The sequence below is a fragment of the Marmota monax genome, unplaced genomic scaffold, assembly GCF_021218885.2.
Source record: "Marmota monax isolate L192 unplaced genomic scaffold, Marmota_monax_Labrador192_F-V1.1 WCK01_AAM20220418_F8-fsc00310, whole genome shotgun sequence".
In the NCBI taxonomy this organism is placed as follows: Eukaryota; Metazoa; Chordata; class Mammalia; order Rodentia; family Sciuridae; genus Marmota; species Marmota monax.
In genome coordinates this window covers 566,515-822,617 of record NW_026692085.1, presented here as the reverse complement: position 1 = coordinate 822,617, position 256,103 = coordinate 566,515, and the positions used below count along the sequence as shown (strand labels likewise).

The following is a 256,103-nucleotide window of genomic DNA, read 5'->3' as shown; positions in this document are numbered from 1 at the left end:
CCTCCGATTGGCCAGTTCCCACTGACGGTTGAGTTGAAACTGCCGCCCGGGTGCGCTGGGGCGGGTTCTCGCCACTGCGCATGCTCCCCCCGATGAGCGGCTGCAGATGCGCTTAGGGAGGCGGTGACTGGGAGCACCCGGGGCAAGGTGGGTGTGGGCCGAGCAGTGGCTAGCGCCCGTCTGCCCCTCGCTGGACCTTCGCCCAGCTGGTTTGAGCGACCCTCGGGCTGCCTGGAACACGCCCTCCTGCCGGTACGCCCGGGGGTCCCTGGGTGCTCCCTGCGAGCCCCTGGAGGAGCGCAGCCGCCGAGACGCGCGCGTTTGGGGAGCCCCGGGAACGCGCCGGACCTCGTGTGTGTCGCGAACGTTTGTCCAGCGCCCTGTGGGAAGGTCAACGAGACGCAGTTCGAATGGTGACAGTGGTTGTTCCGAGCGCTATCAGAGGTCCCTGCGCGGACAAGTGGCAGGCGGCTTTCGGCCTCGTGGTCTGCCAAGGCCAGGCAAGGGACGCGCACCTCCTCGGCGTTGCCCAGCCGGCGCAGGAGATGGGCTGTTCCCGTCGGTCTCACTAGGGAGTTGCAGGGTTAGGCCTGTCTTTCTTCCATCACAGGAATGATGATAATGGCATGTTTGTGCGTACGGAACAGGATGTTTCCAACAGTTGATTTTATATTAGACCTTTGCAGGTTTTTTTTTTTTTTTTTGGAGCCTCATATTTTTGTGTGTGGTGCTTAAAGTACTTACCTACACTTGGAGAATCTATAAAGTAAATATTTTTGTAAACTGGGGAGGTGATAGACAAGCATCCACAACCTTGAAGATCCGTCTGCCCTAACAAGTTGAGACTAGACTTCCCTTCATTAGGAAAAAGTATAGAGACAGGCTGTCTTCACATTAGGATCTATAGTCAAAAGTGAATAAATGTGTCTGTGCAAATATGTTAATTTTGGGGAGTTATCCCCTCTTTTTTTTTTTTCTCCGTTTTCTCCTTTCCCATCCAGACTTCTTAATCATCAACTCACATCCCCTTTTCTGCTTCCTCATCTTGAGTTTTGCTTAATCCCTTTTGGTCAGAGTCCATTTTCCTTTTTCCACGGTTGCTGAAATCTTTTTTTTTTAATCATAGATTGACACAATATCTTTATTTATTTATTTATATGTGATGCTGAGGATTGACCCCTGTGCTTCACGCATGTGAGGCAAGCGCTCTACCCCAGCCAGAAATGGTGCTTCTTAAGGAACATCCAACCTCTGCAGACTGCTGGGAGCCTGGTTGACACTGGACACACTGATTCTTCTTTGTTCCTGGTGCTGCTTTTAACAGGGATCCACGTGGGATAGAAAGGGGGAAACCAGGGTACCATGGGAGCATATGTCATGGAGAGCTAATTTAGTCTGGGGGCAAAGAAGACTTACCAGTGAAGTGATACAAAAGATGAAACTTTAGGGTGCTGTTAGCCAGACTGAAGCTAGAGTGAATTTGTACCTACCCTGATTCATCTTAAATAAAAATATTGAGATAGAGAAAATTTTACCAAGGATGGTGCTAAAGTCAGTAATCCTATGTATTGATTCCCAGGAGATATTGGAACCCACAGAGCCACCTGACAGAGTGAAGCAGAGCATTCTGCCTGGGGGATCTGAGGTCTCAGCCCAAGTTGAGTGGAGGTCGGTAGCTGAGAGAGTGCTTATAGTGGGACAAACTTAAAAAAAATTTAGATGCTCACTGAAAGAATGCTGCATATTCCCCTAACACATTATTGGGTTGATATTAAAGGGTTTTTAAATTATAAATTTAAATAGTTACAAAGGAAGTAGATTCTGATGAGTACCGTTTTGAAAATAAAGTGGCTACAAAAATCTTAGATGGACCCACAGGTCATTAGTACCATAGTGAATTTGTACCTACCCTGATTCATTTTAAATATACTGAAGCCTTTTACCAGTTGGAAAGTTTGCCCTGATCATTATTCTCCTGAAAAATGCTTTTTATTCTTCTACCACAGGATTCTATCTTGGTGGGATATGCTTTTAAACATCAAAGTCATTGATGAAAGCATATCATCAGAGTTCTGAGTATCAAAGTTTCTTCTGCATTCAAGCATTAACTTTGTTAACGTCAAATGGTATGTCAGAATCTGATAAAGGGGGCCAGGGTTGTGGCTCAGCTGTAGATCGCTTGCCTAGCATGCATGAGCCACTGGGTTCGATCCCCGGCACCACATAAACATAAATAAATAAATAAAGGGTATTGTGTCCATCTACAGCTAAAAAAATTTAAAAAATAAAAGAATTAAAAAAAATCTGATAAGGACTTGCAAGTAAGAAAATGTATCAAAATGCACCTCAGCGCAGCCTTTATTAAAAGAAATCATCAGGCCATCTCTTGTCCTCAATATTATTCTTTCTTGCTACCTGAGGAAGGTGCAATACAGTGTCATTTGGGGTGCTCTGGGTGGGAGCAGGGCCATTGTCCAGCACAGGTCTGGCCTCCAGGACTCTGCTCAGGTTCAGCGGTCAGGTAGGCTGAACATCTGACAACTAGGTTTTACTGCATCTCTAATCTGTATTCTCAGGGATACTCACAAACCTACACCAAAATAAGAGCCATATAGGATTTAATTGCAAAAATATTAATTAAGACAAATATACTATAAAAATATCGAGATAGAGAAAATTTTACCAAGGATGGTGCTAAGGTCAATAATCCTACTATTGATTCCCAGGAGATATTGGAACCCACAGAGCCACCTGACAAAGTGAAGCAGAGCATTCTGCCTGGGGGATCTGAGGTCTCAGCCCAAGTTGAGTCAACAGGAAACCTGTGGCCCTCAGGTGTATTGTAAATCAGCCACCCTAAGTGGTAACAGAAAGGTGCTATCTGAAACCAGTACCCTTAGAAGCCAAGGAAAGCCACTGGTCTGAGTGTGAAAGAATGGAAAGATCTTGAACTAGGATACCTTTTATCTACTCACTCACAGCTCCCATCACATTGTCTCCCTCCCCCATTTTCCTTAACTCTTTCAGAAATAGTGGTTATGAGGAGCATCCTGACCTCCGAAGGCTGCTGGCACCTGGGTTAACAGTGACAACCCCAATTCCCCTTTACCCCCGGGCTTCTTTCTGGTCAGTTTCCACACACGCTTTTATTTTTCCATTTATACTAATAAAACAAGAAGACATTCTTGTTCTAAAAGATTTAAACAGTAATCTGTTTGAATACTGAATGAAAGTCTTTCACTTACATCCAGTTTTCTTACCTACAATTTCTACTGTGTGCTTTTCTAGTTTATGCAGCAGAGGTTTGGCAATCCGATGCCTCTGTTCCCCTCTTGAGATTACTAAGGCTTTCATTCAGATAAGCTCCCCTCCTCATGGCCTACCTGCTTTGGGAGGAAGTTGACCCTGCCCTCCTGAGGCAGGGCAGGATCAGTCTAGTGCTTGCAGAGGGTCCCCACCCCCAGCCTGGACCTTGAGCCTCTCATGCTCACCAGGGTGCTCTCAGGTAACCTAAGGTACAGAGTATTTTTGCAGTGACACTGAAATGCCATTTACCTTTTCACTGGGCTGAATTTGCAGTGGTGGGTAAACTGCAGTGACCCCAACCTACACTAGTGCCACCTGTTCAGCACCACAGTCTCAGGGTGAGTAACCGAAACCACATTTCACTAGATGATAACCTTGATGAAGCAGTACAAAACACTAAGTAGATCTGAACCCCTGGCTACAGATCTTGCGGTATTCCCCATGGCTGCGTGGAGTATGCCGGAAGTGCTTGGGAGGCATAGTGAAAACATTAGCTCTCTGGAGGAAGAAGCCTCTAGGGCAGGCTGAACTAGCCATTTTGTATGTGGAATGTCATTTTTATTTGAAAGACTATCTAGCAGATAAACTGTGCTTGTCCATTTTGTCAAAAATGAACAATAGGATACCGTTTAAGGAAAACAACAGATAATAACTGCCAATAGGATTTTCAAGTGAATATTTGAATTTTGGAAAAAGTATTTGTTCCCAGGAGTTTGACACCTTCCTACCACTTGAATTTTTTTTTGGGGGGGGGGGTGGGGGTGGGGGTGGGGGTTGGAGGTACTAGGGATAGAATCCAGGGGTACTTTTATCACTGAGCTACAAGCTACATCCCCAAAATATTTTTGAATATAATTTTTAGTTGTAGATGGACACAATACCTTTATTTTATTTATTTATATGATGTGCTGAGGATCAAATCCAGGGCCTCACGCATACTAGGCAAGTGCTGTACCACTGAACCACACCCCGGACGCAAAAAAATATTTTTTTTATTTTGAGGCAGGGTCTTGCTAAATTCCTAAGGCTGCCCTTGAAGTTGGGATCCTCTTGCTTAGCCTCCTGAGTAGCTGGGATTTATAGGTGTGCACCACCATATCCAGTCCACTAGAACTTTTTTAAATGAGATGTTTGATAATAGTAATCATTGTGATTTTTCAATATTGGATGAAATGTGTTGACATTTAGATATGTGTAACTCATCAAAGATTTTCTGAATACTCAACACGTGGTGTTTAAATTTAAAACATTTGGGTAAATGATTCTTTCCATGTATATAATAGACTGCTGTTTTGGGGGTGGGTACTGAGGGCACTTAACCACTGAGCCACATCTCATCCCTTTTTTATATTTTATGTAGAGATGGTCTCACTGAGTTGCTTAGGGCTTCACTGAGATGCTGAGGCTGGCTTTGAACTTGCAATCCTCCTTCCTCAGCCTCCCAGCTACTGTGGTTACAGCTGTGCACCACCGTGCCTGGCTAGATTAGTGGATTTAACATAACAGTATGAAAATTTCATTAATGTAATCTCAAAATCTATAAGTGTTACTTAATTAAAAAGACTACCAGTACCTGGCTTTTAGTGTTGCACGAAATGAGAAGGGTCCCGTTGTCTGAAAAGGCTACTGAAACTCTTCAACCAAAAACCAACCTGGCAGCAGACTGAATGGAGAAGCAGATCAGAGTCCAGCTGTATTCATTTTCACCTGAGGCTAAGGAGGTGGGCAGTAACAAAACAGTGATACCCCCCTGACTAAATGTTCTGGTTTTGAAAATATAGTTAATTTTTTTTAATAAAAACGTCAGGTGACACATAACAGGTTATTGCTTTTTTTTTTTTTTTTTTTTTTTTTGGTACTGGGGATTGAACCCAGGGGCATTAAACCACTGAGCCTCATCCCCAGCCCACTGTTTTTTGTGTTTTTGTTTTTGAGATGAGTTTTGCTAAGTTGCTGAGGCTGGCTTTGAACTTTCAGCAGTCCTCTGCCTCAGCCTCCCTAGTTGCTGGGATAACAGTGGTGCGCCACCACACCTGGCACCATTACGTTTAAAGGAATTAGTAAGTGCCGTGGTACAGGAGGTCAGTTTTTGAACCAAGCTGACATCCAGAACACTGCAGAAGGGAAGACAAGAAACCTGATGTGGGCCTCAAGCTGCTGAATTAAGTCAGCCACAAGCTACAAGAGCAGACAAATCTTTATTGTTAACCCCTCTTTGCGGTGGGTATTCCTTTTATCATCCACCCAGCCACCCCCGCTAGAAGCCGAAAGACTCTTCTGTAGGCGCCCCTGTTCCTCACCTGCTGGACCCACACAGACACTAGGCGTCCATTCACTTAGTCAGGAATGACTGAGCGCTTACCCTGTGTCGCCAGCCCCGATCTAGTCAGGAAATAGAGCCGTGAACAGGCAGCTGAGGTCCCCGTTTTAGTGGGACTTAGATGTCAGTGATGAAAGGCACATTGTACAAGACATACGTGTCACAGGGCAAATAGTGAATTCAAGTAGGGTGATGTTAAGGAATGGCACCCTTAAATTGCCAGGCCAGGAAATGCCTCTCTAAAGGGGGACATTGACATTAAAATGAGGAGAGGAAGCAAGCCACGCGAGGACCCAAGATGAGACTTTCCACCCGAGGAAACGGGACGCTCCCAGGACAGCACGCAGTCAGAGAGCATCGGCTTGCTCTCCAGGGGCGTGACTCCTCGTCCATCTCAGCGCTTCTCTTCCCACCCTGTGTTCGGTCCAGCAGTAAATTCCAGTGGTTTCACCACGGAATACAGCCGGAATCCACGCCCTCTCCACCTGGAGGTGACCACGCCCATGAGGGACCATCACCCCTCCCCTGCGCAGTGAATCACCCCACACCAGTCTCCACAGTTCCAACTCACCCTCCCACGCACCCCATTTACTGGGCCCCCTACACACTAGCTGTTAAGGGTTGAGTCATACTCTCCAAATTCATGTGAAAAGTCCTACTGCCCTGGACACTGCAGTGTGACCTTGTTTGATGGAGGGTTTTCACATGAGGTAACCAAGGTAAGGTGAGGTCATTAGGGTAGATTCCAATCCTTTCAGGAAGGGCACATTTGGACATAGGCTTGCAAGTGTGAGATGACTTGAGAGTACATGGGGAGAAGACCCACCATCTGCAAGCCAAGGAGAGGCCAAGGTCAGAGCCTCCCCTGAGCCCGAAGAAGGAGCCCCCCTCCCACAGCGCACCTTCACACTTCCACTCCCTCTGAAAGACAGGGCTTGGCGGGCCTGTGAGCCACCCTGTGTGGGTTCTGCCTTGCCAGCCCTGGCCAACTAACACTGGTGAGCAGTCCAGCAAGGACGTGGGTCCCCACGGGCGCACGTCAAAGAACCGTTGTGCATTAGACTTGCTGAGTCCCTGGTCTGGCAGTGTCCACCAGTTAGATCCTCTGTACAGCTGCTCAGACCTGGACCCCACCCCTGTAAATGCCTCTGGACACCCCTCTGAAACCCTCCTAAGACCCTCGCCTAGTGACAGGGAGTGTCTAACTTGGTTTTGCTTGTCATTAAGTTGCTCTGGAGGTCTTTCTGAAGAGCTGACCATCCTGACCTCTTGTCCTTTCACTGCATCAAGCAGAAGGGAACTTCCCTAAATCTGGAATGTTCTTCCTCCTAATATGGACATGTTTGTCCCTCATTTCTTTCCCAGTCTGTTCAAACGTATAAGAAACTATGCCTGACCATCCTAAACAGTAGGGGCCCCCTATGTCATTACCCCTGGTAACAGGCACTGCTGTTTTCCCCCAGTATCTATAACTGGATCCCCAACTTACCTAAGGATGTGGCTGCTTAAATTGAAGGCTGTTCTTACCAGCTTCTCCTGTAACTTGGTGGTTTGACTATAGCCAAGGAAATGTAAAGGAAAGTGGCCTATTTGGCAATGGGGTGTGTCTGTGTCTTTCTTGTTGGGGATGCATGTGTGATAGGTAGGGCTCCAGCAGCATTCTGGCAGGCACACCTAGAGGAGCAATAAAATTTTTTAAAAACCTGAGTTCCTGTCACTGTGGAGCATCACTGACATTGGATTTACTGCCTTCAGACTTCCTGAAAATTAAAAAGGAAAAAAATGTTAACTTATTTAAATTTATTCTAGGTTTTTTTTAGGCATATAGTACCTCCATGATCACCTGATCATGCTTTATATCATATTCATTTCTGTGTGACATATGTATTTAAAATCTGTCTCCTCAGTAGGATATAGGCTTGTAGAAAGGAGGGACTTTGTTTTGGTTTTGCTACATTTCTACAACCTGGACACTGTCCAGCAAGTAACAGGTCATTAAAAACTTGTTGAGTAAATTCAAGAGTACCCGTGCACTTCAGGAAGATGTACCGCATGTTTTCCTGGAGACGTTTCTACCCTGGCATGCTGCCACTATCTAGAAGCCTATGGGACACTTTCCCAGTCTGTCCCCTTCCCTGGAGTATTCCCCAGAGGACTGCTAAGTGAGCAGAGCTAGAGAAGCCAGCTCTGCCTGCAGTTGCCCTGCAGCCCCAGAGGTTGGCTCCAGAGACAGGTGATGGCCACGCAGAACTGAGCACTGGGCATAGAAAGTAATAGAGAACATCAGTCATGACCACAGCCCTGGAAGCCCCAAGCCACTGCGCGTGGATGCCTTGGAGGCAGGGATAAATGATGCCACCTGTGCACAGCTCCTGTGCCTGGAGGAAAGGAAGAGAGAGGGAGCACCCCACCCTCTCACGTGGTGGGCAGCTGACCAGCAGCTGTCCAGGGCCCTCGATTCTTCACCATGAACTCCCTTTCCCTGATGCACTTGAAAAGGCTCGAGTCCTTCATACCAGGACAGTCCTTGCCTAGACTGGCTCCTCAGGACAAGGCCTTCCTACCATCCCTCCCTGCCACCTTCTGTTCTAGCTTCTCCACACAAGCTTCTTTCCGTTCTTTAAATTAAGGGCCCTGCTGTCTTGTCCCTGGGCACCTGGGCTGTCATTGATGCTAGAAGGCCCCTCCTCCCCAGTGTATCCCCAGGACTTGGTCAAGTTTCCTCCCTGTGGCAGCCTGCTGGACCTCGTCCACCTGCTCCCCTGGCCCAGCAGGGCAGCTGCTCCTCCCGCCCTCAGCCCCAGGACTGTGGCGTTTGCTGGGTGGCTGGTCTGCTGGGAGCACCATGTCCCTTCCTCCTTTCCATGTTCTCCGCCCAGAGCTCTGTCCTCTGTGTGGCATTTCCAAGGTTTTCTCTGAACAGCCCTTGGGACTGAAGCACTCTGGCCATGCTGGCCAGGCCACTTCTGCCCGAGGGGTTCTGAGTGAGTCCACTTCCTTCTGTGGGCTCCACTGATCCCATATCTGAAGACTTGTCTTGAGGTACGGACTTTTTTTTTTTTTTTTACTCTGCCTCCCTGACATCTGAGTCTGGACATTCTACAAGAATTCCAAATATTCTTAGCAGAATGTGCCACCACCACCTACGACCACAATCCCAGTCCTCCTGAATCCCCTGAGTTTGGTGCCAAAAAACTGGAAGTTGGCTGATCTTCCTGTGCCTCCCTCTGTGCAGGCCTGTCACCTGCAGTGCTCAGCTGGCTGGTGGGCACCAATTCCTTTTTAAACAGATGCCTTTGGAGGTGCTGTCTGCTCTAACTGTAGCACCCAGGAGCAGGCGGATCCCTCCCTCCTCTCACCAGATCCCAGTGCTGGAGACCTAGTCAGTGCCAGGCACCTGCCAGCGTCACCTTCCTAGAACAAGTCTGACCTTACCCCTCTCCCCCAAAACCACAGTGCCTCCTCTTTCTGTGGATGCAGTCCTGTCACCTTGTGCACGCAAGGGAGTTCACAGTCTGGCCCAGCTTGTCCTTCAGCAGGTGCCAGGCAGGCACCACAAGGGACAGTCACTGCCTGCCCACTGAGGTCAGGTGTCTGATCTAACAACATTTGCTAGGAATTGTCCAGGATCTGATGCAAAATACCACGTGGCATTTGGCCTGAATTTGCCTTTTTAAAAAAACTAAAAAAAAGAAAAAAGTTTACACTTTTCCCTGCACTATTATTAGCTTTTAGTTATTGTCTAATATTATTTTCATCATTAGTCTTCATACTAAACAGTGTTGTTATATTTGTTATTTAAGGACTTTCATGCTTTAATTGTTGGAATCACCTTGTTAGTCAGGTAAGGTGGTGCACACATGTGATTTCAACTACCCCGGAGGCTGAGAGGAGGATCACAAGTTCAAGGCCAACCTAGCAAGACCCTGCCTTAAATTAAAAAAAAAAGAAAAGAAAAGAAAAAAACTGAGGGTGCTACTCAGCGCTAGAAGCTTGCCTAGCATGTGTGAGGCTTGGGTTCAATCTCAAGCACTGCAAAAGAAAAAATGAAAAAGCAAAATCACTTTGTTTTTCCAAAGTTTATTCTTATATATCAAAAGTTCTGCAGTAACAATAACAAGACTGCTAAGCTTCAACAATACCGTTCTCCTCTGTATAATCTGATAATTTCTGTCACTTACACAGGTCATTCTTCTCTGTTGAAAGCTATGTGTTTGGAGTCACAGTTGTCTAGTTCCTTTCACTTCTGCAAAGCAACCCACCCTGGAGACAGGCCAAGGACGTCAGGAGGGCCACCTGCTGCTCCTCACTCAGCCTCCTGCTCTGCTGGAGAACCCCGCAGTAATTCCCCTCTCCTCTGCCAAGAGGGTCCACAGCGCGCTCCCAGGACCGTCCCTCTGCACACAGGCTCCAGATGGGTGGCTTGGCCTCTCGCACCTTCCTGAGGGCCCCTCTGGACAGGCACCCACACTCTAAGCAGTTCAGAAGGACAGCTCTGCTACCTCCGGGTGCCAGCCCCACGTTGCACCCCGGGTGACTTAGAGGCTCCATGCACTTCCGGGCTTCCGTTTTCTTCATCACACATTAGTGTTATTTTTGTTCTCAAAACTTAAAGCCTGGATTTTTTTCAATGATTTTTTTTTTCTCTTTTGAAAATTGTGCCAATTTCTATTGTTTTCTGAATAGCACAGTACTTTTGGACTTATCCTGTCTGCCAAGAGCTTTATTTATTAGTTAGTATTACAAATGGGGAAAAAAATAAAAACTTCTCCCACCTAAATCTTTCAAAGCCCGGATGTGTCTGCAGTTCTGCCTTTAATCCCAGGCCCTGAACAATAGTTCATCTCACATATAGACTTGCTCCACATATTTAAGGTTAATTTTCCTTCCTAATCACTTCCTATTTTGTTGTTCATCCTTCTTTGGCCAAAACAAATAATTCAATGGTGGTTTTGACCTCACTGTTGACCACACTGGAGGCACCACATGCCAGTGGCATCACACTGGGGCAGAGACAAGATCCTCAGCTTCAGGGAACCAGTGGCCCAAGGAGGGAGACAGATCAGACTTCTATCATCCAGCAAACCTGTTAAGGCCCAACTCTGTCACCCATCACAACTATATCACGAGCACAGCAGTATCCTGGGGACCCTAGGAGGTACCCCACAGCAAGCTGACAGGGAAGAGGAAGAAAGGTTTGAAAAGTGACCACTCATTTATTCCCTCCCTCCCTCCTTCTCTCTCTCTCTCTCTCTCTCTCTCTCTCTCTCTCTCTCTCTCTCTCTCGTCTGTCACCCAAGGCTAGCTTGGCAACCTGAGTTGTACAACTACACATAGGCACAGAGCAAAAACCCCTAGAGGAATCCTCTCTTTCTAACCAGAAAAAAAGCCCCATGTTGGTTGGGGAGGGCAGTGGAGTAGGGGGAGATCCACTTTTCTTTTTAAAATTTTCTGTCATTTTCTCTCTCTCTCTCTCTCTCTTCTGTCTCTCTCTCTCTCTCTCTCTCTCTCTCTCTCTCTCACACACACACACACACTAGGGATTGAACCCAGGGCCCTGTGCTCACTGCGCAAGTGCTTTACCACTTAGCTTTGTCCCCAGGCTCTTTCTTTATTTCATCCTCTCTGTGGCGGAGGCTGGCGTGCACTTGCGTTCCTCCTGCCTCAGCTTCCAGAGTAGTCTTTTTCTGTCTTAGCCCAACCATGGAGCCAGCTCACCTTGCAGAGACACTCAGATAAAATCCCAAGAGAAATCTAACATTATGGTCAAAGGAACTGGAAGACAGCCTGGGAGTTAGGTGTTCTGGGGGAAATCCCAAATCCCAGAGAGAGAGAATCAGACTGGAGAATGGCTTCCCCTGATGGTATCTGGAGTTCACCTGTGTCTCCGGCTGACTTGGAGCTGAGACGGCACAGACCAGGCCAAGGAAACAGCAGTCTTGGAGAACCAAACCAAGACGGGAAACACTGCCCACACTGGCAAAGAGGAACTTGCCGTCTGGAAGTGCTGAAGCCGGCCAGGAGAGTCCACATCACCACGCAGCCCCCAGTGGCTCGGCAGAAAGTCGGGGTGTCCAAGCCCCCTGTGGAAGGACACAAAGGAACAGATGACCATTCCTCCAGGGGAGAAACCCAACAAGCCGAGTTGCAAGACAGCCCAGATACTGACACTAGCAGCCTGAAAGCAGCTATTTCAACCATGTTTGAACTAGATGAAAAGACAGACATACAGTTTCTTTTTAAAAAATATCTATTTATTTATTTATTTTAGTTTTAAGTGGACACAATATTGTTGAGAGCCACAGCCGAAGGGGCCCCAGCAAACTTCCAGCTGCCGGCAAGGGAGGTGGAGAAGGCGAGGCATGGAGGAAGAGCCAGGGCAACACAGATGGCAGGCAGAGTAGAAAACTGGAAGATTTCTCATGGAAAAGCACAGAGACCCACAGACAGTGGAACTATTTTAAGCAGTGAAAGAAAAAAAAAAAACAGCAAACTACTCATCCCCCAAGAAAAACTCAGTCATTCCAAGTTCAATATGCATCAAAACTGTCTTCAGGGCTCGGCATGTAGCTCAGTGTATCCTGCTGATCTCGCATGCAAGACTCTCTGGGTTCAATCCTCAGCACCACAGCAAACAAACAAAAACCTCCTTCAGAAACGGAGACAAGATGCATTTGTATGTGTGGTGGGATTCGGGGGTATGAGGGATTTAACGGAGGGGTGCGCTAAGACTGAGCTACATTCCCAATCATTTTATATTTTATTTCAAGACAGTCTTGCTAAGTTGCAAGGCTGCCATTGAACTTGTGATCCTCCTGCCTCAGCGTCCCAAGTCACTGGGATTACAGGCATTGCCACCATGCCTAACTTGAAATGCATTTTTTTCTTTCTTATGATTTTTAGAAATTACTCTTTTTTTTTTCCTACAGTTTTTATTGGTGCATTATAGATGTACATAAGATGGATTTGCCCTTACTTATTCCTACATACACACGATGTAACAATACAGTTTGTCCAGGATGGTGTCCCAGAGCTTCCCACCCCCTCCCAACTCCCATCCCACCTCCCATCCCCTAGTCTTCTTCCTCTACTGATCTCCTTTCCATTTTCATGAGATCCCCCACACCACTCCCACCTTTCTTTTCCTTTTTCCTCTCTAGCTTCCACATGAGAGAAAACCTATGGCCCTTGACCTTCTGAGTTTAACTTGTTTCACTTAATATAATGGTCTCTAGTTCCATTCACTTTTCTATAAATGCCATAATTTCATTTTTCTTTATGGTTGAATGAAGCTCCATTGTGCATATGTACCACATTTTCTTTATCCATTCTTCTGTTGATGGACACCTAGGCTGATTCCCTAGTTTGGCTATTGTGAATTGTGCGGCTACAAACATGGGTGTGCCTGTGTCGATGTAGCATGATGACTTTAACTCTTTAGGATAAACTGCAAGGAGTGAGTGGTGTAGCTGGGTCATGTGGTGGTTCCATGCCTGGTCTTTTGAGGAACCTCCACACTGATTTCCATAGTGGTTGTACTAACTTACAATCCCACCAAAAGTATAAAGTGTCCTTTTTTTCTCCACATCCTCTCCAGCAATCATTATTGTTTGTATTTTTTATGACTACCATTATGATTGGTTGAGATAGAATCTCAGGATTGTTGATTTGTGGTCCCCTAATCACTATGATGTTGAACATTTTTTTCCATATATTTGTTGGCCATTTATTTTTTCTTTTGGGAAGTGTCCATTTAATTCATTTGCCCATTTATTTTATTTTATTTTTATTTTTTGGCATTTTTTGAGTTCTTTGTATGTTCTAGATAGAGTAGCTAGCAGAGATTATCTCCCATTCTGTAGGTTCTCTTCATTTTCCTTTCTTTTTTGTGCAGAAGCTTTTTAATTTGAAACCATCTCATTTATTAATTCTTGTCATTATAGTCCTATGGAGAAAGTCATTGCCTGTGCCTATATGCCAGAGTGTTGACTCTATGTAATCTTCTAGGAGTTGCGTAGTTTCTGGTCTAATTCTGAGGCCTTTGATCCATTTTGAGTTGATTTTTTGTGCAGGGTGAAAGATAAAGGTCTAGTTTCATTCTTCTACATATGGATAACCTGTTGTCCCAGCAAATTTGTTTAAAGGCTGTCTTTTCTCCAATGTATGTTTTTGGCACCTTCATCAAGATCAAATGACTGCATCTGTGTGGGTTTGTCTCTGTGTCTTCTGTTCTGTACCCTTGGCCTACATGTCTGTTTTATGCCAGTTCCATGGGGGTTTTGTTACTATAACTCTGTAGCAAAATTTGAAGTCAGGTACTGTTATTAGAAATACCAAGGTGCTCTAAAGAATTAAACACGCTTCAAAGTGAGTGGGCAAGGCAAAAACTTCATTTTTGCAGAAGGCTGTGCCCCCAGAGGGTGTCCCCTAACAAGTGCACTTGGGCGGTCAGTGTCTGCCTGTTTTCATCCCTAATGCAGCACTGCCCTTTGCCCTAATTGGAGGAGCTCAGGGCTACGATCTACTGGATCAGCTATTTTTAATATTGGAACAGACAAAGGGAAAGTCTACAATTAAAATGGGTTATAAGTGGATCCAATTAAAGCTAAATACTATATTCTAAAAATGGACCACATAACTTCCTATTTCTCACATTATGATGACTCTAGCATTGCTTTTTTGACTCAGAATTGCCTTGGCTATTCTGGGTCTTTTTTCCTTTCAAATGAATTTTAGGATTTTTGTTTTGTTTTTCTGTGAAGAATGTCATTGGTATTTTAATGGAGATTGTATTGATCCGTATGGCTTGTTTGATAGTGTGGCCATTCTGACAATATATACTTCTGGTATCCATGAACATGGGAGGTCTTTCCATCTTCTGAAGTCTTCTTTTCTCTCTTCAATGTTCCATAGTTTTCACTGTAGAGGTCTTTCACTCTTCCTTCATTAGATTTATTCCTTGATTTTTGTTTTTTTTGGCTGTTGAGAATACTGATTTCTTTCTCAGCAGATTCATTGTTGGTATATAGGAAAGCTATTGATTTTTGTAACCTGTCAAAATGCATTTTTGAATGAAAAAAAATTTAAAAGAATTTGAGGCAGTGTGCTCTAAAAGAAATGCTAAGGAAATTCTTAATGATAAATATCATAAGCTGTTTCTCTCCTTTTAACTACTTGAAAATGTGTATGATGGTTGAGAGTAAATAATGTAGCATCATAAAAAGAAATTAGTATACACAGTTACAAGCTGCAATCTGAAGATAGCCTCCCCAAATTTGTATGTTAAAACTTAAACACCAGTGTAACAGCATTGAGGTGGGACCTGCAGGAAGTGATTCAGTCATGTCCTAAATGGGGTCAGTCACCTTATGAAAGAGCCATGAAGCTGCTATTATCCCCTTCTAGCCTGTGAGGCTGCAGCAATAGAAGCAGAGAGTAAGACTTCGCCAGACAGGAACTCCATTGGCACCTTGATCTTGGACTTCCAAGCCTCCAGAACTGCGGGAAATAAATTCCTCTTACTTATCAACTCCCCAGCCTAAGATATCCTGTTATAGCAGCTTAAAATATTAAGCCAATTTTGCATGCTTTATATAAAGGAAAGGGAACTATAGCAGCCAAAATAAATTTTAAATAAAAAGGAACAAAATTGGAAGGCTCACAGTACCTAATTTCAAGATTTACTATAAAGCTACAGTAATCAAGACCAGGAGTCTTGACAAGGGAATGAACATAGATCAGTGGAATAGAACAACCCAGAAATAGACCCACATTGATATGGCCAATTAATTTTTTTTAAACTAAAGTGTAAAGACAATTCAAAAGAAAATGAGAGTGCTGTGACATTTGGATATCCACATCGAAAATAATGAACTTGGCCTGTCTCTCATACCTTATACCAAAATTAATTCAAAATGGATTATAAACCTAAATTTAAATTACAAAGCTATAAAACTCCTAGTAGAAAACAGAAGAAAATCTTTGTGACATCAGGCTAAACAAAGGGTCTTAGATATGACATTGAAACTTTGTAAAAATTAAAAACTTCTCTGAGAAAGACACTGTTCAGAGAGTGAAAATGCAAGCCCAGCCGGGAGAGACCTCTTGCAATCTGACACAGGGCTTAAAAGCAGAACACCCACGGAGGTCTCCAAACTCAACAATAGGAAACAAACCACCCTCCTCAACAGGCAAAAAATTAATAGCCACTTCACCAAAGAATGTATGCAAACCACAATCAGCACATGTCATGCGCCCGGTGCCGTCAGCCTTCGGGGAAATTCGAGCATCTGCTAGAAGGGCTGAAACTAAGGTGGCCCTGGTGAGGGCCGGAGCTGGCGAGCTCTGTATGTGCACACAGCATCACACAGCCTCTTCAGACAGCAGTGTCTGCTTCTTACAAAGATGAACTCACACTGGCTATCTCATCTTTTCTACAGAAAAGAAACAAACAAAAGAGTGGTTTGTAAACATTCACACAAGCTTTACTGATGATTGACTAAAAATTGGAAGCTACTTAAGTCCTTCCAGCTGGTGCATGAATGAGCAACTACCACACGGCCACACGACGGTTCCACTCAGGGATGAAAAGGAAGGACTCCCGGCACAGGCCTCACTCGGAAGAACTGCAGGTGTATGACAGTAGGTGAAATGTCATCCATTTCCACGACGTTCCAGGAAAGGCAGACTATGGTGCAGAGATCACCAGACAGCGGGGATTAAGGTGTAGGGGTGGTCACAGAGGGGCCCCCAGGGAATTTCTTTGATGACACAAGTTTTCTTTAATTAGGTTGTGATTGTGGTAAGCTAGCAAGCAGTCAGGAGAAGCTAGCAAGCAGGCAGATGACACCCCAAAGGCCATCTCTCCATTGCCCCGTGGACTGTCATACTTTCCTGCTCAGACACTCCTGGGAAGGAGACACAGGGAAAAAACACACCTGGAGTCGAGTTTGAAAATTCAGTTGACTAAGTCGTTATCTGAAAAGATTTGTCAAAATCAAAGGAGGGCTGTGGATTTCCTTCCAGAGAGTGCAGGAACGGGCACACTGGGGAAGGAGACCTGGCAAACACTGCCCAGGCCGGTGGCCCAGGTCAGCAACAGCAGTGATGAGCATTGCTGGTTGGTAGCCTGCTTCGATGAGGGAACTCACCTCGTGGTCTTGCTCCTCAAATGCACACACCACTCCAGTCACGAGAAGAAATCAGACAAATTCTCATCAAGGGACATTCTGAAAATACCTGACCAGTTCTCCTCAGAACCGTAAGATCACCCAAAATAAGGAGGACAGCATCACCGCTAAGAGGAACCAAAGGAGATGTGACAACTAACGTAATCTGGGATCCTAGATGGGTTCTGGAACAGAGAAAGGACTCGGTAAGAACTCAGGAAATCTGAGTCAAGTATTAGCTTTTGTAACTAATGACGGACCAGTGTTGGTCCATCAACTGGAGCAAATGTGATAAATTAGGGAAATGGAGAGCAGGGATTCTCTACACTATAATCCCCACGCTTCTGTAGATCTAAACCTGTTCTGAAATGGAAAGTATATATTTTACAAAATATTAGACCTTAATTGGCTATGCTGAAGCCATCACAATAGAAGGAATGTGTGAAAAAGCCACACACAGTCAGAGGTGGCCAGGGGCCCAGTGGTACCAGCCCCACCACATGAGCCTTCTAGGAAGACCCAGGAACCAGGCACCCAAGTGAGTGGCCCTCAAGTCACCCACCTGAGGGTCCAGAGAGGACCAGCCCTCTGAGCCCTGCCCAAGGAGAAGATTTATGGCAAAATTATATCCTTGTCCACTCTTTTTATTCCTTTATGTTTGTTCTAGTGTTTATTAATCTATCAAGTGTGAATAATATCCTTTCACTGTCAAAAATAAATCACGGTGCCCCAAGTTTGAAACTTTTATCTTGCCCCATTTAATATAGCCACAATTCAGATGATTTGAAATCATGTACAAGTTTAGTCACTTCTGTATCTGTTTTCACGTAGTAGTTTATCCACATCTCTGCATGACACTTATTTTCAAGAATTAACTTATTTTTTCAATTGTGGTAAAGTACTTATAACTTAAAATTTGCCCTCTATACTAATTGTAAGTTACCAGTCCAATCGTGCTAAGTAAATTCACATGGCTGTACAGCCAAAGTCCAGATCTCTTTTAATTTCCCCAAACCCAAACGCTGCCCCATTAAACAACTCTTGACTCCTCTACCCCTGCCTTGGAGGCCCCCTTTCTACTTTCTGGAGCTATGAATTTGACTACCCTAGGTGCTGCGGGGCCAGGCCTTCTGTGAAGGCCCCCTTCAAACCCTGGTTCTTTCAATCAGGTCAGAAAGATTTCAGACATGTCATTCAAAGGAGGGGAAACAGGAAATGGACAGTCTCCAGGAGGAAGGTGGGCCCTCTCAGAGAGCAGAGGGGTGAAATGCTTCTTCTGCCTTCCAGTTTTATGGGGGGGGGTGTCCCAGGGAACTTTCCAGAGGTACCCACCCAGGTCTCTTTGACAGCAGGTTGACATCAGATTTTCAAGTCCCCTGTGTGCACATCTCTAGGTCACTTTGGCCTGTGCTGAACAGTTCTAGTTGGAACCTGTTCTTACAGATTTTATGGGTAGGGGAATTATCCTTATCTCCCTGAGTTCTGATCTGGTCTGTTTAAGAGTTGCAAAGGTCCCCTCCTTCAGGGTGACTTGTGTCCTTCTTATTGACATTTCAGAGGCCTGCCTTTCTCCTGCAGATAACAGGTAGTTTGCTGAGGATAAGAAAGGCAGGGCTGCAGGTAAACTGCTTCTTAGAAAAGAAAGCATGGGGGTCGGCACAGAGAGCCTATTTTATAGAATCGTTTCTCTAACCTTGTGTTCCCACTGCTCAGGTCTGTCTGTCCCCTATCATAGTGACCTTATAAGTATGTAGTATCTGCCCTCTTGTGACTGGATTAATACATTGAGCATAACATCTTTAAGGTTTATGTCATGTCTTCTGCAGTCTGCTTCTCTTGTATAACATTCCTTGCAGTATTGTGGGCTCCTTAAGGGTCAGGACTCCCCTGTCTCCTGTATTCTCAGCTCCTAGTGTCTGCACTCTTTTACCTGATAAATGCTGGTTGAATGATTAAATGAATGAAGGTAGGGGCTGGGGATTGGCTCAAGCAGTAGTGCGCTTGCCTGGCATGCACGGGGCGCTGGGTTCAGTCCTCAGCATCACATAAAAATAAAATAAAGATATTGTGTCCACCGAAAACTAAAAAACATTAAAAAAAATAAAAAATAAATAAATGAAGGTAGTGTTTAGGGAACCTCCTGTATCCGTTGCTTAAGGGAAAATAAAAACCCTACCTATGCAAAACACTTATCAGATAAAGGATTGGTATCCAAAATATACACATGACACTTAAAAAAACAACAGCAGGGAAACAAGAAACTCAATTTAAAAATGGACAAAAAATATTAACATACAATTCAATCAAGAAAATATGCAGAGGGCAAATCTACACATACGGTGCTTGACACCATGCCCACCACGGAAGAAGTGTAAGTGTGCTTCCCTGGAAGGACTACAAACAGCAGGAGTCCAACTGGGCATTTTGGAAAAGCGGAGGCCATGGAAACAGAAAAGATCAGTGGTTGCCAGGGGTGGAGGAAGAAAGGTGAACAGACGGGGTGGTCAGGGCAGTGAAACTATTAATCTGTATATTACACTGCGGGTACAGGTCATTTCACACTGTCAAAACCCTCAGAATGTACAGACCAAAGAGAGAGCCCTAATGTACACTCTGGGTTGGCCTTGATTTAGTTCCCACTGGTTAATATTGATTCATCAAGTGTAACAAATGCACCAACACTACTGTGAGATGATAAAAATCGGGGCATTGAGAGGGCTGGAGGGGACGTTTGGGAACGTTTTGTGCTTTTTGCTCAATATTTTCTGTACATCTAAAGTTGCTCAGAAAAATGGTCTATTGATTTTTTAAAATCACTAATATTTCAATTTTCTTTTATAGCCCCTCTACTGCCCCTGCCTTTTCCCCTACCTGTAAAAGAGGAGAGTGTTTGCTAACCTCACCTGTTTCCATCGCCAGCCTCCTTACTCGGTTCCCCTGCCTCCGAGTCCGGCTCTCGCTGTTGGTGAGGAACCACCAGCAGAGGCTGCTAGAAGGCAGGCGGCCTGACGGGGCAGCTCCCTGGGGGAGGAGCCGGCCGCGGGCTCTGGTACTGCGGTGGCCTCTCAGGGACTGAGCAGCAGCCAGGGGCCTGGGTGCCCTTCACAGGTGTGCTCTGGGTGTTCAAGGAAGAAGACAAGGGTGGGCACCTGGCTGGGATAATATGTAAAGAGAGTTGAGGGAAATGTATTTCTTTTGTTTAGTAGCCACCAAAGTAGACAATAGAGCTCAGTTTTGAGGGAAATGAGAGCAGATTTCACTGAAGTTAAATAAGAACTGCGCAGTGAACGATTGTTTTTAACTTTGAGTTTTAAAAGAAAATTCCCAGTAACATGAGAAAATGTTAGCTCACTTTATTTTTTTTAAAGAAGAAAATGTTAGCTTACATTTTTTTTAAGAAGATGGACACGATACCTTTATTTTTATTTATTTGTTCATTTTTTTTAATGTGGTGCTGAGGATCGAACTCAGTGCCTCTCACATGCTAGTAAGTGCTCTACCACTGAGCTACAACCCCAGCCCTAGCAGCTTCCTTTAAACATGCATTTCCCAGAAATGTCTGTTCAGATATAAATATCTATTAAGTGAGTGAATTTGTCGAATCGTTTTATTCTCAGTTGCTTTCAGTAGGGAGCAATGTTTAGAGTTGCTAATGGGTTCATTAAAAGTTTTGTTAAACTCCCTCAATAAAATTCTGAATGTGGTCACTTGATTCCCAAAGGTTATCCAAGAAAGGAAGTGGAGAATGTTCTTTTAGAAAGCATGAAGTGGGAAAATGTTGAGAACTATTTATAGCAGCACTTAGCTGTGGAAACCCCAGGCCCCACCATCTATTTATAGTGATTCATGGGGTTAAAAGGTGAAACCAGAAATCTTGAAAATGCTGCCTGCTTTTATCCAGCAGTTAAAGCTAATAAGCTGTCTTTCTGTGCTTACGATAACCAGGTACTTGTAAGGCTCATTCTGGAAATTACAGTAAATGCATCTTGGCTCAAAAAAAAAAAATTTTGTTTAAATTTAAAAGAGCAATTTTTCTCTGATGGAGTGATTTGTATTGGGGTTTCTTGTGTTTTCAGTTATCTGCAGATTGGATTTGTCCGTGGCATGTGGAATTTCTAATAACAAGTGGGAAGGAGAGTGGGTTTGTAAAATCGGCCCACAGCCTAGGGCGATTCTAACACTGGTTGATTATTTGAATAAAGAGAAAGAAGTCCAGGACAAATTACTGAACTTCCAACAGCCGTCCTTTGTCTGCGGAATACCTCTGTCTGAACATTCTGCCAGGCCGTAACAGCAGGCTCTGCCCGGGGCCTTGAACACATTGCCCAGAGTTTGCAATTCTGCAGCCTGGAATATGATCTATCCACAGGAAGAACTGGATTGTGTTTGTTTCTTAATATGGAGAAAAGGGAGCCAAAACGGTGAGTTAGAGGGCTACTGCTGTAACTAGTTGTGAGCTTGTGAGAGTTGGCGGAAGTGGCCATCGGGAGGCAGGAGAGAGTCTGTAGAAACAGTCAGGTGACCTCACTGAGATGTTAATGATGGTAAGAACCAAATTATGACAACTGAGGGGAAAATTTGGTTTCAATAACAGTGCAATCTTCAGCTATGTAGAAAAATTTAGAAATGTCTCAGAATGGATAAACAGTAGTGGAAAAATGACAAAATCACCTTGCTGCCTCCGTCCAGTCACCTTAACTAGAAAGTGCTGACCATGGCCAGGGTGGAGCCGAGGGACTTGCAGGCCCTGTTCAGCTCCGTGTCCGTTTAGGAGGAGCAGTCAGGCCTTCGCTGACCATTCATCCCCAACCCCTCTTCGCCTCCTGTCCCACGGTTTCCCACTGAACTCCATTCCGCCGCCTGAGTTACGTACCACAATGGAACGCAGCGAAAGCCTCTTCACACACCTACCTGACGCCTCCAGCCCCTTAAGCAGGGATAAAGCTTAGGAGCTTCTTTTCCCTCCACCATGCCAGCTTCTGTCCAACTCCCAGAGGTGGCTCGCACGCCCCCTCTGTCACCAGGGCAGCAGCCTTTGAAGCGCTCCTGTCCTGTGGCCGCAACCTCCTCCTCAGCCTCGGCCTCTCCTGTTGAAGGGCCCCCAGACTCCCTGGGAGGCCAGTGAGCCCCGCGAAGCAGAAGGAGCCTGGGAGGGAGAGGAGGGCCTGCAGTCCTCACGGGGTTCCTGCTGCCAGCACCGTGAGTGGCTCTGGACAGTCACTCAGCGCCTCTAAGTCTCTGTTTCCTCTGACTGAAATGAAAGGCTGAGCCAGATACTCTTGAGGCCCCCAGCTCTTAAGTGGCTTCACTCCCTCGCCTTGCTGTCCCCCCCACCCCGCCATACTGTGGGACTACATCATCCCACATACAACCCGTCCTGGACCCTGTAGAACATATCTACGATCCTACTCTCCCACCAAGACCAAAACCAAAAAAATAAAACAAAAACCACCCAAGAGTCCTCTGAAGGGAACTCAAACTGGTGGAGCTTCTTTGGAGGCTGTGGGCCCCCTTGAAGGCCGTAGGAAGCCTGAGACCTTAGCAGCAACGGTGGCCCTTAGGGCCCACTTGGCCATCCTGTGAGCTGGGTCTAAGTGATGACTTCATCTTTGGAGGAAATCAAAATCCACAGCACTCAGCCCAAGACAGGTGAATCTGGGCTCACCAGTGTGGATTATGACGCTTCCTCTGGGTGTCGTGTTAGTGAATCTTGGTTGCCCAGGTCTGCTGGACTTTGCCTCTCCTGCTGGGCAGCAGGGCCACTCCTGAAGGCTGGTGGCAGTGGTGGCAGGTTCCTTGATGACTGAGTTCAGCTTGTCCACGTGGAAGACTCAGAACTGGAGGTGCAGTTGAGACAGGGTGGAGGACTGGCAGGGCGGGACCTGTGGATCCTCGAGTTCAGGTCCCGGGGCAGCCTTCCCTTCTCCTGGCCCCCACTTGTGCTCCCAGTGCCAGCCCTGAGGCCACAGTCCCCAGCTGAGGAGTGAAGGCCCTGTGTCATTTTTCTGTTTCCATGACAGACCGTGGATGGGAAAGAGGACAAGGGTGGGGTGTGTCCTAAGCAGACCCTTCCTGCTCACAGGTAGTTCCTCCTGGCACTGTCACAAGGTCCCCCAGCCTACCGCAGTGAGGCCCTTGCTGTTGCCTGACCCAGGGTGGGGGGGTGCGCCTCCCACGCTCCTTCTACAGGTTGCCTAGTGCCCCTGAGGGAACTTGGCGATATTCCCCAGGTGGGGTGAGGGCTAGTGGTCCGTAAGCACAGAAGCGAAGAGCTCTCCCCATGTCCTAGGGCCTCACTACCTACTCCTTCCTGAACACCCGGGTACTCACCGATGGACAAATGAATGTGCATTTATGGTCATTTTCTGTTTCTTCTGAAAGGTCATTCAGTTTTCATGCCCTGAATGAAAGGTACCTGGATGGTGACCCTTCTAAAAGTACACCTGGGGTCCTAGTGAGTCTCTGGGACTGGGGTCCAGGCATATCAACTGTGGGTGGGAGTCTCCTCAGATGACACCAATCTGTAGCCAGGGCTGAAACCACTGAGCTGGAATCATGACGGAGAAAAGCCAGTGATCCAGCTAGCCGCCTCCTGTCCCAGCCTCTCTCGGCTCCAGCTCCCCAGGAGTCTTGTTTGACATGGACGGATTTTTCCTGCGTTTCACCCTGGCGGCTACTTTGGCAGAATCCTCAAAGGAATCACTTTGCTGAATGTAGCTCAGATCAAAGCGATTTAACAGTGCAACCAAAGCAATAATGGAGCTGGGGGACCCCCGTTTTATATATGAAATTTGATTATGCATGGTGCTTGAGAGTCTTTGTGATAAAACTCTTTTGTGTGCTCAGATAAGACTACAAACCTGTTTTTGAGCCGATCCACACGGTCACTGGTCACGGTGGCAGAATCCTGGTGACCTCTGGCACCTACTGTGGGAGGACTTTGTGGCACATCTAGCCCAGCAGGCCTGATGGCAAGCATGCACCATGGAGGCTGTGGGTCTGCAGGCCTCGAGGAGCTGACCAGGTTGCACGTACTCAGCCTGTGAGGTCAGAGAAAGGTGAGACCACCAAGCAGACACGCAACTCATGCACCAGGTTCCACAGGAACAGAAAGGGTTCCCTCAAAAGAGCCAACCAGCTTGAGCCCAGATGGGAGACAGCTGCCAGTAGAGGAGGTTGCTATGTGGATTCTGCTGGGGTGACCTTAGGTAGAGGCCCAGTGGCTCTGAGGTAGGGGGAAACTGAGGCCCGAACACGAAGCCCAGCGCGCATCTTCAGAGTTCTTAGTTGGAATGACAAGTGGGTTTTGTGGGTTTTTTTATGTTTATTTTCAGAGGATGTACTGAACATTCAGTATTTATATTATTTAGAATCACCTAGTCATTAAACTTGTCTCAGTCATTAAATCTGGCATCAAAATGATGCTCTCTTGTAATGATCTATCCAGAAGCCTCTTAGAGATCTTCGTTTGGACTCCTCCAGGATCTGGAGACTTAACTCAGTGCAAATTCTAACTCACGACCCTTCTCCTAAGCCTCCACTATCTTCCTATGAAAGTTATGAAAATAAAAATTACCTCAGTCCCTGGACTTCCTATAATCTAAATCAGACAACTGGTAAGTCCTGTTGATCCTGTGGCTCTCGACTGATACTCTAGCCATCCACTTGTCTCCGATCCCCCAAAGTGTCCAGAATGGTCTTCCTCAAAGGCAGAGGCCATCCAGGGTTCTGCTCAAAGATCTTCTGATGGCTTTCAGGAGGTTGTAAGAGTGGGACACACTGGGTCTCCAGGCCCTCATCCCCGCCCCCTCCGCTGGCAGCCTGACCCTCCCCTCTGCACGTCACTGCCCACGCTTGTCCAGAGGGTGGTTAAGCACAGCTTCGTAAGTGCTGTCCACGTGTGGCCACGTGCTTTACCAGTGCTCTTGCTTTTCCAGAGGGCCTTTCCACACTTTCTCCTCTGCCCAGAATTTCCCTCCCATTTTTCGAGGCTGCGCCAAGTGCCACTCCCCCATTGGTCTTCTTCATCTGCCCCCGTTAGGTCTCAGTGCATCTATTTCCCGTCCCCCCTGCAGGGGCCTTGGCAGGGCTCGACCACAGCTGATTAACTCATCCTTATCTGAGCTTCTCAGTGCAGGATTGCATCTAGTTTTTGCGACTTCCCCGTCAAACAGGTGCTTAGTGAGCAATTTAATCCAGCGGGGACACTCAAGGGACCTTTATTTTTTGAGATGGAACCCACAGAAACTTCAAACAGATTCCTTGTCTTTGTTTCCCACATTCTTACTTGAAAGAGTTTACTCACAACCCCATGAATTTCTATCAAATACTTACATATCTGTTAAAACAAGAAAAGCCAGAGGCTTTTTTCTAGGGTTGTTACAATTCAGCCCGATCTCAGCCTTTCACCTAACGGAGCAAGCTACAGCCATTCTGAGGTTATGATGAGTACATTGTATTTACTAGGAAAAGAGAACAGAGAGAAAATTTTGAAAGATTGAAAAACAACAACAAGGACTGAACTCAGAAAGCATTTCTGGTTAACCATATTAACCAGGGAATTCGGAGAACGACGACATTCCTGTCTCTGCCTGTCACGGTTAGCTGAAGACTTATTAAATGTGAAAGCGGTAAACAACGTGACATGCCTCTTGATCACTGCAGGGTTCCGACTGCGGATGGAGAGGTTCCAAGCTGCCCTTCCCTCTCTGGGTCCCTGCAGTTGAACTTGAGAGCGCCAACACTGTTGGATTCAGATGGGGTATTGAGTGCCTGGCACAATTCTAACTTTTCTCAGGTCTATCCATGATTATTTTAGTTTTTCCCCCATACTCTTGACTTTGAGAATCTCATCCATGTTATACAAAGTATACAACCACTGTACTTGATTTGTTTTTTTTAATCTCAGGGGATGACTTATCTTGTTTGGCAGGGTAGCGTTATATTATTAGTTAAGTATAAATAATCTCAAAGTTAGCTTTGGGTTTGGGGCGTTCACGTGGTAACAACTAGATGATTGATTTCAATCTGCCCTTCTCCCCATTTCCTTCCAGAGCTGTTAGTAGTGGCTGTGGCTTCACTGGTACCTGCAGCAAGCCACCTCAGGAGGAAACAGTACCCACTGGGGCTGGCACTGATGTGATCTGTGGTGCAGCTGCTCTTGTGCCAGCCCATGTTCCCTCTCCAAGAGATGATGCTGTCACCGACATTTCCCAGGGCCTGGGACAGTGTGCGGCCATAATAGTGTACACGGACTTCATGGAGAGGAGGGGGAGGGAAGGAGACAGGAGGCAAACACTTGAACCCGAAGAAACTGCTGCATCAAGAGCCTCTTGGTCCTCAAGGAAACCCCCCACACAGCCTGTCCTGCAGAGGCCAGAGGAAACAACGGGCCGTGAGCTCGACAAATGGAATTCCAGTCTCCCATTTGCCCCTTAGAAGTAACCCTTGTCACAGACAGTTAGTCCTCTAGTGGGTTCGATGAGGTGATTAGGAAAATTGCCCTGCACAGAAAGCGTCCGCAGTTCACTTTTTAGCCTCCCTCCCTGTGAATGGCCTTACTCAGAGCCCAGCAGAGGGTGAACAGGAATGAAGCTCTGATTTGGGAACAGAGACCTGGGGTGCTGCAGGAAGACCTGAGCTGGGTGGAGACTTAGACTCCAGCTACAGGATTGCACAGGGGAGGTGGAAGGAAGAGGCTCACAAAGGGCAGGGAGGACCACTGGGAAGCAAGGCTGTTTGCCATTGTCACCAGAAGCGTCTTTGCGGGTAAAGTCAATGCTGCAGCCAACATGGCGGAATGGCCCCATTGCTACCCAGGCCACGTATGCTTCTCCTGACTTTGGATCTTCTTGGTCCAAAACTCACCTTTCTTCCAAAGGAGGAAGAAGAGGAAGGGGAGAATCTAATGCCTTTGCTTGTTCCTTCTAGCCCCTGGTGCCCTTTTAATTTCAGAAGCCTACTTATCATTGGGGGGAACATTCCAAGGCCCCGGGGGATGGCTGAAACCACAGGCAGAGCTGACACCTATGTGTACCATGTTCTCTTGTACACACCTGGGACAAAGTTTAACTTATAAACTAGGCACAGGAAGAGATTAGTAACTACTAACAATAAACATAACAACAGGCTGTGATAAAACTCATGTGTGTCTTTCTTTAAATCCCTTCTTGGATTGTGCTCGTCCTTCTTCCTGGGACAATGCAAGACCACGCCAGGCCTCCCTGATGAGGAGAGGTGAGGCATGGTCACGTGGAGTTGGGCTTCCAGGTGAGGGGGCTTGAAGCAGCACTGCCAAACTACCCAGCTGCTTGGATCACCCAGATGGCTACCAAGTGCGTGTCAGATGGGTAGTGTACACAACATGGGTGTGCTGGACACAGATGATTCACCTCCCAGGTGGGACAGAGGGGACAGCGTGAGCTTTCACCGTGCCATTCAGAATGATGTGCAATTTAAAACTCATAAATTGCTGACTTCTGGGATTTTCCATTTAATATTCTTGGACCAGAATCGATGGTAACTCAAACCATGGAAAGCAAAGGCGTGCACAAGGGAAAAGCCATGGATGCTCACACGCTAACCTGTTGTCACCTTAGACTTGAAATGGAAAGGGAGGCAGCACCTGCTCCTGGTGATGAGAGGACGCGGGGCCTGGCACCAAGGCTCACCTTCCCCGGTGTCATTCACATTACTGCCTTGGCCGGGTGCACAACCAAGTATGAAGAGGAGAGGACGGAGCAGTAGGCCCACCCCTCCCGCCTCTGCTACCCAGGACCCACAGGCCTTCCCTTCTGACCTCCTGGGAAGGGGACATGCTTTCCCCCTCCTTCACACCCACCTGGATGTCCAGGAGACCTGCAGCTCTTTTCTGAGGAGGTGGCTCTGTTGCTGGGAGAGCTGAGACGGATGGAGTTCTCAGCAGCATCTTGCCTGGGGGCTTCTCCACCTACCGCGCTCCTCCCAGGGCAGATGCTTGGGAGGCTCTGGCCCACCATCCAGGTACTTCTGTTCCCAGGCCAAGTTAGAAGTGCCCCTCAGGAGCCCCCAGTTACAAGTGGCCCTCAGAGTCCAGTGTGCAGGAGGTTGTCCTGCCACTGTCCCAGAGGCCTTTTCTTCAGAGCGCTTTGTGCCTTCACTGCCCTCCCTGCTCCTGGACTGCTGGCCCAGCACAACTGACTTCCATACGAGTCGCGGTACCTCTGCGGAGGGTATGGAAGAAACAGAAAAAAGTGTCTGTGCTACCCCAAATCCAGCTGGAAAACATCATGGGCTTCCTGGATACTACGGAGCAGACCTGGGACAGAGGCCTGTGCCTCTTTCTGGCAGACCATAGCTTCAGCATCCACAGCCTGCCCATCACTGGGCATCAGGGGCAACAGGCCCTGGACCACCTTCCCACTGGCCCGGCCAGGGGATTCCTGATTCCTCTCCACGTCGATTTCCTCTGCCTCCCCATTTCCCCCAGCCACTGCAGACCGACTCTATTTCTTGATCCCTTTAGTTTTTAATGCCTGCCCACTGAGCCATGCCAGAAGCCCCCAGGAGGACTGCTGCTGGAGTGTTGAAGGGAAGCTGGCACCTTATCAGGAGTCTGACCCTGGAGACCAACGAGAGATGAAACAGGTGAGACTTCAGCCTCCCCCAGTTTCCAGGTTCTGGAAGGTCTGTGGGAACTTTCTGCCCTCCCTCCTCCCTCCCACTCCAGGGCCTGATCACCTGGCCTTGTGGCTCCTTCATCCGCCTCTGACTGGCTGCTCTGCAGGCCAACTTGCCCCCTGCCCTGGCCCTCTTCCCTTTCCTGCTCCCTCTGAGGCAGGGCAGAGCAGCAAAGATAAGGGCCCCTTCCTGGGGTGGAGGCCCCAGAGCCTCCTCCCTACTGGACACAGTGTCCACCCTCTGTGGAGCAGGTCCTTCCATTCCCACACACTCCCTTGGGCCAGGGGGTTAGTTTAGGACAAAATCAAAATGGTCAGGCCAAAAAAAAAAAAAAAAAATCCCAAAACTAGACAAAAACCAACAGAGGAGGAGACCTTAAATCTAGGTGAGCTGTCCAATATCCTGTGGGCTGGGTTGCATGGAGAATGTTTAAGAAGAATGGGTAATCTCCACATTCTTTCCTGTCATTTATCTCAAATCTACACTATCTCAATTAGACTATGGATAGTAGTTACGTAATGGCAGGGCCAGGGAGCAAGCACCAGCGGAGACAGTATTTCTGTAGACTTCTGAATGCTTGGCTCACTCACTTATATAACTCTGTAATCTGGGGATGGTTGGTGTTGTGTAACTACTAAGAAACAGGAGCGATTTCCTCCAGCTTACTTTTATTTCCAGAAAAGTCTGGAGCTAGTCTTGTCAGCAGCTGTAGCAGCAAGCCAGCCAGAAAGACTTCAGCATTCGCAGTGACATATTTTGTGGCTGCCAAAGAAATGGGAATCCATTGGTAAAGCTCACTATGCAGGGGTAAAAACACACTGTCTACCAAAATCACAGTGTAAAACTGAGGAGAACCACAGATAATCAGGTTGAAATGTACACACACACACACACACACACAGGAATCAGCTTGGCAAATGGGGAATGCTAGTGAGGTGGGAGTTCAGGGACATCGCAATGGCAGAGGCAGGTAGGCAGGGTACAGGGTACAGGAGAAGTGCTGGCTGGAGCACACGACAGCGAATGAGTCCTCACATCTTGTTTCCAGTAAGTCCTGTCACCATGGCAACTCCTTCATGGATGAGAGTTCTGTATTCTAGTTATGTGAAAATAAAGCGACCAATGGAAACTGTATTCTAATTAGGTGAAAGTAAAGTAACCAATGGGAACAAACAGGGCAGGGTCTTCAGTGGGGTCTCTGCATCCAGAACTCAGCCAGCTGTGGGGCCCTGAGCCTCTCTAGCTGGCCCACTCGGCTCTACCTTAAGGGGTGTCCTTTCACTGTCACTTTCCATGAATCTGCACTTTTGTGTTTCTTATTCAATTCTGGGAGCCAGGAACATGGACGGCAACTGGACAGACACCCCGCCGGTCTCATCTGACAGTATTTTATACCTGATTGTGAGAGCCCAGGAGAACACCCAGTGCTATCAACCAAAGGGTGATTGTTGACCTTGAACCATAAATTATTTAGGCAGGATCCTCAATGAACGCTAGAGCCAAGGCCAGTCCAGCAGCCAGTTCCTCGACAGGAGCCGTTGCAGTTGGCCTAGGTCCTCCCACCAGCACAGCTGGGTGGTGGCAGGCAGGTGGTGTGCAGTGAGGGAGGCTGAGAGGGGAGGCTGTGGAGAGAAGGACGGAAGGACCACCTGCACACAGCCCCTTTCCATGCCAGAGCTACCCTTGGAGTTTTTAAATTGGCACAGATTTAAGGATAAATCCAAAGTATTTTAATAATCAGGGAAATTATTCATCAATCACGACTCCAGGTAGGAGGGCCTAAGGAACTTCCTCACCTCATTCTCCCTGGGCCTTGGGAACACCAGCCACTTGCTTTTCTGGACAGTGTGAGCCACCACGCCAGCAGGGAAGCCTCTGGGGCTTGCTGATTTGCTAATTCTAAAGCTGTCTTCACTTAGAGACAGTGTCAGTTTCCTCAGGCCTGCAGTCCAGCCACTTGGGAGGTGGAGGCAGCAGGATTCCAACCTCATTCCAACCTCGAGGCTCCACAGTTTAGTGAGATCCTGTCTCAAAATATAAATAAATATAAACTGAAGCTCAGAAGAGCGCTGGTTCAATCCCTGGTGCCACAAAGAAAAAAAAAGACGATGGACATCAACTTTCCCTGCTTTTTCATTCCATTGTCTTTATGCCACATTCCTGTTCTTTTAATGGTTACCTCTGAAATTCTTTCCGCCTACTTTGCAGCCTAAAGTTAATGTGAGGTTCTTCGACATCGTCTAGCACTGCAAAGACCCGAGGGTGCTCTTGCTCCATTGCCACTGCTTCCGGTTCACCTGTTGCTGAGAGGCGATATTTTGAATTAATCTGTTTTTAGCCTCACAGACTGTGCAATTATTATTAAATTATTAAAAATAATAATTATTAAATTATTAGAAATTATTCTCATTTCTGTTTATCTGGAAGTGTTTTTATTTCCCTTCACTCTTGGAAGTTATTCCACCGGGTTTGCCATTCTAGATCTATAATTACTTTGTAGCAGATTGTAGGTGTTTCCCTTTCTTGTGACTTTGCTGGTTGCTATTAAGAAGACTGCTGCAGGGTTGGGATTGTGGCTCAGTGGTAGAGCCCTTGCTTAGCATGGGCAGGACCTGGGTTCGATTCTCAGCACCACATTAAAAAAAAGGCATTGTGTTGTGTCCATCTACAAAAAAAATTATATATATATATATATATATATATATATATCCTCAAAAAAAGATTGCTAGTCTGATTGACATTTTTGCAGATAATCTACATTTTAACCTCCAGGAGTTTTACAATCTTATTTTCATTCTTGATGCTATTTAGCATGGCCAAGAGATATCTATGTTTGAATTTATTTTTATTTACCTTGCTTTGCATATTATAGTGCTTCCTCAATTCTGGAAAATTTTAGCCATCATTTCTTAAATAAGTGCATTACGTATTCTTTAAATATCATTTTCCTGCCATAATTCCACCTTTTAATTCCAAAACTCAAAATGGGTATATGTTGGACTCTCATTTTATTTCTCAGCTTCTCTTTCAGAGTTTCCATTTATGCTTCTGTGGTACATTCAGAGATATTTCTTCAGATATATCTTCCAGTTTGCTAATTCTCTGTTGTCTAATTTATATATTATACTTGAAGTAAATATTTTTGTAACTCTTGGGCATTTAAAATCATTTGAAATATCTTTTAAAAATACATATGCTTGGACTGGGGATGTAGCTCAGGGGTAGAGGGCTTGCCTAGCATGTGGGAGGTCCTGGGCTTGATTCCCAGTACTAAAACCAACCAACCAAACAACTAACCAACCAACCAACCAACCACAAAAGGCTGTATTAGCCAGGTGTACTGGCATATGCCTATAATCCCAGTAACTTGGGAGGCTGAGGCAGGAGGATTGCAAATTTGAGGCTGAACTTGGAATTTAGTAAGACCCTCAGCAACTTTGTGAGACATTGTCTCAAAATTAAAAATTAAAACAACAAAGTCTGAGGATGTAGTTCAGTGGTAAACCACTCCCGGGTTCAATCCCTGGTACCAAAAAATGAGGAAATCTGCATGTTCTTCCTCTATCCTCTTCCCTCCCTTACATTACCCAATTCATCTTTGCAGCATCCCTGTCATTTGATGTTGGTTTCTGTCATGTGGGTTCTGGTGGCTGCATACTTGTGGTATAATTTAACATGTCCCTTGGTCCTTGGCATTTCCTGGAGATGGGTGCTGAACCCACGGCCTGGGTCATGCTCAGGTTCAATCCCTTTGTGAAAACCATTGGAAGCATATAATATCTGATTGTCTCTCTTACTGTGACCTTAGTAGCTACTGATACCATGTCTAGTTCCATTCCCGTGAAATCACAAAAGGCCCTCTTCAAAGTGTAGGTTTCTTTTTCATGTATTCCTTGGAAGACCTTTATAAAGTTTGGCAGGTTTCACTGTACTATTCCTGTTCCTTTCATGACTGCCATTTTCAGTGGCATTAAGAACTCATAGGTGAAGCATTATGGAGGGTTTTCATCCATTGTAACGACTATTCCTAAAGCTCAGAGTGCTCTGTTTGGTCCAGTGGGGAGTTTTTTCCTGATGGCTTCTGGGTCCTTTTGACATGCATGACCTTACAGGTTCTGATGCTCCTTTGCTATTTGGTATGGGAGGACATTCTAGACTTATTTCAGACTTCTCTTTTGGCCATTTCTCCATGAAATCTTGATTTGTTTTCATTTAGAAATAGTATTTCAAGTCCACAATTTGGCACCTAGAGGTATATAGTGGACAATGGTAGGAACATACATATACATGTAGATATATGTCATAAAATACCTCATGAATTCAATGCAATTGAGTCTATAAAGCTCACCATCTTTTCAATGGCTTTGTGACTGCCTTTCCTTAGTAGCTGAGAATTTAATTCTCAAAGACACAGAAGGTGGGGTTGGGGATTTAGCTCAGTGGCAGAGCGCTTGTCTAGCATGTGCAAGGGCTCGAGTTCAGTCCTCAGTTCAGTCCTCAGCCCTGGGGAAAGAAAAAAAAGACACAGAAGATGATAGAATATCCCCTTAAAACTCATTGACATCAGGAGTTAGAAACCAACTCTGGCCTGCCACCACCTAAGAATGGTTTTGCCTTTTAAAAGGATTCAAAGAAATCAACCAACAAAAGAAGAATAGTGTTTTGTTAACACATGAAACAGATTCAAAGCTTCAAATTTCAGCACCCATAAATGAAGTGTTATGGGAACGTAACATTCACTTACATGTTATCTAAGATTGCTTTTGTCCTATACCTGCAGAGCTAAGAAACCAGCTGACCTTCAAAGCTGACAAGTACCTACCTGATTCTTTTTTTTTTTTTTTCCTACCTGATTCTTTACCAAGAAGATTTTCTGACTCTGGTCCTAAGCTTCTTTTTCTGTTGTGCATGTCATGTCTGTCTTGATGGATTTTGGTTCCACTCCCAAGAATTTCTCCCTCAGGTGTGGCCCTGGCTGAGGCAGGCACTCACATGACAGGCACAGTGGCCATGCCTGTAATCCCAGTGGCTCAGGAGGCTGAGGCAGGAGGATCACTATTTCAAAGCCAGCCTCAGCAAAAGCGAGGTGCTAAACAACTCAGTGAGACCCTGTCTCTAAATAAAATACAAAATAGGGCTGGGGATGGGGCTCAGTGGTTGAGTACCCTGGAGTTTAATCCCTGGTACCAAAACAAAACAAAACAAAAGGGTGGTGGTGGTTCATGGGGGTAGAAGGCTCCTGGACCTTTAAGTGCTCCCTACTGTGGCTCCCTCGCATTCAAGCTGCTGACTGGGCACAACCAGTCCTTCTCTCCAACTGGCCCTGCTGTGCTTCCCAGAGACAACTGTCCCAGGTCCGCCAGCCACTGCCCAGAGCTGCGTTCCTCCTCCAAGCAGATGCCACCATCCAGAGATGCCTTCTTCCAGAGGGACGCTGCCCCGAGTCTGTGGCTGGGGGAGTGCTGTCCTGCCTGCTATATTTTGAAAATTCCTTTTTTAATTGTTTTATGTGGGGATTCAGAAAGACTTAAACACTAGTGTGTTTTAAATTTTATTATTATTATTAATTTACATAAATTCTATTACGTTCTTTTTCAACCCGATCTTATCGTTTGGGGGATTTTTTTTTTCTCCTTTCTCATATTTGAATGTCCTTTCAGTTTTTTCCATTTCTATTGTGGTATTGGGGATTGAACCCAGGGATGCTCTACCACTGAGCTACTTCCCAGCCTTGTTAATTATGGTTTGTTTTGAGTTAGGGCCTCACTAATTGCTGAGACTGGTCTGGGACTTGCCATTCTCCTGCCTCAGCTTCCTGGGTTGCTGGGATCACAGGTGTGCACCACTGTGCCTGGCTTATTCACGTTTTCCTTTAACATTCTTATTTCATCATTTACATCTGATGATGCTGATGTCTGAAGCCCTGGTGTTTGTTTTTCCCAGTGGCGTGTGGTGTATTTGAAATTGTGTGTGTGTGTATGTGTGTGCATTCAGCTTTGTGGTCACTTTTTTGAGGGGATGGGGGTACTGGGGATTGAACCCAGGGGTTTTTTGCCACTGAGCTTCATCTAAAGCCCATTTTATTTTGAGATAGGGTCTAAGTTGCCACGGCTGGCCTTGAACTTGTGATCCTGCTGCCTCAGCCTCCTGAGTTGCTGGGATTACAGGTGAGTGCCACTGCCATGCCCAGTGTCATGGTGACTTCATCTCTAAGAGTTGTTAGAAGCCCTGCTAAGGACATTCCTCCTTGAAGACACACGCTTTCCTCTTCCAGGGGCCTGGAAAAGACACATTTTCCTTTCCATTTGCCCCCGTGGAAAACTTATGCCTCTGCCTTCTTTGCTCTCTTCCTGAGAGTGCTACCCTCCCGAGTGCCAGCTTTATTGGGGTGGTCTATGCTCCACCTCCTCCACTCTGCTCCCCCACCCCACAGGCACACCCCACAGGCACACCCCACAGGCACACACCACAGGCACACACCATGCACACACAGGCACACCACAGGCACACACCATAGGCACACACCATGCACACACAGGCACACACCATGCATACACAGGCACACACCACAGGCACACACCACAGGCACACACCACAGGCACATACCACAGGCACACACCATGCACACACAGGCACACACCATAGGCACACACAGGCACACACCACACACACACAGGCACACACCATGCTCACACAGGCACACACCACAGGCACACACCACACACACACAGGCACACACCACACACACACAGGCACACACCATAGACACACACAGGCACACACCATGCACACACAGGCACACACCATAGGCACACACAGGCACACACAGGCACACACCACAGGCACAGACACATGCACTCACAGGCACATTCATGTGGTTCCTGGGTACTGGGGATTTCACAGTGTCCATGTCCACCTACTTCTCCCACTTTGCTCCCAGACCTAGAGTATTTCTCCAGGTTTCTCACAGGTCTGCCCAGCCCCCATAGGGACATTCTGTATCTTTCATTGGGCATTTTTAAATGTCCATATGCTGGAAAGATAAGCCATTAATTTCACTCTTGAGCAATGCAAACAGCCAAATTTAGAAATCCGACGGTTATCTGGGTGTGGTGGTGCACGCCTGTACTCCCAGAGACTCTGAAGCTGAGGCAGGAGGATCATAAATCAAGGCCAGTCTGGCAACTTAAGTGAGACCCATTCCCAAAGTAAAAAGGGCTGGGGACGTGCCTCGGTGGTGAAGCACCCCTGGAGTCAATTGCTGGTACTGCAATTTTTAAAAAGGCAGTAGCAGAAGAAAGAAATGCAGAATGTCCAATATGCATGACATCCAGTCTGAAGTGTAGGGCTTAGCATGTGCCCCTCCCTGCCCTTTCAGAAGAACTCCTTCAGCACAAGACTTCCTCCTCTGCGTTCACTGACTGCGCTCCTGACACCGAAGCAGATCCTCTGGAGAGGGCCGATCATCCTGCCTGAGCCCTGGGACTCTGCAGCGCTCCCCTCCCTCTGCTCACCCTGCACTGCTGCCAATCAGCCAGCACTGTTGATTCCACTTGCTAAGCACCCCCAAGCCACCCTCCTCTTCCTCCACGGACCCTGGTCTAGCGCCTCCACATTTCTTCCCTGGAGAGTTAGGAGAGTCTGTCTTTGAGTGGCTATCTGCTGGGCCTCCCCCCAGAACCTGTGGACACTCCAGCCATGCTGAGGCCCACGTGCTTCCCACCCTCTGGAGTGCCCACCTCTGCCTGGTCTCTTCCACCTCTGCCTCTGTGGATGTCTGTTTCCCTTGACAGTGAATCAGGTGTCAGTTTCTTCTGGAAGCATTTTCTCAACTTTCCCCCTTTCTGTATAGAACTAATCTTGCTTCTCCAGTCAGTCCTTGGTCCTTACTGAACTCATCACGCCACATATTAATTCATTTTCCAGCCTCATTTCCTCCAGGCCAGCAGCTTTTGAGGGTAGTGCTCTCAGCTATTTCTGGGCCTTGGAGCCTGATTCAGTGACTGACACAGAATAGGTGCTCAGTAAGTGTCCTGGGCACTCTGTTTCTCACTGGAGGGAACTGAGCTCAGACGTTGGCTACAGGTGAATGCTTGCAGGCAGGCAGTGGGCGCACCGGGGTTCCAGGGTGGAAAGGCAGGTGGTGACCAAAACTCTTCCCTCCACAACCCTGGAGAGATTCCTACCTCTTACAGATAGGGCCCCTTTGCCTCTGACAACAGGCTAACTCTGCTTGGGTCCATTGAAATTGAGAACCATAGGGATCGCCTTATCAAATTTCTTTGTCCCTTTGGTGCAGAGTGAAGGAAGTGAGGACCAAACACGTGGAGCACAGAGAGGTTATGTGCTGAGGTTGAATTTGGGCTCAAAGGACATTTTAAGGTGGCCCCTCAATCCAATAAATCCTTAATAAGGGCTGTGGTGGGAATAGCTCAGGAAAGCCAAGTCCAGAGAGCTCAAACTAGCCAAATTCCTCAGTCCTAACCATACTGCAAGGCTGCTGCTTCCAGTCCTCCCTGGCTCTGTGGCCCAGGTGACAGGCTTTCATCACCCTCTGGAATGAGGTCCGTCTTGCGCCTCAGGCCTGCTCCGGTGCCCACGGCCCTAGCCCACACAGTGTCCTCAGTTCTGTTTCTGGAACACAAGTTCTTGGGCCCGTGAGTCATAGCCCTCCTCCTGCTCCTGCCATCCGCAGCCTCACACACTCAGGACAAAGAGTCCTTCTCTTTTTTCTGATGGGTTCCCAATAATTTCATGATTGGGTTTCACGTTATTGGCTGTGTGCTCCAACTGGCTGATGACTGGCTCTCGGGGGCCAAGTCCTGAGGTCTGGCGGGCCCTTCCTTTCCCGCTCCGCCCCGTGGGGCCCTGAGCTGTTGGAGCCGCTGGCCTGGGGTGCGCCTCAGTCTTGCCTTTGTGTTGACAGGCGCAGCCCCGGGGCTTCCCCAGACCATGCTCTCCCCAGCCTTGGCTGAGCTCACTCGCGGCCTCTGGAGGGATGCTGGAGCAAGGTTTCAGCAAGCCCTCTCTCTGGAATATTAAAGACAGAACGACTATTTGTTCCCATAGATAAGCTGTGGATCCAAACACTTAAAAATTGAAAACAGATTAATAAAGCAATGGCTGCTGCCAGCAGTGGAGTTCTAGGTGGAGCTGGGTCCCTGGATGGGCTTAAGGCATTGGGAGACATTAAGGCCTGAGTTGGGAACTCAGACCAAACAAAATATTGGTTTAGCCTGAAGGATATTTGTATGCTCTTGTTTAGTTTCAGGTCAATAATTTTAATTACTGTCTCAGTTAACAGTTCAAATATTAGAGGAATAAAACTAGATAGTGTCTCCCTGGCCCAAAAAATAAACTTTATGGTTTTAAGTGAAGTAGCAGAAGCAGCAAAATTGACAGCAGGAACACAACACTTTAATTATAACCAAGGTAACTAAAATAGACACATTTTAGCCTTATGTCATGGTCAGTGGCATCAAATAATTGCTGAGCAGGCCCAGGAACGGTACACAGACGGGCTCCTCTCTCCCTGCTGCTTGGAGCGCTGGGAGCCAGGCTATCAGCTGTGTCTCCTAAGCTGTGCTGGGGTCCCAATGACTTGGTTCTCTGTCTGGGTTTGGGGTGGGTGTGTCTCTGAACAATGCAAACCCAGGGCATCTGCTCACAAACTCCCCCCTAGGGCATCATCTCCTGGCCTTCGTCCATTGCTCTTGGGCACCAGGACAGGCATGATTGTGATTATTGCCAGTTGAAGAAACTGCAGCTCTGGGAACGCCTTCTGGGAGTTCTCAGCCTGGGAGCCACTGAGAACGGCTGCTCGGTGGGCACAGACTTGGAGAGTCTAGGGCAGCGAGGGAGGGGGATGATGGCTTTGCCACGAGGAGCCTGGGACGGTGGCACCTCACACGCACATGGAATCAGGTTACGGAGGGGAGGGGGCTCATCTGCTCACTTGAAATAAAGATGCTATCCTGGGTTGCCTGGTGGGCCTGAGGCCGTCCAAACAATCCCAGGGTCTGCAACTGGGGAGAGGGGGCACGAGAGTGTCCTAGTGAAGCGAGAAGACTCGCCTCCGCCACCGTTGCAGTGTCCAGTACACAAAGAGGGCAGGAAAAGGATTCTCCCCAGGGCCAGGGAGGAATGGGAACATGGCTCTGCTGACACCTCGGCTCATGTGAGATCATTTCCAACTCCACAAAAGCCATGTTGGCTTTCCAAAAGACAACGAAAACGGGAGATGGGAGAGAAGGAAGGAACTGAGATGAGTATGAAAAAACCCCGCTACCACGGCTGCCATCAGCAGCAGGACACAGAACAAAGCCAGAGAAGCAACGAAGGGGAAGAGGGGCCAACCTGGGGGGGGAGGGGAGGAGTTGCCTGGAGCTTGGGTCCAGCTAGCAAAGAGCTGTCCTTGGAGCAGCTGACCCAGAGGAGGCTGCATAGGTGTGGCCATCCCACTTGAGAGCAGGCAGCCCAGGCCAGGGGTACTTGAGTGACTCGACCAACAGAAAATGGAACTCACAGGTAGGCGAAGAAACAGGAAATAGCCCCAGGTCAACACTCAGATGTGAAGGCTTTGACAGCCACTGGTCTTGAGAATGTGTGTGCCTGAAGTTTTCAGTTCAGAATTATTAGTAATATTATTGACCAAATATTGTAACATTAACAAAAATCATATAGAAATTGATCGTGTTCCAGTTATCTCACTTGAATAGTTTCTCCACGTTACCTACAGTTGGGTGGTATTGCATATACAAAGCATTGTGTGGTTCTGATTGTGGTAAAAATGCAATTTTTTTTTTTACTTCACATCATAAACATTTCCTATATCAGTTTTCATAGTTAAAATCTATAATGGATGCTTGACAGTTCATCAGCTTGATGTATAACAACCTTTTTTTTTTTTTTTTTTTTTTTGTAGCAGGGATTGAATTCAGGGGCACTCGACCACTAAGTCACATCCCTAGCCCTATTTTGTATTTTATTTAGAGACAGGGTCTCACAGAGTTGCTTGAACCTTGCTTTTGCTGAGTTTGGCTTCGAACTTTCCATCCTCCTGCCTCAGCCTCCTGAGCCACTGGGATTATAGGTGTGCACCACCACACCCTGCAGTGGATAACAACGTTACCAATAATTTCTATATTGCTGAACATTTGGTTGTTTCTGGTTTCCCTCCAATATAAATAATGATACAATGAAAATTCTTGGACAAAGGTAACTTTCTTTTTTTTAGAACATTTTGTTACTATTAATTATTTGGGTCAGGGATACAAATATTCTTAGAATTCCATGTTGATTGACAGATTGCTTTCCCAAGCCATTGTGTCAATTTATACCACCACCACAGGTGCTCAGGTGGCAAGAACCCCACTGCCTTGTTAGTCCTGGGGGTTATACGTTTTCCCCACTGTATTTGCTTTCAAAGTCACTGTTTCTAAGACTTCAAACTAGCAAGTTTTCCACCTCTGATGGGGGGTGATGCGGGGTGGGGGGAGACCCCTTTCTACATGCTTTTGTATTTATGTTGATTTAGTAGGTAATTTGTCTTCATTTGCATTTCAGAATCTGAAGGCATGTTAAGGGAAACTAAATTTATCCAAGTCAACAGTGAACCTTAGGAATCACAGTGCAAAACGGGCACCAATGGTCTAGCCAGTTTAATAAGATAGCTGGGAGAGCACCTTGATTGGCAGTTATGGGGATGTGGAGGGGTTTTGTGACCATGGCCTCAGGGAGGGGAGGACTGGAGGCTGAGGTCAGTCAACCAAGGATCCCATCAATCACGCCTGCACTAGGATACCCAACAAAGCACTGCACAGCAGCCTCAGGAGACTTCCTTGGTGGGCTGCTGCAGGCTTGGAGGATGTGGAGCCTAATCCCACAGGAGAGCTCAGGGCAGCTCTGCAGCCTCCCCAGACCCACCCTATTTGTTTGTAATTTTCTATTTCAGTCTGTTTTTGCTGAATAATGTCACTTATTTCTAATGGGAACATTGTCAATAAGATGGGGTCACACCAACCCAAAGCAAGATAGAGCTGGGAGGCCGTAATCAGGCCCTCACGAACCCCAGGTGTTTCAGTCACTTTTTTGCTGCTTTAACTAAAAGACCTGACAAGAACAATTAGAGGAGGACAAGCTTTGGGGGGCTCGCAGTTTCAGAGCTCCCAGCCGTAGATGGTCAGCTCTGTTCCTCAGGACAGGAGGTAAGGTAGAACATCCCACATGCATCAGAGGAAAGCAGCTGAGAACTTGGCACCAGGAAGGGGGAGCAGTGAGGGGAGGGGGGGGAGACTGCACTTGACTCAATAGGACAAACTATACCCCCCCCCCCAAGGCATGCCCTCAGGGACCCTCCTCCTCAGGAGCCACAATCCAGTTAATCCCTACCAGCAGATTAATGCACTCATAACCCAATCATTTTGAGACAGGGGCAAAGGACTGGTAGTCAGCAACGACTGGGTTGGAAGGATGGAGGCTAATTCAAAGAAAAGGAACTGGAATATGCTGGTACATCCAGAGTACTTCCCTCTCAAGGTCATGACCCCTTTGGAGAATCACTCCTTCCAACACAAGGAGTTGCTACTGAGTACCTCCTGGGTGGCTCTTTTCCTGCCTTTTGGTCACCTAAGCAAGATAGCAAGAGGGGGGGAGGAAAGGACACCTGAGATCTACAAAGAGGTAAGACGCACTCCCTCCCACGGGCATCAGCTCTGGGTCTGCCATCTCTGCACTCTATCTTTGTTCTGTCTATTAAATAAAACTTGTTTCCTACATTTGCCTGGTCATTTCACTACTGGGGGGAATAAGGATCTGGTCCTGATCTCCAAGACAGTATCAATTTCACCTCTAAACCTTCTTGCATTGTCTCACTCCTGACCAAGGTTCTGGGGACCCCCTCCTCATTAGGAGTTCTGCAACACATTTGAAAAGCAGCTTGTAATACTTTTTAATATTTTCTTCAGTTTTTCTAGGTGTGTTACAGCAGAAGGGTTTTTAGTTCCTAAGTGTCCCCAGTGATTTTTAAAACACTTCAGAAGCCAAAAATCTGACCATTGTCTGTTTCCTTTTCTTTTTTCTTCTCATTTTCTCTACACAATACTTATTCTTCTCAGTATGATTTCCTCTTACTGACCAGGGAAAGGTCACACAAGGAAGCAGTGGACAGGAAAAGCACAGAAGAGAGTGTTGGCAATTGTTTCACTCTTTCGTACAATTAATCCACCACTTGTTATGCATGATAAAATAACCAACCATCAATGGCTTTACCCAGAGAAAGGGAAATGAACCTGGGGTCTGTGTTTACCTGTACAGTCAACCTGCACTGACCCACAACACAGAAGGATATTCTCTATACAATAGGGCTATTTTATGGCCTGGCCGATTTGCATTCATTTTTATTTTGTGCCTTGCTTTGCATCTCATTATCTTCATTCATTGCAGTAAATAACCTGCTTTTCTTTCTTTTTGGAAAGATGTGGTTTGCCCTCTTGGGTCTGGGTGTGGTGTATCCAGAGGGCTGCTGTTGATGCTTTCCCAAGAAGGCCAACCTCTGGGGGCACTGGAGTGAGTCTCCTCTCCCAGGGTCCCAGCTTGATCTGAGGTAAGCTCTTCAGTGGGCATGTGCATGTGCGACTGGCACTGTAGGTGATTCTGGGCAGAAAGGTGCTCAGAATAAATTTTTTTTAAAATCATTAATTTCCATTCAGAAGTAAATGGAGCAAATATTTAGTCTCCCTGTGAGTTCTAAATTCTTTTTACTCAAACAGCACCGACAGGCATCTGGCCAGAGGATCCTTCTCAGTCACCTCTCAGGTCTCTCCTGATTTTTTTGTTTCCTCGTTGATTAAAGCAAGCCAGCTGCTGAGTTTCTGATAATGCAGGGGTGAGGACAACCTAGTTTGATCTTCCTGGAGCCCGACGGCTTCTCAAGCCTCCACCTGTTCACTTCTGATCTATACAGCAATCACACCCTGCAGGGTGATGTGCAGTACAGCACTTCTTAAGATGCACAGGAGAATCCTGGAGACCAGGGAGTTACGTCCACTCGTCCCAACAATCCCAAGCACTGGGGAAACACCAGCGTCCAGTTCCACTGCCGTGTTCTGCCATACCTCTCTCAGGCACCTTTCCGCTCAGACCTGGTCCTGGTGCATCCCACACAGTTAGGGAGGTGTTGTAGGCTGTTCTAGCTGTTACGAGGGAATGCACAGACCAGGTGGCTCACAGTCGACGGAAATGTATTGCTCGCAGTTCATTTGGAACTGGAAGCTGGATGTCCGAGATCAAGTCTTGGATAGACTGGACGCCTGGTGAAGGCTGCTTCCTAGTTCATATACGGTGGCCTTCGCTCTGTGTCCTCATATGGCAGAATAGACTCCAGGGAGCTGCTTAGCCTAGGTTAGTGGCTCCCTGGAGTCTCTTCTGTAGGGCACTGATGCTTCTCGTGAGGCTCCACCCACCTGAACTGATCATATCCCAAGTCCCCACCTCCTAACACCATCACCCGAGTGTCAGAATTTCAACATATGAATTTGAGGAAGGGACACAAATATTCAGATTACAGAAAAGAGGGATGACAAGAAACTGGCCCCCCACTCTCTTCTACCAACATCTGATTCAGCCCTGCCAAGAAGCTTAGACTCCTACCACAAGCCCTTGCTTTGGTCAATTTCCCAGGGCTTCAAATCCAGATTTAGCAACATTATACCCCAGTCTAGAGATTCACATTTACTTGCATGGTTAAACGAAGCTGTGGTACCTCCACACCACTGAATCCTGCTTAGCAGGACTGGCCTATGGCTGTACATGACATGGATGGACTATCAGAGAATGACAGAGTGAAAAGAAGCAAGGCTGAGAGTCACATACTGCATGATTCTGTTGGCACAGTAGTATCGGAATGGCAAACCGTAGAGGAGGGAGACAGCTTAGTGGCCGCCAGAGTGGAGGTGGGGTCTGGTATGGAAGCAGATGGTAGGAAAGGATGGCACGAGGTTTCTCAGGGTGAGAGAAATGGTCTGTGCATTCACTGCTCATGGTGGTGGATCCCTCCGTCCACATGTGAGAACACGGCCCCCCCACGTGGATGTCCAGTGAAATCATTCTCCCTGGGGGTGGAGTCTGGAGTTTGTACAGTGTCATCTTTAAGCTCCTCAGTTGATTCTAATGGCTAAAGTGGAGGGTCACTGCCTTGGCCATTCTTGAAAACCTTGATAAGAGTTTTACAACATATTTGCAACACACTGCTACAAACAGCAATTGGTTTAACAAGACATTAAAATCCCCAAATCACTAATTCTTGTTCAGAAGTGAGTGGAATGTAAATGTATAACATCTTGTGAGTATTCTGAGCCTTTGCCACTCAACCAGCACTGCCACCTTCTGGGAACCTGTTAACGGGTCCCATCCCAGTTATGCATGACTGAATTAGAATCTGCCACTTAACAATATCCCTGGGTGATGTGAATTCACATTAACGTTGGAGAAGCACTCAGGTCTAAATCCTTCATTACATTAGTATGCTCAGATTTTTCTCAAACATTCTTCTAGTGAATTATAAGGGGCATGATTATAAATAACTACCCAGAGTTATCTTTCCTAAGCCCGTAAGTGGCATTTCCAGAAACATGGCACGACGTTTAACTGAGCACATGGTGAAGCATTTCTGAAACATCGAGGTGATGTTCAAACATATCTGGTGCAATTCAATGGCACACAAAGGGCTTCGATGGCAATGTCAGGTGAAACCTCACCTGTGACTCATCTCGTGGTGTGCTACGTTTAAAGCAGATTTCTAAATTTCACCAAACTTACCCCTTATGCATAACCAATTTTAGTCTGTGCCCTCTTGGCTGCAAAGGGTGCAAAAACTGTAGGTCAGAAACTCTTGAGTTAGAGTCCCTTGATAGAATTGCTCATTTGTTGCATGACTTCAGGGTCTGGGTGTCCCATCAATGCCGTGAGGGATAGTGGAGACCGGTGGTTTTCAGACCATCTCAGAAGCGTCTACAAAGGCACCATGGAGGTCACCTTTGTCAGGGAGAAGGGACTGCTGGGTGAGGATCATGAACCTCATACTACGATCACTCCTGCCCCAGTTTAATCAGCTGTTCTAATGAGACGTGAAGCAGCCTCATCTGGATGGAGGCTCTTGCCATTTAAAGGCTGAAAGCAAAAGTCAATTAAGGTCTCATGGAAATGCTTCCTAAGTTTAAGGAGTGTGTGTACCCTGAGGTCTGTGTGTCAGACACAGAACAATGACACAATGATAAGGGCAGCGACCTCAGCAAACAGTTAAAAATTGATTACTAGTTTTCATCCCAACAAACATTTTCAGAGCTGCATTTTGTATTAGTCTGTTTTTCATTATAATAAAAAAATACCCGAGGCTGGTACGGCAGTCAGCTTTTCATCACTGTGACCAAAATACCCGCCATAAACAACTTAGAGGAGGAAAGATTCACTTTGGCTCATGGATGAGGAGCACTCAGTCCACGGCTGGCTGGTTTCCATGCTCGGCCTGAGGTGGGGCAGAACATCATGGAGGAAGGGCATGGCAGCGGGAAGCTGCTCAGCGTGGCATCCAGGAAGCACGGGGAGGGCGGGCACACCAGGGACCAGACACAGTCCCTATGGTCATGCCCCCAGTGAAATACTTCCTCCAACCAGGATCCACCTGCCCATGGTTACCACCCATTAGTCCACTCAAATAATTAATCCATCAAATGGATTAATCCAGTGTTGACATCTGAGTCCTCGGATCCTGTCATTTCCTAAGAGACCCACCTTTGGACATTGTGGCACTGCCTTTGATACATATCTAAAACACAGAAGCTGGGTACTTTTGTTTTTAAAGAGAGAGAGAGAGAGAGAGAGAGAGAGAGAGAGAGAGAGAGAGAGAGAGAGAGAGAGATTTAATATTTATTTTTTAGTTTTCGTCGGACACAACATTTTGTTTGTATGTGGTGCTGAGGATTGAACCCGGGCTGCACGCATGCCAGGCGAGCGCGCTACTGCTTGAGCCACATCCCCAGCCCCAAAGCTGGGTACTTTTAAAGAAAAGAGGGTTAGTGAACTCACAGTTCTGGAGGCTCAAGGCCATGGTCTGACACTGGTTCAGGTCTGGAGAGGACCTCTTGGTAGATGTCATAAAAAGGGCAGGAGCAAGTTCAAGAGGGAGAGATCAGAGGATGGGATAGGAAGCCAGAGAGCCTGGGGTCCAACGAGGGCTATGTCAATCCCTTCCAAGGGCACACCCCAGTGGCCTAACCACCTCCACCAGGCCTTGCCTCTTGAAGGTCCCACTACCCGACAAATGCTGGGGTCACCCAGGGACCAAGCTTCCCACACATGAGTCTTAGGGGGGACACTCTCAGACTGCCTCCAACTACAGCTGAACAAACCTGCAGCACAGTGCAGAGTGTAGACGCTGGATCTAACCTGCCTTCCAACCCCAGCTACTCTGATGACTGGTTTATGTGACCTCAAAAAGCTTAGTATCTCTAGATTCTAATATAAGTCCTTCAGTCCTTTACCCACACTTCACAACCCCAAACACTGAAAACCAGATTACTGCAGATGAATTAGAGGCAAAATCTGACCTGAATATAAATGAGGCTATTAATAGATTTTGTGCCTTTTCACGTTCTGTGTGTCACTGGGGGTGCTGGCTACTGGTTTCCACCCAATTTCTCTTGGACTGTACCTGCATCATCTCTCTCTCAAGTGGGATGCAGAGTCGAGAGAGCAAGAGGCATACTGGGGGCACTCCTAGGAAAACCAAAGCAGGTGGAAACAGGATCTGATAAGTAGAGCTTCCGGCCACCTTGTAGCTCTGACAGCTCAGACCACACTGCAGGTTAAATGAAGCTGCAGCCAACCCAAGGGCCAGCTCCGAGTGGGATTCTGGAGCACAGACTAGCTAAGTAAGGGGTCTGATGTTGGGTAGAATCGGTGAGGTCCCCAGGCCCTGCTGTGCCCCATCCTTGGCTGAGGGCTGTGGAAGAGTAATGTGGCCTTGGCTTGACAGCTGAGGCCAGTCTTGAAGGAACTCTGGGCTGACTACATTAATTACTGCTGAACAGAAAGTCTTGAGGAGATCCAAGAGGTGCAGAGCTCCATGGTTGCCAACATAGCTTTTTTTTAAAAAAAAAAAAAAAAAAAAAAAAACAGCTTTAGTGATGTATGATGTAAATTTCACTCACAGGAGTACCGTTCAATGATTTTATTCAATGTTCCCAGTTGTGCAGCCATGATTAGAATCCAGGTTTAGAATGTTTCCCTCCCCACAAGTGATTGCTGCCTATTTTTACTTCTACCCTAGCCACAGGAAACCGCTCATCTGCTTTCTACCTGTCTAGTTTGGGGCTCTAGAAATTTCAGCCAAGTGTCACGATACAACATGTAATCTCGACTCTGGATTCTTGGACGGATCATATTTTGAGGATCACGCATGTTGTTGCGCAGGGCCACGCCTTGTCTGTCTGCTGTGGAGTGGCCTTCTGTGGCATGGACGTACTGCGTCTGCTTAGCCCACTGTCAGCTGGTGGGCAGTGTGGCTTTGGCCTGATGTGAACGATGCTGCTGTGAACACTCGCCTGCAAGTCCTGTGGGAGATGTTTTCCTGTCTCCTGGTTCATCCCTGGGAGTGCGACTGCTGGTCATGTGGTGAGCATGTGGGATTCTAAGAGAAACTGCCAAGTGGTTCTTCAGACCGAGTATACCCTTGTCCAGCAGGGCTGAGCGTTCTAGTCGCTTTACATCTGGGTCAACTCTTGGTGTCCCCAGTCTTGTCATTTCCAGCCCTTCTAGAGGGAGTGGAGCAGGCATCTCATGGCTCAGTCTGCATTTCCCTAAGGACACGGGTGGAGCACCTTTTTTTGTGCTTAGTCATCACTCAGTATCTTCTTGTGTGAGGTGTTGTTAATGAGTTACACGGGCTCCTTGCATACTCAGGATACACCTCTTTTAGCCGATATGCAATGATAGTCTGTGCTTGTCTTTTCACTTTCTTAATGGTTTATTTTCAAGAGTAAATTTTTAAAATTTTGATAAAGCCCAACTTTTGTTTTTATGAATTATGCCTTTAGTGTCGGATCTAAACCTGCCTAACTCAAGGTGGCAGAGATGTCCTGCTCTGCTTTCTTCCAGACGCTATGTGATTTCAGTTCACACAGTAACTGGGACTGTTTTGCCCTGGGGGAGATTCAGGACCATCTGGAAACACTTTGGCTGTCACAGTGGGTGCTATTGGCATCTTACAGGTGGAGCCAAAGATGCTGTTGAGCCTACCACATGCACAGGACAGCCTCTCCACCACCTTCCTGACCAGTGTCCCTGGTGCTGAGGTTGAAAGACCCAGCTTATGTTTTTGGCCCAATTTGAATACACTTTTGCATATGCTACTGAGACACAGATCTAAGGGCTTTTAAACCCCCCCCCCCCCCCGAAAAGTTGTTAAAAGCGATATTCTACTATCGTGGGTGGTCTTGCATCTTTGTTGAAAACCAGTAAGCAGGAGGATTGAGACCTGATTCCTACTGTGTTCCCTTATCTACATGTCTGTTCTGTGCCCAAATCACACTTCTAGCGATTTTGAAATCAGGTATTCTCAGTCTTTCAACTTTGTCCTTTAAAAAAAAAAAAGTTGGCCTCCTAGTGTCTCTTTGTATTTTATTTTCATATAAATTTTAGCACCAGCTTTCCAAGTCTACAAAGAAACCACCCGGGGTTTTGATAGCGATTGCACTGCATTTTTATATCCACTTGAGAACTGCTTTCTTAGCAATATTGAGTTTTCTAGCTCACAAACTTCACATATTCCTCCATTTATCTAGGTCTTTAACTTCCATCAGCAATGTTTCATGTTTCAGTATACAGGTCTTAAACTTCTTTGCCAAGTTTAGTCCTTTTTTTTTTTTTTTTTAAATATGCTCCTATAAATGAAACTGCATTCTGAATTTCACTTCAAACTGCCTATTAACAATTACAGAATTATGACTCCATTAGTTTCATACATTAATTTTGTATCCTTAATCTTGCCAAACTTGTTAGTTCTAGTAAGTTTTTCTTTGATTCCTTATAATTTCCATGTATATTTTTCACGAGGTTACTATAGATTCAGTCTGAGGCACAGTTAGATTCAATCAAATCTATGTCATTAATGCTCATTACACTTCAGACACACATCCTATTTCTAAGTCCTAACTGAGTCTACACCCAAGGGTTCCAGACGCTCACCTGTGATGTGTTTTAAGTCTGGGTTGCTGGAACTTAATCGGTGCCACAGGAGTCTGGTGCAGGGGGGACAACAGTGTCGGAGGCCTCGGTCTTTCTGTCCAGGTCCTGTTAGTCCCATCGCCCCCCAGAAGTCTGGGTTTTTAAGTCCTAGTTCAATTGTGCTTGCAGCTGATAAATGGATGGGGTCTGGGGCGTACGCCCTGGGTGTAGACTCTCATCACTAACTTAAGTCTATCTGAGTTCTGCAATTTATCTAAGTTTTGCAGTTCACATTACATCATGGGCACATTTCTTATAATCATTTACTTATTCACTCAACACATACATAATTAATATAATCAATAGTCAATAATCCTACAATATTTCTGGTGCTCATATCATTTCCATGAAATCTTGAGAATCATAAATTTTACTTCTTCTAATCTGTAGGCCTTGTATTCTTGCTTTCTTCTCTGGGTAGAAAGCCTATTACACTGTTCAACAGAAGGTGTGAGAGTTGCTCACTTTTCCAAATTAAAAACAAAATTCAGAGTTCTGAGAACGTTCAGCCCTACCTGTGTTGGGTGAGGGATGGCAGACACACAGAAGCCGACCCAGAGGGCTGCAGAGGAGAAGGTGGGCAGCACATGCGGGCTTGGGGCAATGCCTAGCACAAGCCTGTCCTCCTACGGCGTGGTTTTTGGGGTGTGAACCTTGACTGGCTGCTGGCAGGCTAGGACCAGGAACTGGGGTTGGCATGGGGACTCAGCCTTGCTGGGCGGACAAAGGCTAGGATGGTATTCCCTCCAGGGTGAAGCTGGTGGCACCCGGGAGCTCTGTGGTGTCTTGTCAGCCTCCTTGGGAACTCTGGGTAGTGGGAGCTACGGACACGGGGAAGGGCATGGACTTGGGGTGCGGGGCTGAAGTTCAGCCATTGCCAGACCATGAGCATCACGGGGGACTCCTGGGCGAGCGCTGTTAGGAACGCGGAACATCCTCATTTCCAGCCACATGGCTACCTCGTCTCTCAAAGCCTTGTTCTAACCACTGATCCATCATAACTACTGAGGGATTTGACATTTATCTGAGCTGGGAACAATAGCTGAGATGAGTGACAGTAAGTAACACAAAGGGACAGTTCCATGATGGGCTCTCGGTGGCATCTTCAGCCTCGCCTGGACTTAGTGTGGCTCCTTTAGGAGGCCAGCTGGTTCATCCCCCCTGAGGACTCCCCCACGGGCAGCAGCTCTGGTCTCCTGCTGGCCATGCTCCAGGGCCACACACGGCACAACTCGTCATCACACGACACTCCATACCTGTCTTCCTTAATCACTGTGAGGCCAGACGCACAGATTTAACCTTAGTAACTAACAGACGTCCTTCATACCCAGTAGGTGACACGTTAAAAGACCTTCGAGTTGAAGCCAAGAAGCTGCCGGGGCTCACTGACTGTTCTGAGGAACACAAAACTTAAAAGAATTTCCACTCTTTATTTGAAAGTACAGTGCTTTAATGACAAGATTCTGCCATCTTTTCATGTGATGATCATTAAGATAAAAAGGAACAGGTTTATATAGAAAGGACCCAGACAGGGTGGGCTATGCCTGTCTGAAACATGAGCTCCCTCATGTGAGACTTAGGACAGCACCTCACCCCAGGTAGACCTGTGCTATTGGGCTCCTTCTCTTCACCGTCTGCTCCTCTCTTGAGCATCCCAGGACGGCTTTGCAAGTGTCTTCAGATGCCATGTGCTGGTGTCTTCGTCACTACAGCAACAGGTAGTTTTCAAAGGCGCAGACTTTGTGCTGAGTGATTGAATCTAGGGAGAGAGAAAAGTAGTCAGACATTTAGGACAGAGAACCACATCACAGAAGAGTAATAACTTTAGGTGTACCACTTGTCCTTGTAGCACCTATGGCTTTCTAATAAACTAAATTAAAGCAAACGTATTCAGAACTCCAGAACACTGGAAATGCAGAGACCTGAATTTTAACCTCAGTTAGCCACCTCAAATAATACTCTGGTACAACACAGGGTATAAATAGACATTCGGAGGCGTTTTAATTGTGACACTAACATGATCCATGCTGGGCCATTCTACCTAGGTACTTTATATGGAATACAAAGTCAAGCACAATCCCCAAACTGGCTTGCTATGGTTCAATTGCAGAGGTGGCACTGGTGAGCTCTGAGGTCCTCTCAGTGGGAAACACGACTGTTTTATGAAAATTGCCAGTGGTGTGGGCTTGAGAGAGCAAGGCAGGTGCATCAGAGTGCCAACATGGCTGTCCAGCGGCTGGTTGCAGTGTCCCTCGCTCCCTCCTCAGGACTAGAGAGCTCTCTGCTCAACATTCTGCTCCCATAACCAGAATGAAGGAAGAATGTAGCTGATGGGCAGCGAGGGCTGGATTACAAGATGAGTTCAATTAGCTGAGTGCAACCACTGCCAATTATACCAGGAAGTCATCCTACAGTCATACGTGTATGTGTGTGTATGTGTGTGCGCACGTGCGCGTGCGCGCTGGGGATCGAACCAAGGGCCTTGTGCGTGCAAGGCAAGCGCTCTACCAACTGAGCTATCTCCCTAGCCCCTACAGTTATATTTGAAGGACATGGAAGAAGCCACACTGAAGAACATGAAGGATGGAAAGCTATGATGGCTTGGGGACAAAGGAAAACATGGGTTTATTCTATGAATATAGAAAAGAAAATGAAGGAAAAAACAGCTCGTCCTAGCTGTGGTTAAGTGCCCCAGGGTTTACTTGTTGCCCTAACAATACCAATGTGCTTACACAGGAGGTCTGAGCTGGTGAAGAGTCCTCTGATGGACTTCGGCAGGGAGGAACAGGGACATTTGTGAACCTATCATCCATCGTCTTCTGTCTATCTGCATCTTCTCACATACATAAATACACACAATTCATAACTATTAGTAGTATTAGGCATACCATAGTCCATCTCAGTGAAGTATTATTATTTGCATGTTAATACATTAGTCTTTATTTGTGATACATGTTGCATATATTTTCTCTTCTTGTCATTTGTCTTTTGACTTCTCTTGTGCAAAGTTTTGCCAGGCAAAAGTTTTATCTTTTTTATGTACTCATAAATATTCCCATATTTTGTTCTCTTGTCCCGAGTCATAGGTAGTAAGCTGTTTCCTCAATCCAGATTATAAATAATTCTATGAATGCAATTTTTAAACTTAGATTTCTTATTCGATATGGCATTTGCAAGTCAGATGGCATGATGTTCTACTTAATCTGAAAATTCAATTAAAAAATTTAAAACTTTAAAAAAGAAAATTGACATATTCATTCTAAAGTGTATGTGAAAGAGAAAACACCAGAAATATAATTTTGAAAAGGAGAAATAATGAGAGTGAGTTTGACCAACCAGATACAGAAAAATCATTCTGTATTACACTATAAAATAATTAGACTGGGGCTGGAGTTGTAGCTCAGTGGTAGAGCACTTGCCTTGCAAGTGCGAGGTACTGGGTTTGATCCTAGCACCACATAAAAACAAATAAAGGCATTGAGTCCATATACAACTAAAAAAAATTAAGAAAAATAATTATATTGTCTGTGTAATGCTGGATTGTAAAATCATATGTGCTTTGCACAAAACGGACAAATAGATCGATGGAGGAGAATAACCAGAAGCACCCTCTCATACATGGGAATTTACAAGAGGATTCCAGGGAGGCAGTTAAATCAGTGGAAGATGGATGTGTGATCAAGCAAATGGCAAGGCCCCCGTCACGGCTCACAACAGACAGGCTGCAGCCAGAGCAACATCTTTCTAAACATTAATAGTAACTATAAACAGAAGACACAGGAGACTATCTTTAAAGCTCAGGGATGAGAGAGACCTGAGAAAGTCAAAGTACTGAATTTAGATGCCATGGAAGAACAGCAGTATTTGATTTTAAAAAACAATAACTGAAAATTAAAACCTCTGTAATACTGAGCACAACATAAAACCAGAGTGTCAGAATTTTAAACCATTTATAACAAATGATTAGAGTCCATATCATTTCAGTATCACTATAAAACAATGGAAAAGATAACTTCATTTAAAAATAGGCAAGAGATAAGGACAGACAATTCATGAAAAATGAATCCCTTTGCTAATCTATTCGTATGCATTAGTAACTTAGTCCCTGGGGAACTGCGAATGAAATATTGAGATTTATTTGTTTTAAGTCATTGCAAATCCAAACAATTCCACACTGCAAATATGGGCAATGCCCTGCATCTTTGAGGAAAGGAATTCACTACTGTGAAAAGCAGGTTTGTGTATCAAACCTAAAGCATATACCCTAGGCTGCAGCCATTACTCTCCTATGAGTATACTGCACACACATGTTCACTTGCCCAGGATTGGGCTACAATAAATACAGAGCAAGACAACCTCTAAAAACTGAGTTCAAATTGTTTCAATGGACACACACACATAGTTAAAGTATCAGAAACAGAGGAAACAACCCAAATGCTCAATAATAGGGAGTGCCTATTATTAACACAGTAGCTCTGATGTCTCAAAAGAATAAAACAGCTGTGTATGTGATCAATGGGGAGGATCCTCTCGACACAGATAAATGAAAACTCATGGAAAATATGTGGTCAACTATTTATATCAAAACAAATCCCCAAACAATACCTAATTTTTACATTTATTTATTTCCATGGAAATGTGTTTTTAAATATCACAAAGACAAAGTTCTATCTTTATTGTTATTACTTTAAGGAGGAACCGAGGCCCGGAGGACCCTTGCACTTCGGTTTGAGTTCTTTGACCATGAAGTCAGGGATCATGCCATCTGTCCTCGCCTGCCACCACCCACATCCATCCTTTCCTCTGCTGCAGGAGGAAGGCTGGCTGGAGAGGTGGAAGACACCTAGATGTCATCTCACAACACAGGCACGGTCCCCCTCATGCCTCTCTTGCTGTGTGGTGACTGTGCTGCCTGGGGAGTCACCCTTCAGGCTTCAGAGAGGCAGCACTGAGTCCACGCCTGGGGTGACAGACCTGGGGGTTTGATAGAGGGGCATTTGGTAGAGGTGTGAGGGCTGGAAGCAGGAGAGCCAGGCCTGCAGCTCCAAGCTCCCCATGACACACACACGGGAAGGATGGTTTCTACCCAAGTTGATCCGGCATCTGAGACAGCCACGTCCCCTAATTCCAATGTCACATTATATGAATAATCTTCCCACACCCAGTGAAATGTGACCATAGGAGATGTGAGCAAGGCCAGTCCTAGTAAGTGGACACACAGACAGTAAATCACACTGCACCGAGCAGCTCCAGGAAAAAAGAAACCAAAACTTACACAAAACAAAACAAAAACAATGCTATTTATCAAGCTTTGGCACACATTCATGCGAAAGCTGAAGTGTACTGGCCACACTCCTGTGTGGTCTCTTGCTTAGGACATGGAATCAGCTCGCTGCCAACACGAATTTCTTACAGTACGGCAGGCAAACCCCATTATTTAACTTAAAACTCTGATTGCCAACAGCTGAATGTGGCTAATGATACTGTGTGCCAAGTTCAAGAGCACGAGGGACCCTATGAGGAGCCTTATCTTTGCTTATCAAAACAAACCAAGAATCTCAGGGCTGGGAGAAACACCAACAGTCATGAAGCCAGACGCCCATTCAGTTAGGGCTCTACTTCCCTGTGGAACGAAGGTTACCCAGCCTCTGGGGACACTCAGGCAGGGGCCTCACTACTTGAGACATCCCTTGGCAGCAGAGCCCAGTTCCTAACATCCTTTCTCACAGTGAGCCCAGAGCTGCCCACGGTGCGCCTCTCACCCGCTGACCTTGGACCATTGGCACAGGCCTCTCCTGCTTTCCCATGTCGTCCTGCAGGCAGCTCTTCTGCAGACGGAGCAGGCAAGCTGGGTCCCCCTCCTGCTTCCTGGGCACCTCACCTACCACTGCCTGGATGCTTGGAGCTCAAGGCTGGGCGTCACCTTCAATTCTTCTCAGCAAGGGCAAATGGCTCTGAAATTTAGACTGAAAATCTGGTGACTTCACCTGTATGGATATTAACTTCATCCTAACCACCATCACCGAGCCACTGAACCACTGCAAGAGCCCAACTACCCGCCTTCTGCTTCTCCTTAAAACATGTGTCAGCCCGTTTCCCTTCCTGACGTCCGCGTAACAAAAGCCACACTCTGACCCTGTCTGTCAAGGTCCTGGGCCATCTGTGGGATCCACAGCCCCATCACCGCCCCTCGGCACCCTCCCTTCACTTCAGCTCCCCCAGCCCGCTGCTTCTCCTGACTGCGCAACCTCCACACTGCTCCCTGGCCTGACAGGCCAGCCGTGAAGACTGCCCCAGTCCTCCCCTCTCATCTGGGTCTCAGTTCCAACGCCGCTGTCAGCTGTCACTGACACTCCTGATAATCACATCCCATTTTTGTCACAGCATAGTCCTCCATAAGGATGAGTTTAAATTTGTTTTCTGTCTTCTCCCCTAGAATACAGGTCCCACAGGGGCAAGGACTGTATTTCTCTTGTCAACTGCTACACCTGAGTGCTTAGGAAATGGTTAGCACAGAAGAAGTGCAAAATCAACAGCTACTGACAAATGACCCAGCAACCTGACACCACGGGGTGTGTTTGCAGGCAATGGCTGGGTCCCACGTTCCTATCAGCTGACGCCGACTGGAGACATCATAGCCCACACTTCACCAAGAGTGTACGAAGGATCAGGCCATACCATGGACAAGACAGCCTGTCCTAACCTGTCACTCCAAGCACACCAACTTTTTCTTACTGTCTGGGAAATGGGAACATAATTATATTACTAGAGAGTTTTCCCTGAAATCACTGTTACTTACTACTTTTTCTATTATTTTGATTTGCATTTCCCCAGTGATTAGTGACACTGAGCATTTTTTTTCATGAGCTTATTAAACATCTGTGTCTTAAGAAAAATGTGTATTTAAGTTCTTTCCTATTTTTAACCTCATTATTTTGTTGCTGTTGAGTTGCAGGAAGGTTTATATATTCTGGACACTCACTGCCAATATTTGCCAATGTTTTTTTTCTATTCCACAAACTGCCTTTTACTCTGTTGTTGCTTGATGCCCAGAAGTCCTTACTTTTGATGTAGTTCAATTCATCTGTTTTTTTTTAAATTTGTTTTAGATGTAGATGGGCACAATACCTTTATTTGTTTATCTATGTGGTACTGAGGATGGAGCCCAGTGCCTCTACCACTGAACCACAACCCAGCCCAATTCATCTGTTCTTATTTTGCTACCTCTGTGGCCACCTCCTTTCCCGCCCACCGTCCATGTTATGTGAGGAGATGAGGGTCAGCCCCGCAGGCACCCCCAGCCAGAACAGAGAAAATAATGTCGACTCTGCTCTGTTGGGTTCCAGAGGGGAGCTGGGAACCAGGTTGTTACCACATGCCACAAACTGTCCTGCCATTTGAAGGGTGACTTTCCCCGAGTGGGAGCTGTGGACCTCGCACCGTGATGCGGAGTTCCTGGAAAGCTGGCTCAGACAGCCTCGGCTGGCTCTCTGGTTTCTGAGGGCTGGGGGTGTGGAGCTCCCTGTCAGTCGTTTTGCTGATGCTCCTCTCTGAGGGAGTCTTATTTGATGGGTGGCCAAAGGCGCACCATTAACAACCTGTGCACTTTTTCAATGGTGGAAATTAGACTTCATATTCCTCGAATCAATTTTGGTAACTTTTTTTCTAAAGATTTCCATTTTATCATTTTTAAAAATTTATCAGCAGCCAGGTGCATCGCGCTCCCCTGATTTACAGACACCGTTCCCGGGTCTGCGGGTACAGCACCCGCTTTGCTCGTGGTGTCATTCACGGGCACTTCCTCCGTCCTTGTCAGCATTGCTCCTCTTCCCCCTGCAGCAGCCCCGCTGGGAACTCAGCTCCCCTTGCGGCTGAACCTTCTCTTTCCTTTGCTTCTGCTACTATTCACATGATGTTTCTTTCCCCCACATTCTTCAGGGTTACTTTCGAAAAATTGGTTAAAAAAATACACGAGATAATTTCGTCCACCTCCTTTCTCTCCTCTTACAAACCAGGAAGGGTCTGTGATTGTTGCCCCTCAGGGGGGCGCGCCTGGGTCTCTGCCCTGTGAAGAGTTTGAGAAGCAGCAGCGTTAGGGGTTTCACAGTTGAGAGAAGTCACACTTGCTGAGCTCAGTGGGGACCTTACTTTTCACAAAGACGACGCTGGGCTGGGACTTAGGTGACTGGTCTGGAATTCTGGATCTTTCAGCCACTCACTATGTGGCTGCGCAACTCAGATCCCCTGGCTTCCTGGTGCATGAGTGGACTGTGACGGGTGACTGCATTAGACACTTTGGCCCCTGTTGGTCAGCTCAGGTTGCTGAGACAAAGAGCCACAGACGGGTGGGGGGTTAGAAAGCGGACACCCACCTTCTCACAGTTCTGAAGGCTGGAAGCCTGGGTCACGCTGCCTGCAGGGCTGCTTGCTCCCGAGACCTCTCTTCTTGGCTTGAGGACCCCTGTCCCCGGGTCCTCACGTGACCTTCTCTGTGGGTGTACATCCTTTTCTTATTAGGAAAGCCACCATATTGGATTAGGACTCCACCCTTATGACCTCATTCCACCTTATTTCTGTTTAAGAGTCTTATCCCCAAACATGGTCACACTCTCTGAATGTGAAGGGGACTCAATTCAGCCCAAACCTGAGCTCACCACCTCAGGCTCCGCGATGCTCAAAGGTACTGCCTGATAAGCAACAGCTGAAAGGAACGGGCCTGCAGCTTACTCCAAAACCACAGGAAAAGCTTTCACAGTCACAGCCCGGGGCAACGATGAATCAGGTCAATAAGCAAAGACAGCCCTGGACTGTCAGCCACATGCCATCACGAGGCTGAGCTGAAGCGGCTTCTCAGTCCATCCACCCTGCAGGCCCCAGGAGCTGCAGGGCAGTTGCCAAACACTTGAGCACTTTCTCCAAAGCTGGGACCTTGTGCAAAGGGCACCGGGAATATGTACAGCAAGGTAGCCTTTAACGTCGGCACTGCCACGGCCTGGGGTTGTGGCTCAGCGGTGGAGCACTGGCCTAGAACGAGTGAGGCCCTGGGTTTGATTCTCAGCACTGTATATAAATAAAGTTCTGTTGACAACTAAAAAAATAAAATTAAAAAGTCACCGTCACAACCCAAGTGCTCAGCTCGAGGGTGTAAACGGCCAGTTTAACCTCTAAACCAAGGACTGCATTTCCTACGATGGACATAACATGTTGCCACGTCGAGGACATTTCCAGTTTTGAGCTGAACAAACAGCTGCCTGTTACACTCCAAGTGGGTTTTTGGTTCCACTTTGTTTTAAGTGAGGCTCAGGAATGTGCCTTTGGCACACTGGTAAATGTGCAGAAATGGACTTCTCAGCAAGCATTTGCCTGCCTGCCTTTAAAAAGGGCTTTAGCTTTTACATCCTGAATGGAATCTGCACCTAGTGGGTTGAGTTCTTTAAGTGTAACTTTAGAAAGTGACCCAACAGGTTAGGAGATTCAAAGATAACCATCGAGGACCATGAGCTGGCCAACATATTAATTAAAGGAGAGCTCAGGCAATCATCTTCTGAGCCTGCGCTTTCCATAGTTTTCCAAAGCGTGTACTAAGATTGTGGCAAGCAGTTAATTGAAACAATATTACTAGTAATACATAGAACATAGATACACAAATACGGGCTTTGCAATATGTAACATATATACACAAACACAAAAGGCTTTGCCCATACATATATATCTACACACACATATATAACATACACACAGGCTTTGTATATATGTATGTGCATATATATTGAATTTTAAAAAAATCTATAAACATTAGATTTTGGAATTATAAAGTACTGCATTTTAGTTGTCATTCATTTCTGTCTTGGTAGATTTCGTTGGTTCTGAATAATTCAAAGCAAAAATAATTCTGAAATTGTACTTGAAATGCTGCAGCTGGGCTGCCGGGCTGGACCCTGTGGCAAGGGTAAATTAGGCAGCATTGGGAAGAGCCGGGCAGGCCTGCTCCTGTCCTGCTGCCGGCCTCTCTGCCACTGCCCCACTGCACAGGTGACCCTGCCTCTCTGACTAGTTCCTTATCTGTGCGTGGAAAGGTGGACTGAGAGGATCTCGGACAACACCCACATAGCCACCGAATCCTGAAGCCTAAAGTCCAAGGCCTCGGGAGTGCCACGGTCACTGCACTTCTTCTGGTCAGTCATCAAGGGAGACAGTGAATGATTCAGGCCAGCATGCGAGGGGCCCGGTGCCATCAGGGAGCCTCTTCCTGAAGACGCTGATGCTCTTCATGAGGGACGCATGTCAAGGCCGTGCTGTGCTTGGCCACACTCCTGAGAACATGACACCGTGCCCACGCAGCCCAGATGTACGTCTCCTCTCCCGAGCACAGCCTGGACAATAAGAGGTGCCTGACCCTGGAAACATGCTCATGAGATAGGCCAAACTGGCCTCGTGGTGACAACAAGGGGACTGAAAGTGTGAACAGAAATGACCACAGCATGAGCGCCACGGACCATGGCTTTTGTGCGGGCTCCCAGCACCCCCAGGCTCACCTTCTCACCAGCTGAGCTCCTTGGGACCCCAGGGTCTTCTGTCTCCATATGTCACATTGGAATTGTATTATATTTCACAGGAGTGCTGGGGGAAATCCAATCACTGAAAATGCTTTCACACACAGAATGTTACCATCCCAGGTAAAGGTGGCATTTTAGTTCTTAGTGCCGGGAATCTGGTTTCTGTTTTCCTGTTTATTTTTATACATATCCAAGCGCCCACAAGTGTGCTATCTCAAAAATCCCCATTTCTCCTTCTGGTATGATTCACCAAGAATCTTGGCCCAAGTACAGAGCTGTTTCAGGGAAAACGGGCTCTGGGGACGGAGCAGGGCACACACTGCTGACCCTCCAAGCAGCCTGGCTGGGAGGCAGCGTGGCACAGAGGACATCCCCTAGGAACGAGTGTGGACCTCGGCCGAGCCCATGAGGTGACAAGGTCCACTCGCTCTTGCTCTGTGCAGCAACCCGTTGGGCTGGGAGGGAAAACTGGCTGGATGCTGAGGGGTCACCCAGGGCCTGAGGCTAGAAGAAATCTTATAAGTACAATAATCACAAAAAAATGAAAGTTGGGTTGCTGTTTTTGCAATACAGAAAGTCCAGGGACCAAAACTTATCTGATGGGTCATGGTGCTAGGCTGTTGGAGGCCCTGGGGAAAGACTGCTCTTTGGCATCCACCTTTCTCCCTGGCAGAAAAGAGCAATCCTCAAGGGGTTCAGAAACCACAGACAATAGGAATAAATACAAAGCTACTCAAGCAACAAGAAAGCCTGGAGTTTTCAGTTTGTATGGCAGTCTCTAAATCTGAAAGTGGACACAAAAAGTTGCTTTTAAGACTTCTAAGTAAATACTTTATTCAAACTACTCCTAAGGCTCCCAAGAGCCAGGCTCTGGTGGTGCACACCTGTGATCCCACTGATCAGGAGACTGAGGCAGGAGGATCACAAGTACAAAGCCAGCTCCAGTAACTTAGAGAGCCCGCAAGCAACTCAGCAAGACCCCCTCTTCCAAATAAAATACACAAAAGGGCTGGGGGATGTGGCTCAGTTGTTGAGTGCTCCTGGGTTCAATCTCTGGTACCAAAAAAAAATAATAATAATAAAAATAAAAATAGAAGAATAAAAAAGGTCTCCCAAGGAATCACCTGACCTGGCAGCTGATATTCCAGTTGGAATAAACTTAATTCATAAATTTTGAGTATTGCCTTTCATAATTTACACAAGAGGACCAGTTTTATATCAAATTGATACTTTAAAACAATTTGCTACATTCCTAATTTTAACCTTAACCATATTTTGAGGATAAAGAGAAGTATTTATAGTAACAGAAGTTAACAGGAGGAAAGGTCTTCGAAGGACACAGGTCTCTGTCAGAGGCTCAGGAGTGACAACTCTGTGAGGGACACTGTCTTATGGTCTTCTCTGACCACCATGTGAAGCTATCAGGCAAAAGTAGGCTGGGGGCAGAGCGGGTTGGGAGAGGAAGTGCAGTGCTCTGGCTGGCTGTGACTTGCAGGTCTGTGCAGGAGTGCATGGACAAGCCATCTATCACCTGCAGCAGCTGGGGCTACTGAATTGTTATTCAATTCAGAAAGAGAAAATATGAGCTAATAAATATTTGAAAAATACATGGCCCGCTGAAGGACCCAGTGGTCAGGGTGCCTGCCAGCCAGGGGCACCCCCTCACATGAGCCAGGACTGCAGCACACACAATACCCGGATGCTGCCAAGGGCACAGGCAGGTGGTTGTAATCAATGACAGGCCAGAAACAGGACGTCAATTAGGAGAGAGGAAAGCAGCAGAAACAGGGTCCACAAGCCCAGCCCTAAAATGTAGAGTTCTGAAGGGGCTTGGGCAAACTAAACCCTGGTGTGGGCCTGCAGATGCTCATCTCTTAAAATACCACCAGCAAGAGAGCCAGCTGGAGAAATAACCAAGGAACTGAGCAGGCGGCACCGAGTGTGACTCCGACACAGAAGGCAGGAGCAACAGGAAGGGCCCTCACAATTGCCCAACCTGGAAATAATAAGAGCACAGACCCAGACTGGGGCCTTTGTACAGAACACAATTACCGAACTCTGGAGAGATTAGCTGTTGATGTCAATCATGTGCACAGTGAGCTCAGAGAAACACGTTTCCAAGCACAGTTCTGGTCTGCAGTTCATGCCATTTTGAAATGAACACTGCTAAAAAACAAAACAAGAACCTCTGTCTCTGAACATCGATGTTTGAAAGTTATATTCTTAGCATTTAGAAAAGAGTAAACAGCTTTTGGACTATAGCTAAAAGCATTAGATTCTTTTTTTTTTTTTGAAGTTGGTTTTCAGGGAAAAGATAAAATACTCGATATCAGAGAGTGAAAAATCACCTTTTGTCAGGGACTAGAAGGAAATTCTCCTTCAAAGATTAGCCTGATCAGGAAAAAAAAAAAAAAACAAAAAAGAGTAAAAGTGTCTTTTTACCTGAACTCAAACTAGACCAAACCAAAAAGTAAATTGTATGGTATTTACTAATTACTGGCTGGTCATCTTTTTTAGGACTCTTGCTTTTTCTTAGATTCTGTAATTTTTTTTGAGCTCATGATTTTGATCCTATAGACAAGTTAATGTTTTCTGATCAGTTCTATTTTTGACCAACTGTGGAGTTTTTAAACATTGCAATGGAGATTTCACCTGAAAAAACAGCTACAAGGCCTTGTATATGTGTGCACACTTGTGTTACGTGTTGTATGTCAGTATGTCTGTATGTGTGTATGTCCATATATCATGCAGTTATATGATAATTGGCAGATATATGAGGAGCGCTCATAAAAAATTAAAAAAATGGATCCAAATATCTTTGATTCACGTGATTCAAATGGTTCAATTTAAATTGGGTAAACAGATAAAAGTAAAGATGTCTTTAAAATTAAGCTTATAAGTTTTTCTAGGTGTTCAAAAAAAACATAATAAAATGTTGATGTCTATGAAATAATTGCTTAAATTCAGAAATTTACAAGTATTGTTTCAAAATGTGAACAAAAAAGAAGGTTAACAGATGGAAAAGAAAAACTAAAAGGTTCTAGATACGGATTTAATAGAGGGAAAATGTGTTTCTGGATAAGAAAGTCTATGTGATTAAGTTAATAATAGGGTTTAAGTAAGTGATAAAAAAAAGGTCTGTGTAAATTGGTTATATGTATAAGTTTTTGAGCAAGTAATCTTAAAGAAATTAAAAATTATACAACTATGGTTAAACAACAACTGTTATTTTTCAATATTGTAATGTTATTTGTTTAAAAGCTAAACTTGGTTAATATAAAAACATCAATGTAATTATGGTGCTATTAATGTGTTCATATCTTCCAGGTATACAAGTCTGTAAGGTAGAAGCTTCAAAAGAGCATTATATCAAGCTGGTGTTCTAAAGTTGTATGGTAATTTTAGGCTTAAAAGAAAAACATGTTGGAGATTTATTTATATCATTTGTGTTCTATAACTGGACTTGTTATCAAAAGATATGTAAAGTTCTATGTTACTTTTTACACTGAGATACAATTTAAATGTATTTTTAAGTTAATGAGAGCCTAATCTGTGTGAAGGTTTTATTGTAAAACACAAAAGTACTTTGCTACTTTTCTACAAAAGGTTAAAAGCTTTCAGCTTTTCTTTAATTCATGTTTTAGATGTGATATTATATTGTGTTAGCTAATGTTCATGTGAACTTGAGCAACAATTTATGTAGGCTTTATAAAATAATGTTTAAAAAACAAAGATCAGCTTCAGAACTACAGTACTTAAGATTTATGAAGAACCCTGCCTTACCTGAGATAAGGCTCTATGTCCCATCTCACTACATGTGAAAGTGACTATGGAAGAAGTAGGCCAGATTTCAGTACATTTAAAGTTGAGTCCAAAAGTTGGTTTTTGCCAAGATTACTAGGATCTTAAACAGGAGATTATAATGTATAACTCTGCCAAAATTCAAGGTAGCTATTACATAAACTAAAAATGTTTTTACCCTAGTTAATTTTATTTTGTAGTTTTCTTATAAATGATCTAAAAATTGCCTGTTAATGTTTTGCAGAGGTACTTATTTAAGAACACACAACCTGGGTTAATTTAAGATAAGGAGTTATCACCTACAGGATAGAGAGATAGACATTAAAGCCCAGTACTCTTAATATAAGGCTGTTGAAATTTATTTGCTGGATGTTTAAGATTAAGTTTTAAAATTAAAGTTAAATTAAAAGGGCCAAGAAAACCGATATTTGGCTCTTGCCCTCTGAGTCAGTCTGAATCAGGGAATAGGGGACTTCTCCAAAGAGCTTTGCAACTCTGGGCCACATAACCTCCCGATCAGGGAGATTAATGAGACGGCTGGAGGACAAAAAGCCAATCAGTGCATTTGCTATGAAGAGGAGGGTCATCAAAAAAGGGAGACATCCCTGATGCTTCCGAGGGAAGCCACATGGTCAAGCAAGGCCTGGACCCATCCTAGCGCAAATGGCACTAGCAGCGCAAATGGCACTAGCAGCGCAAATGGCACTAGCAGCGCAAATGGCACTAGCGAAACTGAGAAGCTGCTGTAAAGTTCCCCCAGGACTCCCAAGGAAACTCAGCTGACTGTTAACAATAGATAGAAACAAAAGTCAGTTTGACTTGCTTCATCTTAAACCCTTAGCAAAGACAGTCAAAGCCAAAACACTGCTATTCCTGGGCATTTTAAATGATAATAATAGTTAAATGTAACTTCTAAGAATAAGTAAACTGGAGGCTGCAAAAGAGATTCTCAGACAGGAATGCCTGATAACTATCAAAAGGGACTGCCAGAGTAGTTTTTAGTTTAAGGCCTTTATTTCTAACCTACACAGGTAGGCTTAGTGTTTGCTAGTATGGTTATCCAGCCCTAAGTAATAGAATTAAAGATTTCTCTATTAGACACAGAGGTCATACTAATAAAAGGATTTTGCAAGATCAGATGACATTAAATTATTAAACTGTATCTTAAGGGGAAGGACATCTGTAACCCTAAAAGTTAAATGTTATGTTTACAGTCCTGGTAACTGAGGATGTTAAAGCCTGGTGAGGGAACTTATGTACAGTGACATGTTCCAGCTGCTACAACACTTATTCAGTACTCATGGTTTTTGTCTCCCTCATAAAAGCACCCATCCCTAGATGACAACCTGTTTTTCCCCAGCCAGACCTCAAATGGAACTGACTTCTAAAAGGGAACTCATGTCCCCCATGTCATTGAGGAGAAGGCATATACACCAAATTACAGTCAGCTGGATGCCAAGGCACTGTCACCCATACAGGTCCACTATCATCATCTGGAGATGGAAGACCGTGCTGCCAACATTTAAAAGGATATTCTACCCTTCTCTCAGGCTTATTTCTTAAGTTTACATCCCCACAGATCTCTCTTTCTTATATAAAAGTATAAGTAACAGCTCTGACCAACCATCTTCTGCCCTTGCCATAAGGGTTCGCTCCTCCATGGGCCCCTCCGCTTGGGCGAGGACGCACCCATGGAGTGAGGACGTTAGGCCATAATAACGAGGGTGCAGGAAGGACTGCAGGAGGATGGATCCACGGATCCCAAAACCCAAGACCTCTGAGTGACACGCTCTGGTGCATGGCGGTTGGCATGCTCCCCCCTCAAAGCCGTCTCCTCCCAAAACATGCCAAGGCCACCACGAAATCTCCTAGTGAAGACGCTCGCTCGGATCAGGAGATATTCTAAGGCCTCCTAGAGGAACAGAGCCTCTATCACCCCCTAAAAACATGGCCGGTAAGGTATGGTCAAATATTTTATATAAGAAAGGGGGAGATGTCAGGGACTAGAAGGAAATTCTCCTTCAAAGATTAGCCTGACAGACGCCTGGGAGGCATCCTGCAGCCACCTATCTCCCTGGAACATCCTGCGGTTATCAGGATCATCAGACATCTTGCACCTGGCAGTTTTACCACCCACATCCAGCAATTGTTGATTAGAGAGCTTCCCCATCCCCAGCATATAAATACCCCTGTGTGAACAATAAAAGTTTGCAGCTTGATCAGACTCCTGTCTTGCTGTCACCTTTCGTGTCTCTTGTCCCTTCATTCCTCCCCATCTAGGTTCGCTGCCCACGTTGATGTGTCCTTTGATCGTCATACTTTAGAAAGCGATCAAGGATGACCATCAATCGTTTAAAAGATGCTCACAGAGTGCACCCGGCTGCATACAGATGGAACTTGGACAAACCAGGAATCCGCTCCTCTGTTAAAGGCTGATTCCAGCAAAGGGTGAGAAAAACCAGGAGTCTGGGATTCAGGGGGTCCACGTGGAAGGGACTGTGCCTAAGGAACAGGGGGCAAGGAGGCCGGATGGGAGAGAAGTGGAGGCAGAGAGTCTGAAGCAGCCAGGCTAAGGACCTTGGCTGGCGAAGGAGCTGAAACCCGACAAGTTCACTCAGGGCTCAGATTCCTACGTTGAGGTCCCACTCCATGTCCCTCTGAATGTGGCTTCATTTGGAGTGATTAAGTTGAAATGAGGTCATTAGGGTGGGTTCTGATCCAATCTGACAGCAGCCTTCCCATGAAGAGGAAATTTGACACCCAGGGACACCCAGGGGCACGTGAGCAGAGGGAAGGCCAGGTGAGGACACAGCCAGAAGACAAGAGGCCTGGGCAGGCAACCTGCCCTCACCCCACCCTGGGTTCCAGCCTCCAGAACTGCGGAGAGCAGCCATTTGCTGCTTCAGCTGCTCAGTCCGTGGCACGGTGCATGGCACCCAACCAACCAAGAGTTGATCACAAGCCCAAGGAGGAGGAGGTGAGGCCACCCCCAGGAAGGAGCCTGCAATCGCCCTGCAGAGTGCAACCCACCACGGGGCGTGAGACTGGCACAGAGGCTGTGCCCCACTCCTTGGCGCCCACCCATCACGATGTCCTGGCTGCCCCATCCTCCCCACCTGCTCCTCCCAGCAGACCCACAGCCTCTGAGGTGGCCCAACAGATGAGGCCACCATGTCACCACAATGCAGGACAGACCCCGCGGTCAGGGTGTCTGGCTGGCCACCTTGTCCTCTGAGAACCTCACGTAAGTCTGTGCTGAGCTGACAGCAGCCCTGCACCCACAGTCACACCACCTGCCTGCCGGACAGCTCCATGTGGCTGGGTGGACCAGGCTTTCCACACGAGCTGGGAGCCACATGGGCGAATCCAGGGGGTTTCTTTTCCTTTTGAATTCTCCCTTAGTGACCGGAAGGAGCAGGGTATGCAGGACAGTCACATGACTCTAGGGGCAGCTGTGAGGAGTCGTGAGGCGAAGCAGAGGTCTAGGACACGGGGACGGGCTCACGTGACATCCCTTGAAGACTCCTCATGGCTGGAACCACAGAACAGTGGCTCTGCAGGGAACTCGCGAGGGCCTAGGGATCATCAGGAGCCCTCTGTCCCCCACAGGAGCCCCCTGGACCCACCCCTTTCTGCACCTGAGTCCTACCTAAGACCCATTTTTCCGACAGGTACTTGGTTGTTGCTTTCTTCTTCCCAGCGTAGGGCCCGACAACGATGCTGGCCTGGCGAGGAACCTGGCTGACTTGGCCTCCACACAGGAGGACCAGCTCACACAGCTTGGCCCTCGGCGGGCTGCTGTCCGGCGTGATGAACATCATGGGCTGATCGGCAAAGAGGGTTCCCCGGTACTGCTCAGGAGACAAATGGCGCTCAAGTCGACAGACCTGTGGGGAGACAGGGAGCGTCACAAAGGCAGGGGCTGTGTCGCTGTCTATGGGAGCAGGTTGACTGTGAAGCACACGTTCTCTCCCAGGAGGTCAGACTTAGTGTGACCATGCCCATTGGACGAACTGTGAATGCTGAGGACCCAAGAAAATATTGGCATTAATGACATGGGACTGATGTTTTCCAAAGTGGCCACAAATAAAACTCCCAAGAAAACAAATCTGTAGACAGAAACATTGTTGGTCTTTGAACTGTTAACAGATCCCAAACCAAAATGCTGGAAAGTAACAACGTCAATGGGTTGGAGAGAATCACATCTACAAACTCAGGTCTGACCCAGTGCCTCGGGTTGCCTGTGTCCAGGAAGACAGACCCCGCTGCCCCAGGAAGGCCCATCACATAGACAGCCTCTCTCGATCCCAGGTGCTCACAGCTCACATGGGTAAGAGAGGCTGAGTCCAGGCACAAGCAGAAGGCCTGTAGCCACTCGCAGACCCAGCAGGTGGGGAGAGAAGTGTCCAGCGGATGTTTGGGTGTCCTTCTGGAAGCCCGTGAAGAGTGTCATGACAGCAGGAAGCACTTGAGGAACAGAGATGTGAGAAGGTGCTCCTTCTTAGTCTGATAAAGCTGTGGTCCTCTGCATGACCCCATAAAGACTTCTTTTTAAGTGCATATACCAAGAGATGTCAACTGTTATTTTCTCTGAGTACTTTACCTGTGCAGGTAATATCTGAGATCAGTGGCTCAAGGAATTAGGGGATTGGCTAGGAGGTATGTGGGAAGGTTTGACAGGGTGCAACCCCGGGCAGGGGCTGTGTGGAGCTTTCTGATCAGGGACAGGAGAGAGGGCCCTCTGAGGTCAGAACACATTTCTCAGTCTACCTCTCTGGCAGGACAGGAGGGAGGCCAACTGTTCTTCCACTGGGTCTTCACACCTCCGTGGTGTTACAAGAGGACCCTGCTACGAAAACCCGGCTCCCATTAGTGGGATCCGTTCAATACACTTAGGTTTGGGCATGGGATCCCCTTTTCCCATCCCTGCTTTGATTTTACAACACACGACTGGGCAATGGACAGCGTTAACCTGACGGGTAAAAGACAGCGGGATCCTAATAATGCACACAATCCTATTTATATGGGACTTTGTTATACTGCCAGCAAAGGTCCAATACCCTGTGAGGCAGTGAGTGGAAAGGGTTGTTGTGTCAGTCAGCTGTTTCACTGCTGTGACTAACGGACCCAACCAGAACAACTGGGAGGAGGAAAGGTTTATTTAGGGGCTCATGGTTTCAGAGGTCTTAGGCCATAAGTGGCCTCCATTCCTTGGGGCTCAAAATAAGGCAGGACATCAAGGCAGAAGAGCATGGCAGAGCAGCTCACATGATGATCAGGAGCAGAGAGAGACTCCACTCTCCAGATACAAAATATGTACCCCATGGCCCCTGCCCCCAGTGCCCACCTCCTCCAGCCACACCCCACCTGCCTCCAGTTACCAGTTAATCCATCAAGGATCAATTCACTGATTGGGCTAAGGCTATAACCCAATCATTTTTCCTCCGAACCTTCTTGCATTGTCTCACAGGTGAGCTTTTGGGGACACCTCATCTAAACCACTACAGTTGTTAATTTAATTTTGCAGATGAAGACACTAAGCTGAAGCAAGCGGAGAGACTGTGTTGGCCTCAGGGGAGTCAAGCTGGGAGATGAACTCCAGGACCCCACCACGCACTGACCGGTGAGCCACTGGGTCACCTTTCTTGCACAGCTGCGCAAGGAGCATCTAGGACATAACCACACATTCAAAACATTAATCATAAAAGTGGCTGATGGAGGAACAGCACAGAAGGACAAAGTCAACGGTGACTTTTCCCAGGAGCCTGCTACTTGAAGCCACTCCTGTCTTGTCTGTTAATGGCAGGCTGAGCATGGAAATTTTAGGTGCTAGGCTCTTTATACACATGTGATCCAGACAGCCCCTTCCCAGCTGGGGGGATGACTTGAATTGGTCACTATCAAGGTGATCCTTTTCTGGCAAATGACACAACCCTGGCCATTGTGACCTGAGAGTGGGTGGGATTTGGGGGGAGTTTTCCTCACCATTATAAATCAATGCATAAGCAAAAACATGTTTCTTCTTTGCCCACACATCACATCCCCATGAACCACATGGAATGACCGAGACCTCGGACAAGGTGAGCAGGAAGAGAGCAAGACTGGGTCTTGAGTTGCATTTCCATGTCCTGGCTAACCAAACTGGGGATCACCCTTCCTTGGCCCTTTTATGTCAGCACACAACTAGCCCTTCTTCAAGTTACTCCTTTGTTGAGCTTTTTTCTTTCCTGAAGCCCAAGTGGTCCTGTTTTCATAGCCTGGAGCTTCCCGCTGCTAAGAGCTCACCGTGCTTATCAGAAGTCTGTAAAAGGGGTACATAGTGGGCAAAAGTGGGTCAGGCCTGAGATCTCATTATGTGCATAAGCGGTGGACAACCTTTAACCCAGAAAGAGGGAAGTAGGTCTCTGGAGTGCTCAGCTAACTGATGTGCCAGTCTTCCCTCTGCCACAGGTACTCAGCAGGTAGTCTGCACACCCAGGAGCTGGGAGAGAAACTACGACTGGCACAGGTCCCCAGGTCCACATGATATCAAACTCAACAAATCATAGTTCTCTCATCTACTTATTTATTCAGTTTGAACTCAGAGGAGGCAAAGTACTACAACAATCTATTTTTTTCATTCAAAATGATTTATTTTTTTTCTTTTTTGGCACGAGGAATTGAATCAGGGGTGCTTTATCACTGACGTACATCCCCAATCTTTTTGATTTAGAGACTGGGTCTCACTAGTTGCTGAGGCTGGCCTTGAACTTGCAACCCTCCTGCCTCAACTTCCCCAGGCTCTGGGATTACAGGTGTGTGCCACAGCGCCCGGTCACTCAAAATAACTCAGAGAGCGTGTGCATTGGCTCTCCATACCTAAGAGAAATAATTTCTGGGAAAGTTTGATCAAAGACTGGATTTCTTAAAGTCAAACATCAACCTGGGGGTTTGTCCTATGAATGTACCCTGTGCATACCAGGGCCTGCATGTCCTGGAGCTCACGGCCACACAAACCACGACAGGCGGCACATTTTACCTACAATAGCACACACGACCCTGGCTGTTGTGAGCTTCAGCGAGGCCTGTTCCAGAAGCCAAGCCCTAAGAACAGGACACCTCCCAGTGCTCCGAGGACAGAGCCCTCATTAGTCATCTCGGCCCTGGAATGCTCACATCACAGTCCTCAGTGACGCCCAGAGTGTTCGAAACTCAGCAGTGCAGCCTTCCCCGGAAGTCACTGCGTCCCCAAAGCTGCAGATCACAGAGCTGCTTCCCTGTGGTGGGCCATGCTCTGCCTTGCGGATTCTGCCCTGGGCTCGCCCACATTCCCCTCCAGCCGAGCACCACTGTCCCACTTTTGCGTTAGTTGAGATTACCAGGCCACAGAGTGCTCAGAGGTTAGCAAGGGATCTGAAGGAGTGCTGGTGCACAGAGGCGGGCTGTGCCACACGGCCTCCCTGAGGCAGGGACATGAGCTTGCAGAGGAGGACCACCTCCCAGGCACAAGGCTGACGCGTCCTCATTGCCTTCTCCACCCCCTCTGCACAGCAGAGCACAGCTATTGGCTCTAAACTCTGATTCCATTCCCAACAGTTTCACGCACACACGCATGCACATCAGAAAAAGGAGTGCGGTGGCCATGCACGTGGGTATCGCAGGACGGGGTGTGAGGGGATGTGTGGATCAGCAAGCGATGGCTGAGTGGCCCTCCTGCTGGGTTATTTCTGCTGTCACCTCAACCAGGATCTAGGAGACAACCTGGGTCCTCCATGCTGACCTGAGTTTCTAGTGAAAAATGGTAAAAAGGTAAAAAGAGGAAGAATTGCAGCTGTCACACAGACACGACGCTTGGGACGCACTGCCCTCATTCACAGGACAACCTGAAGCACACATTCAGAGATCGGGAACACGGAATGAGTCTTTAAGAAACTGGCTGTTCCCAGGGCAAGAGCCTCAGCAGACAAAATCTCCCCATCAGACAAAATCCACTTCGTGCCTAAAGAGGAGGCATCTGTGAGGTCAGCCGCTCTTCACCATGTGTGACCCGGGCTCCCACGGGGCGGCATGCACAGTGCAAGTGAGTCCAGCTCCTCTCAGAGGCCCAGGTTTTCCCTGCAGTGCCCAGAGGCCTTTCTAGAAGCACCAGAGCAGGGGACCGAGTAGCCTTGCTGACTAGGCTCAAGAGCCTCCCAAACCAGTGGCACCGAGTCAGGGTGAACCACAGGTGTTTGGAAGCATAACTGCTGCTCTCTGCAGTGGTGACAGAACTGAGCCTTCATGCCTAGGTCCCTATTCTGGTGTGCGGTGACGTTAGGGAGGCAGCCGGTGGGCGGAAGTCATCCTGGGCCTGAGCTCTTGGTTTGAACCTCTGCTGTCACTGGTGTCTGTCAGCTTTGCCGTGACAGACCGCCTGTGTTTGTCTTCACTGGACAGCTACTAGTGCAACAGGCTGTGGCTAGGGCCCTTCCGGTCATCTACCTGCCCACGCGTCAGGCAGCTTCTAGCTTCATGGAGACCCAGCTCTTCAGCCTCAACCAAGAAATGAACCTGGGGGCTGATGGCTCACTGACCCCAGACACCGCTGCTGGCTTTCCACCACGAACCTGCTGCCCCTCCAGGGAGCCCACCTGGAAACTGAGGCCAGAGAGACCAAGTTCCTTTCCAGATGTCTTGGAGATCCTGGCAAGACCCGAGTTTCATTCACAAAATCAGCCCCCATCTCTCCTGGCAGGAGGAACACCTGTTCAGTCCTTCGAGGGTCAGGTTGAGTTCTGAGGATTCATAATGGAGGGAGAACGTCTGTGCTTCTTCAGGACTTTCCAGAAGCCAGAGCAAGTTCAGATGTTGGGTTGGCGCTGGGCTGAGCAGGACATTGGCTCACTGGAAGGGTGGGAGGGCATCACGCTGGCACAACCCGACCAGGATCACTGGGGTGCAAATGTGAGGGAGCGGGAGGGGCAGGTGACAACAGTAGGGATGTATTGTATAAGATGTACCAGGTGCCGAGGCTGCGGAGCTCGGGCCAACTTGCCGGCAGCATGGGGAGCGGCTAGTGGGGAGCCACCAGCACTGGAGCAGGAGGGTAGCCACCAAAGCCCTAAGATAGCAGGGTCACCCCGCAGCCCAAGCAGGACGGAACGAGCCGCTGAGATCAGAGACGGGAAGTTTCTGTCCTCCCACCACAGAAGCAGTTCTAGGAGGCACTTTCCCACATTGACAACAAGAAATGAAGTAGGGCAGGGTGTGGGGTGGAGGCTGGCTCCAGACAGGAGAGGGCAAACCCTCCAGGACCCAGTGGAGTCCCCGGCTCCCTGTGTGCAAAGGCAGGTCAGCCACGCCAGGGAGACTCCGCTGCTGAGGCTTTAAGGTTTCCAATTAACAGGACGTGTGTACCCACCCCGAGCTCAGTATCTACAGGGAGGGAATGCGGGTGCCAAAAGGACAGGGACCCACATCTCATAGGCTGCCCACATGCACAGGCCTCGGGCCTGCAGATCTCCACCGGCAACAGTGCCTCCCCTTTCTCACCCCTGGCCATCGTGCTGCTTCCACTACAGCAAGGACAGTGGCAAGGGATGCCGCACAGACCTGCTTTCTCACGGGCAAATGGAGATGGACCGTCCACGTGGATGGCCAATTGCTCCACCCGACTACTGTGTCCCTCTTGCCTATTCGAGGCCTGTCCTATCAGTTCTTCCTTCCTGCTCCTCATCACTGAGCTCTTGTTTGGTATTTCACACCAGCAAGTTGCAAAGATGCTCCCCTCCCTCCCGCTCCCCTCCCCAGCCGCCTCTGCCAGACGCTGCCCCATGTGTTTGCACTGCTTTGTGGCAAACTCCTTGACAGCGGCCCACGCTCACTGCCCGCTGCCCATCTTCTCCCTGAGTCTGTAGGAACCTGAGCTGCTAAGACCATAGGACCACACACTGCCAGAGACAGCAGGAGAAGCTCATCCTCATCCCACAGGGACCAGGAGGACACCGCTGGCCTCCCTCCTCCTGGAAGCCCTTTCTTTATCCACACATCAGATTTCCTTTTAGCACCACTAGCTGCTTCTTCGCCACTGGTTCCACTCTTCCTCCTGACCTCTTAATTCTGATGCTGCCTAGGATCAGTCCTGGATCCTTTTCCCTCCTACACTCATCCCTTGGTGGCCCCAGCTGGTCTCAGAGCCTCTGTATGCTGATGACTCCTACATGGTACCTCCAGCTCAGAACTCTTGGCACAATCCTATGTCCAGTGGCCTTCATGACGTCCACTCTGGTGTCTAATACACCTCCTCAATTATTCTGACATCCCTTCTTCTCCTCCCCTCAACTTGCTCTGCTGCAGACTCCATCTCAATTTGGGGAATTCCATCCCTCCAGGTGCCCAGCCCAAATCCCTGAGGTCAGCCTCGATGTCCCACTATTTCACACACCTCCCATCACCCCCCTCCCCCGGAAACCTGGCCAGCTTCACTATCAGAACAGAACAGATCAGTCTTCTAACTGCCACGCACTGAGTCCAAGCCAACATCGCTTCCAGCCGGGGTTAGCTCTGCTGGACTGGCCTCCCTTTTAGCCTTCTCCCTGCTACAGACTCTTTCTGACATCGTGAGAATTTTGAAATCCCAAGTCAGATAATGCCATTTGTCTTTCAAAATGCTGGTGCCTCACTTCATTCAGAGTAACGGCTGAAGCCCCTCCACAGCTCTGCCCTGGGCTTCGGCACTGTTTGGTGTTTGCCTGGGACGTCCTTCCTTCAGCTCCCACGGCCGTTCTACCTCCTCCAGCTGTCACCAATTCAGCAAGGCCAATCCCGGGCAGCCTGCTGAGAATGCCCACATCTCACCAACATCCAATCCCCTCACGGGGGCTCCTCTCTCTTATCGTAAGTCTCACCACCTTCTAACATAATGAATCATCTGCTATTTTGCATTATTTTGTTTTTTTCCTGCTGGAGCCCGAGGGTGGTATGATGGCTTGGATGTGAGGTGTCTCCCAGAGCTCACGTATGAGACAATGCAAGAAGTTTCAGAGGATAATTAATTGGGTTGTGAGAATCTTAACCCAACCTGTGAATTAATCCCCCAACAGGGATTAACTGAGTAGTAACAGAAGAGTAGGGTGTGGCTGGAGGAGGTGGGAGTTGGGGTGTGGTGTGGGTATCTCTCTCTGATTCATGGTCACCGTGATGTGACCTGCTTCCCTCTTCCACCCTCTCCTGCCATGATGTTCAGCCTCATCTTGAACCCTGAGGAATGGAACCAGCCTTCTATGGACTAAGACCCCCCAAACTGTGAGCCCTCAAATAAACTTCTCCTCCCTATAGTTGTTCTGGTCAGATCCTTCTGTCCCAGCAGTGAAAAGGCGGATTAAGACAGGTGGGACTCTTTGGTTTATTCCATGGTATACCCCCAGCACACAGAACGGTACCTGTCACATAGTAGGTGCTCAGCTGTACTTGTTGAATTGGTAAGTGTATTGAGTAACCACGGAGTGCTGTGCCTGGGAGACGTGGGATCCTACTGAGTCTGACTCCAGGAAAGCTTCGACTCCGATTTGGGAAGCAAGACTTCCTCTTGTGAGAGAATCAGGGCAACAGCGACAGAGAGAAGGAGTGAAAGAAGGCAGAAGAGGGGAGGGTGGGAGACAGAGAGACCCCCAGGCAGCCTTATGCCAACCTGAAAGGGTGCTGGAAATGCAAAGCTCCCAGGGGAGGCAGAGCAAGGCACTGGGCAGAGTGACGTGGTGGAGGCAGAGTCAGCTCAAGCAGGTGCCCAGGCAGGAGGGCCTGGGGACAGTCTGCACAGGCCGCATGGACACTCCTGGGTGCATCCTCAACTAGGGTGCCTGATCCAGGAAGACAGAACAGAGCAGTCGGGTGCTGGCTGAGCACAGGTGGACGGGTTAACACACATCGAGTGCCTTGTCCTGTGTATCTCCTATGCCTATTCATTGTATCCCTTGACACTGTCTCTGTAATATAGTGGTAAGTGTAAGCCAAGTGTTTCTCTTGAGTTCTACGAGACATTTCAGCAAGTTATGAAACCCAGGGAGGGGGCTCTGGGAACCCACGACTGATAGCTTCAGTCAGAGTCAGAGGGAGACCCAGGACCTATAATTGGTGGCTGAAGTGGGAGCAGTGTGGGGGACCCAGCCCAGAACTTGCTGGATCTACTGCTAACTCCAGGTTGGCAGTGACAGAATGGAATTGAGTCACAGGACAACCGGCTCATGTCTGCAGAGAACTGTGGAAATTCATGTGCATTTGGTGTCAGAGAAGTGTTTTGACCAAAATACAGAAATCTGTTTTGTTTTTCAGGAACAGTTCTGCAGGCAGCTAGACTGCAGAGCCCCAGACTCTTCTGAACAGAGATGACAAGTAGGCACCAGAGGACCCTCCAAGAAGGACTCCCGACACTACCTGGTGCAGTATCTGTGTGTTTTACTAAACACAGTATGTTTGACCACACAAGTTCAAGGAGGCTGGTTAGAGTAATCTCTGTGTACAAACATTTCTAAAGCTGCTGAAATTCAGGATGAACTACTCCAGCACTCCCAGGGGTTACTGAGTCTAACTTCTTCATCTCACTGGCAAGCTCACAAGGCCCAGAGGGGTCAGGGCACAGGGCCAGGAGTGAGTACAGCCTAGTGCCTCTGTAACCCAGGCCCTGGGACCCCTGCTGAGAGCCCAGGCTCCCACCTACTCCCTAGGGCTGAGCTGTGTGGGGTGGGGATGACCACGTGCAGAAAACGTTGGAATCCCATCTTTGGGACTCTCTTGTGGCCCTGGCTTCTGTGTGCTCACCTGAGCGTGGGCCGTACAATGCTCCTGCGGTGGGCAGCTCAGGTGTGCCCAGGTGGCACACACCGTGGGAAGTGAAGCAACCTGGCATTCTGACCTTGGCAAGCTTCACCATATTCTCAGAATCCCCCAAATGGAACTAGCACCCAGCAGTGCAAACCGGCCACAGGACCCACCCCTGATGCTCTTCTCTCCCTCTCCCTCGCCTTCTAGATCCAGTGTATCACAAGTCTTGTGGATCTTGTCTCCGGAATATCATTGGAAATCCATCCCTTGATCCTCGGCTGCACCGTCACCCTCCTGGCCACACATCAATGACTTTTCTATACCAAGGAAGCAGCTTACAAGCAGGGGCCTGATGTCCACTCTTGGGTCTCCATCTCTCACAATTTTTTTTTAAATAAATAAAGGTATTAAATGCATACAGTGGAATGAATAAAGTACAGCAACCTCAATCAAGCTTAGGTCTTCAGAGACACATACTTCTACGCGTCCAGATGGTTGCTGCCTGAGCTCCACGGCCAATCCATCCCCCTCCTAGACCACCTCTCCTCTGACTGCTCTCACAGAACAGTCCTGTCTACTGTAGAATTTCGTAACGAAGGAAGCACACAGTAGGTAGCTGTCATACTCTGTGATGGCTGATTCTGTATGTTGTTTGACAGTGCTAGGGCATGCCCATAGCTGGCAGCACATTAGTGCACCTGTGAGGATGCTTCTGGAAGAGTGGCATTTGTCTCAACAATCAGAGTAAAGAAGACCCCTCACCAACAAGGGTGTGTGTCATCCAACTCACTGAGGGTTGCAGAGAACCGAAAGGCAGAGGAAGGGCTACTTCCTTCTCTTCTGCTGAGCTGGGGCATCCCACCCATCTTCTCCTGCCCTTGGACATTAGAGCTCCGAGTTCTTGGGCCTTTGGACTCTGGGGCTTGTACCAGCTCCCACCTGCGTTACTGCATTCAGTTCTCAGGGCTCTGGACTCGGACTGAACCAGGCCACTGGCTCCCTGGTCTCCAGCCTGTAGACAGCAGATGAGGGACTTGTCGGTCGGTCCCCTCCTGCGTGAGCTAATGCCTCCTGGTCTGTCTCTCCTTTTCCTTTCTGCATGTTCTATGGGTCCTGCATCTCTGGACAGTCCTAACACACCTGGCTTCTTATGCTCAACCCAAGGCCTGCACACATACACTCTCGCAAACCTCCCACAGCTCCCATGACTTGGAACAAAGAGTAAACCCCTTGGTGGTCTCAAGACCCTGCGCGGCCCAGCCCCCAGTGTCTGCAGGTGATTGCTTCATCCTCGCTGCCCCGGGGGGCCTCGCCAGGCCCCCGCCTCCATGCTCCCCCCTCCCTTTGCCTGGGCTTGTGTCGACTCCTCCTCAGGCTGACTCTGGCTCATTGTCTGGATTTCTGGCCACTTGTCACCTCTTCAGGGATGCCCTCCTGGCTCCCTGGATAAACCAACTCTGTATCGTGCCTTTATTCATAAACACTTAGCACTTACTGGGTGCTGGGCATGTCTTATGAATACTGACTTATTAGTCCCTGTGACAACTCTATGGGGTTGGTACTGAAAATGGCAGAATACGCCACGGTGGTGACAAAGCTACTTCGAGGTGAAGGCCCTTAAAGGAAAGCAGATGAATGCAGAAAGCCATTTGGGATACACATGAGGATCTTCTCTTGGCATGTAGCCAGGGAGAGAGAGGCCTGGCATTGGGAATAGATTGCCCGATCCACGTGACCTTTCCGTCCACTCTTCTAGGAAGGGTCTTCATAGTAGCTCCAGAGTTGGGAACCTCTGACCTTTATTGGAGAAGAACATTCACTAGGAATCTCTTTGGTGTTTCCTGATATAAATAAAGCAGAGGCAGGTTCCACTTTGTTCAGAGGTTCATCTGATCAGCGTGCCCGCCCTGCCCCCGCTTTTGAAATTACTTTCTGGGTTCAGTGTGTTTTTTGTTTTTTGCCATTCCACTTTTCCTATGTTTTATTTTTTAGCCACCCATTCCACTGAGGGCGACACCATTTCCACCGCCCACGAGGGACGTGGGTGGGAGATGAAGAAGGGTATTCGAATCTCTCCTTTCTTCATGAAAGGGGAGAGGATTCCCTTGTGAAAGACGACCTCTCTGGACCAGGAGAGTGGAAATACTCTCCAACCTGGAAACACAGAGTACTCTACAAAAAAAGATCTTTTAAAAACAATTCTTGGGCTGGGGATGTGGCTCAAGCGGTAACGCTCGCCTGGCATGTGCAGGGCGCTGGGTTCGATCCTCAGCACCACATAAATTAGAGAATAAAAAAATAAAGATGTTGTGCCCACTGAAAACTGAAATATTTAAAAAAATTCTCTCTCTAAAAAAAAAAAAAATTCTCATCTTCCTGTAGCCTCCCCACATAACTTACTCTCCCCCAATTCCTCTTTGTTCAGCCTAACACAGAAATATGCCATTTTTGCCACATCTTTCGGTCTTCATTTCCATGTGAGGGCTCCGGTGTCATGGAAGGTACATTTAACGCGTGCTTTTCTCCTGTGAATCTACCTCAGCCTCTAGGAGGGCAGAAGTCATCCGCCTCACCTGCAGTGCTATCACCACCGCCTTCTCCCCACGAGAACATGAAGATACATGGAATAAGTGACTTCCTAAGGCCGCAAAGCTAGTGGGTGAGGACCAGGCCTAGGAGCAGAGGACCTGCCTTCCTCCCAAGGTCATACTGCCCACCCATGAGCCCCGTGCCATGGGCCCCGCTGCCCAGTAAGGCCAGGCACAGTCCTGGACTTGGGTCGACTCCTCCTCAGGCTGACTCTGGCTCATTGTCTGGATTTTTGGTCATACAGAGCAGAATGAAATAAGTGTGAGCCGTTATTTATAGGTGATGCATCCCAGGCACTGCACACACACGGGGGTGGGGGAGGGGAGGGGAGGGGAGGAGGGGGGAGGGGAGGGGAGGGGAGGGGAGGAGGGGGGAGGGGAGGGGAGGGGAGGGGAGGGGAGGAGGGAGGGGAGAGATTGTTAAAAGTAACAATTATATACTGAATATCGTTAACACCAAGCAAATACTCTACCTGTTTGCTAAATTTACTCTTGGCACTTTCCACATTACATGCAATTGCTACAAAATTCTGGGAAGCAGAGCCTCTCATTATGCACCTATTACAGTTGCTGTAACTGAAGGGCAGAGTGACTGGATCAATGTACCACACTGGCATGTGGTGAAACAGACATGACTTAATGTACACGGAGAGCCTGTGCCCCTGACTGCATGACCTGCTGCACCCAAAAAGGATTAGCTACCTCTGAATTTGAAGGTATGACAGTCTCAAAGCCATCAGTTCCTTGACGGGGGCAGCTGCTGAGGATTTGGACTCTACATTCTTGCAACTATTTGAAGAGATTTAGGTCTTTTATTCAATAGCAGTAATCAAAAAATCTTTCCCTTTCAAATAGTCTGGATTAATTACATACCCACATGCCGCCTGAACTCCAACACCCACAGTCTGATGTCAAGCTTGATCTCCTTGCTAGTCCTGGACACTGTGTGGATACTGTAATATGGCGCCTGGGATCTTCCCTCCCTAAGCTATGAGACCTTGTACTCCATGACTTGCTTAGACCTTAGCTTGCTCAGCGACAAGCAGACAACGACCTGCCATAGCTGCTGTGGGGCTTGACTTTCATCCTGCTCCTCTTCTGAATTCTAGAAGGTGCTTGGTAAACCATGGGCCACGCTACAGCCGAGAGCTGGGCGAGGAAATGGATGTGGCACCGCAGAGGAGCCCAGGCTGGCTGGCTGACTCCAAGCCTATTCTTAAGAAAGACTAGGGTATGGCTGGGGAGTTACAGGTGTGTGCATGTAAAGATATGGACACACCCTTCAAGAATTCTCACACATTGCCTGACGTGGTAAGCTGGTAACGGAGAACCAGAGTCCAGACCCTAGACACCACCCGTCCCCATCCCACAGTGATCTCTCTTGGGTCTGAGCTCTGAGAATGGTTAGGAGAGGCCTCTGTCTCCATCCCAGTAGCAACCCAGCCCCACACATCTGCAAGTGTTTAAGACATCTGGATGCTCGGAACATTTAACAGGCTGACAGCAGGGAGAGGAAAACCCGTCAAAGCAAGGAGACTCCGAAGGCCGGTAAAAATGGCGCAAATGATTTAGAGAGTCCTTATGTTCTTGGCAGGAGAGGCCTCAGGCAAAAACCTATGCAGTCAAGCATGGGAGTGAGGTTTATAAAACCCCTTGGTTTTAACACCACAATACTTCACAACGATTCAGAAACGAAATGGAAAGAAATTCCAAAGACCTTATCCAGAAAGAAAAACGTGTGAGGGCAGGGGAGGGGTGCAGCCCATCAGGGTGGGCTGGCCTGGTGGTGCGTGGTGACGGGTAAGTGCAGTCTGTGATGCTGTGGGGGGGAGGTCAAGGCTTTTGGCTGGGAGGCTGGGAGGCTGGCCCCAGGAATTGCATCCAAATTCTCATTTTAAGCCCAGAGCAAAACAGTGCACCAGGCGTCCTGCTGGCTCGGCTTTTCCAAAAGTTATGTGTAAGTGGGACTTTCTGTTCTCCAGACAAAGGATCAGTTAGGCAGACGCAGAGGTATTCTTCCTTATGTTCGCTGAATGCTACTCAATGGACATCGGAACTCAGTGTGTGCCAAACTTGGATTTTTAAAGCGTCATTTGGGTTTTAAAGGCTCCATAAGTGATGGGAACATAATCATCTTGGGAATCCACAGATAACTTTTAAAACAACATAAATCTGGGTTTCATGCCTCGTAGTTTTCAATAACTGCAAGAAGTATGTCAAAACTTGAACCTGGCGTGCCCTCCCTGCGGAGGCGGTCTACGTGTGGACCGCGAGGCCCTTCTCCACCCACTTTAGCCATCATGATATGGACCCTTCTGCAACACTTGGCTCTGAGTGCTTGGCTGCTTTTAATTCTCATTTTTTTAAAAAAAACAGAGATACAATACATATGGAAATCACTCCTTGGTTTTAGTGACTCTTTTATTTGATCCTTTAGAAACCGATAGATGGCAAGAGATTTGTAACCCTATGTATGCAACTACTAGTCCATAGCATCGTTCAACGTTGGGGGCTCTAAGCAGATATTTCCAAGCAGAGCCACATCCAACAGCTCCCCGGGGTTCTGCGTCATTGTTCCCCAGGAGCAGCTCTTATTCCAGTGGCACACTAGAATCACCCAGGAAGCTGTTGCAGTTCAAATGATGCTGCAGGGGCCGTCCTCACCAATGAAGCCAAACCCTGGGTGAGGATCCAGGAAAGCCACTTCACTGTGCGATGCCACCAACTCACAGAGCCGGGCCAGGCCCCAGCCCTGCTGCGCAGCTGGCTGGCACTGGAGCCTTGGCCTGTCTCCTGCGGCCAGAGGGGCTGTGAAGACCCCAGAAGGTGGCCCATCAAGAAAAAGGTCATACCAAAATGAACAGAATGACTCGGTGGAATTCTGACTTGCTGTCTCATAAATACCCTTATTTTTGCCAGATTATTTCTAAAACTGACGGGTAAAGCAAGTATTATCAAAAGCACATTTATCTTCACTGAACTCAGATGCCCTGGCAGACCTGCCTAACACCAACTCTGAATTTGAGGGAACAGTGAGGGCCTCAGGGCTTGGGACTAAGCCCCGGGCTGGGTCTCTGTATCACCTGCTTTCCAAGCTACAACCTGCTTCTGTTTATTAATTTGAAACCAAGGTGAGCCTTAAGAATAAGTGGTGAAGGTGAGGAAGGTACTTCCACCCCCAACTCCCCTCCCATACCTCCCTGCCAGGGACTTTAACCTTTGAAAAACCAGCCTCTACCTCAGAGCAAAGCTTGTCCAAGGAAGGAATATGACCTTTGTCCTTGGAAAGACCCACAGACCACTCTTAGGCACATTCCCACCCTGCTGAGTTGTTTATCCACAAATAACAGGAGAGATCACCTGCGCCAGGTGTCCCCGACTCAGTCAGGCTAGGTGGGGACCCATAGCAACCCCCTAGCAGCCACCAATCAGCATGAGACAGGGAAATACCTGGGATGCCAGGTGACCCTCCCAGTAGTTTATGGTGGTTGATAACGTGTTGGGAAACCATGTAGTTCAGCACGTACACCCCTTTTGGCTTAAACCAATCAGTTCAAACGAATCCCCCTCTTGTAGTAACCAATCACCCCTCCCCAACTCGTTCCCGCCAGTGAATGTGCTAATCATGTTTTAGAGTTGTTATTTGATTTTCCCCGCGGTGTGTGATGATTTGCTAAGAGATGCTATGATGTATGTGGGGGTCCCTGCCTTCTCCAGAGAATGTATAAAACTGCTGCAAACCCCGGGCTCGGGGCCTCTCAGGTCACCAGGTGCTGTGTGTGCGCGCGCGGAGGACCGAGCTAGCTGGCAATAAACACCTCTTTGCTGTTTACATCGATCTTGGTCTCTGGTGGTCTTTTGGGGGTCCTGAATTTGAGCTTAACACCTTATTCATATCTTAAAACAGAGTGTCCCTGGGAGGGAGAGCCCTGGGCACTTGCACCACTTGCAGAGCCACACAGGGTCCTCCTCTAGCCACGTGTATGTGATTACTTTTAAATCCAACGTTACTGAAGCATCATTTATGAGCAAGAAAATGTATCCATTTAAAATGGGCATGTTATGATTCTGACATTCTGAGGTAACAGGGCCACTCCCATGGTCCCAAAGAGCTCACTGTGTCCCTTTACATCCAACCCCCATCCCCACCCCACAGCTGCTGCAGCTGCAGAGAAAACTGAAGACAAAATGGAGCTGGCCCCTTTAAAGTCTCAACGTACTAGCTGGACCACAGAAACAGGCACTTTCCTGCATGCCCCAGACCTCGAGGAAACTGATGATCTAGAGGGGAGCCAGGAGGTGGGCAGGTCCCACTGTGCTTTTTCATTTGTTCTTCTTTAAATTTTAGAATAAGTCAGTTCCTGGGAAAACTTGGAGAATTCAGGCTGCAGACTTGTGCTTGGGTGAGAAGAGCAGTGAGTGACAGCAGGGCCCTCAGGGGACGACGGATGCCAGTTTACAGCTTCCTGGCTGTGCATGCACACACCACACCACACACACACACGCACACGCACATATACATGCGCATATATGTGTATATGCATGAATGACAGACACGCACACACGTGTATACACACATGCCTATGCAGACATACATGCAAATACATATTGATTTCATTGAACAAATACGTTTTAATTTCATTTTTCTATTTCAAGAGCATTCTTATTTAGGCCAGGCCTTATTCAGTTTATTGCATCTCTTAAAATAGTCCAAACGGAATAACATCTGAAAACACAAAACAAATGTGCTTCAGAGCATGGCGGGAGGTCAGACCCCGGAGAAAAGTTTAAAGGAGCCAAATATGCAGAGCCTGGCCAAGAGGTGACTAAGAGGGAAGGAGATAAGATCTGTCTACAAATACCTGGAGGCTGTAAACAGCAAGGGAAGCTCCCACCACACAGCCAACAACAAAGGCTGACCTCCTGGTTCACCAGCCTGGGGAAGGGAAACCAGGTCTAGGCCTGGAGGCACTCCACCCACCCCCACTGCCCTCCCATCCTTTCTTCCCATCTGGATTTCACTGGACACCTCTGGGTGCTACTCCACCTCCATCAGGGCTCAGTCCTACCTCCTTCACTTCAGGGCCTCATCGCTGCCTGGAGATTCTCAGACAAGGACAGCACGCCTCTCTCTTGCTCTAAGCCCTGCCAGTGCGAGGCCCATGGTTTGCTCACTAAGGCCCTCTTTCATTTGGCCCCAACTCCCCTCCACCCTTAGCACCTTCCAGAACTTTCCGTGCAAAGACACTGACCACCCTAAATCCTGCACACAGCATTTGAGCCTGAATTTGTCCTTCCAGTCAGATGCACTTTTCACTCAAATGATTTATGGTGTATATTCAATGTACAATGTAGGTTTTTAAGAAAAAAAATGTGGATCTGCCTCTGGGAAGCTCATAATCTAGTAGAAGAGACACACAGAAGTAGTTAATTAAGCCACAGCACATTGATTATCCTTTTTGTACTCTAGTATTTATACTGGTGATATTAAAACTTTACTATGAGATCATAAGAGAGGATGGAATTTTTGTGGAAGTTCTGAGGCATGCTCCACAGAAAAACTTGTCCTTTACATAACTAGGAAAAGTGTGTGTGTGGTATGTGTGGAAGCTGTAAGTGTGCTAGGAGTGTGTCAAGTATGTGTGTGGCGTGTGGGGTGTTAAATGTACACTCTGGTCTGTATATGTGTGAGTGTGTACCTGTGCGGCATGTGTGATGTGTGTGTATGGCATGTACGTACGTGTGTGTGACTTGCTGGCCATGGTGGCCTGGTAGGAGGGAGAGTAAGAGCTTACTCCTGTGTGGGCAGCTGGCTCTGAGAGGGAGGGGAGGTGAACTGAGAGCAGGTTTGGGGAAAGGTCTTAAATACCATGCTTTAGAGTCTGAACTTGAACCTGCACACAAAGGGAGGTCACTAGAGATTTAGAGGCCGAGATCTCCTCTCCAAAGGTAGATTTACAAAGCTCACAGACAGCAGGGCGGGGGCCGTGGGAGGAAGCAGCAGCTGCCAGGCGCTCACCACTGGGGTGAAGTGTTGATGTGTGTTGGCTGCGGCTGCAGGCTGGCGATGCCAGCTCACAGGACCACCTCAACTTGATGGGAGTTCCTGTCCTTACTGTCTGCCTTGCTTACCTTGCAGTGGAGTGGTCCTCCTCCCTCTGCCTCTGTGAGGACTCAGTTGGCATCTATGAAGTGCTCATGAGATGCACGTCCAGCAGAGGTATCTGTCCTGTGGCCTTTCCATCCTGTCTCATCATACTGTCCCTCTGCAGGTACCTGCACCTGTGCAGGGAGCTGTGGGTGTCCTTCTGGAGGAGACCTTCCATCAGTGGGTTGCAGCAGCATTTCGTGAATCACCTTATGATCTCTGGCATCGTTTAACCGTCCAAACAATGTTTCAAGACTCCCAGCGATTCTTTCTTTCACAGTAATGCTATTTTGTTTAGTGTTACTTAATCGGTGAACAAAACCTTACTAAAAAAGTCTTTCCACATGGAGCTGCGTCTTTTGCCTCCCCACAGCCTCTGGCTAGACCCAGCAGGTCTACACCTGTCTCTGGCTGGGGGCACGCTGGTGCTGTGGCCAGTGTGAGGCTGCAGGGGCATGTGGCCCAGATCCAGGACAGCAGAAGGGCATAGGGAGGGCAGGCCCCAGCAGACTCTGGGAGCAAGGCCAGCGCTCCAACAACAAGGGCCTGGGGGGTCAGGAGAAAATGGACTCAGAGAAGCTGGCTCTTACGCCTCACAACTAAGTGCTGCTGCTCCCAAGAGGAAGGCTAGCTACACCCGAGCTTGCTAAGCAGAGGGGCGGGTGGGCAGGCCAGCATCCAGGTCAAGGTGGGAGGCCGGGCCCTTCACCTCCTCCCCTCCCTGGGCTCCTCACTGAGTTCCACTGGAAGTAGCCATCTGAGCTGTGGGCACAGCAGGGAACAGTGAACCCTCACAGGGTGGCTGTGGTTTTGCATATTTTAAAGCAGCATCCTAATTTTTCCCAAAAGGACAGTAAATTCCAACCTGAAGATTTCTGTCTAAACTGACTTAGCTGCAGATGCTTCTCAATTCTCTGTGAATCAAACTATCAACTAGATCCTGCAGTAAAAGTCACTCTGTTGACCACTTACCAGCCGAGGACATACAGAAGTAAAACCACAACACTTTTCGTCTTTATTCATTTCCAATCATTCCTTTGACTAGTGGTTACCTTTAAAATAGTAACGCCCGGAGACAGATTATCATTTTACTTGGTTTCCCTCTTTTTGTACGCAGGTAATGACAAGAACACATCTATGTTTGAGAGAGCGTTTCCCGCTTGTTTTGTTTGTTTAATCTTGAGTGGATTTTTAAAAAAAGCACACAATCTCTAATTGGATCTCTGTGTAATTTCCTACCTCCACCTGACCCCCACTACTTTAGAAAATAACAGAATGAAGATAAAAAGTCCATCAAGGGAAAACTACCGAGCCTATTTCCAACAACAGATGACTCAGCGAGCACCTGAGAATTTGTTCTAGTTGTGTGTTCTGAGGTTCTGAACTTCCTGCTTCCACAAAATACCAAACAAGTTGTGTTTCCTTCACAAATAAGCTATTACATCAAGCCCTGTTCCTATAATTTCAGGTTTTTTTGTCGCCATTCCAACATTTTCTTTGGCAAATGTAGAAACATTCTAATTAAAGTGGGAGGAAAACAAGCATCATTCATCATGGCCAGAACAACGGCCAACAGCACAGCCTCCTCGGGTTCTCACCGTCTCGCTTGGTCCTGCGACAGTGGGGACTGGCGTCACGCGGTCCCTGACTAACTCCTAGGTAATGCCTTAAAGGAGCCTGAGTCACTTGAAACAGAATTCCAAAGGTATCAATAATTCCTGTCACACGCTCAGCATTCTCAGAAGCATATCCTTCCGTCCATGCGGAGGAAGGCACTCCTTTTAGGTAATCACGTAAGGACATCAAGGTTTCTTTTTAAGGTACTGAGATGAGGAAGAGGCTTCCTATTTATATACGCCTGCGGAAGTGGAGTTGAAAGGGCGTTCTCACCTCCCAGGCACTCTGTTCATTTTCACTTTTAGCAAGACTTTTCAAAGCCTGGGAAGTATTTGCTCAAAGAAGAAACATAGAAATCGATTCCATGCATTTTAACATATGTGGTCTAACGGATCAGAAGTCACCAGGATTTCTGCTTTCCTCGACTCCCTAGGTAAGCAGGGCTGTGTGTGTGCACGTGCACGGATCTGTTTTGGCACTTGAGTTCAAACGAGAGCAAAAGCTCCCTTTATTTTAACTGAAGAATCACTGTATTTTAGGAAAGCCCCAATTGGAAACATGTTGACCCAGCTGCAATGTGGCTGCCACCAGAAATGCCACCTCCCTGAAGAGCACGTGTTCAGCTCTGCCCGTGGCCCCTTCCCAGGCTCCAGCTAGCTCTAGTCACACCAGGGAGGAGCTCCAGAGGCTTGCTCTGCACGGCCTTCCCTGATGATGGACGGCCACAGCAGAAATGCAGGCGTCGAGACTCTGCTTGGCACAGAGGCCTCTGCAGGCGCTCGCCCACACGTGTGTGCATGTCCCCTTTCACGGAGAGCAGCAGAGAGAGAGCCGTGGAGACAGTGGTCACTCTCAGAAACCTCCTGGTCATGAAGGAGGAAAGGCTGCCCACGCACCCGAGGACAGTGTAGGCCAGAGGCCACGCACCCACCACCTGGACAGTACATGGCTGCCCACCAGGATGGCTCTGGCCCATGAGCACTGAAACTCTCTACCCTCCTGGGTGCCTGAGGCCGGGGACTGCGCTCTGCTCCTTCACAGGCTGCTGGTCTCCAGTTCCAGGGACTCCGTTTTGCCTACTCCCTTCTGACCCCCCCCCCCCCGCCCTTTCTCTGCACAAATTCTGCTCCTGACTGTGGGGTTCTGAAGTGCTCCCTCCCGGGTGGCTTCCCAGACTAGTTCACAGACGCCATTTCCTAGCCTGGCTCCCCAAGTCTGGCTTGGAACCCTCAAGCTTTCTAAAACGCACACTGAGGACTGGGGCTAGTTGATTGCCTCTGTGCCAGGGCTACCCCCCTTCTCCTCCCCATCCCGTCCATGCACAGGGATGTGCTCACCTCCCTGTGGGGAACAGGCGTAGTTAAGTACTTGCAGACATGCTGAGTGAGGGTCGATGGGGAAGACAATGGCATGGGGAACAGGGAACCCACGTGGCGAGCAGCGGCCCGTGCTTTCTCAGGAAGGCTGGCTCAAGTGCAGGAAGAACAGCAGCAGGGTCTGTCTCTGCCTTTGTGGTGCTCACACTTACTCTAAGGAGCCAGGTATACGGAGGGTCGGCACCTGCCCAGGAGGGTCCTCTATGGACAGGAAGGACGTCATGCAGGCTCACACTTAGTGAAGGAGTGAGTCCAGAAGTAGCGTGCTCTACCAGAGGCTGAGGAGAGCAGACCGCCTTGTGGCACACGGTGCCAGAAAAGGCACATCTTCATGCTCTCTCCCTTCCCAGCACTGAGCCTTCAGCTTGCTGGGTCTGTCTGCAGCAGCAGCAGCCCCTGGAGAAAACCAGGGAACCCCCAGCTGAGCTGGCGGACTATCTGCACTGGTGGGCTCCAGGACTCGGGGCTGTCTGCCGTTTCCCGTCTCTGCATTGTCTCCAGGATTTCCGGAGCACAAAATCTACCTTACAGGGCATATCTGCAACCTGGCTTACGGGGCCATGTTTTGGCCTCGTCTTCAGGCAATCTCTTCCAGGTGTCTGATGTCCACCAAAGGCACGAGACAAAGGTGGAAACCCTGTGTCCTGCCTGTTGCCTTTTTCTCCACGTTGCCTCTGTGTGGAGGGGAGGACAGTGACGGGAGGCAATCCTCAGGGAGCCTCCGGAGACCCAGGCCCTCTGCCCAGGAAACCATGCACGATGCCCTGACCAGCTGGCTCACAGGCAGGTTGTGACCCCCATGGCAGGCAGGGAAGTTCAGAAAGTGCTAGAAGCAGTGCCAGGAACCAGGAGGGCTGTCACTGGCCTTTGTGGACGTGCCCTTCTCTGGGCCACTGGGCACTGCTGTTCCTGCCTGTAGGCGTGGGTCTACAGAACCACCCAGGCACTCTGCTGCTGAACCTGACCATAGTATCTGTGCTGTTTTCTCGCTCTCCTGTTGTCCTCTACGCCCTCTGCCCAGTCTTGGCCATTTTAGGTTGGTAGTGCAGATTCCCAACTGCAAATCTATTACCTGTTGAGAAGCCTGTGAATTCCAGCTCTAACGGGATTTATCTTGGCCTTGGTCTTGCTGGGTCTTTCCAGTTTTATGGTTGGTTGGCATCTTTCACATTCTAGGCTCTGTGCTGCTCACTGGGAATACAAAGCCAGGTGCCTTAACAGGTGCTGAGGACCCTGCAGCCCAGAGGTCTCCGTGTGCCCCTCATCCACACTGTGGGCCTGCCTGCCACTTTCCACATTGGCTCCAGAATTTGGGCCTTCTAACTTGCCCATCCTGCCTCACTGGCCACCACCTAACATTCTAATGGCTAGACATTCCAGGCCACCTGGGGTAGGCACAGAGAAGACACACACCATGGCAATGAGCAACTGGCCCGACCCGTGGGTCCCCAGTAGCCAGACCCCTCCGGGAAAGAGCACAGGACAGGCCGTCCAGGGGCTCAGCAGCTGGCTCAGTGTGTCCTTTCTTCTACCTGCAGGCCGGGAGACCTTCCCCGTGGAGGAAGCACATGGTTAGGGTGCAGTGCCAGTCAGTGCCAGTCAGTGGCTCGGCTGAGGCTAGAACCAACAATGCGGCCAAACGATCTCCCACGCCTGTCAGGTGGGAGAAGACCGGGCGCAGCGCTCACTCCAGTGTGGCCAGCACCTGTGAGGGGCACTCCGGGAGCGGGGAGCATGTGCACGGGTGAACAGTCTCGAGGGACACAGGAGTGGAATGAATGAACTGAGCAGAAGGAAAGAAACTCTCCCGGTGGTCATTATCTGTCCTTGCGTGGACTCTTCATCCGACTTTCATACGCTTTTTTGGGAGTGAGTGAGTCTTCTCTTTAGCAAAGTGGAAATAACTGATGCTGACATCACTGCTATGGGCTCTGCCATTCGCAGAGTGCCTTTACCTGTGGTTCACCCCTCTCTCCTGCCAACTCCAGCTCTGTCTCTTATCATCTCGTCCCCACCCCAGTCCCGGCAGGTTGCCCTGCCTCTCCCACCTGCTCTGCTCCTCCGCCATGTCCCTGGGCACCCCCCGGTGGTGCCCCAGAGCCCCTCCCAGTTCCCCGCCTGGCTGACCTCTGCTGCCCTTCCAGCGCCTTTGTCTCCTCCAGAAGACAGCTTCTCCAGAGCTGGCACCCTGACTGACACCCTGCCTCCTGACCCGCCTGCCAGGATTTCAGTCCTTGTTTTCTCCTGCACCCAGGTATCCTCCTGGCCCCTCATTCATCCTCACCATCTGTCTCCTCTGTAGCCCCAGGGCAAGGGTCCTCTGAGCACCAGGCCAGCGCCTGGCACAGAGGGTGCTCAGCAGAGCTTTGCAGCAGTGAACCATGTCTGTCGCAGTGACAGGGACCAAGGATTGGGAAAACAGTCTCTAAGTCAGTGACACATTCCCCCTCAAATTGCCTCTTCAGGCCAGGTTATTGTCTAAGATCTACAACAGCTTCTTGGTTAATATGTTTAAGTGAAATGCCACCCCAGCAACACAGGTGGAGAGGCCCTTCCCACCCAGGTCACCCCCCAGCAACACGGTGGGTGACCTCCTACCCGCGGTCACCCCAGTAGCACGGGTGGACAGGCTCCTGTGCGTTCGCTGTTTCTGAGTCTGGTCAACAGCACATGTCTGGCTATTGCCCTAGGAGCTTCCACACAGGCCACGCGTGAATCCAGTGGACAAATTAACATGAGCCCAGGACCTGGAAGCCCTCTGTGTTCCGCCCTGTGCTGGGACAGGAGGAAAGCCCAGGGAAAGCCCCGTAGCTGGCTGCCATGCCGAGGAAGGCCAGAGCCCCGCTCAGGCCCCGGCTCCAGCTCTGATTCACTCCGTGATTTTCTTAATACAACTCCTTTGCCACTCCCCAGACCCCAGGAAGAAGCAGGAGTCCTAGGCCGGGCCACTCCAGCCGTCCTCACCACAGCCGCTCTTCAGCCTCTTCCACTTCCTCTTGCTGGACACAACAGCCAGCCTGGCCTGGACAGTCACCCGCACCAACGTGAGAAAACGTGGACATGGGAAAACGCAAGGGGCACCTGAGGGAGGAGGTGGCTGGAGGGTCTGGGAAGCTCTGTCTGCCTGACGCTGATGGCAGCCGTGGGGTCTGAGAGCAGGGCAGCCCCTTCCCCAGGCGGGGTGCTGAGCAGGGCCCCACGTTGGTGCAGCGGTATCACACTGTACACGGGAAACCTCTTGCACGGAAAGGCTGACTCCTGCCAAGTCCTTGGCACAGTTTCTCCTCAAGAAACACACTGGTCATAGTCCCTCCAAGCCTGGACTTACAAGACGCCGAGACCTCTCCTCACCCAGCGAAGACCAGGCCCTCAGGAAGAGTATGTGAGCCACAGCTCGAGGCAGCTGCCTGAGAAGGCAAGCACAAGGCTTTGTTTATTAACAACCAATCCCAAACTGCCAGCAACAGAAACAACAGTCTAGACCACTTCTAAAACAAATGCAGCCGGACTTTTAGAGGGATTCTATTTTGAAAGAGAAAAGACCTGATGGCTCTTGCAGGAAAGCCCACTGTGTGTTTGAATTATAACCCCATGAGGTTATGACAGGGGCTTCCGCCAGGGCAGGGGGTCCCGTGGAAACCAGGGCAGGGGCTGGCTGGGGTCCCCAGCAGAGGTCTAATGTCCAGCTGGGGTGTGTGTGCGGGGGCGGGTGGGGCCAGCAGGAGACCTGGACGTCCCTGGAGGCCCTCAGGGGTTGCTCACAGTCACAGCCTGTGCCACGAAGCTGGCTCCCTGGGAACACACGAGTGGTGAAGAGACACTCTCCCGTGAGACTGGTGACATCAATGGCCACAGCCTCAGCCTCTCAGCCTACGGTCTTGCTCTCCTCTGTTAGGAGCTGTGTGAGGGGCTTTCAAATGTCGCATTTAATCACCACAGCAACCCTTCTGGGCAGGAGCCACCGTCCCCATTTGACAGATGAAGAAACGGAGGCTGGGAAGAGCCTCATCTGTTTCCTAGGATGTGCCGAAGCCTGTGTTTCCGCCCGGCACGCTCAGCCCTGTGCAAGCACCTCGCGGCTTGTGCCGTACGTGCTAGGTGACCCGGAGCCACGACTGCATGGGGCCAGAGGCAGCCAGGCTGCCTTTCCTCTGGGGAGTGAGGACGAGGGACGGGACCTGGGAGGGGAGCAGAGGCGGCTCTAAGTGACACATTTGGTACAATTCTGTGATACTTACTTACGAAGAGCAACAAAGGTGGGAACACCTATCCCGGGTGTTAAGAGTTGATGAGGCTGGGTGGTGGGAACAGGGTACTGCACATTTTTTTATTGTCCTCTATTTGCTTAAAAGACTTCACAAACCTTGGTGTAAGGGGTGACGTTCCTGGGGACGATGTTCTAGTGCTGTTTGCCTCAGGAGTCTCCCTACTGCTGTCCCAGAGGTTTCCCTGGCACATTACTCTGAAAAATTTCCAACGCAGAGCAAAGCTGAAGAAATTTCACAGGAACACGGTAGACACACCTGCAGCCTAGAACCAGACACAGCATCACTTTCGACTCTTCCTTTCCCGTTTCAATAACCCTAGCATTGCCGCAGAGCCCCCCACTGGAAATCGGATGCCATTTGTTCAAATGCAGCACAGAAGCGGAGCATCTCTTAGAGCCGTTTCTGTGAAATCCAACCTGCAGACTTCACCACTGATGCAGAGGCAGTGGGTGACAGCATTATTTGCTTCTCTAAGGCCACATGTTCTGGAATAAAGCGTCTACCTGCAGCTCACTGCCCGACACACGGAGCACCCTGAAAGGAAGCCTGCAAGGAGTCTCCGCAGGGCTCACGCTGCTGTCGCACTCAGGCCACTCGAGCTCTTATGCTTCTAGGACCACTGCTGCACACATGGGCTGGCTTCTGTGGGGACATTTCATGACTCACGACAGACTGACTTCAGGGCCAGCAGCGAGGCTGTCTGATGCAACGAGGATGTCTGATGTCTTGCTCAGTGTCTGATGGCTCATGAACACGGCCTGGATCCAGGCCTCACTAGATGGCAGCCCCACAGTTGGCCACGGTGCAGCCAAGAATGATGGGCACCGTCACCGCAGGAGCAGATGTGCAGCCAAGGAGAGGGACGCTCCTGTGCAGGGAGAGGACTCTTCCTGCATCAGAAAGAACAGGGCCTGGGGTTGCACGCCCCTGGCCTGAGGTGGCCTCCCACAGCCGCCAAGTCCTTGTGGGTGACAGAGACCACGTCTCACCTACCTGGCGTTATGTGAGAATGGCATGTCAACTTGCAGAAGTGCACTTGGGAGCTCTACCTGCTCTTCTGCTTACGCTTTTCAAAAGTTATTACTTGTGTATTTTTTCTTTGCATATTTTCTTAGTTCATTTTGTTTGCTTTTGTGAGATACTGCTTGTGACAATGTCTCGGAACAGACTGGCATCCAGCCTCAGAGTCAGATTCATCGAGCCCTGGGTTGTCTGAGCCCAGAAGCCTACACAGCTTCTGTGGCGGGGGCAGCCTGGCTTGCGTTGGAGAAGCCACCGACCTCTTCAGCGCCTCGCCAGGGTCCCTCTCACTTTTTGTTCATGGATTAGGTTCTGGCCTATCACACATTTCAGAAAACACACCCAGGGACACTCCTCCAGGCAGGGGAGGATGACAGGCTGACATGAGAGGCGGGGCATCATGATCACCCCTGGGGACCTGGCCCACCTGCCCCTCCAGCTTCGGTGCTCATCCCATCGCTGTGTGTGATGACTGCACAGCTGGAACGCGAGCCTTTTCTCACCTGACTCACGACACTGTGCCACCCACTGAACGCTCTGCAGAGGGAACCTTTCACTTGGCATTGTGTACTCAAACGCTGTGTCTGAGTATTCCTCACTCTCCCACTTCTCGTTATAAATAACTTCTTAATGCACAAAGTTTTGCAAGAAGGAAGTATTTGGGAAGCAGTAGAACAAGACCTTTTCCAGGGATCAGGTACATCAGGCATGTCTTTCAAGATATCTGAAGTCATGAACTGAGACCTTTCATCTGCCTCATTTCAATAGGCACAGACATCTTCTAGCAGATGCTGAGTATCTTCATGCCTCACCAATCTTGCAGCCGGGGTCTCGGAGCATTTGAATAGCCTACACTGATTTAAAAATCCCTGCATCCTGGGGGCTTTATGTGTACACTGGAAATCACTGAGGAAACCTGGAGAAGTGCTGGCTGACGAGGACGTACCGTGTTTATGGCCCAGCGTGGCAGAGCCGCACACTGAGAGGAAGGTGAGATGACGGCCCACAGTAGGCGCGGTGGAGTTCGGCTTCCTCCTGCCCCACTGGTTCCTCTTCCTGAAAACAAAGGCTGTTGTTCAGGATTTCATCACTTCCAGATGCCTGCTCCTGAAATGACACCGGAGCAGTGCACACTGATGTCACAAAGCCTGGAATTTCTGGTGGGAAATCGGCAGTGGATGAACTCAGTGGTTGCAGATCCTGTTTTCATGTCAATATCCTCGGTAATAAAATATGAGCAGAGAGAGGAAGTGAACATAAATACTCTTCACCCTCCTCCAATTGGTACTGAAAGAAATTCCCATAAATCGAGGCATCAGCTGTTCTTTAAGAAGGAAAAACAATCCTTAGTAAATGAAAAAGAGCATTCAGGCCTGAGCTCCTAAAAATCATCTGTTACAACAATTCCTGCTGTCCATCACCAGGGCACAGACCGTGCTCCCCGGGAGGACAGGCACAAGATGTTCCTTATGGCCAATTTACCATCCCAGAATTTGAAGACTGGTTAATTTCCAAGTTGATTAACCCCATTTCAACAGGCAAATTGTAATTTTCAAACTGACTAAGAAAAATCTAATTGTATAGGCAGAGGCACACCTTCAGTGAGGCACACCTTCCCATTCCGTTTTCCCAATGCTATCTTTCCTGCTCTTGTACCTTGGCCACGTAGTCCTGGTGGTCTACGCATAACACCACGATCACGAAGGATGTGATGTCTGCCACTCAAGCCTTTCCCACTAGCCTCAGGATCCAGCCTGTCTGCGGCGAGGCTGCAGGCACTGCATCTCACAGGCCTGGACGAGGACAGCTGGGGACAGGAGCATGCAGGAAAGAGTGGGAGGCGGGTGGATGGGCTGAGGAAGGTCACATTTAAAACTGCTGCTGACCAAGTCTGCTCATCCTTTACCTGGAGGGCAGGTGAGGCGGAGGGGAAACACAGAGAGGAGCCCCTGGAGACCTGGTGGAGCATTCAGACTGCCCTAGTGGTTCAGTGCTGGTCCAAACTGATGCCCTCCACTCTCGAAGCCAAGGGAACTGGCGTCTCTGGAAGTTGCTCGACCCTCTCCTCTGATGCACTGGGGAGGAGAGTGTGTGTGGGGGGTGCCTTGCCCTCCCCTCAAAGAGTTTACCGACGATTCCTTCCAACCACAAGCTTGTTTTCTGAGTGCTCTCACAGGCACACTTTTCTTTTGGTTGCTGTTTTTTCTTTTTTTTAGCACTTCAAGTGAACTTTGTGGTGCTTGTTCCAGTCGTGGTTGGTGCCTTCACAGAATGATGGCCGTGGGATTGGTCTGGCTCCGAAAATGGCACTGCAGCTGCGGACCCGCACGGCGCAGAGGACGTGGTGGGGTGGAGGTGGGGAGCTGCCTCTCGGAGCCAGCGTCAGCCTGCCTGCTCCCTCGCCAGCTCGATCACTCCCCACCTCCGGCCCTGCACACCCCCTGTGGCAAGCTGAAAACGGGTACCCCTCTGGCAAGCTGAAAATGTTCCCCCGACGCCCAGACTCAGAACAGCCTGGGATCAAATGGTTCAGAGAAGCCTCCGACTGGAGAGAGCCCAAACCCTCTGGGCCTCTGTTGGAGGGCTGTTCCCAGCACACGGGTCAGACACCTGGCTGCTGGGCCTCCGGACCTCCCCAGCACGGCTGAGATAGCATGTGCCGCCACACGGTCCTGCGTACTGACTGCTGGTTCGTGGTCCTCTGGCCAGTCTCTGCCAGCACTTGTGTACTTTCTGAGCTACCATGTCTTCCTTGCGGGCAGCAGTGTGCCCCCGTGAAGATGCGCTGGGTCACACCATCATCACTGGGAACTTTCCGAGACCACAGTAAACCATCCAGGCCCCAAGACAGCTATATCCCTGAAAAATTACCAGGTGACTTATAACTATGTCAAAATCAGATTCATAATAGTTGAAAACTGGACAGCACACAGATGCCCAGCCATCAGCAGCCGAGGGATGGACACCGCTGTGCATCTGGAGTGTGGAGGCGACCCACTGCTAAGCACAGCTGCCCAAAGCCACCTGCTGGGAGTGTGACAAGAACCAGGGCAGAAACAGAAGAGAACACGGCAAGGCCTGTGGACCCCGGGATAGAAATGCTGAGGACATGCAGCCGGGCTTGAGCGAGGCCCAGGGAGAAGTCCTCAGGGGCTCTGCACTTGCCAGACTCCAGTGTGTGAGTTTCCCTTTCAGTTTTTTTTCATGAAAGAGCTATCATGAAGAGTGGCGCTCTACGTAACCCAGACCGTCAGACAAACTCACGGAAAGTTGATATACATCATCAACAACAAAGATAAATGGCTCCTTGCAATACCGGGAAGCGCAAGCAGAGGCCATGGCTCTGGGATGAAGCAAAGTTCTGGGTGACAAAGCAAGGTCCTCACTCCAGACTGCAGGGCTTCCTGCTCGGAGCCGGCTCCCATAGCTGCACTAGTTGGAGGGGGACTCCCACCAGATGGGAACCATCACAGGGAGTTTTAACTCAGGACGTCTACACTGTGGGAGGTTTGAGGGACCAAAAAGATGTGTCAAGTTAAACTCAAGTCGGTGCTGGCTTCACAGTAAGTGCTTCCCAGTCACCGATCCCTTCGGCCCATCCTGAACAGCACTGCCAGACAATCTTGCTAAAACTCACACCCCGCTGCTCTGCCCACGATGCGCACGGCCCGGGGCTCAGCACCCGGCTTCCCTTCCCTAGCCTTATCTCCACCCACAGCCACACGGGGCTGCGTCTGGTTTCCTCCTGACGCCTGCGCGCACCCCTGACCTGCCTTTATTTTTGGTTCTTTTGCCAGAACGGCCCCCAGCTGTGCATTTCTAAGCCTGTCACTGGCAGATGGCAGATGCCCAGTCCCTGCTGGAAGAGCAGCGGTCTTGTTAGGTTTGCAGACAAGAGGGCAGCCCGGGACCCTCCTCCAAGGTGGCAGTGGCAGGGGCTGTACTGCATCTTCTCGAAGGAGCTTGAGACCTTCAGTTGGTCCCTGCTGTGTCACTGCTCAGCTGACTATTCTAACGTAAGGGAGGCTTCATTTACCAGAGACTCTCTAGTCGGAGCTCTGAGGGAAGGTGACATGAGACAGGTGACAGAGAAGCTACAGCCATTGCTCAGCTTCCTGCAGAGGAGTCACGCTCGCTCACGTGTTCAGCAATCTGCCTGCAATCTCACGGCACGACTGTCCCCGGAGAGTGAATACCGGCCAGGTTTTCTCAGCCATCAGCCTTTGTCAAGAGGAGATGAAGCAGTTGCATGGATAGGCAGTGTCACTCTAATGGACAGCACAGGAAGGGTACTGTCTGGGAATCCAGAGATGGAGGTGATGCCTAATATCACAAATAAGCTTTAAGAAAAGAAAAAGCATTCACAGTGCTCTTTTATTTTGTGGCCCTTAGAAAGGCAGACCAGGGAAGATGGTGGAAAAGCTTCCCGAGCACCTGACTGTAGGTCGGAGGCAGCAGACAGGGCGAGGGCTGCTACGTGCACTCAGGGGAGCCCGGGCCTGGGAAGGGCTCTCAGACACCTGCTACCACCGGCCACCTTCCAGCTGTGGTGACCTCAAGCAGATGCAACTCCCTGTGGAGCTCACCCAAACTGTCTCAGAGGAAGCTCCCGGGACAGCTGTGGGGGTGGACGCAGTCCTCTCCAGGGAACTCAGACTGACTCACCTTGGCCCAGCCTTTGCAAGGCCCATACCTTCCCAGCTAGGAAGAACTTTCTTTGCATTCCTGAAAAGTCCTTTTATTTGCCATAGAAAAATTTGGAACACATAAACACTATGTGAGAGTATGAAAATACTTAAAAAAAGACTTACAGTTTTGCCTCCAATATTCAAACAGAATTGGTGAAGAATAGTTTAGACTTATATTGTTCCCACTGTAAGGGAACAGGTGCCACCGACTGAGCCAGCGAGACCCCTGCACCCACAGTGTGCGTCTGAGGAAGCGGGAGGGGAACAGCACCCACTCCCAGGCAGGAGCACGGGTCAGCAGCCTGGCGCTGCGGTACAGGGCTATGTTGGTGGCTCTTGCCAGTTCAAGGGGGAAGCCAGGTTATATAAGTATATAACTGGGGGGTTAGCCCAGTTCTGGGTGGGAGTGAGCCTGGCACTGGCCACCCCTCCCCACCACCACCATTACCATCACTGTTTGACCATCCGATATCTTTTCAGTAAACTTCGTTTCCATGTGGGTCAGGACACATCAGTGGGTCTCCCTGACAACTCAGAGCCTCTAGGACTCCTGGTGACACGGACTCTGAGGATCTAAGAGCTGTCCTTTTTTTTTTTTTCTTTTTCTAAAACCGTCCCATTTTCTCAGAATACTATGCAAACCGTGAGGCGTATAGAGGACCAGACAGTTCAGCTCGGCCACTGGGACGTTTGTTCAGTTGCTCACATGGACAGGTGCAGTGCTGACCACCCTCTTCCCAAGAGCATGGATCTGCGCCACTGAAGTCACTAGTCAGTGGAGGGGAACGGGCCCTCCACCAGGCTCTTGGCCAATGTCACTTACTTCCTGAACAGCCGTCCCCCCGCCCCGTCCCCCAGCCCCGTTCCCATTTTACAGAGGAGGGCTGGAGGCTGCAGGCGGAGAGCTGAAGTGTGTCCCAGGAGTGGTGACAGCCGCGTCTGTGGAGTTCCTGGGGTCTGGCAGCCTCCGTCCCACAGGGCCCTGTCTGAACATCCCCAGTCCAGACTACCTGGCTTCTCTCTCTGTTCTGGAGGCTGGGTCCAATGCTAGGAATTCTGCGCCATTTCTGCATAAAAACCATGGGCTTGGCTCTGTGAGGTAGTTCCAGGAATAATCAAGTCCCCGGGCCGGAGACGTCGAATCGCTCCCAACTTCTAACGTATTCCAAACAAGACCAACGGCTGCCGAGTCTGGGCTGCACGAGGCACCGTCCGTTGGCCTTCTCCCCGAGGGTAGCATCTGCTCAGACCCTTGATGAGACTCTGCTTGTCCTGAGAAGCCTGAGGACCCTGCTCAGCCCCACCCCCTCTCTGCGGAGAAATCACCACAAAGCACGCTGGGTTGACCCTGGATGCGTGTCCAAGGGCACACCTGCCACGCACGGCTCTGTGCTTGTGCCTCCCCTTCCTCCTGCTCCGTTAGCTCCAAGTTACTGGCATTTTCATAGACAAGAGGAAGACATTCTGAAAACAGGGGGAAACAGCCACACATTTAGAAAGGGATCTAGCACTTTCCCTTTTAACATTTAAAATGTGTCAAAAAAAGAAAAAAAACAGGCATAGAAAAGCTGAACCTTAGTTCTTATGATCTGAAAACAGTCATATTTTTAAGCCCTAAATAAGCACATTATGGATAGGGGTTTCCCAAAGCTCTAGGCTTCAAACCTTTTGTTTTCTCACTTTTCTTTTGCCAACGAAAATGTTGTTTAGAACTGATACTGGATGGTGACCAGCTGCAAGTTCTGGCTCAGTGCTCCCCTAGAAATGCCAGTCTAGGAAAGAATTCCACCCATTTCCCTCTCCATGAGCCATTGCAGTGGCTCCAACTTACTCTGCTCAAAGAAGAGGGTCTGTGTGTTTGTGGGGACGGCCAAGTGTCCAGGAGACAGAACCTAGGTGGCATATTTGGCAGTCACTAGAAGGAGAGTCTAATTCTGATCTGCCAGCAAGTGTGAGCCCTCCCTAAACTGGGGAAGCCATGCTTCAGAGTTCAGAATTGTGGGAGGCATCCCACTGCCTCGTGGAGGGCATACGGGTGAGGAGGCCTGATGCTCCACCTCAGTGTGCCTCTGCAGGCAGGTAGAAGACGGAGGCTCGGGGTTACCTGGGCTGAAGACCACTTAGACTATGAGCTCGCTGAGAATGCCTTAGCTTGCCCCCTTGTAGTAGTGCCACAATATCTATCACAATTGACTAAAAGGAAACAACACTAAAACTAAGGACAGTAATACTGCCCTGTGCTTAGGCACCTCCTCAACCTAACACAACACTGCAGTTTGGGATCACATTAAAAACTATTTTTCCCTCACCTGGTGAACGTTTATCCTCATGGAAGATTGACGCAAGCCTTTGGCTTTTAGTAGCTGTCTAAAGAACTTCTAGAATGGTTTGAAGAGGGGCAGCAGAGTAAGTGTAGTACATAATCTGGAAAAATAAGTTTGAAAGACCACACCTGCTTTTAGATGTAAGTTCCCGGACATTTACTGGACAGTTGTGTGTACACTCAGAATCTGTGAATGTGTTTACTCTGGAACAATGCTTTGTGCCAGGCGCTTTGCACTGGGTGATTTAATTCAGCTCGGAACTATTGACCTGGATATCTGCTGGATTCACTCAGATGCTACGGGCCTTGGAGGACATGAGGTGAAGAGAAGATGGAGGCTGCACTGAAACCTCGGAGCACCATGGCTTCAAGAGAAGCCCGTAGTAAGGAGGCCATGTGCCAGCACTGGCAGTGCTGAGGGACGGCAGCCTAGCTGCTCAGGTGAACTGGACTGCCCAAGTCTAAGGCCTACCACAGCTCCGGGGCCAGTTCCCCTGCAACAGGAGCTTCAGCTGGGCTGTGGGGAGAATCTGGGGACTTGTCTAGGACATGATGCTATGGCACAGCTCGCAGGCTGGCAGGCAAAGGGGCCCTTTCACGCAGGCAGCTGAGATGAACAGTGGAAGGGGAAGGGGCCCTGCCGCCTCCGTCATCTCTCAGGCTCCTTCATAGCAGATGCTGCTGCATTTGTGTGAGCAGGTGCAGCTCGTGAACCGCGTGCATCTTTCTGAAATAGCAGCAGCAGGACGGAAAGAGATAAGGAGCCTCTGGCCTAACAAGGCCACTCTGGAGTTGTGGCCAGGGCAGGACCCTGAGGCGGGCGTGCTCTGTCCTTCCTGCAGAGACAGGGACAGCTGCCCGGAGAAGCATGTTTGGGCTGGGCCGTCCTGAAGTCTGGCGGCCCTCACAGCTCCTTAGACTTCTAGGAAACAGCTTTCCTGCTGCCAGATGAAGCTCTGCAAGGCTGTCACTGTCACCGAAGCCCACGGGCTGCCTGGATCTCTCCCCTTGGGTTAAACAGGGTGCGTATGAACCAGATGGCACAGTGACAGGCGGGGCTGCACGGGGGCAGGCTGCAGTGACACAGGGAGTGGCTCTGGCAACAGAGATTGATTCTCTCATAATTTTGGAGGCCAGAAGCCTGAGATCAAGATGTGGTGGGCTTGGCTCCTCTCCCCGACTTCTGCAGGTTGCTGGCACTCCTGGGCCTGTGGAACCGCACCTCTTCTCTGCCTCGGATGTCATGTGGTGTTGCCCCTGAGGGTGCCCTTGCCTGCACAGAACAGTCTTCTTATCCCAATCATGCGGGATCAGGGTCCACACTTAACTAATCACATCTACTCCAAGTAAGGGGACATTCTTAAGTCCTGAGTGTCAGGATGTCAGGGGTGAACTTAAGGGAACACAATTCAAGCCATGACAAAGGCCCTTAACGAAATGATGAATTTTAGAGTCACCGTGTTACTAATTGCACCCTGTGGATCTAATGCTATTTTGAATCACAACACCTACACAGACACTGTGAGGTTCCTTTCTACTGACTGAGTCTTCTTTATCTGCCATTATGACCTATCTCTGCCAGTCCAGGAGTCAGAAAATGGGCCAAGAGCAGAACCCACAGAGGCTGCCCATCACTCACCCCACGTACTGCAGGGAGCTAGGTGAGACTCGTGAATGTGGCGGGCATGCGCGCTGATCGCCAGGTTGGATGGTCTTCCTGCTTCAGACCCAGGCGACCCTGAGCCCAGACCCCTGCACTGGACAGGAGAGCTCTACCGGGGTGTGTTGTGACCAGTTAGAGGAAACTGCGCAGAGTCGTGCTGACCCCCTCCCCCAACCTTCTCCACCGTGGTCCTCCACTGTGGGCCGCAGCTGGAGGAGGCCTGTCCTCGACTCTGCCTTCCTACTGCTCTGCGCGGTCCTGCCATTTATCCTGTTTGCTTTTGTTGCTGCTTTTCGAGTCTGTAGCTTGGTCTCTTCCATCACCGTGGGAGAATCTGCAGCCACCATCTCCTGGAAGGCCAAGCGTCCTTCCCTTCTGGAATTCAGGCTGACCGCAGCCCTCTGCCCCTGCTCCAGGTCCTTAGAGCCTGGTGCTGTGCCACATCGTTGACCATTCTGACGCCTAGAGTGTCTCACCTTGCTGAACTTGACTTTTAAACTGCAGAGTCCGATTGCTGTCTTTTTTTTTTTTTTTTTCCTACGAGTTTTATTTTCAGATCCTCGAGATCTTTAGTTTTCTGTCCTGTTTAGGGGTTATCAACACTTTATTTTGTATCTTTGAACTTGATAAGTGTTATGGGTGGAACTGCACCCTGCCAAACGTCAGTCCTAATCCCAGTTCCTCAGAAGGGGAGCACATCCCTTTAAGATGTAATTCTTAAAGGGAGGTCCAGGAGCGGGGTGGGCTCCTGATCCCAGGTGACCGTGTCATCACCAGACAGCCAAACAAAGACACAGAGACAACGCAGGAGCACAGCCTCATCAAGGCGTCAAGCGGCAGAGCTTGGGTGGCTCCCTGCAGGTTTCATCGGGCGTGGGGGGGCCCACCCATGCCTGATCACAGACCTCCGGCTTCCAGAGCTGGGAGAACAGAGTCCCCCTGTTCTAGGCAGAAGAGTCTGTGGCTCCTTCTGTCACAGCAGCCCTGAGAGAGAACCCACCAAGTACAGCTATTTTGCACGATGCCTGGTAACTTCCACCCAGAAGCTTCGATAGCTGCTTCTTGCTATTCGTTCTGCACATTTTTGCTACTGGTGCCGGGATTCCCGGTGTGCTTACTCATTTCTGCCTCTGAGTTGTTCAGTCTCCTTGAGAAGTTGACTATTCTGAGAGCCCTGGTGAAGGTGCACCCCTTCAGAGAGGATTCTCCTTAGCATCCACCATGGCTGGGGTGGGTGAGGGTTGATATCCCCAGCCCCCAACCCCCTTAGAAAAATTCACCGTGGCTTGAGGTCTTTCCCACCCACCCGCCTTGTGCAGTAAGAAGAGCGAGCTCAGAGTTACACCCTCAGGGGTGGTGTCCTGCTCTCAGGGCACGCTTCCTCGGTCTCCTGAAGGGTGGGATGGGAGGTCTGTTGCTCTCCACCAGAGGCTCAGCTGCGTCCTCTGGAAGGAGAGGCTCACCAGGTGCTCCCACTCTCTTGGGTCCTAGTCTTGTCTTCCGTCCAGCCCACTGAGGCCCTGAAGAGGGCAGCTCTGGTGTGAGCCACATCTGACTAATATTCCACTGGACTCCTTGGGCTCTTACGCCTGGGCCGGGCATTTTCTTATGGTCTTCACATTTTGTTGATACTTTAAAACTCAGTGATAGAGAGGCCCTGGGTTCAAGTCCCACTGTGTGCGTAATGAAAAACAAAAGCCAACAAAACAAAAAAGTCCTGAAGCCCTCATGCCTAGCATTTCCAGCTGTTTAGTGGGAGCTCATTCCCAATATCAAACCTATCCCATCCCTGGAGTCCCGCACCCAGTCAGTGCAGAAGGCACGCCATTGACCCTCTTGATTATTTGGAGCCCTATGTCACCGCTCAGGCCACTGTGATGCTTGACCTGCATTACCACGGCCGCTTGTCCTGCGGCGCCTCACCTCCTCCTTCCCCACACCCCTTTGGGCCTACCCAGAGCAGACGGGGAGCTCTCTGCTTCAGACTCAGGGGCTTTGCATTCACTCTGACACCGTCCCATTCCCACGCAGATCCGTGGAGCTAGTTCTGGACGGTGGCTGCACTCCTACCCTTCCCCTCCCTTCCCTCAGCTGTGGCCTGCCCCAGGTGCTGACGCCCGGCATTCTCTACTGTACAAGCAGTTTTTGTAGCCTGGAGTGTCATTTCTCTCCGCTTGGGTTGTACTGGGGAGCGGGGTTTGAATAAGTAAGCCATTTGGATCTGAAATAGACACAGTATTCTCACAATCCCTCGGTCCTCACCTGCCTTCAGAGCCTTCTCTGCACATTGGCGGTGTGTGAGGGAGCACTTCACCCAGCACTGTCCACACATGGGATCGTCTGCCTGCCTAGTCAGCCCGAGGACTTCCTGCAAGCAGGAGCGGGTCTCCAGGTCCACTCCTTAGGAAGACTGACAGTACAGTCCTCTACTGTTCCTGCTGCCACAATGGCACGGAGGGCCTGGTTTGGGCAGTTATCCTATCTCAGAGCACCCAGAAACAGCTTCTGACTCCATATATTCTAAACAAACACTAAAAATGTTTCTTCACTGTGTGCACGCCTGTGCACTGGGTGTTGATTCTACCTTCTGAATGTACTGTGCTGTTCTGCATTAAAATGAAAATAAAAGCATCCCAGGTTGTATACTGGCTGCAACTGACTTATGTCCTAAATTAAGAGTCATTCCTATTAACGCCTTCAACAACAAATTTTCCGGTCACTTGGTATGAGTCCAGCAGGGGGAGCAGGTGAGCATCACAACTGTATTTTCCAGAGGGTACCTGCTGTAATCAAGCAAGAATTTTTGATGTATACATAAAAAAAGGTCATTGCAGGGCATCAGGATTTTTGGGGAAAGCACATAATTTCTTGACCTGGAAATATTCTACTAGTATATGGTCTTTAAAAAACAATGCTGATTTTTTTTTTTCCTTGAGGGAAACAGGTGTCAGGAACTTGGTACCTTGACACTGCTATAAACGTCTGTCCTTTCTACAGACTTTGTACAATTTACTTCCTTTTATTTTCTCTTCTGTGTCAGTCAGTCTTTGACTTCAGGCCCTTTCCGGGAAAGGGGACACTCTGGGAAGTATGGCCTGTCACTAGCAGGGCAGCATGCAAGATGCCTACGACAGACAAGGTTTTGGGAGAAGAGCCACCTGCCCTCTTCTTCTCCCAGGAGCAGGAGCGGGTCTCCAGGCTGTTGGGGAAGCCAAGCCGTCACTGGACCAAGTGAGGAAAGAGTGACAGGGACGACTGTCACACGCTGAATGCAAATATCATGCACACAGCTGTAACTTCATGCATAATATTACAGCTCTGGATCATTTCTCAAGAACTCCTTGGTGTGTGTGACCCACAATCAGGTGCAGGTTCCCACAGGGAGGCTGTTCCTACCAGGCCGGCCAGATGGATGGGCACCCCAAAAGGAGGTCACGTGCTGTTTTTACCTCTCTGACATAAGCAATCTTACTTGTGTTAACCTTTAGGCAGGAGAGTTAATGTATCTTACTGTAAATAGCACACATGGCATTTTAATTTCTCTTTTAAAAAGTGTTTCTCAATAATTAAGACAAAATTTTATAAATTTAGATTAAACAAAGATTAATTCAGATGGCATTAAGCTACTTTCAAATGAAAATTCATTCTGTAAGGAGTAATGGTTGTGACAAAGAGGCTGGACACACATTTTTTCAGAAGTCACAAAAGCTGAATTTTCTACAACTCTGTTGATTTGCATTCAGAAACATTTAATGTAAGACTATAGCTATTAAACTCACTTCAAAAATCTCAAAGAAAATATGTCAGTCACAGGAAAGATCCTACTTGACTGAACTTAGGTCATGGGTAAAACAGTAATCGCTGACATCAATGGACTGAGAAGAATGTTTAGTATTTCTTTCTAGGGAGAAAACAGGAACCAAATTATTGGCAAAAATACTGTCAGGCTAATGCACTCATCCATTGTTTGAGAATTTCACCCACTGCCTTTGTAAATCTGTGACTTGTATCTTGACCTTTTTGGCATTTGTTTTTTTGATGAGAAGATAAAATATTCCATAAAAATATTAGGATGAAAACATTTAAAAATCAAACAGTATTTTGAGATAACTTTATACAACAGGATAATTATATAAACTAAAATATCCCTAAAAATTCAAGGAATTTATGGTGCAACCTTACAAAAATAGTTGTTTGGATATTTCCCAAGTTTTTAGAAAATAAAAAGTTCTTCCTTTCAAAGCCCATAAGGTTACACAGCACACACAGTGTGGCCCTAAGATAGGAGAGTGCTTTAGCAGATGCTAGGCTGGTTTACGACTTGTGCAAACTGTGAAAGATTTGAGACTCTTTTAAGTTTATTTAAAAAAAAAAATCTTCCTATCTAAATGTCATTTGGACATGGTTTCACAGCAAGCCCTGAGGACTTGGAATGAATGAGCACTCGGCACCTTTTCAGTTTAATCCAAACAAGAACGCAGGGCACCTGGAGTCCCAGGGCATGGATTCTCATGCCATCTGCCCTCTTCTTCTCCCAGTGTGCTGACAATTGGGATCCATGTCCAATGACTCAGTGGCAGTGAGGGAGGTAACTGCTCGAGTCAGGGTCCTTCAACTGCGGAGGTCTCCAGCTGTCTGTGAGGGGACACGCTGCTAATGTGGGGACAGCTGTTTCCTGGCAAAGGAAGTGGCTCAACACATGGGGCAGAAGCTCTTCCCCTCCTTTGCCAGGCAGAGAGCGACTCATGCAAGCGCACATTCCCTCCCGACTCACAAAGGTGGCTCTATGCATGATGATTTGCACACCAAATATCCAAACATACTGGGACAGCTACTGTGTGTCAACCCCTCCCCCGACATATACCTACATATATTTAATTGCAACGAGAACAGGAAATTGTGCTAAGCTAAGCACTGCACTTCATTTGGGAAACTGCTTCTGTTCTAAAAGGCTCCTCAGAGTCCTCTAGCTGTCAACATAGGATGAAGTCAAAAAGGCAAGGCAGAAAAGAACTGTAAAACCAGAAAAATCAAAGTATGTATGGGAAATGTGTATAAAGCTGAACTGGTAGGTTCAGACAGCACACCAAGTTCCAGGGGTCTGTCCTTGGCTAATCACTAATTCTTTGCTTCTGGGTCTGCATGAGCGAATTGGTTGCACACCCACATGATAGATGGTCATGGGTCTGCCATACTGACACACACTTGGTGAGTGTCCACCCAAGACCCCACAGCTCCGACTCAGGTGACCAAAGGCCATAGAAGACTCTGGAAGTGAAATGGGGATGCATGTTTGGGCTGCAGAGAGGACAGTCAGTACTAAGTGGTGCGTGTGGATTTGATCCTGCAGGCTGGGCTTTTCCATGTTGAAATCAGAGGGAAAATCATTGCTTTAAGTTCTCCTGAGATTCATCACCATTAAGGTACAGAAAGGCCCAGAGACACACTTGACTGGTGGGGTCTCTCTGCGCCTCACGCACCTCGCCTTCCTCCCCTGTTACAAAAGCTGCCCATGCATGATGAGCAGCGCTGGGGAGCAGCACCCGTGGACGCACCTGCGTTCCTGCACGTGGCTGTGGACTTCTAGTTCAACATGTGCCAAAACGGAACAGCCACGGAGGCACACAAAGGGATGGCCATGCTGGGGCTGCTTTTAGGAAGAAGGCTAGAGTAGACCTCACCCTCTCCTGTGCTGTCAGCTGTGGACGCCTCCCCGGTTCTCATTCCTTATTGCCCTCAACTCAGGGGGAAGGAACGGTGAAAATAACTTCTGACAACAGTTTTATGTTCAGTGAGCTTCCTGATGGTTTCTCCTGCATGCTGAAGGCTAAGCTGCAGATGTGAACATGTTGACTTTGTTTTGCCAATTTTAGAGAGGCCAGGGGTAGGAAGGAGAGATGGCCAAGCTGTCTCTCAGCTGCCTTCCAGTGGTAGCATGCCAGGCGCCTGAGAGTCCCGAGTGTGCCCATCTGTCTGCGAAATAGAGCGTCCCAATTTCATATTTTAGGGTAATTCAGCACCGATAGTTCCTCGTATACCAACACGGCCCTTTCCAAAAGTTAAGATCAGGCGGGGCCAAGTACGCCGTGCCAATCTCCACCCTGGGGTCCTGCTGGTGGCGATGACATGAGGAGAGTAGACTCTGTGTGGGTGAGGGTGAGGACAAGGGGCTGTCTCAGGACAGGAGGGGCTGCCCAGCCCTGTGGGAACCACTGTGCTCCAGGTCAGGGGCCAGTGGCCTGCATGGACGTAGGAGCCCTTTCCTGTACTTGCCAACAGGGCAGGGCTCTGGCAAAGCACAGCGTGTGAGCCTTGTCAGCAGGAAGGCAGCGGCAGCCCAGGCCCAGGCCAGGTGGGGGCCCACTTCCACCTGGTGGTCAGCACCCTACCTGGCCGAGTCCTGGATGTACGCTGGCTCCCTGGGTGTCGGCAGAGGCTACGTGGGTATGCTCACAAGTCGTTACTTGGCATCTGTGGCTCAGGGGGCTGCTACCACTTTGTGCTGACTGGACGTTGCCTTTCTTGTTTGGTTTCCTGCTTCCAGTGACACCATTCAAATGGAACAAGACATTTGAGGGAGCCACACACTGCTCTGGGTGCCTCAGGGCCTTGAAGGGCTGTGGCCACTCTGACTCCAGGATCCAGAGAGCGGCGGGTCGATGCCTACATCAGCCTTGCTCCTGGGTGGCCAGAGGCTGCAACCTACAGGAGATCCCTGGCGAAACGGGATGAAGTAAAGCAAAGCGGCCAGTTGTGAGGTTCTGGGTAAAGCTGACCTCTTTCTTTCATGGGAGTACGTAACTGAGTCTTTTTGGTGCCATCAAACAGCTTAATGAGACCTTGCGAGAGTTCTACAGAGGATAGATGGAGCCTCTGAAGTTACAGCTGATAATATACAATACGGGGAGAAGACAAACATTATTAAGAAAACAAACAGCACCGCCACAGCTGTCCAGCAGAACTGTTAGAGGGGAAGAAGAGGCTGGGCAGGCGGCTTTGGGAAGCCTGGAACAACATCCCTCGTCTCACATCTTCATCTGCCTTCGGCTGCTCTGCCAGCAAGTCACTCAAGAGTCCAGCAGGAGTGGAGAGTGCAGAGGACCACAGCGAGGCCACCTTCAGAGTGTGGAGAGATGTGGGCTGCAGCCAGTGCCACCCCGGGGCCTGTGGAGAGCAGTGCCAGCAGCCACCGTTGGGGCATCTCCTAAGCAACTGAAGCAGGTGCCTCTACGGCCCAGATGGAGGGCGACCTCGACCCCTGGCTGCCCCTGCCTTCCTTCCTCCTCGGCACATAGGTGTAGCCCCTCGCGCCCCTGACGCAGTGTCTGGGCTCCTGCTGTGGCCTGGCACGTGAGCCCTGGCCGGCCTCTCCTGGCCTCCCCTTCCGGCACTTCCTCCTCCCGCCGCACCTCCCACCCAGCCTCAACGTGGCACTCTCTCTGGGCCTTTCTAAGCCCCCTCCCCTGGCCCGTCTCACGCTCCTGTCCTGTCTGAAGCCGCGAGCAGGGCATCAGAGGGCTCTGCACTGAGCAGTGGCCCTAGAGGTCCCATGCCAGACCCCGGTGGACATCCTAGGCTCCGACTCACAGGTGGGCAAACGACAGCCCATAGCAGATTTTGTCTGTGAGCCAAGAATAATCTTCACATTCTTAAATGGTTGGAAAAAATCCAGAGAAGACTATTTCACAAAGGTGAAAATCACATGAAATCCAACTTTGGAATAAAGCTGTACTGTCCCCACTGCTCTTACTTAAGTTCTGGCTAGTGGCTGCTTTGGGACTCGAGCCGAGAGCTGGTGACAGATGGGACAGCTAACACAGCCTAAAAATCTACTATCTGACCCTTCACAGAAATGGGTGTCAACTCCTGGTCTAACCAGAGCTTCCCTCCATCTCCAGTTCTAGTAATTTCTATTTAGGAATCTACAAAGAGCAGTCCCTTCCACGCTCTGGTCCTCGGGGCCTGGATCAGGACTGTGTCCACACTGACACCTGCAGGCCAGCTGTCCCCAGGAGCCTGTCACCTCCCTCCTGTCTGCACTCTGCAAGTTTACAGGTCTCGCTCCTTTGAGACACCAGGAGCTTCTTAGGTGAGAAGCTCAGAGGTGTGAGCACCCAGCCCCTGCCCTGGCAGCACTTCTCACACAAACCTGGTGGATAGGCAGCACTTGGGGACCTCCTCCTGGGGCCTGTAAAACCACCCCATCTGCCTGGGAGACAACTGAATGAGTCTTAAAACACACGTGCAATTTAATACTTCACAATATGCTTCTTCAAACAGGCAAAAAATGTAGAAGAAAAAAATGTCTATGCTGTGCTACTGCTTCACACTGAATCAGAGAATAATAGTTACAGTGTTTGAAGGTAGAAGAACTGATTTCCATTTCATAACAGTGCCTAGAAGGAAAGGAAACAAATACTCCTAAATGACCTGTACTACTGCCTGTCACCTTAGCCTGGAAGGCTTTACGGGAGAGTGGCCTCTATTTTACAGGTAGGGAAACTGAGGCTGGGAGGGGTTGAGCATTTGCGGAGGTACCTCGGCTCCCAGGCTTGTCTGAACACAAGGCACCTCCCTCAAGGGCTTGCTGTCTGGAGGGGTGACCTTCTGTGGTTTGGTCCTTTCGTGGGGACTACGCACCTGGATCTTGGTGAACTCAAACTCTTTCTTCTACCAACACAAATTCTGAACATAAATTCTGGCCTTTCTGAGCTTGAGAATGTTGGTAGTCTGGCGCCAAGGAACCCCTCCTCAAAAGACCTGAGGCCAAGATCTAGGGATGGCCTGACCACAGTATGCTGCTCACATGAGAGAGAATCTGAGGCACTGTAACAGAAACCTCTAACTTACAGGGATGAGAAAGTCACAGATGCTGACCACCATGTGGTGACCAGTCGCAGACACAGGAAAGGCTGTATTTTGGCAAGAGCATGGTGGAAAACTGACTTTTTACCCCCTGTCCAATCTCATGGACCTAATGAATTCTGGCCACGGACCTCAGAATCAAAAGCCCTGTTTTAAAGGAAAGAGCGAAGTCGGTCCAGTAATAGGATGGATTTTTTTCAGGGTCTCCTGGAAACAGATCTCAGGAAAACGAAATTCACTATATAAATTCCAGATTCACCTATGAATTAAAATCATAATTCTTCACTGCTCTGAAAGCTGACCTTGGTAATGCAGACTGACCCTCAGCTATCACAGCCAGACGAGCTCTGCTACTTTCCCACTCAACTGGGAAATAAGTCCAGAACACTGAGATACAAACGGTCTCGAGCAAGGCTCAGAGACATTGCCTGTGTACCCCAGTCTGGGAGCCAGCACTCTGCCCATCTTCAAGGACGGGGTTTCAGCTCCAAAGGAAGCGACACACGGGGTGCAGAGCTGTGGAACTGAGCAGACAGTCTGGGAAGTCGGTTGGAGCTGCTGCTGCGTTTACAGATAAGGACGTTAGAATTCAATTCAAAAGGGGACATGATTGGTCGGAGTCCAACACCGTGTGAGACCAATTTAATTGGTAATGCTATGAGATAATGAGATCTGGGCAGGTCTTGCTGTAAGAAAGTGTGAGGCTAGGTGCTCGTCTTAGCACACTTTTAAATTCTGATTTTCGATTGCAACTTAATACGCACTAGTTAATCAGACCAGTATATTTTAAGTTTACTTTGAATACTTATGTGAATATTTTGTTTGAAAGAATAAATGTCAAGGCTCCCAAACTGATCTTTCTAAATGGAGTTAACAATGTCAAGCTAGTTTAAAATAAAAACTTTTCATAACTTAGCGAACAGTTCCAAAATTGAGCCGTACCAAGGAGACGGTTTCCCTCTGGAAAGGCAGTTTACAGGAGCCAAATGTCTTCCTCTTTATTTGTAACAACAAAAATAAACCGAAGTCCTGACATATTTGTAGTATTTTTATTCCTAAAGGAAAAAACAGGAACTTTCATTGTACTTTAAAATTAAAGTTACTACCTCAGATACTCTGCCAGCTGAGCTCGGAGAAGAGCATCATATCATCGGACAGCCCCACTTCTCTCGAGGAAATGCTCAATCAGGGTGGTGCCTCCGCGGGCCCAGGGGTCCCACAGCTGGTCAGCGTTCCGTCCCGAGGGCTTCTGCAGCCTGCGGTCCTGGTTGGACAGCGAGCATTACGCTCTGATTTTTCCTGCTGCCTGGCTAGTGACCCCCTACAGGAAGATAACGGGGGAGCCAGGAGGGCGGAGCCACTTGCTGCACATGTCTGGCTGCTCTTATCAACTTATCATAAAGGGAAAGGAAAGTGATTGATTCGGATAGTGACACTGTAGAATCAGGGAAAGAGAAACAAAGAGACATGAGAGCTGCTCTCTGACGCCGGCACAGCCCTCTCGAGCGAGCAGGACGGCTCTGCCCACTGCGATCTGACAGTTTACTGCGTGCCCCGAGAGAAGTCAGCCCTGAAACCAAGCCTGCCGCTGGAAGGGAGGGACAGGCAGGCTGTCACTGACGGACTCGGCCATGCAGCACAGCCCTGCCTTTTAGACGGCAGCTCAGAGCTCTGGACTCCCATGCGTCTGGAAGTCTGCTGAACTGGTGGTTTACTACCCAAAGCAAGAGAATGTGGCAGATTGTTTTCTTTACTCTGGGCTGTGATCTCGTCTTGGCGGCAGCCTACAACAGCTTTCGGAAGGGTGTGGACAGCACTGGCAGAAAGCAGTACCAGGTCCAGCACGGGCCCTGCAGCTACACCTTCTTGCTGCCGGAGACGGACAGCTGCCGCTCTTCCTCCAGCCCCTACGTGTCCAATGCCGTGCAGAGGGACGCACCCCTGGACTACGACGACTCCGTGCACAGGCTGCAGGTGCTGGAGAACATCATGGAGAACAACACTCAGTGGCTGATGAAGGTAGGCAAATTGGGCTCCCTGAGCTTCGGGAGCTCTCGGGGCCAGAGCTTTGGCGAGGTGGTGACCAGCACCCTGAACAAAGGACCATCCCTCTTGTCCTGTGCCCGGTGGAGGGGGGGTAACGTGCCACAGGGCAGAAAGCGAAAGGGGATACTTGAAAAGTGTGCCAGGACCCGAGTGGTCGGTCTCTGGGGCTGGGAGCTTCCTAGAGTGGCAGCGGAAGTGCACTTCCCTGCAGACGTGTCTGAGCAGCTGGAGCTCCCAGACACCCATTACCAGGACCTACTCAGCGGGTGGCAGGCATGTGAGGGAGGCTGTGAGCTTGCAGCCCGGGGTCAGGAAAACGTGAGAATCCTGTTAATGACTGATATGTAGCGGATGGACTCAAGTGCTTTACCAATTTCCTGAATTTCTTTATGAAAATAGATTGTGACTCCTGCTAAATGAGAGGAAATTCAATAAAGCAGACCTCGGTTTCCCAGAATCTCAGGGCTCGACCACTGCAGGCTTGCACTCTGACACAGGGACTAGCTTCCCAAGAACCCGAAGGCACAGTGGCCCTGTTCAGTTCCACTGTGGGCTCTGGGAGCTTCCCCACGTGGGACCGGTATGGGACGGGGTGACAGCCTGTTCTTCGGTGGCAGGGTTCCACCGCTTCACAGCCTTTTCTCAGAGCACGCGACCAAAATAAGATCCTGAAAGCTCTGTTTTTCTTTCACAAACGATCGTTTTCATACGAAACCCCAAGTGACCCTGGAATTTTCTTTATACGAACCATATGTATTCCAAAGGAAGTTTAAACAAAACATGTAAATAGCAGGTTAACGGTTAGACATTATAAAGATGACATTGCCTGGCAACGCGGACGCGGGAGAGGGTCATTATTTAAAGCCACATAAAAGCTTCTCAAAGTCGGTGGGCTTCCTGGACATTCCTCCCAAAGAGGGAGATGATCTTGTCTTCCATGTCAGCACGGCTCTGTGCTCTGGCACCCTGTCTGAATCTCTGAGTAGGTGTGGGATCCTGATCTGTGTTTCTCATTAACCCCCCTACCTTCAGAGAGGAAGCCACTGACTCATGACTCAGGCCAGGAGTCCAAATGAATGAATGTGCCCAGCCCCACTGCTATTGTGACAGAGGGGCTGTTCAATTGGAGAACAGAGACAACAGATGCAGACAGGCTCCTCAGATAAAGACCTCAGCAGGGTCTGCTCCTGGGTGAATTTTCTGGTTTCTCTCCTTCTTTAAGATCACTGTGTGTGCTCTTTTTAAATCTTGTAAAACTCATCATGTGCAAATGAGGACACTAAACATTGACGTATGCAGTAGCACAGGTCTCAACTTTGGAAGGCAAACTGGATCCTCGATGTCTGGTGACCTCTATTTCTTTGACTATGGCATACTCACATTTAGTGACCTCCCACATCTACCATGGCCGGGTTAATTGTGCAGAGAGCCCCAGAGCAGGGTAGGGGGGACACATGGAACTAGTAAACATTGTAACCTGCCCGACTAGCAAGCCACCTGCTAAAATAAACAGTCACCAAATATAAAGAGAATGTTTTGTCAAATGCAGGACGACTCAATCGCATTGGCTTGGTTAGGCCCAGGACGGTGTACCTGTGACCCTCTGAGAAGGTGCAGGCGTTTTTAAGGGCAAACCAGCCCCTTCTCTCAGGCCCTGGAGACACTGTTGAGACAGAGCAGGAGGCAGACTCTAGCAGGTGACCAACATCTCGTCCTTCCAGGGTGGATTAGTAAGAGTGTGCGCAGCAGTGCACGGGGATTTCTAAAGCCCTTGTTAGCTAGCCAGTGAGGTGTCAAGAGGGGCCTGCAGTTCCTCTTTTCCTAGGCTCTGCACCTGTTCCTGGGCCTTCCTGGGTGGTGTGCACCTGTTCCTGGGGGCCTTCCCTGGGCGGTGGGCACCTGAGGCAATTTGGCCCCCACTCCCTGGTTTACAGGCTCCCGGCTTGGGAAGGAAAGAGAAAAACAAACACAAAACCTGCCTGGGATGGTTCAATGTAAACTCTCTGCTTGTTTTTCTCCCTGTGTTTTGGCACCTGTAATAATAAGCACTCTTTTCTGTCAAGGAAAAAAATAAGGTCCAAGGGAAATGATTGATAAACCCCTAATTAAAGGACCCACCTCACACCTCACACCTATTTATAGATTCACACGACCCCGTACATTTCATTGTTTCATATATTTTCTTTGGGGCTGCTTATTTTTTTATGGTCCCATATTTCCTTTCTTTCCTTGATAAACACTAAAAATAAGAGGCGTACACACACACTCAGGAAAAAAAAAAAAAACCACCAGAAAATCTTTATACATTTAAGAGTTTAAAAACTTGCTAGGAAGGAAAATGAGACCAAGTTTCTGGTTAGTTTTAAGGCCACTGAGTAGTATTTCAGCTTCTGAGTGGGGAGCAGGCCCAGGAGCCAGGACAGACAGCTGTGTGCACACCATCGACAGCCCCCGGGCTGCCCAGCAGGGCCAGGCAGAGGAGTCTCCAGCTGCTGGAGAGCTGGGAGCATGAATGGGAGGCAAGGGAGGGAGGCTCTTGCTCATGCTCAAGGGTAAGATAAATTCACCACGTCCACCCAGCAGTCCCATTGCCTGGCCAGGTCCACAGGAGTCTGGCTTCCCCTGCAACTCTTCTGAACCTCTGTCCCAGTGATAGTAAACACAGTTCATAAAAAACCTCACAAATACCTTAGCAAAACACATTGTAGTTGGCTAGGGGACCAAATGTATTTTTTTTTTTTCCGATAAGAGGAAATGTGAAAAGGAAATAAACAACTATTTCACGCTGATGAATGCCTTATATTTCATAAACAACTGCAAGCCCCACAATCATTTTAAAACAGAATGATTTGAAAAATAAAGCTAATGACTATTAAACTGATGTAAACATTTCCTTTGCTATATAAGTTCTACTTCTTTTAAACAACATTAAGTGCAGGAGCTGTAAACTTGAATCACAATCTTTTTTTTTTTTTCTTTAAAAGTGATAATGTGGGCTGGGGTTGTGGCTTGGTGGTAGAGTGCTTGCCTAGCATGTGTGAGGCACTGGGTTCAATTCTCTCTCTTTTTTTTTTTTTTGGTGGTGCTGGGGATTGAACCCAGGACCTTGTGCATGTGAGGCAAGCACTCTACCAACTGAGCTATATCCCCAGCCACATGAGTTCAATTCTTAGCACCATATAAATAACTAAAATAAAGCTCCATTGACTTAAAAATATATTTTTAAAAAAAGTTTTTTGATTTGTACTCTTTTAATAGGTATGAGAGCTACTGTTCAGGGGCAGGGCAGGTACAAATGCGTCATTGCCACCAGGGGGAGAAGTAAGGACAAGGGGCTCACAGAGGAATTCAGCCCTGCAGCCCCAGCCACCTGCCGAGAGGAGGGTAGTGTTCCATCAAGTGGGGTGTGAAACATTCCTTAGCTGTACATTCAAAAACCAGGACCAGCCCCCCCCCCCCCCCAAAAAAAAAGATCAAAAACGGAGCTGGGTTTATGAAGGGAAAGAGCCCATCACAGCCACAGCCAGGGCCTGCTGCAGTGCAGAGGGAAAACTCTGTCCTGGTCTTCAGCTCCATCCCGAGTCGGGAAATGTGACTGTTTTCAGTATTATAAGCAAATTTCATGCATTCACGAGCCGGTCAAACCTGCTATTCAAGATTTTAGGGAAAACAACTGTCATTATAATAATCATACACCAATATGATAGTAAGGGTGAAGAGAAAAGGTTTCACGATGGCTGGGAAAAGAAGCTATATTTCAGTGTGACAAGGAAAAGTACAGTTGTTGACTATATATCTTACCCACGTGCTCATGCACTGCCTGAAGTGCAGAAGGTGCTTTCTCTACATAACTGGAAGACAGAATAAATGTTTACCACACACAGTTTTACCCTCTGCTTATTAAACAAGGTTGTCTGACATTGGATCGATTATTTAGGCGTCATACTGGGGTAGAAGAATTGCCCAGAGTCTAGAACTAAGAAATGGATGTCCCTAATCTCTTTCTTCAGTGCATGCTCCATGTGGCCTTAATGTGGAAGTCTGCTGACCTCAGTCAATGTGGTGCTTCTAGGCTGACAGGGGCTGCAACCAGAAGTTCACCTGGGCACTGGTTACTGCATTTGGAAGCTGACAAGGGTACTGGCCTTGCCAGCGGTCACTGCACTCAGGCTGACCACAGGGCTTACTCCAACCCATAGTAAACTGAAATCTTGTATATTTGTAACTAAAAAAAACAAAAAAAAAAAAAACAAAAACAAAAAAAACCCACTTCAAACCAATCCCGCCACCATATTGATATTTGAAAAAATATGAAAATGAGCTGATCAAACCCACTATGAGCTAAAAAAAAAAAAAAAAAAAAAAAAAGAATTCAAACTATGAAAACGGTAGAAAGTAGAAGTAGATTCTTTTTACCCTGATCTTTGGTCCCTTCCTTTGAGATCAGCACTCAGAGATTATGCCAGCCCTTTACTGTGACTGGAAATTGTATGGTTTTCCTCTTCTTAAAACACACACAATGGCATCATATCATGATCAGAATCTCTGTGGCTCTTAAGTGACCTAAAGAGAGGTTGGAAGAAATATTTTATTCAAAGAAAAAAGCAAAAATTAGAAGATGGAGGTAAAGGAGTCAGGAGGGGAGCAGCCACCTGTGACATGATCAAACAAGCCGCAGAGGAGGGAAGCACTCGGAGGAGGGGAAAAAAGGGGGAGGAAGGGGGACTCCCGTCCTTATGCATCTGCCCAAGGAATGAAAGCAGGACCTGGTGGCTCTGTGGACTTCCTGAGATGAGAGCAAGAGGGGACAGGCTGTCTGCAGAGCAGGTGTTCAGAATTTGCAGAAAACGTGACTTTGTGGCGATGGCTCCTCAGCAGGCACACCCCCCTGCCCATGCATGTTTCCTGTGTCCCTTCACATGACGGACCTTGACCCAGGCTTCACTGGGCAGCCGTAGTCTGGTTAACAGGACCCTCCAGAGAGCAAACACCTATTTTCTCTTTCTCTGTCATTACTGGACAAGGAGGATTCCCTCCTGCTTGCTAGAATTCGGACATAAAGACAGTCGCTCAACACCCAGGCCACACAGTCGTCACCGAGTCACCGTGGCCGTGGTGCTGGGACGGGGCTGGCAATAGCAACCAGTGGCACTGCCTCTAATCAAAGCACCCGTCACGCTCCAGACACCCCTGCCACAGTCCGGGACCCCACACGGCCAAGTTCTCAGCAGCCCTCACACATGGCACGGTCAGACCCAGGCCCTGCGTGATTTTGCAGCCCTGTGCAGATCATCAGGGGAGGAAAACAAACACGGGGAAGCACGCGGGCCCTCTTGGGAGCAAGTGGCGACTGCCGTGGGTGGGAGGACACAGCGGCCTTCAGAGGAGCGGGAGTGGATGTGGACCCGTGCAGAGGCACGACACTGCTGAGCTCGTGATGCAAGTGAGCGAACACCCCCCGACCCCATCCCTCCTGGGGTGTTTCTGCTTAGGGAAAGGAGCCTCGAAAGTCCACTTATTTGTTTAAGAAATACTTACTGAGGGCCTCTGCGTGTCCAGGCAGTGTTTACTCTAGGTGCCTGGCGTAAGTCAAGGGGGAAGAAAGTGCCGGGGACCCTTGCCTAGTAGGGACGTTGGCTCACGCACTGTCCTCAGAACATGCTGTGTGGCAGGAGGTAGGCCCTGCCCAGAAGCGAGGAGAGGGAGATGGCAGGCCATGGAGCGAGGCGGAGGGCGATGCTGACCCTTTGGTCCCTGCACTGAAGCCTCTTTTATGAAAGCAAAATCAACTGGAACTAATTCCCAGTGGCCATTTTTCCTGATTACCCAAGTAGCATATGGCTACTGCAGAAAACCGAGTTTATAAAAAAAATGCCCAAAATAAATATTTCATCTAATTCTACCATTCTGAAGTAACTACTCTTACTATTCGACGTGTACATGAATGCCTATACATAAGTACCTTAGAACACGCTGCATATACTACAATGCTAAGCACAGCTGTCCCTATCCAACAACTTGTAAGTAGAAGTAAAAAAGCGAGCCGGAGAGGTTGAGCGACTTGGCCGACAACCCAGTCAGTAGGGGAGGGGATGCCCACCACGGGCAACCCCTGTCTCTGCACAAGCAGGGTTCCAGGTGGCCTATGCACTCTCAGCATCTGAGGCTGCTCAGTGCACAGCGCTGCTCTCCCAGGCAGATGGGTTAAGACAGATCATCGCCCGATGTGAGGATACTGTGGAAGCTGTGGCTGGCAAGACAGAAGCTGGGGGCGTCTCCTACATAAAGTGATGACCAGAAAGTCTGCCTTGTAGTTTGGGAGAGTAGACAAATCACCAGAGGACAGCCGAGAGAGCATAGGTGGACATTCTTAGAAAGCGCGCACCTCATCTCAGCCCTTTCTGGGAGTCCACAGAGTGGGGAATCCCAAATTTCAACATGATCCTGAGAGCCAGGCCAGCAACACTGTGGTGCTGAGTGCTGTGTGGCCTCCCTTCCCCGTGTGACTGTGGAAGCAACTGGAAGCTCTCCCCATCAAGCATCCTACAGGGCCACGCTCCACAGACGGTCTTAACATCTAAAATGAAAAGCAATGCCCAGGGGAAGGGCCGGGTGGAAGTGCAGAAGCAAAGATCAATTCATGGAGGTGCTTTAGAAAAAACCTCCCCACAGGACACCAGGACTAGGTGGCTGTCCTCTGAAAAGGAGGGAAGGTGCACTGTCCTCCCCACTGCAGTGGGGTATGCCAGCCCACTGTCTTTGAATTAATGTTTTAATTAAATATTTCCCCACACAGTCACCTTTCTTTCATGTCCCAATCCCAGCTTGCACCAGATGACAAAAGACGTGAAACCTATTAAAAATCTCCCGAGATGCAGATCTAATCCTGTTACCAGCTCCACTCCTTCCACCAGTAAAACCATTATCTTTTTGGTTCAATGAGAACTGATTAAAGCCTCCGAGACCCCTCCCAGCCCAGAGGGCTCCTCTGAGGGTAATTACTTTGCTCCAGAATGAGCCCGGCTCTCCTTCTGAGAAAACCCTCATGCTCTGCAAATTAACTTTGGAATCAGCTGATAATGCTACAAAGTATGGAGTCCATATCTGGAATTTAGAAAGTGAACAGTGAAAACAAATTTAAAACACACAGTAAGAACACAGCCTGTCATTTTTGAATAGACAATTTTATAATTTTCATGGAAAGTGGAGATGTTTTAAAGGGCAGCGCTGCTAAGACCAGAGGTGTGGGAAATGGGTGGCTGATGGTGCTGAGAAAGCCTCAGGAGGAAAGGGTGACTGTCTAGGTGCTGAGTGTCCAGCGCCTCTCCAGCCTTCGGAAGAGAATGCTGTTCACCATGAGCAGGAGGTGAGCGCCAGTCTCCCCAGTTCTCCATTTGGTCCCACTCCTCTGAGCAACAGGTAGCACTCCTGGTCATGGGTCCACCGTCCCCGCACGCGGTCTGGCCAGGCGGTGGGTCTGGGGTAAGAGCCACCCCCTGCGTGTCCTGAGGATTCCTGGGTGTTCCTGGGCACAGGCTCACACCTTAATTCACCATTCAGTGCGTCTCACGGAACTTGCTATAAACTATAAAAGGGAAAACACTGCCACAAAAACGGTCTCTGCTGCACACATGACGAGGGGGTTGCCTTCCTCCTGGGACCGGCTGGATCATCCCTGCCAGGCACAGGCCGACATTAGTCATGCGCTGGAATAGAGCTGGGCAGCCGCCTACCGAGGCCTTGGAGACCACCAACGAAAAGAGAAGGAGGAGCAGAGACTCCAAGATACTGCAGGGGCCTGGCGGAGCCAGCCTCTGGAAGGCCAGACTGTAGCCCGGGTGAGGTCCCCTCCCGCTGGGTGTGTGCACTGGCACTCTGAGCTCTGCCCTGCACTTGCCCTGCCCGCAACCACTGACTCGTCTTCCTCTTTGTTAGTGTTTCCCAGAATGTCACGCACGCCTGAAACCATGTAGCCAGGGGTCTTTCAGACTGGGCGCTTTCACTTAGCTAATGTTTAGTTAATTAATTTTTAGAACTATTGATTGAACCCAGGGCGCTTTACCACTAAGCCACACTCCCAACCCTATTTATTTATTTTTTATTTTGAGGCAGTGTCTAAGTTGCTGAGACTGACCTCAACCTTGTGATCCTCGGGTCTCAGCCTCCTGAGTGCTGGGATTACAGCACCTGGCATAAATGATTGTTTTAAAAGCCAGAATGACCATACAGTATTTGTTTAGTGACCCCTTATCTTAACTAACCTAACTGGCTCAGACCACCATGATGCGCCTTCAGGAACACAATGGTTTTCTTGCTCATGCCCTGACCTTCTTGGATGACTGGAGTTTCCAGCAATATGGTGGGTGCCCAAGCATGCAGGGAACTGGGGAACTGTAAGATGCTACAGACTGCAGGGGCTATAATTAACTTCAATAACAATGTCTGAAACACGCTCCTGTCCCTCTACTCGCTGTTACCAGATTAGATGGCCTGGCTTCTGCACCCTGGAATCACACACTGCGGCAGCTTTGCCCCGTGCAGAAGGAATTCCCTGGCCACAGAGAACAGGGCCACTGCAAGTGTGCGTGAAATGTCTTTATTCTGCACACCACCTGACAGAAGGGCTCTTTGGGAGCACCACCCTCTAAAACTGCACACCAGGTAGCACTTCCTCTGACCAGCCCGGCCTGGGCCTCAGGGCTTTACACTAAAGTGACCATACCCTGCTGTCAAAGGACTTGTATCACCCAGGGTGTCAGGAGTGGCCCGCAATGCTGGTCTCTGCATGTTCTGTTTTCTAGAAGGCAGGAACTCAGTTAAAGGCAACCCCAAGCTGCCTACCAGTCAGGGTATGAGCAAGAAAACCATTCTGTTCCTGAAGACACACCCTGGTGGTCTGAGCCAGGTAGGTTAGTTAAGATAAGGGGTCACTAAACAAGCAGGCATTTAGGGGCAAAGCAGTCTATCTGCACCCTGGGTAGAAAAGATGGAGGATTCCTAAGAGGTGCCTCTTCCTCTGATTTTCTCTGGGCTAAAAGCATTTTCTTTGCCACTGGATTTCTGGAATAGACAGATAATATCAATTCTTGGTTATCTACTGGACAATCATAAACATTAGTCTGAAGATAACTGCAGGACTGAGTTTCACTAGACTATTTAGTGTTTGGAATCTTGAAAAATTTTTAGATACAGATGTAGCTTTAAACTTTCCTGAACAAAACTGGGCTTCTTAATGGGGAATTGTTGTTGCAAAAATGTTGCTAGAGAATACATTATGTTCTGCTGTGAACCACCACAAGCTGGTTATCTCTGCTTTATACTAGGAATATTAGGGGTTTGCTTGTGAAATTCCTCATTGTATTTAACTACCAATGAGTAGATTCTTCACTCTTTCTTTAAAACAAACAGGGGCTGGGGTTGTGGCTCAGCGGTAGAGTGCTCACCTAGCACATGCAGAGAACTGGGTTCTTTCCTCAGTACCACATAAATAAAATAAAGGTCTTGTGTCCAACTACAACTAAAGGAAAAAAAACTCAAAATATTTAAAAAACAAAACAAACAAACAAATTTTGTGTAACTTTAACAGAACAGGTGCTAACAGGAATTCATAACAAGCATAGTTTTTAAAAAGTGTACAGTGAAATGTTCTTAAAGAGCACAGATGGTTGGGATTAAAATAGCAGGACACTCATGAGCACTGTCCCCTCAAAGGACAACTGGCCATTGTGTGATGTGAGATTGTTCATATTTCTGAATCCAAGCTTGCTTTTCCCTTTAGTAGGACAGTTTTTTAGCAGTCATTCGCTTGTCACATGCTGAGCCTGCTGCAAGCTACAAAAGACGCTCCGCTGCGACATGCAGAATGGACAGTGGGCATGCTGCCCACCCCTGCCCTCCTCACCACCCCCCACTCCCACTATCAAGCAAGCAGCTCCCTGGTGAAAACATCTGATGGACAAAGGTACCCTCCTCCCTGGCATTCCATGCACTTGCGCTCCGAGGAGGTCCAGCCTTAAGTCAGCAGTGAGGTCAGCAGGCAGGGGGCCGGGCCTGGAGGTGACATTCTCACCTCCTCTGAAGCAGGATGGCTTGTGGCTCCTCATTGGAGGTCTGCACTACCCCCTGTTCACTGAAGTCCCCGGGGTTCTTGCAATAAAGAGTCTGTTCATCATGGCTGAAGTCACCAGAGACCAACAAAGGCCCCTCCCTGTGTGACCCAGGGTGTCGCATTGACCCTGGAGTGTGGTGATGGCAGGTGGCATTGATCAGGTGCCCACAGTGTGGCTGCCTTTTCTGTTTCCCCACAGCCGTGGAGGGCAGACGCTGTCTTTTCCCTTCACAGATGATGAAACTCAGCACAGGAGGTGGAAGGGCCGGCTGGCCAAACAATGAAAAAGTCTCTGCGTTTCAGGGATTCTCAGGAGAAAGCGGGTTTTAAAAGACTCCAGTAAGGAATCCGCACGTCTCAGGAGGGTCAGGAGAGAGAACAGGCCTCGCCTGCTTCCCAGGTCCTGCAGGTGTATCCTGCACACGCTGTCACCTGCAAGGCAGGTCTGTCACACCCACACATGCTGTCACGTGCACGACGGGTGTCACTGTGCGTAAACAAGGTGGGGAGACCACTCCTTCACCTCGAGGAAGTCTGAAGAAGTGCTGGGACATTCAGTGACCCGCGGGCCCGGGGGTGGCTGGCAGAAACTTAAACCCTGGGTAATGGCAGGCTCCACTCCTCTCCAGCTGGACCCAACCCTGGAGCGAGAAGCAGAGCCCCAGGTCCCCATGGAAGAGAGCTGCCCCCCCTCCAGGACAGGACACGCCCTGCAGCAAGGTGACAGGCAGTTAGCTCTGAGATGGCCGACCTGGGAGGTTTTCAGAGACTGGAGGGCTTCACACAGTAGCAAGCTAGCTGGCAGGCGGAAAGGTGGCCTCTAAGTCAGCACTGGAGGGACAGAGGGAGGACAGGCGCCTAAGCATCCCTGCTCCCCACGCTCGCCCTGGAAGGCCACACCTGGCCTTCCTGTGGACACACTCTGCTCTCCGCTGCCTCGAACTCTGTGCTACTGCGCGGAACACAGCACATTCGTTTGAGAGATACGCCACACAGAGCAAAATTTACCCATCCCAAGCGCACAACATGACGAATGACCACCCGGCTCAGGACACACAGCAGAGCATGTCCAGCACCACCATGGCTCCCTGCCCCTCCACCCTACCGTGTCCCTCCTCCACCGCTAGCCCTTCCTCTGCCCTCTACCACCCACCATAGGTTAATGAACCTCGGTTCTGAATTTCATGTAATTGGAGCAAAACACCCCTTATTCCTTTTGGCCTGTTTGATTATTTCTGCGGTTCATCCATGCTCTTGTGCATAGAAAACTGTGCTCTTTTCTGTTTCTGGGTAGTTTGAGTACAACACGGTTCACACAGCCGTGTAGTACTGTAGACAGGCGCGTTCTTTTAGGGAAGTCCATACCTGGATATTTCTGAGTTGGCCACTCCAGGGATTGTTGGCCTGTACTATTATGTCTTTGGGGTCTCTACAGTTGGGTTGACTTGAAGCTTCCTTGAGTGAGGGGTTAAGTCTACCTTCCAACGAACCCTAATCTTCAGAAAACATGCCGAGGAGGTGTCTTGGTGCCATTCCTGAGGTGCCCAGGAAGACCTTTTCAGGAGCAGATCACTTCAGTGACTTCGAGTGTTGGATAAACACGGTCAGTTCCCCTCAGGTTGCAGTGCAGAGTTAACAGGACGTTAAAGAAAGCGAACAGCGTCGACATTCAATAGAAAAGGAAGACAGGGTAAGAGGGGAGCCCAGGCGTCCAGCAGTGGCTCTCTCCACCTGGAGATGTCACCTCTCCCCCAGCACCTTCCTCTCCAGCACATCAGAGGGCTCATGACCACGACTGTCCAGGTTAGAGCCTGTGTCTATGAGCACCGGGATTCTTCTTTCTTTATTTCAACTCATTCTACACAGGAGCATGTTTCAACATGTGTGGCTTCTGGTCAGCAGTACGAATGTCCACGAGGTGTACTTTCCCTATTGCTCATAGCAGCTCCCAGATCTTGCTTCCTGGAAGTTACTGGAACCACAGAAACACACAGCAAAGGTGCCATGAAACCCCAAGAGCTGCCCTCTGAAGGTGGCCCGGGTGGAGCTCCTGGCCGCTGGAGAACATGGTGGACACGAGGATTCAAATCCTGACCGAGTTCTCACTGCTGTTTTGAGGACTTTCCCAGGCTAGCATGGACCATGGCCCCCAAGCTGCAGGGGCTAATGGTTGAGGGGTCCAGGGACCCGTGAGACGCCTGGACATGCCACCTGGAAACTACAGGGAGGTAGGAAAGGCCTCTGGGGCAGAACCTTCACTTAGGTTCTAACTTTGGCCTCCTGAAGTCAAAGTGTCCCAGAAGCCACCCCAGCAGAGGCCAAGATTCCACGGGAAGCAAACACCCATAATTTGGATCCCAGTGAGCGGCCAAACTCCAGTGTGGGTCCTTCTGCCAGGGGCTCAATAAAGATTCAGGGCCACAAAGTTTAACCTGGCACTTGGACCACTTTAATTTGGAACTAAATTTCTACAGCTGAGGAAAGCTTTCAAGAATTCAGTACCACCGATAAAACTGAACCGGCTTGTAGGAGTCAAGACCCAATTACAGAAGTGACCACAGTGAGTTTTGGTTTAAAAATGGGGGCAAGATGACTCATTCTGATTGAAACCAACCAACAAACCTAACACTAGGAGAACCTCTGCTACGGAGCTCACCCCTCATTCCCATGAATGAGTCAGTCAGGGTGGGTATCCAGTGACTGGTGTCCCTGGTGTCCCTGCAGCGCTGAGAAGCACCCGTTTATGGGACTACAGGGGGCCCCTGAGGCGGCAGCAGACTGGGCCAGCCCTTCTGTGGGGCCCCTCACCTCCCTGACAAATAGAGAAATAGCTCTCGAAAGGGTTTTTCCCTTTTCAGTTGTGGGTAAAAATTCAGGCATGCAGAAGAAAACTCGGTTCTGAATGGCATGCTTTTTATAACTCGTGGCGGTGGGGGAAGGAGGAATTTTCCACTAGCTTCCACTGGAATAGGCACGCATGCAAAGCCAGCAGGCTGGGGAGGGGGCAGGCCTCCAGAACTGAGCTAATTATGGGAAAATGATTCCAGGCCCTTGTACTCGTACCACAAGCATCTGGAGAATCACATTGAACATTTACTTCCCAAATTTCTGTGGTGTTCAAGTCAATTTGGCTTTTCTGTATAACTTAATGTTATAAAACTGGTTCATCTCAGAACGAGTGAGGAGGGTTAGCATGCGGACTGTAAATCACAAGCAGAACTGGACCTCAATACTTTGCAAGATGGGCACATACTCTGTACTTCCTCCCTGCTCCAAATGCACCACCCTGGGGGCAACCGCAGAGTTCCCTAGATAGAGCACATGCACGAGGCTCCTAGAGTGCTTCTACTGGAGTAGACCCCCCTTACAAACCCCACTTGCCCCAAAGAGAACGAGTCAACCCATCTGTTTTCCTTAGTGATTTCAGAAGCTAGGGAAATACCGAAGGGCACATCTTAATGAAGGTCTTACACAATTTAATAGTTCTTCTTCACTTTCTAGTCTTCCAATAAATATATAAACCATAAATACTACAATTAAAGACAGTATCTTGATTGGGGACAAGGACAGAAGGGAGAGTGGGCTGAGCTTCCTTTCTACCAAATGTGAGGTTTACAGTGTTCTCAAACCTTCTGAGCTCCCAACCCCTGAACATCTATCTCATAGCACCTCTAGGCCAAAAGTGCCTAACAATTGCATTTGCTAAGAAGTCAGGTTCAAATGACTTAAATGTTCAGTAGCTATCTGGAAATAGGAGTACACATAATTAGAAAGGAAAATGTGATACCGTTTCTTAAGTAATCCCAGTAACTTGGGAAATGGAACAGACTGGCGTGTAGGCTTCTCAACAAACTTTGGAATCAGAGTTGAGACCTCCCTCCCTGCACACCCCCCCCCTTTATTTTATTTATTTATTTTTATTTTACGTGGTGCTGAGGATCAAACCCAGCTCCTTGCACGTGCTAGGCGAGCACTCTACCGCTGAGCCCCAGCCCCCTCCCTCCTGCTTTCAAGCTCCATGATTTTCCTGTAGTGCTCGCTCTTTGCAACACCAACCGCGGGAAACCCAGCTTTTCAGGGGGTAAAATACAACAGTATAACTGTGAGCTGTTGGTGCTCCCACTTCTCCCAGTGCTGACGGCTGCTGGGCATTGGTTTCTCTTGAACATCTAAACCATCTCCCACCGGTGCTGTCAGCTTGCTGCAGGGACCTAGGGTGCCTCTGTACACAGCCTGGGAGCTGTGCTAATTTGTTTCACTAATTTTCAAGCTGACCTAGCAGAGTAAGCACCTACAGGCTGGCTGCTTTTTTAAGTTAAACAATGTGAAGCCAGTAGCTCCCATGGACTGAGCTGGGATTCTTTCCTAGCTGTTTAATTCCCACACCTGTGCTGCAATAAGGCCTCTATGACAGACTCCAAGACCACAGAAGTAACTTCCTCCCTAGCCAGACGCAACATGAAGAAAGCAATTTTATTCAGGTTTTTATACTGTTGCTCAAAAGTAAGAAATGCTGGCATGGAAGGACCTCAAAATAGAACTGAATTCCATTGATGCATGTATTTTGCGTTTCTCATAGTAACTCTGCACTGGTTTTGCTTGGTGCTGGGAAGAACGATATTCAGAGCACTCGAAGCCACTGCACTCCAACAAAATGCGAAACATGACTCAGACATTTATTTATTTATTATATATTTTTAGACTAATGGGAACTGCATGAATTCTTTCTTGGGCTTCCAAGAGCACATACCTTTTTATGCTTGATCCGGAAAGAATCATGTTTCAGAACATTAAATTACTAATTTACCTAACTGGATACTTTTAACCTTCTTTAGGGAGATGCAATTGTATAATCCACATTCTCTGCAGACAAGGACTTTTTAAAACGACTTTTCCAAAGTTCACATTTTTCAGGCATTATTTAGGTACGCATAGAAGAACAGTACAAAGACAAAATCACCCACTATTACTAGGATTATGGTTTCACAGTAAAAATTATCAAGCATTTCCTCTTAAAATATCTTTTTAATTTTTTTTAAAGAATATCTTGGCACAGGCATCCAGATAACCTATGGCCTATTTTTTTTTAAAAACATTTTAATTGTCAATGGACCTTTATTTTGTTTATTTATATATGGTGCTAAGAATCGAACCCAGTGTCTCACACATGCTAGGCAAGGACTCTGCCTCTGAGCTACAACACTAGCCCCTAAAAATATTTTTTGTTGAAATGTAAAGCACAGGGGATGCATGGAGTATACAGATCTAAAGTCTACAATTTAATGAACTTCTAAAAATTGAATACACTCAGGTCACTGCTGCAAGATCAAGATAAATTGCATCTATGGTGACCGCAGGCTCCCTCACTCCCCCAGACCTCCCACCCCACCATGGATGTGGCTTATTCTGGAGCTTTATATGACCGAGATCATATAGGAAGGACTCTGTGTGTGGCTTTTGCTCTGCATGATATTTAATATCAACAACAATGTATGAGGTTATTTTTAGAAACTGAGTCCCTGGCATGAACACACCTGGCCAGTCCCCACCGAGAAACATTCACAAGTCAAAGCAAGGATCCAGGTGTAAGAACCAGTGAAATTGCTTACTCAGGAAGCTACTGAGCAAGTTCTACTGGAATCACACAACTGGCCCCCAAACATTTAAAGTCCTCAAGGTTCCCATAGTTGGAGAGGTGTCATGTATAGCAAGCAGAAGACAGAAGGTTCTCCTGTGGCCCAGTGTGACTCTGAATGCCTTATCTGTGCCTTTCCTTAGATGAACTCCTCTTAGAATGCAGCTGTATGAAGATTGCTTTACGATGACTAGTGCTTTTGAAATAAAACAAGAGTGTTAAACTCTATTTGAATTTTATGGTCAAATTTTGCGTATCTAGTCCAACTCACCACTGCATGAAAGAGGCGCCTCTCCTGATTTGATAGGAACAACACAGCCCTGAACAGAAATTTGATAAACTGCCCCCTCACGCCAGTCAGAAACAAACCAAACCGCTCCGAGAGCTGAAATTCTGTAAGGAGCAGTTCAATGCAACACATACTTTGTGGTAAGGAGGTTTTGGAAGACACAATTGGAAGCTCAGTGATTTGCCCATAGTCATAATCACCATTTGCAGTTCCCAGTTGAGTCTCCCTCTCAGTGGAATCAAATCATAACTGTCTACAGACGCAGTGCAAGTGGCTTTCAGAAGAGTTCTGCTGGACCCTGAGCCACAGACAGAAGAAGAACACGCTGAAGAGTTTTCTACAGACTGCCAAAGTGAACCGTGGTTCCAGCTGAACTACCACAATCACATGGCACAGCCCACATGTTAATATGCATGAAGACACTTCCTATCTTGGTTCAGGTCAAGAAATGAAGACAAGTTGCTGTGGGAGGAAAGGGCCACTCTAGTCCATGTGCGGCCACATAGCTGGGGTGCTGAATAGCATCTTGCTTTTGCTGCATGGCTTCTTATTTAAAATCTAAAACAAAACAAAAACCCTGCTGATTGGATTTATAATAAGCTTGTTAAAGCATTTACAAATATATTACAACTTTAAAGAGCAATGTGCAAAACGGGGTCTTGTTAAACAAGTAACGTGTTTCTAACATGAGTCATAAAATCATGGTCATTTAGCACAGGCAGACGTATGGCTCTGAAAAGGACGTGCACATGTGGGGGGGGACTGAGCTTACGCAGACGAACCTGAGACTGTGAGAACACTTGTAGCTGCAGACAGTGGGAGACTGGGCCCCCAACCGGAGCCTGAAGGAGGGACGGTCTCCTCCAATAGAAGGAGGACAGCAGGAGTGATTGTCCCTCCCAGATGGTTCACTAGAGCATCAAGTCCAGCTACAGTAAAATCAGTGAAGAAGCCTCAGCTGCAGCCTTATGAACATTACAATGAAAACAAAAAGAACACTTTTCATCTAAAGCGCCCTGGTACGGAGTTGCAGTGGTCTCGCTCAGGTCTGGGTGGCTTTCCCCAGCATCTGGAGTTGAAAGGTCAGGGCAGTCGGCATAGCCCATTCCACATGCCACCTGTGTCAGGTCTGCTATTGCTGGGGACCCACATTTGTACCTTTGGATCTGTGAAGGCATGTGCTCTGTGGAGCTTGCCTGTGAATTAACCCTGAGTCTTTAGGGCAGTTTCCTGGGTCATCCCCAAATTCCCTCCATTAGAATTCTTTCTGCCTTTTTTTGTGCTAGCAGGAAGAGGAGACGGAGCAGAAGGGCTCGGCAGGGGTCTGTCCAGAGGCAGCAGCACCCAGCAGGGCACACAGGGCCAGTTCTGGGATTCCTCAAGCATGCCGCAGGCATCCCCAGCCCGCCCCCACCTTTAACTAGAAACAACAGAAGCTTCCTGCCTCTGGACCCAGGACAGCAAACTGGTCTGCTTGGAAAGCGTCTTCTAGACAAAAATCATCTGAATTTCCCCGGCCTCTTCCCCTTTCCGGACAGTCTTTATGACCATGTAAATCCAGTTTATGCTAAAAGTAAAGGAAACAGCTCCGAGATGATCACACTCCCGGGACACAGGGCTGCCTGGGCTGTAGCAGACCCACACAAGGCAGAGGACAGCAGGAGGGGAAAGGCGGAGAGCCCGTGCTGTCTGAATGCTGCGTCTCAGGAGTGAGAAAGGCACACTTCCTAAAGGTACAAACAGGTGTATCAGTGCCGGGAGAGGTGGGGCTCTGTGACCCAGGCCCAAGTGTCATGGGTTCAATGTGAGGAGACTGGCTTCTGAAGCCTCCCCGTACCCACACAGCTCTGCTGCCCCACAGAGAACGGCAGAGACCTCACGTCTCGCCATGTGCACGTCCCGCCACAGGTACCCGCGTTTCAGAGGTTCAGTTTAGCATGGAAGGTAAGGTGTCTGCTCACTTTGTTTTACTTTCAGTGTGTTTAACTTCAGGAAAGAAAGAGCACTTGATTTTGTAGAAGAAATCGGTAATGCAATAGCCGGACTCAACCTTCTCATTCCCAGAGCAGAATTCCAGCCGCTTCCATCCCTGCATTTAAGGAGACAGAACACATTTCCCTCCACCTCTGCAGGAAACCCGACCAGTCTCCTGGGCTGGCAGTCCACCAGTGGCAGAGTCTCTCTCACCTGCCACGAGGCCCTGGCATTTCTCCTGAGTGCTCTCTCTGCTGCAGCCTCCTTCAGCTCGGGCTCTGACTCCTGCCATGCTTCTCCTGTCTGCCAGGAGTACTGCCATTTTCAGAACCCTGGCTCTGCCACCGCTCTCTTCTCCCCCATGGCCACTGCCGCGAGCTGCTGAGTGGGTGGATAAGCAAGGACACCAGCATGGACCACCCAGCTCCCTCCACAGTCTGCCAGACGATGGGGGTGAAGTTTTAAGTGTTCCGATCCTCGGTTCTGCCTTATACAAGGCCAAGAGTACCACCCTGCCATCTCGGGGGACACCTCTGGAGACCACTCTGAGCCTTCTGGGCCATTCCCAGAGACAGGCCCTGCCGTGGGCTTCACCCGGGGCCTTCCTGTGGGACTTCCCACAGATCCCCGGCCGGGACTCCTCGACACCATGCTGCCGTGGGACGCCAGCTGGAAACTCCTCAGCACATCCCCAAAGCTTGGGGTGGAGGGTCAATGCCCACAGGGCCACCCTTGCCCAGCGAGGGGCGGGAGCATTCTCTTCATATCCCAAGTCCACAGTTCCAAGACACAGTTCCCAGGGTCTCCCAGAAGTCTTGAGGGACTTCTCACCAGCTGCCGCAGTGGTGGCCGATGGAGGCCACGTGTTTGAACTGTCCACCCCTCCTCCCTTGCCTGTCCTCCACGCTGCTCTCTGGGACCACTTCCTAAATAAACTTCCTGCATGCCTGCCTTGGTCTCAGGCTCTGCTCCTGGGGAAGCCCAGGCAAAGAATGTGAGAATCCACTGAGATTAAAAGTGTATGTGTGTGTGTGTGTGTGTGTGTCTCTCTCACACACACACATATACATTTCTTTATTTTACTGCTCTTGTAGCCTGCTCTGGGTTTAACCGCTGTACATGACTGTTGTGCATGACTGTACAACGCCTGCTACCTTTCATTTCTTCACTGACCTATTGGTGTCAGTACAAATGCCAGGTATCTATCTGTAAGCTGCCAGGAGCTGGAGCTCTGCTAGATATAATACATAGCACATACTAATATATACATATATGCACACACATGCTCCAAGAGCCCTCTAAGATGCCTGTGTGTGAAATCACCATCTTGTGCCACATGACACGTGAAACACATTTCCCGAGGCTACTACACCAGGCTCCCCAGACCTACACACTGACAATGGCTGTCATGAAAAGAGCCATTGTGTCAGGAGGAAGTGACTGCTGGGCTCTGAGGGGAACAGCACACTTCCTTCTTAGGTTTTGGAGTGGCGATAAGGGAACCCGCCAGGGGCTGAGGTGTGGGCTGTGCGGCACCCGACCACAGTGCGGGAACAGGCCAGGCGCGACTCGATGGAGCACAGCACACAGCGCTGAAAATCACTGTCACTGTCTCAGGGGGAGGGGACCCTGCCACCACGGCGGCTACAACCCCAGCGCACCTTCCCATTCGCAGTGGGCTCCACCAGAAGGAGTCTCCTGTATTAATGAAGGCAGGGAAGGGCCGGTGTCCAGACCTGGTGTCGGCCGGCAGAAAGTGTGGACCCTCAGCAGTAGGGCAGGCAGGCCCTCCCTGTCCCTGGTTTCTACACTCCCCGCTCTGCACAGTGAGGGGCGCCGCCGGGTCACCACAGGGCTGCCGGTGACGGCACTTCCCCAGGTTGTGTGATGCCAGCCCGGCTCAGCACAAACTGCCCAGCTCAGGGGCAGGCGTGACCGACAACCTGTGGCAGGGCAGGCAGCCGTCCAGGCCCTGGGAGTGTGCTGGGAGGCCCCAGGCTTGCCCCCACACAGCCTCCCGGCCACTTGTCGTCCATCTCAGCATCTCTCTCAAGCTCTGCCGAGCACACTGCTGAGGCGGCAGAATCCCTAGACTTACAACAGGAAGCCCCAGGACACCCCGTAAGGAGGGGAGCCAACAGGACACCCCATGAGGAGGGATGCAAGCCCAGGGCTGCCAGTTCTCTGAGACCTCAAATGATGCTTCAGAGATTCCTCGTGACAGAGAACCAAGAACACTAGGTCAAAAGCCTTCCAAACAGAATATTACTGGATCGAATAACCTTGGGCTTGGAGTTTCACACTAATCATGAGACCCAGTGCTCTGCCTGTTGTCACTGGGGCCTACTTATGTGCAGGATGGTCGCCGCGAACACTGAACTGCGGTGCTGGGAGACGGAAAACAAAGTGGAACACACACACAAGGTTTCTGGCATCAACGTGTGACACCAACGTAATCAGTTTCTGTGATGAGGGAGAGACGGGGGCGCTGGAGCCTGGGAGGGCAAGGACCGGAGGAAGGGGAGGCTGCTGTGGTTTGGGTATGGTCCGAGAGCGTCCCTTGAGGTTTTAGGTGACGAAACTGCCCACAGTGTAGTGATTTGGGGAAGTGGTAGGACCTCGAAGAGGCAGAAAGATCTGGGAGCGTGTCCTGGGAAGGGGTTAGACCCTGGGTAGTTCTCCTGAGGGGGCTGTTCTGAAAGGGTAAGGCTGGCACCCCCCCCCAGGCGCTCCGGCTTCCCGTCTCAAGGGCGTTTCCCACAGTGCCATCCTCCATGATGCAGCCCAGCCAGAGGCCCTCCCCAGGGCTGGCACCAGGCTGTGTGGGCTTTCAGCCTCCAAAACTGTGAGCTAAATGCAACTCTTCTTTACACAGTACCCAGCCTCAGGAGTTTTGTTACAACAATGAGAAGACTGATGAGGAGGCTGAGGAGGCCATGGATGTCCATCCAAAGGGGTGTGTGTTTCCCAGAGAGAGAATCCCACGGGCATGGGTAGGGGACAATGTGAACCTCAGGTGTGCATCTGGCATCCTGACTCTGAAGGTGGTAGGACGGCTGCGAGAGGATTCAGACAAGAAGTTGGGAGGGAAGAAGGGCTCAGAGGCAGAGAAGCAGGCCCTGGGCGGGTGTGAGAACGGGGCCCTTCTCACTTGCAGACTGAGGTGCTGCAGTGAAAGGTTTCCAAGGAAACTTGGAGCTCTTGGTTTTCTAGGAAATGCAAGTCCCCGAGATGGACAAAACTGAACCAAAGGGACAGGACACTCAGCTTCATTAAACAGAGATGACCTCTCAGGCAGCATCTGCAGCTGCGGAGGGGCCCACATCAGAATCTCCTGCTGGGGAGTCTTTGCTTCTCCTGAGACAACTGCAAGACAACGTTTGCTGTGGTATAAAAAACATGGATGACGACTGTCATGAGAAGGAAGATTACAGAGTAACATGTTTCTCCATGTGCCACAGTTTGCCTGGCAAACGCACTGCTTTTTCCCTGTCAAATTTGATCATTCACCTATTAGGGGAATGATAATAAAATCCAGAACATGTTTTACCTCAGGTTATATTAGAACATTTATGTCACAGCAGATTCATGTTACAGTATTTTCTCCTGGTTGCCTGGGCTTTGCTGTGATGTCAAGTTTGACAGATTGTGGAGCATGGCTCCTTAGCAAACCAGACGCTCAGCTACAATCTGCGCAGCTACAGTACAATGATAGATCCAGCCTCCGAATGTTGAGTTTGGGAAACTCATCTGCACCCTGAAAAGAGGCTCCTTGCCATACTTCTCTTTTGTGGTGCTGGGGATGGGGCCCAGGGCTTGGTGTGTGCCAGGCAAGCGCTCCTGAAGCACTAAGCTTCACCCCCAGACCCTGGCTCCACACTGTCCTGAGGGCTCGAGCCATTCAGAAGGGGCCACAGCCAGCGCCCGCTGCCCTCTCACACTGGCATAGGGGTCCTGGTGCCCACGAAGCCCGACACTGTGCAGCTGTCTCTGGACGGGAAGGTGATGCCAGACATTTCTGAATGCCTGTGTGTGGGAAGCCACATGTGAAATTAGGAAGGACCATGGCCCCTCCCACGGGAGTGTCTTGGAACCACTTGTGATAAGAGCAGCTAACTGTGGACGGGAAGCATCTGCCAGGGAGAAAGGACCGCCCGGCCCTCACCTTCCCCTGTGCTGAGGCCCCTCATGCTGTGATGGCATCACGCTGGGCAGTGTCTCTACTCCTGGCTGCTGTCACACAGTGAAGACAGAGACGCTGAGCACAGAGACACCGCAGGGCAGCAGTAAACGACAAGAGAACCCACTGCAGAAGCTGAGGCAGGGACGTTTCAAGGAGTGTCTTTGAATGAGGATCAGGCACATGGGCTTTCCTTCTCCATCTGGGACACCGTGACACACAGAAAAGCCATGTGAAATAGGAGCGTTTCCAGGTGAGCATCTCCCACGTGACAGCGTGAACATCCCTCTCCTTCCTCTCTCAAAGCATCAGTACTGGTTTCTGGAGAGAAAACAGGGTTCTTTTGCCACGATGCTCCCAGGAGATAAAGCAGCACGGGTGGTTTTTCCTTCTAGGCTCTCCTGTTGGTAAGAACTGCCCTTATCTGAGTGGTGGGTGTTCCACCTGCTGCTCATGGCACTGGTACTTGGACTAGAAAGTACCTTCGAGCCAATTTTGGGACCCAGCCCTCTGGCTGATGAAAGGTGGGCGGGTATGGAGCAGCCTCGAGTTGGACACGCTGCTCACAGCACAGCAGCTGTCAGCCAGCCTCCGGGGTGCACAGGAGACCCACGCAGCGCCCGTGGACCCTGCCCTGCTGCTGGGGCCAGGGCTGTGAGTTTTCCTCAAGGACAAACGCATTCTTCCTGTTCTTTCCACATCAACGCACAATGTCTACCACCGGATGTTCCTCCCAAAGGCTAGTTACCAACTGGATCAATGTCCTATGACATTTTACTTTATTTAAATGACGTGTCTTCAAAAACAGTATGCACGACGCAGATGTGACACAGATGACATCAGAGTGTCACACAAACATGGCACGTACACAGGAGCTGTGATTTGCCCCAGCGTCAGACACACAACCATACCACCGTCATCCTGAAGAGCCGACCAGTGGTAGTTTAAAAAACATATTGTCATTCTGTCGTTTTCAAGTATATGCAAAGTTAGAACAGTAAAGTTACGAAATTTTCTTTCTAAAAATTAGGCATGTATATCTTTTAAAAGTTCTTGATTCTAATTTTAATTTGGAACTTGACTTCAAATTTTCAAATTATAAACAATCCTCTCGTTTCTCAGGTTATAACCACATTTGACCCAGTAGCTCAAATAATGGGAGGCAGGTATTAAAAGGTACATTTTCCTCTCCAGTTATATGATTTAGAATGACAAAGAACAGAGCAATTTAGCTTTTAAACACTGAAATAAACAAAGACAAAACTGTTCTTTGTACCAGTTTATAAAGTATTACTTCTGGGTATAGATTTAACTAAACTACAGCTTGAGTACATCTTTGTAGCTCTGAACTTCCCGGAATAAACTTTCTAAATATTACCTTCGCTGGGTGGTGGGAGTAACCATAACCAAGACACAGCTTTACTGTAACCTCCAAAGTGCCACCACTCCCACATGAGGAGGGGATGACAAACTGCTACCTATGAGTTCTTTGAAATACTGCATTTCAATCATAAAGGTCCCATTTATTAACTTGTAAAGCAGAGGAAGGAAGGATGAACTAAGATCCTGGACACACAGGCTGAGCTGGTCCCAGGAGGGAGGGGGCTGAACCGTCAAGGAAAAGCACCTCGTTTTCTCTTTTGGAGTCACATGGAGAGGAAAGGCTCTAACTACATGATTCTATAAACTACCAGAGCTCTACTAAGTGTCCTGTGACCTCCAATAGCCAAGCAGAAGATCACCAGGATGACTGCTCACTGCTGGGACCCCTGGTGGGGGGGCAGTCAGGAGGGAGTCAGTAGGAATCAAGCAGTGCAGACAGAGGTCCAGCACCCCACCAAGGAGCCCAGACCACACTGCACCCACCATGGGACAAAGGAGGCCATGAGCCCCGGGAGACTGAACCCTTCTTATACCTATTTCTCAGGTTCTAAAGCCAATGTACAGAATTAGTAATCCATTAACATTTTAGAAGAAATCATGTTTGATGACTAGGAGACTATTAAGTTTTAAAGAAATGCACTAGATAAAGGTAGTTTCAAGGTCAACTTTCAAATTCAGTTTTTAAAAATTTTTTTTTGCTATACTATGTGAAAAAGAAATAAAAAATATAATTTTTGAGCTAGGCGTGGTGGTGCATGCCTGTAATTCCAGGGACTCGGGGGGGGGGGCTGAGGAAAGAGGATCACAGGTTCAAAGCCAGCCTCAGCAACTTAGCGAGACCCTAAGTAACTTATTGAGACCCTGTCTCAAAATAAAAATAAAAAGGGCTGGGGATGTGGCTCAGCGGTTAAGTGCCCCTGGGTCCAATCCCTGGCACACCTCCCCACCGCCAAAATATGTGTGTGTGTGTGTGTGTGTGTCTTCTGTCCTCATGGATTGAGAGTTAGTAACAACCAATAGAATAGCACCTTCCACCATTAGATTATTAAAAAGAAAAAAAGTACTTGAAGTCATGAATGCACAGTGACTTTAAAAGCATAGCTTAATTATTTAAAACACTTCCCTGGCTCCAAGCCCACATGCTCCTCCCACACACCAAGTGCCATATTTATATTTAATTATCCAATTTTATTGCCACAGATAAAGATATGTACATGATAGTGAAATCAGCTTCTTCATTATCTTTGTGTTTAAGCTAACGCTAAGATTAGTTGCTGTCTTCGTCCTTTTTGTGTTACCACAACAAAATACCTGAGGCTTTGTGTAAGTTAAAAAGAAAAGGGGGTTATTTGGGCTCAGTTCTAGAGATAGGAAAGTCCCAGAGCACAGTGCCGGCACCTGCTGGGCTCTGGTTGCAACACGGCAAAGAAGTAGATGTGTGCAAGGGACGAGGGACAACTTTCTCTCCGGAAACTAGTTCAGTCCCAAGTGACCTAACCCACACCTGTGAGAGGGGCACTGATCCCTCATGAACTAAGCAGAAAGCAGGAGGGCACCACAGACCTGGAGCTGAGTGGGGTTCTGTGGCTCTGGGAGCTTCAAAGGGGCCCCTTCCCTCACACTGTGGCGAGGGTCTCCTGAGGCCAAACTTTACTTCCTGTTAAGAGGTAGAGCTGCAGCCTGGCACCACCGCAGCTAAGCCCAGGGTCCTTCCTGCTGCCTGCACCTCATCCCACCAGTGGATGTGGCCGACCTCGCTGGGCCTGCTGGGCTGCGGCCTCTAGGGTGTAGGGACAGTGGGTGCTTGTCATGCTCCCAGGTTGCCAGATCCTGAGTCAAAGGACAGTCACTAGCGGCAGGACACAGAGGCCGACTGGCGGTGAGCCGCAGGTCTTCAGATGGACACTGAGAGGAGGAAAGGATGACAGGTACTCAGGGAGGGGTTTCTGGTCAGGTGACTCACGAGCACCCTCCCGCTCGGGTTCCCCCCAGCTCGAGAACTACATCCAGGACAACATGAGGAAGGAAATGGTGGAGATGCAGCAGAGCGCGGTGCAGAACCAGACGGCCGTGATGATCGAGATCGGCACGAACCTCCTGAACCAGACAGCAGAGCAGACGAGGAAACTGACGGACGTGGAGGCCCAGGTAGGGACCAGGTCAGCTGCCAGGGTCAGCCTCCAGGGAATGAGGGACAGGCGCTCCATGGTGGGAGGAAAGGGTTTGTAAGGAATCAAGAAAGGTCGAGAACTCATCCCTGAGTGCTTTCCTTCTGAGTACTGAGGTCAGATGATGCTCGTCTAGTAAGGACTTCCAAGTCCCCTTCCCACTGCGCACACCTGACCTCCACAAGGTCAACGGTCCTTTGCCTCACCGGTCTTCTCTGGACGCTACATAGTACTTTTCATTTCCAAGCCCTAAACTTTTCATGCATTTTAGAAATGAAAATCAGAGAGGCAGGGAGCTACAAACTTTGTTCTTAAATCTTAATTCCAGGTTAATCTAAATTTCGAATACACGTTAACACAATTTGTGGAATTAATTTATAGGGAAAGAAACAAATGCAATAGTGAGAACGGACGCTGTGGCAGGGACAGGCATAACCCTGAGCCGAGAGCCCAGTCCATCGTGGTCCAGTTCCACCAGGACAGGACGCATCCATCTGAGCGGGGCACTGACACTTTCTTTGGGTCTCAGTGGTTTTAACTGTCAGAAGAAGGGCTGGGCCAGACAAATCATTGCTAACTTCTCTTCTAGCTTTAGGAGTCTATGAGCTAATGGCTTAACAGCAGAAATGAATAAGGAATGAAAATATTAAATACAGCAAAACATTAAATTATCAAGCCAGTTAAAAAAACAAAATCTCTGAAGTCATGCTGACAATACAACGTGGGACCCAAGCCCCCCTCCCCCCCCCCCCGGGCGTGTGGGGAAGGCGCTGTTGGCCGCAAGGATAGAGCGGCCCCAGGCTTGCCTCAGCTGGTCTGCCCTTGGACCCAAAGCCAGGCTCCTTCATGGGCTCACCAGGTCGGTACCTGCCCACTCTGAGCTGGAAGCAAGGCTCCAGAAAACCGCGTGTGGGGGGGTTGAACTGTAGGCGATTCCTGTGACACATCAACCCTACTTGCCAAAGCCCAGAGAAGGGGGACACACCAGCGGGGGATGGGAAGGGAGTCAGAGGCCTCCTGTGCCCACACGACGCTCCAACGCTCTGGCGCCTTCTCTGAGGGCTGTTGGGCGAGGTGGAGAACACGGAAGGAGAGTGAAGAACAGGAGGTTCTTAGGACAGGAGAGAGTAACCAATTATTTGATTACCAAGATTTTCAATAAAATCAGAATGCTTCAAGAAAAATATGAACAAATTTTTATAGGGTACACCACAGAGTACTAAAATTTAATCCTAGTTGTTAGTAAGAGCTAAAATTGAAAAGAAATGATTTAGAAGTAAATACCCCACGTGCTCATAGTCAGTAAAATAAACCAGTGGTTATTAAGTGACATTCCCTACCTTTGGATAGTAAAACCAGTGGGCAATCAAGCGCATCCCAAAATAAAAAGTCCTATAAATATCGTTTTTATGTTTTTAGATAATAGTAATAAAAAAGTGTTAAGGCCGAGAACAACCATGTAAACTTTGGCCACATCCTGTGTACGTCAGATTTAATGTGCTTCAGGGTCACATGATTTCTTTAAAAAGCCTGTTGTGAAATTAGATATCATATGATCCAGGGTAACAGGAAAATAGGAAAATGAGTGGGAAGAACACAGCCTATAAAGTCCAACCAAAGACATGAACGTGGCTGAGCAAGAGACTACCCATGTCCCCAGCCCCCTCAAATGCCACTGCCGAGGGGTCATGACTGCACGAAGTAGGCGTGAACTCCAACGTGAAAGCTTCTGGTCAACGCGAGATCGTCTAGCCTGACACAATGAGACTACTGAGTTGGGCACTGAGTGGTGGTTGGAGTTTTGAGATCTTAAAGAGGACAATGGCCAGGCAGGCCTGACTAGCTCACATGGTCACTTGCAGACAGAGGCCTGGAGGCTGCCTTAAGGAAACAGGGTTGTAAGAACACAGTAGTCATCCCAGGCCAGCAGGACCCACATACCATCCCTCTCTGCCTCTCTAAATGCGCTCATCTAATAATTCCCATTAATTAAGCAGGAGAGAACCTGCAGGCCAGGTCTGTACCCTAGGTGTCCACCTCAGCACCCAGGCCTGGGTTTGGCCGAGGCCTTGCTCCCTTCTGGGAGAGTGTGCAGACCTGACCTCCCACCAGCTGGGACGGAGGGCTGGACCACCCCCAGAGACCTGAACAGTGTGCAGGCCAGCGCTGTGGCAAACCACAAAGACACCCAGCAAACAGTGATTCTTTCAAGGACGCCAATTCCTTGGCCGCGATCCCGACTCACATTTACACGTGATATCACATCCTGAATCACCGTGACACGGAGGATGTGAGTAATCAATTCTTCCTGCTGCAAGGCAGCCAAACACCAAGGAATCCGTCCTTCAGGCTACTGGGGCAGAATGGGACAGCGAGACTGCACACGCCATGGACCAGAAGCCACAGAGCAAGACGGGTCCTCTCAATATGGACATTTCGTCCTTTCCTAATTGGTCGCAAGGACCATTAGAATAGGAAAGAGAAAACAGCAAAGGCTGAACGTGTGGCCCTGTCCGGGAAATGCCAGGCTAACGGGAGCTACGTGTTTATTTACTGAGCATCCCTGCATCCACTGACCACCAGATAAATACCACAACAGTGCTTGTTTGGGCCAGCGGAATTACTTTTTATTTATCCACAATTTTGAATCTTTGAAATATGTGCATTGGATACTCCTACTAATCTCACAGCATAAGATGATAAAATACAGAACTAGAAAAATATTATAATTTCATACAAACATCAATATCCATAACTATTAACCACTTTCAAAATAAAAACATGGAGAAAAAAGGCTTAACATACATGGATGGGCTGGGGATATAGCTCAGCTTGCCTCGCATGCACAAGGCCCTGGGCTCAATCCCCACCACCACCACCACCACCAAAAAAAAAACCACACATGGAAGTAATCCAAGACACCTCGCTTTTTCTGAACATGAAAAATAGGTCAAAATAAGGAAGTTGGGCTGATAAACAATGTGTTTATTTTCTGATTATTTGGATAATTAGAAGGTAAGAAATTAAACTGATTAAAAGTGATAAATAGGAATTTCATTCTGTTACATTTAGGTTTTAAACCAGACAACAAGGCTTGAACTTCAGCTTCTGGAACATTCCCTTTCTACAAACAAATTGGAAAAACAGATTTTGGACCAGACCAGTGAAATAAACAAACTGCAGGACAAGAACAGGTAACCACCAGTATAAAAATATCGTACGCTCTGAAGACACAGGGCCTACCTCGCTGACTGTCAATTGCGGGTGTAGTTCTCACAATGACGGATTTCTCCGTGTCCAGCACACGGAAGAGACAGTGTGCAGGGAAAGGCAGGGGAGGGTCCGGTGACATGCTGCACTGACACAGAAGCCCTCCCCTGTCTCTGATCCTGGTCTCCACTTTCTGCTGTCACTGTGGTCCTCCAAGCTGCCTCAATAGCACACATGCTTGTCGGTGAAAAGTGCAGTGTGTGACGCTGGCCCAGGCTTTAACGGTGGCTTCACCACGCTCATTTGCCTTTGGGGACTTTGTGTCTTCTATATAAAATAATTTACAGTAGGAAGGTTTTCTTATATTGTCATTCATGCATCATGCATTATTTCCTCTTAAAACCATGGTCAAGTAAAAACAAAAGTTGGTGCAAAAATTACTGAATTGATACTTAAATTTAGAAAAAAAGTCCCAGGATAAGAAGTATGGTAACAAAAACTTCAGGTGGTGAGTGGGGACCGTTTTCCTAGGTTGATACTAGGTGGGGACACGTGAAGATAAGTTTGCATACATATTTGGTGTGCTTTGTCCTTGGTTTTAATTAAGGCATGGAAAATAGTCACAACAATTTATCTTTTCTATTTCGCAACCTAAGTGATTCTTTAGTCTTAGTCAGAAATGGTGATAAATGTTGTATATACTCATTATTTACTGTGAATCAAAAACGAAACTGCAATTTTTCTTTCTGTTTTCTGGGGACCAAACTTAATTTATTCTGGGTCTCCAGTTTTAAAAAGCAAACAGATTTTTTTCATTCAAGTAATTTTCATTTATTTCCAGTTTCTACCACTAGGATATGAGTTTGAGACCAACATTTGAGATAAAACAATCTCACAGCAATTTCACGTGGCACAGGAAAAGCTGCTGATCACCACGGCTCACTCGACTGTCTCTTGGAAACCTGGGATAGGCTCGGGCTGCTGAATGTGCCCTGGGACTGAACACTGCTTCTCTCTGTAGTTTTCAAATTTAAGTAGGAATGACCTTCAAAACACAGCAAACCACAGTACAGTTGGAATCCACCATCTAATATCCCAAAACCTTGAGTTACAAAGAAATTTCACTAAATTGTAAGATCAGAAAAATGTTGTGAGAGTTGATTGTGTTTCCAAGCAGTGGTTTTGCCCAGTGAAGTGCCTGTTCTCGGCAGTAGATCCAAGCTAAGCTGAGAGTCCTGCTCTTCTAAGTAAAAGGCAAGGAGATTTGACAGCACAGTCAGCCCTCCTTGACTTCTGGGTCTGCATCCGAGGAGTCAGCCAAGCTTGGACCCAAAATGTTTGTGGGGAGTGGGAGGAGGAAGTACATTTGTGCAGCACATGTTGCTTTCCTTGTCATTATTCCCTTAATAATGGGATGTTAACAACTATTTACATAGGTTTGTATTAGGTTAGGTGTTAGATTATCTAGAGGTGCTTTAAAGCACGCAGAAGGACGTATGTAGGCTACATGCACATTCTGTGCCATTTTATATAAGAGACTGAGCATCCAATGGATTTCAATAGGGAGGGGTCCTGGAATCCACACTGTGGGTATTGAAGGACAGCAAAATTTACAAATATGGTATCAGGTGACATTGTCGGCATATGCAAGAAAGGAATGATTTTTAGCATTATAGCATACTAAATTTGAAAACTATAGGGAGAAGCAATGTTCCTTACCAGAGCACATTCAACAGCCTGAGCCTATCCCAGGTTTCCGAGAGATAGTCAGGTGAGTGGTGGCCATCAGTAGCTTTTCCTGTGCCACGTGAAATTGCTGTGAGATTGTTTTTATCTCAAATGTTGGTCTCAAACTTCTACCCTAGTGTGCAGAAATTTGAAACATGAATGAAAATTACTTGAATGAAAAAAATCTGTTTGCTTTTTAAAACTGGAGGCCCAGAATAAATTAAATTTGGTCCCCAGAGAACAGAAGGAACGACTGCATTTCTTTTTTTCAATTTAAATCCTTCACATTTCCTCTGGTTTAATTTACATGGCTCAATAACATACTTTTCTCATAATTCAAATCTAGTTTTACGAAGTTAAATTTAAACATCACAATATTTTTTCCATATAAGCACTTTTCAAACAAGCTTCCAGAAAAGTACAATTGCTTTCTTTATACAATAGGTTCAAATGAAGTCAAAATACATACTGGGATCAACATTTCTTTCAAAACTGCCACTACTACACTTTTTAGATTCACAGCTGAAGATGAAAATGATCATTTCCTTTGTTTTGTTTTTCCCATCTCACTCTTCTTTCTTCTCAAAATAAGTGACTAATTTCGGGACTATAAGCATCACTTCAATTAAATTGCTCCGACATTGAAACATGTGGCCAATGATATTTCTTCCTGAGGAGATGAAGAGAAACTCATAAAATGAACACTGATAGCCCATTTTTCATGACTATAACTTTATAGTTTATGTAGTTCAGTTTTGGAGGCTAGAAGTCCAAGATTGGGTGGCCCCACTGGTTTGGCCTCTGGGGAGGACCTAACTGCAAATGGTATCACCACGGTGGTACAGTGCATGGGAGGAAGAGGTCACCTTTCCAAACAGAGAGCCAGAGAGGGACTCAGGAGGTAGGCTCACTTACACGAGCTTGCTCTGGTGAGCCCAGGGGGTCCATGAGAGTTCCCTTAACCCCTTTCTAAGGGCGCTTCCCCCAAGCCAAGGACTCTTGTCTTTAATCTCAAGACAACTCATGTGATCAGGAGAGGAGCTAGGCTGGCGGGCCCTGGAGGGGGAACTGAGGCGCTGTGTTTAGCTGTCCAGCCCACAGGCTGCTCCTTCCACACTTGGGGGCTGTATGACCGGCACCTTCCCTCACACCTCTCAGATTATTAAAAACTATGAAGGCGGGTGGGTGGGCCACAAGTCTCAGTGAGACCACACTGAAGGCAGTGCAGACTCAGGGTTCCCAGGCACCTCAGACCGTCGGTGTGAACTGTCTAGTCCACAGCAGTGTTTCCCAAAGCGTGCCACCAGCATGCAGGTGGACTAGACAGCTGTGCACTTGTTTTAGATGACTTTCTGCTTATGGTAAGTCATCTTGGTTTTTAAGACATACATTTTTAAAAAATAATGTTAGGCGATATCAACAAAAATAATAGTTGAAAAACATGGTAAAATTGATGAAAAAATCCAATCAAAATGACTGCATTATATAATGAATTATTTATGGACTTAATATATTGACAGTACGTTTGTCATCACTAATGATTTACAGTGACCAGAGGACTGGGATAAGTTTAAGAGCCACAGTTCAATTTCTGATAATCATTAATACTGTTGTTACTACTTATGGGCAAGATCTGTAAGGGGTAGTCTAGTTCTTTGCCTGGCTGACGTTTGCAGGGCTAAAGGTTCGTGAAATACTAGTGCCAGAAAGGCACATGGATGCACAGATTGACTGAACGGAAAGGCCCAACGATCATCTAGTCTAATGCCTCTGTTTAGATATCTACTTGGATAGGACACAGAGACAGTTGTGACACACAGGCAGGGAAGCCCCACAGAGGTGGGGATCTCGTATGACACTCTTTCCACTTAGGCACTGTGCCCGCAGCGCTGGTGACTTTTCAGTGTCCACATGACTTTCTTGTGACATACATAATCTTTAGGAACTGAGATTAGAAAGACAAATGGCATAGCTTTATCATTATCAAAATCATTTTTAGAAAACCAAAGGCCAAATGGTCTCTCTGATATGTGGATGCTAATCACAATGGGGATGGGGGAAGGAAGAACAGAAGAATCTTGGAGCAGACAAAGGGGAATGAAGGAGGGGGAGTGAGAATAGGAAAGGCAGTAGAAATGAATTTGACATTACTTCCCTACGTGCATACATGATTACATGACCAACATCACGTACAACCAGAATGGGAAGTTATACTCCATATACATGTGTCAAAATACATTCTACTGTCATATATAATAAGATTTAGTGATTTTTAGATTGATTTGCAGGGGTCTATCTCACATTGCGACTGCTGGGCACCAAGTCTATGAGACAGTACTGGTTAAAGGGGTCTATATTAAAAGAAAGGAAGGAAGGTGGGTGTTTCGGAGTCAAAGATCCGGGTTTGAACTCTTCCACTTGCATGACAGGCCAGGCATGTGATTTAGTATGCCTACATTTAATGCAATTTGTCCATTGGAAATGGGAAGTGATACCCCCATATACACAAGAGGAAACTGAGGCAGAAGTGAGTAGGTAAGTGCCAGGGTCACAGGCCAGTAAGCCAGACCTGAACCTAAGCTAAGTGTTCATCCCTCTCACGCAGAAGTACTTACCAAATAGTACTAAAAGATCAGCTGTCAGATCATCATTAGGATCAGTATTCCAACATAAATAGCTCACACTACCCAGAGGTCCACCTCAACTGCTCCTTCTCAAGCAGAGCATTTCACGAGCACCATGCCTGAAATAACGCCTCCTTCTTCTGGATTCCCGGGTACCCTGTGCTGTGACACTCGTGTTCCACTTCTGTGGCTAGCATGACACATATGTGTACCCTGGCATGTGTCACGTGTAACCCTGGCGAATGTGAGAGACTATTTAGGGCTGTGACAACCTCTTGTTTCTTTATAACTCACATGGCATCTGCACAGAGTGCCTTGGCAGAACAGAAACACAAAACCATGAGGGATGTCACTAGGGCTATGGAAACGGTGTTTCTAAAGCGCCTCCCCTCAGTGGCAATCCGGCCCCAAAGGCCCTTCGTTAAGGAGTGTGTCCTCTCCCTTCAGCTTCCTAGAGAAGAAAGTGCTGGACATGGAGGACAAGCACACGCTGCAGCTGCGGTCCATGCGGGAGGAGAAGGACCAGCTGCGGGTGCTGGTGTCCCAGCAGAACTCCGTCATCCAGGAGCTGGAGAAGCAGCTCGTCACCGCCACTGTCAACAACTCGGCCCTCCAAAAGCAGCAGCGTGACCTGATGGAGACGGTGCACAACCTGCTGACCATGGTGTCGGCGTCCGGCTGTAAGTGCGGCCCACACACCCTCTCTGGGTGTCGGCACCCCTCATAGCCCTAGCACACTCCTTCAGAAGAGGCACCTTTCTCACGTATTTCATATGAAGGCTCCATCGGGTTTCAACGTAGAGCCAAGGAGAAAGGGAGGAGGCAGAGAAGAGGTAGGCAAGATACATGTCATACCCACTATCAGGAGGCAGAGCACCCAACACACTTCAGAGTGAGGGTGCACAGGGCCTGTTTTGCCCGAGACGAGCCTGGCAAGTTACTACACCGCAGCGGATCTCTGTTTCTCTGGGATTTAAATGGGAACACATAACCAGACCCACCACCACCTGTGGAGACGAATAAGATGATCCTTTGAGTGACAGGCACTGAGGAGGTGCCAGCTCCCCTTGCTCGTCCCGTCCTGCAATACACTTCACCTTCCTTACTCCGTAGCCCTTCAGCTGCAGGGGCACAGGAACTCAGGTCATTAACTGAAGATTATATATATATATATATATGTAAAATCTCTGGGACATTCTGAGCTTTTTTTCCTGAATGAATTTGACCTGGTTCTTTGTGGCTCATCTTGTGATGGTCTTGGCTCTTTTGACTAGATGCCCTTTGCATGTGAGTCGTGAATTCACACATGAGGACCGTATGTCTGAATCCGTAAAAGAAGTCTGTTCCCACATTTTACTTGAGTCCCGCAGTTACTCCAGTTTCGACAGCCACTAGCAGAGGGCTGATTTCAGCGGGTGCCCAGCCGCAGGACAGAGAGGCAGGACGCAGATGCGAGAGCCGGCGACTCTGGGCTGCCAGCCGCAGCTCAACGCTTCCAACTGCAGTTCTACTCTCTCACAATTTGGGAAAATCACATTTTCTTCACATTCATAGAAAAAGCAAAGGTAGTCAGTCATCTAACACTGCAGGGACCAGAGGGTATGTGTCACCAGCTTTGATGAGTTGAAGGAGAGAAAGCCACCTCCTCTCCATGGGCTCCACAGCCAGGGCCACCTCTGTGCCCCAGGGGACGCAGAGAGCTCTGCTCGGCTCCACAGGGCTCCACAATGACAGACCACCATTTTTTCTTTTTTTAATGTGGCAGAAAAGGAATTGGAAATGTGAATGTTGACAGAATTGAAATTTGAAAGAATGTCATAGTCCTAGAAATTTTAGGCGTAGTAGAGGAATTCAAAACATGCAGGTGAACATTACGTCCTTCAAAATACTAGCTGTCCACGGTACAGCTGCTAAAAGTCCAAAGACTACTAAATATCTCCCATGTGGTATTCTAAAAACAAATTAGGCTTAGCCGTGTGTGTGTGTGTGTGTGTGTGTGTGTGTAAAAGGGAAAAACACACACTATGGCCCCAGTGGAAAAATGGCCTAAGGGACATGCAGGGGCCCTGAGGAGGAGCACTCTTGGGGTCCTTCTCTTACTTTTGTATAAGTCTACCTGACTGTACTCAAGATGAGAAATTTTCAAAAAGCACAGATTCTGGGCTGTGAAATACCTGCATTACATGCACGTGATAATACAAAAGTAAGTAAGGATGATTTTAGAATTCACAGGAAAACAGGTACTTTTTTTAGAAAAGCTAAAACCTAGCATATCCTTTTTATTATAAAAATTCAAATGTAATAAGTCACCAAATGATTGGTTCTTGAAATAACAAGTTTTATCTTTTTGTAAATTCCATTTAAATGCTTTTTTTTTTTTTTTTAAACACAGCTAAGAGCCCTATTGTTGATAAAGAGGACCGTAATATTTTCAGAGACTGTGCTGAAGTATTCAAATCCGGACTCACCACTCCTGGCATCTACACGCTGACGTTTCCCAATTCCACAGAAGAGAGAAAGGTAAGGCATCAATTGCCCTCACCACCTGCCTGGCTGTGGGGCCTTGTGGGCTGAGGACTCCCCAGCAGAACCCAGCCCCAGGGCCCTCCGCAGCCCATGCCCTGTAATAAGGGGCTATGAGTGGACTCAGCCACTGTGTGCTAATAGAGTGGACCGTCCATCTCATCCTCCACAGGAGATGTTGTGCTTGAACAATGGCTGCTTTCCTTGGAGGCCAGGATCATTTCATTGATTTTATACAAAATCTCTTACAAAACCTGAGTCTGCATAACCATAGTTTGTCTTCTGATCATTTTTCCAAGCAATGTTTGTGGTTCCATGAAGGAAGAAGAAGGAAGAGGCTCATTCACGCATGCACTGTGATTCTCTGAGCCAATGTTTACACACATTTCCCATCTTATTAGAGCAGACATGTGCACCGGAGGTTTAATAAAATTAGGAATTTTTACTGAGTCGGACGGTCACCTTGAGCCCAGGAATGGGAGACCCGGGAGCACAGAGGCCGGGTTTCAGCAGAGGTAAAGGCCCAGTGACATGTACTACACTGCCACGGAATTCTGGGGGGATGCTCTCCTTTCTCTAACCTGCAAGTGTGGTGCCATTGGTACTTCTGCCCTGCTGTGATCGATCACTATTGCCCTGCGCCATCGGTACAAATGCCACCCTGAGCCACAGGCCAAGGGCACCTCTGTGTCACCGTTGAAGTGGCTTCACCCTTTGGACTTGCTGACAGGTATCCAGACGCTCAGGTCTGCAGTCCACAGAGATTGGGGGGGGGGGGGTCGTCTGTGGCCCCTCCTAACACAGTCTGGAAGAGCCCAGGAGAACAACTGCTTTTCTTATCGAGTGCAGGTGCGTTCCACTACCACCTAGGAAGCAGCGCCATCAGCATCTTGCCACTGGCCAAGGAGGCTCACAGCTGAACACAGCCACCCTTCGATATTCTGATTACAGACCTAGTGCGTCTCCCGAAGCCGCTCTGGGAGATTCTGAGTCTTAACTGTGTGAAGAAAACCACTTCCTTGGGAAATATTTCAGTGTGGCTTCTTTTAGGGATGGAGATACGCATGAGGTACGATGACACTACAGGAGAATCAGTGTGAAATTAAGTCGACATTCGATGGTTGTATACACTAAATGTGTATCAATGTGGCTGCACCTAAAGGTAGAGGCTGCATACTGAAACACCACTCCAGAAAACCCACTTAATACTGGAGCAGAATGGACGTCTGACAGGCTTCTGGAAGTATATTCTTTTTGAACCCATCATTATCCTCGGTATTTAACATAGTATCAAAGAAAAACACAGGCTTTAAAGGTTTAAAGATGTGGAATTTGAAACAGTAACATAAACCTTGATTATGAATTTAAAGATAAATACTGTGCTATTTAAGATAATTCTTTCCAAAGAAATCTCTAATTCATTCATGCTGCTTTAAATCAACCTTGAAAATGAGTTAATGTCCCCAGCGGCCTAGAAGCAATGCATCAGGGGAGAAAAGAAACACAAAACAGCCTGCTACAGATGAAGAAGCCATCAACGCTAGGCTAAGCCTGTAAATCCCCTCTGTGATCGGTCTGCATGACAAGTCTTCTCATGTGATTGTTCCTCACCAGAGGCTTGCATGTTCTTGGCCTAGTGATAATGGGGACAGGAACGTCCAGGAGGACAGAGAATGCGGGCTGATCGTGCAGATCCCGGGGACAGCACTGAGGGCACAGCCCCATCCTGCTGCCTTAGGAATGTTCTTCTGGCTTGGCTCAGTGTTCCCAGCATGCACGGCACAGACACCCCCACTGCCCCCCGCCCCCAAAACGCTCTGCAGAAAGATGAAAACATTGAGCACACTGGGATTATGTGTCAGGTCGTGGTTGGAAACATAAGGATTTATATCCCCTCTAAATATCTGCAGTAAAAATAAATCCATTTACACAGCAAGAAACAATAATCTTTCAAAACCTCAACTTTCCCATCTTTAAAATAAGTGGTCTAGATTTAGTTACCTCTGAATTCCCTCCCAGATTTAAGACTTTATAATTCACCATCTCATCTGGGGAGACAGACAGACAGACTTGGGTTTAAATTCCAGCCCTGCCCATCCAAGGCTCAGACCAAATCATTTCACCTCTCTAAGCTGTTTCCTAATCTGCCACATGATGACAACACCCAGCCCTGGAGAGGTGCAGGACCCTGAAATAAAAAGTGGGGGCTTCCCTCAGGACCGAATGGATACACAGCCGAGCTCTACAAGACCTTTAAAGAAGAACTAATACCAATACTCCTCAAATTATTTCATGAAATAGAAAAAGAGGAAACACTTCCAAACTCATTCTATGAGGCCAATACCACCCTGATTTTAAAACCAGACAAAGACACTTTAAAGAAAGGAAACTTCAGACCAATATCTAATGAACATAGATGCAAAAATCCTCGATAAAATTCTGGCAAATTGAATATAAAAACGTATCAAAAAAGATTGTGCACCATGATTGAGTGGGGTTCATTCCAGGGATGCAAGGTTGGCTCAACATATGGAAATCAATAAATGTAATTCAGCACATCAATAGACTCAAACATAAGAACCATATGATCATCTCAATAGATGCAGAAAAAGTATTTGACAAAATACAGCCCCCCTTTATGTTCAAAACACTAGAAAAATTAGGGATAACAGGAACATATCTCAACATCGTAAAAGCTACCTATGCTAAACTCCAACATCATTCTAAATGGAGAAAAATTGAAAGCATTCCCTCTAAAAACTGGAACAAAACAGGGATGCCCTCTTTCACCACTTCTATTTAACATAGTTCTTGAAACACTGGCCAGACAATTAGACAGATGAAAGAAATTAAAGGGATACAGAGAGGTAAAGAAGAACTTAAACTAGCACTATTTTCTGACAATATGATTCTATACCTAGAGGACCCAAAAAGCTTCACCAGAAAACTTCTAGACCTAGAAAATGCCACCAAAGTAGCAGGATACAAAACCAACACCCATAAATCAAATTCAATTCTGTATATCAGTGACATATTCTCTGAAAGGAAAACTACCCCATTTACAATAGCCTCAAAAACAAACAAACAACAAAAAAAAACAGGGCTGGGGATGTGGCTCAAGCGGTAGCGCGCTCGCCTGGCATGCGTGCGGCCCAGGTTCGATCGTCAGCACCACATACAAAGATGTTGTGTCTGCCGAAAACTAAGAAAAATAAATATTAAAAACAAACAAACAAAAAAACACCTCGGGAATCAACCTAATGAAAGACGTGAAAGACCTCTCCAATGAAAACTATAGAACGCTAAAGAAAGAAATTTAAAAAGACCTTGGAAGATAGAAAGATCTACCTTGTTCTTGGATAGGCAGAATTAATATTGTCAAAATGATTATACTACCAAAAGTGGATCAAGGACCTAGGAATTAAACCAGGGACACTGTGTCTGTTAGGAAAAAAAAAGAAAAAAAAACAACATAAGCCCAAATCTCCATCATGTCGGATTAAGCCCTCCCAATTAGACTCCTTAGCACGATAATTAGTATCAAGAATCAATAAATAGGAAGGATTCAAACTAAAAAGCTTCTTCTCATCAAAAGAAACAATCAGTGAGGTGTATAGAGAGCCTACTAATTGGGAACAAATTCTTATCACACGCATGACATAACAATCAATCAACAATTATATGAAAAATGTTCAACATCTCTAGCAATTAGAGAAATGCAAATCAAAACTACTCTAAGATTTCATCTCACTCCAGTCAGAATAGCAGTTATTAAGAATACAAACAACAATAAGTGTTGGCGAGGATGTGGGGAAAAAGGTACAGTCATACACTGCTGGTGGGACTGCAAATTGGTGCAACCACTCTGAAAAGCAGTATGGAGAATCCTTGGAAAACTGGGAATGGAACCACATTTTACCTAGCTATCCCACTCCTTGGTCTAAACCCAAAGGACTTAAAAATAGCATACTGTAGTGATGCAGCCACTTCAATATTTATAGCAGCACAATTCACAACAGCTAAACTGTGGAACCAACCTAGAAGCCCTTCAGTAGATGAATGGATAAAGAAGATGTGGCTATATACACAATGGAATATTATTCAGCATTAAAAGAGAATAAAATCATGGCATTTGCAGGCAAATGGATGAAGCTGGAGAATACAACATTAAGTGAAATTAGCCAAGCCCAAAAAACCAATGCCAAATGATTTCTCTGATTTAAGGATGCTGATCCATAATATGCTATGGGGGTGGGGAATGCGAGGATTAAATGAATTCTAGATAGGGCAAAGGGGAAAAGGGGAGGGAGGGGGCAAAGGGGTAGGGAAGTTGGTGGAATGAGATGGCCATCATTACCCTAAGTACATGTAAGAAGACACAGAGGATGTGACTCTACTCTGTATACAACCAGAGATATGAAAAATTGTGCTCTATGTGTAATATGAATTGTAATGCATTCTGTTGTCATATATAACAAATCAAAAATTTTTTAAAAAGTGAGGGCTTCCCTCAAAGAACATGGGACAGCTCTGCATAGCAGAGTACCCAATCTTGCCCTGGGTCATTTAATTCAAGAAATGAATTTTCAATAGTTCTTTGGACAGATCTTCTTCCAAAAGGCCCAAGTATTGCAACTTTAATTTTTGAAATTTAATTAGTTTTCTGTAGAAGATAGACACGGCAACAGGGCATCTATCAGGAGCACGAAGACAGTGCACCCGCACTGTGCTTTTCCAGTCCTGATACAGTCTGTTCATTATCCCCCACGTGTCTCCTGGCTATGTGGACAGCCGAACACGCCCTCTGTATGTTTAATGACCAATTTCACCCAAATACATCTGTTTTTACAAATCCTCTGATTTTTAACAAATCTAGACGAAGTATTAAAAAAATGTTCTAAGAAGCTGATGGTGACAACTAGAGGAGTCAGACAGATGGTGACGTGGATCAAGTTGACTTTGCAGACTTGACTCCCGTGGAGTCTTCTCCACAGGAGAGAGGGCACATCCTTAGGTGTCACTAGTTACATGGTGCCTCTTGGCACTGAAGAGTCGAAGGTTCCAGAATGAGGGCAGGCCCACTGAGAGCCATGCCAATGCTTCCCCTCACCACCAAGCCCTTAGGTGCCAGAGGACTGACCACTGTGCACACACATTCCTCACCCCAGCATGCTCACCCACCTACTTATTCCATGGATTTACAAAGCCCGTGGGCAGAATGGAGCAGCACTGTCCACTTTGTTGACCACAGGCAAATCAGGAGGCAGTGTGACTCATGAGCCAATTTCCAGTTGAGCTGAACAGAGGGACTTTTGGCCTATGAACAAAGGGTCGAGCTTCTCTTGTTTTGGGCAGCATGATGCAATGTAAATATATTATGCAGGAATTAAAGGGGCCTCTTCAGACCCTGTATGCTATGGAGCAGCTGCCTGCCTTGATCAGTCCATCAATTTCAACTGATCCTTTTGGAAATGCAGAACGCATCTCAGTAGTCGTGCAGGGTTAGGGTCTGGCACAGTGCTGGAAGAGGGGAGTGGGATTCCTGTGACAATTAATGAAGTCACATCAATACAATGTGATAATAAGGGGATTCCTTTAGCAGATCCAATTTTTAGAGTTGACTAATCTATGGAAATAATTTTCTCATCCATAATTGTGATTTTCTTTCATGGCACCTATCTTTCCAAAGGTTCACTAGACAGGGCAACTTGAACCTGTGACCTTTGTAGAGGTATAGGACTGTGAGGGAGAAAAGCCCTTGCAGAACAGGGTGGCTCAGTCACAGTTCTCTGGCTCCATGGTGATGATGTACAGGCAGCCTGCTCGGCTTCCGGGCTCCAGCTTCCTCACATGTGCAACACAGGAGCAGGACCAGGGGCTCCTTGGTTCTCATCTAGCTCTCACCCTTAGATCCTAATTCAAAAACACAGCTCCCACTTAAGCTTACCCTGCCCAAACTGGCTCCCTTACTCTCCAAAAGACCATGGAAAACGACAAAGGAAGAATGTTTATGATTGCCCTTCAACTTTAATATTTCTTACCTCGTATGCTGTAAAGAAATTATCTTACTTTTGGGAAAATTTTTCTTATTGTCCTAGTATAATCTCATTATTGAAAACTATTTATGTAATCTTATTTTCAGGGGTTTTTAATTTCATAATAAAACTCCAGCTGAGTTGAAACTGAGCATGCATGCACTTAGCCCAAGAAAGAATTCTATGTTCTGGACAAAGTTTAAACCCACTGAGCCAGCTCAGAGGCAGGAATAAAGAGTGTCAGGAAGAAAAATACCATGGGTGATGTGCATAGTGCAGAGAGGCCTGAACCCGGGGGCCCGGCCGCCTGGCCCGGCTCTGGCCCACTGTGCTGGCACACTGGTGCCCCAGGGCCCTCTGCTCAGCGGTTCTTATTGCACACAGAGGCAGCCTCAGCTCCAGCAAGGACGCAGCAGGGTCCAGGGACTCTTCAGTGGAAGAGCATCCCCTTTGCCAACTCCACAGGGAGGGCAGGGACAGGGAAGCACTGACAGTGTCGCAAGGCTGAGGACACAGGTTGGGGGTTCTGGACCTGCTGAAGGTGTGGATGGAGGGCCATCTGCTGGAATGCCTCACTCACAAAGAATCTCTCAGGAAACTGTATGGGGGTCATCTAAGGGCTAAGATTCACCCCATCCTTCTCCCAGAGACCCTGTGGACGCAGCTCCCAGCAGGGGTCCACACTTCTGTTCCCAGGATGGAGTCCCAGGTCTCTGGTGTGACTGTGCCCTTCCCTTTCACAGGCCTACTGCGACATGGACACCAGTGGCGGGGGGTGGACCGTCATCCAGCGCCGCGAGGATGGCAGTGTCGACTTCCAGAGGTCGTGGAAAGAGTACAAAATGGTACGCATGTCCCTTAAAGCAGCTTGAAAGAAGTGAGTTCCTCTGTGTATACTAGCTTTCAAGGTCCTCAGAGCCTTAGTTGCAGTCCCAAAACCAACCAATGACTTTGAGGCAGACTTTTAGGAAAGATTCTTTCCAGGGGTGCTGCTGTCTCCCCATTCAGGAGTAGTCGGGTCCACCCAAGTGAGGCTGCGTTTGCTCTCAGGCCAGCCCCAAGTGAGCAGCTGCACCATGTGCTGACCCGGGTAGGTGCACCTGCCCTGGTTGTGCTACTTGTGTCACTACTGGCTTTCTTCCAGGAATACCTTAGCTCCTTAAAACTGATGTTTTAAAAATCCACTGTCCTCTAAGAAAGGTTCTGCGTCTGTGCAGCACAGGGAGCGGGAGGCTCTGCTGATTGGCAGATTGTCCAAGGGAAAGAGATACACTGTTGATTTCAAGTACACAAAGAGAAACTTCGTGAAGTGAATGAACTCTGCTTGGGCCCAGGGCTTTGGCGACCCCTCCGGAGAGTACTGGCTGGGGAACGAGCTGGTCTCACAGCTGACGAACCGGCAGCGCTACCTGCTCAGAATACACCTGCGGGACTGGGAGGGCGGCGAGGCGTACTCGCTGTACGAGCACTTCTACCTGTCCAGCGAGGAGCTCAACTACAGGTAAGTCCTTGGGATCGGAAAGAACTGGGGGATGTTCTTATTCCAGAACCTGAGATCCACGTTGAACTAGCCAAGATTTAGACACAGACCGCCTCTGACTCATTACTGTCTTTAGGTAAGTTTCCCAGTTTTCAAATCTAACTTTGTTATGACAATACTAGGGAAACTTTTTGGAATTTTTTGGTTGTGCTTCCTGTGATCTTCAGAGACCAGACCCTCCAGGGCGGATGGTGGTGTCCACACCCACCCAAACAATAAGTGAATGCCGAGTGTCCCTATGATGACATGTAACGTGGCTATCGTGACAGATGGACACCTGGGACTATGTTGTTTTCTCCCAAAGGACATTAATATTTTTTTTTTTGAAGTTTAAACACATCTAATTGTTGTGTTCAATTTCAAATTTGGGGTTACTTGACAAGTTTAAAATGAGGTGGATGTTTACTAGGCTTCCTCTTTTCTCTAAAGTACATCTTATCCACAGCACCCCTTTAATATTTGTGCTGTCTCCACACATTGGGTGGCAAAAATCTTAAATGTTCCAATGACGTGTGGAAACCTGACCAGGATTCTGGCTCTGAGTGCCAGCAGGCAAGACCGGGCAGCTCAGGAGCAGAGGCACCCCCAGGCACTCCCTGTGCAGTGTATGTGGCAGGGAGCCACTGGGAGGATGTGGGACAGTGGACTGGTGGCACCCAAGGAACACATATGAGAAAAGCCGTCACCAATGCCACCCCACAGCAGCCCAAAGAGCGCAGGCTCCTGGGGTTTGGTAACCACGGAGCACCTACTGTGAGGCCACAGGAGCAAATAGAGCCCAAAAGAGCATCACAGACAGCAGTTCTCACCTGGCCTACAGTTGTTCATTGATGCCCAACCCCTGCAGGCCTGGGGTGGCTTCCTAGGGAGCTGGCTGCAAGCCCAGGTACCTGACCAGACCCCTGGAAGTGATACGACGCCCAGGGTGCCCTGCTCTAAGGCAGCGGACCCGAATTCAGAAGCATGCCTTGAGAGCAGATAAACACTGTGTGACTTTTTTTAAAAAGTCCATGGAGCGCAGTCCATCAATTCTCATTAGAGAGCAGGCTCCCTTGGAGATGAACAGAGATAGTGTCTGGGCCTTCCGGTGGGTCCCACTCAACTGCAAAGGCATCAGAACGTCCATGCGTTCAGAGACATGAGTGGTCAGTCCTTGTGTTACCTCCAAGTTAAATATTTTTTCAACTGGGAACAGTTAGGTATCTACAATAGGAATTTTTAAAAAAAGAAACACAAAAATTAAGGATTAGACTGTTTGGATAAGAAGATTTTACAAAATGGGTCGTTACCCTTGTATGCTGACACTGTAAAAACATTTTAAACTGGAGATGGATCTTAACAGATATTTCCTTTAGAAATGTAATCAAATTTTGGACATGCCACTCTAAAAACACACATGGGTTGAAAGCGTAATATACTTGGAAATGTAAAATAGATTAAAAATTACTATCCTAAGAAACATGATGCTACTGAGAGGAGAATCGTGATGGGATCATGAGTTTTGATGGCTGCAATGTTTCAGAATGTCAAGTGTGTATAAGCAGGTGCTTTTCCCCCATGAAGAAATGTCCCTAAGTGATGGAAAACTGTGAAGTACCCATTATAAGACCTGGATAAATTCATCAACAGAATGAGATTCTTTTTAACTCAAATGTGTTTGTACATGAAACCTTCAATATTGTTTAGTTTTCACCAACAACATCACTGCAGTTTTATGAAAACACTGAGATTTAACTGTTAAATGTTGCATTACGTCCTTACCCCACAGTCATGAAAAAAATCAACCAGAACCAACTTAAAGCAATTTCCAGAGTATAGCTATTTTTATAGTCAAATTTAAGAGAAAGCAAAGTGATTGACACAAGAGCTACTCAGAACCCACACCTGGGGACCTCACTGGACAGGCCCCTCACCCTGACCTTTACAGCTATACCCCTGCTAAGGCGGGCACCGGCGTGGAAACAACAGAGGAGCAGGGTGTACCTGGGGCGGGTCCCAGGGCCACAACTTACTCTGGACTTTGGGCAAGTTTGTCTCTCTGAACCCTGATGGCTTCCTATGTAAGAGCAGCGGTGGCTCCCGGCTCTGGGGCTGTCAGGAGCACTCAACACGCCCGCCTGCCTGCATGCCTGGGACCAGCCAACCTCCCCCTTGTCCTGGCACTCCTTGCCAACAGGAACACTTAAAAAAATTCTGCAGTTTCCAAGGAGGTGGTTAGCAACTGTCAGCAGGTCTCATAAAATAAGCACAACTTTGGGGCTTCAAGTATCGTTCTCCTGCAACACGGCAGGGCCCTGGCCCGGGTCTTCCTGTTCCCGTATCTCCATCAGGTCATGGCACCCTATGACACGGAGCCTGGTGCTCTGGTTCACCCCTCCCGCAGCCATGCCCATCATGGAAAGCAAGCTCTGATCTGCCCCAAACCATCCACCTGTGGGCTTTCTGAGGCAGTGACTAGAGTACGGTTATGGGAAGATTCTACAAACCACAAGGAGTCTTCCACCTTTCCTCAGGGTCTCTTTGCATGCACAGCGATGACGATGAACGCCATACTTGTGCAATATTCTACAAGTATGTGCTGCTATCTGGTGTCCCAGTAAAACATTTCCTCCTTTCTCATGGCTGAACAGGTTGACCACACCACAGTAGAGAAATGGGGCAAAGCAAGGCACATGGTTTATTTTCTCTGCAGTTCTATTGATTCCAAACTCAAGGACCATCCTTTGTCTGCTCCCCTCTCTGTGCCACCCCCACCCCTACTGGAAACAATGAGTTTGAGGCTGGTCAGCGTCTTGGACTCCTTTCCGTGTGGATAAGGACTGGTGCCCCCTGGGGCGGGGGGAGGTCCCTCCATGCTGCAGCCCACTCTTCTGTTTATCTGAAAGCAGCAGGAAAATCAATTACAGGGCCCTTCAGTCCCTGTTGATGCTTGTGCAAGTGATATGTGTTGAAGTTTTCACAAAAACATCCCTCTTTGCTGAAGGATTTGATGATAAGTTGGTTCCTGTTTATACCAGTGCAAACTATTTTGTCCAGGGTAGGCACTGAAGTCCACTGGCCAGTCCACAGCACGCTGCTGTAGAATGGAATTCTTCACTATGAGAAATTTTCCACTACGGTAAACCAATGACCCGAGCCAATTACGGTTTTTATTTTTTCCTTTTGCATGCTTACAGGATTCACCTTAAAGGACTTTCAGGCACAGCCGGCAAAATAAGCAGCATTAGCCAGCCAGGAAATGACTTTAGCACAAAGGATGCGGACAACGACAAATGTATCTGCAAATGCTCGCAAATGCTGACAGGAGGTAGGGCGACTCTTCTGTATGGGCAAGGGACACTTTGAAAGTGCAAAAGCCTGGCAGCTGGGACTCCAAATGTGACTAGTAACAATGTCCAAAATTTCATAAATAGACATACTACCTTGATATAGGCAAATTTGCTTTTCACTCTTTTAGACGGTTAGTTTGGAGTAAGAGTGCAGGGCTGGAAGGGCCGGCAGCTGGCAGCTGGGGGGCCTCAGTATTCTCTGAGCTTTCCCGAGTGTGCTCTTGCTGCACATCAGACGTCACAGAGATGCCCAAGTCCCATTTCGCCTCATTTCTAGTCACCAACAATGTTTGAACAAGGAATTTTCAGTTGTCTTTTATTGGTGAGAATTTCACTAGAATAAGAGCAAAGACTTATGAACACAAAGAAACTATCAACCCATTTTATCAGTGCCTCAGATGTAAATGAGTGAGTGTTCACTTTAAATCAAGGTCTTTCTTCTTTTCCACCTTTTGTGTCAGATTGCTTTAAAAACGGAAACGGAAGCCATCCCCAGGAGCCAAAGGCTGTTGCAGCCGTCACTTAGATAGCAGATTGGTGAGCCACTTAAGAGCTCAGTGATGGGGACCAACTGTTAGAAAGCTCACCCTTCTGATTGTTGAAGGTTTAGAAATTGAATATCGGGAACCAGCTGGTAGTGACTCAGATAAGGGAGAAGTGTGACAAACGCTGTCAAGTTCCTTCTTAAAAACACTAAAATAGCACCAAGAGTTCTGCCAACAGTGCACACAGAAATTGGCAGGGACTAATTCGTGAGAATAAACTGAATGAGCAAAAACGGATTCACTACACTCAGGAAGGGCAAAGGCGAGAGCGGTGGCCAACCGCCTCTCAGGACAAGGGACACGAGACCAGCAGCGCTCAGCCCAGCCTATGCCGTTCGGCTCTTCAGGGACCATTCGTAGTCAAAAGGAGGGTGTTTTTATGGAAATAAAGTGAAACCCAGTAGTTTCCCTAAGTCCAAACTTCATGTCTTTACCACCTCAAGAACTCGGCCCCTGAGGTGGCAGTTGCTGCCTGGTAACACGGAACGTCCCCCAGCTCGGAGGCTTTAAGGAGAGACAGTCACTGCTGCCCCACTTGCTAGACCTGTTTCTGTGGTGCTTTCCAGAACTCCCACAGGCCCAATGGCTACTCAAGAGCAGGGAGTCACATAAACGATCAAGAAACAGTATATTTTTTTTATACAAATAGAGATTTAGGGGCTGAGAGTGGAAATACAGGAGAGACGGGAGAAGAAAGGAGCCCAAGGGGACAGTGGGGTGGGGCCAGACTACGAAGGGGCCCACTTCCACCTGGTGGTCTGGCCATGAAGAAGCTGTGGCCTAATGTGCAGCCAGATATCTGTTTGGGTGTGATTTCTGGAGAGGGGCAGATGGTGGGCTCTGGGGGGGCCACATCTGTCACTCTGCCATATCACAAGGATTCCGGGTAACATACAAGCTTCCCACCACATTTCCATTAATCTGAGGCATCTCAAGGAACAGAATCCACAGCAGGAAGTCAGTCAGGCGCTAGGGAGATAAGTAGCACTCACATCCAATGTGTATACATTAAAGATATGTTTTGCATTAGAATTCTTTAAAGGAATAAAATGTTACAGATAAGTCAAAGGCCACCCCATGGATACCGCCCCCACCTTCCGCTGGGGGAGCCCCGAGCTGAGGTTCACTCGCTTCATCTATTTTACCAAGTGTGGCATTATCAAAAATAGTCATGTTATAGTTTTCTGTATTACAAAAATTAACAGACATGGTATCAAACCCAAATCTTTACACATGCAAACCAAGGTCCTTTCTTCTGGCCAGCCCTGGCCCTGGTTTGCCACCTGTGGGCCCTGCCCAGAGTGAAGGCAGGAGGGCATGCTCTGCTCGCTGTGCTCCGGCTCAGACAGCACCCACTCCCACCCTCCTTTTTAACCAGCTGCAACAAGTCCTTTCCTTGGGTGTTTCAGCCCCCATGCTGCTGGGAGGGATGCAGTCCTGGCCTGATGATGGCCATCTCAGGGTTCCTGAGGTTCCCAGGACCTCTACTTCCCAAGGTACCAGGTCTCGACCAAAGCAGGTGCCCGTGGACGAGGTGCCTTTCCACGAAGCCCAAGAGGAAAGGAGTGCGAAGGCGCGTGAGAACACTTAGCTGTCAGCACTGGGACCTGGGTGTGTGGCTGGGAGCACACTCAGCACTGTGGTGTACTATGCCCGTGAAGATGCCCAGGCCTGCTGGAAGGCCTGGGCATGACCGCCAGTGCACGGAGCTGGCATCCCTGGGTCCTAATTCCTTCTGCGCTTTGCCTCCACAGGCTGGTGGTTTGATGCATGTGGCCCTTCCAACCTGAACGGAATGTACTATCCACAGAAGCAGAACACAAATAAATTCAATGGTATTAAGTGGTACTACTGGAAGGGGTCAGGCTACTCGCTTAAGGCCACCACCATGATGATTCGACCGGCGGATTTCTAAATGCCGTAGGCATACCCCAGAAAGACTGTGCTGGATTCTTCCCACAGCTAATCCCAAAGCACTGAAAGACACTGCTGCACTCCATCCCTCACCTGAGACAGCGCTGGGTGCCCACGGGCCCATGCTCCAGACGACAACCTCAACATCATCGCTGACCCGCACCACTTAACGAGCCAAAGCAAAACCCAAACTAGCAAGGACCTGGCACTGTGGTCTGGTGGACACCTATGCGAAGATGAATTCACGGCTGAGAGAGTGACAATTCAGACTCTGCTGTCACAACCAAGAATGTCACGCTCGAGTTCATCAGTAAATAACTGGAAAACAGAACACTTGTGCTACATAGTAGAGATAATCTTGGAACGGATCCTCTAAGCACTGTTTATGGGTTGTGTAAATATCCACGTGTCCTGAATTCAGCAACACTATCACAATTACAAGGAAGACAAACTTCTCTAAGCCATAAAAATACACTATATATTCAGGGATTTTCTCATTAGTGGTTATTAGCAGTTTAATATTTGGAAATAACAGTGCATTTTTACTCCTCTTAGCTACTTTAAATTTTCATTACCCAAAACAGCGTATTTACTTATCTGTTGACAGCTTAGTTTTAAGTTAATGCTGAAATACATATTTCAAATTGTATGCCATTTTAGTTTCTATGAAGATTGTACTATTTTTTTTTTCCAGTATGGCTGTTAAATATGAAGGTATTTTAGTAATTAAATATAACTTATTAGGTGAGATGATTATGTTTAACTTTTATAATAATATTTACAATTTTGTAATTTGGTTACAAAATACCTGTGCCTTATTACAAGGAAAAGTTTGATTTTCAATGAAGAAAATTATGCACTTTACTATCTTCTCAGACTATAGGATTTTCTCAGTATTCTAATACAGACATGTACTTTCTCTTCTAGTAAGCTCTATTTTAGAAAACTGAGCTAAATTTAATTTGTGGTTTAGAAAAACATTCCATTTAAGACATTGACAAAGTTATAGACTCACCTCTGATTCTATTTAAGAAAAAATATTTGCATTACTGTTCATCAGCAAACTGAAAAAAAAAGTGTTCTAGAATGCAAAAATAAAATCTGATGTTCATGAAATAAGCAAACGTTTATAGAGCATTTTACGAACACAACTTATGCTCACAACTGCAAAACTTTAGGTCCCACTGTTTCAGTTCCTTTTAAAGGTTTTGTAGTAGAATTAATGCAATGAACATCTGAGGAATAAATGTAGGAGCAATTTCTCAGATGTTTACTTTCGAGTCCATGTTGTGAAGTTTGGATTCACCTGCGGCCAGCGTTCCCTGAGTTTGTCTCCACCTCCTACTGTTCCACCACTGCCTTTTTCTTTATTCAGTCTTTCTTCCTTTTCACTCCTAAGTTCCTCCAGACTTAGCCTGGGGGCCCTCACATTTCACTATGCCTTCTGAGTTAAGCTGTGGGCACTGCTCTCCCTTCTGCCATGTCTCACTTTCCCAACGATGTAGGGGGCGAAGAACGCTCCTGAGAACTATTTCCACAACTGCATTTAAGAAGGCTTTAAAAATTCAACAGGCGTATCACGGCTTTGTATCAAGTTAAAAAAAATGTGATGATAAGAAAATTTCACAACTTCACAATACAGTAAGCTTCTGGTGTTTCCATGACTACAATGATGGATATGGACTTGGGGAAATGGTAACAGGAAAAACCGGCAGCAACATGATTAATTTGTATCAATTTCTCAGGCAGCAGAAAAAATGGATTTCCAAAACAGACCTCACAATGTTACTCAGAGCTCTATTCTCTTATGACAGAAATGAGAAGAATCTGTTTGCACTTTACACTTCAATTCCTAATAGTATTCAAACAAACAGTCTTGCTAGGAGGAATTTTTTTCTCTCCTTAAGAAAACACTGACAAAGTTGAAAGGAAATCAAAACAGTAATCTTAAAAATGAAAACAAAAACAATTTAACAACCCAGATAACGGCAATGGCTGGAGAGCAGAGTTCAGTTTCTTGCTATATTACAGTCAGAGGGCCGGTCAGCAAATACACAACAAATGGCAGATACAACCATCACTTATCTTCCAGATATTAATCTTTTGAAATAATAAACTGCCACAAACCAGTCAACATTCTTGAAAATAAAAGCCAACGTCTGTATAATCCTGCTTCCAAACAAGCCATAATTAACCCACTTCACTATTATTATTATTATTTTTTTTAAATTAGAACTTGGAAATTTTCCATTAACTGTTTGAAATATTTAAAAGTCAGTATAGTTGAAGTGAATTTAGGAAAATCAAAATATAAAGACCACATAATGATAGCAAGCCACAATTTTCATACCTATCAGTTTTGTCTCTGATAACAGTAAAAATGATTACTTTTTAAAACAGCAATATATAAGGCTACACCGTCAAGAATCCAGTTTGCTTATTTTCCTCAATTGTGTTCCTGAGGTTCCCAGGGCCCCTACTTTAAATTCATATTTAAATTTAAATTAATATTTAAATTTCTGGAGACACCACATCTCTCAGTACTCTTTCAGGGAGTACTTTCATATCCTCACACGTGACCTCCTGAATAGACAACAGGTGTGAAGTTCTGCGGCTACGTCTTTCTCATTTGAGCAAGACTGCTCTGGACTTAGTCAGCAGAGCTCACGCTTATAGCAATACTAGATTGCATTTACCATCCAAAACATTATCTGACTCACGGGAGCGGCAGGGAAGTGGTTAAAAAGCTCAAAGGGCTCCTCGGAAATCCAGTGACCCATCTCCAAAGACAACAGGACCTGTGAAGGACACAACAAGCAGAACATTGATTACACATTCATCAGGCTCTTCGTGGGCAACAGCCACTCTGATGACAGTAAAAACAGACACAGCACCACAGCGAGGACACAGGTCTGAAATGCATGTGTCTCCAACACCCATGTGTACTCAGATGTGTTAAGGATATTAACACTTGGTCAAGAAAAAACTCAGAGTGACTAGAAATTGAGTCATTATCTTAGTGAGCCAAAGAATTAAACAAGGCCCTGGGTTTGAGTCTCTGTGTCACAGAAATAAAAAATACGTAAGTAAATGAGATTTAAAAATTGGGAGAAGATACAACACAAGCCAAATTTAAAAAGTGATCCTTTAGGATTAGGACTTGCTGCTAGCATTAGCTGATGTGTTCAGGAGAAGGTGTCAGGAAGTAACCCTTCCTAGAGTGCAGAAGACTAAGCGTCTCATCAGTAAGATTCATGTTCATCACCACAATTCCATCAATACTATTATTGGAATCCACACATTTTTAAATGATTAAAACAACATTTTCATTTTCAACTCAACAGTGCTTCATATTCTGCAGGCATCAGTATTCTATCACCAAACCCCTGAAATCTATGGGTTTCTACACACCAGTAGAATTTTACAGCTAAGAGACTCATGCTCGTCTTTGCATGCATCGTTCTTACATTCAGCAAGTCCATCCTTCCACCCAAAGTCTAAGCTCCTTTTGATGAATGACCAGGATATGAGACCTGTCTCCTCCTTTTTGATAATTTCTAAGGCTCAGTACCACCTACAGGAGATGTCTTTCCTCCTTCACATGCTAAAGCTAATACGTATTCAACGTGAGATAGCAACGTATTTTTTTCTAAGAAAGTGGGCATCACTGTGGAACAAATGACAAGAACAGGATTCGGAAGCTGAATACAATCCTCAGCACCTGCCAGTTCTGACTTTAAACAGCTGCACCATCTATTCATCTGTGAATAATTTAGTGAGACCACAAATAAAAACCCAAGCCAGGTCCCGGGACCACAGCCCCCAAACTAGAGAGTCCACACTCTGGTAAGGAGCCTGATGTAAACCATCCATGTTGGTTTTCCCACTCGGTGTCACGGAACCTTCATAATCAAATTTCTGGAGACTACCACATCTCTTAGTACCTCTTTCAGGGAGTACTTTTATATTCTCACATGTGACCTCCTGAATAGACAACGGGTGTTAAGCTGTCATTTGAGCAAGACAGCTCTGGACTTAGCTGAGCTCATGCTTACAATCATCCCAGATGGCTCCCAAACACCCTCGATGCAGGAGAGTCAAGACAAGCGGGGCTGACATTTCAAGCTGCATCTTACGTAATGCGTAAAAGGTCATTAGGCACAGAGAATGACAGGGAAAGGAGACAGGCGCTATTTACTTGTTTTTGGCTAGAAGTAGATGGTGCTTTGGAAAAATGCGAGGGAATGGGGTTGGGTTGGGTCCCCAGGGTGAGTTGTGAGAGCATACTGTTTCCACCGCAGTGCAGGGGTGGCACTGAGGAATGGCAAAAGCAGCCCAGGGCACCAGGGCCAGAAGCCCAGCCCCGTGAGGCAGGAGAAGCAGCTCTGGGGATGCTGGGCCCAAGACAACGAACGGGAACGGAGTATAATGTGGGAAAATCTGTCTCCAGCGGAGATGGAAAACAGCACGCTGTACTCTCGGGGACCCTGCTCAGTGTAACTGCTAGTCCTCAACTAGAACCTTGTACGCAGGAGTACTCTGTCATTTAAATCTCTTTCCATTTTCCCCTAGTTTATGTGGCTTAAACAACCTTAAACACAATGACAACAACAACAACAACAACAGCAAAAAAAAACCAGTTCAATGAAAGAAAGTATAGAGAACTGATAACTCCACACTGAAATCATGTTCTCATCTGGCTGTTTATGGCTGTTTTAAAACAGTTAAGTATTTATCTTCCTTTTATCAGCCCATGTATGTTATCATTTAGAGATACACAAGCAATTTGTGTGGATCTCTACAAACTCATATAATTAGTCCAGGAAATAAAACGAAGAAGTTTCAACATCAGGCTCCTTTCAGACAGGAGGCCCTGGGAAACAACGTGCTGGTGAGAGAAGCCAGGGAATGAGCCGTCTTAAAAACACGTGTGCCCTGAAGTTCAAATATAAACCACATTGAAATGTCAACTGAATTTAAACAAACTTGGAGTATATTCATGTTTCCTGAATTTATCCCTTTCCAAATGTTAAGAAAATAAAACTATAAGGCAAGCTATTAGAATTCTGGTAGGCAAATTGATAAATTTAATTTATATAGGCATCTCAAGAATTAATATCACAAAGACAGAAGATGCTAAGTTGATTGCTCTAAAATCATCATGTAAGAAATGCAATGTAAACCTCGAGCTCTGGACTCTCATTAGCCAAACGTATCTACCTTAGTAGAGTATCCAAAATAGACAACTCGACTTGTAAGACCACAGTTGGGCAGCACGTGAACTCAAAAACAAAAGGCTGACCCAACACATTTCCCATAACATATCTGAGAAAACAAAAATAACTGAGAAGCTAAATAAAGTGAGGAATGAGGCTGCGTGAACACAAAGGACCGAGTCCCGCGTTTATTACAGCCTTAAATGGCTGGGGAGTGGGGTGGGTATTTCAGCACCCACAGCGAGACTCAGCATCCTGTTGTAACACATTAGGTCATGACAAGGGTGTTTCTTTTTTGAAAAGAATATTGAATATATGATATTGACTTAATCTCAAACATTTGATGGCAGCTCTGTAGTGATTTAAGAACAAGATACTATGTGTCATTCAACAGTTACTTTAAAAAGACTACAGATACAAGGGAATAAGAATTTCTTGCAGGAATAAGAAAACTCAAGGGACAAGGGAATTTTTGATATTTTAAAATTATCATTGATAAAGCTCACGTTTTGCTGACGAATTTAGATAAGAACTATTGCTTTATTCTCAGATGAGCAGCTAGTAGTAGACGTCACTTTCCCTGACGTCGGGCTGGCTACACAGTTACTTCTACAGAATACCAACAGTCTTTCTTGTTCTGCACACATTGGTCACTCCGTGTGGACAGGGGTGGAGGTTGGCTGCAGCGCTCTCAGGCTAGAAAGAGGGACAGTTATCAATGCACATGAAGAGCAGCATGGCGGACACGGTGGACCAGGAAGAAGGCGGAGTGGCTCCAGTCAGGATGGCAAAGCAGAAGTACCATTTTGTTTCACCTGCTCCCAGTACTCAACCGAAACGGTGGAATTAAAAGGATAGGCAGAGTCCACAGAAGATGGGATGGAACGATATTTTGGAAGCTGTAGAGCAGATGGGTGAACAGGGGCTGATGAGAAGGCCTGAGCGCAGATCCGGAGAGGGAAGGAGCCAGGAAACACCCAATCTCCATCTGCTAATTTCCACAGTCTGAGAACTGTTGTTCCTAGACTCTGCAGAAATCGGGGCACAGAACAGGTAAAAGGGGCGACTTCTCACCCCCTGCCCCACTCTCCTCTGGAACAAGGCAACCCCCAAATGTATGACCTTCCTGAGGGCTGCGATGGGAAGCCCAGGGGAACATGCTGTGGTCCAGCCTCGCTCCGGCCACGTCAGGAATGACACCTCAGCAGGAGGACAGCCTTTCTGGGGAGACTTCTAGCTCAGACACAAAGGCACACATGCTAATGTGCGGACTCCCCCGCCCAACACCTCCACCCACATCAGAGGACCTGGGCTCCACTCCGGCCGCGTCCATCTGCTTCTCAGTGGCCTCTGTATTAAATGTGGTTTGATGCCCGTCTGAGAGTAGCCCCAGAAAGGAGAAGAGACCAAGCCACACAAAGGGAATCCCTGGGCTCATGGCCATGGGAAGGCCAGACGACGTCTGCTGGAGAGGTGGAGGGCAGCGCCACCAGGCATTCACCATGGGGTCGGGCGGCATCGAAAGGCTCTGGGATGTGCTGAGAGGCTCAAGGGGAGATTGTCACTCGGGTGCTTTACAGTGAATTAGTAACAGAGACAAAGAAAATGAGGCAATCAAAATAACTGTCGGTTATTAACTCGGAAAACAAAAACATGACCAGAAATGCAGGACAGCCACAGCACGTTAATGGCTCCATCCCCCCCACGGAACCCACACGGGGGTGTGCTACACATACAGGTGTCAAGCAAAAAACCATGACCATGCTGGGTAACCGGCAGGGAAGTGTGGACAGTAGGGAAAGACAGCTCTCTGTTATCCAGGAGCAGAGAGAGAAGGCCGAGGCTGCAGGGGAGGAGCAGTCTGTGTGTGTGTGTTGGGGGGGCGGTTCTCAGGTTGACGACTGCACTGATGATTCACCACCTCGGGTAGGAGAAACTCAGCTGTAACATGAACCAGTTTAACTCACCTGAGGGCTTTACTGGTCACCCTGAGTTGACAACGTCTGATAAGCAAAATTCCTGTCACTCTCACATTAAGTTTATGATCCATCTCTGGGTCTGGCCCAGTCTCCAGGCCACCGTGTGCCCGACTGTTCAGTTCATTGGCAACTATGAAGAATACTTGTGGGAACACAACTGGTCAGGGACAAGGGGGGACCACAGTCCACAAGGTTTCTGCATATGGCAGGCTTCAAGTTGCCTAAGATACAGCCTGAAGAATGAAAATCAAATATGACAGCTAGAAATTTGTCCCAGATTTAACCCAAGGGATTCTAGTTAACTTCACACGGTCCAACAGTCCGCTTTATTCTCCATTTTGTCACATATCTGTCTCCGTTAACATGACAAGGGCTGAGGCACCATTGCCACCGTCTGCCTGTCTGTCCTTCCCCCACCCACGGTGGTAAAGGTATAACAACATGCTGCATTTACAGATTTCTTCTCTATTATGATAGTAACAAAAGTAATTTATTAATATTTTATTGTTTAAGCTCAAAATATAAAAATCCAATTACAAATATTTTCCTCACCAGATTTTATAGATTGAGAAAATCATTGTAATAAGTGAGACAAACAACACAACTTAAAAGAATTTGCTAGTATGTACAGTTTTGTTTTTCTGGGGAAAGGATAATAAGCTTTTGATTCTTCCCCAACTGGACAGTATAATGCACTGCTTAAACCCACAGCATCCAGGCAACTGGGTGTAAACCAGTCTCCACTACGTCACAGCTTTGTGACAAAGGGCAAGTTTGTTAACCTGCCACACAAATACATTATCCCTCATTATAAAAGCAATCATGTAGTTAAGGAAACAGTGTGGCAATGAAGTTATTTTTAGTTGGCAATGAACTTCAGGGGAAAAACTTAAGAGATGCAAATGGTATACTTTTTCATAACAAAATAAGTGGGTACTTTGGAGCCAGAAAACAGAAGAGCTCTAGTGTTCCAAAGAACCAGCTTAAAATGGCAAAGGTTCAAGGCAATACTGTTTGTTCCAAAATAAGCCATTCCTCTGCATTTCCAACCCATCTCATCATAACGTCAAGAAATGCTTCCTGCGATTCCATGAACTTCATTTAAAAACATAAGTGTGCTTGGTAGATGTGATGCTTGCCTTAGTGGAGCAAGTTTTCATATAACTTTGCTTCATTTAAGTGACATTTTCAAACATACAAGTAATAGTGCTAAAGGGCACAAGCCAGTGGCACTTAGCACATTCACAAGGTTGTGCAGCTGCCAGCTCTTTCTAGCTTCAAAGCGTTTTCATCAAGCTGGGAAAGCACGGTGCACCCGTCAACTCATGGCGGCCTCCCACTCTCCCCTCTGCCCTGTCTCCTGGTAACTACTCCCATCCCGGAGATGCCATCTGAAAGGAATCCCACCATGTACCTTGGCAAGGTACAGCCAAGTTATGATCTTAATATCGGTGACAGGTGTCAAAAATGTGTGTTGAATGCTAATAGCATTTAGCACTTAGTGTTCACTGGGCCCTTTGGTTGGCTGATCTTCCCACCCTCTTACAGGTAAGGAAACTGAGGCCGGGGGTTTAACTGTCTTATTCAAGGCTAAACAGCTAAGAAATGGCAGGGCAGGCATGAAAACCCACCCCTTACCATCAGTCTTTGAGAACACACAGGCGGAGTAATTCAGAATGACTACGGAAGATGAAACTGTGCTCTCGACTTAGGTCTGTGGAAGCAGATAGAAGAAGAATATGGGCTACAGACTATGGAAGATCTGAGTTCAAATTCCAAACACATCATTTCCTAAGCATCAAGTGACCAAGAGGCATTTGCTCTAAGCGCTCAGGCCACAATTCCACGAAACCAATGACAGAGCAGCTCTACGTCTGACAACTTTTCCAAGTGCCCCAGGAAGCAGCTCCATGTCTACACACAAACACCAACTCTGGTCCCAGGGCTCCTTCTTGGGCAGTGCGTGGTCCCAGGACCAGGTGTGCACACACCACCTGGGAGCCTGCAGCTCTGGACCACATCTCCCAAATCGGACTCTGTTTTCAGAAGCATCCCTGGATGACTCGTGTTATAGTCTTAAAAAAGTGGCAAGAAACTAAACACATCTATTTAACTTAAGCAATAGAGAACTGAAGTAGTTCAGAGCTCTTTCCCGTTTTCAAAACATATGAATTGATAGACTAAAGGGCAGCTGGTGAGGGAATAGCCAGCCACTCGCTGACATGTGTGTGAAAAGTATCACCAAGAAGTCCAGCTCTGAGCCAGCTGTGGCGGCGCACGCTTGTAATCCCAGTGCCTCGGGAGGCTGAGGCAGGAGAATTGCAAGTTTAATGTAGTGAGGCACAAAGCAACTTAGCGAGACCCTGTCTCAAAAAAATAAAAATGGCTGGGGACGTGGCTCGGTGGTTAAGCACCCCTGGGTTCAATCCTTGGTACCAAAAAGGAAAAAAAAAAATAAAATAAAGTCCAGCTCTGTTCATCCAGATATTTCAGTAGATTAATTCTGCTTGTATTTTGCCCCATCCTTTCTGGTTTTCAAAAATGAAAATGGATTATTCCCAGATTCTAAGACTTAACTGCTGGGTCAGAGCTGCTTTTTAAATCCCTCTAAGCAGCGACCACAGTGACCCAGCATTTCACCACTGTACTTACACGCGGAGTCCAAACAGCTTTATAAATAACACAAGCACGTACTTGTCTTATCAAAATGAAAACAAAGAAATAAGTATAACAAATTCCAATGTAACTAAAATAAATAGCAGAAGCACCACTTCACTGAATGAAAATAAGGCAGAAATGATTCTCACCACACCGGCCCAGCCAGCACCTTGGCAACCACAAGGATTGCTCGTCTGTCCTTTCCCTGACTCTGAATCAGAGTGCACAGCAGGCTATTCTGCCCTAATGGCTTTTAACAAGAAACATACTAACTACATGGTATGTTTGTAATTTGGAATGATGTAGAATGCATATTCATTAGAGGCAAGAAGAAATTCTGAGATTTAGAACATAAATAAACCACTCACCTACTCATTTATTCACTTAAAACTTAAGTACCGAGTCTCAAGTCCAGTCCCAGGTTCTGGGCCACGTAAGTGAAGACTGCCCTCACAGGGCTTGAATTACTAAATGACCCGTGTCTGCTGAAGAGGCTCAGCTTTGATCTCTGGAACACTCTCTCTCATGTGCAAGCAGATACGGCTGCCTCTAAGTTACACTCTCAAAAATACTGTGTAAAATTTAATTAAAATAAAAGTCCTTCCACAATAAAGTGTACTTAGCATATTAGATATATTTTGAAAGAAAAATCCTGTTAGTAAAATAAGGTATTTGTGTATTTTTTCGGTTGTTGTTGTTAAAATACCTGTTGCCAGGGTGTAACGTGGTGTCCTTGCCCCCTCCTCCCCAGACTCCCCGGTGCACACAGCCAGGGCTCAGTCCTCCCCTGGCGCCTCTGCTCACTCTACACTCCCTGGTACCAGGGCTGCAAACATTGCCACACACCAACAGTCCCCCAAATGCACCTCTACAGTCCTAACGGTTCTCCTACATATGCATTTAGTCTGACGTGTGTATCCCAACTTGAGTGTCTAATGGGAACTCCAACTCAATGTGCCTGAGCCACAAGTCCTATTGTATCAAACTCTGCCCACACCCCTCCCCTGGCAGCACCACTTAGGTCAAGGGCTCCACACGCTCCCCTCAGTTGTTCATAGAACAGAGGTGGAAGCCGCCTTGCCTCCCCCACTCCCACCTGCCACGCACTATCAAATCCTGCTGGATCTTCCTAAAAGCACGCAGACATGTTCTCTCCTCCCCACACACCGTCCTGTGCTGCCGTCAGCACAGTGAGGCTGTTTCTCATCTGGACCATCCCGGCTGCTTGCTCTGCCTCTGCACTGTGCAGGCACCAGAATGGCCCCCACCCTCCTGCCCCATGCCTAGTCCATGGTGGCCTCTCCAAAAGGTGTCCACATTCAGAGGCCTTGGGTCCTTCTCTTCCTTGCAGAGTTGCAGCCTCAGTACTTGCTTTTCTGTGCCAGGTATATTAGGTAGGTTTTTTTTGTTTGTTTTTTTTTTTAAAGTGCCTTGGCTACATTAAAAAAAAAAAGGTACTACTGTAAGTCTTGGAAAATGATGGAAGTTCCTTCCTAATAAAGTCTGTGGCTGTTGTTCATGTGCCTGAAATCTTCTGTCCAAAAAGTAAGGCCAGCTCCTTGGCATTCCGCACCACAGATCCTGGGCAGTGGTCAGTCTTCCTCCATCTTTCCGCCGTTCTCCTGGGGGCAATACCAACCCTCAACTTCCCTGGAAGACCACGTGTCTATCTGTCCTCAGTCATGAGGTCACGGGGGTGGAAAGCACGCTGGGCCTTGCCAGGAGGAACAGAGGGAGCTCAGGGGAGAGCAGAGCACTCCAGAAACAACCGCCCGCTCACAGGTCGGTGCCTGCTCTACTGCAGAGCAAGTGCTCCTGCACTGCTCAGGGACACCCAGAGGGGATGGGCTCCACAGGCTGGCTGGCTGTCCACAAGGGGGGCCCACAATTCAATCACAGCAATCTACAAATTAGGGGGCTCTGAGCTAACTACTCATGCTCACCGACTAAGGACAACGCCTTCACCAAGACTGTAAAAAGTCAGACAGCAACTTCTGCCTAGTGTCCCCATCCCTGCACACAACACTGACACCCTTGCAAGGTCCTTCCCCACTGCAAAGGTATTCTGTAAGGACCCCAAGGGGCGGAGGTTGCTCAACTGCTCTGCATCATGTGACTCCTTTATCAAGACATGATCCAAGCCAGGGGAAGGAACTCTGGAATCCACCCCATGAAAGCTCCCAGCATGAGCCTCAGACCCGGGCCGGCTGGGGTGGCCAGGGCTGCCACACGTCTGCTGGAGAAGACCTCATGAAACAGCAGCGAAACTCTGTCTGCAAAGGTGACGCGCCAAGAACCAGCAATCAGAAGTGATTCTTAGAATGTGTAAGAAGTTGCCGGGCATGATGGTGCCCGCCTGTTATCCCAGAAGCCGGGGAGGCTTAGGCAGGAAGATCACAAGTTCAAGGCCAGCCTCAGCAACTTAGCAAGGCCCTGTCTCAAAATACAAAAATAAGAAGGGCTAGGAAGAGGCTCTGTGGGTTAAGTATCCCCTGGGTTCGACGCCTTGTACCAAAAAAAAAAAAAAAGAAAAAAGTACTTAATCAGCAATTTAAGGATAAAAAGTGAAAGGCCTTGAGATGACTCCTCCTGAGGAGCCGTGGAGTTCATGTCTGCACCAGCTGAGCAGAACACGGACTGGGCCAGCTCTGCGAGGCTGCATCTTTAGCAGAATGACAGGGTGCCTCACTGTGACAAGAGGCAGGGCCGCAGACACGTCGCAGTTCACTCTGATCACGTTTGATCCTATGCTCCTCGCCCACAAGCCATGTCCCTTCATGCTTACTGAATCCCCTCGTGACATGGCCCAAACTGAATCACACTGTGTGGAGACAACTGATCCCCTATAGTGTCCGTTTGATTTATGAGACACCTGGCGATCTACTGACAGACAACCTGTTTAAGAGTTCTGCAGGGCACTAATTTAGCTTATAACCATGTAGTTGCACTTAGGATGGATTTATCTGTACTTGCAGGGTGTCCAGATGAGCATGGGCCCTGAATGTAGGCTTGGCCATGTGCTGCCACCCCACTTGGACTGGGAAGCAGGACGTCTTGGCCACGGGACGTTCCCCTTGCCTTTCAGGGACCAGTGGGGAGCCAAGGCAGAGAACTGCAGGCCAGTCCTCAGAGCGTGGGAAACAGCATCCGAGAGAGGGACCCAGCTCTACACTCCTGCAGAGCCAACGCGACTGGACCTGAGGGGCACCCTGGCTGCCCCAGCCCCTTCACTTCCTGTCTCCCACCAAGAGGAATCAATGCAACTCCCGACTCGGTTTTCTGTTTCTATGCCTCTGCCAGGCCAGTCGGTCACGAAGCAGGAACAGCACGAGTTGTCTTTCCTGAGAACCAAGTTACACTGAGGAACAAAGTGCGACGAACAAGAAATCACTCACAAAGCCCTTAAAAAAGATTAAAATTCAACCTGAATTTTGTTATAAAATGACAGCTTCTTACATGACTCACTCACCATGGACCACCATCAGATTTTGAAGAATGGGTACAACGCTCTCTACAGAAATTTCCAGAGAACACTACACAAGCCCTGAAATAAAAACATTCTCAGTAGTGTTTTTCTTGGAGGCAAATTTCTGATACCGGCCAAAGAGAATATTTTAAGAATCCCCAACTGCACTGGAGACAGGGTGAGAAGAAAGAGGATCACAAGGGGAGAGGGGAAAGGGGGGAGAGAGGACGGGGGGAGAGGGGAGATTTCTTCTACGACGGAGTGAACGAGATCCGCTGAGTATATAATAGGAACACTTGGAGGCACGACCCTGAAGGAAACTGCACCCTGTGAAGCTCATATCTCGAGTTACACACGTTACAAATGAGCATCCAATTGAGCATTAAGCTCTAGAAATCATGTGGAGTGGCTTCTTGATGGTGACAGCAACTGTCTTCTCTCAAAGAAACGTATTATGGGGCTGGGGATGTGGCTCAAGAGGTATCGCGCTCGCCTGGCATGCATGCAGCCTGGGTTCGATCCTTAGCACCACAAAGATATTGTGTCCGCCGAAAAACTAAAAAAAATAAATATTAAAAATTCTATGTCTCTCTCTCTCTCTCTTAAAAAAAAAAAAAAAAAAGAAAAGAAACGTATTATGCCAATACTATCAATTTCTTTAAAAAAAAAAAATCTGAGGCAGGCCGTGCAAGAGGTAGGGGTGATATGAACCCCACTCAAGACTGAGGTCAACCCAAAGGGACGCGGCTTCTGAAGGGTGTGAGTCACGGGAGCCTGTCGGCACCAACACGCATACCATGCAGCCAGGGACACACCTGTCAGCATTCACAGCCGACATACAGGTGCACAGCATGGTTCTACCTGAAGCCGTGGTGCAACTGGTCCTTCTCGACTTTGCAGGCACTGGTACTGCTCACCTGCGATGCCCAGTGGAGGGGGGAACGCCCACAGTTGTTTACAGAAGGAGGTGAAGGCCCCAGACCGCATTCTCAGGATCCTAAGAGGTGACCTGAGCGACAGCCCTTGATGGTTTCAGAGAAGTTGAAAGGAATGTCCGTTAGGGCGGCTTTGAGGTGAGTGGTTCTAAACAATGCTGAGCTAGCTCCAGGTAAGGACCCAGCCCTCTTCTTGGCCCCTAAGGGATGGCCCAGACACACAGCCCGCCATCCACCTTGCTACAGCCCCGTTGCGGGGTCCTCTTTGCCAAGTGTCTCCTGTTGCTGTAGATACCAGGGCTTTACTCTCTCGTGGGCTGCAGCAGTTATGGGCTTTGATGGACAGCCCAAGCACTGGCCATGGCTGTGCAGGTCCACAGCAGAACTTTCACTGTCCAGAACATTTTTTTAAATTTTAACAATCCTGCATTCTTTTTGTGTATAACAACTGTGGTGACGGCAGATGGCCACTGATTTTAGTAGCCTGTTTGGGGAAAATCAGCAAGCTATTTTTGCCAGAAGGTAACAGTGGCTGTGTTCTCAGTCCTCGCCAGTCTGTCATGACACCATGCACGTTCACCCTCAGGTGGCAGTCTACCAAATAGGTCGGCTCTGCCCCACAAAGAGCTATCAGCCTGAGAATCCCACCAAGTCCAGATCTGGCAAGCGCCAGCACCCAGCCATTCAACATGTGCGTTCCCGCTGCACCTGGGGACAAATGCGCATTGAGCACCTGGCAGGAACCTGGCAGCGGCTGCAGGTGGCTCTTACCTGCAGTGTGCCGAGTGTTTCCACTGCTTCATGTCACCATCCTGGAAAGGTTAAAACAGCTGGGTCTTGAGTTACAGTTCTGAGGAGCTCCTGCTATTTCAGAACAACTCTGATGTAAACGCACTGCTGTCTGAACTCTGTAAATGACAGCAATATGGAACAGAAACACGCGGGAAGCTCTGTGGGGAGCCGACGTGCACGTCTACGAGTGTGTGGATGTGTGTTCTCAGTGTCACGTTTACACACAATTCCCGGTTCTCTGAACAGGGTCCTGGTGAGGCACGAGATAAAACTTGTGGCCTGCCAGGAGTCAAGTCTACGGAGGACCCTGCTTGTCAGTGGCTTAGTAAAGCAGAAGTGGGTTAATTCCAGGCGGCTGCCTTATTGCTCCCGAGGCCGCTGTGTCGCACACACTGGCAGTCTTTGGCGTACTAACCCCACGCTGCCACACATGCAGCTTGCTTGTGTTAGACACGCTCCCCAAGGGATGCTCTCGGGCCCCAGGGCTGCAGGACCACTTGGGGACCAGGTTGGCTATCCTCCGAGAGGCCAGAGCACTGCCCTTCCCTGCAGCTGCACCCGGCCAGCCCTCTCATGGAAGGCCCCGTGGCCAAGGCAGCCGAGCCGTCCTGTGGAGGCTGCCTCCTCAGGCTTTCCTCGTCCGCGCTCCTGCCCTGTCTTCTGGCAGGCGGGAAGTCCCAGGTCAAGTGCTGGCAAGCTGGTCCCACCCAGGGGACCTCCCTGGGCTCTCCCCCAGCCTGCGCTTGGGAACTCCTCAGTGCTCCTTGGCCTGTCCACACGTCACCTCAGGCTCTGCCTCCGTGTTCAGGTGGCCTTCTGAACCTTTTGAGGGTTTATTCTTATACAATTCAAATAAACTAAAAACCATCAACCCCGAACTCCATGAACCATGGTCTATTGCTCTTATGGGATTAATGCACTAGTAACTGTGGGGGGCACAGAATAAGACCCACATTTGTGAATATACTACTTCCTGACAAATGGTGGTGATGGGGAGGCATAGGGCTCCTGTCATCAAGGAGACCTGACCCTCCTGTGTCATCCCCTGGGGGAGGGGTGTGCGGCCTGCTGATGTGGGTGGGGGCTGGGTTCGACACACATGTGTAAGGCACCTAGATGGACTGTCACCAAACTCCACTTTGGTGAGACTAAGTAACTGCTGTGGGCTTTCCTTAGCCTCCTGGAGAGAACTCGGCTGGCCACAGTGAGTCAGGAGAGGAGCGCCATCAGCTCTCCTCAGTGTTACGCCCAGGAGCAGGGGAGAGGGTGAGCAGCCAGACGGGGTCTTTGTGCTCATGTGGCTACCATCTACAGGCAGACAGCCACCAGACAACCACGCAAACCATCACCTCAATCTCGACCAGTGTTACTGAAAATGCACCAAGTACAGCCTGACCAACTGCTCCCACCAGTTTCTGCTGATGGGAACCTTGGGCCTCTCCTCGGCTTCTGGAAAAGGGACAGCTGAAAGGAGATCAGCACGTGCAGAGGGACGGCAGCTCACACGGGGCAATGCAGCTGGACACATACCAGGTGTGGGCAGCATTCTGCAGCAGCCTGGCGACTCGGGGTGATGGTGGGGAAGGAGGGCTTTCCCCCGGGGTCAGAAGGCCTTCTTAGACGGGCACACAGGACATCCTAGTAAACTTCTCAGTAAGCAGCTGGTCAGAGTGACCTGGGGACCGGAGGCCGTCTGTGCTGTGGCTATAAAGGTGAGCACCAGCACTAAATGCTACCTCAGTCATGACGTGGGGTTTTCACCACGAAGGGCATGTGGGAGGAGCTTCCACAACACTGATACAGCTGTGTCTCCTTGTGTAACTGAAGGTCCGCAGGGAGACAGAAGCCTTCCTGATCCTGATCCCTGCCCCGCCCTGGGAAGTCCCCCACCTGCTCTGCTCCTGAAGACACCTTCTGAGATTGTGACTCCTGGTGAACTAGGCTGAGTGAGACCAGAGAGGGGAAAGACGAGGACGGGGGCTAAGGACAAGCCCAGGGCAGCCTGTCACTGGAAGTGGTGGGAAAGAGAAGTCCATAGGGAGACGAGGAGGAGCAGCCAAGTCTGCGTGGAGGGGTAGGATCAGCAAGGTGGCAACACCATGGCCCTGTGATGGGTACTTAAGAAATAACTGTCGTCGGCTTTCTAAAACACTGAATTTGAGCCAAAATCAACTTTTCTTTATAAAAGTAAATAAACTGCTGCTGAAACATCAAGTGATAAATCTGTCCAATAATGTGAAAATACGAAGTGGGTTCGAAGGAGTCAGACACACAAGCTCAGGTCCCTTTCCTGCTCGGAGGGTGCCACGTGCATCCTGTCCTGCACCGGTCCAGGGCTGGGGACAGACTGGACTGCTACACCGTGAGCTTAGCGAATATGCTTACTAGGAGAGGAAGCTGGACGTCACGGTCAGGAGCCTCGGTACAGGCATGAACCCTCTCCCCAAGCCATGGAGAAGGGCCCCAGAGGTGGAACACAGTGGGTCCCTATCACTCTTCCCCTTAGGAGGGGGCGCTTCTGTCCCTCTTCCTCCTCGCAGCACAAGCAGAGCCATCCTGTCACTTGGGAGGCAGGATGTTTAGCAATGTACCCCTCCCTGTCTGGATCTGGGGCAGATCTTTACAGGATCTCCCTGGGCACTGCACAACCCAGACCTGGAGGCCCAGGATCCTGTGGGGAGAAGGGCAGGCCCACAGGAAGCCACATTTGGGACTGCCCCTCCTCAGGGAGCAGTGGACCCTTCCACCCTCAGGATCTGGTTCACATGGGTACCACACACTGAACAGGACTCCTTTCTGCAATTGGGCTAACTCCAACGAAATTCAGTATGACTGCATTCATGAAAAGAGCAGAAAAACAGGAGTACTGAGCTATGTTTTGCAAATGCTAAAAGCAAGGCTTGATCCCCATGAAAGTCAAGACAGAGTCCCTTCAAGGCAGTGGAGAAGAGTATACGCGAGCCTTCTAGAGCGTGGACAGGCTCTGCCCTGGTCTGGGGGGACACCACGATGCTGGCTTTATCATCTGTCCAGCTCATGTATAGGCTTTATGAATCGTCTGTGATGCTGTGTAACTAAGAAACAGATGCAGTGGATAGAGGTCACCCTCTATCCTGCACAGCAGGAGAGCCACATGGGATCACTGCATGGAAGCCAGATCTGGGGACAAGGAGACAAGGACTTGTGACATTTGCCATGTAAGAGGAGGAGAAAGGGACACAGAAGGTAAAGAAATCCAGGCAAAGTTGTTTTTAAATTAAATTTAAGGTAGAAGGGATGATGTCAAGATTAAATGCCGACGGGAGGCATCCAGGCCAGAGGCAGTGGTTGAAGAGGCTACGTGATCTTTTCACGTAATGTATCTTATTGTACTCTTCATTTCTTTAATGATTAGTGTGGTATTGGGCATCTGTTCATGTACTTATTTGCCAACTGTGGATCTTTGGTGAGATATTGCTTAAAAAAATTTGTTTGGACTCTATTCTTGAATTTTGAGAGTTCTTTATATATTCTGGATGTAAGTTTTTTGTCAGATACTAGATTGGCAAATATTAGTACTATTGAAAGGCCTCTGCAGTTCCTTTCTAATGTTTCTCACAGAGTGAAATTTTCCTGTTTTGATGGAGTTTAATTATCAATGTTCGATTTTTTAAAATCAGCATTATACTGTTGTCAACATACAGGTCCTGCACACACATTAATGGGCTTACACTTTGTTATTTTGACTTGCATCCTGACGACTTGTTAAACTCAGTTCCTGGCTCTAAGACCTCTCAGCAGGTTTCCTGCAGCTGAGCACATGGACGCCGTGATGCCTATGAACACAGCTTTTTCTGTCTTTTCCTTCGTGTTACACGTGTGCTGCCATCATTCACTTCTCTGCTTCATGTTCTTCATTCCAGGCAGGAGTATAGCCCAAACATTAGTTTATTAAATAATGTGTTTGACAGCTGGGGGTGTAGGGCAGTGGCACGGTCCTTGCCAGTATGCCCGAGGCCCTGGGTTCTGTCCCCATTACTGCAAATAATACTGATAACGTCCTTGCCCACCTTGACCAGGTAACTCAGGCAGAGTCAGCACCATCTACACTTCCTCCCAGTTCTGTTTTCATGGACAATCAGTGGAAAGCACTGATCGGTGCCAGACCTGAGCAGAGACCTACAGATGTCCAGGGCCAACGGCCAATGCTAAATTCTCGTTTGCTTTCTCTGGACAGCTCAAAGTCTCAGAAGAATAGCCTGGGTACAGGATCCAGCTCAGACACGTATATTCATGAAAAATGAAGATGGCTTTCCTCTGAAGCATGAAGGAAGGAGCTGAGTGATGAAGACACTTTCTAAACTGGAAGCAAACGGGGAATTCATGCACTGAAACTAGAATTAAGTTCTAGCTCATAAAAACAAACAAAAAGCTGTGCTAGTACTCAGGTAAGGTAATCCCTAGCTGCCACCAACGCAAACGGCACATTTTTCTAGAATTCCAACCTTTCGTACTTTGTGACTTTAAGCACTAAGCTCTTGGACCTCTTGTAAGAGAGTTTCAGGGCCAAGTTACAACAAAGGAAAACAACTAGGGCCATTCTTAAAAGCACATCTGTGGTTTGTGTGCACAGTATAATTCCACTGGCTTCATTGAGTAAAGTATTAACATAACATCCGTGGGGGCAGAGGAGGGTGGACAGCGGAACACACAAGTACCGAACCAGCAAAGGGATGTCCACAGTGACCTCAGGCTGAGGTCAAAGTAAAAACAGGAGGAAGAGCAGAACACTTCAATCTTTATGAGTTATGAAAATTATGATTTTTAAAAAGTAACCTTAATGCACCGAAATAAGGGCAAATAATGCCACAGATAGATGTGTGCAAGACAATCGTGTCCAATGGGATTGAATGAACATGTTCCATCCTAAGTAAGTCCATCTGTGAAAACAGTTGCTGGATTCTGTTGGCTTTCCAAACCGTCACTAGCACAGGTCACATTATTTCTTGGTCAAACAACAGAGCAAAGCTCGTTTGAGTGTAAGTGCTTGGCGTTCCCAGTGCAAGTGTGTTCAGGTCTCATCACCACTGAGGGGCTCCAGTGGCCCTGCCTCACGGCCTCCTCTGCACTGGCTGGAGGGCGCCCTGGTCGGCTCCCGGGGCCATCGCTGTGCACCACCAAACCCATCCAACACCCATAAGAGCAGCAGCTCCAGCACAGGGCTTACCCACTCGTAGGAGAGCACCCAGCAGCCACGCGCAATGCCCAGCAGTATGTTCAGGGTGCGCAGCGTCTTCCCGGCCAGCACGTGGGTGGTGGTCTCACAGACCTCTGGCGCAAAGGAAAAGCCTTTCAATTTATCCACCACCTGGATGATGATATTCTGCTTCCTGTCAAAGGAGGACACAAAATGAATGTCTGCTGCACATAAATCAAGGTGGTTACAATGAATAATCAGAAGACTAGGGAAGCTAAGGTGTTAAGCCAGTTTTGGATATTGTGTTCATGCCTTAATTTTTTAAAAAAATTAGTGAAATGAGATTTAGAGAAATAAATCTTCAGATCTCAATTCCAATTCATCTGTTTTAATGGCCCTAAGGTCATACGCGCTTTCACAGGGTCACTGGGTGGATGAGGGACAGAGTCAGCATCAGAAACATCCTGACACCAGCCTAGAGCTCTCCCCTCCACACCAATTACCCACTTCTTGGGCATGTGTGATCCCATGTGGGCATGGTCAGCACCAAATGCTTATTTTCAAAATATAACTTTTTTGTTTTATTTTTTAGTTGTAGTTGGACACAATACATTCATTTTATTATTTATTCTTATGTGGTGCTGAGGATCGAACCAGGGCCTCGCATGTGCTAGGCGAGTGCTCTACTGCTGAGCCACAAACCCAACCAAAATATAACACTTTTTGAGTGCCAAACTCAGTTTTCCTCCTAAAGGAGGAAAAAAAACTTTTTATTAAGTCATCCTATCAAAGCTTAGAGCAAATTTGACAGAAAGCACCTTTCACAAAGTACTGTTCATCATCATCTCTTAATGCCTTACAAACTTTCTTTTTAAATGTTCTAACTTCCTGAGCAAATGACTCTCAGGTCTCTCCTATCTCACAATGACCTTCCCAACACCTTCAGTTCTAATGTGCCCTTCTCTCCCCCTCCCAGCACGGCTTGGGAATCCGTGGGGAAATGCCAGGACCTGAAATGCCACCCGGGCCCCACTCAGCAGGTTAAGAAGTGAGCGTCTGTCCTCTGCACAGGTGACTAGGGGGCAGAGGCAGTCTTCCATGCTGGCACAGCTTCCCCCACTGAGTGTGGCTCTTGATCTCAGCTGATCTCCATGCACTGTCCACCTCTGGTGATCAGATGCTTCACCTGTGAGGCAAGGCTGTAACACCTTGGGCTCTGCAGGGCAGAGACGAGAGGGTCAGAACCCAGTCCAACACCATCTGCACCAGGGAAGATGTGCCTAAGAATGTAGTCAAAATTATTAAATATAGAAAAAAATAAGGACAAATAAGATAAAAGAAACTACCAGCAAAAATAAGTAAACCCCTCTAAAGTAATCTAAATAACTCATTTATGAATATCTGATTTTCTCCACTGCCAGTCTGCCGGCTACCAGCAGAGGTGCAAATGACTAGAAGCAGCTTTAGACCTGGACAGCCCATGCAGTATCAGACTGCCCAGGTCTCCTTCTTAAGGCACACAAGCATTCTAGGATTAAAAAAAAACAAAAAACAAAAAAAACAAGAATATGGCCTAAATGAAATTTTTCTTTTTAAAATTTTTAATAAGAAAATGATAAACTTTTTTTAAACCTAGGAACAAATGTGGACTTTTAAAACATTATGCCCATATTCAATATTACTTCTGTATTACTGTTTAAAATGTTCAATATATTTCATAATATATTTACAAAAATTAAAAGCGAGCTCCCCCGCCAAACTCCATAATGACCAGTTTTTAAAGAATCAGTCGTTTCATTTCCACACCACGGGCAGGAAAAGGAGCCTGCTTCAGAATGTGGCCCACACATGTGCTCTCCTGCAGTGAATTTTTCAGCAACATGCCGAATGTTCTGGTGAATGTCTTAAAACCTCAAAACCTATGATTGGTATATAAAAAACACTGTTTTCCCCTTCAAATAGGAATTCAACAATCTGTCCCAGGGAATACAGCCCTGTGTTTTTGTTGGATGCTCTCTGCTGCACTAAATGTTTAAGGGAGATGATAAGCGCAGGCCAGCAAGCCAGTAACCCTTCGGCAAGATGCGAAGATGGCTGCCTGACACGGATTCAGGAAGGCTCTACCCAGGCTCCTGGAGACCTTTCAGCAAAGTGCTCCACTCACTGAACCTGTGTGGGAGGGAGGGCAGGCAACACCATCAGGAGCCCAGCAGGCCCAGGAACAGCAAGGACAGGCCACTCCCCACACTGCCTGGACACCCCTCGGCTCTCCAGGATTAGGAGAAACAAAAACAAAAATCAAGACTATGGCCTAAATAATAGATTTCTTTTTAAATTCTTTAATGAGAAAGTGATGAACTTTTTTAAATCTAGGAACAAACATGGATTCCCCTTCAGCCAGTTTTAGTTTTCAATGATTTTCTAACTCACATATTAATTACATCCAATAAAAGTGACACAGTACAGACCTGTAACTGCCCCAAAGCACACAGAACTACAGAATGCAAGCAAGGAGGATGACCAGGTTTTACATTGAACAGAAAGTTATGAAAAGAACAAGGACTTACTCGGATGACATGCTCGTCATGACTAACGTTCTTGTTGGCTAGAGATTTCAAAAGAGAAAAAAAACAGTTAAAAAAATGTTTTTCTCACAGAAATAAACTTTAGTACTTTTTTTGAAGAGTTACAACACTTTAAAACAAACATTACAACATAAATCAAAGAAAAAACCCTCTATATTCCCGGGAGAAACAGCCCACAAGATAGAAATTAAGATACTATTCCCAAACTAATCCTAAATAATCCAGACATGAAGTAGGAGAGAGATGTCCACTCACTGGCTGGAGGGCCTCTGGCCACATGGACATGCAGACCTGGTTGTGAGTGGTGAGAACTTCGAGGATGGCCTTTGCAGGCTTCCCCTGACCCGAGGCTCCCAGGTGACCACACTAGCACTGCAGATGTAGGTGTGGGTCAGCAGGTCCCCACAGAGAAGCACGGGCCTTGCTTACAGTGCTGGCATTTGCTACCGACTGGAGATGTACATGTTTTCTTAGAAGACTAAATACTCAGTAATAAATGCACACTTACTATAAAAAAGCTCAAACGCTATAGAAAATAATAAAATATGAATCGTCTGTAACTGTACCAGCCAGAAATGATAATAAAAAAAATATATATATATATATATATATATATATATATATATATATATATATATACACACACACACACATACAATTTGGTGACCTATTGAGCCAAAAGCACACTCTCTGGGAGTCTGCTGGTGTACATTTTAATCTTTGTAGTAAACAACACAAAATGGAAACTAACAAAAGTACAACTGATTTTTGTGTGTCAATTTTATATCCTGCAACTACACTGAATCATTTATTACTGAACGTTTTATAGCTTGTATTTACCTGAATCCACATGACCCGTGGGTTCTGTGGTGCACACAAGGTGCCTCCAACGTGGCCGACTGTGGGGCATGACCCTTAGCCAGGCACTGACATCACTCATGTCCTGAATGGCCAGCATGCAGCACATGAGGGACAGACAGGCTGACAGACGGCAGGCCTGGAGGGACCTGACGTCTGGGAGACAGAGGAAGAACGTGGGGGGAGCACGAACCAAAACAATACTCAAAGGAAGGACCCGAGGACTGGCGACTGCTGCCCGTCCTTCTGCCAGCCTCCCGGAATATTCCACGGTTAGCTCTTCTGTATTTCATACACCACACGTGGAACCCCACATGCAGCTCCCTGGGCCAGGTAGAGACCAGGGCTTTCCACGGCATCTCTGGTTATCACACACCGGTGGCCGAAACCCAGGCCTGCTCTTCAGTACCATCCAGACAGGAATCAAAGGTGCACCGAGATGCACCACCCCAAACGGTTCTGTGGAACCACCCAAAAGAAACCTGTGGTGTTCCATTTGTAGGGGGTGCCCATCTCCAGGACACCAGCAATGGGACACTGACAAGGCCTCCTCCCTGTGCTTCACCCTGACCGCACACTAGCCCCCCCGCCTGCTGCCGGCCCTCCGGCTTACACACCAGCCCCTGCTGTGGCCCTCTGGTTTACACACCAGCCCCTGCTGTGGCTCTCTGGTTTACACCCCAGCTCCCTCCTGGTGGTGGCCCTCTAGTTTACACACCAGCTTCAGAGAACCTGGTGGCAGTTCCCAGCGTCACATCTGCAGCAGGGTCCTATTCCCTGTGCTCCAGACTCGAGCATTCCCCTTTCCTGGCATGTGCCCCTGGAGGTCTAATAAGGATGTCAACTCTAACGCATTCAAAATAACCTCTGCTCTCACCAGGTGATTAGGCAAGAAAAAGAAACCAGTGAGATCCAGATAAAGAAGAACTATCTGTTCACTGATGAGATTAATTTATATGCAGAAAGCCCTGAAGAATCCAGAAAAAAAAACCCCAGTAACCAATAATTCAACAAGTTGCAGGATATAAAATCAACACATAAAAGTCAATTATATTAGTATAAATGAGAAACAATTCAAAGAGGAAACTAAGAAAATAGTTCCATTTAAAATATCAAAAAGAATAAAATACTTGGAAATAAATTTAACCAAGGTACAAGATTTATGCCTTGAAAATTAAAATATATTGCTGAAGTCGACCCAAGTACAGGAAACCCTTCCACGTCCACATGTGAGAAGACACTGTTAAGATAGCAGCACACCCCAGAGGCTCCCACAGAGGCAACCCGAGTCCCATCAGAACCCCAATGGTCTTTTACTCTGTTTTTGCAGAAATGAAAAAAGGCCTCTTCCAAACTCCTGTGGGATTCCAGGAGTCCCATACAGCAACAGGGGTCTTGAACCGCAGAGGTGGAGGACCCACATTCCCAAGTCGAAAACCATGCTGCAAAGCGACATATCGGAACTATGGGGTGCAGGCATAGGGACAGGTAAACCACCTGGAAATAAAGGCTTGCCTCTGGGTCAGCGGATTCTTTTCACAAGGACACAAGTGGGTGACAATAGTGTCTTCAACAAATGGTGCCAGAACACTGGACACACACATGGAAAAGGGAAAGGCGGACCTTCCCCCTACACCATGCATAAAAATCAACTTAAGAGACCAAATACCTATGTTCAAGAATAAAAATATAAAATTCCTAGATGAAAAAGGCAGGAAAAACTTGATGGTGTTAGATCTGACAACGGTCCCTTGAATATGGGACCAAGAGCTCAGGCAGAGAAGGACTGGGACCTGTAAAACCAGGCAGGCCCCACAGGAAAGAAGTCTACCAGGAGAGGAAAAGGGCAACCCAGGACGGGAGCGAACACTGCCGGACACACCCTGATGGGCTGGCCACATGGACTGTGGTGAACAAGGCCAAAGCCCCGATTAAAAAGTGGGCAGAGAAGATAAGCACACGGGCAGCAAGCAGGAGAAAACATGCTCTCCCCGGAACTGGAATCCCACCTCAGTGGCAGCAGCCTCCGGCCCGCCAGGTCGGCTATTCAGCAACACCCACAAACAGAATGGAAGACAGCAGTGGGAAGGAGCAGGTGGGTGAAGCCTTCTGGGTTGCGGGGGAACGGTGACTCCACCAGAGTGACAGTCGGGGCAGCCCAAGGCCGAACACCAGGCTTCGTCTGACTGTGGTGCTGTGACATCAGACCAGGCATGTTCTGAAGAGGAGAAATTCATTCTACACAATCCTGGAGACTGGGAAGACTGGAACTGGGGGGCCAGCCCTGGAGGGCTCTTCTTGGGGAGGCGTCCCATGGCAGAGAGCAGAAGGGCTCACTGCTGCAGGACAAGTGCTCTAGGGATGAACACACTAACCCTCACAAAGGTCCCACCTCCCACCCCGGGCACTGGGGACAAAGTCCCCGGCACACAAACCGAGACAGTCACAGCTGGGCTCAACCCACATCCTTCAACAGATGAAGAACTAACAAAAGCTGGCAGACACACAACGGAAAACCACCCAGGCTGAGGAAGCACAGGCACTCTGGTACGTGCTCCAACACGATGAACCTTGAAAACCTGCTGAGAAAAGCCAGGAAAAAGGACAGCATGTCCAGGTCCCCTCCCATGAGCTCCTGAGAGCAGGCACTTGCTTAGACAGAAAGCACTGCTGCATTCCAACCCCCCGGGCAGGGCCTGGAGGACAGCAAACATTTGTCAGATATTTATCATAAATACATCAATGAAAAACTGGAGATGAAAGTCGATTTCTACAGATCAATGCATATATTTCATATTACCTATCAGTCTTAATGTCGTATCTGTTAATATCATTCAAACAAACTGAGACCTCCCTAGGGCCGGGGTGAAGTACAGCTTGAACAATTCCAAGTCAACCAGAGCCACAGCAGCACGTCCCAGGCCCTGGGAGAGCAACTATCTCTATAAAGAAACTCCAAACCCTAAATAGAAGGAAAAAATAGAGGGAAGGTAAGAAAGTGATCATACAAAAGAATACTGTTCTTCTGCATCCCTCTGGCTTGCAGATAGCTAAAAAGAAATCTGGAAGACCCAAGGTTCTTTCCTCAGGCCAGCTACAGGACCTGAGAGGCAAGTGCCCACAGAGTGTGGTTCATACCCCCTTGGAGTGTGCCAAGAGAGATGGCACTTGCCAAGGCTGTGTGACAAAAAGACCTGGCCCGTGTGCCAGTGAGTAAAAAGAGCAATCTACAGTAACAGCACGTGGATCCGCTTCCTGATAGTTTGAGCAAGGGATTGGAAAACGTATGCAGAATGATTCCTCTGGCTAACCAACGAAGCTCCTAAGAACATGACAGCTACTGATGTCTGCAACTACTTGGAAACAAACTGAAAGATGAGAAGCTTGGTGGATGAAGACATGGAGAGAGATATGGTAAATACAGCCCAACAAAGGAAGTGAGCAGGCCCTTCACAGAAGAAAAACAGTGGTCAACAAATATATGAAAAAGTGTGCAACATCTCTAGCATTACAGAAATGCAAATAAAACTACACTGAGAGTCCATCTTAATCCAGTCAGAATGGCAGTTATCGAGAATACAAGTAACAGATGGGCTCAGTGGTAGAGTGCTTGCCTAGCACACGTGAGGCACTGGGTTCAATTCTCAGCACCACATAAAATAAAGTAAAGGTACTGAGTCTACTTACAACTAAAAAAAATTTTAAATGAATACAAGTAATAATAACTGCTGGTGAGGGTATGGGGAAAAGGAATGCTCATATATTTCTGGTGGGACTGCAAATTGGTGCAACTACCATGGAAAGCAGTATAGATTCCTCAGAAAACTTAGAATGGAATCACCATTTGACCCAGTTATCCCACTCCTCGGTTTATACCCTGGGATTTAAAGTCAGCATACTACAGCAACACAGCTACATCAATGTTTATAGCGGCTCAATTCACAATAGCTAAGCTACAGAACCAATCTAAGTGCCCCTCAACAGATAAATGGATAAAGAAACTGGTATATACACACAATGGAATACTACTCAGCCTTAAGAATGAAATTATGGCATTTGCCAGTAATTGGATGGAACTGGAGACTATCATATTAAGAGAAATAAGCCAATCCCACAAAACCAAAGGCTAAATGTTCTGATATGCAGAGGCTAACAATTGAGAGTGTGTGTGTGTGTGGTGGGGATAGAATAGACATTCACTGAATTAGATAAAGGGGAATGAAAGTGAGGGAGGGGGAATAGAAATGGGGAAAACAGAACAAATTGGACATAACGTTCATATATGAACACATGACCAGTGTAACTCCACATCATGTACAGCCACAAGAATAGAAGTTATACTCTATCTATGTATATCGAAATACACTGTCATGTATAACTAAAGAGAAAAAATCTGAAAAAAGAACCCAAAGGTAACAGTTATGAAGTCAGGGCTGGGGGTGAAAACTGGAACACAGCACTGCTCACCACACACGCTTCAGGGGTAGGGTCCCCGTCTGTCACTGTTTCTGATCTATTTACAACTAAGTAGAAAACTCTTAGTAATGCAAATAATTCTTGTCTTTGGCATTTCTGTCACTGTGTTCTTTTGATTCTCCTTTGACAGGAGAAAACTGGTTTTCTGGTTTGCTTGTAAGTTAATGAATTAAGTAGAATCCTTATGATGTATTTATTTTAGTCATGGAGTCACTCTGACAGTCTTCAAGGTGTCCCCTGGGCTGACGCTGAGCGGAGCTCTGCAGGGAGGCGGAGCTCTGCAGGGAGGCGGAGCTCTGCAGGGAGGCGGAGCTCTGCAGGGAGGCGGAGCTCTGCAGGGAGGCGGAGCTCTGCAGGGAGGCGGAGCTCTGCAGGGAGGCGGAGCTCTGCAGGGAGGCAGAGCTCAGGCGTGGCTTTCCCTGCCTGCAGAGGTGGATCCTACCAGTGGTGGTAGAAGAACAGCGAATTCCATTTTTCTACCTTCTCTACCTTTAACTTTCCCCTTTGCTAGCTTTAACTTTGTTTTGCTTCCTTCGTGGATAAGTTATGGAGAAAGTGACATGCAGAAACTGGCTTGTATGAGCTGATCGTTTGGGTGTTCCACACAAGTGAATTTAAGCATCAGAGAAATCTATTCTCTTTGGTGGCAGAAACAGAGAATCTAGTTATATTTTTTGCAATTGTTAAATTTGGCCCAAGGTGGCTTTTGTACCTCGAGTCCACATGTGATGGGCTAGATGAAGGCCTAACTCAGGGTCCACTTTTGTAATGGAGAGCTGCGTTCCAGCCCAGCACCAGCCGGCCCAGTTTGTTGCTGCCAGTGGGCAGCCAATCAGGTCTTGTGTCCCTAAGCACCGTCTGCCCTGCTGTGGAGCGGAGCTTTCTGAACCTTCTGGTTCTGAGGGCTGTCCAACCAGCAAACTATTCTTTGTCATGGTTTGTTGAAAGCTTTAGTAACAAGGGCTATATATACAGATTGGGGTAAAGCACTGCCCAGCCTCCAGAAGGCCCTGGGTTTAATCCCAAGTACCACATTAAATAACAAAAAAGAAAGTCTTAATTTCTACAGTTTTGGGGTCAGAAATGGAATTCAAAGTAGCCCATTCTGCCAGCAGCTGCACCGAGCCAACAAGTGAAGCACCTTTAGGGTCTGTGACTCCTCCAGCAACTGGGGTGCTGGTCAGTCCTCTTGGTTCCCACCCCGACATACTATGTTTTTAAGTTTTACAGGTTCATGAGAGCAACGTTTGGACTGCACAGAGCCCAGGACTGGACCCTGCTAGAGGCTGTAGATTTATGTGGGTCAGACAGAAATTAAGACTGGCTTGGAAAGATGGGTCCATCTGAGTTCAGGGAGTCCAGGTGCCTCCACCTCGAAACAGTTTAAAAAAAAAAATAAGTGAACCGTCCCCAAATAACATAAGTCACAATAGCCACGTGGAACAGAGTTACCCTAAACAGAACTGCTCAACTACAGGGTGCTTTGGAGGGAGGGAGAGAAACCCTGAAGGTCTCAGAAACAACAGGATGCATTTTTGATTGGCGCGTAAAGGCTTCTAAAAGACTAGCTGAAAGGCTTAAGCAACTGATTGACATGAGACTGATGCTGACTGATGGCTCTGACTGTATCTTAAGCTTCAGGAGAGGGGGAGGGAGGGAGGGAGGGGGAGAGAGAGGGAGGGGGAGAGAGAGGGGGAGGGAGAGAGAGGGGGGAGGGAGAGAGGGAGGGAGGGAGGGAGGGAGGGAGAGAATGGCCATTATCAAGCATACAAGCAACAATAAATGTTGGCAGAGATATGGGGGAAAAGGCACACTCATACACTGCTGGTGGGAGTGCATATTGGTGCAACCAGTCTGGAAAGCAGTATGGAGATTTCTCAGAAAACCTGAAATGGAACCACATTTGACATTTGACCCAGTTATCCCACTCCTCAGTTTATATCCAAAGGACTTAAAAATGAGCATACTACAGTAATGCAGCCACATCAATGTTTATAGCAGCTCAATTCACAATAAATAGCTAAGCTATAGGAACCACCCTAGGTGCCCCTCAACATTTGCTTGGGTAAGTAAAACATGGTATATATACATATAAGAAACTACTCAGACATAAGGGAAAAAAATGATGGCATTTGCTGGTAAATGGAGCTGGCGAATATCAAGCTAAGTGAAATAAGTCAATCCCAAAGAACCAAAGGCCAAATGTCTTCTGATATGTGGATGCTAATTCACAACGCAGGGGGTGGGTGCAGGCTAGGGAAGATAGAGGTACTTCGGACTAGACAGAGGGGACGTAAGGGAGGGTAGGACATATGATTACATGATCTGTGTAACTCTGCATCATGTACAACCAGAAGAACGAGAAGTTACGGTATTGAACAACACAACATACCGATCTTTCTCCCAACTTTGCTCTTACAGAAGGCTTAATTACGAAGGGGGCTGGTAGTGTTATTGCTTTATCCCTGTCTTTATACAGCTGTCACATACATTAAAGAAATTTATCAAGAGAAAGAAACACGTGTTAATAGGAAGAGCTAACAGCAGATGACAGCCTTGAGCTTCCAAGAGTCTCTCCTGTTTCTTCTGCTGAGTCTCTGGGTTACTGGAATGCAAGTCACCAGGTTAACAACATAACTGGACAGCCTTTAAGCCAGACTGCTCTCAGCAGATGATGGTCCATATTTGCCATCACACTGTGGCATGCGTTGGATCTGGAACGTCTCCCAAAGGCTCAAGGCTTGAAAGCTGGTCCCCAGGGCAGCAGTGTTCAGGGATCGCTCTTGGGAAACTGGATCATGAGAGCTCTGACCTCATCAGTGCATTAACCCGAGGGCTTCACAGCTGAGCAGGGTGGAGGATGTAGGAGGCAGGAGCTACTTGAAGGAGCTGTGGTGCTCCCCCTCCCCCCCAACTTCTTGACCACCTGAGGTGAGCAGCTCTTCTCTGCCAAGCCCTCCCCATCATGATTTTCTGCTTTGCAACAGGCCCAAAGCAATGGAAGCACTGACCTGGGACTAAAACTCTGAAACCATGAGCCAGAACAGATCTCCCCTCCTTTAGCTTTTTCTCAGTGTTTTGTCATCAATGAAAAGCAGACCAACAGTCCCAACGGACCGCGACTAACTGGATCCGAGTGCTACTGAACTCTTGGTTCTCAGGGGCTTCTGGTAGGACTACACTCTGTGTTTTGAGCCTGACAAAATGATGGGATGCAAACTCTTAGGTCTTAAATGTTTGAATGCAGCCATCTGTGAGTCTCACTTTGACCATATAAATAAGAACAAAGAATTATATTCAACTGATGTGACGCCGACTCGCGAGTTCCATACGGAGATCAAATACATCCATAACAGTGACAGACCATGGAATTCACGCTCAAGGTTTTGGTCAATCGAAATTGAGAGGCTGAATGCCTATAGCTTAGAATGCTATCACTACTAGAAACCCCAAAACACCACAATCACACAAGAATATGCAGAAGACAGAGAAACTCTGCTGCCAGTAGACAGAACAAGCCCAGCTCAGGGAGGCTTGCCGCTCCTGTGTGGGTGCGCGCTCGATGGCCACCTCGTCTTCATCTCAAAGGTCTCGTCTAAGAGATGCCACACTAGATCACTCCCAGAGCACCACAAGATCAATGATTCTGCTGAAAGTCAGCCTTGACAATAGGAGTTCTGTAAATCACAATCTTCATCATATGTAATTACAGGGGAATATGAGCCACTTCTCAATGCAGTAATTTATCTATATAATCTTTTCTTCATCACATTTCAACCACAGTGATGAAGAAGCTGAGAAATGTAACTACTTTAATAAGGGTAACCTGGTCCTCCCACTCCCAATGCAATCTACAGTGTAAGACGATAGTACTAATGCACAAACCTAGTCAGTAAATTTCATGTAATGTCACTGGAAAAGACTAAAAGGACAAACTAACATAAAGATCAACAAATTAAGTGCTGAAAAATTGAATAGATCTTTACATTTGAGTCTTGGATAGGTACATTATATATGCCCATTTTGTTGAAAGTCGATTCTCTGCAACAAAGTTGAACTTAGTTAACTGAGCCCTATGTCCCTGAAAACAGAGGAACGGTCAAGGAACCTCCCTGGCCTGCCTTCTGAGAAGAGGCTAATCCAAAGGAACCCTCTGCTCTCCCAGAGTCCAAGTCGACACCCACTCCACTCCTGGTCAGCGACTCAGAAGACCACAGCTATCACCTCCCACGGGGCGTAAGACTCGCTAGTGATGTAGTTGGCCTGCTCCCAGAGCCCCTTCCTTTCCTCTGGAACATCTCTACTGCAGCAGTTTGAACAGCATCATCTTAATGGGTGCATTTGACTTTCCCAGTTTGGCTGCTCTGGCTGGGGTCTTGCTTCCTGGTCCAGGAAAAGGGGACGCTAGGTGACCTGTATGCCTCACTCCTGAATGGAGATCCAGGGACCTACGGCAGAGTCCAGCTCTTGATATTGGGCTCTAGACTCGTCAGTTGGGAGCATGATAGAAAAAAAATATTCAAAATTAAATTCTTATTTCTTCTGTCAGCTTCTTTGGGCTTCATGGTCTGACCTTTTGGTGATCTTTATGAATAGACGGTTTAGAGAGACCTTGTCTTTGTTGGTGAAAACAACGCAGAATCCAATTCATGAGAATTGTCAGTTTCTTTGCTTTTCTGAATTAAGCTCAAAACAACTAAGAATTTCATACCACCAGGAAGCAGATACACTGAGGGTCTTTGTTTTTATACTTATGCCTGATCCTGACTGAAATTCTAGAACTAAAGCTATAAACTATTTTATGTGTTTATGTGCCTGTACTACAGACACAGCACTGTAGTGAACACACATAAGTTTAACTTTCTTGTACACAAGCAGGGCTCAATCACCTTTAACAGTTTCCAGGTCTAAACCTACCTCCTCCAGGTCTACAGATGGTTGCCTTATACAACCTCCTCCTCCTTACTCTTAGCAAGGTTTATACACGTTTCTCAACTTCTAGTTTCTGAAAACAATGAGGATGTCAAGTAAAGATTTTAAGGAATGAGTAAACTTTTTATTTGCCCAGCATCTGTGCTGACACTCTTGGGGTCACAGCACTGGCACATGTAATTTCTACGCTCCCATGAGATGGGGAGGCCGGGACCTCTCCAGAAGACAGTTGGATATGCACCTAGTTGACTAGTCCCACTGACGCTCACACCTACGCCACAGTGACCATCTCTCAGTCACAGCCTGGTGCTACAGAGCTTGTTCTAAACCCGCCAGGGAATGCTCCATGGCAACCGTATTTGGGTAACACCCTAGACCCTGATCAAGGAATGGACCCTTAGTATGTCCCTGGTTCTTCAATCCTTCCTCACCTGACCTGGGGATGGAGGACTGCCCTCCTGATCTGCAGCAAACTCTGCTCAAGAAGTGTAGGTAATGTCTTTGCCCTTATTGCGGCAGTACGTGGTGGTATGCGGAAGTTACCTTCCAGCTGAACAGCAAGGGCTACCCCCCCCCCCCCCGCAAAGCTGGATTCCCCTGGGATGTCAGGGAGCATTCAAAGAAGCATTCCCAGGACCAAAGAGATAGCCAGGCCAGTGTAAACAGGACACAGGTCAGATATGAGCACCAAGGTGTCAGCCAGGACAGAAAAGGGTCCTGTGTGAGAGACCATAGTTGTGGGTCAGAGCTCTACTCACATTGGCCCCCACCCGGTGAAAAAAGTGTCCACAAGAGGCCCCAAAGCACCTGGGTTCCTGTTATGGAAGGTGCCAGAGCTTCTGGAACATAAATTGGAACCCCAATTCATGGCGGGGCCCTCAAACAGCTGTTGCCTCCATCCTGATCTCAGCTTCAGGCTGGCCCAACGCCCCGCCCTGCCCCTCGACCCTGAGGTTCTTCAGGCCTAGCTTCACCCTCTGAGGCTATTAGGCTACTGACCACGATCTGCCTGTGAGGGTCGAGTGTCCTTGCCTCGAGTGTTCCCCATTGTGAGCACAAACACCACCCCAATCTGAACAGCCAGCCCTTGGATGTGCAGTACATCCTGCCCCCATGCGCCCCACGTCTGTGTCGACCACCCCCTAGCCGTGCTGTAACCTCTGCCCCCTATATGCCACCCATCTGTGTTAAGTCCCCGCTGGCTGCGCTGGGCCTTCTGCCCCTGGACACACCGCAGGTCTGTATTGAGCGCCCCCTAGCCATGCAGTGCCCTCTGCCCCCGTACGTGCCCCACATCTGCGTTAAGCGCCCCCTAGCCATGCAGTGCCCTCTGCCCCCGTACGTACCCATCTGTGTTAAGTGCCCCCTAGCTGTGCTGTGCACTCCACCCCCGTACGTGCCCCGCGCCTGTGTCACGCACCCCCTAGCCATGCAGTGCCCTACACCCCCGTGCATGCTGCACATCTGTGTTAAGCGCCCCCTAGCTGTGCAGTGCCCTCTGCCCCCGTACGTGCCCCATGTCTGTATTAAGCACCCCGTAGCCATGCAGTGCCCTCCACCCCTGTATGTGCTCCACACCTGTGTTAAGCGCCCCCTAGCCATGCTGTGCCCTCTGACCCCGTATGTACCCCATGCCAGTGTCGAGAACCCCCTAGCCATGCAGTGCCCCCTGCCCCCGTAGTGCCCCATATCTGTGTTAAGTGCACCCTAGCTGTGCTGTGCTCTCCACCCCCGTACGTGCCCCACATCTGTGTTAAGCACCCCCCGGCTGCACTGTGTCCTCTGCCCCGTGCGTGCCGCATGTTTGTGTTGAGCGCCCCCTAGGCATGCAGTGCCCTCCACCCCCGTACGTGCCCCACATCTGTGTTAAGTGCCCCCTAGCTGTGCAGTGCTCTCTGCCCCTATGTGCCGCACACCTGTGTTGAGTGCCCCTCTAGTTGTGCTGTGCGCTCTACCCCCTACGTGCCCCACGTCTGTGTTAAGTGCCCCCTAGCCATGCAGTGCCCTCTGTCTCCGTGCGTGCCACACGTCTGAGTTGAGCACCCCTTAGCCATGCAGTGACCTCTGCCCTGGTAAGTGCCCCACGTCTGTGTTGAGCGCCCCCTAGCCGTGCTGTGCAGTCTGCCCTGTACGTGCCCCATCTGTCAAGTGCCCCCTAGCTGTGCAGTGCCCTGTCCCCTATGTGCCGCACACCTGTTGAGTGCCCCCCTAGCCATGCTGTGTGCTCTGCCCGTTACGTGCCCCACGTCTGTTAAGCGCCCCCTAGCTGGGCTGTGCGCTCTGCCACTGTACTTGCAGCATGTCTATTTACACACCTGGGAAGAGGTTTGACAAAGGCTGTGAAGACTAAGACATGACGGGCTCAGCTGGCCTTTCACTGAAAGCTTATAAAGCTATATAGCATAAAGAAACTTCCAAGTTTGCCTTTGGTGGGTTTCAAATTAAAATTGAGAAAGGAGGAAGAAGCCCTGGCATAATCAGAGTAGACATACTCAAGTTCCCTCTGAGAATGGGCCATGTCTAGGGACAGTGCCCTGTCAGGGCTGACATACATGTGAGCACAGCAATGCACCAATCACAGGACCAGGTTGGTGATACAGAGGTGGTCAGGTCATCCCTGCCCTCGCGAAGCCACTAGGATTCCGAGGGCCTCCTCAGATACAAGCACAGTCCAGAGTGCAGAGGGAAGAGAGCTCTGCCCAGCACCTTAAAGAAACAAGTGACAAGCTCAGGCTTCGAGGAGGAAGAGGAGTCGGCAGATGGGGCAGGGTCTCCACTGCCCCCCACATGGGAAAGACCTGCAGAAGGCGCGTGTGAAAGACAGTGGCTCCAGGGAGCCTCGAGTAGTGCCCCTGGCTTCACCAATATGTTGCCTAGGTGACAGACGTTATAGAAGCTCTTAGGGCAGCAAATAACTGTCCCAAGTGGAGGTAAGGGGACAGATAAGACTCTCTGCCGCAGTCCGGCTGCAGCAAAATAACCGGGGGGGGTGACGAACAACTTGTGTACATTGATACAGCAGGAGTGGGAGCCGTTTATTGTAGGACAGGAGGGGTATATATACATTCCACACAGCTTATCTTAGTTAGCATAAACTAGATACAGCAGTCAACCAATAAGGAATCTCCACACTTAATGGCTCGCTGGCGTTACTTCACAAACCACTCCCTCTGCAAAATGCCAGGCGCCATCCTGACTTGTTTACAGACCCTAACAACTCCCACAAAAGCCTGGATGGGAAAGGGTGGAGGTGCCACCACACCCATGGGGACGAGAAGGGGACGCTGGACTCCATGATGGGAGTGGCAGCGCCCAAGGGCAGCAGGTGGACATGGGTGACAGAGGGCCTCCTGGGCTGTCTCCCTCTGCCACACAGAGGCTCGGGCCTGCTAGCCCAGCCAGGCGGGAGGCAGAGGCAGGGAGTTGCGAGGGTGAGGCCAGCTTGGGCAACTCCAGGAGACCCCAACTCAAAAGAAAAATGGGCTGGGATATGGCTCAGTAGTAGAGCACTAGCCTACCAGTGTGAGGCCCCAGGTTCAATCCCCAGCACTGCAACAGGACATCTGTTTACTTCTGGCGGAGTATAGCCGTGGAGGATTAAGCCGTCAGCCGTGAACATCTTTTACTTCTCAACAATGGCAACACCTTAACAGCAGCAGTCCTCAGACCATGGCCAACTCTTGTGCAGAGAATTGGAGAGAGAATCAGGCTAGTCACCCGGCAATGGACGAGTTCAGAGAAAAGAGGGACCTTCCTAATCTTACTAGGAAGGAAGGAACGGCCTACAGCAGTGCGGTGGGTGTTCCCCAGCCCGGGACGTCACAGGTTAAGAACCATCTGTACATCTGCCTCTGATGGAGCCAAAAGAAGCCTCCACAAAGTGAGGGGTCCACTGATTGTCTCAGTACGCTGGCAGCAGGGCACAGCTGGCAGGACGGCACGGATTGGGGCCCCACAGGCTTATGTGTGTTCATGGGCTCACTATATTTATGCAACCCAAGAACAAATGAATGCATAAGCACACGCTAACATCCAGCCTACAGCACGAAGGTCTCAGATATGGAAAAACATCAAGACGGTACTAGCAGACAGCCCCCAGAAAAGCTGGAAACTTGAAGCTGCTGTTTGCAAGTGCATTCATATAACGTTTATTTTCCACTCTGGTCACATCTTTTCCCTTTTTGAAGTACCCATTACAAAAAGAAAACAAGCCTTTTATGTTTTTGATTGTTATTCAATGGAAATAGAAGAGGCAGGACTCTTCCCGGATGGGAAGGTGCTGATCCATGCAGTGACAAAGCCCGATAGGCCAGGAGACACCCCAACCAGAAGCCATTGGGCACCTGGATCACTGCACTGGCTCCAGAAATGGAGGGGCGGGGGGTGAGGAAGGGAGGGAAGGGAGAGCATGACATTTGGGAAACGCGATGGTTGATTTCTTTTACTAAGATCAAAGGTAAGTCAAACAAATGTACTTGTTTTATTAGCAATAAAAAATTTTAAAACATGCTTTGAAGTCTTTTGGGTTTAGGTACCAGTTTTTAGGTAAATAGTAAAAGCTACTTTTCCTTTAAAAGAAATTAAGTAAGGAGATAGTCCACATATGTGCCAAGATTAGTGATCTGTTCACTACTGATAAGCTATTGATAAGTCCATGTAAATATATGAGCACTCTCAGAATCAATTATATGTATTTTAACTAGAGAGAAAATTAAACAGACCGAGTCAAATATGACAAAAAATAAACTCCGGAGAAGTTCCCTCACACCTCTCCCTGTGGATATTCTTTGATCGGAGTCCTGGAGGCCACGTCATTCTTCTTCTAAAGGGCCTTGCCCATGTCCCCAGGCTCCATGCTCACAACCAAGCAGCTCACAATGTGTCCTTCATGCTGTTGATCCCCGCCTTTCACTTGATGGATTTCACGCTCTATAAAGCTGAAAACTGGACCTAAGTACTTCTTTATATCAATAGTTCATAACTTCATTTTCCTTCCTTATATGAAATCTTTGTTTAGAATTCCAGAGACTCCTAATATTTGGGTAATTTTTCCTAAAAAGCATAGCATCTTTTCTATATGTTCTCAAGCTACGATAATAGTGATCAGCGCAGCATCATTGTAAATTCTGAAGGCCCACTGGCCTGGATGAGGGTGGATTTCTACAGTGAAAAGCAAACAAAGTGTACAACCAAGTAAGTCACCACTGATGCCCACATTGCTAGAGATCCAAGATGCTTTATCAAATGTAGCCGCGAAACCCAACCCTTGGCCTGGGTCAACACACACTCCCTCTCTGGTTCAAGGGGCAGGGTAGACGCTGCCGCAAGGGTGGCACATGGCCCTGGATCCTGCTTTTGCACCCCTTCTCCATCCCAGAGAACAGACCCTGGTAGTGGGTAGCAAGGAGGAGCCCAGAGGCCTCGTTGTTCCAGGAAAGGATGTGCCGAAGGATGTGCCTCAGTGTGTGGGACAAGGGCGCCTTCAAGGGGCTCTCATAGGCTAAACCTAGGGCTCTGTAGGGACACCACTGCGCCACATAGTGCAGAACCTCTGCCCACATGCTTTCACACTGTCAATCATTTGGTGTGGACTTTAAAAGCCACGCTTGCTGGGCACCGTGGTGCACGCCTGTAATCCCAGCAACCTGGGAGGCTGTAGGCAGGAAAAGTTCAAGTTCTAGGCCAACCTCGGCAACCTAGTGAGGTCCTGTTTAAAAAAAAAGAAAGAAAGAAAGGTCTAGGTCTGGGGATGCAGCTCAGCAGTAGAGTGCCCCTGGGTTCCATCCCTAGTACTTAAATCCCTAGTACTTAAAAGTCAGGCCAAGTTGCCTACCTTTACATGTAGGGCAGAAAGACCCTCCTTTCATCAGCCACTCTACAAACAACCCAAGACTTACCAAAAAACCCGGAGGGGTTTTGCAAATCTGTGGAGTTTCCTGGTTAGTGCTGCTATTTGACACAGATGCAACCACCACCTACAAATCCTCCCAGGGTTACACCACGAATTCTACACTTCAAACTGCTTCTGACTCCCAGTTTCCTGTCCACAGTCCCTCCTTTAGTTAAGATTCACCTAAATAGAACCATGTAGAAAAAAAAGGGGGGGGGGGTGAATCCCTAAGAACCAACAACCCTATTAATACTAACAGATTTTAGTGCCTTTGAGAAACAGATTGTAAATACTTTAAAATGAAAACAATTCTGCATAAAAATGAAATAGTATAACTTCAAAAACAAGTGTTTGAAATAAAAGATCACTGACAATGAAGATAAAGGTTTATGCCAAGCTGACTGTACATAGTGTGATTGTACATGGTGTTCTTTTAAAGACGACCTAAGGATTAACCTGAGAAGGGCCTTAGCCCAAGTAATTCCATTTTAAAATAAACTGTAGTTCCTACCAGTCACGACTACAGGGCCCTCCAATATTGTCATCGGGCATAGCCTGATAAGTCACTTTCCACAACCCTGATAAAACTCAGAGTGACATCTTCACCCTTCACCCCGACAAAGTCAGAGGTGAGAGACCAGTGTGGAAGCCACCAAATGTCCTGGACCCTAGAATGAAAGATGTCACTGAGAAACCTGGTGATAGCCGATAGGGACTGAAAGGGCGAGCAGAAGCCCCCAAATTTAACATAAGTGACGGAGCAAATGAGCAGACCTTCAGCCAGCCGACAGCGATGCCCACATGCCAGCAAGCCTGATGAGGACCATGACTGACACCCCAGCTCTTACCTGCCTGGTCCTGTGCATGGTCCTCACTGCTCTCAAGCTCCACAACCACATCTTGATCCTGATGAGAACCACAACTTCTCCTTATAACCCTCTTCTCAGCCTGCCATCAGCTCCACCCCAGGAGAAGCCTGCCTTGGTCCCTAACCTGATCAGGGCAGTCTGAGTGTGCATCTGCTGGACGTGGCCTAAGGCTTGAGACTTTAGATCAGGCACTTGAGCTTAGCACAGAGGGAGTGTCTGTAATGGATCTGTCATGATTAAGTGTTTGCAGTGTTTACAATTAACTTAGAATTTTTTGCTTTGAATTGATTATGTCTATTGCAGTGCCCTGCATTAAGGACTATAATTTTCTTAAGAACCTAGAGTGGAACTGTATTAATTCGAGTGAATAAAGCATTGAAAAGGGCAGAAGCACGTGGCCCTTCTTTCTTTCCCCTTCAACTGCCCAAGTCGTACCTTTACCCATCACAACAACATTTCTTTAATGGATTCTCCATTGATATATGAACCAAATCTTAACTTATGTCCCCAAACTCAGAAGCGTATGGCAAAAAATGCTAGTTGAAATGCCTCAGTTTATTTTCTAACAAATTCAGTAGTAAAGCCTCCTAGATTTTAAATTGCAGTTTTCAATTGTTACTCTTCTATGCACCCTCTTTACTATTGATTATTTTTTAAAATAAGGAATAAAAACAGAATTAAAGATTGTCTTGGAGTGGGCTCAGTGGTACAGCATTTGCCTAGCCTGTGTGAGGCACCAGGTTCGATCCTCAGCACCACATAAAAATAAACGTCCATCTATAACTAAAAAAAGTTTTAAAAAAATTATCCTGGAGTAACGTCCAACAGCTTACATTCCTAAATATTTAGGCTCTTGAGCTTAGCACACAGAGGGAGTGTCTGTAATAGGTCTGTCATGATTAAGTGTTTGCAGTGTTTACAATTAACTTAGAATTGTTTGCTTTGAATTGATTATGTCTTTTGCAGTGCCCAGCATTAAGGACTATAATTTTCTTAAGAACCTAGAGTGGAACTGTATTATTTTTTTTTTTAAGAGCTAGCATTAAGGAGCTTAAGGAAAGGCAGAGAATTAAAACCCTATGATGGGGCAGGCAGTCACCGCCCCAGCTGCTTGGGACATCGCCCACCATAAGGAGTTCTGGCTGGGGACAAAGGCACAGTGGTGACACCTGCCTCACAGGACTCAGTGGCCCGTCTGCAAGCACTGCTGTCAGGGCAGTGAGCCTCAGGGTCTGCAGCTGCCCAGCTGCCCACCTGCCCACCTCCTCTGCACTTCACTCTTTTGGCTTTGATGCAGGGTGCAAGCCGTTCTAGCCACTTCTCTCCAGGACTCTCCAGTGGGGGAACACTTTCCAGAACTCTCCCAGTAAGCCGTAAGACTCCCCTTCACATCTTACTGGGCACAGCGAGTCACATTCAGGATGTCCACGATCAGCTGAGTCCATTCTGGGGACACTGGGAAGGTGGGACGGAACTGAAGAACGAACGCCCCCTCACTGAGGAGCGGGTGCCCGCACCAGGCAGGTCCAGGGACAAGCGTCGATTTTGTCACCCAGTTCCTTCACTCCTGAATACACTTTAATTCTTCTAGACACAAGGTCTCAAGCTTACTCGTGCAGCAAGTTACTTTAATTCTTCTAGACACAAGGTCTCAAGCTTACTCGTGCAGCAAGTTACTTTGAGTTTCTACATATCCCAAAGGGATTAATTTGATATTTTAAAAAGCAAATTACCATGGTATACTATCATTTAGCAAATATCTGCCAAGTGGAACATTTGGTAAACTGGACCTTAGAAACCAGCAGCTAAAAGTATTTAGAGTGGTCCTGTGCACTCTCCATTGCCCAGAGCATTGGCCGCCCACCAGTAGATCTTGGACAGCCTCACATGGCTCCTCTCGGTGCCCCAAAAGATCTTGCTCAGGAGGGAGTATACCACTCCTTTGTGGCCCAAGATGACCACTGAGGGCCTAAGGAGATCCACCCCACCTGGCCCTTGCTTCCACCACCTCCAGTCCAAACACATTTGATGATTTCTGAACCACGTACTTTACAATGCTTGCAAAAATCAGCCATTCAGTATAGGACATGGAAATAATGCTAAAAGATGGAGCTCTTTGAAAATTCTATTTAATGTTTTCTATAGAAATATTTTCTTTCACACATAAAAAGAAAAAAATAGCATGCTAATAGGAATTGAAAAATCAACTACGGCCATCAAGAGGCAGCTGATTTTCCAGTGGCTTTATAAAGTAACACCTGCTGGCTCCCACACCTGTCACAACCAGCACAGCCCACCTCTGCCAACTTTGGGTTGGCTGTGCCAAGAGAGGCTTATCAAAGTAATCACAGCCCACTGGAAACCCAGTGGAATCCAGAGCAGCTTTGGCCTCAGTAAGCCGTCTCTCAAGTGAGGGCCACTCCAAGCTCCTACCACACGGGAGGCCTCCATCTCCCTGCGTGCAGCAGGATGAACAACAGGAAATCTACACGGACAGTTAGGAAGTGTGTCGTCCTCAAGGAGGTGTGGCAGCTTCCCTCAGTGTGTAATAACACTCATGTTGAATGTCCAAGAAAAAAATAATAAACATCACCTGCCGTTTGGATGAATCACTGCTAATAACCTGTTCAACAACAAGAGTAAACCGAGAAGTCATAAAATAAAAAACCTTAGAGGAAAAACATTCATGTACTTTACCAGAGTGCTAGCATCAGTCGGGGTCTACCATCTTTCTCTGCCAGTGACCTACAATTTATAAGCCAAGAGGATAGAGGTAATGATTGCTTAACTCAAAAGTGGCTCAACAAGGCCAGGCACAGTGGTGCACACCTGTAATCACAGTGGCTTGGGAGGCTAAGGCAGAAGGATCACAAGTTAAAGGTCAGCTTCAGCACTTAGCAAAGCTCTAAGCAACTTAGTGAGATCCCATCTCTAATGATATAAAAAGGGTTGGGGATGTGGTTCAGTGGTTAAGCACCCCTGGGTTCAATCCCTCGTACAAAAACCAAAAACAATTAGGGAAGTCTGATTTTTCCACTGACTTATATAGTGACTGTAAGGTCCTTGCTTAGCATCTGGACAGCTATCTTAAGTGACAGCCGCCATTTTAAGAAAAATTTCACTTTTCTGCTGAAGGGCTTTTCTGAGAAAGGCTAACCACTCCCTCATACCAACCCCACCCTTAACCACTTCATTAGGACCCTCCAGGCTCTAATCCCCGAGCCTGCCTCATATAAAAGTCCCGAACCCCAAGCCTCGTTTGCCTCTCTCATCTATGGAGAGATGTGCCTTTATTTGTCAGCTCTGACAGATGAACTCCTGTGTGACTCTCTGCCTGGTCTGTCATTTCTCGTTCACTGTCTCCCAGTTCCTCCTTTTGGCGACTTCTCCCATTAACAGTACATACTGAATCAAAAGTTAATAAGCTAATAAATAATAAGAATTAATAACAGAAGTTCTACCTCAGATTCTACAATTCCTCATTGAATGGTAATCGTTTTCACTCTTTGAAAGAAATTAAATTCATCCCAAATATCTTTTGCAAACAAGGACTAGAAAGTTCACCTTTTGAAAGCCCTTCTCTTGTCTTGGTCTTTCATTGCTCCTTTCTCAGAGGGGTCTAGAGCAGAAACCCTGTCTGCAGAAGTCACCTTTGTTGGGTCGGTTTGAGGTGATTAAGCAACCTGTGTGCGGCAAAGAACCACCAAGCAGGGAACCACCTATCAGCAGGGTCTCCTGGTCAATCCTGGATCTTAGCCAGCTCCCCCAACCCACCCCAGGAGGACAAGGGACTCCAAAGACCCCTTTTCCTGTCCCAAGCCTTCCCTTCCTGCCCTAAGACCAGTAAAAATTCCAGTCTGGTGGCGCTCCCCACCCTTCTCCTTAGACCCACTGAGGGTCGGCTGGTGTGAGGGTTCCGCCCGGGAGCGAAATCTCCATAAAGCCTCGCTCAGCAGCCTTTTAAAATCTGCCTCCTTTTGGTCACCGCTGCCTGACCTTACATTTTTAATGAAACCTAAAGGTGGACTATAGTCCTGTACAACCTCTTCACTGTGATCAATTAGAAAAGCTGGCCAGAGTGTAGACAGACACACAGACACACACGCACACACACACACACACACACACACGCACGCGCACACACACACACACACGCTACCTGAAGACACCGCCCAGCGAGCCAGGTGATAAACAAGGAAAAATAAACCACAGACTCAAAGCAGCACCCGAGGTTAAGTTTCCTGGGGACACCGGGCCTCAGGGACAGAAGCACAACTTCAGATCATCTCAACTCCTGACTAGAAGACCAACCAAAGATAACCAGGCACATGAGATATGGGACATATGACTGAAAACCAAGAGACAGACAGAAAACAAAATGGAGTTACCAGGCAGATTCCAAACTACATGCACTTCACGTGCTCAAAAACATAAAATAAGGTTTAATGATTTTAGCAGAGAATTATGGGACAAAAGTCAAATTATAACGATAAAAGTATGAAATGTGGAAGCTCAATGGGGGTGTTCAGCACCAGAATAGACAGAAGAAGAGGAAATAAGTCAGTAAAAATGCCCAGAATAATAAGATGTGAGAGGACAACTCCACAGGAAACCACGACGTGTGGGCCACAGAGGCCAACCTGTGATTATATCCCCAGCCACGGAGGCATGAGAAAAAGGGACGGAGTAACAGCTGGGAACTTTCAGAACAGATCAAAGACAGGAAGGCCAGTGACCCTCAAGAAAGACCACCACCTCAGTGAAGCTACGGAGAACCACCGAGGCTCAGTGCCCTTGGGCCCACTCTAGCACCTCTCTTCCGGCAGGTTCTGGCATCCATTCCCAAGCCAACCCCTCCAGCAGGTGCTACTGCCTCCACAGGCTCCAACTTCCCCATCTTCCCGACCTGCCCATCTTTACCCTGAACCTTCCTATGACACAGATTCAGGATAAGCCACCCCTACTGGGCCTGCTCTGCAGGGCAGCCAAGGCAGACATGACCTGAATGCACAACTCCAAGCTTCAGATTAAAAAAAAAAAAAAAGATCAGGCCACAGGACAACTGAATTTCAATCTGTTTCATAACTTCAGAAAGGGCAGGTAAGCCAGCCCTCAGGTGAAGATATAGAAGCCAGAGTTAGACAGGCAGAGAGGCCAAGGCCAGACCCAGAGAATGGAGAGATTGAGAGGTTAATTCCTTCAGAGCTCCTCCTCCACCTTACCCAGATAACCTGCCCAGGGACGATCCCTCTCTACAGGGAGTAGTTAGTTACAGCCCCTTCCTGCAGGGATCCTCTTCCCAGCCCCTCCAGCCCACCTGTTTTCCACCTTAGGGCCGTCCCATCTAGCATTTCCTAGGAAGGAGAAAGAGAAGAGAAGAGAGTGGGAGAAAAAAGAAGCCTAGGACATATAAAAAGGCAAATCATCCTCACTTCTTGGTATACTGAGATACCAGGATATCAGCTATGGCCCCCTTCTCCCTCCCGGGAAAAGTCTGTTACCCCTTTTTAGGTAAACCCTGATTTATATGCTTGCCTCGCGGTGCTTCTCTAATGTTATTTCACCCTGCGAAGAAGCAGGACTCACCACAGGTAACCAGTGGTATCAACGTGAGAGGCCACCCCATACCCTAGGGCCAGCCCCCTCCACTGCAGTACATGCAGGTCCTCCAGGAATTAGCTGACGGAGAGCTGGTCATGAACTTACTTTCCTTGATGTTAAAATTCAATTACAAGGTTTATTTTTGTTTTTTAAAGAAAAAAAACAAGTTTGGTGCTTGATAAAATCTAATCCCTTAATATATAGTTACACATAAAAACATGACTGAGTTAAAATGTCTCAAATTTCAGCTTAACACAAATTAACTTGAAATCTAACAGGGAACAAAAACAAGCGGGGAAGACCTCCATTTCCGCAGGTCGAAAGGGAATAACTGAGATACTAAGGACCCTCGAGGCCTGTGAGCCATAGGCCAGAAACTTGTCTTGAATTCACTAGTCCAATCCCTGTGCGGTTCTGCAGGACTTAATACAAGGAAACTAGACAGTGTTTTTGCCGGCTGGTCACAACCGAAGATGCTGACATAATGCCTCTCCCCACTCCACATTAGATCTCAAAGCACCAGGGAGTTGTAGCTTTAACACCTAGAATTGCACGTTAAACACAGGTCTCCTCCTTCCCAATTACCTGCAGCATGATAAACCCTGACCACTCATCTCTGCACTGCTCTCTAGACTTGCACTTCTGAAACTCTCGGGCTAAAGCAAAGCTGGTCTTGGCATTCGGTGCTCTGTGGTCCCCCTGTAGCTCTAACTCAAGTTTCTCTGTGAAGCCTCCTGGGCCTCATAAAAATGAGGCTGAGAGTCTTAGGTCAAAGCTGTCTGGGTTCTCTCCCTGTCCAGGAAACACTTGCTGAAGCTACAAAAGGGCAACTAACCTGGGCACAGCCCATCAGGCCCCAGAGACCTCCAGGCTTCTCTGCCAGCAGGGAACTTGCTGGCAGAGTGACAGGGCCAGCTTGTCCTGAGTGAGACCCCAGCTGTCAGATCCAGAACTCTCCGACATTCACCCACAGTCAACTTTTTAAGTGAACACAAGTTGCCGACTCGTTTCCTCCATGCAAGGTGGAACATTACAATGCTGCACTGACCTTTTGGCCTTTCCCGCCTTCCTTCGATTCCTCAGGAGGCTGGACGCAGTCCTGAAAGCCTTCATGAGAGCCTTCTGGAGCAGCCTTCCTTGTGGCACCTAAAACCCAAGTGGACCAAAGGTTAGAGTGGAGGTGGAATGAATACTGAAGCAATGTCAGCAAAACATTGAGGAGTCCCTTTTACTGTGTTCAGTGGTGACGGGAACCTGCGAGCCTCTACGTCAGCATGCATGTCTTGCTCTTTGAAGATTCCTGTCCCTGACAGGAGTCCAGGAGTCCAAGAGTCCAAGGCATACATATGCATACCTTGTCTTGCATTATCAAAGGGACAAATGTGATGCTACACTGTAACCTCATGGGCAGAGTTGTCCCTGACTGTCCAGTTAAGTGAATTGCTTGGGACGTTTACATGTACAATGTAGCACCACAATCACCAAAACACAGCTCCTTGGAGAAGGTGGTTCTAGGTGAGAGGCTGGAAGTGAGTGGGCGAGTTTCTCCACAACAGTCTACAGTGCAAAGCTCCAGATTTCAATCTGCAGATGGCAGTTGGGTACTTCCCCCAAGATTCCCGTCTTAGGCTAACATCTTGCCATGAAGACACACCAGCGAGTGCACTGGGGTTCCGTTAGGTGCTGTACCAAGTGGACTCCCCCAAAACCCACGATGAAGAGAGCTATGCTGGGGTGCACCTGCTTCCTGCTGATGCCCTATGTGGCGCTCCATCCTCTCTGCACCCCAAGTCGCCCACTTGGTGAACTAAAGTTGGATTTTTTGAGGATATAACAAGGGCCATCATGCAGTCCTGATACGCCGGCACAAAGGGCTTGCAGGGGCCACGGTCTCAGCCCTAGTCAGGCGACGGTCAGCCTAACTGCACACCCCACTCATTCACTGATGTGCTCATCAACACACACCAATGACGAGAGGCTCCCTCTGGAGATACAAACGCATGAGACACTGTCCCAACCAACAGGAAAGGAAATACACATGATGCAAAAAATAATGTCAGTACTCCCAAAGTTCACATTGCTTAAGAAGGTCTACAGACAGGACACTATGATATAGCCAAGTATAACTAAGTGGAGAGTCTGACTTGAAAACTTTTCAAAAACAGTTCAAAAAACACAGGACAACAATGATGAGACATTTTCCTGAATCCAGACTGATTGTCATTCACAACCCTGGCCCTGATACATCCGAGTCAAGAAACCAACATTCTCTGCCTACGAACTCCTACACTTGGTCCCTCTGAAAATGGCAGCCACTGTGATGCCCTGTTCCCTGCAGTCTAGTGTCCAGTCTTCCCAAAGCCTGCTCAGCGCCAGGTGACTGTCCCATAAACAAGGACCTCAGCCAGCCAAGCAAGCAATGGAAGAGAGCAGTAGGCGAGAGGCTGTGTGGGAGGATGTCATGCAGTTTGTCCCAAGATCTAGCCGAGTTTCTTACTGCTGTTCACTCCTGTGACTCTCAGTAGTCTTGTTTAAGTGCTGAGAACTCCTAAGCCCTATGGTGGAACCTGGATGAACCTGTCCTTCATCTTTAAGGTCTAAGACTAAAAACAACTGGAAGATTAGAATCAGTGTTAATTGTAACCACTATGCATTTTCATTTTAAAATATATTTAAAGCAAGAGTATATCAAAATTAAACAGGACTAAGGATAATTTAGGGATGAAGTCTCTCAATACTGAATCATGCACAAGTCTGCAGCTTCCTAGTATATTGAAAAAAGGTCAGCAGCCACGTGCCTCGGTACTGCAGGCAGAAAGCTCTAGGCAGAGCATCATGACCACCTCAACATCAAGACCAACAATCACGGTGCATTTTCACAATTCCACAGGTCTTGTAGTCACAAAATGATGGAAGTAAAAGACATACATTTCCAACATTCTGCCTATCCACCAGCGATTTACTGATGTCTTCTCTGCAGATTTTAATCAGGAAGCCGAAAGCAGCCGAGTGTGCATGGTGGCTCAGTGTCCACCTGCTGCAGGTCCGGAGGCAGGTCTACCTGCCATCTCTGGTTCCCACCTGCTTCTCCCGAGTGCTCCTGTGTCATGGGTCATTCACAGGCTTCTTCCCTAGATGACTTCAACACTCACCCTTTGCCCCCTTAAAGTGGGCCTTACGGAGAGTCCCGATTCTGTCCCTTGTCCAGAAATCCCAGGTAGGGTATGAATGGATATATCCAATGAGTTAGTGGACATCTATTTTGACAGTCTCAGGAACTGTAGTACGTCATGCCCACGGTCTCACCCTCATCTCTCCTCCTCCATCACAGCCCGGTTTGATGGAAATCTTAATCAGCTTAGGCTGCTGTGACCCCACACCACAGACCAAGTGGCCTGAGCAACAAATGGATTTTCTAAGTCCTGGAGACTGAGATCTGAGTGACGTGACCAGGTTCTGGTGCAGGTTCTCTCCCTGGCTTGCAGAAGCCGCCTCCACAGGGCTCAGAAGAGCAAGCCTCAGGGGTCTCTCATCCTTTAAAGGCATCTCGGCACCATGACGGCCCCAGCCTCATGACCTCCTCTAAGCCCGATCCTATCCCAAAGTCCAGACTCCAAATGTCAGCACATTCAGGGGCAAGGTTCCAACACAAGAATTTTCAGGGGTCACAGTTCAGTGCACAGCATCTCCTTATCAAACCCCCACTCCTCATGCTAGCTTCTTTTCAGTGATTCAGGTCTAAGTTTTCATAGAATAACCAAATTCAGAGATGAAAGAATTTCATCACTGCCGAATTTGTCATGCTGTATTATCTGAAGTTTCACCATTTAGAAGTTTGTATAATATCACAGTCACACCAAGGAAAGCTAGCAAAGGGTCATTCACCTCTCAGCATGCATCACCATCTCCGCCTCTCAACGCACGTAAGCGAGGTTAAGAAAGAGTTGATACTGGGGGAACCTGGGATGGGATCCCTGCAGAGGCAGGACCAGGCTAAGGCAGCATGAGGACAGTAGTGAATCAAGTCCCGGGGAAGGAGGCAGAAGGGAAGAGAGTGCACTGGTGTATGGAGACAAGTGAGTCACGTGTAGGAGCACCATGCAGAATCCAAGGGCCAAAAAGGCTTCTGAAGGCAATTTAAGAACCCGTGATTTTAACATGCAAATAAGCATAATACCATCTAAATATTATCCTAATGGGAACTTTTTAATGGGAATATTTGAGTCCAAGATATGAATAATGAATTTAAGAAGAATGCAAAAAGCTTAAAAGTGTGTGGAAAAAACCTTAAGACAAGATAGACCCTTCCCACCACTGGGATATGTGCAGTTTATTAACAGGCTCCACACAAGCAAGCCTCATCTGGGACTGTGCTCTCAGCTGTTACAACCAAGTTCACTTTAACTTTGGGGGAGGGGATAATCTAATCATGGTCTACAATAGATTGAGATAATTATAAAGCAGAAACTTCCATTCAGACATAGAACTTACATAGAACCCATATTTTAACACTACAAAATTTTCCCGTGGGGAGTTTTCTGCACCTTTTGAATTCCCTGGCATTCAGTGGCTTGACTATCTTTCCTATTTGCCTAACCTCCCAAGGGAAGAGGTGAGCTCCGTATTAACATTACCTGCATCTGTCTGAACACCCTGCATATAATAGATGCAAACATCTGACTGACGAAAACGTGTAACCAGTCGGTTAAACGATTGCAGCCTGCCTGCCTCATAGCCAACCTTCCTGTTTTAGCTGACATCCATGCTGAGCTGTTCAGACTGCCTGCAGCTTAAGGCCCCAGGGAGTGGGGCAGACTGTGGGAAGAGGGCCGAGAAATGCTCTCCTTGCCATACTTAGATGAGCTGAATCATCCAGAAGTGCAATAGTTACTCTTCAATTTAAAATATTTAAGGAATTCATGTACACTTATTTGCTACAATAATCTACACTTCCTCTTGAATGAAGAAATACTGAAATGTACAGACTATCAGATATGAACACCTAAATGCCTATGAGTGGATGGGTTAGTTCTCAAAGCACATACAAAATACCTTAACTAAAATTTTAAGAAGGTGTACGTTGATGATTTTAACGACTTTAAAAAACACCAGGATTCTCAAGCTTGCTCAATGGTGCAAATCCAATGTAAAGAAGCGATTCTCTGCCTTGGGATTATGCATTCTATACATACATGCCCTCCACAAGTACTGCAGCATTTTTGCCGCTAGTTCTCAGTCGTGATGTAAATAAACCTCAACTTGAGCCCTACTGACCTCCTCTAGGCAGGCACTCCTTCAGAGCCAGGGTGCCACCCCATGGTCCTTCCCAGGCAGATGCAGGCAGGGGCCACGCCCACCTGAAGTCAGTACAGGCAGCAGGACATCTGTCACAGACCGGACCAGCAAGGTGAAGCATCTCGTGACAACAGCAGCACAGGCCACCAGACCACTCCAGAAGCATCGGCCACAACACTAGCAGACCATACTCCAAGCCAGCTTCTAGAGTCCTTCAGGCCAACACTGGAGGCTTTGTTAACTGCCACAGGGGTGTGACAAGTGAGCTGAACTTGGTGACATCACTAGCTGATTCATCAGCCCAGTAGATGTTAAAGTTTGACTGGTAAAATTCACGGGCTTCCAAAAAATGGATCGGTTTAAATGCTCTGGGGCGAACCCTACTCACACAGAGCCTGGAAATCCAGAGTGAGCTACAGCTGGCATCCCTCAATAGCATCCTAAGCATCTAACTGAAGATACCTGGTAGCTGAAAAGATCAGACACGTGTGCCAAGAATACTGGTCAACCTTTCAGATAAAGTATGGACAGTCAAGCAGGGACAGACTGGGGCTTCAGCACATCTGCCCTCTGGTGGACCGATTCCTCTGCTTGTCAACAGATACCCGAATCACGTTGTCTGAAACTTGCTTCATTAAGACCTGGTAGACAGCTAGAAGAGTAGTTAACCATCAATCTCCAACAGCTCACGACTACTAGCTATGAAAAAGAATCTGGCAGCTGGACTCGCCGAGTTGCTCAGATAGCCCGCGTGTACAAAATGCTGACACGTAAATTCCCATCACACGGCACAGGAGAAATCTGCATCAAACCAGGGGGCAGGAGTGGGGTGCATTGTGAAAAGGACTCGCTTCTGCAGATGGCCACACAGCACCCTTCTGCCCCCTTCATCAGTGAGGCAAGTAGGAGCCCAGCTCGGCAGCTCAAACCAATGTCAGGTGGCTGAAAGGCCGTGGTCAGCACCTCGGGCAGGAGGGATGTTTCTCTGCAGCCTTCCCATCTTGGCCCTCAGGGACACAGTGGTGCACACCTGTCACCCCAGCTACCCAGGAGGCTGAGGTGGGACGACCAGGAGTTCCAGGCCAGCTTCAGCAGCGTACCGAAACCTCATCTCCGTGGACTCTCCATGCCTATCTGAATTTGCTGTGGACATTTTCCTTGAGCTACAGCAGTGTTCTCCTGTTAAGAGTCTGTAAACAAGTCTGGATGGCGCCTGGCATTTTGCCAGAGGGAGTGGTTTGTGAAGTAACTCCAGCAAGCCATTAAGTGTGGAGATTCCTTATTGGTTGACTGCTGTATCTGGTTTATGTTAATTAGATAAGCTATATGGAATGTATAAATACCTCTGTTGTCCTACAATAAACGGCTCCCTCTCCTGCTGTATCAATCTACAAAAGTTGTTCGTCACCCCCCGGTTATTTTGCTGCAGCCGGACTGCAGCATTCTCCGGACCTGATGCAGGAGCACAGATGTTCTCACTTCAAAAATCCCTCCACCAGCACAGCTGAGCTGCCTTCTAACTTCCAACTGACAAATCTGTACTGCAAGGACATTCTGAAAGGCACAACAATGGACAGTCTCAAATTTCATGATACCTTCTCAGCAGCAAACATGCACCATGAAAATCGTTCGCTCCTGGACTGGTATCAGAATTTGACAAAACCTATTATGCAAAGGCCTTTTCCCAGGTGAAATAGGGAAAATCTTATTAAGATGTCTTATTACACATCAGTCTTAATGAACACTTAATAATTTGTGACAGGAAAACTCAATTTGAGCCTCAATATTATTCTCCACACCAAAGAGGTCTATTCTCAATAGCCCTACATTATAAAAAATTTACTCAGAGTTTGTTTCATTAAAACTGAAAATGTCTTATCTGCCCAAGTACCTACAAGCCTTGACTTGGCCCACAAACCCCAAAATATTTACTGATTCATCACAGAAAATTACTGACTCTTGATATAGATTAATAAAAAAAAAATGAAGCACATCAATACCATCATGGAAATATGGCATTTTAACTTTAAAAAGGCAACAAACTTCAAGGCAACAGGATAATTCTACATATGCACAAGCATCCCGTTAATGTTTGTCCCTCTGCACACTCAGGTGTCTGTCTGAAGGACAAGGTCAACAGTGACTGCCTCCAGCAATAGGTGTAAGCCAGTCTGCTCCCCAAAACATCCAGGGTCCACTTAAAACATCACATTTCATTACTCTTGTGCTCCAAGCACCCAAGGGACTTCATCACACTGAAAAGCCAATTAAAACCGCTGGTCTTCCTGGGGACGCAGGCCATCCCCGGCTCCAGCTCAAGGGCCCGTGGCTGCTCTGGCCACCCTGCTCCTGCAAACTGCCTTAGGACGTTCATGTTGGCCGTCACTGTGGATGTGGATCAAAATGGTGCCAGTAACAGCCACTGGCCCTTTTCCACCTCTGCACTGGTGACCTGGGCCACCCGAGAGCTGCCACCTCACCCAACACCTTTACTACAATGTGAACAAACACGTGCATTGCCTGTAAGTTAAAACATGGAAACGAAGTCAACATCTTAAACACAATTAAGTCTTATTTATCACTGAGTCTTTGTAACTTGCTCTTGAAACCTTTCCACACATGAGACGTTGAAAACAGCAAAAAGCACAAGTGAACTGAAAAGACTCTTTCAGCATGGAAGGTCTGGAGAGGCCTCGTCTGAAGGGGGCTGCCTCTCCTGCTCACAGCTATGGTGCGGCAGGAGCGCGTGTCCATGTAACTGAGGGCTTCAAGGTTTTGCAGTGGTAGGTTCCCCCAAGAGGCGGTTCGCCCGAGACCTAGTGGCCGACAGCAGATACTTCATCAATGAGTCTCCACTACTCTCCAAGTAAGAGGGTCGACCGGGCTACACAGCATGGAAGTCTCTTCTTGCCCCAGGATCTGATGATTTCTGTCTCTTGGGGATGATGTGAATGAAGAGAGGCACAAGACTCCAGAAGATGCCCTACACCAGGCACACACACGGTTCCCATCCGAGTCAGACAAGTCACACAGGAGCTGCATGCACACCCGTGTGATGGCCCACACCCACCCTCACAGTCTAACGTCTCCAAGTCCTAGGGAGGCAACCAGCCCTGGCCCCTCGTCCTCTCCCACTGAAGCCAGGCACTCAGGGCTGGGGACACCCCGGCTCAGCCCTGGGACAAGAGCCACGTCAGTCCCCAGGACTGCTCTACTCTCATCGACACTGGGATTTCAGGGGCGACACTGTCTGGAATCAGTGTTCTTCCACGTAATTCATGTGTGCATGTCACTAAAAGCTATTCAAAACCTTAAAAATACACTAGATAAAAACAGAATAAGAGCATAGGCTGAAGAGCATGGTGTTCTGACCACCAGAACAGCCCACTGCGAACTACTTCACACCCACTTTAGAGGCAACACGAGTCTACAATTTGACAACACTAAGCTCAAGCTACAATTTGACATGTTAAGATAAATATCAGGGTTAAAATATCGAAAATTATATTAATATTTTTAGTGAGACAACTCTGGAGAATTTATAATCCAGGAGAAGATACGCAACACTTCTGGTTACTTCACTCCTGGTGACTTCTCCCTCTTGAAAATGGTGGTTAAAACCACTGGAATACTAGAGAAACAACTTGGAGTCAACCGAGTCTTACTCAGGTTTTACCCAAATCTTTAGGTAAGGATGGTCAGAGCCAAGAATTTTCAATGAAGTGCCAAATGTTTATCATTACTACTTCTACTGCAATCGCTGACGTTCTACATAGTCATTATGCTGCTCAATAAATAATAAATAAGTCATCATAATAGTTACAATTAGAGTACAGACAGTAATAAAGTTAACATCACCCAAACCTGCTTCAAAAATAAAGGCTGATGTTTCCAAGTTGTCCCTTTCACACCTCCTTCCTTGACAGAATCACCAGCTCCTGCCATCTTAATTTCCTGCTATATGAACAGCTGCCGGGTGCGAGCCCAGATTTTCAAGTCCTGGTGTGCCACAGGGAGCCCACAAAGGGCGAGACAAGCGCTGCCCGGCCAACTGTCCCGCCAGGACTCCTGTCCCTTTCACCTGTACCAGGGAGAAAGCTTGGGGAAGTGTATTAACTAGAGCTGGCCGACAAGTCCACAGGGCAAGCAAGCACCCCTAAGATTTACCACTGGGACATAGCAAACGCCGTCTTTAAAGTCAGAAGAACGGTGTAAATTATGAAGACTGCGGTAGGTTTTAAGTATGGACGCACTGCTACAGACTTTCATAGTATTAAAAAGATCCACATACTTGCGCTATATGCCGTGGGCAGGTTTTCCTTCTCTTCTGTAGATTTCTCCACATTATAATCAGCTTCAAAGTTCAGTTTGGAGGTGAAGCACCCGGCGGTGGCAGGGTCCAGCATGGAGGAAGGGGAGCCTTTTTCCTGCCTGCTTTGTACACAAAGGGACCCTCTCAGGTCCTCCCCGCTTCGCTTGGGGGGACACAAGTCGCCCTCGCATTCTTCTGGTGGCGCAGGGCTTCCAGGTGGGCGAGCGGCTTCAGCCTGCCCCGTGCCTCCCTGGCCGTCCTCGGCGGCAGGCGTCTCCCCTGCAGCTGTGCGACTGGAATCTGGGTTCTCTTGACATTTTTCAGGCTTCTGAAGTTGGGAGCAAGTTTTTGCTGTGAGCTGAGTCACAGGGACCGATCTGGGGCTTCCACCAATGCAGGAAAAATCAGCCATTTCTATTAAGCTCGTTCCCCTCCTCTTAGAAAGACTCCTGCAGCCGAGCTGCGCAGGGCTTGGCAGTGGAGATCCGGCAGCAGACTGCTCCGAACCCCTTTCCCTCAGGTTTTCAGGTGAGAAGTAGTCCTCGTAGGACTCCCCACCATCAGGAGTGGCGGGGGCAGGCCTGGCGGCTAGCAGCAGGCCACGCTTCAACCCGAGCTGCGACCTGGGCGTGACAGGCTTTCGACCGAGTCTCCTTTTCTTCACCTGCTCTTCTGGAGGTGAGCCCAAGCCCACGGATGCTCCCTCCCACCTGGGGGAGGCGCTCCAGGGCCGTGAGTGCACCAGCACCGTGGAAGCAGGCGCTGTGGAGCGGTCCTCAGACACACCCTCGGCTGGCCTCCCGTCGGGGGCGACTGCTCCTCCTACAGCGTCTTTCTGCCAACTCCTCTCCTCCTCTGAAAGAGGACTCACGGATCTCTGAGGGCTTGACGGACAGAGGCGACCAGACAGAGCTGGTGAACAAGTGCTGTCTGTTTCTAACACACACGAGGATGTGCACGTATCACTTCTAGTTCCATTACTAGTCCTTCCCGATTGGCTTCCCTGGTTTCTACATCTCGATTCTCCACGGAAAGCATCCAAAGGTGAGCGCGAGCCACCAGCAAAGAAGTCGTCTGAAAAACATAAAGACCTAACTTTTTAAAAATGGTTTAAATATTATACTGCCGGGTTTTTGTTCGCCACTAAAAGGCTCAGGGGTCACTCCAGGTAAACTGGGCTAACTGGGTGCGCAAAATAACCACACAGGAGACAAATATTTTCTTTGGGGTCGCTGTGACGGCTCCTCTGACCTTAAGGGTCCGAAGAGAGAGAGCACACGCTCTCTTGAGAAGCTATTCAAATGAGGCAAGAGGTCAGGTTTCAGGGGGCTGAACCTATCTTCATGATGTCCACTGTCAGCAGGCTGACTGACATCTGGGTAGGCCACACCCAAGGGCACAGTAAGAGAAGGGGACACACACAAGGCACTTCCATGGAACATTCTATCCTAAAGAGGGCAAGGGGTTATATTACAAAGGAACAGGTGAGCGTAGCTTCACCCACGGGGCTGTAGGAAGACAAGCCTGGGTATGAAGACAGTCACTGGAACCCTAGAAGAGCGGGACAGTCTAGCAGCATGGGTGACTGAAGCCACATCGCCCAGCAGGGGAGTTAACTCAGCCACAAGCGAGGTTGGTCTCCCACATTATACAGTTCAGCCAGGTGTGGCAGTGCACACCTGTAATCCCAGCAGCTCTGAGGCCAGGGCAGAAGGACTATAAGTTCAAGGCCAGCCTCAGCAACTCAGTCTAAAAGAGTCAAAAGGGCCGGGGAGGTGGCTCAGCGGTAGAGTGTCCTGGGTCACTCAGATTAGGTCGTGTGCCAATTTCGGGAAACAGTGCCCCAATTACCACAGCTTGCCTCGGCCTTCCTGCCTCCAGTAAAGGCCTTATATCCTATTTATACTCAAAAGTGAGCCACTAGGGAGACCAGGCTGCCGAGACCAGGAGCCGTTTCCCCGAGAGCAATGCTGGGCTGCTGCACACCACCTGCACACTCTGCACCCTTCCACACTCCTCCCCACTTCCCTCGACTCGGACCCTCTGGGTATGATCCATCCTCCAAAACTCCCTTGAGCAGCAGCCAGGTCTAGGCTAGTCAGCCAGGTTCTCCTGTGGCACCAACGTGCACCACACCTGCCATGGTGACTGTCCTGCTCACCATGCCACAGACTGCTAGAGGAGAGCCGTGTCTAGCCCAGGCCTGGCTCCGCTGTGGACACAGCCTGCTGGCTGGCTGGAGGCCCCCACTTTGGCTACACAGTCTGGAAGCAACATAGGTTGCTGTAACTTTCCGAGATCACTCCACCTCTACTTTTAAAAACCAAGTTCAACGTTGGGTGCAGTAGTATACACTTATTATCTAGCAACTCAGGAGGCTGAGGCAGGAGGATCACAAGTTTGAGGCCAGTCTCAGCAACCGTGTGAACTTATCTCAAAGTTAAAAGAAAAAAAAAAATGGTAGAGCACCCATAGGATCAATCTTTAATGCCCACCCCCCCACCAGAGGAAGAACCAAAGGAAGAACTTTCCTAGAATCCGTAGGGCAGGGCCATGCTATGCCTAGGTCAACCTGTCTTCGGGGAAGAAGCTGGAAATATGAGTCACTGACTGGCCTGTGGAGGTGCATATGCTCGTCACTTTCCAAAATGGCAACGTGCAACGGGATGGTCGTCCAGAGAACGCATTCTGAGTCCAACTCCTCAAGTTCGAAGCCTGGGTTTGCCCCTCACAAACCGGGGACCCTGCACAAGCTGCTTGGCCTCCCTGCGTGCTGGTCCCCTCCGGCAGGGTGGGTGTGGTGGTGCCCTAACTCACAGGGCTGACGGGAGCCTGGACCTGATGCAGCAGGAAGTTGGGCAGAGCAGCGCCCGTGCGCGGTAACCCGCGATCCCTGCCATCACCCGCCATTTCCAACCCGTGGGAAACCAGGGGTACAAAAAGGGAACTTTAGGTAACTGGGCAAATGACCTCAGCCAACACAGAAGGGATGACAGGGAGCGACCAGGCAGGGGAAGGGGCCCGAACCTCCCAACGGCTCAACACCTGGGCCTTGCCACTGCTGCAGCCTCCATGGGGAGGCCCCAGAACATCTCAGACATTAGCAGTCCTTGACTGTCATTGTTCAGGCCCTCTTGTGGGACGGATGAGAAATCTAGGAAACCCAGCACAACCAGAGAAGTCATCCCCAGTGAACCAAGGCCCCGTTAGAATGACACATACACACCCGCTGACCCCTCAACACACCCCACGTGTTCACTGAACAGCACGAGGAGCAACTCAGCTGACTCTCTCGGGCCTATTTAAACGGTGTGCAGGTCAGTTCATACAAGTCTTAAAGATGAGCAATTGATTCTGTAGCAAGAAACAAATGCATAAGACAAAACCCACAGGAACCAAAAAAGGAGATTTAACTTATGCATTTCTCAGGTCTTAATTTATTATAATACCAAATTTGGGGGTGAAATTTATGAGTTCTAGGTATACCTAGATATTCTAACTCAATGGAACTATATGAAACGAAGAGAGAAAGTTATTTCTGAATCTTAAATATCACAAAGAAAATGATTTTACCTGAACACAAAATATCAGGTGAAATGTTCAAAGTCGCTTCACACGCAGACGCAGGGTTACCTGGCTTCTCATGGGACTGCTCAGGCATCTGGGAAGCTGTCAACAAAACGAAACATTCTCAGCTTCAGTATTTTCTAGCAGATAAGACAAAGTTGAGATGGATTCATGTATGCCCCACGCACACCAACTTGCTCCTCAGGTCCGCCACTCCAGACTGAATACAAACAGGAAGCACAAAAATCCCCAGTCAAAACTCTCAGAGAGGAATCGTGAATAATCTGATGCAGTCATATTATTTAAAAAGCATTACATCACACAGAATCAAAGACCAGAAGGGGCTGGGGACATAGCTCAGTCAGGGCTTTGCTTAGCATGTCTGAGGCCGTGGGTTCGAGCCCCAGCACAGCAACAAAACCTCAAAACCCCACAAAGCTCAGCTGAAATCTTTAAAGGAAAACAAACTCAACCTGATGAAGCTAATCAGAGTCCCAACAAGGGGAGGCGGAGGCTCTGTCCGTTTTCCTACTTGAGGACCTCGGCCCTGTCAGCAGGAAGCCCACCATGGTTACTTCCCTACCAGAGCCATAGCTCTCACTGGGAGCTTGGATCTCCCAGCAGATCCTGAGTATCTGCAGGAGGGATGTGACCAGAGGCCGGGGTTGCTGGGCATGCCACCATGCACAGGACAGTCCCACAACAGAATTACCCACCCCATAATGCCAGCAGCGCTGAGGTCGAGAAGCCCTGGGGGTTTGGGTCAAAACAAGAATGACGTAACAAAGGTAGCCTGTATGTCACCTGCGCACTGCGACAGATGAGAAGCCAAAGGCATGTTCAGGTCTATACCCAAAGACGTCTTTTAAAGAGACGCTGAGGATACCTTTCTGTGAACACTTTGATCAAACATAAATGCAAACAGAGTAATCTAGCCAGGTGCGGTGGCGCAGGCCCGTAAATCTCAGCAGCTTGGGAAACTGAGGCAGGGGGATCATGAGTACAAAGCCAGCCTCAGCAAATGCGAGGTGCTAAGCAACTCAGTGAGACTGTCTCTGATAAAGTACAAAACAGGCTGGGGACGTGGCTCAGTGGTCGAATGCCCCCGAGTTCATTCTCCAGTTAAAAATAGTTGTAAAGAGAATAAACTCAGGGAAGGAAGGTGACCCTGGAGAAAGTTCTCCACGTTGAGTTTTGAACCACGCCAGACTCGGGAGGCAGGACCAACTCCACAACGTAACTGACACGTCAAGACCAAGGCACGTTGGCTCATGTAGGTGGTCACACGTCCCGGCAGTCTGGATGCCCAGCTCGCTCCACCAGGTCCATTCTCAGTTCCCTCTTCACAGAGCCTGACCGTCTCCCAGGCTGCACTGCAGTCCTGGCTATACCCAGGAGCGGTCATCAGCCAAGTCCCGCCAACGGACTCAGGCAGGAGTATCGGGTGGGATGGGCGGTCATGTCTGGGAAGGTGGTTGGAGCTTACTAGGCTGAAGTTAGATCTTGGAATGGAAAGGCACCAAGGAAGGAAAACAGAAGGTGGGAACCTCAAGTCTTAGGACACCACAGAAGGTCACTCAAGCCCAATGGCCTACTTCTGACTTGACAGAGTAATGCAATTCTAACCCAAGTCAGTTTGTTTCTTTCTGTGTTATATGTAGCTAAAACCAACCTCTTGGATACAGGTGCAGTAAGACAGGTTAAAGGTCTGACCTTATAGAAAGCTCATACATAAGAATAATAAGCAAATGAACATAAAATTCAAAGGCAATTATTGATTACATAAAAAAATTGGCAAATCAAAAAAGTCAATCATATGAAGACATTCAACCTCACTAAAAATCCAAGAGAACTAACAAAAATACAGTTGTTCAACCTCCAGACTGAAAGACTTAGAAGCTAGTGCCATCCAGTTTTCCAAGCATAGAGAATGAGCATTACGGTAAATAATGGTGTAGGGTAAAAGGCCCCACAGTTTTGAAGTGTCATTTCAATCTATCCAAGTTTTAAATCCTGTCTTTATATTCAGAAATACACAAAGTACACAGGAAAATAAGTGTTTGTAAGAGATGCAGGTGGGGTTATAACAAAAAGTGGGAGAATTAAAATGTATATACCATGATCCAACTGCAGTAAAGACTAAATCACAGCTCCACGCAGAAACCCAGCCTCTATCATGTGCACATAGATAAGTGATGGCGTGAAGATGATCTGACAGAGATCCCCTTGCAGAAGGGCGGAACTGGAGGAAGAGGAACTTTCACCCTTGGCTACAGGGTTCTGTTAGAACGTGCTCAGCCGTTACCCAACTAGTTGAAAATGTTACAAGACACTACAGAGGATTTTAAACCTGGAGGATACTGTATGCCCAATAAAAGTTCTTAACGAAGACTTCCTGGAAAAAAACAATGAAAAGATCTTTACTGAAATAGGTCAAAGTGTTAGAAATGAGGAAAAGCTAAAAATATCCAGTTTAAAAACTTTCCACCATAATTATTCACCTGCCTGCCCAAGTTTCATTTTATAAGACCACTTACATGTAGGGGAAAGATTTTCCCTCCTCTCCTTCATGTCTTGTAATCTCTTCTCCATTGTGCTGTGGTGGTCACTAATTTGAGTTGTGGGACTATACATCGATGAGTCATTATCTGACAACAAAAATCAAATGTAAGCTCCAGAGAACAGCTTTGCATTTCCACAATGTGACTCCTTGTAAGGAATCCTGCCCATAGCCTTCTCCATCAGCATCACGCCAGCACGGATGGGTGCCACTGCAGTGTTGGCTGGCACTGCGCTGCACAGGCCATGCCCTGGCATTGTGATGGGCACAGCACCCACCTGGTCTCAGCAGACCTACCTCAGACCCTGCGTCCTCACTTAAAGATGAGGAAATACCTCGGAATCACATGGCTATGAAGAGGCTGCAAAGCTGAAAGCAACCGAGCTCCTACACGTGGTGTAGACCCAGGTTCCAGAGCTGCTCCCAGGAACCCCAGCTCACAAGCTCAACACAGCCACCCCTGGCAGCAGGTCTGGTGTTCCCAACTCCAGAAGGATACAGCATTTAAGGTTTGCTTATTTCAGATAAGAACTAGTATCAATAAAAAGACAAACCAATGGAACTGTTTCAACAAGGCTTAGCAAGGTTGCTTTTCTTCTATGATCACTCCCAAAGGTTCCACCAATCTGGTAAACGATGGAGACCGTGCTGGCCCCTGACGTCTGCTGGGCTCCCAGCAGGCCCCACATCAGCTCTGTGCTCCTTCCTAGGCTAAGGCCACTGGGTCTTACTTGTGGCCCTTGGGCCCACAGGGCAAGAGTGAACCCAGGGCCAGGGCTGTTGCCCGAGGCTGGGCCTACCTGGGGTCATCTTTTGCTTCTGTAGCTCTTCAGTCATCTTCTCAAATTTCCTTTGAAGTCTTTTGTCATTTTCTGGTGTTTTAGGAATAAAATCTTTGGGCTGCATACACTTACGCTGTGGAAAGGGGACATAAAAAATCAATACCATATCACAATTGGTTTTAAGATAGAAACACTCTTTCCCATACATTTCTGATATAATCTTTTAAATATCACTAATATTTTTTGCATATATGTAAATTGGAAATTTTAAAAGGGACAGAATTCGAGAGTTTAAATGAAAGGCTGTGTACCATGCAGTGTTTCCTGGCTCTTGGCACTCATTTTCCTCAAAAATTCGTAGAACTAGCTTCTTCATATTTTTTGCTATCCTCACATCATTTTCCCCTCCAAAAATCATGACATAAAATAATCACTTTGTATTGTAGTACTATAACTAAAGAAGGAAACAATCATTTAGTCTTTCCTCCTTGCCTTTAAGCCACAGTAACTCCATTCAGCCAGTGAAATCCAAATCCTAACTACTCACCAACACCTCAATCTCACGCCTGGGATCCAAAGCCTCAGCTAACTTTCTAGCCTTTTCATCCTTGAACAGAAAGGAGACAGACATCCCTTTGAGACCACCTCAGCTCTGACTTTCCTGCCTTCTGTCCTTGTCTTGACCCTTCTGTTCCGCTCTTGAGCCCAGAATCCCATGACTATCCCAACTTGCCCTCCGCCCTGCACCCAAGTTCTCCAGGTTGAAGCCACAGCCCCAACTAGCTGACATGGAACCTAGTCAATTTCCTTAGTCTTGGGCTGGGGATGTGGCTCAAGCGGTAGCGCGCTCGCCTGGCATGCGTGCGGCCCGGGTTCGATCCTCAGCACCACATACAGACAAAGATGTGTCCGCCAAATATTAAAAATAAATATTAAAAATTAAAAAAAAAATTTCCTTAGTCTTAGCGTGAACTGCTTCTAGTCCTTCAAGGCTAATCCCCACACTTTCGTTCTCAGGATTCGACTTTTAGTAATGCATTATTCAATCATTTACTGACAATGTTATGTGTCTGGCACTGGCCTTATTACCTACAAAGATCCTTGGCATCAAGAATCTTGCACTACTGGTAAGAAATGGTTACCAAATACAGCTCAAACTATACCTCCCGGGTGCCGGAGGTTAACCTCAGCAGACACACGGCTGCACAGCATGAAGTGCCCCGAGGAGGCTGCTCTGTAACTGTAGGGCCACACAGTGCAGAGACGGGCTGTACAGCCTTTGACACTGCTTACCACCAGGGACTAATGGCTTGCCCAGAGGACTCTACAAGGGATAGGGTCACCTAAGCCTCCCGCCAGCAGAGGACAGGCTCTACCTGTGCTCCTGGCTCCAAGGTGCTCTGTAGATTTGGAGCCTTTGTACTTTGAGCTTCTGTGAATCCTTGGTAACTGAAGCCCCACGGTTGCAGTGGGAGAGATCGCAAGCCCTACAGACAGGGACCGGAGAGCTAGCACCAGAGGAAAGGAAGCTTCAGCATGCAGGGTGTCAGAGGAGATGCCCGGGAGAAAGTAACATTCACAGAGAGCCTTCAGGAAGCTGGAAACCAAGTCGTGTGGATGGATTTGGGAGAAGCATGTTCCAAATGGAGGGAGGAGATAATGCAATAAATGGCTCAAAACAGAAACTGTCCTGGTATGTCTTGAGCAGCAAGCTAGACTGTTAGGCTAGGAGTAGACACCGACATGGACGAAAGCAGAGAACTTCCAAACAAGGTCTCAAGTCATGTTTAATTTGCAAATTACAAATGGGCACAGTGGTGCATACCTACTAATCGGAGTAACCCAGGAGGCTGAGGCTAGAGAATAGCAAATTTGAGGCCAGCCTTATCAACTTAGTAAGATCCTGTTACAAAATTAAAAATAAGAAGGTCTGGGGATGTAGCTCAGTGATAACAAGCCCCTGGGCTCAATTCCTAGTATAAAAATAAAAATTGCAATTGCATTTAGAAAAGGAAAGTTTGATTTTTAGACAGAATTCAAGTATATGAGCAGTCATTATGCATCAGATCAGCAAAAAAAAGATCATATCCAGCATTGATCAGCATCAAGAAATACATTTCTGATAGAATGTAAAATGTGTATTCTGAGCCAGTAATTTCTAGGTATCCAAGTAAAAAGCTTCGCAGAGGCTGACAATGACCTAAACACACATGACCTGGGGAGAGGCACATCCATGCTGTGTACCACGGTGCAGAGACAGTTCCACAAAGGACCTCAATGGCAGACCATCGAGACCCACTCTCAAGTGGAAAAGCAAAAGCAACCCCGTAACCACCACTTACAGATGCAGAGCCCCAGGCTCGCAGAGCTCACGGGGGAGTGCAACACGTGTGTTCTGAGGCGGTCCTCCAGGACCCTCACAAACTGAAAGTTGCTTATTTAGAGGGAAGGGGCATCAATAGATATCTGTGTTATCTGGGTTTCCTCGATGTTCTCTCCGCTGGCGCAGTCAGGAGACTGCTGGGCACGCAGCCCACACTCATTCCACATACCACCTGGAGAAGCCACGGCTGCTTCATTTTTAGGAAGTGAGCTGTTCACGTGTGCCCGATTCAGTTTGGACAAAATCTTCAAGTCTCTAGCAGAGATTCTAGTCTAGCTTTCACTTTCATAGGAAGCTACCCTCAAATCTCAAAACTTTGAAACAAGTCAAAAACTGAAGAGGCTGGTAGTTCAAATGTGAACTGGACTCAATGCAAGCAGTGTCCAGCGCTAGCTGTGAAGCAGACCTCCTGTAATAATAAAGGGCTTTTCACACTCAGATGTGTTTGTATTGGGCTCTTGAGATTCTGCAAGGAACAAAGACCTTTAGTACAGGTCTAAACTGAGTTCTAAGCAAACACTGAAGCACCCGAGGTCAGCAACTGCTAGTTTTCCACTTGGGTCAACCACAGATTTCCACTTTTCATAAATCAAAGCAGTCATGGGCTAAGATGAACTATAATGTGCCAAAACACCACGTGAAGAAGATGACAGGATCACCAGCGTGACAGACGACTCTGGAAGATACTTCCGGAAGCCCTGTCTTCTAGGGGTCAGTTGCCCGGGCCTGTGGCGGATGGGCACACTCACCTTCCTCCTCATCAGGCACGGCAAGAGCTCGTTAGTGTTGGTGGCAGGGAACAGCGACTCCTCGACGCGTGCTCCGGCTGTCCTGCACCTGTGTGGTTAAGATGAAGAAGCACTTAGGAAGGGTCTCTGTCACGTTCACACAGCATCCGACCTGCTCACGTGTCAGCCATCCAGGACATTCAGGCATGGGTCATTTAAAGTGAGCACACTCAACACCAAATTCAGATCCATAGCATTAAACTCTCCAAGTCTTCTCCACTCGGTGTTTTGGTACATTTAAGAGGAGTAGCAGGTACAAGCAGCACGATTTTTATGTAACAATTTTAGGCTTGTAACACTTCATACTCACCAGTGCATGGCACTCATGAAGGTAAAGCAGACACTGGTCAGTGTTTAAGAAGATCAGGGTGAACAGGTCGTAAGACGAGTGGGCAGGAGGGACAAGACAAAGTTGAAGCCAGAGACTTTCCTCCAAATCCCTTCCCATGCTTGTCAGAGACCCCAGAGCACCAGGTGGGCAATGCCATGACCTTGGAGCTGTGCCTTCCACCCCAGCCCTCCACTGCCACTTCGGAGCACCCTGCTCATCCCCTCAACCATTACCCTCCCCCTGGGCACCGTCACTCAGATCTAGACAGCGCATCTGCTTTCCAAGGGACCTGCGACCTCCAATTCCCTTGTATCACTGAGATCTCAGAACATCCTCTCTCCAACCCAAGTCAAAGACCTCCCGTCACTCCTGTGTTTGCAGGACGCTCTCACCCACCTGTCGGACAAGTCTTATAACATGGCCCCTAACCACATCTCTGGTTACCTCTTGCTGGGAGCCATTAGCCAAGTAGGTATGACAATTTCCTTGCCAGCGTACCCCATGTTGCTGACATGTTGCAGTGACATTGAATGTAAGTGACCTTGCTCAAGGACCAAGGCAGATTAGGGTGTTCCCGGTTTTAAGATAATCATGTTTAGGGCGTTCCCAGTTTAGGTTCCAGGTTTAAGGTTTAAGATTATTCCTGCTGGGAAAGGGCGTATCCTGCTGCCTGAGTTCCCCTTGAGTTCTCACGGGATTCAGACAGTATATTTTGGAGATAGAAGCCCAGTGGAGGTGGATTTGGGCAGAGAACGTGGATTTGGGCAGAGAACGTGGATTTCCCCAGAACGTGATTGTAGACGGCTGGTGTGAGTTCGGGAATAAAGAGTTGCTGTTTGAATCTACAAGCTGTGTGGTGGCTCGTGATTGTGTGCCCAGCCAGACTGCGGCATGTGTGCCCAGCCAGACTGCGGCAACCTCTCACAAGCCTGTCCCTGGTCAGCGTCTAATATGCAGACAGATGTTTGAAAAAATAACCTACTAAAGAAGTGCAATGAGGAATGCCTGCCCACGGGTATAGAATCCACCATGACACACCAGAAGAGGAGGAAGTTTCAGAGATGTGTGTGATGTACATGGTTTACACAGAATGTTAAGAGAAAAACAGGACGTGACCAGGGCGGCGAGTCTGGAGCTCAGAACACCCCTATTGTTCCCGACACCCTTTTGAGCACATGCAACAGCAAAACTGTTCCACAACTGGCATCGCCTCTCTTCAACTTCCCAGGCCCTATGGGTGCACACAGGGTTTCAGGACCTCGGCACCAACAAACTGCCCGCAGACACGAGAGTACAACCGTCTTGAAGGAAGCGGGACGCAGGAGGAATCTGCAAAAGCGTGGAAGAGCAGCAACTGTAGGAGAGGAGCACAACCAGGCAGAGCACACTGGACGCCGCAGGCCAGATCAAGCTGCAACCGGAGCAGGTCCCAGGCCCAGTGCTGTGGAGGAAGACTCAGGACAAGGAGCCCACCCAGAAGCACAGCTCTGGCAGAAGCACCCGTGTGAGCAGGTGGCACTCTTGGGAAACACCACTGGAAAGAGGGGATGAGCAGTCAGACGGCAGAGAACCGGGCACCTCAGGGCTGCAGGCCAAGCGCAAGAGCCTGGGCCCCTCCTGTGGGCTCTGGCTTAGGAAGGGTGCCAGGGAGGGTCACAGGCGTGTGCTCACAGGCAGAGGGCTGGGTCCAGGACGATGACCCAGGAGAGACCAGTCGGGGATACCATTGTAACTGAGGGAGGTGGCACCGAGGCTCAGCAGGGGCAGTGGGGGTGGGGACAGGGGACGAACTGAGCAAACTTTAGGTATTGAAACAAAGTCCTTGACCTTTGGTTAAGTCTGGTCAGATAAACACGATTTTCTCTTACCCCCAAAAGTGCCAATAAAATGCCAGGAAAACAGAAAACCCAATAAAAGTGAAGAGTAGATAAGAGCTGTCTGAGGAACTTAAAACGCAGAGAGAAAGGAAAGCCAGGCCTGGCAGCAGGAGACCTGAGCCCAGGGGTTCAAGTGCAGGAGCCGAGAGCAGAGGGCTGCTGGACCTCAGGCAGGGGCGCACGGGAGCCTGGGGACTCGGGTCCAGGAGCAGAGGGTGCTGGACCTCGGGCAGGGGCGCACGGGAGCCTGGGGACTCGGGTGCAGGAGCCAAGAGCAGAGAGCTGCTGGACCTCAGGGAGGTGTGAAGGAGCCAGAGCCTGCGGACTCGGGTGGAGGAGCAAAGGGCTGCTGGACCTCAGGGAGGCACGCAGGAACTGAGAGCTGCTGGACCCTGCAAGGCTGCAGCAATGCCCAAGATGGCCAGCCGACTGGCTCTGGATGCAAGGATCCAGGCCAAGCTCTGGGAGAGGAAAGCGCGACTTGAGAAATGTTCCCTGGTAGACTCAGAGCCAGCTACAGTTTTACAGTCTTAATACAAATGCAGACAACTGATCTGATGAAAACTTATGTAGATTGGAATAAAAACAGGAAGACTGCAACTATGCAGACAGCGGGTGCATGTACAAGGGAGCAGGGTGCCCTGGAAGGGAGCTAGCTACAAACCTCTCCCCGTCAGAGTGGTAAGAATTAGGTAGGGAACATCTAAACTAAAATCGAGACAGCAGCATGGCCTGTGCTTGGAACGGTGGGGGCAAAAGCAACCCCTGTGGAAACAGCATGCCTAGGAGCCAAGCAGGGGTCTGGAAGGACGGCTGTTCTCCACCATGCACCTGGGGAGGGGGTTCTCCCGGTCAGTATTATGTTCCACACACACTCCATCAGGACACGGAATGAAGCTGCTCACCCGACACCTGGACCTTGCCACAAAGCAGCACATACATGGTCCCATTTATGCGAAATGTTCAGACAGGAAAATCCAGAGATGGAGCAAGTCAGTAGATGCCTTGGGGTCGGGTGATGGCTAGAGGGTAGAAGGTTTTGTTTCCAGGCAATGAAAATGTTTTAAAATTGTGGTGATGGCCACACAACTATGTGAATGTTTAAAACCAGTGAAATATTTTAAGAGAACTGTAGGCAATTAAATCTTAACACACCAAGAACACGAGACACTACCGCATATCCACTCAAATGGCTAAAATTCAGAAGATGATAAATACCAAAAGATGGAAAAATGCTGTTGAAGATGGGGAGAAAACTGAATGCTCACGCACTGCTGGTGGGATTACAACCACCTCGGCACCAAGCTGGGAAACAACCCAAGAGGAAAGAAAGCAAACATGTATCCATAGCAACTCCATCCAAATAACCACAACACAAACCTCTCCAAACCCCTCGGCTGGGGAGCGGATAAGCACACTGCGGCACAGCAACAGAATGCTACTCGGCTGTAAAAAGGAACCACCCGCCCCACAACCCGCACCCAAAAGACACCGCAGACCTCAGGAACAGAGGAGCCAGGCCAAGACGGCATGCAGGCGCCACCCGTCCCCTCCCTGTCATGCAGGGACCTGGGCAGGAGGCAGGCTGCCGGTGCGGGCCTGTGGGAAGGTTCTGGGTGACCACACGGCTCTGGGTTTGGTGGTGGTGACTTGATGCATTTTTCAGGATTCAGCAATCGGTACTGTTAGAATGAGCATCTTTGTATAAATTGTGTTTTTATTTTAGTTGTACACGAATATTTTTTTTTTTAAATGTGATGTTGGGGGTCGCACCCAGCGCCTCACACATGCGAGGCAAGCACTCTAATACCAACCCACAACTCCAGCCCTGTAAATTGTTTTTATAAAGCCAATTTTGATAAACCACACAAGCCTGTAGAAAGCCTATTAACTGCATGGTGAGCAGAATCCTGGCCCCAAGAACAGAGATGAGAAACCAGGAGGAGGGGTGGAAGAGAACAGGGATGGCCGCCTTCTTAGATGGCCCCTTTCTCAAATACCCTTAAGTTATGAATTTCAACCCTGAACAGTTTTACCGGCTTCTCACTTCTGCAAAATATCACTTATTTCCCACTAAGGCCAGTAACAACGTGTAAGAGGAGGAGGGGCAGTGCACACAGCTGGACAGAGGCGAGGATGGACAGACGGGGGCAGCTGTCCCAGCACCACGCCCTACCGTGAGCACACGGGTGCAGCTTGGCTGGCTGGAGCACTGCTCAGGCCGGCAGGCAGGGGCCTCCACCTCAGGACAGGAGGCTCCGCCCAGAGCATCATGTGCAAGTGGCTTCCCAGCTGGCAGCTCCAGGAAAGGCTGGAATAACAGGCAACGACGCGGTCTGCCCCCTGGAGGTCCAGCTTCCCAGCAGCTGGTCGGGATCTGAAGACATGGAGGACACAGTCCCCGGATCCCGTCTGCCTAGGCTGAACTACTGTCCCCACAAGGAAGCAGACAGGTCTCAAGGCGGGTCCCGTCACCCTGTATGCGAACAGCCCGCCCGTGAGCTTTCACAGTGACGTCTGCAGCTGCTACAGGGAAAGCCACATCCGACAGGCACTTGAGGGACATCTAGTCAGACAAAAAGCTTCCATTCCCATTTTCTTCAGGAAAATAAGATAACATTAGCCCCCCACCTAGTGGTCAGAAAGAAAAGTATCACAAGAAAGCTCTAGAAGTCAACTTTCTGACCCTCGTCCTCTAGCATCAGAGCTCCAGAGCCCATGGAGACAGAGGGGCACCCCTCCCTCTGGGGAGCCCTGCTCTGCGGAGCTCCTGCCCCCAGGCTTCCCGCGGCACACCTGCCTGGCCCTCAGGCTGCCTGGACTCTCCTGGTCCAACCTCACGGCCGCATCGCCCACTGTCATCGCCGTCCTCTGAGCCCAGTCAGCTCAGCAACCCACGCATCCCCTACAGGGACGGTGACCGTCACCTTTGACGATTCCAGCTGCAAGCACACATGTCCCTGTGGTTCAAGGGTGAGCCCAAGCAGGGCCCCTGGGGAGCTGGGAGGAGAGTGTTCTGTGAGCACAGGTGAACCTGAACTGGGTGTGGACACAGGGCCCCCGCTGTGGTTGGGCTCCAGGAGCTCGCCTGCCTGGGCGGCCCCACCCCGCCTCCCCGTGGGGCCCCAGCATAGTGGGCACCTCCACAACACTGTGCTACCTCCTGGAAAGCCGACCGGGAGACAGCACTAGGACTCAGCCTGTGAAAAAGGAAAGAACTTTAACAAGGGCACGCGAGGGAAGGGCACTGGAAGGCGACACCGCAGCAGGTAACTGGAGCAGGACACCAGAGCTGCCCCTAGGCCATCTGCTGCTCAGCAGCCCTCGTTCCTGACGCGCACAGGAAGCCAGCGCAATGAGGCCCACAGACTTCCTCCATAAGGGACCAAGCACGAGGGCTCGTTCACCTTCACACTAGGGGTGCAAACACTGCGGAGATGCAGACTTTCCGAAGGGCGGGCAGACAGAAGAGGGTGAAGGCAGCAAGTTTCCTGCTCACAGACTTTTCTTGAAAACACGTGAGCAGTTCTGGAAGGCCCCAGTTCCCCTCCACACTCACTCGCCTGGCCACACCGTCTTCCCACGGGCTCCTGCCAGCAGCCCTCCTGGGTCTGCAGCAGGGGCTTCTGTACTGCTGGGAGCAGACGGCTCGACTCCATCCTGGATCTTATCGGAATGTATGCCCAGGATGTAAAAACCTCCTCAGTAAAGGGGACAACGCAGTTCCTGGTCTGGTGACACCTTCAGTATGTCACAGATCCCAATAAGCTTGCCTTGAGCTACACAAACGCCATGGCCAGTGCTGGAACTGGACACACTAGAGCAGGAGGAGAAGCCTTCCAGCTTCCCAATGGCTGCCACGTGCTCCACCACCCTCCAGGGACAAAGCCAGCCCATGTGAAGTGGCGTTTCCCCCACTTGAGGCAGAAGTGCTCAGCACCCTCCAAAGCCACTCACAAGACTTACCCCGAGCGTAGAAGCCCCTCCAGGCGAGGCAGCCTTCAGACCTCAGCCCGAGCCCCACCCATCCTGTCGCTTCCCCAGGAACCCTGTCCCACTCACGGGGCTTCAGAGCCATCGTGGGCAGACCCTGACCTTCATGGGGTGAGCGAGCACTGTGGAGAAGTGCCCGAGGTGTGAGCCAGCACACACACACCCAGACCTGGAGAGCCACAGCTGGCCATCACCCATACTGACCGACGGCAGTTCTTCAGCATTTGGACATGAAAAATGTTGGGTCCTGGGGAATCTAACTGGCAGGTTTAAAAACCATTTGTTCTTTTGACAACTTCTCAGCACACAGTGGGCTTGGCAGCTTGCAGCAGGAAGAACAAGTGAACTGACTCAGATGGCCAGCCTGTCCGTCCACCTCCAACGAGCCCTCCATGTCCAAGTACACGGCACCTGGGGCCCGCTCCCCTCCAGCATGCAGACCCAGGGCACAGGGACAGAAGGAGCGTCGACTCTGGCGTGGGGCAGAGGCACCAGACAGGGCCACACCAGAGGGGCACCCGTGCAGAGCACAGCCCAGAGAACCAGAGCCGCAGAACGAGGGCAGTACACAGGACGGAAGGTCAGGATTCGACTGGGATGGACTAGTGTCCATCAGGGACTGGAGCTGAACGAGGAGCACCTCCCCTCAGGCAGGACAGCCTGGCCCAGGGCTTGGGTGGCAGGCGGGGCCATGGTGCTAAGGCCCGGAGTCAGGACAAGAGTCCCAGGATCCCCAGAGCAGCTGATAAGACAAGCGGGCAAGGCGCGCTCAGCGACTGCAGCTGGCGCATCCCCCTGCCAGGCCCAAGTCCAAAACCTGTGGATTCGGGATTTTATGGGCTTGGTCAGAGGCAGCCTGATGACCGTCTGTCCTGGCGACTGCTCCGTCTCCCACCTTCCTAGCCTATAGCAGGATGGGGGAGGAGCTTTCTCAGAAGTGTCCTCCACACTCATCTAGGTGGCCTCCTTAGAATGAGACACCACCATCCCCCGAGGGAAATCCCAAGTGACCTGGGAGTCTCCCAAGATCCAACACAGGTCACAGTCCTGGTGAGGGCAAGGAGGACTGGTTATTTACCCACTGGAAGGACTTTTGCCCACGCCAAGTCCACTGCACAGGGAGCCTTTGGCCATGAGGAAGTGCCCCACCAGCACACCACCCGGAGATCGCACACCACCTGAGGGTAGTGAGAACAGGAGCTGTGGGGCTTCCCAGGAAACACTGCCCACAGCGAACTGGCAGTCCTCCACAGCGCCAGCCTCAGGAAGCCCGAGAGTAAGGGACTGGCTCAGGGGTCCAAGGTTGGAGGCGTCCACAGGGTTTCCCATGGACACTGCCCGTGGCCATGCGGGACCCGTCCCCAGCCTGGGAAACAGCCACCCCAGGGGTGATGGGCAAGGACCCTCCCCCTGTCAGTGATTAGTTTAGAAATGTAACTTCATGATCAGCTTTCCTTCACAACTTGGAGGCGACAGCCCAGCTGACCTTGATTTCTTCTGTTTTCAATACAGACGTTTCTGCTGTCCAAAGGAAATGTCAGAATCCTCCCAGTGGCTATTAGACAGCAAAATGGGATTCTAGTGACACCTAGCGACCTCACACAAAATGTACACACCACAGGAGAAACGGGGGTCATGGGACAGTGAATAGGCTGATGTGTGACAGATGCGAGGTCATTACAGCTCTTACCCGTGTTCCGTGGAGAGCTCAAGCTTAGGACAGTCAGGGAGATGCAAATGCAAATACCACTCCTCACCTACACACTGGGAAAGAAAGGTGCTAAAACAGGTGTCCTTTGACCTGCTTGAAACAGGGGAGATGAGCACGTTTTCCAGGAGCAACAGGCAGCATCTATCAAGCATGAATATAAAACCCTTTGAACTCAAACCAGAACCAGGGAAGGACTCCTATGTCTGCGGAAAGGTAGTGTGACAGGCCGAGGCCAGACAAGTGAAGAGTTATGTTCCCGACAGGCAGGCAGAGTCTGCAGATCTATCACAAAACATTTCTGTAACTCTGCATCACATACAGCCCCGACAGAATCCTAATTAGAATAGGTTATATTCTGTGTGTGTACAACTTGTCAAAACACATTCTACCGTCATATGTAACTAAAGAGTGAAGTACGATTTTTAAAAAAGGGCTGGGGATACGCTCCGTGGTAAAGCGTCCCTGGGTTCAATCTAGGGCCTACCAGACTGAAAAGATCAGTTCAAAACACATTACAGTAAGCCTGTCAGACCACAGGGGGGGAGGAAAAAACCTGGAGTTCCCGGTGAAGAGATGAGATAACCGGCAACGGAAAAGAGTTACACTGGTACCAGACACGTCACAGAGAGCACTCTAGGTCCCACTTCTGCCTATTCCCAAACCAACGCCCAAGTACAGTCCGCACTGTGAAGAGCTCTGGAAGTGGGGGAGAGGCAACCCTAAAGGGAGCATCTGTGGTCCCCACTCCCTCCTCTCCATGGAAGGAGGGCAGTCTCTGGGGGAGTGAAGGCGCTAGGCAGCTCAAGGCACCAGAAGAACCTGCCGTCACTCAGCTGAACAGACCAGGGGAGAAGCCTGCACAGCCAGGACCACCAGGTGCCAGGTAAGGATTCAGGGAATAAAGGACCGGAGAAGAACCTCACACCTTAGAGGACAAAGTCCAAGTCCAACATCCCCGGGCTTAAGATCACAGTCTGCATTTCAACTTTCAGTGAGTGAACTTTAAAACAAAAACATGGGCAGGCACAGTGGCACACGCCTGTAATCCCGGCAGTTTAGGAGGCCGAGGCAGGAGGTTCGAGTTCAAAACCAGCCTCAGCAAAAGTGAGGTGCTGACAGTGAGACTCCGTCTACAAATAAAACACAAAATAGGGCCGGAGATGAATTCAATCCCCAGTAGCGCAACTGCACTAGCCACACCAATGGCTCTTCACAACACACGACAAGCCCGAGTGTGGCACGACCAGAACAGGCAAATCCAGAGGCACAAGCTGGGTCCCAGGTTCCCAGGGAGGGGGCTCGAGGTGTGCCTCCTAGCAGCTCAGGGTTCTCCGCAGTAGAGGAGGGACCAGAACTGCCTGTGGAAGGTACAAGAAACTCTGAAAGGACGGGTGGGCTCTGATGTGAACTTTATTTCAAAATAACAAAGGCTGAACAATTATGAGATGGAGAATTACTCATTGAAAGGAAAACACCAGAGGAAACAAATCTTCAGGAATGAAGACCAACAGAAACATAAGCAAGCAATGTTCAAAGTCAGACAACTATTTAAAGCAAAATTTACAACAATATCTCAGAATTCAGAATGCATACGTGTATAATCCACAGGAGAACCCTAACACAAGGCAAGATGTGCATCACCCAATTCCTGTGGCTAACGAGCACCCATGATCAGAAAACTTGAAACCCGAAACTTTAAGCATCAATATTTTGCTTAAAATGATTTGGGTTTGGGGGGCTGGGGCTGTAGCTCAGTGGCAGAGCACCTGCCTAGAAGGTGAGAAGCACTGGGTTCAATTCTTAGCACCACATAAAAATAAAGGCATTCTGTCCAACAACTACAGAAAAATTGAAAGACTGGATTTTGTAACACTCCAAGTTTTAGATTTTTGGATTATAGATATTCAATCAATAAAGTCTACAAAAATTTTCCAAAATCAGATACTTCCTTTCGGTCCCTTCTGTAATTGAGATACTCAACACGTGTGTTGACTTCTCGGCAGACTTAGAAATGGATATGTTGTAATCCTCAAAAGGAATCACTATTTAAAAAAAATAATAATAATAATGGCAAGAGCTCTAGCTTTGAAAGTCAGCTCAAATAATCCCAAATAGGAAAGGGGCAGAAAAGCATGAGATGCTTACCTCTCCAGGCTCGGAAGGTTAAGAACAGCAATGCCCAGGGGGCACTGAGCACCCCAGTGCCCAGATCTTAGTCTGATGCTGCCCCAGAGAGGAGCCAGGCCCCTGAGCAGGTGGCGGATTCCACAGCTAGGGTAAAGCAGGTGCGAGACAGACTTATCTCACCTGGTGACGGCAGTAAAGAAGTGGTGCAAAGGGAAAACCCACAGTGCCAAGAAACCAGCTCAAAGCTGCCACTACCAGAGCTGAGCAACAGGAGCCCCAGAGAGTAAAACTGATAAGTCGATGAAAAACAGGCATAAATGGGTCAGGAATACTCATCCTCAACACGGAAGCAAGCAGGCATGTGCGGGTGGCGGACGGCACACATGGAGGTGGTGCTGGACGTGGAGAACAATAACCAAGAATCAGAGGTAAGACTGGACAAGAATCAGCCACGATGCTGCACCAGAGGGAGGGAGAGATGGGGAGACGCCCCAAGGAGCAGAAGGCCTGGGCGCTAGATGACACCTCCCACTGGCGACTTTAAACCATCAATGGTGTGGTAGCCACACCTGCCACACAGCTACTTGGGAGCTGGAGGAGGGGGTATCACAAGTTCAAAGCAGCTGAATGAGACCCTGTCCCAAAATTAAAGTGCTGAGGATATAGCTCAGTGGTAGAACACCTGATTCAGCCCCCAGTACCAAGCAGATAGGACATCAGTGCAAGACTCAAACTCTGCCAGGTGACTGCAGCAAACATGACCACCAAGGGCAGGTGGGGCACCCCATCACTGAGGGAGCTTCCGACTACCCGATCTCAGGACAACCCAGTGAAGAGCACCCGTTTTACACAAAAGGGTGCTGGGATCACGAGGCAGGATTCTCACACATTCAAAGTGAATTTCCCAAGACATCTTCAAATGGAAATTTCAAAAAGAAATTTTCAGAAGAAAGTATTCGGCTGTGGTGTCATCTAAAGGCAAAGGGGTTACAGGCTTGGTCCCCAAGGTGGGGGGAGGTGGTAGAGGTCCTGGGCCTCCTTTGGACTGTGGGACTCCAGCTCCTCCTCTTGCTTTAGGCCAAGGGGCAGTTTGCCCTGCCATATGCTCCTGTGCCACAGTCTGGCTGGGCACAAAATAACCGAGCCGCCACACAGCCTTGTAGGTTCAAAACAGGAACTTCTTTATTCTCTGCACTCCCGCGAATGCCACGCACCCGGCCTTCTCCCGGGACACACACACACACACACACACACACACACACCAGAAATCCCTCCTCCAGCACTTCCCCAACCAACAGGAACTCCCCAGGAATCCCAGCGAGAACTCCAAGAGAACTCCAAAGTAGCAGGCCGAGGGGGACAGCAGGGGTCTAATATACAATTGAATACACAGCTTAACATAACCATCATCATCTCTTTTTTTTAAAAATTTATTTATTTATTTAATTTTTTTTTTTAGTTTTCGGCAGACACACATCTTTGTTTGTATGTGGTGCTGAGGATCGAACCCGGGCCGCACGCATGCCAGGCAAGCACGCTACCGCTTGAGCCAGATCCCCAGCCCAACCATCATCATCTCAATGGCTTGCTGGCATCACCTCTCAACCACTCCTTTCTGGCAAAAATGCCACGCATCATCCCCACTCGGCTGTGGCCCTCAACACTCCTGTCCCATGCACCACAGACCAGAGGGTAAAAGCAATCACCCCAGCCCCATCCTGCACTCAGCTTCCAAGACCAGGAGCAAACCGACCTTTCCTGGGCAGCATCTCTGGTGGCATATTATACTAATGTGAGCCAACAATGCTCATCTTAGTTGTAGTTTAGCTTCCTGTAACTACTTCTCCCAAAACTGATCACATAAAACATCCACTATTAGAGCCACAGAGAATTAAAGCAGATCACAAGCAGCAATCAAGCCCCAAGACTCTTCTACATTCTCACTAAATTAATGAAAGCCTTGAGTAATAGGGCCCAGGTGGCTGTGGGGCAAGGCTACGTGAGGTCAGGGTCCAGCAGCTCTGGAGGGGGCCATGAGGAACACCTACTTTCAATCAGTCTTACTGGGACCTTAAAACTGGTCTAAACACACGAGTCCTATAATTTGAAATACAGTTGGTCTTCATTTCCCGCAACAGAGCTCCTAAAACCCTTGAAAATTCCCAAAGGAGGGGTCTTCTGTTGTTCACGTGGGTCCACTTTCACAAGGCCTGCGCTTGTGCCAAGACTGACTCGGGGTGGGGCCCTGGATGGCTGGTCCTGAGAAGCCTGGTGAACACCAGAGGCCTGGAGCTTTCAGCCCCATCCGCACACTTCCAGAAAAGTGAGGGGTCAGGGAGGGGATGGGAGATGAAGCTCTGTAGCTCTTCAAAGGGGAGTCTAACAGGCTCGGGTTGCTGAACAGGGCTGGAGGTAGAGGAGGCTGGCACACCTGTGCCGACACCCCAGGCCTCGCCCCAGGAGTCCTTTATCTTGTATCCTTTAGAAGAAGACAATCACGGAAAGGAAAGCATTTTCTCGAGTTTTGTGAGCTGTTCTAAGTAATCAGCAAACTTAGAGTCCGGGCCGGGGTGGTGTCTGGTCTTGAAGGAGCAGAGGCCAAGACTTGCAGTGTGCATCTCAGGTGAGGACAAACGCATGGGACCACACCCCTACCTGTGTGATCCAGAGAACTGAACCAAAGTCTAGGACACCCAGCTGGTGCTCAGGGTGCTGGAGAATAGCTTGACATGGAGAAACCGCAGACACCTGGTATCAGAAGGCTAAGACCACAGAGACACCAAGCGTGAGTGTTCCCAAACGTAAAGTCCACTGATGGACAACAGTAGGGTGCAGCCTCAAGACTCTTGGGAGGACATGACCTTCTAAAGGTTTTCCAGGACGATGCCACAGGGAAGATGGGCTCCCAGGTCTGCAGCCGCCAGGCCCTGCCTGCGGTGCCCTTAGCATTCCCCTAGGTAAGGAGTTATTTGAGGTCTGTCATGTCCTGGGGTCTCCAGAGCACCTGGTGTACCTCTCTGCCGGTCACTGCTGAAGGCAGAACTACTTCCAGGATAAGTGGCTCAACACAGAAGGGTCCCCTGTGGACTCAGGTGCCGCCCGGTTCTATTCTCGGCCCACCCTCCAAGCTTAACGCTCTCCAGCCATACCCTCCCTTCCTTCCAAACCCAGTCTCTGCAGAGCCAACCACCCCTCCACCTATCCAAGGGCATCCACTGTTACCTCACAGCCTCCCCACCATGTGCTCCTGAGCTGGGGCCCCATGACCTCTTGGATCACCGCCTTGCAGGGGCCTCACAGCCTTCCCTCTCCCAGTCGTGGCTGCCTGGCAAAGCCCCAACCCTGGTGAGCACAAGACCCCTGCTCCCTTCTGCTTGAGGGCCACTGGGCAAACCACTGTCCTGCTCCCCTGGCCTCACAGACATCCTCAAGCCAGCCCCGAGCACAGAGCTGGCGGAAGACCTTCTCTGACCACTCTCCCCTGTTCCTAGACAGCTATTTCAAGTGTTCTCCTTAGCCCCCTGACACTGTTTGCCCTGCCCTCGTGCTCAGAGGGGAGCCTTGCTTCCTCTCACCAAGGAAGCAAACAAACAAGCACACCCCTGTGATCCCGGAGACTGGGGAGGTGAGTTAGACGATCAGGTTTGAGGCTGACCTCAGCAAGCTAGCCAGACCCTATCTCAAAACAACAGAGGGCCTGGGGATGTAGCTCGATGGAAAAGGGACTGGGGATGTAGCTCAGTGGTAAAGTGTCTTGGGTTCAATCCCTAGTACCAAAAAGAAAACTCCAAATAAAAGATTTCCACAAGTCCTGACCGCCACATCTACTCACTTAACAGGAACTGCCCAGAACATGTGCATTCCCTCCTGTACTTAGGAGGATGGCCCAACGACCTGTCCTTGACCCTGCCCACCCACTGAGGTAACCCACAGCCCACCTGCACTGGTGGACACTGCCTCAGCATCACTGAGCCCTGCACTGGACCCCCTCAGGCCACACACAGGGATGCTACGAGACTCACCACGCTGCCCGCCTCGCCCCGTTGAGTGGCCAGCATGCTGCACTTGCAACCCTCTCCTCCCAACTTCCATCTCAGGGACTCCCATCTTTATTACTCCCACGAATCAATCAAATCTGCTCCCCAAGATGACCTGTGACTCGGCTGCCGATTCCAGGGGTGGCCCCTCAGAACTCCTTTACTCGGCCCACTGCTGCTTTGAAAGTGTCACCAGACCTCCAGAACCCTCCTCCTGGCTGCTGATCTTTGGTTCCTGGCCTCCAAACCCAGGAGCACTCAATCCCAAACCTCTCCCTTCCCTTCTATGTCCACCAAGGAGCCCCTCCAGCTGCCGGCTTTGGTATCTGCAAACTGAACTCCCACATTCCCATCTCCCCCCAGGTTCCAGACATCGGCCTGCCTTACGTCTCCACAGCAGGTAGAGTAAATGCCTCTAACTCGGTGTCCAAACAACTCCCAATTCCCCAGTAAGCCCTCCTGAAGCCTCCCAAGTCAGTATGTGGAACACCATCTTCTGGTTCCTCTGGCCTCAAATTCTCAGTCATCCTGATTTCTTCTTCTCTACAAACACCAAATCCTCAGGGGATGTGCTTTGCCCTTACCTTCAAAAACACCTCCTGATCTTCGGTGCCACACTGTGGCCAGCAGGTCCAGCCTAGACTCCAAGCCTCCCTGTGATCTGCTGGCCACTGCCCCAGCCTGCTCTTTACATCACGGGGCCTTGCACACTCTGCTCCCACGTCCCTCTGAACTCAGCCTCCACCTCCACCTCCCAGTCTTGCAATAGCTGTAATGTGTCCCCAACCTCACCCCCGGGAATGTAGTCAGTGATCACATTTGGAGACAAGATATTTAAAAAGACAACCAGCCACAGCAAAGTCACCGATTTAGGCCCGAATCCAATCTGACCAGCATCCTGGAGAAAAGAGATTGGGACACAGACACACAGGGAAGACCCAAGACAAGGGGAGAAGCAGGTTCAACACAAGTCAAGGAGAGGCCTCAGGACACAAGCCTGGAGACCCCTGGAGTAAGGACATGGGGCCTTCCCCAGGCCAGGGCATGTGGCCATCCCGGCAGGAGTTGGCTAGTATGCTCCGCCCCCGATACCCAGCACACTGCCCCTCAGGTCTTCACACCACTTGCCCTCTAGACAGAACTGGTTCACACCATACCCATTTTCAGCTGCAGAAACTGAGGGCTTGAAGAAGTCAAATTGTCCAATAAGAGGTAGAGGGGGAAACTACCTAGTTTCCGACCCATGCAAAATATCAGCAGTAGGTTTTTACTACTAAACGTCAACAGAAGAGCGGTACTTACTTTTCCACCCAGAGCACGGATACAAGCTTTGCCCCCATCTTCTGGGCTTTGTCCCAAGTGCTCTGGTACCCATCTTTGAAAACAACATGGGTTACTTGTTTGTTAAAAGTTTTTGATACCTGTAGACAAAACACAGAAAACCAAAAGTACATTACTATTTGCTCAATTTCTTATGCACAAGTGATCAAAAAGGATATGTTAGTCAATATGTGTCAATAAAAGTGTCCAAAGCCCCTACACCCCAGTGTTCCATCCTGGCACACTGACGACTGTGTACTGCTGCTACCAACGCAGCTGGTTAGAATGGGTATCTGCCACCCGCTTACCTCTGCTTCCCCCAAAAAGGCAGAGTCGAAGCTGCACGAGGACAGATGAGAGGAAAAGTGGACCAGAGGAGGCACATGGCTTAGGGGCAGGACAGAGGGAACCATCAGACCATTAAAGTTCCTGAGAACTTCAAGTTCCGCTCCTTCAAGTGAGACCAAAAAACTCAGAGGACACAGGAATCGCATATCTAATATTAAAGGCACTTAATATTTCCAATCACTGCACTCCCAATAAGATTGGAAGATTTCCTCTTGAAAGAATCAGACTTGGAGGTACTCGAAACTTTTAAAATAAGAAAAAAATTGTCCATAAATATGGGACAAGGAGGTTGAGGAAATATTCCCGATAGAGCACACAGGAGATGGGGAAGAAGTAAAGGAAACATCAGAAGCACAGGGTAGAGCAGGACCCACCACTGGACTGCACCAATTTAAAAAAATGGAGAAATAAGATGAAAAATATCTTTGTTACTGGACTGGGGGGCAGGGACCAAGCCAACCCAGGGGACTAAAGAAATTACAAAAGAAATAATCAAAGAAAAATTTCTTAAACTTCAGGACATGCAAACTGAATCACGGGAAATCCCCCAGGGGCCCAGCACCAGGGTAGAAGCGGGGCCACAGCAAGCACATGTAAGAAGTCAGCAGGTTTCAGGATGTCTGCAATAAAGAACAGTCTTCCAAAGGGCTTAGAAAGGGGGTGGAAAGGGAAAGTAGCCCCCCTCCACGGTAAGAAATAACACTGGAAGTGAGGAAATGATGAAAAAGCCTTCTAGGGAAAAACATGTGCTACCATTTTATAATCAGCCAGACACCAAAGGAGATGGTACAATCCCAACATCCACAGCATCAGAAAATAAGCCTTTTAGGTATCCTTTCTGGATGTGGAATCACCCCCGTTTTGTATATTCAACTTTATTGAAGGAATACCTGCCCTCGGGCTACCACAGGCATTGCCCAGGCTCCAGGGTCCTCACTGACACTGCCCAAAGGTCAAAAGCAGCCTAAGATCGCACCCCAAGGCCGAGGTCTCTGGCCTCACTTCTCATCTCCTAGGCCTTCTCACATCGTGGAGGGGGATCAGTACATGAGGCATTTCAAGAGGGACACAGGCCAGTCACAACTTACTGCAGGACACCGTTAGGATGGTTCTCCTTCATTATTGCTGCAAATCCTTTTACTATGCTCAATTAATAAAACAAATGATTGTAGGTTTGCATGTATGGGAAAAACAGTCTAAGCAGGGTTTGGTATCATCAGTGGATTCAGGCATCCCCTGGGGTTTTGGAATGTGTTCCCTGGGATAAGCAAGCTGCTCAACACGGGAAACAAAGGGCTGCTGCTTTGCCAGGTCTGTGCTGTCAATTGTACACCCTGCCCATCTGTCTTTTTAATATCGCACAGGGGGAGCTCGAAATGCAGTCAGGAATGGTTGGGCTGAGATTTCAGGACAAGACTGACCCCAGAGAGCCACTCTAGCATTTGGGGCCATTTCCCCCAAGGCCTTTATCAAGTTTTGCAAACTAGCAGCACTTCTAAATACCTTTTAAGGAGGTGAGGTTGGTGAAAATTGGAACACATGCCTCAGAACAGAAGGGGGTCTAATGAAATCCCCAGGCCTGGTGTCAAGAAGCCAAGGGCTGCATCTGGAAACCTGAGTCCCACATTCCACCTATTGGATATGGAAAAGAAAAAACCCCAAGGCAGTGTGGCCTGGGAAAGGGGAATGAAAAGGAAAGTCACACATTGACGTCTTTCTCAAGGTAAATCCCTTTCAGACAATGGCTGCAAGCAGGGAGAAAGTGTTTCATCAAACCTAGAATGATTCTCCAGGAAACACTAATCTCTTCCAAGGTAAATCCTCCAGGTGCTGGCCACTGACCCCAGCCCAAGGACTCAAACTCCAGAGTGCCCAGACATGCTCACTGAGTCACTCACAACCTATAAGCCCAGTCCCTTCCTTTGTTCGGTGACTCATTTTCCACCGGGAAAGAAGGTTCATTCCCGTAGTTGTAGTCCTATTCCTGAAAAAGGCTGACATTATTTGTGAAGTTTGCATTCAGCCGGGTCTCTTTGCTTAACACTACCATATCCAGTAAGATATCTCTCCCCATTGCAGGCTGGGTTTTTATAGAGATGGTCCCTGATTTACCATGATTACACTTTTTTTTTTTTTACTTTAAGGTACACAAAACTGGGGCTAGCATTGTGGCTCAGGGGCAGAGCGCCTCACCTAGGACGTGCAAGGACCTGGGTTCGATCCTCAGCACCACATAAAAATGAAGGTATTGTGTCCAACTACACCTAAATAAAAATACACAAGAGTGGAACACATTCGGTCGGAGTTTTGGTCTTTGCCCTGGCTGGCACTGAAACAATACTCTGGAGACGCCGGACAGCGGGATGCAGCAGTGGTTCCCCACCAAGTTGACCCTGTGCTGTGCTGTGTTAAACGAATTTCTGGCATTCCGTATTTTCGATTTACAGTGGGTTTATAGCAGAACATAACCTCATCACGGGGGTGGGAGGGTCTATAATCCAATTCCTCTTCCTGCAAGTCTGATCTCAGCCTTTGATCCTTTATTCCCCAGGGAGTGGCTAGGGTGGTCAAACAGCCCCCTCCCCTGTGTGAAATTTAGAAACTCTGGTGGGGGTAAGGGTCTCTTTATGCCCCAGGCACCCTTTGCCTCATCCTAATCCTTACATTTTAATTCACCCTTCGACTCAGTCTACCAGCCAGCCTCTCAGATGCCAAAACCACACTTAATTCACAGCTAAACTTGCCAGCAGAGTAGTCTATGTTCACTGCACCGTTTCCTCAAATGTCAAAGCCTGGACCAACCTAGATCCCCTTCGCCCACTTCACAGAAAACTGGCACTGCCGAGTTCAACAATAACCTTCCAGTTCTCAACCTGAAGTACACTTGCCATGCAGCCTGGGGACATAGCTCAGTGGTAGGGTGCTTGCTGAGTGTGCTAGAGGCCTTGGGTTTGATCCCCAGCATGGAGGAAAAATTTTTGATAAAGTATATGTGCCATCCTATGTGTCTTGAGGCTCTGTGGCATTTTCAAATTCCATCTTAATTTATTTATATACTGGGGATTTAAGCAGGGGCACTTCACCTTCACCGCTGAGCTACATCCCCACACCATTTTTAAGATAGGGTCTTGGACTTGTGATCCTTCCGTCTCAGCCTCTCTAGGAGTCACTGGGTTACAGGTGTGCCATCACAAGGGCCTCAGATTCCATCTTTAAACTCCTTCCCCCACTTGCCTTCAGCACCACCCCCTCATTTTTCTGACATTCCTCTCCCTGCCCCTCAGTGCTCAGCAGGCCTCTTGAGCACTGCTCCTCCTAACCACGTAAGAAGGACGATACCCACACTCGTGGCCTCATCTGACCCCCATTATCATGTCTCTAGCCTTCAACACCTCAAGTTCCAGATCTCTACATCCAAGCATCGAACAAGGTATTTCCAATGTGCCCAAATTCACAACCTTTCCCTCAGAAACCTACCCCTTTTCCTGCTTCAGCAGCACCATGCACCCAACACCAATGCAGGAACCAGGCCTCACTACCGTCCCTCTACACTTGAGACCTACCAGACCAGCTCTCAGCGCTTCCTATTTTGGTTCTTCCTCACACCACTTCCCACTACCTGGTCCTTCGTGTTCTAAGTAATCACACCGGATAGAAGAAAAGGCAAATGCCAGGCGTGGTGGAGCACTCCTTTAATCCCAGCAGCTTAGGAGGCTGGAGCAGGAGGATCAGGAGTTCAAAGACAGCCTCAGCAATTTAGTGAGGCTCTAAGCAACTCAGTGAGAACCTGTTTCTAAATAAAATATAAAAAAGGGCTGGGGATGTGGCTCAGTGGTTGAGCACCTCCGAGTTCAATCCCCAATACCAAGGGGAAAAAAAAGGCAGGTGCATCTCTTTACTTCTAAGACTATTATACAGAACACCAGTAAAATGATTTCTTACCTTTGCCCCCATATCCAGGAGTTGGTTTGTAAATGTTTTTGAGTAATTCTCTGTCCCACTGGAAGACCACACCTCAACGTAGGCCACAACATCTGAAAACACAAGACGCTCACGTGAAATACACACTGGTCATTTCAGCATCCCTTTGCCCAATAGATTTTGCTCTTGTTCTATTGAAAAGTTAAAACTTAATAGTACCAGTGTTATTTATGGTACTCAAAAACTTAATCCAACACCTTTCCTGATATCACATTTTGCATTTCTAATACCCAATGCTCTTCCCAATTTCCTAAACAAGGTTTAATTATTCCAATGCAGGAGTCAGCTTTCTGGAAAGAGACAGAAAGTAAATATTTTAAGGCTTTGAGGAACAAAAAGCATCTTCCAACTATTTAACTTCATGGTCACAGCCTGGTCACAGCCTAGCCACAGGCGGTGTTAATGAGCTAGCATAGCTGTGTTCGAACAAAACATGGAGAAATACATTAAAGTTTGTCATATTTTTTTCTTTTTAACGTCTTAGAAATGGCAAATTTCTTAGCTTGCAGGTCCTACAAAAACAGGCAACAAGCCAGATCTGGCCTTGGCTTGGGGCACTAAAACAGTACCTCTGTTTTAGTTGATAACTTCTAAAAACCTGGTGTTTTAGAAGAATATTCCTGCGTCACTGGTAAACAACTGAGCCAAGCAACAGGAAGGTCAAGTTCACTTTACAAGATACTGAATAGTATTAGGAAAATAACTACAGGAGATTAGAGGGCATGTAAAAATCACTGGTCTTTTGACTAAGTTTTTATGCTACCCAAGCTGGCCTATACAGACCCCTTTTCTCCAGTGCCAAGCACCTGGCCACTGCCTCAATCCTCAGCTCCTGCAAGTGTGCAGCCAGCAGAACTAAGAGCAGGGGGTGGGGGTCAGAAGATCCGCCAAGGGGCTCACCCCCTGCGGGCTCTGCAGGCCAACGTGCAAAACAGAGGTACCCCAACTCCAAGCTCTAGCCTCTCCACTTGTAAAATGTCAGTTTCTGCGGCCGGTAGAATGAGCCACTACCACAAGGCACGCACCCTGCGGGGCACTGAACGGTCACTCTGGATGTCAGAGCAGCAAGCCCTGGAGGCGGTGTCACTTCTTTTCCGGATTCTACAACTGCCCACGCCCCTAGAGTCACTCGGCCATTCAGAGGCACCGGGCTATCTGGGAAGGGCGAGTCCGAACCCTTTCCTCAGTCGCCTCCCTACACAGGGGCCGCGGATACTAGTTGCCAGAGCGGGGGGCAGCCCCCCGAGTTGGGCATTCGGGGGGAAGGGCATCGGGGGCAGAGGGGACCAGCTGGGGGCGGAGGGGAGACCAGTGGGGAGGGAGAGAGACCTGTCGGGGTGGGGACGACACTGGGGGGACCCTGGGTAGGAGACCAGCGTGGGGCGGAGAGGGGACGAGCGCGAGTGGAAGGGGATGAGCCGCCAGGCGAGCGGGGATGGAGGGACCGGCGGGCGGGCGGCTGGTAGGGCTGCTCCCCGCAGGTCCCCGCCGCGCGCGATCCACCCTCAGCGGCGCAGCCCGGCTTCGTGCGCACGGAGCGGGAACCCCTCACCTTTCAGGAAGGCGCCCCCCGCGGCTCCGGGGGCTGCCATACTGCGCGGCTGATCGCGACCCAGGGAAACCGCGCGGGGCGAACGGACAGACGCGCACTGGGCATGCGCGGGCCGAGCACCGCCCCTCCGCGCTCGGCGAGTCCGAGCTCTGGTTTCGCGCGCAGCGCAGGGCCGGGCGGAGGGGAGGCTGGGAGGGCTCGGCGCGCCCGCTTCCCGCCTCCGCGCCCAGCGATCGCGCCCTGCCGGCGGGTGGCCTTCGGGCGCTGTTGCCGACCGTGAGCCGAACCGCCGCCGGGTCGTCCCGCGAGGCTCCTCCGCCCAGGGCCCGCGGTGCCCGGGCTCCGACGGGCGCCCCGAGACCTCCAGCCACGATCCGGGGGGTGCCGCTCCCCGGGGGGCTCTGCGGCCGCAGATTCCGGAGCGGAGGGCTGCGGGCGGCCGGGGCGGGGTCCAGGCGGCAAGCCTCCCGCCCCGAGGCGCGATAAGCCCCGCCAGCCGCCGGTGAGCGCCCGGGAAGGAGGCTCCTGCAGGTTGATAAAGTTCTGCTTAATCTTCCCGAAGCACCCGGCTGAAGCGCTAAGGAGAAAAAAAACAAAACTAAACAAAAACACCTTCCTCTACCCTCGCCCTCAATACCATCTTTATTGCATCAGAAAACGTGCTCCATCCCCACGGAAAGCTAGAGGGACTCCTTTGTAACCTGGTGCGCCCGAGCGCCGCCTCCACTCGGGACCTTGGGAAGCCCCAGTGCCCGCGCTTGCCACCTCTTAGCGGGAATTCGTCTCGACTGGCTCAATCAGAATCATCACAACTATTTGGTTATCAAGTTGGCCTCCCTTTTACAAAGCAGGATGGGAACTCCCACTGGGCAATGTAGCAGAAGGCGACCTCGGTAAGGAGGATCAGGATGGAACCGGGGGAAGTCTGATCAGCTAGCATGCCATTACTGTTTGCAATTAAAACAGATGGGACTTTTAGGGGCCGAAGGCTACCCAGCACAGTTGTAAAGAAACTCCTGCTAAAAATGCACGTGGTGCTGGCCAACGAAGGGGCCAAGAATGTGCAAGCAAACGTCAAATCAATCATTAAAGATATTAACTTAATCTCTTAGTCTGGTCAGGGCTGCCATAACATATCAAAATACCAGCAATTAGGTAGCAGTTCCCACAGTTCTGAGGGCTCAAGTCAAGAACGAGGTGCCTCAGATTCAGTGCCTGGTAAAGGGCCTTCATGTGCCGCCTCTTCTCCTAAGAGGGCTAGCTTGCTCTCTGGGCGTCTTTTATAAGGGCACCAATCCCACTCACGAGGCCCCCCAATACTCATGATCTAATCATCTCCCAAAGACCCCCACCTGCTGGACCTAATCATCTCCTACTACCAGCGTCTTGGTTTTGTGTGATTTGGGTTTGGATGGTTTTTGTGCTGTTTTAAGGGCAATTTTAGCACATGTCAAAAAGCTTTGTTGGGGGGGGGGGGTGGTTTAAAAGACTTGAGTGAGCAATATCATTTGGAGAAAGGCCTGCCCCTGACACAAGAAAATACCCAATTTAAATGATGTTCTTCTATCCAACCTATTTGTTTCAGAATGGGGAAAAATGGGTAACTGCTGAGCAGCACAGACCCACTTACATTAGTGTTAGGTTGAATACAAGAAATAAGAAATAGGTAGAAAAGAGACATAAAGAAGGACCAGTAAAAGAGGTCTTAATTCAGAAGTTAAGTCTGTCACTCTGATACCAGTCTTGGAGCTCAGAAGTTGGTGTTGAACTTGCCCTGATGTGGAAGATTAAACACCAGAGAGAAACGCTGAGGCAAAGGTAGAAAGCCCGTTTATTAAAGAAAAGGAACAGCCACAGACTTCTCTGAAGAGAAGCCCCAGAGCTGGGCGTCTGTGGGAGGAGGTCTGTCCTGCTTTATGGACCCCAGAACCCTTATCCTTAATTATGGTCTTCTCTTTCTTACCCCAATATATGACCAAGGGCAGGGACACGGAGGTTGTTAGCAACCCAGAGTGCCCAGGGGCAGGATCCACAGAGGTTAACAACCCATTGTCCTCTGTTTGATAACCACTGATGACTCTCACAATCCACCTTTGTCCCCTCCTCAGTTTGCTGAAGAATGTGACATATCTCCTCTACTCAGGCCAGGTGGGGCTGCAGGCAGATTGCTTTTTTGGTGAAGAAAGTGAAGCCAGATTTAAAGTTAGGTAGTCAGTGTAGTTAGGTAAATCAGGTCTAATATCGAGTAAGATCTAAAATGGAGGCCATGTTGAGAATGACTTCCAGGAAACGCAGGACAACTCATGGAATGTTAATGAAGCCCAGGAAAAAGCCCAAGGCCAGAGCCCATCCCCAAGAAGTGTTAATGAACATCCCCCAGCAAACTTGAAGGTGCTGACTCAGGAGTCCTTCCTGACCAGATTACTTCTTTGGCCCACCCGTGCCCCACCCTTTGGGCCTTCCCACCTACATTCCGTCACTGAAGGAACTATAATAAGGGGAAACAACCGCACTTCCACGGATTCCATCTCTTGGGTCCCCTTCTTCCTTCAGGAGAAGTCTTTTCTGCTGTCCTTTAATAAACTTCTATTTTCCGCTCTAAACATGCCTCGTCGTGCTTCTCTGGTGTTATACCTCAACATTGGGGAAGCAAGGACTCGTCACCGGTCAACAGCGGTAACAAAAGGATGTGGGGAATCAGCACAGTGGGCTCATTTTATAGAATTATTCTCTTTTTAAAAAGATATTGTTTAGTTGTCAATGGACCTTTATTTATTTATATGCGGTGCTGAGAATTGAACCCAGTGCCTCACACATGGTAGGCAAGCACTCTACCACTGAACCCCAGCCCCTAGAATAAAAAATGTTGAGGAAATTTATTCCCCTAAATGAACTGCATAAAAGGAAGCCTCCCTTAAATGAAGGTTACCCCTCCTCAGAGGGTTGTATATGATTTTTGTTTCCCATTGTTTTCAGTAAGTTTTTCATCCCACCATCTCTTTCGTCCTCTGTGTGCTAATCCCGTTTTCACTTTCTGCTTGTGGACCTTGGGTCCTTACTTATTCCTTAACAATTAATAATTTTTCATCATTATTGCTTTCCACCTATTTCCACCCCCTCCCCCATTTTGTAAGTAAACTTTACTAATTATCTATTACTGTGTAACAAATTACCTCAAAATGTTTCAGTTTAAAATAGTAATAAATATTATATCTCAGAAAAAAAAAATAGAATTATTCTCTTAACCTCGTGTTCCCATCATGCTCCAATCTGTCCCCTTACAACTCCCTAATGTGAGAAACAGAAAGTTAGGTGGTCTGTTTTCAAAATATAGTGTTTACCCTTAATTGGGATGTGAGATCCATGTGTAGCCATTTTAATTATAGCCCTTCCCTTTGCCCGTGCCAATTTTAAAATCAGCTGATTGTGTAGATTGTAACCCGGAGCTTCTATCAGAGCAAGGGGAAACACCTTGGTAGGGGTAAAAAGCAGACAGACTGCCCGCCAGGTGTGCTTGCTAATCAGGGTTGGTAGTGCGCCCTTCTGGCAGAAGTAAGGTTGGCCTCGCCTGCCTGCTTCTGAGCACCTGTTTGATTTATTGGGTGCCTCAGTAGTTCTAATACTAAGCCTATCTCTCTTCCAGGCTGCTACTCCCAAATTCCTAAGAGGTCTATAAATTGCACACTGTTGATTTATTAGCCCATCTATAAATAAAGGAAGATAAGCTATTTTGAGGACTCTATAATTAATGACTTTTTGGTGTGATCTACTGATCAGAAAAGGAAGACCATATCCCGAGACTGACCAGACCACCTGCAATGGTCTTGGGATCACCAGACTAATGCCATTCCTACAGATCTTCCCACACCACACCCACCTCTCACCAAGTTCCCTTAAAAAGAAGAGCCGGGAACCCCCAAAGCACATTTCTTGCTCTCAAGGCAGCCCGCCTTCTCCCTTGACTGGGTACTAAATAACCCTCTGCCTCGGCGTCTGACTGGCGTGTTCTGACATTCTTTCCATCACCTTTGCCACAAACTGCTGAGGTCCAGAGTTGAGTTCCTGCTTCTCTGGGGAACTCCTGGGACACTTCTTCAGAGACAGCTCTTCTCCCATGACAAGTGTCAGTTCTAGAACTCAGATAGTGCCATGAGATTCAGTCTGCCCATTTTTTTTCATTCCATAGTCTTTCCATAGGTATTTCCCTACCCGTAGGAGCTGTGATAGACTTCAGATATGTGACAACACAGCTAACTTGACTTCCTCATTATTTTAGAAGGACTATCCATCTTCAAAGCACAAGACTAAGAAACAGTGTTGAGCGAGGCAATTAAAATTAATACATGCAAGAAATCTGATCACGCACTGATACGCTGTAGTTTTGCTTTTTGTCATTGTGTTTCCCATCAGGATTTTAATAAAATAATCCCATTTAAAAAAGGACCTGGTGAACACTAAAATGATGCAACTCTGTTCATACGTTTTTTACTCTCTGCTGAAGGAAGAAAGATGAAAGCCATTTTCTCTACCAATACTCACCTGCAATAAAAGGACTCTACACTAGAAAGTCCTTTTAAGTGGATTCAGGCAGAGAAAAAGCTGGAAATATTGGCTTTTGTGAGGCACCCGCTTTGGCTCAGCAGGTGGAAGGCTTTCAGAGTTCTTCCTAACAAGCTGACAGCACTGGAAAGAGTCAGGATGCAAACATCTCTGAGAAGTCCTGGCAAACAAATCAGATAAAAGGTTCAGCTTCAGAAGGAAAATCCTGGCGCCTTGAGTCTCAAGTGCCCCTTAGAAGCTTCATTCTCAACCTCAGCAGCATAAACACTTAAGGTGGTGGTACTTCTGGGTTCCTAGGAGTCGTGAGCTCAAAGGTAAGGCACAGACCATGCAAAAACACTTTCCCTTATGTTTTTTTGTTTTTTTTTAATAAAACAAAAAGCAAAGGAGAGAGAGGTCGAGGGAGGAAGACAGCCAGCTGAGAGCCTAGACATTAAATCTGATAGAAAACTTAAATTTTATATTAAAATATTAGCTTTCTATTGCTATTTATGTTAGAGGCTCATCTAGCAGTTTTTCTGACTAATTCTAGCAAAATACCCTTGTTTTAAATTTTTTAAAAAGAGTTTTTTTTGGGGGGTGAGGGTTCTAGGAATTGAACTCAGGGGCACTTGAATACTGCGCCACATCCCCAGCCCTATTTTGTATTTTATTTAGAGACAGGGTCTCACTGAGTTGCTTAGTGCCTCAACTTTTGCTGAGGCTGGCTTTGAATTCATGATCCTCCTGCCTCAGCCGATGGGATCACAGATGTGGGCCACTTACTTGGCAAAATAAAGGTCTTAGATGTTTTAAAATGAGGATGCTATGTGATGATTTTGGAACTCAGAATGTTGCCACGAGGCTCATTCTCTCCATCTTTTTTTATATCCTTCCCATAGGTATTTACTAAGCACCTTCCACATCGTAGGAGTGTGTTCCACACTCTAGGAAAAAAAAAAAAAAGATGATGATTTCGATTTTGTGTCTTATCAATGTGTCACAGCACTTAAAAATGGAACTTAATACTTAAATTAAGTTGTTATTCCTAATGAATAACAGTGGAGTTGTTATTCCTAATGAAGTGGAATATAAGTTCCAGTTAGGGCTTATTAGGAAAGAAGTTTTTACTTTGACTAGCCATTTCACTTAGATGCTGAAAAATACGCAGCCCACAATCTTTATTCCCGGTAGGATCTATGTAAAACTCATTCGGAAAACCTGAAACTGTTACCCTTTGGTATAATAAAGGAAAATTGCAAGACAGATTGCCAGGGAATTGGTTCTAGTGCAAATGCTAACTTTTTTAAAAACGTCGTTTTGGGTTACCCAGGTAACCAGAATTTAAAAACGTGAGTGAGCTCTTTGCCTCCTGTTTCCTACTGCACTTACCAGGCCCCTGTCCCTGCATTCACTCCTAGTGTTTCCCACTTCCTCCCGTGGGCCCTAGTCAGGGAGGGACCAGTGTCAGGGAGGAGGATCCCTGTTGCGCAGGGTGGTGGAAAGAGTTTTCTGAGGCCTAGGCAACTGTTCCTCAACACTCTGGTTAAATTCCCTTCTACATGTCACCCTGTCACAGGGAGGCAGGCTTTGCTGCACCCCACCAAGATCCGGAGGCAGGTTCTTTCAAGCCGGCTTTGGAAGACAGAGGAAAACTTGCTGTCTCCAAGCTGGGTCTGGGGGCTAGGGATGAGACCACAGCTTCCCTCTGTGTGAATGGAGGGAAGGGGGTGCAGCGGGACACCAGCAGGAAATCCATTTTCAGACTCTGCCTGGCCTCCACCTCAAGGCTGCCTCCTTACCTCATCAAAGGGAGCCTGGGCCTCCTGGGGCCAGAGTCTGCATTCTTTCTCAGATGCCTTGGAGCTGTGAGGAGACTGTTTAGAGGGCTTTCCTAAGAATTTAGACTATCCTGAGAAAGGAATTGTAAGGACCCAGAAATAGATTAGGGAAAGGTCCAGGGAACGGGAAGTAACAGTAAGAAAAATATCTTCCCAAGGGAATAATCATGGTAAAAAAAAAAAAAAAAGCCTCCCAAATTGCTTTTCCCAAAGCAAAAAGATAAGCGTAGAAAATGCCCACTGTGGGACAAGGGTCCCCAAACGGTATGAAACTGAAAAAAGTAAGGCACCTAGTTAGGAATGGTAGGACCTCAACTGTAAAATTCAACATTTATCCCCCAATTTCAAGCCAGGGCATTGCTAAAATATGCGATACTTGCTCCATTTGAAGATTGCTACTGTCACTTGATGTGAATGGATCTGCTGCCCTAGCCACCTTAAGGCCTCCTCTGGTTTTCACCCAGTTTCCCAGCTGTCCAGGCAGAGACTAGGACACTCGGCCCCAGATGTCTCCTCTGAGTGGTCACTGCCTGTGCCATAGTAGCTGTTAAATATTTTTTATAATTATGTCTGCTTATATGCAGAAACAATTGTAAAACGAAGTTAACTGCAACTGCTCTTGTCTCCTACTTCAATTTTTTTAAATTAAAAAATTAATTAACATAATCAGTTTAACATAGTTATGGGGTCTGATGTGACATTTTGATCTATGTATACATTGTGCAGTGATCGAATCAGGGTAATTAGCTTATCCATCATTTCTTTCCAACATTCGCCATTTCTTTGTGTTGGGAACATTCCAAATCATCTCTTTAAGCTATTTGAAGTATACAATATTGTCAAGTATAGTCACCATTTTGTGTAGTAGTGTAAGGGTAAAAGAAATTGAAGTTAGTGTAAAAGTTAAAGGGTAAAAGACCGGGTATTGTAAAGTTTCTAAGCTGCAAGGTCTGAGTTAAAATGTAAAGGATTAGGTATTGTTAGGTCTCTATGCTACCTGCAAAACCTGAAATTCCTGAGGCAGTTAAGACAATGCCCTACTGGCTATTTAGTTGATTTATAGCATTCAAGACCCTGTGCAGCTTGTCATGTAGGCATTGCAGGGCCTGGACCAATCAGTTTGAATGTAACCCCCTCCTTAGGAATGACCTATCACTCCAGCCTGACCTGTTCTCGCCAATGAACGAACTAATCATGTTTAGGAGTTGTTGTTTGATTTTTCCGCGGTGTATAATGATTTGTTAAAGGAGACTGTGATGTATGTGAAATCCCCGCCCTCCCAAAAAAAGTGTACTTAAGCAGTGCTCAGCCCCTGCTCGGGGCTCTGGGCTGTTCTCCCTTCTTGAGTGAGCACGGAGCCCCAGCATGCTGGTTCAATAAATCGCCTTCTGCCACTTGCATGAGTGGTCACTCGGTGGTCTCTTTCTCCGACGCTTCGCCGGACCCTTACAGTAGAACACCAAGATTTCCTCCTCCTCTCCAGCTCTGCCAACTAACTAACCTCTCATCTCCCCGACACCTCCCCTTCCCAGCCCCTGGTAACCATTATGCTGCTCCCTACTTCTGAAGTTAACTCTTTTTAGATTCCGTAGAGTGCTAGGGTGCAGTAGGTGTCTTTCTGTGCCTGACTTACTCCACTTAATGCTATGTCCCCCCAACTCTAGCCTCTGTGG

The 256,103-nt window shown here is 48.3% G+C and overlaps 2 protein-coding genes and 1 non-coding gene across 5 annotated transcripts; 1 reads left to right on the top strand and 2 right to left on the bottom strand.

Annotated features, from left to right (window-relative positions):
• Positions 1-50,142: 50,142 nt before the first annotated feature.
• Positions 50,143-248,152, bottom strand: Mcph1 (microcephalin 1). Of its 3 annotated transcripts, none has more exons than XM_046460525.2 (14): positions 248,051-248,152; positions 246,460-246,551; positions 242,152-242,270; positions 226,735-226,822; positions 223,621-223,735; positions 222,798-222,908; positions 220,267-220,362; positions 216,673-217,767; positions 208,135-208,232; positions 184,443-184,480; positions 181,906-182,068; positions 164,350-164,451; positions 66,739-66,976; positions 50,143-50,491 (listed from the first exon to the last, which is right to left on the bottom strand). In XM_046460525.2, the coding sequence occupies exons 1-14, from the start codon at positions 248,088-248,090 to the stop codon at positions 50,439-50,441; spliced, it is 2,448 nt and encodes an 815-aa protein (XP_046316481.1). In that variant the 5' UTR covers positions 248,091-248,152; the 3' UTR covers positions 50,143-50,438. The 3 variants fall into 3 exon arrangements, with proteins under 3 accessions (XP_046316481.1, XP_046316488.1, XP_058440835.1); XM_046460532.2 differs by having other exon boundaries at positions 164,374-164,451; XM_058584852.1 differs by lacking the exon at positions 66,739-66,976 and having other exon boundaries at positions 164,374-164,451.
• On the top strand, positions 111,674-162,920 carry Angpt2 (angiopoietin 2). Its single transcript, XM_046460545.2, has 9 exons — positions 111,674-112,441; positions 138,030-138,185; positions 141,278-141,399; positions 146,215-146,447; positions 148,160-148,287; positions 155,069-155,170; positions 155,660-155,826; positions 159,042-159,172; positions 161,494-162,920. The coding sequence occupies exons 1-9, from the start codon at positions 112,154-112,156 to the stop codon at positions 161,652-161,654; spliced, it is 1,488 nt and encodes a 495-aa protein (XP_046316501.1). The 5' UTR covers positions 111,674-112,153; the 3' UTR covers positions 161,655-162,920.
• Positions 115,546-115,618, bottom strand: Trnav-cac (transfer RNA valine (anticodon CAC)). Its single transcript has one exon. It is a non-coding gene; the product is annotated as a tRNA-Val (tRNA).
• Positions 248,153-256,103: the final 7,951 nt, after the last annotated feature.

Bases quoted from the DNA above. Each gene is read 5' to 3' on its own strand.
- Mcph1 (XM_046460525.2), bottom strand. From the start codon at position 248,090: ATGGCAGCCCCCGGAGCCGCGGGGGGCGCCTTCCTGAAAG. The intron at 242,271-246,459 runs GTAAGAAATCAT...TTTTGTCTACAG, and splicing joins TCCTGGATATGGGGGCAAAG to GTATCAAAAACTTTTAACAA. The intron at 226,823-242,151 runs GTAAGTACCGCT...TTAACCACACAG, and splicing joins TCCGTGCTCTGGGTGGAAAA to GTGCAGGACAGCCGGAGCAC.
- Angpt2 (XM_046460545.2), top strand. From the start codon at position 112,154: ATGTGGCAGATTGTTTTCTTTACTCTGGGCTGTGATCTCGTCTTGGCG. The intron at 112,442-138,029 runs GTAGGCAAATTG...GGTTCCCCCCAG, and splicing joins ACACTCAGTGGCTGATGAAG to CTCGAGAACTACATCCAGGA. The intron at 138,186-141,277 runs GTAGGGACCAGG...TGTTACATTTAG, and splicing joins TGACGGACGTGGAGGCCCAG to GTTTTAAACCAGACAACAAG.